At 32.1% G+C, this 232,904-nt stretch overlaps 2 protein-coding genes across 4 annotated transcripts; one reads left to right on the top strand and one right to left on the bottom strand.

Moving 5' to 3' along the window:
- Window positions 1–6,905: 6,905 nt before the first annotated feature.
- Ge-1 (Enhancer of mRNA-decapping protein 4 homolog Ge-1) lies at window positions 6,906–147,015 on the bottom strand. Of its 3 annotated transcripts, none has more exons than XM_085810508.1 (25): window positions 146,967–147,015; window positions 145,648–145,735; window positions 121,470–121,569; window positions 116,592–116,697; window positions 103,310–103,505; window positions 97,825–97,987; window positions 90,852–90,956; window positions 85,806–85,918; window positions 81,638–81,721; window positions 81,462–81,557; window positions 72,391–72,487; window positions 72,114–72,276; window positions 71,950–72,037; window positions 71,746–71,840; window positions 69,171–69,611; window positions 63,456–63,642; window positions 47,405–47,497; window positions 34,937–35,136; window positions 27,170–27,325; window positions 26,965–27,080; window positions 26,694–26,859; window positions 23,790–23,949; window positions 22,492–22,684; window positions 22,132–22,295; window positions 6,906–7,297 (listed from the first exon to the last, which is right to left on the bottom strand). In XM_085810508.1, the coding sequence occupies exons 1-25, from the start codon at window positions 146,998–147,000 to the stop codon at window positions 7,111–7,113; spliced, it is 3,591 nt and encodes a 1,196-aa protein (XP_085666634.1). In that variant the 5' UTR covers window positions 147,001–147,015; the 3' UTR covers window positions 6,906–7,110. The 3 variants fall into 3 exon arrangements, with proteins under 3 accessions (XP_085666634.1, XP_085666632.1, XP_085666633.1); XM_085810506.1 differs by having other exon boundaries at window positions 146,709–147,000; XM_085810507.1 differs by having other exon boundaries at window positions 103,310–103,502; window positions 146,709–147,000.
- Window positions 147,016–148,326: 1,311 nt separating this feature from the next.
- Snrk (SNF related kinase) lies at window positions 148,327–222,201 on the top strand. The gene is made up of 5 exons (XM_035372681.2): window positions 148,327–149,039; window positions 159,891–160,032; window positions 178,768–178,977; window positions 209,905–210,054; window positions 210,157–222,201. Exons 1-5 carry the CDS (start codon window positions 148,442–148,444, stop codon window positions 211,613–211,615), a joined length of 2,559 nt encoding a protein of 852 aa, XP_035228572.1. The 5' UTR covers window positions 148,327–148,441; the 3' UTR covers window positions 211,616–222,201.
- The last annotated feature ends 10,703 nt before the right edge of the window (window positions 222,202–232,904 follow it).

The following is a 232,904-nucleotide window of genomic DNA, read 5'->3' as shown; positions in this document are numbered from 1 at the left end:
GATAATTCTGTACGGGATTTTGTTCTTTTGAATGTTTAAAAAACTAATAGATTATTGCAGTGCCTGTAAACAACTGACCTTACTGAAGGGAAGTTAAGATAAAAATGTGTTGTTCTAAATGATATTGAAAAAGCACTGGTAGTCAAAGTCAAGGCCATGAACTTTTACTTTATAAAAAAGTCTTATCGTGGCAAAACCTTAGCAATTTTTTATTGAACTGATATATTTAGAAAGATTTCTCTTATTTTTAAAAATGAAGAAATTTGCCATATAACCAAAAACTGTCCTTCAAGAGCACAACTCGGCAACTATAAAATGTGGCAGAACTTTGTAACTTGCCAATCTATCTTCTGGCAGCTCACCCAAACTACAAGATATTTAAGGAATTTCCTCCCCCCTCCAAAAATTTGCTGTAAGTGTCTGAGTTTATCAAGTAAATGTCAAAGTCATTCACAATAAAATTTAGTGATGATACCAGCATTTACAAGAGCAGCTTTTAAACTATTATGCCATAGAAATCTTAACTAAAATATATAAAAGATTATCCTTGCATTATCTGATAATTAAGCAGTTTGCACTTCATCCCCACTCTTGATATCATATGTTAATGAAAGCCAACCAGATGTTAGTGGAGAGATAAAAACAGCAAAAAACTTCAACATACAGGTTTCAGTAAAACTATACCATTGTTTAAGCTTGTTTCAAAAGCTTAAGGAATACAAGTTGATCAGTCATAATTTTCTTGTTATTTCAATATCTCTGCAAGCTCATTTAAATAACATATATGTGTTCGTTTCAGTGGCAGTTTAACATTGCACAGTAGTCATAACACAGAAAATTACAAACAATAGATTTACTCAAAAACACATTACAATTCCTACTTAAAATATTAATTTAATAACATGACTCCTCTTTTACTTTGCCTCGCTTTATATATTTCTGTATTCTCAAGAAAAGATTTTGATGAAAAGTATTTAAACAGTCCAAACTTTCCCAGCAGCCCCAATACAAAGTGTAGAAATACACGACCCTGTGCCATTCCGTCAACATCGCTTGAGCCCGGCACCATTGCAGACCTTGGCTTGTCTGATGTGGGGTCAGTAACAGTCTTAGTAATGGATGCCACGAATGCAGGCCACTAGCCACTAATCAAACGGCAAATGGTTCTGATTAATATGGGAATATCCAGGCTGAACATGCTGCAGAATGAAGGTAGAAGTGGCTTGCAGGTGGGCCACTGCTTGTCAACGGAAGCATCGATACATGTGTGCTGACGTCACTCTCGCTGCACAGGCACCCCTCGTTGATGATGCCCTGGCATTCTCTATTACACGCGTCCTCTGAGACAAGAACAAATTTTCTGCAATTATTTCTATAGCAGAAATAACGGCATGAAAATTAAACATTCTGCAGGTTTCTTCCCTTTATTTGTATAATTTCCGGGAAACTCCTTGGTGTTGCATTTTCAATGTCGGATAGTGTATAACTATATTTCACTTGCCTGACATTTTCAATATTACATGAGTGTTTTTATAAGATTTCTCTGATTGCTATTTAAAAATTAAAGTGCTTTTATTCTTGAATTGTACTGCACATTCCACTCCTTTGTCAGCAATTAAATTTAATGAATTTTCAGGTAAAGCAAAAAAGTTCTTTAAAATTATAACATTAGCCCTGTTCACTAGAGCAGATTTGACCAGTGGCAAAAACCAGTTCTTCCAACATGTCCCATTCACATGGTGAACAAGCATTAACTGCCTCTCGGAATTGGAGGTGGAATTTTGTAGAATGCTCCTCTCTGTCTGCAGCAGGGCAAATGGAGAGATTTCGCATATTGCACTAGGTGGTTCACTTAATTTTAGTAAACAGCATGGCTGACTCACAACTGACTTCTCGCTGGACTGTCAGCGAAACAATTGCGTTGACAGATGTCTGGGTACGTTATAGCATCCCCAACAAATTAGATGGAACTGTACAAGATATGGAAATTTATAAACAAGTACAGACAAGGTTATCTAATGCTGGGTATTTCAGAAATACCATTCAAATTAAAACTAAAGTTAAATTGTTCAGACATGCATATCGGCTTCAACATAACAAGGGGCTTGGTACCTTCTGAATGATTTTTTGTTTAAGAACTTCCATCTACTTTTTACGAATATTATTGAACGGTTTTGTAAGCCAGAATGATTTTAAGGTGAAAAAAATTTTTTGCCATAATTTTTTTGAATATAAATTTTTTGAAAAAAATGTAACAATGAAAATGTCTTTCTCCTCCAACAATTTTTTTATTGTATTTATTACAGTGTTCTAAATAACTGAAAGAATTGATTTTGGAATTAATGAATTTGTTTGAGAAACAAATAAAAACATTTTTATGTAAAATCTTTAAAACAAATATGATTTCCGTTACATTTTCATTTCAAATAATTTTTCTTTTCAGTATTTTGAAAAATCCATCCTTGTTTTTATAAAGCAAATAATTTTAAATAAGCAGTAACAATATTAAATAATTCAGTTTAAAAAATGTAAACTATCTAAATGGTCATTAAATCATTTTAAATATCTTAAAAATTTTACTAATGAATTTCAATATATATATGTAATGATTTTAAAATGCGTAGATGAAGGCATTGGAACTTTTAACAGCTTTTGATATTGCATAGATGGCTGAGAAGACGGTAGTGGCTGAAGGTATGGTTGAGTGGAAAAGCATGATTATGTGTTTAGCACAACGGATTTTGAAGAATCATAATCTTTAGTTTTTTACGTATATCAAACCATCTTTTCGCAGACAAGATGTTTCCTACTTAAATTTGAATACAATAAATTCCATTTTGAAGTATGATGTCATCTTAAGCAAGTAAGCGGCAGCAGCATGAATGAAATGCGGCTTGCCAGCAGGAGAGCTTTTGCTAAAAAGAGGAAAATGTCATAGCACTTCAGAGGAAGAAGGTTGGGAGTCGGAAAAGTTTCAGTTCAAGAGTTTTGGTGTACAATTTGATTGGACAAGAGGTGTCTACATTAAAACGTTACGTAACATAGAAAAATCTGGAACCTGGGAAAGATGAATCCAGGGGAAAATGACCAGATTTAGAATGTTAATTTTGAGTTCGCCAATTATTTTTTTAAAAGAGCTATCATATTCTGTTTTATCTTAGATATATATATATACATAAAATAAAACCTAGTGCTATTCAATTGGTTATCAACATAAATTTCAAGCCTTTATTTAAAATGTTATCTGGCCAGAAAGATTACAAGAAAATCACAAAATGCAAGTAGAATTTTAATTAACCTTTTTTTTTTACATGAACTAATTATAATAAGTATTGTTACGGGTTTGTAATAGATAATTTTTCTTTACCTGTTTTTATTTTGTAAAACACGTTCAAAACAATTTTAATACATGAATTATAATATTGTTGCGTGCGTATAGATTTTAATAGATTGATAATAGTTCGTAACTGCTTGTCATTGCACACAGGTCTGATGATAGCTTAATTAAATTTATTTTATCAACAGAAACACTTCAAAGTCCTTGAATTTTTCACAGAAATACTATTACAAGTGTTTAGACTATCACAAAGTATAATCAGTAGTTATGCTACAAACTACTAAGAATGTTAAACACAACAACAATGTAAAGCACTAAGAGAAAACTAACTCAGAAACATCTCCGATCTCATGCTGAACTAACAGCTCGCAACAATAACAACTTGTATAGTATAAATAATGGGATAAAAAATAGTGTGATGTAATGAGATTATTACTTTGAAACTGATATCTCGAAGAAGAACCAATATTTCCCATTCTGCTTCACTGCATATCTTTGAAAAAAGTAAAAAATCATCCAATTAATGTCCTTTAAAAGTGCGAAAAGTTTGTTTTATAACCTGTGAAAATTTCAAAAATTTGTAATCGATATATTTTTAGATATGACATTTAAAAATTAATAGGCGTCAAAAAGGTCCAAAAATTCGATTTTAAAAAATCCTCCCAAAATAAAAAAAGTAACGTTAAAAATTTCATTAATTTTTTTTATTTCACCACTGTGTCTTATGGTACAAACAATAACATTCTGAGATTCTCAGTTTATTTGTTAACAAAAAATCGTTTCAACTTTGAATTGGGGGGGGGGGTTGTAACCCTCTATATAATGACACCACATCCACAATCAGTGTAAGTTGGAATTTGATATCTTATCAAGAAGCAATTTAAAAATTGATGACCATCTTTTAATCATAGCGAGAAGATAGTGAGCTACAATATATTAATAAAATATAAGCTTATAAAATAATAATAATTATTATAAAGCATAAATTTTTCGGGAACCATTACAAAAGTTCCAGTACCAGTTGTGAATGTACTGATTACGAAAGTAACAACAGTAAACGACGTTAAACATGTGCAAACAGTATTAGAAATCGGCCAATTTGATTCACATTTGTGACGTGATTGTTCACAGAGGCTTATGTGTAAAGGGAAGGAAGACGGCAGTCTTCTGAACGGATCCTAAAGACAAAATTCCTTTGTGTCTTCTTTTTCTCCTCTTGCTAATGGCAGTTGTGCGAAGGAGCGTTGCACGTGAACGGGGCTATACAAAATTTCTTTCTTAAAATCCATTCCTAATAAATTTAAGTCAATAGGTCTCGCAGATTGTTGTATTAGAAAGAACTTTACACATAAAAATGTAACTTTTTTTCACAAAACGTACAACTAAAATTTTATTTTTTAGACTTTGCAGTTCTTGTTATAAATCACACTTAAGATTCATATATGTAAAACATTATAAATAAATTTATGTCATATTTTCAAAGCATCCAGTTTTTACTTTCCATTGTTTCATTGTAAAATTATCTAATATACACAAAATTTCAATACTTTATTGTTATCAAGATCGAATTCAGAAATATATGTATGGTTGTATGTATATATACACACACAATCATTCATTTTTGAGTCTGGTCCTAATAACAGTTTTCTGTACCAAAATTTCTCATGTGTCATTATAGCTTATTTGTATTTCAAAATCAAATATGTACCCAATTACCATCCTTATTACAAAATGGCATTATGAGACAGTTGCCAAATGAGCAAACTAATCAGATTCCTGTAAAATAAAATTAGATAAAGTAACCGAATTCTGGAGAGTTAGTAATACTTAAGACATTTTAGGTAAATAATAATTACTGATTTGTGCTAAAATGAAAGAGTAAATTAAATGAATAAATATCAAATTTCAGTATTTTCAAGATGAGGATGACTATGAAGCAAAAGGTGAGTCATGGGAAACTGATGTTTTTGAAACATGAACATACTTGGCTTGTACAGGAAGGTGGCCCTCAACTCATCTTGTGTTGCCATAGTATCCATACTGCGTATTTAATTATGACACGTACGTGAAAAACAGTGAGTCTATAACTACCCAATGCCTTTTCTGGAAAAATTCTGCAATCATTATGGTGATGTCCCCAGCCACAATGCCATTCTTAGGTGGGTTAATGCATTTTGAACGACTTTAATGAAAAGGAATGTTCTTTAATGAAAATTAAACTACCATAACACCAAAGAATAAGGATTTAGTAACAGAGGCAATGATCCGAAGTCCCGGTTGCTGTGTTAGGTGGCACTCTGCAGAGTTGCAAATGTCTCAAAACACTGTGCAGAGGATTTTACACAAAGGCCTAGGGACCTAGACCTTATGACCTAAATCTGTATAAAATTATAGTAGTCCAACAGTTGAATAAACAGGATTAACAATAACGTCTCACTTTTTGCCAAACAATGCTTGACAAGTTTGAAGAAAATGAGGATTTAACCATCGTAATGAGCGATAAAGCCCATTTTCACCTAAATGGGCCAGTTAATAAACAAAACTGTAGGTTCTGTGCTTTAGAAAATCCTTGTGGATTACATGAGCGATCACTGCACAGTCCAAAAGTGACTGGGAATTTTCGAGCCTTTCTTTTTTGAAGAGGATGGAGTGATAGTAAAATGGTTACTTCAGACCGCTATATCAATATGTTTGAAACACATTTTCTACCTGAGCTTTGTAGACAAGGAATCAGTGTGGTTTCAACAGGAAGGGGCCACTGTACATACAGCAACAGCTTCCATGATTGCTATTCGAACTGCATTCTTTAATCAAGTGATTTCACGCTTTGAAGATCTTTCGTGGCCTCCACATTCACCCGACCTTTCCATGCGCAATTTTTATCTGTGGGGATTCTTGAAACCATGCATTCTTGAAGAACTGAAGACTGCAATACATGCTGAAATCGATGAAGAAACTTTGGAAAGAGTGGATGCTAGCTTTCAAGAATGACTCGTGTTTGTGAAAACGGTCATCATTTGTCAGACATAATTTTTCACTTTCGCTCATAAGCATTAGGCATAGTTTAGCAGCTGATTCTCTGGATATGCTTTCCAGGAAAAGATGCATTTTCTGTAACTCACACTTTATACGCCTAAAAATGTTTCTATTTTTTGTGTGTGGTAATTTAAAAAACTTACTTAAAAGTTACCATATACAAGATAGCAATTAACAAATTATTTTGCACAAATCTGCAATAAATATGAAGAAGTTGCTACAGCTGTGTCATTAAAATACCTATAACATTATGAACTCTTATAAAACTCCTCATAAATATGGCCTTATATGTAGAATAATAATAGTAAACAACAGAAATTTAAAAAAAAAAAAAATTGCTGTCCTCTTCTCTACTTTTAGAACTTTTCACAAATAAAAAAATTAAATTTTTACACAAAAAATGTACCTGAACATTGCTAAATTAACTTGAATATTTAAAAAAAATTTCTGAGTCATTAACATACATGAAATATACAAGCTGAATTGAAGACAAGTTTCATTATGTACCCAAAATACAATAAAGCAAAACATCATAAGTAAAAAATATTTATTTTTAGACTATACATTGTTTGTAAAAACAACACAAACCATAAACACAGAATTTATGACAGTGATGAAATGGCCATGTATTTATCAGACATGTTAGGATGAAACTTCATCATTCAGGAGAATAAAATTTCTGATGATGTTAAACTACATAATTCAAAAATGTAATCTAAATTTATTCCAAATTTTGATCACTGACATTTTATAAGAGATTGTACTGCCAACGTTATCCTTTTCAAATTTCTAACCAGTTTATGATTAGGATTATTTTGCAAAAATATAGCAATTCTTTGCTGTAAACTTTCTAGAACGTTACGAATATGTTCTCTAATGATAGGACTGCTGCTATCTAAACTAGCAATAACATCTTCTATGTACCTGTAATAAAATATATATATATTGTATTAAAATTTGAAATAATAATATTTAAAAGCAACTATAAAAATAGTAATCATATTTATCCAGAAATCTTATTAGAACTGTGATACAAATATGACTTTGATTAAAAAAACTACAAAACTCTGAGCTTACATATTATAAAAATTAGCCATCAATAAAGTTTGATGGTGTATAATTCTACGTTCCCTCTAGATTCATTTTATTTATTATTTCGAAACATGGACTTCTGTAGAAAATTTTCAGGGGAAGTGCAAAGATGAAACCTATACTATTAAAATCTATGTGCCTCTCTTTGTTTGTGTGTAACATCATTTCCTCCAGAACGGCTGGGTCCTGGGCTTAGAGAAGCACACCGTTGGATTCGGCACGTCCGTGGCTCGCCATTTTGGCCATTCCATGTTCGTGCGACTTTCATTAGCAGAGACATTAATTAAAAACTAACTTTCATCTACGTTTTGCACTTTCTTTCTCGGGTTTTCCCTATTTGAGGGATTTGGCTGAGTGCCAAATTCTTTTTTGTCGAATATCTACGGAATGACGCAGAGTTGAAATTTGAAATGCATATCCCTATATTCCAAACAATTCTCTGAATCCATTGATACAGGTCTCATCTTTGTAAGACTTTATTCAGCGGAGATATTAATTAAAAACTGCGAAAACGTTAATTTGTGCGCTCATTCTTCCGAGTGGCAACAACATCCGAATTAGCTGAGATAAAAATACTTTTTCGAAAGTGATAGGTGGGGGAGACAGCTGGCATCCGCTCAAGCGTTGGGTTGGCAAAAAGGTCAAAGTTCACGGATTTAAAAGTGGAAAATCATTTAAAAATTAATAACTTTTCTTCTAATTAACTTACGGACTTGAAATTTTAGCGATATATTTAATATTTTTTTAAAGATCTATTCATTCGTGTTATATATTTCTGTTATTGTTACTTGAAAAATTGCATTCATATTTTATATAGATTTGCAATTTTGTGTGTGATAAAATAAAACAATAAATAGAAACACTCTTCATTTAGTTGTCATATTTGATAGTAGATTGGTTTATCCCATTGATAAGTGAATTAATCTGCAAGCAATGACAATAGCTACTTTTTCTTTTCAATATTTAAAATTTACTTTTGATTTGTTTGTTTTTTTAAAGATTTTCTTTCCAGATTTTTAAACAGTTGAAATTACTATTTAAAATACTAATTTAAATTCTGACTAAAATTTTTTTTTCGTCCAAGGTTTTAAATTAAATATGTGTTCCTTGGAGAGATCGTATATGGAAACTTTTCTTATTATACATAATTATGAATTATTAATTGCATTAATACAGTCAAAATTCGTTAATTCGGACACCCATAATTCGGAATGATCTATAATCCGGACCACAAAACTAAAAACTTTCTGCGCATGCGTCGCGTTGACAAATGCGCATAGGCGTTTACGCGTGCGCGTAAGACCTTTTACGACTGCGCATATGAGTGTGCGCGTTTTATGTATAATGGACGTATAAGCTAAAATTATCTAATTCAGTTAATGTTGATGATTGCGTCGTTCCTTAATTTTCGAATTGGATCCGGCTTATTATTTTTTGCAGACTGTAAGAACAATTTTATAAAAGTAAGCTTAAACTTTCGATTATATCAAATAGAATATCCGATATATATTTGTTAATATGTAAAGGATCTAAAGCGAAAGTATGTTTTGAAATCCGAAATCTGTTTATCAATTTCACGCTGCTCGGCGGGGGGATCACCGCGGCGGGCGCGTAATGAATTGGAAGTTGATCTGTCAGCACTATCCTTATCTTCAGCGCAGATGTTTTTATTTTATTTGGCTTATAATTCCTTACCAAATGTAGTATTTCATCTCGATATGCTCCGTCTTTGATATGATTTAAAACAAGTTCCTCGTCATTATAATTCGCTTTCGATAGCGAAGAAAGTAACAGAGGTTATTGAAAACGAAAAAATTTCGATTGACAAATTAGCCGGTGTTTCGGACAAATTAGACACAGCAATTATAGGACTTGAACAGCGGAATTTTGTAACTGAACAAGAAATTATGTCTGTTTAATAGAATTAAAGAGAAAGTATTATCACATGAAACGAAGCAAAACTTAAACAACTTACATTGAAAGAAATGTTTAATAAAGTAAACAAATAAGTATTAAGCTTTTTCTTTTTGCAACTTTTGATACCCTTTAGATCATAATTGTTCTTTATTTCATAAATTACGGTTTCATATTTTTAATTTTAGAATTTCTGCATGTCATCTTATGAGATTTAAACTGATGATCTATAATTCGGAAAAATCGATAATCCGGAATCGCCGAAGTCCCGACGAGTCCGGATTAACGACTTTTGACTGTATATGTATATATTGGTAGAATTTTGTGTGTGATTATGTGGAAGTTTATCAAAAATAAAAGATATTACACACGAACATCTTCATGATTAGACTTCGTACAATGGCCCATTAGGGGCTGAGCAGTGTCGCTTGGTTCAGCTTTTGAATCATGGGAAACGGGCTCATCAGCTCGGGTAAAATTGTTGAACACTGGTAGTTCGATCCAACATTTAATCCTGGCGAACGGGCTGGCTCCATGGGTGTTTTCGTGATTTCCCACACAAGTGATGTGTATGCAGTATCTTGGGGAAGCATACATGAATAAAGCGGGTGCAGCCCTAATAAAATCATTGAATACTGGTAGTTCGATCTAACTTTCGAATCCCGGAGAACAGAATTGGTGTTTTCGTGATTTCCGCATGTGCGACGTGTATGCAGTATCTTGTGGATGCGTACGTGAATGAAGCAGGCGCAGCCCGTAGTAAACATCAAGAGAAACAATGCACATAAATCTGTTACTGCTAATAATTTACTGTTTAGAAACCGTAGATGCATACGTGAATAAAGCGGGCGGGCTTGCCTGCTAGCAATCAAGTGAGCTAGAGAATATCTTGTGCATGCATACATGAATAAAGCGGGCACAGCAATGGTAAAATACTGAACACTGGTAGTTCGGTCCAACTTTCGAATAAAGGCAAATGAAAGCGGGCTTGCCCGCTAGTAATTATATTAATAACTGTTTATTTATTTTTCAATTTAATCATACATAGATTACATGAATACGAAATCATATACACTATAACATGCATCACTATAAATAAAAACGTTTTTACTCAGTTAGAAACTTATGTTCCATTTTGAAAATAAAGAAACAAAAAAGCACTACAGCATTTTGTTGTGGGCAAGAAATGCCCCACCTGGAAAGCACCAGTATTTTAACATAAGACTTCATTTGCTGTATATATACAGCACCCATTTTCTTCAGTGATTTCACATCTGCTACATATATATGTTGCCCTTCCCCAAAGAGTTAAATTAAACACAGTATGAAATATAGGCAAAGAAACTTCCATATTCTGCTACTTACAACTGATTTTTTATGAAAATTGAAGTTATAGTCACTGCTACTAAGTGTCAAAACTTACACTTTTGCTCGTATCGGTGTCTGTTTATGAAATGAATTCCTTTCACCCAGTTTTGTGAGTTATTACCTATTCTTTTATTCCTGGATGATTTTTCAACAACAAAAACACAATTTTTAAGAATTTATTTACTAAATATAACTATTATAATTTTAAAATGGTGTTACTTTTGTATGTTTAAAAAGTGCTAAAAATATATCAGTATTGCCTTCATTTTATATGGAAAATAAAAGAAAATCATTATTTCTTATAAAAATTTACTCATATACTAGATTTATTTCATATTATAGTACTTTCTGATTACAAGCAACTCCACAAAAAGTCAGCAATTCATAGGAGAAAATTTTTTTGGCTATTTTTACATCTCACAGGTACAATCCTGTTCCTAAATAATAATAAAAAGAATAATTTTATAAGAAATATAAACACAAGTGTAGTATGTGCTTGTGTGCAGTGACTATGTCATGTGTATATTTGAAAATATGCCAAAAACATGACAAGTGTAGATGGTGTGGATCTAGACTTGTCAGAACTGAAGAGTGAACTAGAGAACTGAAGGTGTGGATTATGAGAAAGTACTTATGTTAGTTTAGATAACAAAAACAAAATATATGTACAGATTTTTTTTTGTCTGTGTAGTAGTTAAAATAAAAATACATTTATATTAATAAAAACTTTTGTATTTTTATTTCAACCTGCAGAACTTTAGGAACACTGGCAAGTTTAATTTTAGTCCAGATGCTTAATAGTCAGACAGGTAACATTAATATCATTTTAAAGAATTACTAAATATATCGCATAACTGCTAACTCTCCCAGTTTTTCACATCCTTCAGTCCCCCTGGTAGTTCGAAAAATCTGGTTTTTAATTTTTCACCTCTCATTTCGCCATTACTAGTGTGGCTTTGTTATATTGAATGAACATGCAACTACAGCCATAATTTAAAGCAGAAAATCAAGCTACGGATAATGTTGTTGATAAATCTGAAGCAGAATTTAAACTGCAAGTTGCAAATCTCTATTTCATTAAATTCTGAAAGAGAAATGTATTGAACTATCAATTTTGATTATTCCTTGCAGTTATGCTTGAATGTAAGGGGATATTCAGTCAAATGAGGAAAATAAGGACATAATTTATATCTTTTGAATCTATCTCTAGAAAAAGCAGTTAATCACCACCATGTGTCGAAGAAAATTATAATAGCACATTCTAAAAAAATACACTGCTGGCCATTAAAATAGCAACACTAGGAAGGAATGACCTGACGAACATCAAAATCACATGAAAGGAAGAAAAGGTTGGGATATGCAAATGATTAGTATTTCAGGGCATTTAGACGATGCAGGAGGGAGAAACGACAACCGAAACACTGCATAAAAGGAAAGTTGTGCAGTGGATTTCTCAGTCGGAAAGTGCTTTGTGAGGTCAGAGGTTGCTCAGAATATCGTGTTATCCCTCGAATAATAAGAAGAAATGTTTACCAGCAAGTGTTGGAATTCGACAGAGGCAGGATCATTGCCTATCAAGAGTGTGGATTATCGTCCCGTGATATCACCCATCGCACTGGTCGACATCCAACCGCTGTTATACAAATATAGAATCAATGTGTTTACTGATCGGCATGCAAGATCTCAACGCCCTCCCTTGACATATTGTGAGGTCAGCTCATAACAGACAACCACATAACAGACTATTAGTCAGGATCCTCTCTCATTGTGTGTTGATGTTTGCAACAGTGTGGACTATCAGCACGCCAACCATTATTTTGGGTTTCCTTGACAATGCAGAATAGAGAGAAACGGTGACTCTGGTGCACTGAACAACAAACCTGGATACAAGAGTGGCACAATGTCGTCTCTTCCGATGAGCCCCAGTTTTGCGTGCAGTATTTTGATGGCTCTTTCTGGAGGCTCTGAGGAGACCGCACGTCGCCCGCTTGCATTTGATATCGGCATGGGAACCCTGCACCTGGTGTGATGGTTTGGACAGCCGTTGGGTATACGACACACACATTTTTAGTTTGGATTATAGGTAATTTGAATGCAGATCAGTACATTTCTGAAATCTTACGTCCAGTGGTTGTGCCCCATCTTCGAGACCTGCCAAACGCCATCTTCCAACAATATAATGCAAGACCACATGTTGCATGTAGTGTTCTGACCTTCCTCGATACACAGATTATTCGTTATGCCCTGGCCTGCAAGGTCTCTAGATCTGTGACCCATTAAAAATATCTGGTCATGGGTTGCTGAGAGACTGGCCTACAATCCTTCTCCAGCTAATACAGTTAATGAAGGGTGGCATAGACTTAAAGCAGCATGGAATGAATTCCCCATTTCTGTCATTGAAGCCCAGCTCAACCAACGCCACCTAGACTACAAAGCCGGAATTGGTGTGAGAATGAAGCTATGAGTCATCACACTTAGGCTTAGCGCTGAACGAAGCTGCAGGTGTGAATTCGTCGATGTGTGTGGCATAACCGTTGCACTTGCACGTGTTTTAAAATTGTCGTCAATTATTCTTATAGTAGTATCTTTTTAAGGCATTTATATTATTTCACTATGATGTTTAAATGTTGTGTACCCCTATGTAAAGGAAACTATAATGGTGGACCTTGTGTCCACGTATTTTCCTTCCCAAGAGATCATGAATTGAAGAAATGGATTTATTCAATAAAACGAGACAATTTCGAGCCAACTAAAAATTCTAAGGTAAGTTAATTTATATTTATTATTACTAATGTTAATATTTTTAATAGTACTTACTTACCTAAAGATAACGCTATTCTTTTGCAAAATTATATGCTGCTGTAATAACTACTTTTGTCACATTATTTGCTTAAATTTCTTATAGTACACGATTTTCTTGCATATTTTTAAAAACGTTAAGGTATTTCTAAAGGGGTATCGTACTATTGGTTGTATTACATGATGTATAAATCATAATATGTAGCCAAAGCACGATGTATAACAAAATTTTTAACTTATCAGAGAAATTACGTATTTTATTTTTGTTTATGCAAACATTGCAAATGGTGTTATAATGTACTTCGATTCTCATTTTGGCGACGTTCTTTTTTTCTTCCGAAGAGAAATTGTGATGCATTATAAACTCATTTCTTGAATTCATAAATATTTTATCACCTTAATTCTTTGCTAAAAATATTTGTCTTTGGGCAAAAAACTGATTCTCTGGGTTTAAAACTGTAATTGTATCTGGTTGTTTTGTGCATAACAGGTTACATTCAGATATTGGATTAGTATTAACATCTAAATTAAAAGAAAATTATTCTGTAAGTTCAGTTTTATAAGTTTTAAAATATAGTTATGAATTGGTTTTAAACCGATTTCAATCTTGTAAATTGTATGTTTATGTATAACAGATTCTTAAGTGAAAATTACTTTTTTACAGGTGTGTGAACTTCATTTTAGCCTTTGTGTTATTGAAAAGGAGACGTATATGTATCTTGAAGAAACTGGTGATACATTATCAGCTCCATTAAAAATTCCGAGACTAAGGAAAGATGCAGTTCCAACAAAACTTCCTGGTGCCCCATCATATTTATCCACTGATGTATCCATAAGAGAAAGTGTTAAAGAACGACAAACAATCCGTGAAAAACGACAACTACAAATGGCTATCTCCAAAAGCATTATGTCAAAAAAATCTGAGGATTCAAAATTCAAAATCAGTGTTTACAACATTCAGTGGATTACAGAACTGTTTAAATTACAGCAATTTTACTCAAAAATTTACTAAATACTGTATTTCTATCAATAATAGTATGCAGTTATCAGCGTTTCACCAATCTGCAGAACTAAAAGTGTTAAATGATAGTAAGTTACCCATGCATGTTAAAAGTATTCATGAAATTGATAATATTTTAAATGCACTTGAACTTCTAGAAGCAGGAGCTCCAGAAAGTATTGTAAATATAATTAATTTTATTAATATATTTATAGATAAACTGGATGCCATTGTTTCAGATGATAAAAAATTGTGTTTTAACATTTTTAAAAGAGCAACTGAATTTGCTGTGCCTTCCAAAACAACGTTTAAGATATTCCCCCCATTTCTTAATTTTTGCCTGTATTTTAAATTCGATTTCACCCCACGCCTATAAATTTATGCGAAATTCTGGAAATCTGATCATGCCTCACACTGTTACTCTACCAAACATATGTTCTAATCTAAATGTCAGTGTGTCTGAAGAGCAGCAGCACTCTAATTTCTTAAGGTATATTAAACAAAAATTTAAAACTTTAAAAGAATGTGAGCACAATGTAATATTAATGATGGATGAAATTCATCTAAAACCTTTTTATGATTTTAAAGGTGGCAATATTGTTGGTTCTGCATATGACAGTGCATTTGCTGCTTCTTCAGCATATACATTTATGATTAGAAGCTTATTATCATCTTACAAAGATGTTGCTCACATCCTGCCAATAAAATCATTTAGTGCAGAAAAATTGTTTGAAATTTTAAGAGATGTAATTGTAGGTCTTGAAAAGATAGGTCTTAAGGTAGTTTGTGTGGTTAGTGATAATAATAACATTAACAGGAAAGCCATGTCCTTCTTTAGTGAGAAGCATGAAATTAAAATTATGTACCAAAATCCATATGAGCCACACAGACCCCCTTTTTTTTTGTCATTGATCCTGTTCATTTGTTAAAATTTATTCGTAACAATTGGATTGGCCAAAAAAATGATGGCTTATTTATGTATTTTCCTAAATTTAATGCTGTTGGCAGTGAAGAATTTAATGCAGCCTCATTTAATACTATACGAAAACTACATGATCTTGAATTTGATAGTTTAATTAAATATGGGTACGGTTTAACTCTTAAAGCTTTATGGCCTTCAAATCTTGAAAGGCAGAATGCTAAATTAGTTTTACAAGTGTTTAATAACTGGGTAATTACAGCCTTAACAGAACTAGGTAATAAACACAATTTGGATAGTTATGAATCAGATATAATTTATAAATGGTGGTGTATAGTAAATACTAAAACACCTCTTAAAGGCAAACGACTGAAATGTTCTTTTCAAGAACCACTTATATATATATTTTCAAATGTAGACTCAAATGTTGAGTATTTAAATAACTTTGTAAACTGGTTGGACTACTGGTTGCTTGTCAAAAGAAACTCATGATGCTCTGAGAAACACAACATATTCACTTATTGAATTGGGCAAGTATTGCATTAAAAAGCTAGGCATGAATTATTTTTTACCTGGTAAAATACAAACAGATTTGTTAGAAGATCGTTTTGGCAAGTATCGCCAACTTTCTGGTTCGCAATACTGTATTTCCATTAGACAGGTTTATGAATCAGTCAAAATTACGAATGCAAAGCTTATTAACCTTTAAAGCTTAATTCAAGTACTTTTGGAAATATTGCTATTGAAATAAATGAAAGGAATGATTGTGAGGAGGAAAACATTGATTTATCCCTTGTGGAAACTTTTTCTCTTGTAGTATCTGAAAACGACATGATAGAAGCTCAGCCATATGTTCCCATATTAACTTATATAGCTAGTTATTGCCTTTATTCTACCTTTAAAAAATATCAATGTGAATTTTGTAAAATGACTTGTGTTATTGATAGGGAACTCAATATCCCTTCCGAATTTAATTTAATCAGAAAATTAGATAGGGGTGGCCTTTTGTATCCTATGCCTCATGTTTTAAATATTGTTTTATATAATTTTATTATAGTACAAAAACTTGTACCTCAAGAGTTTGAAAGTAAGTTTTTAAAACACCCTGCTCAAAGAAATTTAGCTGTAAATTTAACTCTGAATGCTTTGATGTCAAATGAGGATTTGGATATTGAACCATGTGTAAAAAAAAGGCCATTCCTTTGATCCCATAGCTGAAAATATAATCAAATCCTCTACAAACACGATGTTAAACAACTATTGTAAACAAAAAAATGATTTAAAAAAACCTGTTTGTAAAAAAAGAAAATTATTAACTTTGATAAAGTAAATAAAAAAGTAATTTACAGTTAGTCTTAAAAAGTATCTAACTTGTTTTAATAATAATGTCTAAAAATGCAACAAAAGTATATAAAAGTTTAGTAGTAACTTCCTGAGCTAGACATGTCTGCAATTTTCTAATAGCTTCAAAACAGATCTTTTTCCATTCTAAATTTTTTAAGTCATCACTTATATAATTCACTTTCAACCATTAGTCTGTTTTATGAACAGAGACATTGCTACTACTTAATTCTGATTAAATGAATAATTTTTATAACCACAGAAGCAGTTCAAATCTCTAAATGCTATGTATGCTATTCATTCGACTCGTCATGACAATATATGTTGTATTATAATTTATTTTTAATTATAATTAGCTCTTTATAGATATATTTTACTCCAGCTCTTGTAAATGAATCCAAAAACTTTATTTCTTGTATTTTTTTTTAATTTCAAAACGAGCTATTTTTATCATTATAATTTATGTTTTGAATTGCAATTTAATGTTTTTCAGTTTTTGTACTTCCTATGAGATCATTGTAGAAAATGTGTGTAAAATCCCACAAATCGAATAATTTTGAATTAATTCCACATTTTTAATCTTGCTTATTAAATCAGATCCTTTGCTTAAAACTAATTGTATGATGCATTATTTTTTTTCAAACTGTATTCATCCTTCTATTAGTTTTGTGATTCTGAGTAGTAGTTTGAATTTCTGTTTCAATGAAATGGATTTTTTCTTTAAAAATGCTTTTAAATTAGATTGTGTTATCAAAATAAAAGTTCTAAGTCTGACATTATTTAAAATATTTTAAATAAGGTGAAAGTATAGTTAATGTATGAGAAAAATACATAATATAATTTTGATAATAATTATAACACCTTTCAGAAAAAAATAGTTTAACATTTGCTGTGCTGAAAATGTAACTTTAACTGATTAGTATTTATTTTAAAGAAAATTCGATTTAAATTTAAAAATGAAGATTGCTTAAAGGAAGAAAGTAATTATAAATATATTAAAATAAAACGTCAACAGTAAAAAAAATAGATTGCAAGTTCTTTCCGAAACTATATGGTTGTTGCGCTACCGTAATTTCGATAGCCTAAGTGGAGCTTTCTGGCTTTGTAGTCTAGGTGGCGTTGGCCTAACTGGGCAAGGGCCGCTTTAACTACCAGGGATGGTAGCTGTTTCTACTGATTTTGCACCTCTGTAAACCCCAAAAATACCTACAAACTTAATCATTTTGTCTTCATGCTATACTGTTTATGTACACTGCGTGCAAAAAAAAAAGGGGGGGGGACGGTTCTATATCTCCTGTTCTACTGGGCCGATTTTCAAAATTCCAATTGTGTTTTTCATGTCTCAAAAGTGCGACTTAAGATGTATATCAGATTCATATATAGCACTATTCTAACATAGGTATTTTGACACAAAAATCGGACTTTTTCTGAAAAACCATACCAATTTTTTTTATATATTTCGATTCTACGACTCAAATTATGTCTAAATATTAAATTTTGTAAAATTTGGCATGAAATTTACAGAGAAATTCAATAATTTCTATTAGCGATTTTTTTCAGTTTGCACCTTGGCGAACTTCTTAATATACGGCTACCTATTTTCCTTTTTATATTGTGCGTGAGAGGAAAAAAAGTCACACGTTCTTTCTTTCAAATAATATTCCTTATATTACAATTTTATGTTATTTTAAATACTTTTTTTTTTAATTTCCTTTTGATTGTTTAAATTGCATGGTTTCTTTCAAATAAGTGTTTTAAAAAATTTTATTTACTTATTCGAAGTGCGTAGTTTAAATAAAAGATAAATCATCTATTATTAATTTTTTTTCAAAAAGTTTTCTTTATACAAGACAAGCCCAGAAATCCGCAACACATGGGACCAGAGATTGTGCGGATTTCAGGACAGAAAAGATAATATTCAGACTAAAAGTGCAAAATAAATAAAGCATATTAAATACATTTAATTAAATTATTATACACTAATACAATAATTAATTATAAGTATTAAATTATTATATACACTAATACAATAATTAATTATAAGTATTAAATTATTATATACACTAATACAATAATTAATTATAAGTATTAAATTATTATATACACTAATACAATAATTAATTATAAGTATTAAATTATTATATACACTAATACAATAATTAATTATAAGTATTAAATTATTATTACGTATATGAACTGATTATACTGTTCATTTATATTAGGCTCCTCTATTTTTAAAACAGCATGAATATGCTTCCCCTTTACTCTCAGGAGTAGTCCTGAAATAGGTGCCCCATCACTCCGCTGCTGCTGGAACTAGTTGTACAAGACGGCATCGAGGTTTGCCGATTTCGCCTCATGTAAAGATTTCTGGTTTCGGATTCCGGTGTTATAATCACCGTTGCTGTAAAATTTCAACAGCTTTTCTTTATTGTTCCATATATCATACACAATCCCTGTGGCAATTCTATACGATTATGCTATAAACCGAGCAGTAGCACCTGCCTCCATCTTTAACAGAATTTCCACTTTTCTCATTACCGTCAATGCAATTTACGTTTTTCAAAGTTGCAAGCAGTAAAATCACGAGTGCGTTTCTTATCTGTCATTGTATTGTGCTGAAACTTAAAATATCCTTAATATATCCACAAAATATCTGGATAAAAAAAATGCAGATATTACTAAACAATCTTGTGAAACAGCAAAGCTCAGAAAGTACAACAATGTGAAGTGCGAACTTGAAAGAGTTGAGTTAATCGTCTGCATTTTTATCTCGATGCAGATTAGAGGGAAAAAACTCTTATCATGATGTCAATAATTTGGTATTTCCGTTATGACTCATTATTATTCAATACTTATGATGCCATTATCCAGTAAGTATTTTTTCTTCGATATTTATTACTCCATGTTGCGGTTTCCAGAACTTATAAACTATATGTTTATATTTTGAGAGGCAATGCGGATTTTAGGTTGGCGGATTTTCGGTATTTGACTGTACTACATTTTTTAGTCATAGCTATTATTTTAGTTAATTTTTTAATTTTTAGACTTGTAATTTATTGTGTTGCATTGTATCTTCAGATAATTATTTTAAAATTTTCTATGCATTCATTCAAGCTGTACATTTTAAATATATTTTTTAATATAAATTTTCCAGAATTTGATTTTATTTATTTGAATTGCATTTCTTTCGGAAGAATGCTTTGTGACCCAGACCACGATGCGTTTGAAAACTGCATATATTAAAAGAGAAAATACAGTAAAGCATGGTTGACATGCCTTTCAATGTTCCATTCAGAAAAGATACATAAGAGAGATATATATCCGACATTTTAATTTAGAATAACTTGCAAACATTGCTTTAAGTAGTTTTATCATTGCGCCCATTGCTTTGCACAATTTTATCATCCTATATTTAATTTCTTAAAATGTTATTCATATTTTAGTCAAATATTTTATTTTTGAAATCGCAAGAATCAAATATCATAAAATTAAAAAAAAAAAAAAAAAAAAACTATATTTTATAGAAAAATTAATTTTTTTCTTGCTCTTTTTTTTTCAGGCATTCTGCAAATATATTAAAAAAGCATCCAACTTTTCGAAACATAATGGTATTTCCGACATTAATTTAAAATAAATTTATCGCCTTCCATTTCAAAACAGCCCACAAACGGCCGAGCGGTAAAGTTGCTGAATATTGGTAGTTCGCTCCGGGTTTCGAATCCCGCCGAACAGACTGGTTACATTGCTGTTTTCGTGGTTTCCCTCATGTGTAACTTGTATACGAGTTGTTTTCGCTTCAAAAGTTCTTCACGAAGGCATCCCTCCTTTACGGCAGATAGCCCGGGTTTGCCATAGCTTTCCATAACAGTGGCAATTTACTGTAAAAAATCCATAAACCGCATTTGGCGTTATTAAGAAAGATGCCAAATTTCAAACAGCACAAATATGTAAATTCGTATATATCATAGAAAATTTTGAATAAAAAAGTCTTAATTTTTTGCAGGTATGCTAAGAAATACACCTACTTTAAGATGATGGTAAAAATTTTATAGGTTATAATTCAACATTTTTTCCAAAAATTTATAAAAATTATTTAAAAACACAAATTTTAAAAATAAATCATAAAAAATGGGTGAATTTTATTTGGAATCAACCTAAATTTCAAAATGTGAAAGGAAGAATAAAAAAAGTTTAATAAAAAACAAGGTATTAATAAATATATGCTAAATTTAATTAACATTGAAGAGCTAAAATTTTGAGAAGTAATTTTTAAAAAATTACTCATGCAATTTTAAAACTCAGTAGTCCAACATAATTTGAGTGATGGAATCGAAATATGGAAAAAAATGGCATGTCATTTCAAAAATAGTCCGATTTTGTGTCAAAATACCTATGTTAGAATAATGCTATATATAAATCTAATATCTAAGTCATGCTTTCGAGACATGAAAAATGCAAAAAACTGTCGCCCCCTTTCTTTTTTCGTAGTGTATTATTTATTTATTTATTTTTGTTGTTGTTGTTGTATTTGCCTTTTTTATGGTGCTGCAATTTTAATGGCCAGCAGTGTACATTATCAAAAATATTTATCAGCTCTTCGTGAAACTTAACTTGTGCAAATTCCAACTTTCACTCCTAATGATTTTCAGCATAATATTTCTCATCACTTTTTATTGAATCTTAATTAGTTTATATTATTTATATTATATTATAGAAATTTTACAAGATTCAGCCAATATTTAATCAGTTAATATTTGTATTTTATTTTATCTTGCATCAATAAATAGTATATTGCATGTATTCTTCTGTTATTGGGAACGGATTAAGAAATGTGTGTGCTCATGTATGCATGTGTACACACATACATCCATACACATGTGCATACATTTCTGATTCTGGTCCCCATAACAGAAGAGTACCTACATTACTAAGCTTATCCCCGTAATTGTATATACATTAATTATTGAATTTATTTTCATCAAATTTAAAAGTACTTTGATAAATACAAGCTTTTTTTCCATACTCAGGGTTTTGTCAGTATATAAGTTTAAGAAAATTATGAAATGAAATTAACCAAGAAACATAAAAATTAGATTATATCAGAATCACATTAATAATTCAATAACCAGAATCATGTGAATTATAAGTTAATTTGAATAAAGTGAATTATAAGTTAATTTGAAGTTTCTTTTGAAATCTCTTGATTTTATACAGTTTTTACACAAAAATCTGTTTTCATATTTCACAACCGGCAGCTATAATACCGAAACAAATCTATAAGATACTGTTTTAATAATGAAAAGAATTGCATCCAATACATACCTGATTTTCAGTTCAGTTTTATAAGATAAATCAGCAGATAACTGATTGACTAAAGATAATAGCACATGTTGCTGCAGTGGACAAGGTGTAGGTGAAAATACTTGATCTGGAGTAACAGCTTCACATAAGAATAACACCAACTGAACATCCATTGCAGAGAGGGCCTATAAAACCAACAAACACTTTCAAGGATTTCAAAAATATATATAAAGAAAAAAGGAATTAATATTACTCAAGAAATAACAAGTATAATAATTACCGTAATTTTTATTACATTTTAATATGAATTTTGAATATTTCTTTAATGATAGCTTATGACATTTGTAATCTGAACACAATAAATATTTTAATATAGTTAACCTGTTGGAAAGCTTCATCCAGATTTCCCTGTTTCACAAGCTGCATCAAGTGCTGCTTCTGAAGTTGAGGATCAGAATGAGGAGCTGGCGTCACACAACGAGAATTCAGCACGGATGTCTGTTGTTCTCTCAAGGCTTTTCGGACCTCCTCATGCATTATTTGTCGTAAGCTACTCAAAAGAACTTCTTGCTGTCTATAATAACAACACAGGTTGACTAATTAAAATTAGTGCACAGTTATTTTATTTAGAATGATCTTACTTCAAAAAAAAAAAAAGGGGGGGGGGCATTTTCATGTTCAGTAAAGTTTACCCCTCCAAAAAATTAATTAAAAATTGAATTAGATTATTAAATATGTGACAAAACTTGGCAAAAGAAACAAATTTGACATCCTAAAAGTAAAACGGTATGAATTTTTTAAAAACAATTTAGCACACTTTATAAGAATTTTTACAGAATGATTATCCTTCTTATCTCAGAGATTTCATGGTTTTTGAATGAAATTTGAACATTACAGAAAGCTTTAATTAGTTCAGTTGATTTTTAAAATATGTGGGGTTTAGGAATGCCAACATCTGCACATTTTCAATTCACATACAATTCTTAACTGCTTGAAAGTTTAACAATAATCAATCTATTTAAAAGCCTTACTGGTTACACAAGCAGCAGATTAACATGTATTGTGTGTGTTTATGAGCATTATATGATACATTCCTATACTAACATTACTAAGGAAAGGAATTTAGAGAAAATACGTTTATAACAGTAGCTTATTCAGTCACACTGTAAGTTTAGACACATCATTTACATAATAAATTGACTGTCAAAATTTTAATTTTATATTACAGGTTATAAATATTACTAGACATCAAAATGAAAAGTTTTGTGACAAATGAACTATTGTAAAAATTTTCAGCATATAACTAACACAAACTAACAAACACAAAACTAATTGAGAACTGTAGATCACACCTTACTGCAACTGACAAACTGATAGGGCAAAGACAGCCAGTAACATACATCAAGAAAATACTGATAACTTGTAACCTCATCTTAATATCAGGCAGTAGAAAATAGCTCTACTTATTTCAATAAAATTACTCCCACGAGCAGACATTATAATGCTCTCTCTCTTTTTTTTTTCCCCTCCCCTCCCCAAATTGCCCTGAGTCTTCAAAAATGTCTCTAATATTTTACTTAAAATAATTCATGTTAAACTGTTAAATTCAAACCTACGTAATTCATGTGTGAACTGCATTTCTTCAAAAAGACTACATGGAAATAAGAAATATAGTTTACTTTACTAATTCTAAACTCCTGTTTTCCATCTGTGCTGCTTGTGCTTGTACAGCTTGTTGCATTGCACCAAGAAGCTTTGTGACTTCTTCTTTCAGATTTGCAGAGGCAGCTTCAACAGCAGAGCAGCAAATCTGGCCTCGTTTCTCAACTATTTGAATGTCTGTAAAATTAAACTTTTTAATGTGAATAATGAGAAATAAAGATGACAATAAAACAAAAACTTTCCTGCCATGGGGGAAAAAAAAAAAATCAAAGACCAAAACTTTCTTTAAAATTCACTTCTCTTTCACATTCAGTGTTACAGTATTAAATATGAATTATGTAAATACATAAAAATATTAAAATATGTAACCTTAGTTTAACACCCATATGGTGACCGGCTGTGAAAGAATAGTCCCAACATAGCTCATGCATGTTGTAACAGGTGACTAAAATGGGGACCCAGCATCTGGAGTTATAGATGGGTACTCTGCTTTAGAGGATTCTATATGGAGGCTGGGCACTCCAAGGAGGCAGATCTCAAGACTTTAAAAATCACTTGTTGGTGGATCGTAGCAACTGATCGAATGAATTGGAGGAAGCCTGTTGAGACTGCCTTGGCCTATAATGGGCTGTAGTACAACTGAAGAAGAAGAACCTTAATTTAAATATTCAGACATTTAAAAAAGGTTACTCATGTATTATTCTGTTGACCATGAAACTGTTACCAAGCAGTGGGGTTAAGTGCCAATTATGGTTACGTGTAATGTCACAACACACTCATAATATCCACATTTTCATCTGACGGAACCCCGTCCGATTCTTGATAAGCCACCCTTTGCTTTCATGCACAAAGATATAAATTGACTGTTATTGCTGCATTTTGCTCCTCCAGTTTGAAAAAAAAAAATATTAAAATCTGGTAAGTGCTTTCTACAGAATAACAAGCAGAGAATTATTTTGAAAGTCTTGGGGGGAAAAAAAAAATGAAATCCTACCATTAAAATTTATGTATTAATGGGTGTGATGTGATCAGCTCAATAAGGCCAACAGAATAGTAATAGACTGAAATAATTGCCAGCAGAAAGCATGTACTTACAGCATTTTTAAATAAAGTTTATGGTAAAATTGGAAGATCTAATAAAACAGTAAAAATCAATGAAAGCCTTGTTACAAAGACTAGAAACAAAATGGGACAAATACTTGTTGTTTATTAAATATAGAAGCATAAGTTCCATTAGAATAATGTGGCACAATTGCCACAACTTTGGCGGAATCTCTACAGACTTTCATGGTTTGATGGTAGCCAACTTAAGCGGTCGATGGGATAAAAAGAAAGTACCAACACAAACAATTTTTAAACAAGAAGCTTCTTAAAATTCTAGAAAACAAATTTAAATTTTTTATCAATATAAATGCAGTTCTGCTTTATCAAATATATACATAAAAAAACTCCATAATAAAGACACTATATAAAATAACAAGGAATTCTTGGCTGAAGTGGGATGTCAGAGCAGCCAAACTTCCAAGTACAGAGTTGCTATATTTGCTGACTTATAAATTAGGACACTGGTCTTGCTAGTATCAGTAGGTATATTATAGAGCAGAGGTTCTCAAAGAGAGACAGTAGGTATATTATAGAGCAGAGGTTCTCACAGAGGTTGACTAGCGCGTACTATCTAAACAAAAACTGAAAACCTTTAGTACCAACATCACTCTTGAACAAAGCTCAGATCACATAAATTTACAAATGTTAGAGAGAAAAAATCAGTCAGGATGTTGGAGTTTTAATTTTTGAATTTAATAGTTAAAAATACTTTGCTTCTTTCTGTACCACCTATATTTCTCTTGTGTACCACCGGTTGAAAACCCCTGTTATAGAGAAAATAAATCCTGCTTTATTCCCAATATTAATAGTCAGGATGTTGGAGTTTTAATTTTTGAATTTAATAGTTAAAAATACTTTGCTTCTTTCTGTACCACCTATATTTCTCTTGTGTACCACCGGTTGAGAACCCCTGTTATAGAGAAAATAAATCCTGCTTTATTCCCAATATTAATTATAATAAAATTATAACATAGAAATATTTTACATTGTTAATAAAGAATATGAAATAGTAATTAATCTAACTGCAATTTTCACATTTTTGCCCCAAGGAATATAGAATATCCTCAAGCTATATCATTTTCATTCCACATTATCCTACAACATCCATAAGTACAGAGTATTCCCATCATGCACTCTAGAGAATATTTTGATTTTATTATTATTATTATTAGAAAGTTCTAAGCTTATTCCAATGGAATAATCTTATCAGGAGATCTTGCAATTCTGTCCAAGAAATACATTCAGAAATATTACAGCAGATATGCGCTGAGTACATATGAAGAGTGTTCAAAAACTTAATCTTTTCCTATATACATGCAAAATGCAAGTTGTGACTGCTTGGAAAAGTAGTGAAATGCATTATCAGCTCTAAATAATTAATGCAAACTTGATCAGTATGTATATATCATAATTGGCAAAAATTGCCTACAATTATTTATCCAAAACCCCAAAAGCTGTTCTTTATATCAGTCTGGAACAGAAAGCCAATTAAAGCAGATAAGGAAGTTTTCTGGCACTATTACAAAAAGGAAATCTACCTTTTACTTGATACTGTTTCAAGATCAAATAAACTAATTTCTTCTTTCAGTTATGATACTTATCATTTGCTTTTATTTGAAAAATAAAAAGGCTTTTTCATAAATGGACAGGTGTTCTTTTCTAGTATAGCTACATAAAATGCTAATACAATTCACCTAATTTTGTGTGTCATTTTAGCTTTGTTTCCTCCAATATTAATTATTTCCTCCCAATTAATTCTTAAACTAATAACAAACTTCTTAATTAAATGATGCTTGAATTTAACAATCTTTACTTACATTCTGAAATTCCTTTACTAAATATTTCATTTAGCTGCTGAAAGAGATGATGGCAAGATCTTTCAAAAGCCGGAACAACACTTGTTTGAAAAGCATCTTTACAGGCAGCCTGCACTATTGTTTCAAGAGATTTACCAACGGATTGTGACATAAAGTCCATGAAAGGCTACATAACATAATAAATTAGTTTCATATTAAACATAAAACATTAATATAAATCTACAATAACAGGTTACGGTTAACAGGAAATGATTTAAATGTCTTTATTTACCTTTCCTTTCAAGTATTTCAGGAAACTATCTCGCAAACTAGTATCTGTTGCTGTAAGCTTTTGAGTGAAATCAATATGCATCTTCTGAGCAATCGTGTCCAAGGCCCTATTAATTTCTGAAATAAAAAATGAAACAAATCATTCATCACATGTGACATATCCCTCACATTTTCTTTGTTTAAAATATTATTTTAAAAAACTTTACGTGGTACTATGTTGCTTGTTAATTCTTGTTTCAGAATACTTTCAAGCCGCTTGCTGAAAGTACTGGAAACTTCCTCAGACATAATGACCAGTTCTCTTTCAGATCTCTGACGATTATCTTCTGCATTTTTGAGAATTAGATTCTCTAATCTGGCATCTAGGGTAATATGTTAAGGCAGTACTTCTTAATACCACATTGAAAAAAAAACTTATCAGAGTAGTTAAACATACTGACACACAATTTTGATAATTCACATACCTTAGAACCAAAGGTTGAGCAGACTAGAGAATTTTGTAGATGATAGGCAATGTGTGTCTGAGTTTTGCTCACATTTTTTCTATTTTTTACATGACATTTGAACTCCTTGTATATAAATAACTAGATAACAGATGCTCTTAGGAATTATTTAAACAAGATTTAAAGAATAATTTATATTTTTTAAATATATATATATAACATAATTACAAAACAATTCTTTTGAAAACCAAACACAAACATGCCTAGTATTTTTGTGCATTAATCTGCAGAAAAATCATTATTAAAGACATAAAGTAAGAAATTTAGAACTAATATTTCACAAAGACCAGAATTGAAATTCATAATTAATAAATTTCAAATAATCATCATATAAATGCAGCAAAGAATTTTAAAATGTAAAAACCAAGACATTTCAAACAAGCAAAACATCTCTTCAAAAAATTAAACAGAAGAATAATTCAACTTCAATGTCACTTCACCAGAAGAGAGGGGGCTTTGAAATTAATTGAAATTTTTGTTCCACAAAAAGCCCTGCTTTTCTTTATCCAGTATTAGCCAAAGAACCATTTTAATTATAATTGTTCATTCGAAAATTCTGGCCCTTCCCCAAAGCAAGGAAAAAACAAAGTAATTTCTAATTAGAAAAAAAGGGCTAGAATTTTCAGATAAACTATTATAATTCTAATTAAAATACACTAAAATGGTTCATCAGCTAATTCTGGATACAGAAAAGCAGAGATTTTTGTGGAAGAGAGATTTCAATTAATAACATCAGTATCATCAACATTGCAGAAAGATATAATAAAAACATTTTTTTGAGGGGGAAGAAATTTTTTGCTAAAACACGTCAAAATGTTTTATGTATAGAAAAAAATTATATCCACTAGCAAAATTACTTTTAATACAATTTGTATACTTTTAAATCAGAGAAAAATAAATAAAAATAAATGCATGATTTCTGCCATTACATTACGGTAGGCATGTCAAACTCAGCAATTCAAATGGGCCAAAAGTCATTTTACAGTAGTGAAGACTACAAGGAAGAGGGGAGAGAAAAACATTTTTGTACTTAATAATGTAATTAAAAAGTGAGTAAATACATAAGATATTACCTAATACTGTAGACTTATAATAATAATATAAAAGGAACATAAGGAAATCCTGGTAATGGATAAATTGCTTTAGAGTCGAGATGCACTGAATTTCTGTTAATTCTGTTAAAAGTATCCAAGCTTATTATATACATGAGGATCAGCCAGAAAATAAAGGTAATTTAATTATAAAAATTAAAAACACAATATTTACTGCGGGGAAAAAATCTCTGTTACATATCTGAAGCTTCCTTTATTTCCCTACATAATCATCACCTTCATTTAAACATTTGATGTATTTATTCACAAGCTTCAGAATTTCAGTGTTATAATCTGCTGTGACCAATTTATTAAGACAGGTGGTCAATGCATTCAAACAAAAATGACTGCTCGCATATTTCCACCACGCAGCTCAATTCTTTTTCTCTTTATGAATGAAAGAAATGTGAGAAAATAGTGTGATCTCTCAAACGACTACACAGTATCCCAATAAATTCAATAATGGATGAACAAATATGAACAATAAGGCTCGACATGGGCGGCCATCGCTCATCATAGAAGACTGCAGTGAACAACAGAATCTTACATTATAGACGAGTAACTCTCAACATATTGCACATTGTGTTTTCAGACATTTCTCACTCTTTACTTGGTGAAACTGTGTTGCAACATCTCAACTACAACAAAATTTGTCACGATGGGTTTGACAGCAACTGAGGGATCAACACAGCAACTGAGGGCATTCTTTGCCATTTCCTTCATTTTTCATTTTTAATCCCAGAAAAATCTTTATAGATGCTATTTTTAAGATTTAATATCTGCTGGAACCAATATAAAAGTATGTTTGTTACATAGAATGCAAACAAACCAGCTGACAATAAGGTACATTTAAGTTAGAACTCAAGTACCTGAAATGTTGAAAATAAATAAATTCTTTATACATGCTAACCACATAAACTAAAATTTAAAAGATGATAAAATGTATACCAAAATCAGAACTCATCTAAAATGCAAAATTATCAGAGCCTGAAAGTCAGTATTTACAATAAAAGTCCTGAAACACACACAGAATATTCAAAATAAATTCATAAAACTAATTAATTTTAAAATCAAAACATGTTATTTGTAAAACTCATCTTAAATAAAAAATTTAATTGATCTACATATAAGAAAGAAAATGCCGTTAAATCTGACATCCTGAATTTTCTTGAACCGAGTTCACATGAGCCTGAATTACACATAAGTGATATGTGGCGGACTATAGAATGCCATAATTAAATTCTGTATACATAAATATATGCTTACATATATACATATAGAACATGGCGTGAAAAATTAAAGACGTAACTTGAATAATTTCGGGAATTTGCCCAACATCTTTGTTATACTTGACATGTTCAAAATACAGAATTTCACTATTACTCAAAAAATAAATTTAAGTAAGAACATATGAAATATAGGTGTTATAGCTTTTAGAGATATATAGAAGGAATTAATACAGTATGCAATCATCTATGACCAAAATGCAAGTTTTACAGTGATTTCCCATCTTGTGTATTAGACTGTCTAAGTGTTCCTACAGCAATAAAGTGCATTCATGCTGAACAGAGACCTTAAAGCTCCTGGACAGTGATAAAAGCTAAAGAGCTGCAGTGAAGCAAGTCAACATCCTAGCACATCCCACACATTTTATCTCCACTATTAAATAATGAAAGACCTATGTGTATATTCCTCGCACTGTGAAAAAATGGCTACACCCACAGCAACCAAATTTTTAATACACTTAGTTCTTTACCCAAACAGAGGCACCTCGAAGACCGAATTTTGAATTTCGAAATTGCATTCTGATTATTTCCTACTTGATAAATTTTCTCTGAAAAGTTAAAAAGTTTACTTTAAGTTTAAATTAAACTATTTAATAATTAATTAAACATGCTTAAATCATTTGAAAGAAATATCAGCATAAGAATTTAATATTTAGTTGTCAATATATTTGAATTACAAAGTATAACATTTGCAATACAATCATTATTGTTGATGTACATTTTAATACATATTTAGTAAACACAATTTTAAATTTATTTTAAATAATTTTTACTTTGCTCAAAAACTTTTTCAACAAAAAATGTGGCCCATCAGCTCTTTTTATATCATGCATTCTACTTCAGTTTCAGACCACTGTTACTATAGTAAAAACAAACTAAGGGATTTAAAAGCAAAAAACACAATTAAATTATTAATTTTTTTTACGCAAATAAATAAAAATGCAGTACATCAGGATTCTCCATGTTTTACTATGGAAAAGTATCAAATCTGCATGCGTAAAGTATGGGGGGGGGGAGCTGTTGACAGTCAGTACAGGGGTCCATATCTGATTTTGGATTTAGTATTGCATATATATATATATATATTTTATAAATATTTTAGGCAGCCGGTTGGATTTAAATCTGGAGAATATGCATGCCATTTCATCCAAAAATTTTTTGTTCTAAAGATAATTAGTCATTAGGATGGGGGCATATATCTGTCATCCATCAGGAGGAAATTGTTACCGACTGCAACCCTAAAGAACTTAACATATGGATAAAGAACCTTATCTCTGCATTTTCAGCATTCATAGATGTACTGATCAAAATGTGTCAGTTAATCCAACCATTCAAAATTATGCCTGCTTATACTATGAACTTACCAATACATTTCAAAGATGTTTTCTGACTTATTACATGTGTTTTGGTCCCTCCAAATTGTACTATGTCATAACTCTTTGTACAAAAAGAAGTCTTCAGTAAAGAGAATTCAGCTCTAGTCCATGGTATTCCAGTCACAAAAATCTCTGCCCCACTGCAGCCAAGAACATTTCACAGCCCAAGATAGTGGGGCACAAGTCATGGGTTTCCTTGCAAACAGCTCTCTTTTATGCAGTCTGTCACTCACGGTATAGCTGAATCGTCAATTTCCTGTAGCTTCCCTAGCAGTCTGGGCTGTCAATTCCTTTAAGCAATAATTCCTAAATTTATGAGTGTCTGTTGTGTTACATTATTGACTCGCTTCATACATCACTAGTGTCTTTAAATCATTTCCAGATTCTTCACATGATCCTTCACATGCCTTTATGCTTTTCCTTCCATCTCCCAATCACACGGCATTTATCACAATCTATCAAATGTCTTATCAAATAATCTATCAAATGTCACTATGCCTTTATGCTTTTCCTTCCATCTCCCAATCACATGGCATTTATCACAATCTATCAAATGTCTTCTCAATGACATGCTCCACATTCCACACACAAAAACATTATTCAACTACTCATACTTGAAATTCAAATTTGAAGTGTATCCTTGCACTTCTTTCTGTACCTGCTGAAAGAATAAATGCAAAAATTTGCACACATCTGTGCAGTAAATATGAATACCATTCAACTATATTATTATCAACACTGAGCTGAGTCTGTGTATATTCTTTGGTAGCATACATCCTGAACTTTAAAATTATATTTTAAATATAAAACTATTGCATCATACCTGTGAGCCAAATAAAAAAGGTTTGTTTGTGGCTCATGAGTTGCATATCCAAATAAAGCAATGTACGAACAAATTTAAAAAAAAAAATCATAATTTCAAATATTCATGTCACTAAAAGAAAATTAGAGCATACCCGGTAAGTGTGAGCTAAAATACTATAAAGTAATTGAAACAATAATGGAAAATCTTACCGAGGTATTCATGAAAGAAACATTATACTTGCTTATGTACTGAATGAAAAGAAAGGGTAATATTAGATATACATTTATTAAATTGAGACTCATTATTCTCTAAACATGCCATTTTATTTTTTCAACTATTAAAATTTTTCATACATAAAATAATTTTTTCCTTATTTCAACTATAAGAATTCCTTTTTTGAACCATAAACTATACTAGATATCACTGAATTTAAATAATAAATACCACAAAACCCATAAGCCCAAAAAATATATTACACATTTTTAAAGAAAATGATAACCTACTTATAACATAACTGACTAATAATAATAAAACCAATTAAATTAGCTTAAACTTTTCAGGATTGGATGGCCATTATATTAGCTTTAGTATTCCTTGTTTGAAAAGATGGGGATGTCCACTTTAATGGTGATGTCTTGTTTCCATTTCCCATGCTGAAAGTTTGAGGGTGAACTGTTAAGTTTGATGTGCCTACAGTCTTAATCGCTTATCACTTTCAACGCCTCAGTGTTAAGTATCCGGTTTTCTCTATCATTCTTGCAGATTCAGGATTCGAAAATAACCTCATTCATAAATAGTAAATAGAGACTTGTGTTTCTTTGAAATATTTCAGATTTTTGGGAGATGTTTTGGAGTTATTTTGCTTAATTTTTGAGCAATATACTAAAACAGTACTGACTGAAGAAGAAATACAAAAGCTGTTACAAGAGTTTGTGAAATGATAAATAATGTAACATCATAAAACACAGAATCGTACTAATAGGAACTGAAGATAGTAACTAGCTATCTTGTAATTTCATTCCATTCTTCCAAAAACTATATAAACCACACAATTTTCTCCCTTCTGACTTGAAATTTTTTTTGCAATAAAAAATTTGCAAAATGAAATATAAGAAGAATGTACAACACAATCACATTTGAACTATAATTTGCATATAATTTAATTCCTTGTCAGTTTTTTGCTCTTTAAGCGTTATGTTTTCATACATATTTTTAACATTTAGACTTAAAATTTTAACTTTTCTGAAATTTAAATTTCAACATTTCCATACAATTTACATTTTTAATAATTTATTCAGGGTTAATCCTTTATTTTTTTAACCATTCCTTCCTTAGGAAAAATTTTACTTTATAAAGGCACTTAACCCCTTCGAGCCGGGTAGCGCAAACGCACGCTCATCGCGGAGGCCGGCAGTGTCTTACGCGAGCGTCTGTCCAGGGCCGGGGGCTTTTTTGCTACTAAGCCTAATAAATCCATGAAATTTCCGAAGTATCAACGCATTGTTTAATAATGCTCTATAGAGTATTTAAACGGCTTATGCTTTATAGATATTTTTATACTATATACTTTAATTACCTTATTTCTTGTTTAAATGCATATTTTACACATTTTATTTTCATTACTCACCATTTTATGACTTTTATCATTATACATCTGAAAACTAAATATATTACTTAAAATTCTCTTCTCGTATGAAAAATTTGAAAACAGGGATCTACATACAGTCCTATGTTACATTCCTTGTACTCGTAATAACTCATTTGCCGTTTTGGAGGATTTTTCTGGGAATGTGAACAAACGAAGCATCGTCGTCTCATTTTCTTATCAGTCTCTTCTGAACAAAGTTTTGGAAAATGTCTTTCAGTTAATCTTTCAGAATCAATATCAGAATATCAGAATTTCAGAATCAATATCTGAAATATTTGGCATCATTTCTGCTATTTCATGCTCTGTTAAACATTTTCAATGCTTCGACATTGCAATGGTAAAAACAGAAAGAATTCATGTCTAGCAAGATCTAATTATTTTCTAAAAACTGAACTGCAAACCGAAATACCCAACGCTTTAGCGCAAATAAAACTTCTCTACTTAAATAAACAACTACCATGTGCAAATAATGTGCGATTTAAAGAGACGTCATAAACAACGCCATTCGGAAACATTTATTTCCTCTTTTGTTTATATAATCAAAAACATGTGTATGTGAGTCATGCTTCTCTCATTTCGAGTAGAAGGTCTAATGTACATGTATCTGAAACCATATGGACATACAGTGCCATCTTGTGGCAGAAATTACAATTTTTAAAACGTTCCAGGACACTGGCACAAATACGTGACAGTTGGTAGTGAACGGGAAAATGCTCTGGCACGCCTGTGTGTCGGCCGGGAAGTGAGTGTGTTCGTTGCTGGCATGTAGACGTGACAGTCGGCGCGAAGGGGTTAATTTGGTCAGATAAATTAAAATCATTATTTAAAAAATCTCACTACACACACACACACATATATAAGGTATGTCTTATAATATGAAGAAATAGAATGACATTTTCTCTAATGGAAATATACATTCTCTTCTGCGGATCACAGAGTAATATGATTTGGAATCAACTGCATATTTAAATTTTCCTTCATCAAGCCATCTAACAATTTAGACAATAATCCCTACATGTTCTTCCTTCCTTTTGTAAAGGAAATGCACAACTTTCAGGCTAAATCAAACTATCTAAAAGGGCCATCGTTGCAAACAGCAAGAGACTTCTTGAAAAGGGGGAAGCATAAATTATGAAAAACCTCATCTTTTAAAGAAACTTACAGGTGTCAAATACCTGACCTCAAAAGGTTAAAAACGGCTTTCAGCTAATTTACAGATATCTTTTTTTTTTTTTTTTCAAAAAATTTCATTTTAAAAGGATACAATCAGGAATGAGATGTTGAGATATCACAAGATCCAACTTCTTTGATAAATTACTTTCATCAGCAATTTCAGTACCCTTTCGGTCCTGCTGTAATAATTTTATCTCACTTTTTAAACCCTCTATTTCTCCTCTTTGGTCCTGCACCACATCAATTAAAGATTCAAGTTTAAACAGCATATCACCCATACTTTGATTTAACCTAAAAAATTCAAATTAAATTGATAAACACTTTAAAATGTAAGTAAATACAAACTTGGTTTAACCTAAAAAATCAGAATTAAATTGATAAAAAAGTTTAAAATGTAAATTTTAAAATACCACAAGAAGAACATAAGATGAAATATAAAACTATAAAACTTCAGGAAAATAATTCAAAATTTATGCAATAAATCTAACAGCAGAATATATATATATATATACAACAATTCATTTTATATACAAATAAATAAAACTATTCATTTCAAGGTCAATCATTCCTATATCTCTCTTACTCAAAAGAAAAAAATTTTTTTTGCTAGATCCCCCTCCAAATAAAGACTTTTATTTAAAATCTATGCCAACCTAAAATTGCTTTTTTGCCTAATGCTAAATTTTAAACTGCAATGTTTCTTTTCCAGTTTACATTCAGATTCTGTCACTGATTTAGAATTAACTTATTACAACCAAAATATAAACAATTCTTAATTAATTAGGCTGCAGGTTAATCAGGCTCCATCTAAGGGGAAAAAAATTCTGTCCATTGTGGAATAATGAAAAAATTACTATTACAAACCATCAGCGTAAAACAAAAGTACCTATGGAAAATATAAAAAGGAAAAGAAAAATCTGAGAGAACAAGTTCCCCAGAAAATACTGACATTTAGTGCAACTTATAACTTATTTTCTTCATTTCTGATCATTCTTCTGTTTTTATCATATATTCTTTTAGTTTAGAGTACTGATTTAATCAATATATTTAACTGAATATATATATTCTCAAGAATAAACTTGAAAATGCATGCAAATTGATAATAGTATTTTTCTTTTAATAACATTGTGGAATATTTCTGTTTCCTGTATTTTTTACTAGCATTAATCATGACTGAGTTAATTACAGACAATGCCCTCAGTATTACCCCAGTAATTCAGAAGTTTACTGCAGCATTAAATTTTTATCTGAAGACATAATCAAGAAAAGGACAATTTTCATAATAAATCTACTAACCAGAAACCTTTTCAGAAAGTACAGCTAGTTACCAGAAAATACACTGAAGAGCCAAAACATTATGGTCACCTATTCAATAATGCATTGTGTGACCTCTGGTCTGGAAAACAGCTGCAACTCGCCTCGGCATCGATGCCACAAGTTCTTGGTAAAAGACTGAAGACAGGTTGTACCAAATATCTACGTAGCAGTGAAGCAATTTCGATTCATTCCGACATTGTGATGCTTGAGCTCTAAGCTGTCGCTCCATGACATCCTAAATGTGCTCCATTGGGTTAAGATCCGGTGAGTAAGCTGGCCAGGGCATTAAATGAAATTCATCCTTATGTTCTGTGAACCACTCAAAGACAATTCACGCTTGGTGACATGAGGTGTTGTCCTGCTGGAAGATTCCAATTGGGAGGACACATGCCCTGTAAAAGTGCAATTAGTCTTCAGTTAATGTTCAGACAGTCCACAACTAAGGGTCCTAGACCCAACCATGAGAACACCCCACAAAGCAAAATACCACCCCCCAACAGCCTGAGTATGACTTGCTGTACAAGAAGGAGCAATTGTTCACCTAGAAGATGGCACACCCTGACACGACCACTGATGTGATGAATGAGAAATTATGATTCATTCAAATGTCTTCCACATATCCATTTGTCCAGTCTCGATGTTTCTGGGCCCACATAAGCATAGTTGACAATGACGCTTGGTTAACAGAGACACACGACTTGCACTTGGACCTGCATTGTATCAAACTGTCAGGTGTTGATTTTGCTATACCAAGCGGGACAGTCTCCGACATCCTTTTTCTTTGAAGATGCAAGGATGCCCAACACTTTGGCATCTACAGAGGGTTTCAGCATTATTCATCCACTTTACATAAATACTAACAACGGCAGATCATGAGCAACCCATCAGTTGTGCAGTTTCGCAGATACTCGTTCCAAGTCTTTGGGCCATTACAATTTGCATTCTATCAAATTCACTTAGATCAGCAGCCATTCCCCATTACTAGCAAAATAAGTGCAAGAATGATTCCTTACCTTCCCTAGCAGCAGTTAAATACTATTTCCACTTAATCACATGCCATCCAGATGAATTCATTGAAAAATGTGGGGATGGTCATAACATTTTGGCTTATCGGTGTATATCCTATTATTTTGTAATACCAATACAGCCTTGTATTAAGGTTTTAAGATGCACATTAAAGTATACACATTAGAGTATGAGTTTTTAAAACTGCTGTTTTGATGTTTATGAATTAAATAGAATAATAAATAAAACTAAACTTTTGATACTTTTTAATAATTAGCACGGTTACAGACTAGATAGTTTTCACAGAAAAGTTAAGAGTTTTTAAAGCAAAATATCACTATGTAAGAAAAACTGTTCACTCTGTAAAAGAAATTTCTAACAACATAACATTCATAATATTACTGCTCTTTCAGTTTTCAAAATAAAACAAAAGAGCTTAGAATTCCACAGGATTTTTAAAAAGTGCTTATTAATATAATGAACAGCCACACAATTTAATAACTTCTCAACCATGTTATTTATTTTTCAAGAGCAATTAAATTCTAAAGAGATTCCAAAGATTAAAAATAAGAACACCTTGGTTACACAAAAGATGGGGGAAAGAGACACACGGGATGAGAAAATTACATACAGGGTTCGTACACATTTTTGCACCTGGTAATATGTACTTTTAGGGACCATTAATGAAAAACATTAAGGACCTATCAGCAAATGGAACTGAATAATTCAATTAAAGACATTATCTATGACTGAACTTTACTTCTGTAATACCATCCTAAGAATAAAACAGATTCATAAGTAGGGTGTGTTACATTAAACATAATTTAAATTTAATAAATTAATTATAAAATAAAATTTGACAACAAAAAAAATTATCAAATAACATTAAATATTTTACACTTATAATAGCTGAACATATTTTAAAGAAGATTAGTGACATTTTATTTACATTTTAAAAACAGCTTTATGCTGTTTTTTTTTTTTTTTTTTTTTTTTTTTTGTTTGTTTGTTTGTTTAATTTCATCATATACTTAATCAGTCTAGAGGTTTAACAAATAGCAGGCAAATTTTATGTCAAAAGGCGTAGGTTAAAATGAAAAGTAAAGTCAAAATCAGCATGATCCTTAACAGAAGACTGACTTTTGCCACCACTGCTGCATGCCTAGCGAGAGACCTGCTCATCAAAGCAGACCTGAATGCCTGATGTTGGCATGGTTGATAAGTTTTAAAGTTAGGTTATGTGTTGCCTGCCTCGCACAGTTAATGTAGCTTTGTTATAGAGATACTAAAGTTGTAGCCCAGTTAATAGGTTCCAATAAGACATTAAAACACCAGAGGGAATAAGTTGTTTTGTTACACTAATTTTTACATTTTTATATTGTATCTTGTGACCACAGTAAGGATTAACAAAAGGCAATGACTCGCTTTAATATGCAGAGATAACTTTTAATGGTGAGCGATTAGTTACAAACCATAAAATTAGGTAGCTAGATATCTTTAGTCATTTTAGATTTACATGGTCACTATTAAGCTTTTTAAAAAAAAATCTGTAAAAAAGCAAACTAATGACATTTCACAGTTTAAAACACACATAATTGATTCTTAAATTATATTAGGATAATTATACATTAAAAGCTTTGTATTTTATAGGCAAAATACACTTCAAAATAATTATGCATCTTTTTGATTAATTCATATCAATTTGTGATCCACTAATTTCTGCTTCACCTCCTAATTTGTCAAATCTCGACAGAAAACCTATACAGTTTCACTTGATCTGATAAAAGTTAGATAGTCCAAAATACCTGACACACATGAAGCAAATTATTGCCATGTCTGAAATCAACTACAAAGTAGGATAAAGGTTTAAATAAACCTCTAATATTTAAGCAGAATTTGGAAAATAAAAGTACATTTATATGCTAATAAAATAAACTACAGCTCGTGGTAGGAAAAGTAAAATTCAAATTAAAAATGTGGACTAGAAGTCAAAGACTATTCAAATTATAAGCTGTCTCGATAATTCTATCATAGTAATAAATTCAAATTTCAGCAGCACTAACACAAAGCCAAATAATTACAAATTACCAGAGCTGACAAGATCTAATGCAGCATGAAAGCAGAGGCCAGAAAGACGCTGCGTCTTACAATCCCAAAACCTCAATTTAAATATTATCTAATCTGGTTGCATTCTGGCGAAGAAACGGAAAGAAGTTATAGTAAAGGCTGAAATTATAAAGAAATGGTTAATTCATATAATAATAACTGTACATATCTTTGAAGAATAATTTTCATTCTCTTTATGTGTTCAGTTTCTTTCCTCAATAAAGTTCCTCTTAATTTTAGAATTTTTGGATTTAATTACAGATTTCTGTTATTCTAAAAACTATATACATTCAGAATGTATAGAAGGAGCTGCTAATTTTATTTATTTAGCAACATGAACATAGAGAATAAATATGAAATGATGTATGATCAGGGCCGTTTACAAAGCCAGTGTGGCAGAATTTTTAGAATTTATTGCCGCACAGAGTAAAATAAACTAGAAGTGGCAAAACTTTTAGAATTTAGGACAGGCACTAGGAGCGGAATTTAGAGAGGTACTAGGACGCAGAATTGAGGACCCACAGAGATTGCATTAGATGGAAAAATGCCTAGCGCTAGCCCTGTGTATCATGCATTGAGACATACATGATGAATCTTTTAAATTGATAGTTTTCAATTTCTTTATTAATATAAATTTTTTCCCCATAGATGCCTGTCCATGTGACAAGATTAGAAGCATTTTTAATATTTCCCATGCTTGCAGCATTTAGTGAAAAGAAGAGAAAAAAATGGAAGATAAACATGTTAAGCAAACGACTTCTAGGATCAGAAGTAAAAAAATCAAATATTGTGGGAAATGTCATGTCATGATATTCCCTAATCCCCTACTGTGTGACGTATGCATTGCGTCAGCATGTGTTTCCTGCCTTCGGAAGAAGACGAGGATTAGCTGGCGAGCGGAGCAGACGTTGCTCGATCGCTCGTATACCATTTTCATTAATTGTAATCCTAATGTAATCCATATTTGTAAATAGTAATAAATGTGTGTTATCAACCATGGTTGTTGCCTTTCCCCACATTTTGGGGGCTCGACCGTGCCTTTTGTGCATGCGTTAATCGAACCCTAGACACCAGCAATCATTAAAGACGTTCAGAAAGCTAACAAAGGCAAGACGTGCCTTTATGACGATTTAATATTCTTCTTCAAGCCGGACGATGTATGTGAATGAAGACATGCCTTTATGATGATTTAATATTTTTCAAGCTGGACGACATATGTGAATGATGTTACATGATACTTGTCCATTCTTCTGATTTTGGACGTTAAATCGAAATTCGATTTTGGATTACATTGGATTGGCCAAGAAATATTTTGGATTATAAGGACTGCCCCAAAGTTAGGTAGGCCCATTTTTCCCTGATTCGTTCATAATTTATTAGTATTACGATTTTACTGTTTAATTCTCATTCATACAAACCCTATTTCATATTCATATTGTCCTATTTTACTGTTTAAAGAACTATGGGCCTAAAATTAGGTGATATCCCATTGATAGCGAATTCTCTTAAATATGGCACAACACAAGTTATTAAATTATTTAATACCGTGCTCGGATATTCCGATTTTGATCATTCTTCGCGAAAGCGAATGCGAAATTTTGCCACGTTCCCGGACAGTTTTGATTTGGCAAAACATAAAGAACTTCTATTAAAAGATTTTTCTTTATGAGATTTTATATCAGTGGCGAATTTATTGCATTTGGAAGCTTCCACTAATAAAGATGTTTTATGTGAAAAAAATTTTCATGCGTTCACTGACGGATTTTCACAATTCCCTAGACGTTAGTTTTTTATCCAATGATGATCATTCAATTTCAAACACCGACAGTGCACCGACGCCTGTAGGTCTAAGTTCTTCTGTTCCCCCTTCCCGTCCCTCCATGGCGCCAAGCCCATATTGCGTTGTTTCTTCTGACACGGAAGTAATAAACTTGAATTCCAGTCGCTCCAGTGTTTATATGACGGCGAACACCGAGATTCGCGAGATGACTCATGACTTATGGTTTATTTTGAGAGATCTTTCAACCACTTGCAGAAACTTTTCAGGCAATGATTCCTATTCAGTCCGTGCTTTTTTCAACAATATAGAGGATAATTTCCAATTATTCCCAAATCTTACCGACCAGCAAAAATTAGTTTTTGCGAAACAACTTGTTGTGGGTACTGCTAAAACTTTTTTGTTTTCACAATGGAATCTCAATTCATGCATGTTTAAAACAGTATTACTTAATGAGTTCTCCGATAAAATTACATCTATTAAAATTCATAAACAACTCAAAAGACGAAAAATGCGCTTGAATGAAAGCTCTTTGCAATATTTTATCGCAATGCGCGAAATTGCAAGTCCTGGTGATGGTGTTATCGACGAGGCTTCTGTCATTCAGTATACCATTCAAGGAATATTAGGTACCCCATCCGATAAAATTATTCTCTACGGTGCAAAATCATATTCTGAATTCAAGGAAAAGCTACGCACTTATGAATCTGTAGTTAAGACTAGACATACAAATATCTCTCATCCATCAAATTTTCAAAATACGACTAATGGCCCAAGACGAAGTACTGGATGAAAAATTCAGACCAACAACACGACATGAAATTTAATAATACTGGTCCATCTAAAACTAAACCACAAACTTGTTTTAACTGCAATGAGATCGGACACCTCTCACAGTCTTTTCCTAATCGTTCTCTTGGCCCAAAGTGTCTAACTTATGGTTGTTTAGGACATAAATCTATGGATTGCCGCCCAAATGAGACTTCCATTCCACCTGCCGAAGTAAATACAGTACAAACCTCTCACGGTAATATGCGTAAAACTGTCGTTATACTCAATAGCACAGTTTCAGGATTAATTGACATTGGAAGTGAGGTCACATTACTGAACCAAAACACATGGATTCAACTTGGTTCCCCACCACTTTCAAATAATTCTGGAGTGTTAACTGGTTTCGGATTCTCGAAAATTCCTATTATTGGCTATTTTCAGACCATTATCAACATTGATAATCAGGACTTTCCGGCTAATATTAGAGTTGTTCCAAATCATTCTATGCAATTTTCTTTTATTGTAGGATGTGATGTAATTAAAAATGCTAAATTAACTATTACACCAGACGGTATATAGTTTTCAAAACCTCCCGAGCAATGCTTTGAAACTGCTCCTGAATCTTTCATTTTTGCAATAAATGACGATGTTCTAGCTTTTGACATTGGTTCAAATGTTTCCAAAGAAACTTGTGCTGCAGCAGAACGTTTGCTGAATTCTTATGTCCCAAATAAAACAAAGACGACAGATATTAAACTTAATATCATTCTATCCGATGATAAACCGATTTTTCACCCTCCTAGACGCCTTCCTTTTGTTGAACGGGAAATTTTTGACAAACAAATAAATGAATGGTTGAAACTTAAAATTATTGAACCTTGTTCATCTCCATATGCCAGTCAAGTTCTCGTGGTGCGTAAAAAGATGGTACACTCCATGTTTGCATCGATTATAGGAAACTTAATCGCCTTTTAATTAAGGATCATTTTCCTACTCCTCTTATTGATGACATTTTGGATAAACTTCAAGACGCGCAAATTTTTAGTACTCTTGACCTACGTAACAGCTTTTTTTATGTGCCAGTAGCGGACGAAAGTAAACCATATACAGCTTTTGTAACTCACAACGGACAATTCCAGTTTCTTCGAATGCCCTTGTGTTTTTCAAATTGCCCTTCAGTATTTTAGCACTTTATAAATTATGTTTTTCGTGATTTAATTGTCAAAGGTTATGTTTTACCCTACATGGACGATGTAGTTATTCCCGCCAAAAATGAAAATGAGGCCATTCATCGTCTCAACCAAGTACTCAAAGTTGCTAGTGAATATGGTCTAGAAGTTAATTTTCGTAAATGTCAATTTCTTCACAAAAAAATCGAATTTCTTGAAGGTGGTAAACTTTTTCCTTCCCCTTTGAAAACAAAATCTGTAATTAACTACCCCGAACCTAAGAGTACGAAACACGTCCAACGCTTTCTCGGTCTCATGGGATATTTTAGGAAATTCATCCCCTCATATTCTAGCATTGCAAAACCCCTTAGTGATCTCCTTCGTAAGGACACCCCCTTTCAATTTCATGCTGATCAGAAAGCCGCATTTTACAGATTAAAATATTTGCTTTCTCAACAACCAGTTTTAAGTATTTTTAATCAAAAGAGTCCTATCGAAATTCATACTGACGCATCCATTGATGGCTTGGGGGCAGTCCTACTACAAACATCTATGAACGATAACAGCTTTCACCCTGTCTACTACATGTCAAAGAAAACATCGGACAACGAGCGTAAATACACCAGTTATGAACTCGAAGTCCTTGCAATTGTTGAAGCTTTAAAAAAGTTCCTTATTTACGTCCTTGGTTCACATTTTAAAATTATCACTGACTGCAACGCTTTTGTGCAAACTTTAAATAAAAAGGAACTCAATTCAAGAATAGCTCGATGGGTTTTATATCTCCAAGATTTTGACTACGAAATTGAGCACCGTACCGGTTCAAAAATGGCTCACGTGGATGCCCTCAGTCGCAGTCCACGTTGCATGACTATCCAAGACAGTGTCCTTCTCCAATTTCACAAAGCACAAGAAACCGACGAGCATATTACGGCTATTAAAGCAATCCTTCAAACAACGCCTTCGTATGATAACTTTCTCGTTAAGAACAATCTCCTGTACAAAAACGTCAACGGCATTGTCTTACTTGTGGTGCCTGAGAATATGCAGGCAAATGTCATTAAAACAGCTCACGAACGAGGCCACTTCGCCGTAATCCACACTCAAGAACTTTTAAACAACGAATATTTTATCCCAAATCTGAAAGAAAAAATTGAGCGGTGTATCCATAACTGCATCCCATGCATTCTCAATAATCGATTTTTTTTTCTTATACCTATGTTACTATATTATAATAATTTTTTTAATTTGATGATATACTATGTTGCTTCAGGCGAGGTCACCTGTCCGGTTATGATGGCCGAATGTGGGAAATGTTATGTCATGATATTCCCTAATTCCCTACTGTGTGACGTATGCATTGCGTCAGCATGTGTTTCCCGCCTTCGGAAGATGACGAGGATTAGCTGGCGAGCGGAGCAGACGTCGCTCGATCGCTCGTATACCATTTTCATTAATTGTAATCCTAATGTAATCTATATTTGTAAATAGTAATAAATGTGTGTTATCAACTATGGTCATTGCCTTTCCCCACAATATTATGTTTTTATTGTTTTTCCAAAAATTCTCCCAAAAGTGAGAAACCGGTCACAAATTTCTTGTAAAATATATCCATTATGTGTTAATACCATGAAAACATTTTTCATTTTATCATATTTTTCTGGAATCTTCTAGAACCGTGTATTTATAAATCTTGACTTCAAATCCTTCTAAACTTTCTAAGTTGCAAGGTCCAAAATCCTAAAATAAAATTAACCCTACCAATTTTGTTACAGCAGAAAGGCAAGGGGGGGGGGTTGGGGGGAGGGAATCTGAAGAAGAAAGTGCAAATTGAAGCATATTTTGAGAATTCTGAATATTCTGAGACAATTACATAGAAAAATCTCTTACCATGGGAAGGGGGGAAGGCAACAATAATTACATAGCTATTTTCTCTTGCTAAAAATTGTTTCATAAATTGTGCTTTATAGCATTTATTACTTTGTTTATTTTTCAAATTCAATTTATTGTAATAACAGTAATGCCACTTTTTAATATGACAGCGATAAATAAAAATTCTTTATTTTTATTTTACTTCTGAAGTATAAACTTAACATTTTACCATTACTTTAATAAAATTTAACAATGTTATAATGCTCTAAAAAATCATCGAAAAATCCAAATAAAAAAATTTTGTGTGGAAATTGATCTTAAAATAGCCAAAATGGGGATAAATGGTCAAATTTAAAGCCATTTAATAAAAGATTTAACATCCCTAAAAGGGAAAAGTTATTTAAAGACAAAACAAAAAGAAATAATTTTGAAATGTTTATGTTTCACTTCTTGCCCAGAAAATCGAGTATCAAACCGTTTATATTAGAAACGGGAACAAATTCAAATAACTCATGAAATACATATTTGTCAGTGAATCGCCAAAAATATTCTTCCAAAATGCTAATTCACACTTAAAATGGAAGTCATAAAAGCAGACAGTAATTTCAGGAAATTAAAATTAAGGACCTTCTGCCGCTTTTGGCCCAAATTAAGGACTTTTAAGGACCTAAAATCGATTGCATAAAACCTAAGGCCCTTTAAATTAATTTTAAGTTTTAACCTGTTCAGTACGGGCGTGTCATATGTGCATCAGCAGCGAACCTTACCTCGTGGCCGGGTGTGTCATATTTGAATCGCCATTTAATTCACTCTATGGCCGGGCGTACCACATTTGACTTTTTAGATAGAATGCTTAATTAGCATTTTTTGTTGCCACTAGATGTAGCTGTATGTCTGTTATGGGAAAATATATCGAAAGGTAAGTATATGTACCTTCATTCCTATGCAATGTTTTTTTTATTTTTGGTATTTTGTTTCAGAATGCGAGATTCGTGGATGGGTGTTGAGCAATGTAATGTCTCTTTAACTGCCTCATTTGATATAAACAAATGCCCATGTTCTCGATGCTCTGAGGTATTTTTTATTTTTATTTTTGCGATTTACGTATTTGAACATAGAAGAATATACACAAATGTTAATTCATTAGTGTTGAGTAACGTGATGGCTCTTACTGCTTCATTTCATATAAACAAATTAACATGTTCTTTATGCTCTGGAATACTTAATTTATTTATTTTATTGTTATTTTATTTTTTTTATCCCCATATAGTGGAGTCATTAGAGACTTTTTTATTACTGTTAGATTTTTCCCGCATTGAGAAGAATATTTTGTATAGCTTAGCAAAAGTTTTTTAATGGCAAAACGAAAGCGCTATCTGACCGTAGAAGATACACAAATGCTAAATGAGTCAAATTTGCTGATATTCTATTTCTGTGACATTTGCAACATTTTACTTTGCGTACACCCATGTTTCAAAGAATATCATACACTGTCTCTTTTTTGAAATATTCATCGTATTCTTTCCCATTGTTTTCACATTGAATTTTTATGACAGTTTTAATATTTTTTTATTTTAATTGTGTGTTGAGTTAAATAAAATCTGCGATTGTTTGGATATTTTTCCATATATATTTAATTGTGGGATAAAGGAAAAATCATATTATTCTAGAATGTGTGTGTATTAATTATGGCAAAGCACACTATTGCTATCTGCCTAAGGGGAGGGATGCCTTCGTGGAGGACTTTCTAAGGGAAACTGGCTCGTATACACGTTACACATGGGGAAAACCACGAAAACACCCTTGCAGCCAGCCCATTCGCGGGATTCGAACCTCGGACCGAACTACCAGTGTTCAGCGACTTTACCACTCGGCTGCTGGTGGGCCTATTCTAAAATGAGTATTTTATAAAATTTTTAAGGAAAATATAACAACAAAAGTTTAAAATTAATTCTGACAACTACTTGAATATTCTTCTCATAATGTACCAAAAATTGGAACTATTGGATGACAAATTTAATTTAAACGAATTTTTTTCCAAAGTTAGGTTTAGCAGTGCAAACTGCCCTGTCCCCACAAGACAACATGTCCGGTCAACACGCCGTCCCTAGAGAACGCTTCGGTAACAGAGGTGCCCATCGTGAATGGGTTAAGGACATTACGAACCCTGTATATAAGATACAGGTAAAATACTTTCTCCAAGAAAAATGAAAATTACAATAACTCTTCACTTGCTTTCTTTTTCAAATGATTAATTTTTCTTAATTGCTTATTTAATTATTTCTTTATTGCTTTATTATTCAAACATAAGCTTTTATTACTTAAAGATAATGAACTATATTAAAAAAAAAAGAAGAAGAAGAAAAGAAAGAATCCCCTGGCTTTTTGTAAAAAGTTTAAATTTTTCCTGAACATTTCTCAGTTCCTTGACTTTCTAGGCAATCTTCTTAGACACCCTATATATTGAGAACTCTGTAATAGATATAACAAAAACAAAATGTGTATACAAGACTAACATTAATCAATTATATATATTACTCACTTTGCAAGAGATCTGTTTACATTCACATCAAAAGCAGTAGATGATGCATCTCCACTATTAGGATGAAAACACTGGTTATGGCTCTTGAGTTCACTAAAATATACAAGTGGTATTTAAAAAATACTTATTATAAAAATATTTTTTAATATTTAAATATTGAGAATTATAATATTTTTTACTTAATATTATATTTCATTAGCAATAAAAAGTAATTTATTTAGAAGAATACTCATTTCTATGAACCTGCTTTTTTAAAATTTATTTGCTTTAGTCTTTAAATGCCACAACACAACAAGGCCAATGATAAATATTAGTAGTTTGACTTGGATTAGAGTTCCGGCAAATGTTTCGCCTTCATTAGTGTTTTTGCTGGTTTTCTACTTAAGTATAGCTAAATGTGAATTAGTTTCTTAAGAAATTCCTCCATGAAGACAACCATTCTCTTACATAGACTGACCTTAATGTTTTATACATATTACATTAATGAAGTATACATATTACATTATTAACCCATCAGGAGTAAGAATAATCTCTAGAACATTTTTCTGCAAAGACAGGCAATAATCCATGACAACAACCCCTACAACTCATTTTAGGCAATTTTGAGGAATTTGTTACAATACAGGTATAAGAGAGTGGAAGGTATGCTCCTTCCATAATCTTGTAAAGAGTGAGGAGGGCAACCAATGACTTAAAGAAAAGATTCTTCGGCATTTCACACCTTTGTGCCATTTAGGCCCACAGATTTGCACAAAGCTGTCTTTAGCTCATGCACAGTAAATCACTATTATGAGATCCGGGCTTGGAAGAATTGAAAGTAATGCAATTAATTTATCTCAGAGTGAAATTTCACAAAAAGAAATGCCAGTGGATAATTGCTGCTGGAAGAGACGACAGCAGATGTCTCAATAATAGAGTCTGCAATTTCTTCAGTGATGCTAATCACACGGCCAATCTTTTTCCAGAAAGGAAAGTTAAGTAGTCTTTATACAATCCACATGCTTTTCTAACTCTTTCCCATACTTTTTTGCTTGGTGTAAAGGCTGTTTGTGATAAAACATATGACACCCATGAATCCATCTGGCTGTGACTTTTTTTACTTTTCTGGTGCTTACTTTGGCCTTTTCTTGAAGGTTTTACAATTTGACAAAGTGGGATACCCATGGAAAGCTCCCCAATCTTTTCTCTGCTGTCTGAGAGTTTCTTGGCAATCAAGTATTCCATTGTGATTTTGAAAATTTTAGTAACTTTGTTGATGTCATAGGTACAGAGAAAGCTGCTGCTTGAATAATATCATCAATAGGCCAAAGTAAACACCAGAAACCACATCACCAGAACACCTCTTTTACCTTCTGTAACCTCTGCAAGAGATGAAAAGAGCTCTCAGTCTTCCTTATCAAGTTAAAGACAAAGGATTTTTGACATGGGATTTACTCCTTCTCATGCAAGAGTTACAAAAATAGGAAAATGATTACTATCATAAATATTATATTTCCCACACTATATGTATAAAAAGGCAGATAAGAGAGATAAAGACCCAAGAGATAAAGAATAGACAGCAAGATCAAGAACATGGAATCTTCTTGTAGTCTCATGGAAATAGGTATTTTGTCCATTATTGAGGAGACAATGATTTTCAATCATTTGTTCATTTTGTCTTCCTTGAGGGTTTATGTCCTTACTTCCCCAAAGTGAACTATGGCTGTTAAAATCCCCTAGGGTTCTGGAAGCTGCTCTATAATATTATATAATTCTCTTTGATTGATGTTGTCGTTTTGAGGCAAATAAAACAGAACAAATTCAAACTAATATCCTTGTATTTATTTGAATGGCAACAGCTTGAAGATTTGTAGTTAAAGGAATCAAATGAGAAGGATAATTAAGTGAAGTGAGTAGACCTACACCTCCTCTCACATATAAGATTGTCTTTCTTAGTGAACAAAAACTCCTGCAGCTTAGCTTGTTTCCTGTACTGACAAGATTAAGTATTCAGGATAATGTACATCAGTCAAATCTTTCGTGCTGATATAATTTTCATAGAAATTGCAACAGTTCCATGAAATGAGGATAGCCATTGTCAGATGTTTGCTCTCTTGGTGCTGTTTCTTGGTTTTTCATGGGAGTAGGTGTTTCAAGATGTCCAGTCCCTTTTAAATGTCCATCTCAGAATCAATAAGATCTGTATTGATTCTTTTATATGAGTCTGCACTTTTGATTTCTGAGAGGTTTCATAATTTTGTCCTTTTATTTGACACTTCCTATTTGATTAGATTTTGGAATTAAAAATATTGATGGAATTGATTTGAGCTGTCTTTTCTTGTAATTTTCAACTGCTTATTCATGCCCAAAGACTTACATTTTGTGTGCCCATGGATTTCACATTGCGGTCGAAAATCAGGAGAGTTGGCAACTCTGTAATAGGTTATAATACCAGGCTTCAATACATTTTAGTAAATCAGGTGAACATAATGTCAGGATTATGTGCTTCGCATTTGTCAGATCACCATCTTCACACATCTTGATCTATCAAGCAGCACAGACAATCTGTTCGGACAGCTCAGAAATCATTTGCTCTTCTGTAATGAAGAGGTCAATCTCCAAGATTATTCCATGACTGTAATTCAATGTCTTATGCTCTGAAACACTCATGTCAACTTGACAAAGTTTATTTAAACCGTGAAAGTTAACAAACTGATGAGCTCAAGAAATTGTTTCAATTAGAATATCTCCATAATGCAACCTTCTGATGTTTTTTGGCTCACCAACGCAGGATTTTATAAATTTATTATCAGAAATTTTCGTGGATTTTTATTCTTGTCAGCATTTACATTTGTCCGTCTTAATTTTTTTTAGAAATAGGAATGTTTTTCATTTTGTTCATTTCTTTGCATATTAGAGTTTATTATTATTTAAAGAATATATATATATTAAAAAAATAAAAGATGCAGACCTGGCATCCTGACCTACTAGGGAGTCCAACAAGAGGATGCAGATTCCTGTGCCAGGATTAACCAGGACTGTATACAGGGGTGTTTGTGGGACCCCAAAAAATCCCCTGAAACTTTTACGGACTTACTACTGACATTCTGGAGTTTCGAGAAGTGGGGGGGGGGGGGAGAAATGAAAAATTACAATTATGAAGTATTGAATGACCTAATTATAAAAGTTCAATGAATTACTTTTTTTGCAAAATTAATAACCGTAAATTTTCAAACATATTAACTACTACATTTTATGTAAATATTTTAAATTACCTGAATTAATTCTTTAAAAAAAATTATCTAATTTCTGCTGCTTTTTTTTTATTTTCTGATGTTTGTGGGCTTGTCTTTCTTTCGTGGTGAACTTCATAATTGCAGGAAGGTTGACTTTTATTTTCCTCATTTACAGTTGAAGAAATTTCCTCGAGAACTGCACATGCAGAGGTAGAAGCAGTTTGCTTTTCTGCTAATGTAGAAGGTTTTTCAGAGACTTTTATAGGTGACTCAACTGAAATACATGTTTTTAAGTCCTCATGATATGTTTTCCAACTTCTGTTCATATTCAGTAAGAGATCTTTGTGAATTGGATCAGTCATTGGATTTTTTGAGCCATATTTTTCACACGAGGTTTCTTTAGAAGCCATTAAATCATATTTAATAGTCTGCACTGTATCTAGGGAATCAATCTTAAGAGAGGTTCTATAGTCAGTGACAAGTGTATTCATTAAGTTGAATGCACTTTCCACTAATGGGCCATGGAAGCAGCTAAGGCAGGCTTTGACCAATTTAGCCAATGTAGGATACTTATAATCATTTGTGAAATCATCTTTTAAATTAAAAACTTTAGACCAATATTTATCAATTGTACACTTGACTTGATTTCCACTTTCATCAGATGTGTAGAGCATTTCTTTGGTGATATCAATATCACTTCAGTTTTATCAGTTTTAATGATATTTTCCTTAATAGTTTTTGTGAGCCCATATTTCATCTTATAACATGCAGTAGTCCTGGACATTTCCAACAAGTTTAGTGCCGTCTGATCGTGGCTCAACTGTTTGCAGAGTTCAATTAAATTGGGAGCTACACTGAAAGAAAGAGAATTCTCGGTGATAAACGAAGTTATTAATACCTCTTGGCGTGCTTTTCTTGTCACTATATCCAATGGCCGAGCATCAGTCTCCAGTAAGTCATCAGTATTTTTTGAATTAGCATAATTACTTAAAGTCATTGAATGTCTAATGCACTTTGAATATTTTATGTGCGTCACAGTTTTAGAATGATTTGTGAAAGCCTTGAATCCTTCCCCACCATACTTCAGCAGTGAGTTACAAAAAACACAATATGCTTGTCCAGCAACATTTATTTTCTTGCACCATGTGCCGATGGTATCCCCATTACCATCTCTCCGTTCAATCCAATTCTACCTAAATGCATTCCGGACACCTTCTTCTAATTGTATAATATCACTATTTATATCGAGAAATTTCATAGTGAAATTCTGTTGCGTACATAAATAAAAAAATATTAAATAAACAAAACGAAAAATTTACACGTGCATCAATAAATGAAACGAAAATTTTACACAGCAGAGAAAAAAAAGTTGAGAAGCGATCAATGACAAATAGCTAATACAGCGAAAAATCCCCCTTCTCTACTTATTGGCGCCACGCCAGGAGAGATAAGACCTTTGAACCCAGAGTCAAGTGATCGCACATCTGGTCGAACGAAGTCGCTCCCTTTTTTTCCTGCCGCGCCTACTTGCCGAAAAGAATCCAGAAGAGAATGTCCGAGAACCAGGGGAATGAGTCATAACTCGCAATAATGAAAGAACAAAAAAGAAGTTTTTTCCCACTTTTCACGCATCATCACTGCCTTTGGAGAAAGAAAGGAAAAGTTTTCACCACACACACTGACCTTGCGTTTTCTGCTTTCAAAGCAAACAAAATTACCCAGATCAAAATAAATAATTCATTATTATTCCTACTTCCTTTTGAACGACGATCCCCGGAACCAGATCAAAATAAATAATTCATTATTATTCCTACTTTCTTTTGAACGACGATCCCCGGAATTTCCGGGGATCAAAGTTCAAAATCTCCGGAATTCCGGGGTTTCCCCGGAGCACAAACACCCCTGTGTATATAATATGAAGCCCCATTGTCAGCTTTCCCCAAAGCGTGAACTCCAGTGAGCTTATCCTTAAGCCACTGAGACTAAGGGCAAGTGACCAACTGATTGACACTAGAGAGAACAGCTAAGTGCATCCCATTTCAATATGAAGCAGATGCCCAAGCATGGAACAATACCTTGACCCTCAACTACTAGGACCCTCCTTTCCAGGCACAATGAGTCGCAATGCACAGCAAACATGTAGGCGGTTTTCTCTTAAAAGAAACTTGAAATAAAGTCATGTAACAGAATATCACTTTGAGCCCCAACCTCCAAAAAAGGAAAACTAAGAAGAGATGAAACAGAAAGAAGGAAATATAACTTGGGCTCCATGATCTTGACCCCCGTCTTACCAAAAGGCCAAGAGGGTGATACCTTGAAGGCTAGGGTTACACGGAATTGTCACGCTCATACTCACAAATAATGAGCCGCTGAGGAGCTATTGATAGAGTTGTTACCTTTACAATTAATTATCAAAGTTGATACCTGACTGAAAACCAACTCTACTTAAAAATCTCATACAGATAACATGTTCTTTTTTACATATTGCAGACAAAGTGTGTATTAATCATACTTTTGAATGCAATATTTTACACTGTAATGAGAAAAATGCAGTATACTTTAAAGAAAACAACCTTTACCTTGTAATAAAATATGCAAAATGGTCACAGAAGGCACCTACATAGGAATGACTGGAGTTACAACATTAAAGCTGCGAGCAGTATTATGTAAAGGTATGTCGGAGAGTGGTTTCATGATTCCCAGATCTATTTCTTACAGTGGCACCAGTACATAAAAAAGGTTAAAGTAACAAAATTTGTAGGAATATGGGCACCAGAAATTACATACTAGAAATAAGCGAGATGATATAATGCAAAACAATTCAATGCATTGAATGATTTTGTTACATTTTACTTCTTTCTATACCACTGTACATTTAAGCATTCTTTCAGCCACTACAGCCAACAGAGATTGTATATTAGAAACCCTTATAACTTCTGATTGTACAAAATTTTATTATACAATACTGTTCAACATTATAGTGTTCTATTGTCATGAAAAAATGCAATAAAATTTATTTAAAAAATATGCTCAGATTAAGTAGGCCTGTATGACCCAGATTAGTATGTCTTTATGGCATAGCTACAGTTGTCTAAGGGGGTGACTGAACCTCCAAGCAATACTGAGGCAGTAAAAAGAAATAGTGTTTATATGGCAGTATTCCTTCTGTTTACATTTCCAGAAACATAAACACAGCTGATATTTGCAGATGTAACATGATCTGTCTGTTGTCATCCTGCCCGATTTTCTTTGAAGCTAGTCTACAAGCACTAAGCGCAAAACATTATATCAAAAAAGAATATATTTTGAACCCAACTTCTTCACAGTTATATAGAAAAAACAGAGGTAGTACTTTCAGTTATATATTGCCATCGAAGATACACATCTTTAAAGTCTGAAGTATCTACAATCATTGAAAATATTAATATATCATTGAAAAATTTACTAATATAAAATTATATTCAGTAAAAACATTCATAACCTTCTAAAATCAATATACATTTTATGCACACAGTGTGTTTATAAACACTATGCCAAGAGTAAATTGTATTTCAGACAAAAATATTTTCAATGAGCATTAACAAGTGTGATCGTCACAAAAGGAACCTGACCACCAATGACTAATATGTGATTAAGATATCTTATTCGTTGATGATCAATTGGTAAATTGGTTAGCAGCACACACATAATCAGAATCAAAATTTTACCAGTGTATGTTGATTTTAGTCATAACAAGTAAATACTAGTAAATATTAATTATTTTAATGTATTTTATCAAGTTATTATTACACAGTACATACAGAGTGAAAAGAAATTTGCTTAGTTAGATATAAAATTATAATATTTAGTGTATTTTTGTGGATTTAGTCACAGGAAATCAAAGGGTCACTAAAAGAAAAGTCATTCATCTTTCACTAACTTTGGAATTGATACTGAAACCAATAACAATCACACAAACGGGAAAAAAATATATTATTAAAATTTCACAAATAGGTTATTGAAATTTAAAATATTATTAACAAAAATTTTAAAAAGTATATAAAGTTTAACAAAATTTTAAGAAACAGTTATTAAAAACTGATATCCATTTTATGCATTTTTTAAATAAACAGTTAAAAGTATTTCCTCTTAAACTGAAAAAATGATCTTATACACTATTTATAATTAATCAAAAATAAAAATACCATTAATTCTTTCTACAATTTTCACAGAAACTGACATTTTAAAATTTTAAAGAGCTAAAGAATTTGGTTTGAGTTTTTTAATTAGAGAAAATATGATGAGCATTTAAATAAGAATTTTTCTTAGTTTGAATATACGCAAACTGAGATTTTTTTCGCTTAAAACAACTATACTTAATCCTTTAGTTTCAATTTAGTTATTACTATGTCAAAACTTTAGAAAAAAATGCCAGCAGTAGACTTCTGATATTTGAAATCTGGTTTTAATTCAATTTTCTTTACTCTTTATCTACTGACAGTACTTATACATAGCGCAACAACCACTACTTATATTCTGGTGGTACGTTTAGAAACAGTCTTTTAACTCTGTTTTTTCATAACAGATGGCAGTAGTTGTTCTAGGCTGATGAATCTTGCGAGGAAGAAATCTTTTTTCGAACAGACATCATGTTCTTTTGCTGCCATTTTGTACGGATTACCGCTCTTATCTTTTCTTTGTTATAAATATGTAATATCAAACCAAAGGTAAGTGTTGTATTTTTTTATTCATTCTGTATTGTCTTAGAATATTATTTGCCCAATCATTATAAGATAACAGATTATGTAATGTGATTAACGGTTGAATTATTCGGTGGTGCATAAGTACCACCAGTACACGTAGTGCTGGAGAAAAACTTGTTTTCATTTTTTCCATGTAATTACAGTATTTCTGTTTGTTATAATGTAATTATGAAAGTGTAGGGTAGCAATATGTTTTAGTATTTTTTGTAGATTTCAATTATAGATTTTTTTAAATTATTTATTTTTTTTTTTTTACAAACACTGTCAAAAGCATTTGAAAATGTTAGAATTGAATGTGAATTTGTTTTTGCATCCCAAATAAAAAAATAAGCTAGATTTTAATTTTTTAGTGTGTGTGTGTGGGTAAATGTAATGTACTTCACATAAAAAGTTTTCAAGCAATAGTAAAAAATTCTTTCCTTTTTTTAGAATGCCCCGAAAAAAAGGTCTCACCATTAAGGAGGCTTTGGATATGTTGAAAGACCTGCTATCAGAAAATAGTGATATCACTGATGATTCATCTGATGAAGAATTTTCAGACAATATATTACAGAAGTTTTCGTCAGATTCTGAAGATGTTGACTCAGTAATGGAAGAAGACCCTGGGTGCAGTGATAAGGAAAATCAGGAGCCAAGTCCTTGTAAAAAAGCAGTCCCTACCTCGATATGTAAATGGAAAATTGATAGACGTTGGTAGAAAAGAGATGTTTAGACTCAGGTTCCCATTTTTTCTCTAAAATCTGGATTTGTAGATAATATTTTCGATTCTTTGCTTACTCTAACAGATTTATTTCTAAAATTTTTTGATGACCTTATTGTTGATAATATAATTTTTCAGATGAATCTAGCAAAATAAATAAAGCAAAATGACAAACAAATTACACCAATAACTGCCGAAGAGATCTATGGGTTTATAGGATTACAGAAGTTTTCGTCAGATTCTGAAGATGTTGACTCAGTAATGGAAGAAGACCCTGGGTGCAGTGATAAGGAAAATCAGGAGCCAAGTCCTTGTAAAAAAGCAGTCCCTACCTCGATATGTAAAAGGAAAATTGATAGACGTTGGTAGAAAAGAGATGTTTAGACTCAGGTTCCCATTTTTTCTCTAAAATCTGGATTTGTAGATAATATTTTTGATTCTTTGCTTACTCTAACAGATTTATTTCTAAAATTTTTTGATGACCTCATTGTTGATAATATAATTTTTCAGATGAATCTAGCAAAATAAATAAAGCAAAATGACAAACAAATTACGCCAATAACTGCCGAAGAGATCTATGGGTTTATAGGATTACAATTTTTATTCAGATTACACAGATTACCTAGAACTCGCATGTACTGGCCATCTGATACCGATACTTCAGTAAATGTGATCCCCCAAACAATGACACGTGATCAATATTTTCAAATATTATCAAATATCCATCTAAATGACAATTTATCAGTGCCGGAAAAAAATCTGATAAAGTGTACAAGCTAAGGTCCTTTATTTCTAGTTTGAATGAGTATTTTCAGAACTTTAGGATAGGCACTCAAATCCAGTCAACTGATGAAAGTATGGTGCTATTCAAGGGGAGGTTTACTCTAAAACAATACAACAACCCAAAAAACCCATCAAGCGTGGTTTCAAACTTTGGTACCGGGCAAATATGTCCGGATATATATATATATGAATTTGATGTTTATCAAGGGAAGCAGACCAATAGTAACAGCTCAAAAAGAGGATTTGGACTGGGCAGAACAGTAGTTCATGAGATGACAAATAGTCTGGCAGGTAAAAACCATATCATCATCATGGGCAATTTTTTCCTTCCATGCCACTATTTGAGTATTTGAAAACGAAAAATATATATGCAGTCAGCGCCATTCATCCTGATAAGAGTTGAGTTATCCAAACTTATTGATGGTAAAAGAATTAAACGAGGGGAATTTGATTATCAAATATCTGATCAAGGAACATCCTTCTTCAAATGGAAGGACAATTGAACCAAACATTTTCTTTATTATCATGGAAATGACACTTGCAAAGTCCAAAGGAGACTCAAAGATGGTACCAAAATTGACGTTTCCACACCCATTGTTCTAAAAGACTACGGTGGACACATGGGGGGGGGGAATTGATAAAGCCAACATATTACGTGCTATTTATGATAGGGACAAGAAATCGAAAAAATGGTGGCACAGGCTTTCTTTTCACTATGCTAGAAATGGCATATGTAAATTCATATATTGCATATGTGGAAGTGCGTCATGAGAAAATTTCGTCCCTCGAATGCATGCGCTGCATTACCAAAGGATTACTAATAAAATCAAAACCACAACCAAAATGAAAAGGGAGACCTAAATCTAATGGAGAAGAACAAACTTTTTTTTGCAAAAAAGAGAAGAAATGGAAATTTGTCTGTTTCTAATGATGTTCGTTTAGAAAATAGAGGATGCCATTGGCCAACATTTGTGTTAAATCGAGGATGCTGTGAATTTTGTGCATTCAAAAATATTCAATCAAAACCACATTCAAAATACTCATTCAATGGAAAAAATTGTTTTTATGATTTTCATCAAATGTGAATTTCTACCTTTATTATGTATAAAATAAAATTATGTCAATTTGATAATTTCTTTGTTTTCTTATGAGTGTTTTTTGGTTATTTAGCATTTTTAAGGGGTCAAATTTCATTAGAAATATCATCCATAATTTTTTTCTATTATGAGGAAATTTATACATAGGGTACTGACAGTACTTTTAAGTACCACATTAATTAACTAGTTCTAACAAATTAGATTTTGCACCGAGGAGATTTTTTTTTCTTGTATATTCTTTAATTATCAATATGGCAGCTAAAAAAAAAGTATATTTATGAAGAAATTTTCAGTAGTTTATAATGCAGTAGATAAAGGGTTAAATAATATGTTATCATTATATCTAATATGTGAAAAGATTTTCTCAAATGAAGCTATGAAGTGCAAAAACATCTGTTAAAAGTTCATCCAGATAAAAAGAGGATAGAGATTTACATTATTTAAAAGCATTCAAACAGAATTTTGTAGAGAGAAATTTTTTTTTCAGATTACACCTACTATATTTACATTTAATGAATAAATTTTTATAAAATTTCCATTCCATTAAATTAATAGAATTAACTGATATGATCACTGTGACGAGAGTGCTTAGCCATTTTGCATTTCAGACTGAAATTTTGTTGGAATTTTACAGAGGATGTTTACACATATTTAAAATGAGACAGACCAACACTCAGCAATAGAACAACACACATTGGTTAATCTCTTTTCAACAACATTCAAACAAGACAATTCGTTGCATGCTTCTTGTCACAATGTTTCATTTATCTGAAGATTAGGGAAGCCACATATTATTTGAAAAGAACTGATACGGAAAGAGCAATAGGACGATAATTTGATGGATTCTTTGGGTCCTTTCCAGGTTTGACTATGGGGATCACTATAGCATTTTGCCAAGCATTAGGAAAAAAACACTACTCCCATATCCTGTTATACAGAATGAGAAGAGAATTTAGTGATTCATTGGACAAATGCTTCAGCATGACATAGGAAATGCCATCATGGCTAGGACTCTTCATAGGCATTAGTGACAAAACTCTGTTCATCTCCAGCATAGTGAAACCAGTGTTATATGTTTCTGTATTGGAAGAGTTAAAATTGATGGATGTATTACCACAATGAAGCTTAGCTGAGAGGAATGCTGGCAGATAATTATTACTCAGCACTAAATGTCTCTCCTATGATATTAGCAGCATCTTCTCTGCTGCTATATGTTAAGCCATCCTTTTCCATAATGTGAAGTCCATGATCCTTATAATTACAACTTTTTAACAAACACACTTACTTGGAATGGAAAATTTAATGGATGACACATAATTGATCCATGTATCCCTGTCTTTGATGCCACACTCTCCAAGCATTTGCTTTTGCCTTTTCATAGGAGATAAGATTACGAAGTGTGGGATACCTGTGGGAAAAAAAAAAAAAAAAAAAAAAAAAGACAAGGCGTTTCCTTGCTGTCTATGAGCTACTTGACAGTCACTGTTCCACATTGGCTTGGGATATTTAGGAAAACTGCCTGATGATATGGGAATAGGGATTTTAGCTGCCTGAACAAGAATATCAGCGGCAGCTTTACAGCTTCATCAACTAGCACATTCTTTGTCATGTTATTAGTAAGCATAGCTAAATGAGAAAACTTTTCTCAGTCTGCTTGTTCATAAATAAAACGCGGTGATCTGGAATTGGGCCATGCTGTAACTCCATTAAAAGTCACAAAGACAGGGAAATGACCGCTATCAAAAGTGTCATTCCCAGTGCTAAACAAAAACAAAGGGACAAAAAGGGAGAAATTATCGTGAACAAATGGCTAGATCAATATTGTGAAATGTCCTTGTGGGTTGGTGGAAATATGTTTCTTCTCCACTATTAAGGAGGAACAAGCAATGATCACTAATGAGGTCCTCTATTTATTTTCCACAATAATTTATATCACCACTACCCCAGATACGATTATGGCCATTGAAATCTCCAATTATAATGAAAGGAGCAGGCAACTGTTCTACCAAATCTTCTAATTCCTTTTTATCTATCACTTCATTAGGAGGCAAATAGATGGTACAGACAGTCACAAGCATTCTGATATTGATCTGCACCACAACGGCTTGGAGACATGTGTGCAAAGGAAAAACAGTCAAAGGGTACACGTGAGAGCTAAGGATAGCAATACTTCTACTTACCCGCTCGACAAAAAGTCTTTGCGGACAGTTGAGTATCTCTGCAACTTAGTTATGCTATCTTGCTTTAGAAATGTCTTCTGCACCCCAAAACAGGCAAGGTGATAAATATCTGTCAGGCTTTTGATGTTCACGAGACCTGATGAAATCTGCGACAGTTCCAAGAAATTAAGCTAGCCATCATGAATATTTATTTTGCCTATGCTAATTCTTTATTAGACGCGGTAGAAGATTTTTTGGCAGAGGTAATCCTTCTTCTAATTCCATTTCAGAATCAGGCGTATCTGATAGCATACTCTCTAACGACATATGACCAGGATTTACTGTTTCTGAGCTTATGTTATTTGAAGAGGACTTCGTTTATTTTTCAATATTAATTACTTCAGGTTTTTTAAGAGTTGGTGTATTTTTAGTACTGACAGATAAATTGCTATTTGGCATTTTTTGAGGTACTTCAGTTTTAGTCTTTGTTTGAATAATAAGTGATGTATGAATGGCCTATTGAGCGAACAGATTTTGTTGTATCGGCCAAACTCAGATTTGGATACTTTGAGTGCTTTCAAACAATCTCTTAGCTTCTGTCTATGAAACTCTTTTGATAGCCCTTATAGTTTGAATTTCCTTTACGGATTTCCAATTGGGACAGGAGCAAGAGAAAGATGAGCGACTTCTTTTACAATTAAGAAAAAGAGGCTTGGCAGTGCTAAGAATAAGGAGCAGGCAACTCACTTCATTAGGAGCGAGCAACACAGCAGCGAGCACATGTTACCGTAACATGTTAAGGTTACCGTAATATGCAGCCTTTGAATGCCCAAACTGGCATTGAAAACAATGCATAGGGTTTGGCTCATAGGGTTGCACCAGGCAATGCAAATAGACTGATTTAACGTGGTTTGGAAGTATAGAAGTGTTAAATGTCAAAATAACATGTTTAGTATCAATTAACTGACCATACTTTCTAATTTTAATATGACATGCATCACAAACATTCTGCTTAGCAAGTTCAGCAATGAATTCTTCAATCAACACTGTTAATAGGTCGACTTCTAATATCATGCCATGACTGGAATTCAGAGTTTTGTGTGCAGAAACTGTAATAGCAACTTGTCCAATTTTTGACATAGTAAGAAGGGTCTTCGACTGATTAACAGAAACTGTTTCTATTAATAAGTCATCAGACTGTAAGCCTTTAATTTATTTTGGTTCATCAGCAAAGGCTTTTATATATTTTTGAACAAGGAAAGATTATAAGGTATCTTCCCCACTTTTAGCATAGTGGTCAGCACGCGTAGCACATATTTGAGAGGCCAGTGATTAGAGTCCTGGCGAAGGCATTGTTCATTTTTCACATCTTCTGCTTCCAAAATAACCTACATCTCTACAGTGGGGCTCGAACTAAAAAAGGTGGTGAATAACGATTCTTCACCACCAAGATTTGGTGATTGGATTCCCTAATCTCCAGTAACCCTTTAAAAGGAAGGGGTAGATAAGGTATTTCTCCCGCCTTCTTAGCATGTTTTCCTAGCGTAGTGATCAGGACGCTCAGTGCATATTCGAAAGGCCAGATTCTAAAAGAGTAAAGATCACTGGAGCTCCAGGATCATGACACCCATCTCACCAAGAAGATGATCTCCAGACGGGCTAGAGTACCTCGGGATTGCCACACCCGTACTCACAAAAAGCGAACTCCTGAAGGCTCTAGTAGTTATAAATGAGGTATTGTAGGCTAAGTTATCAATGAAGATCATAGAAAAATCTAAGTCCAAAAAGAAATCAATAAGATGGCTTAAAAAAAAAATCAAAAACGCTTTACGTAATACATCTCATTTTCCAACATAATTTGAGAAGTACCTTTTGCCAAGGAATGAGCTGTTACTTCTCACTTATATGTGTTTCATAAAGAAGAATTATAAATCTGCTTAACATTATTTAAATATATTTTACAACTTAAACACTTGAGAAGAATCATTATTTCATACTAGGAAAGTTTTTTCTTTAAATAAATATTTTGTGCACATCTGAAATCAGAGGTAGTAGATATATTAGTTGTATACTGTGTTACTCACAAGTAGTATCTAGCAGCAAAAAATCTGAGGAAATGCTCACACAGCTCACTTCTCATCACCAGAGCAGAGAATAATATCAGAGGTCATTCTTTGAATGACAACTTGATGCTAAGAATGATGAAGAGTTCAGTCATTTGCTTCTTTATACAGAAGTTCATTGGTTATTAAAAAGAACTTGAGTTATACAGACAAAAAGTTTTCAAAAGACCAAGATACTGCTTTAAAAGCAAACTTGACAAGTTCAAAAACAGATACAGCCTATTTGACAGATATTTTAGATAAATCAAATGAATGGTGATAACCTAAACGTAAAATGCAATTTCTGTGCATGTTACAAAGTTCAGATATTCATTAAGGGGAGAAAAAAAAACTTGGGCCTAGGGGAATTTAGCCACTTTCCAAATCTGTCAAATGTGGGGGAAAATGACAAAGAATTATAATTGATTATTGCCAACATTTAGAAGCTCTGAAACAGGATTTAAAGAAATTGTTTATTATTATTAATAATTAGATATTTAAGAAAGAGATGTACCAGATTGTCTTTTGGACTCATGCTTCTCTGCAATTTCAAGAGAATCTCCAAATTTAGAAAAAGAAATTGAATCCTATAAATATCCTCTTATTTGGAATACTGGACAGAAATTTCTCATAGAATTCCCTTTGTCTTCTTCAGTGAAACATGGATTCAGTGAAGCAGTAGGTCATATAATTAAAAAACAAATCAGTTGTAAATAATTAATCATAGAGATTTGAAAATATTGACAAAATTGGAGCAGAATATTGACGAACCATGAAGTTAACAAGTTCATGCCCCTCCCTTTTTTTACTGGTTTAAACTGTATTCCTGTCCCTTATAGTATTATTTTGCTTAATATGACTGAGCATTTACTGTTATTTTCGTTAATATACATGTAACCCAATCTCATCATTACTGTTCCATTTCCTTACATATTTTTTTGTAAAAAAATATAGATGTGGGACCCTCAGGTGAGGGTGATGAGTAGTCAATTGTATATAAAAGTGGGAAGTAATTTGAGAAACACTGCTTTTAACTATTAAAAGTATTAAAATTGCAGGTATTTTTTGTTAAGGCAGTCATCGCATAAGCTTTTGCTGATATTAAAATTTGCATTAAAGATTAGGCAATTGCCAAGTTCGGCAACTACGTACAGTGACTGCTTTAACAAGTGCCTAAATCCATTTTATTTCAAACAATATTTCTTTTCAAGCAGAGCATATTTTATGACAAATAATATCAAGAGGTTAAATACCTTTCACTTCGGGTAGAAATTAAATATTCTTTTTTAGGATCAGGTGCTTGAGGCCATTCTTTCAGATATTCCTGTTGGTTTTGAGAAGGTCCACTGTTGCCAGACATTGTAAATGAACTTAAGCTATTACTAATATGTTCTACATCTTCCTTAGTCATAATTGTTGAATTTTCATCTACAATTCCATCTAAAAATACAGAACACTGATGATAAGTAATATTCAAGACAACACCGAATTATTAAAGAATATCAAACTGCTGGCATGAATATATTTGTAAGAACATAGATTATTTCAGTGAAAATTTGTACAACTTTATAAAGCTATAGCAGACTTTTAGGAGATCCCATAAAATAATTTCTGACTTTTATATTACTCTGCAAATGCCCTTCTATCTGATTCAAGCTAAGAACATAAAGAGCACCCCATAAGAATGAGACAAATTTAACAACGTAACTCAAATTTGAAATGCTGCATAAATCTGTTTTATCCTATCAAGTGAAAATTTGTTCTGCTCTCCTCATGCACTTTGTATTTTAGAAACTGATTCAAGGCTGCCACTCAAACAGAAGAATGAAATTTCCTGAATTTTCCAGGTGTATTATAAGAAAATTTCAGTCTATCTGTGTAATGCATGTTGGCTGTGCTAAGAGGTAAATTAATTATGGTACCACTTGAAAATATAAAAATTTGCCAATTACATATGACTTATACTTATATACGTATAATATATAATCTCCAAAGCATTACTATTATAACTAAAATAGGAGTTGTTTTCGCCATTGGAAGATTGAGATTAGAATCTGCCCAGCATAGATTAAAAAATATCTTTTTTTTTTTTTTTTTTTTTTTTTTTTTTTTTTTTTTTTTTTTTTTTGCAGACATTTTGCAGCTAAAAGAAATCTATTTAATGATATTTTTAAATAAATCCACGTATTTTATATTTATTTAGCAGCATACATAAGCAAAAAATATGTGCATTAAATTTCATGATGGTATGTCATCATACTACTAAAGTTAGTTTCAGAATTATGCAAAAGAAAATTTCCTGAAATTTGAAAGTATTATTTACTAATAATAAATAAATTTAGGGGGAAGAAGCAACATTAAATGATAAGAATAACATTGAAATAAAGATAATTACTTAAAAACTGAATTAGAATAATCAACGATATTTTGGCAAATATAGTGATATTAAATGGTTAGCCTAGGTGACTGATTACTTGTTTATTTTTTATTTTACTGCAAAATGAAAAAGAAGGCATTTATTAAAAAGAAAAAGACAAAAGGTTTAAAAGATTTTGCGGTGAAATTCTAGTACACGCTACGGTCTCAGCACGATTTTAGAAAATTGTCACCAACACCAAAATGACCCATTTAAACTGCTCATCAGAATGTCGCCAAACCCCGTGTGTACTGTACATGGAGGTTAGAATAGAATATATGAAGGCTATTCTAACTTCCATAGTACCCTATACTAGGATTAAACCAATTTTGTCTTATACGAGAATATGTATTTTCTTTAGTTCAACATGCGTTGCACATGAGCACGTGAGTCTCTCGATTCTCGAGGTTACTGGAAACCAAAGTTGCTGGAAACTTGCTTTGCCTTTTTAAAAAACAATTTAATTGGAGCTGCGAAAATTGGCTCCAGGTCAGCTGGATAAATGATGCTCACGCGATACATAATTCGCCAAGAAAGTTATTGCTTCCAACGACGGCACAAAACTCACTTTTTTGGGATTACCGTATGAAATTCCCTGAATTTTCCAGATTTTGCCTAAAATATTTAAATTCCATGACATTTTCTCTGAATTGTTTTGTCAGTTTTCGAATTCCCTGACCTTTTCCGGTTTTCCAGGTAGCGTGGCAACCCTGCTGCCTTTAATAGTAAAATCTTTTGTATAATGGCTAGTGGTTACATCCAGTAAAAACAGAATATCTTCTTAGGTGATAACATTTGACGAAAGGAATTGGTCCTTTTAAAATGCAGTGATTTAAATAAACAGAACCATTCTCACTTCCCAGAAAAAAGGATAGGTTTAGGAACATTCTGTGTGCAAATAGGATTCCTTTAAGATGCGAAATATATTTGCAGTTTATACCTATCTGGTGGTTTCAGAAGGCTTTATAAGAGTTAAAAGTTTAAATAAAAACGGCAACTTTATACGATTGTAAAGAATTAATGTTCAATTTAATTTATCATTAAATTATACATTTCCATTACATCTTTGCATTTTACTTAATTTCAATTACTCGATACTTATTGTTCATTCTGCTTTTGAATTATGAAAAACCAGCTGTTAACATGAATTTTAAAATAATATGCAGATTTGCAACTAATGTCACACATTAAAGGACTAAACTTATCCTGGTAAATGATTATCAATTGATGAAGTTTGATTGTTTACATAATATTCTTTAATATATATATATATATAATAAAAAACTTAAATTAAAAATATAATAATGATTTAATACTGTTGTGTGCATATGGATTTGTATTAAAATGCAAGCAGATCCTATGATAAGTTGATAAAATTTATTTTATCAAAAGGAACACCTCAGAGTTCTGGTGCGTTCTACAGAAATACACACACAGGTGTTCACAGTAACACAGAATACAATCATTAGTTACACTTCAAACTACTAAGAGCATTAAATACAACACAAGCAAAGCGCATCTAAAAGGCAAAGTTTTCAATAGTTTGAAAATGCTCTGAACTAACATCTCCCAACCACAACTGAGAACAGATGCTTTCACTGGTGTTATATAGTTTTCACCTGGCCGCCAAGATATTTCTAGTACTTTCTGCTTCTTGAAATTTCTGGAAGTCATATGCATTACACATAAAATACATTACAATTATTCAATTACAATAATTATCACAGTGATACAGGGACTGTCACCAAATGTCACCAAGTTTGGTGACTTTTGATGATTTCTCACCAAATTAGTGAGACAGCCTTTTACTCAATGTTAAACAGACTTTCCCGCGTATTCTGTATTATTTTTACTTTTCCGTCAAGCTTCGCCATTTAGATTTCCACATTACATTATACGAAAGAAATACAATTTTACATATAATTACATTAAAATGATCTATTTATGTAATAAATTTGTAACAATATGTTACAACATTATTATCATAAATAATCACATGCAATATATTCATTAATAAAATAATAATACCTTACAATTAGAAAATGTCCTCCTTTCCACTATTCCAAAAACCTAGCTGAATAATAGAAATTTAAAAAAAAAGCACCTAAGAACTTCATACCATTGTCTCACACATGCATCGGCATCCTACGGCATATGGTATAATTTTCAGCGGAGCTCAAAACGACTTTAAAAAGTTATTAGATAAAGATAAATCACTGTCTCTCCTCTCTGTCCCACCTCATGCCTTACCCATTTTCTCTTCTTTTCTTCAGCTTGTCATGCCAATATATGAGTAGCAAGTATGCTTTCAGTTGGCAATTCATACCAACATATTTAATCAAATGGCACTAAAAAGAGGAAAGCTTGATATTTGCAGTTTTAAAGATTCTTGGACAAATGAATATGGATTCATACAATAAAAGAATTATGCTGTAAGTTTATTATGTCGGGAAAGCATCAAATGCTGCACATCAAGTGTACAAAGACATTTTTAAACTAAACCTTGGTTCAAATTTCAGAATTCTAATGAGAAATGTGAAGTTATAGAAAGAGCTGTTATTGGATATAAGAAACAATATACCTTTTTTTTTGGGGGGGGTCAAACAAATGGAACCAAACCTAAAGTAACCAAATGTAGTTTCATAGTTGCTCACTGTGTAGCTGCCAAGGACAAATCTTTCACAGACAACAAATATATAAAGGACACATCTTTAAAGTGTTGAAATACTGTTCAGCGAGTTACCAAATCTACAAACAATATTATCCTGAACTGAAATAAAAATATGGGCTTCTGTGTGAATTCTGGAAAGAGGAATAATTCAAATGGCAGAAAATGTAACAAGAAAACAGAAGTCTGGATTACATGAAACTACTGCAGTTAGCGTTGCTCTAGATCAAAATACCAATGTGAATGATGTTGCATGCCTTGCTCTAATTGCAGGATATTGTGATAAAGATTGAGTTTATGAAGAATTATGCAGCTTGATTTCTCAGTCTGGGACAACTATGGGACAGAATATTCCTTCTTCATTTATAAATTATTTTATAAGTAAAAACATAGATATATAATATTTTGTGTAACTACTGATGATACTCCTGCAATATTTGGCAAGGTAAGAGGATTTGTCAAACTTCTGGAAAATCATACCAGAGATAAAATACTGAACTTCCACTGCATAATACATGATGAAAGTTTAGTTACCAAGACTTCATCATAGTTCTTAATTTCTGTAGTGTTGTTAAAATAATTAATTATATAGTGTCTTGTTCTTCATTAGTACACAGGCAATTTAAATCTCTTTTAGAAGAAATGAAAAGTGAATATCTGAATCTCCTTTTCTACAGACATGTCTGTTGACTTAGTCAAGGTAATGTCTTGAATAAGTTTGTGTCATGTATGGAACACATTAATGTTTTCCAATGTTTTCATCTATGCATTTAAAATCATTACATATATATATAATTTAACAAACATTATCCATTCGTAAACTATTCGTAAAACTACTAAATACTGATAATTTCGACCTGGTTCATATCCCAGTGAAAGGGCCAACTATGAGAGTGTTTTTGCAGTTTTCTTCATGCACAGTGTTAATGCAAATTATTTTCTCTAAGAAAGTCCTTCACAAAGGCATCCTATCATAAGACAGATAATCCTTTGTGTGCTTTGCCACATTTAATTAGATAAACCGGTATCTCATCAACCATGAAATTGTCCCCAAGCAGTGTGATGTAGCTGTAATTACGGATAAGCATGACATTACAACACGCTCATTACATTTGCACTCTTGTTTGATGTAACCCCTACCGATTCTTCAAAAGCTACCTTTTGTTTTTATGAACAAAGGTATAAATTAACTGTTATTGTTATATTTTTTCTTGAATTTCAAAAACAAAAATGACTTTGATGACTATAAATCTCATTTGTGACTGCACAATTTGTTTCATTTACGGTTGCTCAGAACATCAGTTGAACAGTTGGTCAGAACATCTTAACATCTGTTGAAAAGAACAACTACATATGACTAACAAAACAATAAAAGACTGGAAAAATCATCTGTAGGAAGTTTGTACTCAAAGCATTCTAAACAGAGCCTTCATTAAAATTGGGAAGCCTAATGAAATAATAGGAACTGATTAAAGTCTTTGTATGAAGTGTAAAAATGAAATTAAATAATTCCACAGCAATGGCTATATGGTGAACTGGGCATAAAAACCGACTTTATCACTGGGCAGAAAATGTTTCAGAGCAAGCCTTCTGGAGAAAAGCGCAGTTCAGAATTCTACAGGAATAACTGGCATAACTAACAGAACCTCTTTCAACTTTCATGGTTGACAGGATAATACGTTTATACCAATAAACAGATAAAATGAAATTTTAAATAATTCCTTTAAGTTACACTGATCAGCAAAGAATTTTAATAATATCTACAATAACTGAAAGATCTTATGCACTGGTGGTTGGCAATAGTTCCTTATTATATGCCTTGAATATTTTTTAGGAATTTTAAAAAATTAGATATAATATGAAATAAAAATTAATATCATATACCAGTTAAATGAAGCACTTTTGTTGGTGCTAGAATTTCAGCTACTTCTCTACTTGGTGAACTAGTAGCACTGTGTTGAGACGATTTCCTTCTCTGCAAAGTACTTGATTCAACTGGAAGAGAATCTATTCCATCCACTAAAGAATTCCCAGAGTTGCATTTCAATGCAGAATTTCCTACTTCTTCACGATGTGAAAAGGAATTTTGCCCTGAGAGATTTGAATGAGAAGGTGATGTAAAATCATCCGGAGTGAGTAACACTTCAGTGCAGTTCGAAAAAGTTGCAATATGAGATGGCAACGCTGTCAAGGATGTTGATGGACTAGTAACAGGCAGTTCATCTATACACAATCCTTTCTGAATAGAAACATCCAAGTCCTTTGCACTTCGATTTGATGGTTCTCTTGAATCAAGACTGATATCAGACAACCCGTCTTTGTAAACTAGAATAAAGTATATTTTTTAATAAATGAGCTTTTTTTTTTTTTAACAAAGCATGCATGAACTAAATAAGTAGAGTTCTTCAAAAAGAATGAACTGATTTCATCAAGCGGTATTTTATTAAGGAAGAGAACTTGAAATTTTTGACTAGGCAAAAACGTATTACTATGAAGTTTTACTTCCTGTCCTGTAGGGGCTCAAGTGAGCAGAGGGATCATCAGTTCATGACTAGCAGAAAATCTGGGCATTTGCTCTGTCAAAATGATTTGCAGATTTTTTTCTATTTTTATTTGGAAACTCAAGTCATATACACACACAAATATCTATTCTCTTGAAACTAACATTGAAAGTTCATGATTCAACATAGAATGCCTTTTGCTAAGATGTTGCAATTCCAGGTGTAAAAAAACAACTGAATGTTGAGAGGGAATTGCAATCCAGATCATGCCACAGCATTAATGACCATTACTTACTAACAACTATTCAAAAATTAGAAAGTAATACATTTTTTTCATATGGTATATGAGTAATCCCACGAAGATGCTTGCACACTATGAAATAGGATTTAGAAATTGGTTCATTCTTTTTCAATAACCCCATATAGCCATACATGCTACAGTTACTAATAACATTGTACAGTCATATATGCTGCAGTTATTAATAACCCTATAGTCATATAGTCTGCAGTTATTAATTATTATTACCCTATAATCATATATTATATTAGTTATTATTATATACTTGTATACATATTAGTTATTATTACCATATACTCTGCAGTTATTAATAACTCTGTATGCTGCATATATTATATTTCCATTTTCAAAAAAGCAATGCTTTAAGAACTAAATTAATCTATAACTAAAACAAATTGACTTCAAGCAAATGTAAAACACACAGCCAAAAACTCTTTGATTTTAATGCACACTCCTCCCCTCATGTGAATGTCACTAAACGAGATATGAATTGCAAATTACCTCTGAAGTAATAAATTTTTACAAATTATCAATTTACACAGACGAAGTACTGTTTTTAATAAATTAAAGTTGGTCATTAAAATAGTATTTGTTAGATGTAATTAAATATACCTTATTTACTTTATTTTATATAATTAGAACTAAAATCTTCTCTTCTGTTAATTGCACTGAAATTAATAAGGTCATCTCATTTCATAACTGCAGAAATATGATTTTTCAAATTGTAAATGCAGATCCTCCCTGCTTTTCAAAGTACTATGCTGATTGGGTAATTTTTAATATTGCATTAAAAATTTAAAATTTAAATTCATTTATTTTTATTGCATGTTTAATTAGTTTAAAATAACCATTCTGCACATTAATTCTTGAAATCAAATAAATCCTCCAAATATGATTTTATACTCATTATGCCTCCAAAAGATAGCAACATTAAAAAAATATAAGCTTCGAAGAAATACAAAATGTAAATTATTTATATTCAAGTAGTCAACAATCATAGCGGCAATAAGTGCACAGATTTGTCAGCTGCTATTATGCAACATAACAAACAACAGCATAACAGCTGCTATTATGCAACATAACAAAACATAACAGCTGCTATTATGCAACATAACAAAGCAAATTAAATTATGTTTTTTCCTTTATTCACAATAATTTGCTTGTTGCTTATGTTTTTAGCACAGATTGTACATAAATGAAAACTTTAGAGTTAACTTTAACTATATTAATACTTATTTGTTAAGTTGAATACCTGAATCAGAAATCATAAACAGCAAAATAATGTTAATTTTTTCACAAATATTCTCTCATTCGTATGAAGCTAATTTAAAACTAATTTAAATTTAAATTTTAAATATGAAAATTATACACAAATAAAAGATTAATTATTGCTGCAAACTAATTTGCAATATCATTTAAATTCAGAGAGCATACGTAAATTAAATGCAAGTATCTAAAATCATGAAAATATATTTAATAACCAAAAAAATTAATCCCAAAAATTTAAAGAATTTTTAAGACTAAATAATTTGCATAAGGTGAATAGTTGTTGACCAGGCAGGAGACAGATCTTTTCAAGGGTAGGTTGCCTTCAAACCTAGATACTTTTATCTCAAATTCAATATTTTCAACATTGGTACATAACTTCTAAATATCTTACCATAAGAATCTTGAGAAAGAGAACTAACGGAATCAACAGAATGTAAAGGTGACTCGAGTTTTGGCGTATATAAAATTCGGCAAGACTGCAATGTCCTATTAAAAAAAGAATATATATGTGTATATATATATATATATATATACATATACATATATTCATAAAAAATGCAAATGCAAATAGAACAAAATATTAAAAATATATTACTTTGTCTGTATCCAAAAAAGTTTGATTGTATACTTGTTACGACTTTCATCGCCATCAGTCAGAACATCTCCTACTTGATCTCTATCTCCTGTGAAGTAAAAAATGAAACAAAGAAATGATATGCAAAACAGTATTCTATGTATAATTAAACCAAAGAATCCTACCTTCATCATCTGAATTTCTAGCTCCTGATGATGGGTACTTGATGTAATTAATATTCGCTACAGCAAGACTCAGAACAGGCAAAGGAACTCTGTATTCTGAAAGGGAGCATATACCAGCATGGCTTGCTATAAGATCCTGAGAAATTAATAATACCAGAAGTACCTAAAACATCATAAAATAAGCATTTAATTAATTGTTAAACGTATTTAACAAATGATAAAAAAAAAAAAAAAAGAAGAAGACTCAAATTATTGCTCTAAAGTCATGCTATACAACCTTTCTCCTTATATCACTCAGGAAGAGATATTTTGACGACAAGTCTATTTCCGCTTTCAAACATGGCATTATATGGTCATCAGGATTTGGATGTATTCTATAAGAAATGAAATTAACATAAAAAAGATATACATTAAGATTTATTTACATAAAAAAGATATACATTAAGATTACATTGAAAAATAGGGAGAATCCAATTGTTGAGGGGACAGGGAAAGAAAGAATAAAAAAGAAATGCTATAAAACATACTACAGTAACTCTCAATTAACTGCCAGCATAATAATCGAGCCCTGCCTAAAAGAAACAGTTAACTCTTTTTTTAATTGCATAATGACTGGAAAACTACCATCAGCATAAAACAAAACTGTCTACTCAAAAAAGAAGGGGGAAAAACGAGATTCTTTCAAAAGACTAAAATAGGGATTATTAACAATAGTCAGTCAGCTTTTATTCAGATTCCTGAATTGCGGTTTTAAAATAAAATTAGAAAAAAAATCTGAAATATTTCAGATATGTCCAAAGGGGCTTTTTTTTAACATTTTGTGTGTTACCTTTATTTATTAAATATGTTCCTTACACTTAAACAATAAAATTTAGTTCAATAGCAATGTCGCAAAATAATTTTAAAATGAGCATATCTTTAGAATTTCTGATACACAGTTCAATGCGCTAGAGATAAAAAGGTTTCCCCCCCCCTGTAGAGTGTTGCCATTGCTCACTTTTAAATCGCTCAGTTTGTTATTCAAAAATTCGTTAAAGTTTTACAGAATATGAAATCGATATAAAAAAAATTCCAAATTTCAGATGCCCATATTCGCAGTAGGATTAAGTCATTCAAAATTGGATGGCTCTAGATACTGTTGTTTTATCACAATGCAAGAAATACACATACATTTATGCAGATTTTTCATTATTTAATTTCTTCAAATATAATGCAGGAGTCTAACATTTTGTGGCAACAGTTTGAAAAGTGAACCAACATTTATAGGAATCCGACACAAAATGCCAAAACAAAAGTAATAGTCCTTCCAGACTCAAATCCCTTTTGGGGGGGGGGAACTTATCACTGTTCAACATCATCATCAAAAACTGTTCATTTTATTATTTATAACACTTACTTAATAGGCAGTCATCACTGCCTCCTATTAAGAAAAAAGACAGTTACAACCCTAACAAGGGCCCTCATTACCGCAGCAGACTCTTCTAACCACTATACCATCTGGGAGGTGCAAAAAGAAAACTGTACAGACAACAGATGATGTTCATTCTCAAAAAATTTTCTAACATCTTAGATGAGATTTAACTCAATGACATTGTTACATTTGCAAATAACACTTTCTGATGCCAATAGTAAATTAGTTTCTTTATTTTTGTTCATGTTTATTTTTTCTTATTTATTACGAGTTTTATTTTTTAATTATTGATTCAATTTATATAACTAATGGAATTTATTCCTCAAACTGATTGAAAATATCGAGTCATCTAGAAAGTTTTGTATTTTTCAAATTGAAGCATATTTTCTTCTTAATATTTTGTTACTGCTGATAAGGCATGAACGTGATTAAACAGAATATTTAAACATGGTGCCTAATTCTAGGATGCGTTGTGGCATAATTTTTGTTTCAGTGCAATGCTAAGAAGGAAGAAAGCAAAAGTTCTTTTTGATGATATTTCGGTCTTTTATTAAAAAAAAAAAAGAAAAAGAAAAAGAAAAAATGCTATCAAACTGCTCGTAAAACATTTGCTGCATATAGAAAAAAGTGCCTAATTCTAGGATGCGTTTTGGCGTAATTTTTGTTTCAGTGCAATGCTAAGAAGGAAGAAAGCAAAAGTTCTTTTTGATGATATTACGGTCTTTTATTTAAAAAAAAAAAAAGAAAGAAAGAAAAGAAAAAGAAAGAAAGAAAAAATGCTATCAAACTGCTCGTAAAACATTTGCTGCATATAGAAAAAAGTGCTCTGTTGACATAGTTTCAAGGCAGTTTTTGAAGTGAGGAAATTTCAGCCTTGAAGATTATGCCTACTCTGGATGAACCTCTTCTCTAAAATAAAGACCTATTAAAAGAAGTTATTACTGAAAATACATAGTATACTGCTAAGGAACCATCAGATAGACTAAACATTCCAAAAACGAAAAACCACTAAGCGATTATTTGAAGAAGTCTGAGTATGCAAGCTTTTACGATGTAGGCGTACTCCACATTTTATCAGAGCAAAATATACTTGTTCAAGTTTTGGCACTTGATTCTTTGCTGGAAAGAAATAAAGATCCTTTTTTGAAGTGCCTTATTACTACGGATTAGAATTGGCTACTATACAATAATTTTACAAGAAAAAGATCTTGGGATAAGCCAGAAGAGCCTTTGTAACATCAAGAGCCAGGCTGCATTTCGAAAGAGTAATGTTTTGTTTATGGGAGTATTCTAAATGAACTACGAACTGTTGCCACCAAATCAGACAATAATTTTCAAAATCTTTTGAATGTCCTTTAGAGTTCACCCACGTGAATACTGCCACACAGAACTTTGGCAAATTTTTTATGAAAATGCCTAATGACATTTTTAGAAAGGAATTTCTCAGGTGCCGGAGAAATGGTAAAATGTCACAGAGCAAAATGGTGCTTTATGTCATTAAATGAATTTATTATTATTATTTTTTATTGCTTTAATTGAATTTATCATTAAAAAAACCAGTGAATTTTCCTGATTAACTAATGCAAGTAAACTGTTAAGAATACTTTTCTATTAATTATGATATGGGTTATTCCTCTCTGATGTCTTTTATAACTGACCTCAGATTAACTACGATTTGGAGCTAACCGAGAACTTATTACCCCAGTTAATCAGGAAGTGACTACATTTACTTCAAATGCTACAATTGATTATAATAATACAATTTTTAATGATCAGCCTTCGAACTTGAATAAAACTTCCTGTTGAATGAAGATGTTCTATAAGAAATAAGTATATATATACAAGTATAAGCATATTACTGTAAACTTTATTATATGCAGAACTATAAACTAGTTTTTGAAATGATACTTAAAAAAACACTAGAAACTTTAAAATCAATTGCTTTTCATATTTCCCAAGAAATCGAATTCACCATACAGTTATTTTACTTAAGCCGCTCAGCTTTGCACTTAATTACACATCAAATGTAACATTCAATTGTGAGTTCCTGTAACTCTTTTACACTTGCAGTGGAATCCGAATGATAACTGCATATCCTAATATCTACTGTATTTAGCCTATTCTCCACATATTTAAGTTCCTCCAAGCCTTGCATTAACAATGAAAGGAATTTTGTTCCTGAAGTTTTCTTAAATTCTACAGTCATTTTCTACAGAAGACAATTTCCAATGCAGTAATTCCTATTTTTCTAAAGCACTGTTTCACAATTTCTAGAAATCATTTCATATGATCTTATCGTTATGACTGCATTCCAAATCGATAATTTTTAGAATACAGGAGGAAAAGTCAGTTACTCACTGCAGGAAGGCATAGAAGAAAAAGATTTATGAGAAGTTCCATGTTCATAATTTTGGTAGATGATGCTATGAGCAAAAAGTGCATGAAGATTTCTGACACTATATTTCTATACTACTAATGATACATTGGTTGAATTTGTTCACTGCATAAAAAAAAAGCAAATTGCATAATCGCATGCTAAAAAATGGATGGAAAGTTGCATTCAACAAAACACACAAATTTAGTTTCAGAGCTATGCCTTTCATTGTTTCTCCAAGAAATGTGATTACATCTATGTCTTCATGTTGCCTTTTACCTCAACAAAAATGTTTCTGTACATCAACATTCTTGAAGCATCACTTTGTTGCTTTACTAAACACAAAGGGGTTTTCAATTTCCTCTATTATAATTATTTGCCAATTTCTGTCAATGAAAGCAAATATCCAGAAAATAAAGCCATACCCAGAAAGTCAATGTAAGAGGAGGGAATTCAGCACCATCTCTGAGCCCATAGTTCTGGCTTCACCTACTACAAATGCAGATAGACTAATTCTCACTTTATTAAGAACATGAAGGACAAAACCACTATTTATAAGCATTTAGAGTTCTTTAAGCATTAAATTATAACTGAAGTTTTACAACCATTAAACAAATTAACAAAGAAGAAAGATAAGTTTCAACTTACTCTTCAGTTACAAGTAAAATTACATGACAAATGAAAATCTTTTAGGCAAAATTTTATGTGTGTTTATTTTGATTCCTCTAGCAAATCAGAGAATTTTGTATGATCACTTCATTTTCTCTTAGAAGTCAAAATATCTGAAATTTCATGGTTTACTTTTCTTTCACTCTTTCATACATATACATTATAAATTTTCTAAAGAAAAATAAAATGTAGTTAATTCAAAAAAAATTTTTTTTACACTGCCTTTTTAAAATAATACTCAAATAACAGAGAATTTTGATAACCTATATGCACTATGGTGATCAAAATGACACTGCATCATATGTAGGGAAAAAAAATGTTCTTAGCCGCTTATATTAGATGTGGAAGGTAACTTTCAGATGCCTCTAGAGTAGTATCGGAATAATAGATTTTCCTGAACAGTATGCTGTAGAATTGTCCAATTTTGTTGTATATCACTTAGTGCCAAACTTTAATTTATCTGAAAAGGTGGATATCCAAACAGGGACACGTGAGTTTTTCACTAAACGTGAGTTTATGTGTGTTTACTTTTATTTCTCTAGCAAATCAGAGAATTTTGTATGATCACTTCATTTTTTCTTAGAAGTCAAAATATCTGAAATTTCATGTTTACTTTTCTTTCTCTCTTTCATACATATACATTATAAATTTCCTAAAGAAAAATAAAATGTAGTTAATTTAATTCAAAAAAAATTTTGTTTACACTGCCTTTTAAAAATAATACTCAAATAACAGAGAATTTTGATAACCTGTATGCACTATGGTGATCAAAATGCCACTGCATCATATGTAGGGGGAAAAAAAAAATGTTCTTAGCCATTTAAATTAGATGTGGAAGGTAACTTTCAGATGCCTCTAGAATAGTATTGGGATAACAGATTTTCCTGAACAGTATGCTGTAGAACTGTCCAATTTTGTTATATATCACTTAGTGCCAAACTTTAATTTATCTGAAAAGGTGGATATCCAAACAGGGACACGTGAGTTTTTCACTACATCTAACAGTAAAAAATTACACAAGAAGTCTGAGGATCTAGAAGGCTAGATTTAACTAGGTTATTATCCTCTCTTAATGCCATGTACAAAAGCCAGAGACTTGCTGTGCGAATATCGCATTCAAAGGAATTATTATTCTGTTTCTCTTAATACCACGCAAGGAAGCCACAGACTTGCTGTATGTTGCTCATATGTATGAGTCTATCTGTCATCTATGCTATCTCTAACCCAGAAAATCAACCTTCTATTGCTTATGACATCAGTAACTTCTCTAAAATAACAGATAATTGAAAATTTCATATATCATCAATAAGAAGCTATAGTGGAAATGCAGGTAACGAAACAGTCGACAAATTTGCCAAAGTTGTTGCTCTTAATCAAAAAAGCAATTTTCTAAATATAAAATTTCCCAAATCTTATCTTGGACTCTCCATGAAAGAATAAATTACTCAAATATGGCAAGAACAATGGAATAATGCATCTACAGGAGGACGTACTTACTAGTTCTACCCCAACTAGTATAATGACATCAAGAGTACAAAATCGTTTTAAACATGTTATATTACTAGCCATTGGCCATATCCTGTTTATTTTCATCAAAGGAACTTAATAGACGTTGACTTCTGTATATGCAGCCAGAAAGGAGACAGTGATCACTATCTTTTCTCATGTCCTCCCACGGAAAATTCACATATTTGCACACCCAGAAATATTGATATATCCTTCAAAAGAATGATCATCAACCTTCAACATCTTCATCCTAATATGAAACAAATTCACCAAAAACTTAACACAATTGGATTAAATCTATGCAGAGTAACTCCATCTACAACAAAGGAAATGCAACAAAATATTTAATTTTCAACCTTGTAGAATTTTAAAGATCAGTTATCGATCTTTGTAACAAATACTTACTTGTATTGATCATAACAAAAAAAGCCTTACAAAATACATAATAAACATAATGAAATATAAAAACTGAGTCATGACAGCAAACTAGAACCGAAAAGGTGAGTCATGATATTGATTTGCTGTGTCATGATAAAAATGAGTTATGAATATTGTACGAGTCATGTAAAATATATGAACTTAAACCACGAACTTTTTATGAACTCTCTAATCAAGAACACTTTAATGACTCATGAACTCTAAAATACAATATTATTCTCTTCTATATTTTATACTTCTATTTTATTAATTTTATTATATGACACATCATGTATTATCCTATATTTTAGCACTTTATTCCAAATTCTAAATTTTATTATATGATATATTATGTATTATTCTATACTTTATGTATTATGCTATATTTTGTTTTCTATATTTTAAGTATTATTCTCTACTTGTCATGATATATTCTATGTTTTAGAATTTTATTTCAAATTTCGAAAATTCAAAATTTTGTTATAATGACACATTATGTGTTATTCTATTCTTGATGTATTATTCTCTGTATATTTTTTTCTATAATACGAATTATTCTAAATTTGTCATATAATATACTCTATAGTAGCTTAACCCTTTAGTGGGTGGTGAAATCTTTTTTTATCAGTTTTTATCTCCCAGACAAAAGCTTTAAAATTCCATTTAAAATACATACAGTTATGCCTTTTAGTTCTCTAAATATATAACAGATGGCAGCACTAGCATTCATTCATGGAAACAATGCAAAATAAAAATTTTTTGTAAACCTAATTTTGAAGCAGTTTTTTTTTTTTTTTTAATTTATTTCTAATGCAATTTAAATCATCTGAACAACAACTTTTGGTGTTAGAATGAATATTTTTATGTTAAAGTTTCCTTTTCTAAAAAAAATATTATTTGAATTCATTCACATTAATTAAAAATGGTTGAAATTAAAAGGTGGGACCAAATAAGTCCCACCGCACATGTAGAAACTGCTGCTACTAGATGGCAGCACCGTTCAACAAATATTTTTTAATTCAAGTATCATATTCGTTTTATATTTTGATAATGCAAATTTATATTTTTAATAAACTGCAATAATGTTACAACTTGAAAAATATTTACTATTTTTTCCCCAAAGAAATAAGTCTGCAACATGAAATGTCATTGAATACTGAATGGGTATGTAAATGTGATTCACCATAGAAAAACATTCTAAGCAGAGGAAAGAGAGGTGAAATGTAAATCATGATGGCCTTCTAAATATCTCCCTTTCCAAACCCGTAGCAAATAAAGTACTGCAGCGAAAATTTTCTTTTTTTTTTTTTTTTTCAAATCTATTATGAAATCATTAAAAAATATCTAAAAAGTCATACAGAGCGCAATTTTTTTTTAAATTATGCAATTTTCTTTTTTGAAAAAATATTTTTTATTTTGCGAATATGATCAATATTTTCTAAATAATTATTCAAAAACGTTTTTTATATCTTGCATTTTTATTTGGTTGCCAAAACTAGCACTTTAGATAAGCAATTTAGGAGAATTTATGCCGTGGCAAAGATACCATTTTACTGCTCTAGGTGCGTAGTGGGACAAGTGGTATCCCACCATGTCATGAATTACCTTAAAGGTTTACCTGTTTTTTTGGGGGGGGGCATGAAATAACATTGTATTAGGGGCTAGTTATCTATGTGTAATAAAGTTATTTTTTCTTTCTCTCTCTCTCTCTTTTTTTTTTTTTTTTTTTTTTTTTTTTTTTTAAATGCACCGAACCTAAGGGTGAATGTAAAACTTGTTTTATTAGACTTCCCTCTTTTGCTAATAATTAATTTACCCACTACACAGTAACCCTTCTAATGACCCCCCCTTTTTTTTTTTAGTTTTCTTCTAATAATTGTTCTACCTTTCTGTCCTTCTCACTTAAAAATAAACTTTTAAATATCCCTCTAAAGAACCATCAGCAGCTTTATTCTTCTTATATCTTCTGTCCTTCCCCCCTTACTCCATTTGGTTAGTGATTGGAAGCTATACCTGTGCAATCTTTAATGCAGTGCTCCGCAACCGGTGTGCCATGAGTAGTATATAGGTGTGCCGCAATCAAATTTTGACATTTTGCAATTTTTCATTATGTATTTAATACACAATGACAATTTTTTCCCCTTAATAATGTCTATTTTAAATGTTTTTATATATTTCACTGTTGTGTGGTTGTGTGTGTGATTGTAAGTGTGTCAGCATTTGAATTTTTTCGGCACTTCCTTGATAACTCGGAACTCTTTGGTGTGCCACGAAATTCCAGAAAGATTTTTTGTGCATCACAGGTGAGAAAAGGTTGCGGAGCACTGCTTTAATGAAGTTCTGATGTTTCCAACACTTTTACCTGTACCAGTATGAGACATCACATGCAAAGCCACAAACTTATGTCCTGTAACAGACATGACATACAAAGAAGCCACAGACTAATGCATTGTGTGAGATGTCACATACAAATGTGTAGAGTGAGACATCACCTGCAGAGATGCAATTTATGTGTTGTGTAAAACATACAAAAAACCAAACATAATCAGACTGTCTAATGCAGCAGGCAAGTGCTGAGTGAGACATTATATGAAAAGAAGGCACAGACCTAAGTGCTAAGACACAATGTGCAAAGAAACAACAGATTTATGCAAGATTCCACATGCAAAGAAGCCACAAGTTTATATGCTGTGTAATATATTATACTGGCCGAAAGCAGGCATGGTAAATGAGTGTTTTTAAATGCACGACAAAATGACCAAGAATACTTTGAAGGATAGTTCACATTTTCATGGAGTCATTAAAGAAAAAAAAAATAATGTAGTCATTAAATTGGGTGCATAGTGCCTGTATTATTACAGTATTATAAATTGAACATTTTTAAGCACATGTTGTTATAACATTGACTATAAAATATATAAACATGATTTGCTTTATCAAAATTAATACTACATCATCATATTAGAGTTACCTAATAGTCTGCAAACATGCCCAAGTTTCACAACTCCAAACCTTCAATTCCGTATTATGTTCTGCACCTGTTATAGCAAACTTCCAAAACTGAACACTGAAACAAAAAAAGGGGTAATTCATCGTGTTACAAATAAGTCATATTAATGAAAAACGTATTATACAGATGAAACTTACTCTGGCCTGTGATTTTTATGATTGTCCAAAAAGTACAGAGATGAAAGAGATTTATCTGGATGAGGTACCCACTGATGAAGACATCTAAAAGCAAATCAAAAACACATATATTATACTAAGAGAAATCCCAAATTAACAGAGGAATTTTTATAACTTTTGCAATAAAAATTAATCACATATATGCTAAAAATTGTTCTCAATATTTATTATATTTACACTATACAACTTAATATTTATATAACTTAAATTTACTTAATATTTATATAACACTTTAAAGCATATTTTTTATTCACTACAGCTGGAGGTTTATTTTTAATATGAAATTATATAACATGTATCAAAACGCAAGGTGCGATCTACATTCTACTAAAAGTGAAACTGTCCATTACTAAAATGATACATCATTCATTAATACAACACAGTTATAAAAACTTAGATGACTGTGGAAAGAGAAAAAATATGTTTAAAATAAATGAAAATTATTCATTAAAGTAATTTTTTCAACAAATATTTTACAAGATGGGTTACAATTTTCAAAACAGCTGAATATTAACCTTCTAAAACCGGACCGAAATTCTCATAATATAGCCTTCAGACCGGCACGATCCCAAACAGTTTTGCCCCCTCTTTGACAATTTCCTAATGCGGAAAAGTCGTTAGACCCCCTCCATAGATTTAGTAAATTTACATGTTTGTCGGACGCTGTCCCATAGTAGATGGGTTGCTAGATTTGGGTTTTTTTTGATGATTATTTTGCTTTCATTTAAATGAAGTTCTAAATAAATAGTGCATAAATAAATATGCAGTAACGGATGCATATCCAGTGCACTATTTATTTAGAACAAAATGTATGGAATGTTTATATTTCACTCACTATTTCTGATCAACCTCGTAAATAATTTGTGAATTTTTTAACGTTGTTTTCACTTTTCATTTATATTTTGTATTTTCATATTAAAAATTAGAAAACGAGAAGAAAATTTTACAAAATATAACAAATACGAACTAGCTTTGTAAGTCTGCAGGCTGGAATGTGATTTTTAATAACATATTTTCATTAACAAAATAATGGTAATGACTAATTTAATGAAATAATAATAATAATATTTATTACCATTAGATGATTCGAATGAGATTCAATACAATTAGATTTTGAGATAAACTTACAGCAATAATAAAGCTTTACATAACAATAAGAGATTTAAAACTGTTTTTTTCGATAATTTTGTTCTTATAATATAAAAAAGAAAATCCGAGATACATTGGTTGCGTTTCATCATTTAACTTTAACAAATATTACATTGGACTATAAGGCAAAGGAGGTATATCTTTAACGAGAATTTTTCTTTGTAAAATTGGCTTTTGTTTATGTTTGGAGAGAAAAAAAAATCTGTGACCTATACATGCAATCATCAAAAGTATTTTTCAGAACAGTTTTAAATATTCATGAAGAATTAATTATACATCAATTTCTTTTCATAGGTAGAAATTTTGTCTAAAACCGTCGTTATATCCAAAAGTTGAAGTCTATTTCATTTTCAACGAATATTCTGTTTGCACATATTTTCCAATTTATTTTAGAAAGAGTAATCTTTTACGTTTTCAAAAGAATAAGGACATACTGGGTGTTGACACTTACAATGTAGTAAATCTGTTTTTCATATTTCTTCCAATAATGAAAACGATTACTCTGGAATATTTTCAAAGCAAAATTAAGAAAACCGTTTACGCCAAATTTTGCATAAAGTATCTTCTTGTGTATTGTTTTATTTAAAGTGTGAAATTTTCTCTTTGAAATTATAAAAAATCACGAATGGAGCAAAATTAATTCATGAGAAATAACTTTGAAATGCAATAATTCCATCGTAATATGAAACAGTTGAGAAAAGTGCAATACAGTTTATTTATTCACAAATAATCCCCTCATATTCGTAATTTATGTACTGTCGATTGAGAAATATAAATTAGTAAATTAAACCGGTTATTTCAATACTTTTTCTTTATCAGTTTTTTTACAGGCTCTTCAGTAGAGCGGTAAAAGTGGCTGAACACTTGTAGCTCGCTCGGGTTTGAATCCAGGCTAAAGGGTTGGATTCATGGTTTTTGTGTAACGTAAATGCAAGTCAGCTTCCCTTAGAAAGTCCTCTGCGAAGCCATCCCTCCCTTTATACAGGTAATTGTTGTGTGCTTTGATGTAATTCAGTAAGCAAACAAAATTAATCCAATCAAACCCGAAGAGCGAGTTGATTACATGTGGAGTTTTCTACCAGGAACGTAAATGCGAGCAATTTTCTCTTAAGGTTTACATGAAAGCATCCATCCTCTTAAGCAGATAGCGTTCGCATGCTTTTCTGTAATCCAATCCTAATTCTCATACATTTACTAGTAAGTTGACATACACCTTATTACAGACAAAATAACAAGCGTTTTTAAAGATTTTTTTTTATTAACTTGTCTGAATTCCCTTTATTTCTTGAGGAGTATAAGAATTTCAGCAAATAAAATTGGCCGAAATTTTATACAATGTAACTGATGTTTTGATTCAATTTAGAAGTAACATGAGCTTTACTGATATTTAAACACTTTTTGGCAGATCTCATCCTAAAAGAGGGTTTGAAGATAAATTGATTTTTATTTAATTTACAATCAATGAAAATCATTGAAAGCAATCATTGAATGAATGAAAATCACAAAAACTATTATGCATTCAATTGTCTCTTGAATGAAATTGTCTATTTATCACCTGATAAATCAGACAAAATTGCCTATATAATAGAAGCACTTTGAAAGAGTTAACAGTTCTTAAGGGTTTTATGCACCAAAAAAAATGTCAAAATAAAATCTTATTATTCATAAGTATAAGTAAACAATAAAAGCAGTTTTAGCTATTTTATAAAAGGTCATTAAATCTAAAAAATTAATCTATTCTTATTTGTTATGAATAAAAGGCATTAAATCTGGTAAGCTTAAACAGCGTGCAAAATCGCTGACGTTTTAATCATAGCAAAAGTCAGAACTAGAAAAATTAGAAATGGCCTCTATTTGATTTTCAAGTATATTGGCGCGAGACGAAACCTGCGGTTTTTGCTAAAATGTAGCCAAACTGATAAGAAGAAGGAAATAATGTGTAGCCAGCGGCTATTCTGAGCGGCGACAATGGACCACCCTGATCTACAGATAGGCGATTCTCTAAAGTAGGGAGGGAATGGGTGGTACGACAGTTGCACCAGAGCCAGCGTTAAGGAAGGTCATTTTCCTGGTACAACTGCTATACCAGCCGGCTTTAGAAAGTTAAGTATCAAGCTATCACAGCATAAACACACAAATATGTACCATATAACAAATAACTGCTTGCATCTACATTATAAAGAAAGATGTCTCAAAGATACAATATTTTAATTCTATTATGATGATTTTATAATTTCTCAAGCAGCTATAATACATAAATTCATTATCAATGCAAACGAGGGCTATCTGCATAAAGACAGGTACCCTCACAAAAATTTTTCTAATCTTAACTGGCTCATTTGCATATTTTACTCAAGTGGGAAAGAGATGATAAAGACTTTGGATGACACTGTCTAAGCCTGTTTTCCTTGGAAAGCCTGTGGAGGACTTTCTAAGGAAAACAGGCTTGCCTTCATGTTACATGGAAAAATCTGTCCGCCCCCAAATATCCATACAGACACACTTTCATTACAATTCAAAAACCAGATCAGACTGCTGGTAGAGTTATTTACTGGCTATTGGCAGGCAAGCTCCACATTACACTCCCTCAAAATACATAGAGTTTTCCTATAAAAATCAATATCAGATTAAGATTAAATTTTGCCTATTTTTGAAACTCAAGTTAATCTACTTCGTGTGGTATAACATACTCAGTTAAATGTTTAGCCCTATTTATACAAATTTAAACTTCTCACATAATACACTTATTATTTAAACAAACAGAATATTCCCATTATGGCTAGAGAAATGACAGCAATAAATTAACAAAAATGCATAAATACTGAAAGGTTAAATTTTAGCAATTATGACAACATTATTATAGCACTTAAATGAAAATAAAACACAACCAGAATTGCAAGTATTTTAAATATTATGTTGACTACTGATAAGTTTGATAGGGAAAATTAAATATGTGCAAAACTATAAATAGTTTACATACCTTGGAGATATGTCTTTTTCCAACGTATTGACTTGAAAAAATTGTACTATACCATCCAAACTACCTATTGATAATGCAGTTCCATCAGGAGAAAAAGTAGCAGCTGATATGGGCTATAATACAAAATCATATGAATCAAAGACTAATTCCCTGCAATTCAAAAAGGGATTCATAACATATTGCACATGAATGATTGACAGAAGCTCTCAGCAATATTTATATACAATTTCAATCATCTTTAAGGGCGGTTATCTGCATTGGACGTACAAGTCAATGGTCTAAAGCAGTGGTCTCGAACTGCATTCAACTAAATGCAAAATCAGAAAGCAGCTGATTGGCCATAATTTTTTTTAACAAAATAAAACTTAATTTCAAACTATATTTCAAATAACTAACTAAATTTAACTTTTTTTTTTTTTTTTAATTTCAGTTAATATCTTTTTGAATCTAATGCAGTTCAGAAATTCGCAAGGCTTGAGACCGGAGGTTGTGCGGATTTTAGGATTTTGCAGATTTCAGGACAGAAAAGATAAATCACTAGTAATTTCATTATGATATGATACAATAGACCAGTGGTTCTCAACCTTTTGACTTATGCATACCATCTAAACAAAAATGGAAACCCTTTAGTATCAACACTACAAAGTAATACTACCACCACCATTCTTGAACAAAGCTCAGATCGCATAAATTTATGAGTGTTAGAGAAAGAACTCAATCAGGATGTTGGGGTTTTAATTTTTGAATTTAACACTTAAAAATACTTTGCTTCTTAGCATACCACCGATTGAGAACCTCTGCAATAGACTATGATAGAGTGAGCTCGACATAAAGGACACAATAATGCACGTACTAACTGTGATTTTTTCTGTGTTTTCTAATCACCATCTTCTTTCCCATGACCATAGCAATTTTATGTTGTCAAGTTCTGCATTCATTCTTACACGTATCTCACTGCTTTGTAGCTTGCTTATAGCTTACTTGTTGCAATGCTTATTTTATCTTTCACGATTGTTGAATTTTTAAAATTATTACTGTTATTATTATGGCTCCTACTTAAAGAAAAAGTTATGCAGCTGCTTTTAAGCTTTCAGCAGTGAAGAAAGCGACACAAATTAGAAATCAGGATGCAGATCATGTCAGACTGCCATCATAGCTTAGTCTGTTTTGTAAGACAATTTAGAGAAATGGACATGACAGAAAAAGAATTATCAGCATCAACAGTTAGGCTTAGTGTTCAAGCAGAAGTAACTGATCAACAAATAAGCATTAAAAACTTTATTGGAGGATCTAATTGGGGTTTTAGGTTCATGAAAGACACTACTTGTCAAAACCAAAACAGCAATTGGACAGATGCTTACTGGAAAATTAAAGAAGAAAATGTGAATAGAGAGGGCAAATAGCTCTGGCTAAAGTGCCCATTACGTTTCACTGTCCTCCAAGCAGAGCAGTTCGAGGGGGGGGGGATTATTTCTGTGTTAAAAACTGTGAATGAAAAACACTTCGTTTACTTGTGTTTTGGGTTGGGCCCCAAATGGAGAGAAGCTAACCCCTTTGGTTATTTTCATAAGAAAACTTCCCTAAAGGGTTCTCTATTTGTATCAACCAAAAAGAATGGATTTGTGAAAAAATGTTTTGGCTGAGAGAAATTAGTCAAAAGAGGAAAGGTGCTTTTTTCCAACCTCAGAGACTCATTGTTCTGGATTTAATGTAATCCCATTGAGTGGATACTGTGAAGCATGAAGAGGGGAAAAAAATATCTCCCATGCCTCAGTGATACAAGTGGCCTTACAATAATTTTACATCCACTGAATCTCACCATCAATAAAATTTTCAAGCATGAACTACAAAAGCAGTGGGAAATATGGATGCAAAGTGGACTCCATTTTGTATAAGGAAGTTGCTTTGTACGTCCATAAAGCATGACAATCAGTTTGTCATTAAATTAAATATCATTAAAAAAAAAAAAAAAAAAGATATGATGTTGAAAGAAGTTATTTAAAACAGAGTGATGGAAGTGACCTTGATTGTTATTTGTTAAATTTATTTAATTCTTACGAGTCATATTTTGAAGGTTTTGTATAAATAAATGCAATTTATTTATAAAATTCTGTTATTTACGTTGTAGAGTCCAGGTGGGTGAACTTCTATCTGAAATTGGAGTAACAGAAAACTACACAAGAGAAGGGTTAAAATACAATTTATTAAATCTTTTGAAAATTTACAATGCGTCAACTCGACACTAACAAACTTCACCTCTGCTTGGGTGGTAAATACAAATCACGTAATTAAACTAAAATTTGAAGATACAGTCAAAAGTCGTTAATCCGGACTCGTCGGGACTTCGGCGATTCCGGATTATCGATTTTTCCAGATTATAGATCATCAGTTTAAATCTCGTAAGATGGCATGCAGAAATTCTAAAATTAAAAATATGAAACCGTAATTTATGAAATAAAGAACAATTATGATCTAAAGGGTATCAAAATTTGCAAAAAGAAAAAGCTTAATATTTATTTGTTTACTTTATTAAACATTTCTTTCAATGTAAGTTGTTTAAGTTTTGCTTCGTTTCATGTGATAATACTTTCTCTTTAATTATATTAAACAGACATAATTTCTTGTTCAGTTACAAAGTTCCGCTGTTCAAGTCCTATAATTGCTGAGTCAAGAACACCGACTAATTTGTCAATCGAAATTTTTTCGTTTTCAATAACCTCTGTCACTTTTCTTTGCTATCGGAAGCAAATTATAATGACGAGGAACTTGTTTTAAATCATATCAAAGACGGAGCATATCGAGATGAAATACTACATTTCGTAAGGAATTATAAGCATAACTCAAAAACGAGTAGCCTCAGAACGTTGAAATTTTGTATATAGGACTGCTATAACATGTAGATGTGCACCTCGTATTTTGGTTGCAATCGGCCGCACCAAACGTATATAAATATATTTATATATATATATCCACTCTATTACCCGGCTCAGTGATCTCAGTTTCTTTACTCTTATATGTTTGTAAATAGAACATTTTTTGCTTTAAAAATGATTGAATTATGTTGTTTCTATCTTCTGGTTAAGGATTTTATGCCTTTAGTAAATCTGTGTGCAATATTTTTAGAATTATCAGCAATTTTAAAGTTGTTTAATTGCCGCTAAGCCTGTTTTTAAATGGCGGCCATTGATGTTTACATTTGAAACAGGAGACTAGTGGATTTGTTGCCAATCTAGAGAAACTTAGCTTCGCAACAACAAAGATAACGCATTCATTTATTATTGCCAATTAAATCATGCTTAATTCCTTCTGGAATTTTTTCGAGGAAATAAGCGTTTGAGATTTACTTCGTAATTTTTAATATAGATATTTTGGGTTTTTTATGTATTTTTGCCTTGTCGCGAAGTGAGAACTGAATTAATTGAATGAGAAATACTAAATAGTCTGTGAAAAACTGTTTCTTTTCTGTTTTGTTTGCTTAATTTGTTTTATACATAGTTCTAGCTTTATTATAGTATTTGAATAGAACATGTGGCAATGATTAAATAATTCTTTAAATGATATACATTTTGTGCATTCTGAGTTATAATATGAATGAAATATAATACTGTTAAGTAAACCTAGTGCCAGAGTGTCACTATGGTAAACAAAGTAAATTTTAAAGAATGCATTTATTCTATTGTAGTTTATGCGTAGTCAGCGAAGTAGGTTTAATTCAATCTAATAAGTTTAAATAAAATGCAAGAAAAAAATGCGTATAATTTAATATTCCGTACAAGGAAGTCATGTGGTGTACACATCAGATTTTTTTTTGTAACATGGTGATTTACGATGATAAAAAATGCTTACCAAATTCATAAAAATAACGTCTCTTAGAAATCAGAAGTATGTTTATGGTAATTTCAAGGTAAGATCTTTGTTTATTTTTTCATAAGTTATATATTATTGTTTACAGTTATGTGGCATATGTTATAAAATATTATCAATGATTACATCAGTAGGGAAGAGAATTACTAAATAAATGAAAATTTAAGTGCCATGTTTCAAATAGCTTTGTTGTAGCTTATATGGCAGTGCTTATACAGTTATGGCTTATACAGTTTATCTGATGAATTAAAAATTTTTCTTATTCAATTATGGGTGTAGCGTATACCCAAAATTACGGTAACTAAACAATTTAAAACATTAAACATGCACAGCAAATATGATAATCATTATTGGTATTATTGGTAACAACAGAAAAATACAGGGAAAGCAAAACAATTTAAAAAGCTACTAAAAGATATCTCAAATCAAATTTAAATAGTAATATAGCAAAAATAAATAAATAAATAAATAAATAAATAAATAAATTTTCAAATCTAAGCATAATACCAATTTTTACGTAACAGTGTAGATCTAAATTCTAATAAATCTGCCAACATACTAAAAGCTCATATACATATGTTCCTGCATATAAAGTAAATTTCGTCTGTAAAGTTTCCTTGTTACCTTATTGAAATGTATGGTGTTAATATTATGCCACATAAGTAAGTTTCATTTTGGCTACCAGGAGCCACAATAACTTGGATTGCTCCAGGGGCTTGATACTAATTTCTTCTCTCCAGGCATCGATGCTTTTGGTGTACCATGGGAACAAATATTTGGTCTAGCTTGGTGACAATGTTGAAAAGTAATGTTTACTAATGTGTATCCATATAACTTTCTATGGAATAAAGTTTGTCTCAGAGGGCTTGCTATTTTATTATTATTATTATTATTTTTATTTTTATTTGTATTGCCTTTGTATTATATAAATTTGGCAAATAAAAATGTACAGAAAATTTTTACTTAGATACCTTTAAAGAAAGGGGGAATGTGACAATTAAATTGAAAAACCAAAATAAATAAGATTAAAGCACAAGCAAAAGATACAGCCAATTTTTTTGCCATGCACACTTCTCACTATCACAATGTTTATTTGACTATAATTTTTTTTAAATAGCATATATTACATTACACAGAACTATATCAGTATGACAGAATATTATAATAAAGAATTTATATTACCTTCTTATGTTCAGATATTACTTGAACTCCTATTTTGACTTCATCCAAAGTTAAGTTTCCAAGACCATGCTCCTTTATTACCGTATTTATATTCCAAATCTCAGCCTTAACAATAAAATAGATTTCACATCACTTATTTATGCATGTGACAACAAGTAAGTACAAAGAATTCAGCTTACAAAAATAATATTCTATACTCAATTAGTTTCAAATACCCAAGAATATTTTGCTCTTTACAGATGCTCATGTTTCACAGAAGGATTACTTAACCTTTCATGAATGTGAATTACTTTTTATTCTATGAAAAATGCTGCAATTTATCAGTGGGCAGAAAGTTATAAAATACTATAGCAGAAAAATTTTTGCAACTATTGGGTTGGTTAACCATATTTAATTATATTTCTTCTAGTGAATACAAAATACTGATAAAATTGCTTTTATAATATGTATGGAGGTCACAATATTTTTTAGATATGTACAGACAATAAGTGGCAGGAAAAAAATTGTTAGCTTTGAAAATATGAACTATTTTAGCCAAGCAGACATATTTTTTAGCATAAATTTTAGACAGAATGAAAAATGGAGTTGATGTGAGAACATTACGGCAGTATGATTTTCTATGATTTTAAAATGGTATTAATTCAAGAAGAATGCATTCAATATTTACAATCAGCATATGGAAAGGCCAATGACGAAGAATTATGGAGTCTTTGTGATAACACCATGCACCTCCACATCAAAAGAGTAAAATTTGTACAGATTTGGAGAAAACAGAAAAGAAAGATAAAGGGGAATTAAAGGAAAGCCAACATGGCTGTGAGTATAAGGTGAAGAAACAAGAGGTTTTGTAATGAGAAGGGAATGTTAGATGAGAGAAAACATAGTTAAAAGGAAGGAGAGATAAAGCATCATTGGCAGTGGCACTCATCCTAAAGTAGAATAGGAGAGTATGGCGTGAGCTAAGCTCAGGGAAAAGGTGAAGAAAGATAGACTGAGTACAGGTTGAGGTAAAACAATGAAAGAAATTACCAGGAAATGAAGATGAGTTAAGGCATGTCTTCAGCAAAATTGATGAGAATATCGACAACTTTTACACCTTCGATAAATTTTTCAGCAGTACTTTTAACAATGATAATAGAGTTGATTATGTTATTTAAAAAAAAGTCTTATGATTTTCTCATCTTTTATCCAATCAGTTTTCAGTTGAAGGCAGGGCTTCACAGTCACATTTCTTTTGGCTTTCTGTGCATAGGTGGGGCCTGAGGAAGTGGAGAGCGTTTCAGCAGCATTTTTAAACACGAGAGGGAAATCATCACTTATTAGGTTAGGAGCTTGCTTCTTTGGTTGTTCTTTAGATTTTTCAGTTTTCTTAACTTAATTATTTTGATAATATTGTCATCCCTTGTAACTACTGACGTGTCCTTCACCACGAAATAGGCAGGTCGGTTTTTCCATCTGGTTTTTTAGGGCAAAATACACTTCGATGATTAAGTCTACATTTACAGCTTCTTTCTTGTTGTAACAGGAATGTTGGGAATGCCCGTAATCCTGATATCTATAGCACTGGGTTGGCTGTTTTCTTGGAACATATTTTTCAATCAGCACGTTAGCACTGAACATATTATTCAGACTGAAAACTGCTTCTCCAGATGGGGTTCTTTCAAGTTCTATAAAATAAATAGGAAGCTTAACGTAGTTATTTTTGCTGGAATTCCTAAATAATTCTCTAACCTTCAGAATAGGAAATTTACGGTGAGAAAGTTATTCTTTAATTGCATTTTCAGGTACTGAATCAGATAGATTCTTGATTATGGCTTTTACATTTCTTTCAGATAAGAGCTGGTATGTGTGAAAAGGGATCTTCTTGTCTTTACGGATAGAAACTACAGTGCAATATTGGTTGGCCATCTGTACTTGCACGTAGATGTAGTTTTCCTCATCTGGGCTTCATGATTATTGCATAGTTCAGAAAAAATAGCATCAACTGTTATACAGTCCCCATTGTCCTGTGAAAAATAAATTGGTCGGATATTTTCAACTTTATTTTCTTAATTTTTTAAACTTTTCTGTGTGTCTAGCAATTTTTCATCTACTGGAAGCTTGTCAAATTTAATTTTTGGAAAGATTTTAGAGGCAGAAGTTTCAGTAGGCTAACTTTTGCAGCTTTGCGTGGTTGAAACCATAGCAGCTTTATCAGGTGGCTGCCTGATCATAATGAGACTGAGCGAGAACAAGCAAAAAGCGAGTCAAGATCAGCTAAATCATGGAGTGAGAGGCATACACACCTTCATGCACCAAGTATCTGATTGAATTCTCTCATATGGAAATGAAGGCCCATTTTGCGCTACTATATTCACATGGTTTAAAGAATTTCACAGAGGCTGCAATTCTCTTTAGGATGATGAACACACAAGAAGGCCATTGTCAGCAGTAATCCTAAATAATGTGTCTGCCATATGAAAATGTTAATCAATGAAATTCACTGCACCAACCAACTAATACAGTAGGAGCTTAACATTGAATCCACCATGCATAAAATTATTCATGAAGAACATCATATAAAAAATTAATTTGCTATTGGGATCCCCATAATTCAACTGAGCACCAAAAAGAGCAGCAAAAGAAACTCTTAATTACTTAAAATAGATGCTCACCACATTATTTCTAAAATCCTAACTGGTCATGAAACTTACCTACCCTTTTTTTTTTTTACGTTCCAACATGTGAAGAAAGTAAAAGTGTGGGTCTCTGAAGATGATGCCATACCCACAATGGTGACAAGACAACATGCAATGTAAAAAGTAATACATGCAATTTTCTTCAAAAGTAAAGGATTGGTCAAAGCCATCAAGCTGGAAGAACAGAAGACAGTCACAGCTAAGTGGTACACCACTAAGAGTCTTCCACAAATTTTTCAAGAAATGAATGTTAGAGGACTTATGCTCCACCATGACAATACTTCTTCTCATTCAGCTAAATGGGCAGTTGAGTTTCTTGAACAAAAATACATCAAAGTGATGGACCATCCACCCTATTCACCCAATCTAGTTATGTGTGACTTTTGGCTATTTTTTAATCCAAAAAAGAACTTGCATGGACGTTGTTTTCATTCAGATGAGATTGATGAAGCTATAAATGCATTTTTTTCCATCTATTCCAAGAAATGAATGGCTTGAGGCATTTAATCTCTGGAAAATTCTCCTACATAAGTGCACTGATTTTGGGCAGACTATTTTGAAGACTCCTAAAATTTCGTAAGTATAAAGCTTATGTGTATCTCAAAAATTTCAGAGTGACCCTCATACACATACCAAAAAATGATAAAAATGACAACACTGTAAATGAACATTTTATCACTGCAGATCATGTTGCTAGGCCTTTTTAGCTTAAGATTCCTCACGCAGTATGCAAAGTGGCATCAATCTGAATAGAGTAGTTCAGCCTTGGTACTGATATGTGTTCCTGGTTGCACTGCCCTGCTACTTTTATGCAGAACTGCAAAGAACAAACAGTGTTTGTGGTTCTATCCTCTCCCCTTTTTAAGGAAAACTGCAGTTGAGGCCACTGTTATATTTAAGTATACTTTTAAAGATAATGTTTCAAGAAAATCAGAGATGTACAAGTGGTTCTCCAGATCCAAAAGAGACAATGAGTTAAATGAAGACCGTACAAATTGGACATCTATTAATGAACAATAATGAAAACATTGAGAGAGCAGGACAGTAATGCTTAAATTTTACAACAGACAGTTTTCTAATAAATAACACTGAAAGACCATTCACTTCATCTATGAAAATTTTTTGTCCAATATCCTTGGAGAAAAACATGATGTTTAAATCTCAAGCTACTCATTAAGACTTTTTCAATTTCCATGGTTAAAGGAAGCTCACGTGAAGCAATTTACTGACGTAAAAAGGCTGCAAGAAAATAGCAATGCTTGCTTGAACGATATTCAGCACTGAGAATTTTAAAACTGTTTCCATTTATTTAGCAGTGGGCAAAACACTGGGAAGAGTGTATGGATGGTGGCTGAAAAGACTTTGAAGAACACTAAAATATGTTAGTGTAAAAAGTATAATATAATTAATTACTTAAAACATAATTCTAGTTACTTTTGGATGCTCTCTCTTACTTAGTAAAAGAAAGTATCCTTTTAAATTACAGAATATAATTCCATTTATCTGGTTTAGGTGTATGTATCATTTTGCAAACAAAATGAGATCCTAAGCTTACAGCTATCATAATGCAATTGATAGTAATAAGCCTATCACTACTATTTTAAAACAGTGTCTTGATGAAATTCAACTTCTGAACTTCACATTTCCATGCCCAAACATGACACACTAGATAACAAATTATGTGTCAATAATAATAATTTTAAGCATTTATTAAAAATACAATTAAGAAATTAAAAATTCTATAAAAATCTATTTTTTCTCAGTCATTGTGAAGCAAATGAAAGAAATAACATAGTATCTACACTATTTAAAAATAAATATAAAATATGAAATAAATTGCATGCTCTGCAAAAGAAATTTATAGCTATATATTGCTCAATATTATTCCTACAATGTCTCAAAATAAAACCGAGGAACTAAGAATTAGACTGAATTAAAAAATATTTAATATATTTAAAACTATAATAAAATAATGAGATAATTTCTAATTTTTTTTAACACTTTTGATGAGAGGGTAACTATATTTTTAAAGAAAAGAGTGAACATGAGCTTAATAACAGGTCAAAAGAACAGCTATGGATTGATAAAACTGCATCAGATATATGAGTTAGGTAAAATATTTTCTGGAAAAATATCTTAAGAAATTACAATAATTCTTCATTTCCTTTCCTTCTATATATACATTTGTTTATTGGATATTATTTGAAATATAAACCTTGTTTAAAAGAATTGATCTGTACTTCAATTTACTGCTCTAATTTTTGGGGGAAAGAGTTCTGATCTCCCTGACCATTTTCCATTTCCCTTACTTTACAGGTATGGAAGGACTGAACATTCAGGCGAATAAAACTATTCAAGTTATTGAAATGTTTAATAGTTCGATTAAACTGATGAACATTCACAAAATGTTTAACATTTCAATTAAACTTCATCTTCCAGTCATCATATAGGGATAAAGTTAATGCAGTTAAACAATATTTAAAATCATCTATGGATATGACCAATATCTCACAGTACATTATCACACAATATTTTAGATTTCTTTAAAAATTTTAGATATATTAAATGTTGCTACTTTAAAATAATTATCAAACTTTTTTAGGCTTCCTAAGAAAACATTTCTTCAAAAAACTAGGGATTAACATACTCTTGAAAATTGGAAATAGTCAAAATATAAATCTTTTTTTAACTTGAAAAATATTTTGGTCATTGAAAATAGACATAAATCATTATGCAGAAATGGCAAAAATTTGAAAAACTAAGAATTGTAATTTTCATATGCAAAAGCACATTAAAATGAACAGAAGTTTGTCATTTAACAATTTAAGCACAGCTGCAGAGTATATGCAGCACACAGAAACTCACTTGAGAAAATTAAGTGTTCCATATATGCAAGTGCTATGTATTCCAATTTCTACATAAAATATATATGTGTGTTAATAATAGGCAGCATTTTCTGTCTACTACACTGACATAATTTTTAATTTATTGAATTTTAGATTATGACATAATCATTTTATTTCACAAAATTCTTTTGATTATTTTATCTATTTTCTTCTTGATACGAGAAGTAAAAGCATTGGTTTCTGAAAGGTAAACAAAAATTCACCTGTCCACAAAATAGTGGATAGTTTTCCCAACTGAAGTAGGTGTTATTTTACAATTTTTTTTTTTAAATTTATGTTCCTTTGTTTTATTGTTTTGGAAGAAATAATTCCCTTCCCCATAGTAAGGAACCTTAAATATCCATGTCGATACATTAGAATGAAAGTGAAGTTGAAAAAATTCTACTAACCTATTAGAAAAAGTTTTTTTTTTCTTTTTTTAAACTGCTATTACAATCAGACAACAACAAAACTACAACAGACAGAGAACATTATGTACATTATCTCTGAATTAAATGAAGAAGTAATCAAATGATGAAGTAAATTCAGAAACAGCTTCAACAAATGAGATTGCACTTATGAAGGCAGCTGGCCCATTACAATGGCTCTTTCTTCATCTCTTTCTTATAGTTTTATGACTTAACCCTTGGGTCATATCACCTAAGTTAGGTTCAGGAGCGTAGCTAGAGTTCCCAGTGCCCAAGGACAATTGAAGAATTTGTGCCCATTCCTGTGTGCCAAGAATGAAAAACATTTCATTAAAAAATTTCGTTGCATCAATTTGGTGCTCCTTGCACCCAGGAACAGATGTACCCCCTATCCCACCCTAGCTACGCTACTGGTTATGTTATATAGTAAACATTATAATAAAGTATACTTCAGTTCATATATGCAATATTAATTTTTAAAAAAATCTTTAACAATGACAGTAAGAAGAAATGTATGCTTACAATAACAAATAGAATAATTAAGCTAAAAATAAGCTAATATGTCAAAAGTATAGTGGCTTTTTTTAAATTTAAAAATGAGAGTAAGAAAAAAATATACTCACAATAACAAATAGAATAATTATGGTAAAAGATAAGTATGTACCCAACATTTCCAAACTGTATTTGTTTTTTTTGGGGGGGAGGGGGGAAGCACTTCTGCTATCATCAATATTATAGTTAAATAAGCAAAACTCCTTTTTAAGTTGTAAAAAGTTAAACTTAAAAATATAAGAAAATAATGCCAAAGAAAGGATTATGTTCATAATATGTGTTCTGTTATAATTAATCAAAAGACTAAAAATTTTACAATTATTTTTTCTATAGTAAAAATTATCTCAGACAATTAAATAATTCAGAAATATAACCAAAACAAAGCATTAAAACTGTAATTCACAACTTTGACTAATAGGTATTCACTCACTCGTTCATTATGTGTGACCACTAGCAATGTGCTAACATCGTCACTACCTGCATCTTCTTCTGCATTGTCATTTTCATCTGGAATGTACAAACACCAAATAACACGATTATACTCACTAGGTGTCCAGTCAGGAGATCTGAGAATACGGATCAGTAGATTACATCTTACAAAAAGTTAAGCGGAAAAAATCTAGCTCCTTAAGAAAATACAGCAAAAGATATACAGTATAAAGTCTCTAATCCAGACGTCCATTATCCGGAATGATCTATAATCTGGACCTCAAAGCCACAAACTTAACGCATTCACGTAATGTGTTTGCACATGCGTTTGAAAGTAACAGAGAACGTTATTGAAAATGAAAAAATTTCGATTTAAAAGTTAGTCGGTATTTTCGACACAGCAATTACAGCGCTTGAATAGTGGAACTTTGTAACCGAACAAGAAATGATGTCTGTTTATAGAATTACAGAGAAAGTATTATCACAAAAAACGAAGCAACTTAAACAACTTACATTGATAGAAATGTTTACTAAAGTAAACAAATAAATATTAAGTTTTTTTTTTTTTTTTTTTTTTAATTTTGATACCATTTAGATCATAATTGCTCTTTATGTCATAAATTACGGTTTCATATTTTTAATTGTATAATTTCTGCATGCCATCTTACCAGATTTAAATTGATGATCTATAATCCGGAAAAACCCCTAATCCAGAATTGTCGAAGTCCCGACGAGTACGGAGTATGGACTTTGTACTGTATTGGATGACATACACCAGTTTAAAAGAAACCAAACTAAAACTTTTAGAAGTCAGGTCATATATTTCCCTTTTTTGTAATTTTTCATCTGGATTAATATTAACCACAAGCAGGTTATTTTTCTAATGCTTAAATGAAAATTATTTATTCACAATAGTTTATTACCTGATACAATTTTATAAGTATTAATATACCAAGTATGTCATTTGTTTGTTATACTTTAGAGTCATTACATTATTTTGAAGCAGGAGACGCAAAAAATGTGCAATGTCCTCTCTGGGATTCGAACCTAGACTTCTCGAATATACACCAAGTATGCTATTATTACACCATAAAGGCATGCTGAAAGGAGGGAGAAAATATCTTATATACTCCCCTGCTTAAAGAGAGACTGAGGATTAGTGGACACAATTGCCAAATCCTGGTGGTGACGAATTATTGTCCCCTCCCTTTTTAGTTTGGGTGCCATTTTAAGGTCATTAGGTTATTTTAAAAAAGGAAACAGAAAAAAAGTAGAATGCCCTTGCCAGGATTCGAACCTTGATCTCTTAAATACATGCCGAGTGTGCTACCATTGCACCATGAGGGCATGCTTGAAAAAGAGGGGGAAATACATTACCAAAAAGATCAACTGTGATTCTGATTCTTGTGACTAAGCAAATCAGAATACTAAAAGCTGCTAAGAATGCCTGTAGGAATAAGCAAAATGAAAGAATAAGTGGCAACATGGTATAGTTCATAATCATCTATCAGATTTGATATTGAGGCAGAAACAAACGGCACAGAATAACAATTTGTTTGGTGTCATTTTGAATGCAACTGACAAACATTAGCCACTGAACATATACAAAAGCTAACATTTAATCACTAAAGAGTGACAACAGATTTTCTGTCGAGTATTAACGGTTCTTGGTTAAACAACAAATACCAATACATTATCATTCACAAATTTGTTTATTATACCCTTATTGATTTATTCTCCTGCCAAAAAAAATTAACATGTATACAACTTAAGGCCTATGCTTCTCCTGATCAAGTTTACACTACTTTAAAATATGTCATGAGTAACAAAACTACAAATTTAAGAGACATGATTGGTACTAAGGATAAAACATCCAAATTTTATTTATAAATATGCATTAGAAATTATCTACCGCTACACCGCTGAATGACTTCTTGCAAATTTTCCAGAGTTCTTAAGTATGAAAAATAATAACCCATAATCATAAAAAAATTTGCCTCTTGTGAATGTTTTCAAACTGTACAGAAGAAAAACTAATAAAATAAATACATCATTTTTTTATAAAATATACAATAGATTATTAAAGTTAAATATCTTACATTTTATATCTCATCTTTACATGTGCAGCAGAATAAGAAATGATTAAAGATGTAAAAAAACAATATGCATACACATGAAACAATACATTTATGTATACACAAATATTATTTCAGATATTAATAAAATACTTCATTGTTCTTACACAATTAAAAAAATTAGTAGCTAGTTGAAAAATTAAAATTCCCAATATTAATATACTTCCAAATTTATGTTTGTACTGATACAAAATATTAATAGACTAAACTATTCAAATAGTAATACATGCTGAAATAACATTGAATATGCTCTAGTATAACACATGAATTTGTTGATAACTTATAACTCATTGCAATGCTACACAAACTTATCCTAAATGTTACTACAAGGAAACATAAAAATAGCTCACCTGCAATAGATGGACAATAAAACTGAAACACCTGCAGTTGCAGCATGATAATATAATAAAAGCAGGTTCTTCTTCAGACCATTCGTTTCAGAACTGACAATACAAGTGTTATACAGAACAAAGTCCGAAATCTGGACTTGTTGGAACTTCGGCGATTCCGGATTTGGAATTTTTTCATATATTAGATCATCAGTTTAAATTTAGTAAGATGGCATGCAGAAATAATAAAATTAAAAATATGAAAGCATGATTTATGAAATAATGAAGTATTTATGATCTAAAGGGTATCGACATTTAGAAAAGAAAGCTTAATATTTATTTGTTTACCTTATTAAACATTTCTTTCAATGTAAGTTGCTTCGTTTTTTGTGCTAATACTTTCTCTTTAATTCTGTAGACAGACATAATCTCTTGTTCAGTTACATTGTTGAAGTCCTGTAACTGCTATTCCGAGAATTCTGACTAACTTGTCAATCGAAATTTTCTTGTTTTTAGTAACTTCTCTGTTAGTTTCTTCACTATCGGTAGCAGTATATTCTGGATCTAGAACCATACTACAGATTTCGCTATTCATTAATTAATTGATGATTGGGGCATTGTCATCACAATGGAAAACTTCTGTTGTATCATCTTCAATTATTACCGCTTCTCCACATTTCTTTACAAAATCCAATCACTGGAAAATTTCACCTTCAGTTTGCAATGTCCGAAAACCTTCAAATTCACGGCTATTATTTTCATCGTCCTCACCATGAAATATGGTAGTCGGCTATAAATTATGAAAAGCATTTTTTAACGTATCTGGAGACACATCCTCCCAACGTGCATGCGTAAAGCATACAAAAAAAAAAAAAAAAAGTTTGTGGCTTTGAAGTCCGGATTATAGATTGAGAAACATTGTCATCAAAATGAAAAACTTCTTTTACATCCTCTTCATTTATCACCATTTCTCTTCATTTCTTTACAAAATCCGTTAATTGGAAAATTTCACCTTTGTTTTGCGATATTCAAAAACCTTTAAAATTAGTGGCTATCATCCTCAAATTTAGATATTCTTCACTATACATATTTGGCTATGCACCATGAACTTGGCGACTAACGAGAAATTGTTCCGTTAAATTTTCTCTTGCTTCTGAGACAACTAAGCCTGAATTGTATTAGTTCAGTTGTTTATCATATTTATGTCTATTTCTTGCACATGCTTAAGGCTTATCAGAGTTCTGAATAAATAAATTCCCACCATATACTTAAGCCTTACTGAGGGCCGGTGCTACATATCTTACTGCTTGATGCAGTCTCTGTGGGTCATAAATTCTGCGACTCGATGCGGCCATATGAGCAATGGCGCTGGTTCTGGATTTATGTGAATAACAAATTAGTTATTCTTAATTCAAATAGCCTTAAATGTAATCTTTGGGTGTATGAGTATCATCAACAAAATCTATTTTTAGTATATGAAAAGAAATTTTTCCTCTCAACATTTTTTAGCGCATGTAACTTAAATCTGTAATCATCGCCAAGAGTGATGTCAACATAAAAGGTTACCACACTCCTTTATTATTCAATTACTAACATAACAAAATTGTTTATGCATCGCTACATGAGTCATTACTCAATTTGTCATGTTTTGATAAACATGCGGTGATGAAAGGAAAGTATAATAAATAATGATTCCCCACGTTGACATCAGATCAACGATATATCTATGTGGAATGTTTCAGTTTGAGATGTATGCCAAGCAGATATGCAGTAAAGGAGCCAAATTATTGATAGTACAAATTTATGCTAAAAAGATTTTTTCTTTAATAACAAGGTATTTTATTTAGTGTAAAAGTGAAATTAAGAATCGGAGCTCTTCAGATGTTTAATTATGCGCGGAGGGGGGATCTAATGCGCATGCATAAAACCTATGAGAAAACATTGTTGGTAATTTTGAGATCCTGATTTTAGATCATTCCGGATAATGGGCGTCTGGATTTCGGACTTTGTACTGTGTAATCATTAAAAATCATTTTAGCCACTTCATTGATAAAAAAAAATGGCAACAAATAAATTTTGTTGCTACAGGAGGAAAACACTTTTGAAACTTGTTCCAATACTTCAGAGTGGTTCACATAAAGTGATTGTGCAAACCATGGTAAATGTTACAGCCCATCTTCATGTACTTCAAACCTTTCTGTCCCCAGTTTTGCGTGGTAACTGGTACACTTAAGAATACAATGTTTGAACTAATGGGTGAACATTTGCACAATCCTTTTTGGCATGCATCATTAATCCTCAGTAGCAATAGGGTTATCCAAAACAACTGACCTCTCAGAACTTCCCCAATATCGTAGCCTAAACAATCACTGATCCACTTATTATGCACCATGAGTACATGGTGCAAGACAGTCCCAGTCATTGCAAGAATGTACTGCATATATAGTCTATGGTTTACGTTTTGTGCTCCTGGCATCAATAAAAACAGCATTAATCAAGAGTCCCGTTTTTGTAGCTGCTAAACAGTGAATGTTGACCCAATGAAGCTCTTGACAGAAAGTTTTTGCAGAGGAGCAGTGTTCAGCTCATGTTTTTTAACATAAAATTCTCCTCAAATTTTAAAATTCTTTTCAGATAAATTCCTCTTATGTCACAAATTACTATAACTGTAAGAAGTTCCTTGCACTTTCTGATATGCAAGCATGATTTTGGAACTACAGCTCTTCTACATAATAAAGACTTATTACCTGGGTAGTAGATGATGCATCAGCCAGACAAGTACTAATTCTTGTGAACACCAATATATTTCTCATATACATCTTATAATCTTCAACATTTTAAATCAATATCTTTAACATACTGTTGAACATTCAAACTTCCAGCTCTGCTGCCATAGATAAAACTCTAAATCCTTCATGGCTGCCAAGCAAAGCCTCTCTACATATGCAACAATATATTAGATCACATTTCTAATATAATTTTTAAGAATTAGAAAATTAACTTTTAGAGAAAAAAAGGATACGATATTGAAGAGCCATCATCATCTATCTTGTGAACAAATAGTTCACCACATGAATCTACCGATCCTAAAAGTATTTGGGAAGTAGTATGAGCAAAAGCTATATCTTTAACTTCATTTTTATAATCTTTGATAAGGTATCTCAAATCCAAATGCCTTCTTAAAAGGCGAACATATCCTGGCTTGTTACCTCCTCCTGCTAAGAAAAAAAACGAATGCACGAATAATGCATGTAAACATAAAATAAAATAATAATAACTGCTTTATTATATTGGGTTGTTCGGAAAGTAATTTCGTTTTTTGGGGGGAACATGAAAGACAATTTTCGTACAATGAATAAATATTTTATTAAATTATATATTGGCCATTCTGGTCCAACACCTTTTGCCATCTTTCTGGCAGTAACATGATTCCCTGCTAAAAGTTTGGGTCCTTGCTGGCAAAAAACTGATTCAGGTGGTTTTTGACATCTTCATTTGAGGTAAAGGTTTTACCATCCAAAAAATTTTGCAGGGACCGGAACAAATAATAATTGGAAGGCGCCAGATCTGGAGAATATGGTGGGTGTTGCAGTATGTCCCATTCAAGCTGTAAAAGCTTTTGGCGAGTGACCAAACTTGTATGAGGTCTCGCATTATCCTGGTGGAACACTACACCCTTCCTGTTGCTTAATTCTGGCCTCTTCTGTTTAAGTGCATCATTCAATTTGTGCAGTTGATGACAATAGACTTCCGAATTAATAGTTGTATTGTCCAGTAAAAGCTAAAAAAAAAAACGATTCCTTTGAAATCCCACCAAACGGACAGCATCACCTTTTTTTGGCGAATGTTGGCTTTTGAAACGCTTTGAGCAGGTTCATCTTTTCTTCTCCATGACCTCTTGCGTTCCACATTGTTGTATACGACCCATTTTTCGTCCCCAGTAATAATCCGCTTAAAAAATGGATCATTTTCCTGACATTTGAGGATCGCTTTGTAAGAACATGGGGCACCCACACATCGAGCTTCGAGGTTAAGCCCAGGCCTTTCAAGTGGCCATAAACAGTCGAATTCGACAAATTTAACCTCTCACCGATCTCTCGTGTGGTTATTCGCCGATTTGCATCAACTAATGCCTTTATCGCATCTTTGTCAGCTTCGACCGGCCTTCCAGACCGTGGTGCATCTTCGACATCAAAATTGTCGGATCGAAACTTTGCAAACCAGTTCTAGCACTGGCATACTGTTAACATGCCTTCTCCATACACATCCGTAAATTTTTTTCTTGCTTGTACAGCATTTTTACCTTTTCTGAAGTAAAAAAGTAAAATATGACAAAAATGCTGCTTATTGCTCTCCATATTTAAAAGGGCACCAACCAAAAACTACTGCGTAGAATTAATAGAACTTTTTCACACACAAGCCTTGTAATATCAGCTCTCAAGACATATAATGGTTATGCGGCTTAAGTGTGAAGTTGGTTTCGAAAAAATGTAATTAAGTCCTCTGAGGGGAAAAAACGAAATTACTTTCCGAAGAACCCAATAAATGAGTCTCAAAAGATACAATTCCAAATTATGAAAATTATGCAAATACATTTATACATTTCAAAAACAGAAAATTATGTAAGGTTAACAAATCATACATTTCTGAGATAAAGTACCTTGATACTTCTCTCTTACAACAGCTTATATTATACTCTTAAACCAAATAAACTCACAAAACAAATACTTCTAAGAGCTTTAGTTACACCTTTAGCAAAATATAAAAAACCACATTTTATTTCAAACTAATATATTATTGGTACTTCTTTGTTATAGCAGCCACTAACCATATTTCACAATTTTAGATTTGTGCCAAGATCTCAGTTTTTCGTCAAGCTCATGAAACACAAATGTAAAAATTAAACAACACATATAATAACAATAATACACACATGTCATTTCCTAAGAATATTTTAAGAATCCTTAGTAATATTATTTTATTGAATGTAATTGTTTCAGTCAATTGCAGCACTTTCACACATATTGTCTGTTACACCATTTCACAGATGCCAATTACTCTGCCTCAAAATACATAAATCTAAAAGCAGTGGTGAATGATATTACCAACCACTTAACCTATTCCCAACAAGGAAGCCTTCTTCTTCTTGATATTTTTAACACTGCACCTCCACATGGTTTTGTCATTAACTTAAAGTTTCATGTTGTGGCCCTTTTTACATATTCGTTTGTCACGTATAACGCAACCTCTTTCTTGAAAAAATGATATGCCATGTACCTCATTACACGGCATATTAAAGATTGTTAATGTCATATTCACAAAAAAAAGCAACAAATATATTTTTAAATAAACAAGGAATTTAAAAATCTCATCAAAAATGAATAATATAAGAACACATGGCAAGAGCAAAAATGCAGCATGATGCTAATATATGATTACTTGGCAAAGTATAAGAACACGCAGCTGGTGCTAATAAACATTCATGTGGCAACATATAAGAATGTTCAACCAGATTTTGGCGAGATATATTGGGCGACTGATGATTCAATCTTGGGGCCGCTATAACAAAAAAGTACTATTATTATACTCAATTTATGAAGTTCCAAATATTCTTAAACTGCATAGGAAACATTTCTAAAGTTCTGAAAAGAACTCGCATGCTTAAACTGCTCATATCAGATAACACGAATTCAGAGACAAAGTACTGGTTGGTTGACTGAAATGTTCACCAGGAGCAGAAACAGTCTTCAGGCAACAAACATCGGATAGTCTTGTGAGCTATGTCACATCAATACAAATCTGTAAACCAAGTTGTGATATTAATTCCATCAATAGATATCACTATATTGAACAGAGGCTCATCGAAGTAAACCATTGAAAACACATAATTTACTTTTATTCTCTGATTTAACCCTTTGCGGCATGGTGGGTCAATATCTGTCCCACCTAATTAATATTTTTTTCTCAGTTAGCAATTCCCATTAGAAGTTTTCTAATCTTTTAAAAGTAATCGATTTTAGTTATTAGTTTTCTCAGTAGATGTCACTACTATACCAGGGCTTAAGTTTATAAGCAAAAAATATTCAAAATAGGATCACAAGAGTGATATGCAGGTATCTCGCATTTTTCAATATTTTAAAAAAGTTTGGTATACAATTTAGGATATCTATGATTGTTTTTAATGTTCAAAGGTATTTTATTTTCAAAAATCTTAATTGGATTCAATATTTTATAGTATTAATTTTGCAGTTGAAATAAGTGGGTTAAAATTTGTCCCACCACACACTTGAATTTCCGCTCAATAGATGGCAGCACTCACGATTATTTTTTTCCTTTTCTTTTTTGCATCTACTTGTTTCGTGATTGCGCGCGCTTTTACATCCTTTGTTTGCTCTGATGTGCTAAAATGTCTAGAAAAAAATTAACAACTCAGGAAGCTTTGGATCTTTTTACTGAATTGCCATCCGATTGCGACTCAAATGCTTCAGATGTCAGTTCTGATTCAGATGAAATTGAAATCCAGGAGAGAATAACTGAGGTTGAAGTTATTGCTGAAGAAGAAAGGGATACCTGTGAGAACGAGGCTGAATCTTCTGTTCCGTGCTGGAACAAACAAGAAGTTGATATTTCACTGCCAGAATTCAAAGAAGATTCGGGACCGACAGGTGAGATTTTTGATTTGGATGATCCAACACCTGTAAATTTATTTTTAAGTATATTCACACTTAAGTTCATTGAACATATTGTTTTTCAATCAAACTTATATGCAACACAGAAAAACAGTGTATTTTCCCCTCTTGATAGTAACGAGTTTTTGCGATTTCTCGCTGTAAATTTGCTAATGGGCGTAAAAAAGTTTCCAAGTTATCGGGACTACTGGAGAAGTACTCCACTATTACACGATGATTATATAGCAAACATAATGCCTGTCAACAGGTTCAGTTGGATATTGGGAATTTCATATAAACGATAATTGTTTACAACCTAAGAGAGGGGAAGCTAATTTTGATAAGCTATACAAAATACGCCCACTTTTAAATCATCTCTCAGAAAGGTTTATGGCAGTTTTTAATCCTAATGAAACTCAGGCAGTTGACGAATCAATGATTCGCTTCAAAGGGAGAAGCAGCCTAAAGCAGTATATGCCTAAAAAACCCATCAAACGCGGTTACAAAGTATGGATGCGATGTGATGTCACTGGATTTGCATGCCAATTTGAAATTTATACTGGCAAACTCGGTGACTCTGTGGAAAAAAATCTAGGGGAGAGAGTAGTGAAAACTTTGTGTCAGCCTCTTTATGGTAATAACCATAGAGTTTTTATGGACAACTACTTCAGTAGTTATAATTTGTTTCGCTTTTTAAAGACACAGAACATCTATGCATGTGGCACTGTAAATATGAATCGGAAGTATCTACCCAAAAATTTAAAAGAAGACAAATTTATGTCGAGAGGAGATATAGACTTTTCAGTTAGCGATGATTCAATTTATTGCATAAAATGGAAGGATAAAAGATCCGTTTCTATCCTGTCTTGCTTGGAAAAGGCAACTGAAATGAAAGAAATTAATAGAAAAGAATGAGATGGAAAAACAAAAAAAGTACTGTGCCCAGACAGCATTATTTCATATAATAAGAATATGGGATATGTCGACTTATTTGATCAACTGAAAGGATTATATGAAATAGACCGCAAAAGCAAGAAATGGTGGCACAGGATCTTTTTTTACTTTTTAGATGCGAGTATAGTAAACGCATTTATTCTATTTAAGTTTGTTCGCAAAAGTGATCATGATGTAAAAACAATGAAAGATTTTCGTCTCTCAGTTATAGAAGGTCTAATGGCACTTGCAGGCAAGAAAGAGCTGAAAAGAAAACTGAAATCCCCAGTTCAAATAAAAACTAAAAAACCGTTCGTACAATCAGAAAAGAGACTAAAAAATGTAAGTCACGCACCAAAGAGAACGAGCAGGAGAAGATGTGCATATTGCAGCACATCGAAAGAAGAACAACGAACATTTTGGATGTGTGAAACATGTGAAGTGCCTCTATGCTTACAAAAGAATGAAACAACATGTTTTTCAAAGTTTCATGAAAAATGAGTTTTTCAATTTTAATCATATATAAATGATTTTGAATCAAGTGTCAATTTTAATATTTTATTTAGTATCATATGTACGAGTATCAAATTTTAATCTTAAAATAATATCCAAGAAAATATTTTCTTTTGTTCCTAAAATTAAAAATTATTAAATATATTGTACAAAATGCATTTTAATGTATTTATTATCAATATTTTAGAAAGCATGCTTTATTTTGTTTATTCATTCCACATACGATTTGTTTTTCCTGCTATACACCAATATGCTATAAGACATGTGCTAGTTGCATGGTGGGACAAACGGTATCCCACCTTCCCCCGTAAAAAATAAAAGCGCAGAATTTTTTTCAAGCCTGAAAGGCACTTAAGTAAGTCTATCTGACTTATTCTAAGACATTTTTTTAAAGATAAAAATATATTTTAAATATGCGTGTCGCAAAGGGTTAAAACTAATTTCCTGCACGACTCAAATGCACAGCACACCAATAGTACATAAAATTTTGGATAGTGAAGCCTCGGATCACACAAATTATTAGTTCACACACAAGTTATAAATATTTAAATCAGCAACATAGGATTTTGAAAGGTGTTTGTGGTAATCTATGCCATATATTTAAAGATCAGAGCCTTCTGGAAAAATTATTTTAATAGTTTCAGTAACTTAACCCACATTAACAAAGACTGGCAGCAAATGACTTTACAGAACCATAACTTCTGCCTGGAAGAAACTATGGATAGACTGGGTTGCAGGCATTAATTACTTTGAAATTCAGAACTTTTACTGTTATATAAGATACTGCGTGTCTATTATAAATCATGAGTTAGAATGTTAAGAATGAAAATGTTTAGAAGCCACCAGAGAATCATAAGAAGGAGCTCAACAAGAATTATAGCTTAATAAGCAGCAACAAAAGGCAATTACAGAAGAAGCATCATAAGAAAAAGAGGAAGAAAGAAAAAGTCTTTAGTTATCTGACCCACAAAAACTTATGCTCTAAATGGAGTAAAACGCAAAGTTTTCACGTAATGATACCATGCTGACCAAAAGCAGTAGTAAGCTACATCAAAAGCATTTTCAATGATAATGCAAAATTATCACAGCAAGTCACAAAAGCACTGAACTTCATGCAACACAATTGCAACTTGTACTCAGGTACCAGAGAATGGTTGATAGACAGGTGCCCTCAAGTTACAAGAAAATACCAGTTCACCCATCCTACAAAAAACTGCAGATCCTTAACACATTGCAGTATGAAATTCTTTCTTATTTGCCATTCATTACATTCTTTAAACACACACCAAATAAATATTTAATAAAGAAATGTTGATTATATTATCTTCTAATATAAATTTAGTAGAATGTATCAAAATTAGGTAAACCAGAAGTATGAAATTTAATTCTGAAAATTTTTTAAAGGGGTTTTAATGTAAATCATGAAACAATTTTTCAAGGGGACTTTAATTTAAATCATGAAAAAAAATTCCGAACATTTTTTTTTAAATGTACTTGATTTAATCATGAAAAATAAATTCAAACTTTGTAAAAGAAAATTAATAAACCAAGTAATTATCGTCATTGATCAGAAATTAGTTGAGTTTTCAAGGGGAACAAACCAACTGCCGTTCAATGAACAATAATTAAGAAATGCGAAGTTGTTTTGTCTTCTACTCAAGTGAGCTTGATGATGCCAAACTGGCAAATTTGGTTAAGGCCAAAATTGTAGTTCCATAAAGTTAAAGGATTTTTGGAAAACTTGAGATATCAAAGCCAAATTAAGTAGAGTACCAAATAACTCATACTGAACGTAGCATTTTTGCTAGGTCAATGGATTGTCTAGAAATCTTGAGTGAATAGCCAAATGATGTAGTAAAATTTACAGGATACTTGAGTAAAATGTCTCCCGACACACTCGCTTTCATTCATTTCAATGCAACTACTTATCAATTAGCAAACAATACAGAAACATCTATAATTAACAGAATTAAAACTTTTCATAAGAAACTAAATATCTCTTTAAATTTACGACACAACAGATTTACTAACCTATATGCTCTTCCCAAATTCCATAAAACACCATTATAATTCAGATTCATAACAAATGGAACTAATAACGACAAGAAAAATGTAGACTTTTATTTTGCACTTCAGCTTAAAAAACATTTGTAAAATTAATTTCAACAATTGTAACACTAATCATAAATATTGCTGGATCACCCAAAATAACACTCCTGTCATTATTCATACTATCGACATCCAAAACATTAACTGCTATGACTTTAAAAAGTTATATACCTCACTTTCATTAGAAGAAATCTATACTAATCTATTAGATCAGCCTAAACTCTTCCCTGCTATGCTCATGATTATAAACTTTAGTAAATGGAAAATCTACCTAAAATGCCCCATTTTTCATAACTACATTAAATTCCAAAATCAACTTTTTAAGCAAGTCAGAGGACTCCTAATGGGCAAAAATTCAAGTACTTCCTATAATCCCTTTTTATTTATAAAGGAATTTACTTTCCAAAAAAATTTACAACCATAAAGCACATTTACAAATATATAGATGATCTTATAACATTTGATAATTTTAATAAGATTGAAAACTCAGATTTGTCCAGAATGCCTTACTCTTAATAAAACTAATCATTCACAAAATATCATCGACTATCTTGATCTTCAAATAATAAACTACAAAAAATTCTACTGTTTGACAAAACAAGAGACTTCAATTTCAATACTAACAAATTAATCAATTGGACTTCCAACATCTCTAAGAAAGTTATTAGTAGTACTATCTTAAATCAAATACAACATATTAAAAATATTTGCACAGATATCATAGATCTACAATGCGAAATTATGCTCCTTATTAAAATTCTCAAAAATAATCTAACACCTAATCAATTTATTAACCATTGTCTTAACACAGCAGGCGTTAAATACTCTCTCTAAATCATTCAACTGATAGGGATATGAAAATGTGTTCCTAAACCTGAAAAGGCAGTATAAGTTTAATAAGGACTATCAAGTGGAGGATTTGTTCATAGTGTAATTACAAAATTGTATATAATTTAAAATAACATTGTTTTCTGACTTTTCTTATGCAGTTACTAAAAAAAAGAGCCTATTTCATACTTTGTAGCCTGCTAAATAGCTCGTTAGCAGTACAAATTACCATTTTCTTCTTTTCTTCCTCGTTTTGCAATTACAGTTAGCCAGAAATTAATTAATTTCCATTCACTAGTTAGTATAATCAAAATTAACAGATGCATTTTCGCTCACATAACCACTCCGCAACAACCTCCCTCACACATACCAAAAATAGCTTCTCAAAAGTTGATCGCCTTTAATAATTCAAAGTATCCTCACTGCTGATAGCGGAATTTCGGATAGCATAGCATCCAACACCCCTTCTGAGTGAGAAACAGGCGAGAACACATTACCAATATCCTACTAGAAAGAATGCAAGTTAATTAATTCATATTCTGGTCTTTTTGTGTTTCATTGTATCTTATTTCATATATCCATTTTCAACTTTTATTTCCTTAATTTTGCAAAGATTGAAATTAATTGAAATCTCTCCAACAAAAATCCTTGCTTTTCTGTATCCAGAATTAGCCGATGAACCATTACATTGTATTTAAATTTTAATTATTATAGTTGACCCAAAAATTCTGGCTCTTCCCCAAAGCAAGGAAAACAATAAATTCTAATGAGAAACATTAGAAGAATCATAAATAAAGAGAATTCTATCCCTTTAAAAGAAATGAAAATGAAAGTGAAAAAAACAAACAAAAATTTTTTTTAAATTTAAATGTTAACCTTTAAACAGAAAATCGAACAATCTTTAAACAAAAAATGAATTAAAATGTAGTTGAAAAACCTATTTAGAGCAAGCAAAACGAAATTAAGAACTCCCTAAACTCTCATTAGACTACAGTCTAAATTTGAGAGGCAATACAGAATGGTAGGTACATTTTTGCCATCTTGGTTTCATTGGCAAAACTAAAAAACTTTAGCAAGAAATTAATCGCACAAAAGGCTAAAATCTTGTATGTAAACAGATAATCCCTTTAATCAACCTTTTTAATACCTTTAATCAGATTAAAACAGATTATTAATTATAAATTTCAGTTTCTGGTCTTTGTGAAATATTAGTTCTAAATTTCTTTATATATATACTGAATGAACCAGGCATGAAAGTGCAAGTTAGCAAAAAAAGCTGAACAATGCATGGACACAAAATTACACAAAAACTAAATGCGCATGCACGACCTAAAAAAAACACATTTTAATAATATATCAACCTTTTAATATAAAAAGTATTAAACATATACACGTAATTAAACTAAAATAATACGTGTACCTACTATTTTGCTATTAATTTTATCTTCCATTTGTAAAAAAAAAAAAAAAAAAAAAAAAAAAAAATCAGTAAATTACCAAGAGATTGTAATGAATTAACCATCTTTAAGATGCTCTTTATGTAACTTAATTTAACAGTTGATACATGAATACTGTACACAACATTACAACACACTAATATACATATTTATGTTATAGTATATTACTGCCCATTTCCAGAGAATGACAAGTTTTAGAAATAATATATATATATAACTGTTACTATAGCTTTCAATTATCTTCACTTTTAGTTCAATAAACAGTACTTTATATAACACCAGAAAAAGTAGTCATGTGAGATCATATAGTTACAAAATAACATAACATCTAGTTAAAGGAGGAATTTAAAAAATAACTATTTTGTCTGTCTCACTCCATCCTGATTAAAAATTTTTAGGGAAAAGGCTTTTTCTTTTTTGATACTTTTGAAGCCAACTTTTCTAATTTCCGTTTGCGAGCTAGTTTTAATTTCTTTTCAGCAGCTTTTATACAATCCATTGATACTTTTTATTTTCTTCTTTATTTTCGGCAATGTTTAATTGCTTTTTTTTTTTTAGATTCTCGCTCCTCCTTTTTTTATCTCTAGCTCTTCTTTATACAGTTTATGAGCATTCCTTAAATTTTTACATAGAGTTTTGTGTAGTGGAGAATGCTAGTGGTTATCCGTATGTCCGACAGATGGCGCCAGCACCGATCGCTGAAATTATTAAGTCAACTCTCGTTTGACGGTTGCTTGCTCATCTTTGATTCGATATTTGTATGCATCTAGTTCCGCCTTTCCACATAAGCCCCATCTACTTTGCCTTGATGTAAAACAACGTATTTCACGATCTGTGGCATGATGTAAAGTTTTTTACAAAGAAAAGAGGGAGAGAGCGTGTCCTCCGTTTAACCCCCCCCCACACACACACACATTTGCCGGTCGCGATTTCTCAACGGTTCTACATCGATCTCAGAAACAGCCCGGCCGACGTTCAAAAAAGCGGAATTCTGCGAAAACGCGGAAAACTTTCATGCCTGATGAACTGAAATTCATTATATTGAATAAACTGAAATTCATTGTGTATATATATATATTTTTTAAAAAATTGTTTAGTTTAATTTTAATTTGCTAAATTAGTAATTTATTTTCATGGATTAGTTTTGCAGTTGATTTGCTTATGCTTCTGAATTTAAATGATATTGTAGATTAGTTCAAGAATTAAATCTTTTATATGTTCGCACATTTTTTTAAAATTTTTTAAAAAATTATTTTGGCTTTTTTTCTTTATTTTGGCTTTAAATTTGCTTTTTTACTTTTATATGTGTTTGTTAAAATTTAAATTTAAATTTGTTAAAATATACATATATATATATATACACAGTGGAACATCGGGATACAAGTTTAATTCGTTCCAGCATTGAGCTCGTACAGCGAATTTCTCATACCTAGAAACAAACTTCTTAATTGAAAATAATGGAATCCATTCCACAACCCCCAAAATATGAACTTTTCTAATAAAAATTACTGGTAAATAATATACCCGTAGTTTACCTGTGTGATAGCTTCCGACATCGACCTTTTAACTGCTTCTCGTTAATTCACACCAACAACAGCTTCTCAACATCTTCTAGGAGTTTGGACAGTACTTGGAAGTAACGGTACCTCCTTTGGCTACATCAAGTTTCTTAATTTCTTCTCGCTTCTTCAGAATAGTGCAAATCGTCGATGTTGAAAGACCTTAAGTTTTTGCCAATGCTGTCACTCTTATAACACGCTTGTTTATCTATTATTTTCACGCCCATGGCTTCCTTATTTTTCTTTATAGCACTATCTGAGGCAATCTTCTTGAAAGACATTGTGAAATAATTATTTTCACATTAAATGCAATAAACAATTGACACACAAGTGGACAAACACATAGATAAAAAAATACCGAGTGATCTGACGAGGGGTTCCTCGAGTCGAGCTTGGATCGGGAAATCGCACCACGCATACCAACAGCCTGGTTCATTGCTCATTATTCGAGTAAATGCTGTATTTAGAGACATATTTTTCACTCGTACTTTCCTTGTATCTCGAATATAGAGGTGGTTGTATCTCGAGATTCCACTGTATATAAAAATCTGAAAGCTTTCAGATTTTACATTATGCCCAAAGGGGTGTTTTTTTAAACATTTTGTGTTTTACCTTTATTTATTAAATATCATGTTCTTCACACATCACAAAATAATTTTTAAATGAGCAAATCTTTAGAATTTCCGTTACACAGTCTTGCTTGCGGGAGATACAAATGTTTTTTTTTTTTTTTTTACAGTGTTGCTATTGCTTACTTTTAAATCAAAAATTTCAGTTTATTAATCAAAAATTTGTTAAGTTTTACAAATATGAAATAGATACGAAAACAAATTTCAAATTCAGGCTTCCAGGTGACCATATTCGGGTGGAAATGTACGTTATTCAAAATCTGATGGCTCTAGGTACCATTGTTTCACAATGCGAGGAACATACACTTATACAGGTTCTTCATCATTTAATTTCTTTAAATATAATACAGGGCTCTAATATTTGGTGGCAATAATTTGAAAAGTGAACCAACATTTCAATGCAAAATGCCAAAACGAAATTAATAGTCATTCTGGGCAAACTGCACTTTTAAATTAAAAAAAAAAAAAAAAAAAAAACCAAAAGGTTTCAGATTTTACATTACGCCCAAAGGGGACTTTTTTTTTTTATGTTTCATGCGTTCCCTTTATTTATTAAATATCATGTTTGAACTTAAACCATAAAATTCAGTTCAACAGCAATATCGCAAAATAATTTTAAAATGAGCATGTCTAGAATTTCTAATATACTCAATGGAGTTTTTTTTTTTTTTTTTTTTTTTTAATATTTATTTTCTATACAGTGTTGCCATTGCTTGCTTTGAAATTGTTGAGTTTGTTAATCAAAAATTCGCTAAAGTGTTACAAAATACGAAATTGATATTGAAACAGGAGTTTGTTTCAGTATCAATTTCTTCTTCTAGATGCCCATATTCGTAGAAAGATTACGTTATTAAAATCCTATGGCCTAGGTACTGTTGTTTTATCATAATGCAAGGAACTTACATACATTTATGCAGAATCTTCATTATTTTTTAATTTTTTTAAATATAACACAGGGCGATAATATTTGGTGGCAACAATTTGAAAAGTGAACACAAGTTTTCAACACAAAATGCCAAAACAAAATTAATAGTCCTTCTGGGCAAGTTGCCCCTTCGGAAAAACTTAAGCAGGATGAAAACAGTATGTGCTTCAATAAATTAACTGCCAAGGCAGAAAACATTCGATTGCTACCTGTCAACTAAAAATAAACAGGTGCTGAAGTAGAATAGATGCATGCACAGTATTCTGTTATCCAGAAAATGCATTTTACAATCAATTTTTTAAATTATTTAAGAACTGATTTTATTTATTGAAAAAAAAAATCTAAATATTTTCAACAAACAAATAACAAATTTCTGTTGTTTATTTAAATACAGCAAACTCACACTAAAAATAAGTTTATTAAACAATATGCGATACACTAGTACACCTTATTCCTGTAACCGACATTAAGATCAGATATACTTCATATTACTAATTCTGTAATAAACTAATTTAAAGCATTTTTCATGTTTTAGTTTTTCCTTCATTATTCTACTTCTGTATCAAAATTTATGTATATATTAATTGTTAATATCTGAATTTGATGCAATAAACATATGTTTAATTTATGTTCAGCAGTTAAAAATTAATTAATACTTTTATTTCAGTATGAAGAATACTTACGCTTCAAGACATATGCAAGGTATAGTCCACTTAAATGAATGCTTATCAATTTCCCATAGTAATATTTTTCTTCCCATCCATAATCCACCATATGTTCAACAATAATCTGTGAAGATGCAAGAAACAGTTAAATATAAAACATTTATAACATCCAAATAGAAACGGAAAGCAATATTAAAAAGCTAAGAAAAGGTGCAGTAATCAAGTGGATAAGACTACCAAGTACTAAAAATATTTCCCAGGTTCTGTTTTCTCATGCATGAGAAGAATGATAGCCAATTTCTCTTTTAACAGTCCTTTACTGCACATGGTACTATACAGAAACGGTTTTCTGCCATCCAGATCAAAAGCAATTTTTCAACATACTCGAACATTTTTTTATCTTTGTTTGGCAACCAATTTTACTCTCTTCACAATGTTAGCCTGTTTTACAGCATCTTTGTTTTTCACAACTCCAGACAATATTCAACCCAGCATATGAAATGCAACAGCTAAGCTCTGGATAACCACGCCATCTCCATACTTTCAATAATATTTTTTTTCATCTCCATGATGATCCTAACAATTTTCTTCATTGCTTGACTCATCAACTTTTCTAAAATTCAGAGTTAATAGTTGCAGTTGTTTATTGAATAGTAACAATATAATTACTCACACTCATAGGCAGTTGTGGAATTGTCTCAAAACAAGTAAACAAAAAAGTGTGCATAATTATAATTCATAAAACTTGAGTCTTATTTCAAACAAATATCCATTAACAATTTTTTTATCTAGACAGTTAATATTTCATAATAGTTAATTAATAAGTAACATGCACTGAGGTATCATTGTATCAGTAACGACCTTTATTTATTATTTATACAGTGTAATTATTCTGTATAGTATGATTATTAAACTTCTCTCCCTCATTCTGCAACTTCATTTAGCAAAATATCTATCCATGAGACCAGGGGTGTGGAGTTGGTACAGAAAATGACTGACGGCGACACCTGGAATTATAAAGACTCTGACTCCCTCATATGCATGTAAACATATATACATGGGCCTGTCTACACGAAGCGATTTTCTCGGCAGACTTTCTCGTAGAGCAACAATTTTAAGGATCTGCGCATGCGCCAAAAATCAGTCATGTTCTCTGCCGCGATTTCAGAATTGGTGTTCACTGCTCACTAGCGTACGATAAAATCGGAGTCTCTAGCCAATAAGATTGCTTTGAATGATCACATGCTTTTCTCCTCATTTAGAATAATAAACATGGCTGCATTCCGTTGGAGCGAAACTCAAATTTTTGAACTAATAGATTTCTATAGAGAAAATGTTGTGCTGTGGGACACGAGTAATATTAATTTTAAAATAAAAAATTAAGGGATTCTCTTATTTTGGTAAGCTTTGTCTTCCCCATTACTTTATATATTCAAATATTTTCTATTCGGGGTGAAAATTATTTTAACCCCCAAGAAAAGTTCCAAAAGCTATTAATGACACCATGTCATGAGTACTAGATAAATTACGGGCCGATTTAAAGGAACGCAAAGATTCATTGACTTCGCCAAAAATGGGCGTTAATCAGGCGACGAAGTACATAGCTTTTCCGAGATATCCTACACGAGTGATCATAGCCCAGTGGTAAGGAGCAGAGCAGGCTTTCTTCGTACATCGAGATCGTGGGTTCAATCCCCCACATTAATTATGGACTTTTTGCGCCTGGAAGAACTTTTTAATTTAGTTTCTCCATCACTAAATTCAGAACTGCATGCCTTAAAAGTCGCTTTTTATTTTTTCGCCTATGGGTGCGGTGTTTATTGAATTTTAACGCCTTTCTTTTTATTTTTCGAATGGCCGTTATCACGTGTTTTAGATCTACTGGTCAAAAGAAAGTCACAAACTCAGTTTTCGAAAAGGATGATAGAGACTCAATTGCAATGTCTGTAGTTTGACTGTCCTGATTTGAATACTCCAATTGTTCTAAGAATAATTTCATTCTTAATGAAAGTTCATAGATGGCTTTCTTTGCCTTTTTAATTTGTTCGTCATCCAACAAAATTCGGCGTTTAGGATCTACATATATTGAACCCAGCAAGATCTCATTGTCTAGCAAACTAGCTTCTTTTTTCTTCATTGAAGAAATGATTCCTTCTGCAATAAACTCTCCATTTCAGAAAGAACAAACATTACATTCTTCCATTCTCGCCTCCTGTTAATTCTTCAGATTATAGCTTATTTGTGGCTATATATGGCGTAGAAAAAGAGTTTCCAATTGTGCAAAATCATTCCATAGTCTTTCTGTTAGTGACACATTAGGGTTATATACATGTTCTAAAAGAGTTCTTAAGTCTAACAACTTCCATATCATTGAATATGTACTTTCCTATCGCTTTGCTTGATCAATAATAGCTCCTTTTCCTGTTCACTTCCTGAGAATGACATCAATTTTGGGAGTTCTTGCTGCTATTGCTGCTTACCTAAATTACCGATGAGATTTGTAACTAATTGAATCAGTTTAATCAATAATGGCAAATATCACATCCATCCTGTTCCCTTATATTTATTTATTAATATGTCAATAAAATAGAAAATAATTATTTATAAATGTATGTAGTCCATGAATAAAAATGTTAACTCAGTTTGTCATTAATTTTTTTTTTCAATTCACTTTAATTTTATTTCAAATTCCAACTGTCCAACAAAAACTGGAGTCGGAGTCAACGTGTTTTTAGCGACTCCAGCTCCGACTCCTTTTACCCAAAAATCTGTCCAATTCAGATTCCGACTCCACAGCTCTGAATGAGACCACACCAAATTTTAGGACAAAAATGTAACAAAAAAAGCGGGGGTCTTACTTTTGAGTAAATACAGTTATACAGATCCTTAATGACCAACATCTAATTACTAACAAATGGCCTTAAGAAAAGAAAACATTTAGAGCAAAATCTTGATTTCAAATCTCTACATTGTAATTAAAAGCAGTTTAATGAATTCTGACAATATTATTTTCCTTAAAACAAAGATAATGATAGAAGTATTCATAATTTTTTAGTAATTTCTGATTATCTGCATCCCTAATGAAAAGTTACAAACTCATTTCTAATGTTAGAGAGAGGCGTTTGTTCGGGTATCTTTGCGTCTATTACAATGATGTATCTGCTGCAGCCTATTTCTATTAATATTCTTCTTTTTCCATACATGATGAATAAACTTCTTGTTTTTGTTCGCTGTTGCTCTCCTCACATACACAGCAATCTATTTCTTTCTAAATAAAAACAGAGAATTGCAAAACTTGGCATTGCCCACAACACCAAAAATCCTAAAATAAGTATTAAAAAAAAAATCAGGCATTCCTACAAGCCACTTCAGCTTACAAACAGTTTCAGCCTTCAGAGAAACATTCTATTTTTGGTAAACGGAAGATAACTGCTTTAACCCTTTGGATTTTGCCCGCCCCCCCTTTTTTTTTGTCATGAAGACCTGTTTTGAAGAGACTTTATTAGATAAATATTTACCTATTTTAGTCTCTATTTTCATAAACTTACATTCACCAAGATAGCATTTACATTAGCAATGAAAAATAACTTAAATTATAAACTAATATATAACAAGTGACAAAAAATATCATGACTGGATAAAGCCGGTCATGGCGCTCAGAGGGTTAAGTTACACTCGCCAGATTAAAATTTATTTGATATTAAGAACTTAATTTTGCCGGGAGTTTTGAAGTTAAAGATTCTACACAACGTGCTGAGTACCACATTGGAAATGCAACCGTTCTCACAGAAATATGGTGGATATCCAATAACTCTTTAATGCATTTGCCTATGTCTCACATTGGCGGTCTTCTATTTTGCGTTATTTTATTTCTAATGCCCGTCCGAGATCCATTCTAGTAAAATTAGATAGGCTAGATTATAATTAAAGTTATTTACATAGGCAGCACCACTATGCAGCATTTTTCTAGTGTAAACCACATGGTGCATTTTGATGATTAGCTTATAAGTTTGATAAGAATTCTTTGTTATAAAGCAGTTGTTTGATGTAGAAAAAATAACATATCCATTTTTATTGTGTGAGTGATGGAAGAAAATCTAAAGATCATGACGACAAGATTTTGGCTGTAGCAAGAAACTGTATTGAAGTTATTTTTTGCAACAGAAATTACAAAAAATAATTTACACTATACCTATATATTTATTTTCTGCCCCCAACCTTTTTTTTAAAACTAGTTAGAAAAAAAAAAAAAAAAAAAAAACCCACCATCTTGTGCTTTAAGGGGTTAATAAAAATAATGACTTTTTCTTTGGGGGGGGGGTCCATGTTGCATGCTAACTGCAATGATTTATACTGCAATCTATTCTAATGTAAACTGTTCAACGAGTCATAAAAACAGCTCTTTTAATGGTTGTGCCTACTTTTGTTTTGTAAAACTGAAGGGAATTTATATTTAATGGAATTAAAAATTTAATAGACTATTAAATTAATAGGAACATTTTCATTAACGTATTCTTTATTATTTTCATATTAATAAATAGAATTTTAGAGGCATCATCTAAGAAATAACTACCCTGAAATGGTACATTACATATAACACCATTACCAAAATTTTCTATTCCACATAAAATATGGAATACATATAAATAATGTATGTATATATATAAAAAAGACGTACAAAGCATTTTTATATCCAAATTTAATTTGACAAAGCATGAAATAAATTTTCTGAGCTAATTAAAAATGTCTACTCCCAACACAAACACACACATACAAAATATATATATAATACAATTTTCTTTTCCAAGTGGGCTTCGAGATTCACTATTTTTCATACTAGTATATCTTACTACAAAAATTATTATACATATGAGAACATGTAAATTAAAAAAATACCTGGCTACATGTTGCTTCAAACTCAAGTGGGCTGGAATAAATATCAATACTGGTTCCATAAAGTGATATGTGAGAGCAATCCTTGTTAGCACATAGTTCTCTGCATATGAAGAGAAGTTTAAAGTTAAGTACATAATGATAAATTATAGCTTTTTTAAATTTCTTACAAAAATAAATACTGCATCAGTAATATGGAAATTATTAATAATGGTTCTCACTAGTTAGAGGACAGTAATTTCAGAGTAATCTAGTTTTACAGTTACAACTCAAATAAAGCACTCTTATTTTTTTCTTTTTGGGGTGCTTTTCTTTTAGCCAGGATAAAATGAATCATAACAGTTAGAAAAACGATATGTGATAAACTGGTACATATGGTACCCACAATAAACTAACAGCATTGTATTTAGGTTCAGTCTGCCATTTGGCCACTTTGAAATTTCCTGTCCACTAACTGGTAAATATCATATTAATTCATTAATGATTGATGTTGCGTTTTCGCAGCATTAAAACATTTTTTTCGTCTTCTGTATAATGTTTTTTACTTTAACTTTTTTTGCATATTGTAGATAAAACTTCACTGTTTATGGGCAAAAAAGGCTGTTTCTCTCATACTAAAAATTTTGATAAAAAATAAATGTTCGTTTTGGTACATTTTTTGTAAGTTTTTCTTTTAATTTTGAGTAGATCTCATAGAAAGGACAACCAGTCAAATAATTTTATGAAAATACACCAATCTTCTAGAAACATTAGACTGTATAAAGTAGTCAAAAAGTAAGATTATTATTTTATTTTTTGTTGGTATTAGTATGAATATTTTAAAACGTTGCGAAAACACAATGTCAGTTCAAAGCAGTGTCTTTGAAGGCTTACTCAGATTTTCATAGACAGTGGTATTTTCTTCTAGAGATGCACAAAATAATGAATATCCGAGATGATAGTTTTAACGTTGAATGAAGCATTATAATTTATGAAGGAGTAGATAAAACTGAAAAACCTGCCGAGGTTCATTTCTATTAAAATATTTTAAATGCTGTATGAGGTTTTTTTCAACACATCCTTTCTAAGAGCAAATGTTGTTTTATTTTGGTAGACTAAAACTAAACTCAGTGGCAGTGGCGTAGCTAAGGTTTTCAGCGCCCGGGGACACCTAAAGATTTTGCGCCCCTTTCTGTGTTCCAATAATGGAAAATATTTTATTCTGTAATGTGTATCATCAATTTGGCACCCCCTGGATACTGCGCCTGGGGACGGATGTCCCCCTTTGCCCCACCCTAGCTACGCCACTGCTCAGTGGTGTAACAGCCCTAATGGGCCAAGGCCTGCAGTGCCTGAAAATCTGCTTTCTTGACCATGGGCCCCGGGGTGCGTAAGCATATGTTCTGAACAAGTGGTCAGCTTGTCGCAGGATCTCCAGTGTTTAACTCCCAAGCAAACTTGGTACTCATTTTACCGACCCAAGTGATGGAAATCAAGGGATGAAAGGCTGAATCGACCTTACCCAACCTGGGAATCGAGCCCCTGACCTCTGGTGCTGCTGCGCGATGCGCTGGCCACTGTGCCACCGGGCCTCATTTTGGTACACATTCAAGCAAAATTCCTCAAAGGAAAACCAGTTCATTTCAAATAGAAAGTTTCGTACTTTGTGTTCCTATGAAGAGCTTCTATATCATTTTGATATATATTCAGGAAAATCTTCAAAGATGTAGACTGATCCTGGACTATGTAAAGATGTAATAGATCTTTTAAGAGTAGGGAAAGTTTCTTCAAATCATGACAAATATTTCAAAAACTTTTTTACGTCACACTTGTTGTTGTCAGAATTGAATGAGTTCATGTGGCTAGAGCAATTCTTGAGTACAGATTGGGAAATGGTACTATTAGATCTGAAAACAAAAAGGAAAAAAAAAAAAAAAAAAAAAAAAAAGACCGCAGAACATATGACACCACATTTGATAAAGAGCATGGCATTGCAGCAATTCAAAGGAACAACAATTCCGTCACAGCTGTGATATTAACTTTCATACAATTTATCCACCTTTAGTGACCAAGAGGTACTCAAAAAAAAAAAAAAAAAAAAAAAAACCTGTATTTGTAAAGTAGCCTAAACTTATCAGAAATTACAACAAATGCATGGATGGCGTGGACAACTTTATTGCGATATATATAGAGTGCAAGTAAAAAGTAAGAAATGGTAGTGGAAAATTTTTACAAATTTTATTAATGTAGTTAAATAAAATACATGGAAAAAAAAAAAAAAAGTAATGTCAGATACACAAAATTAAGGACCTTTTGCTGATTTTGACTGAAATTAAGGATTTTTAAGGACCAAAAATTGTTTCCAAAAACGTAAGGACTTTTAAGTACTTTTAAGGACTGTATGAACTCGTAACATCTTTAATTTCTTAAGAAATATCCTTGATTGATGCAATACTGGGGGTGTTATAAGTGCCCTACAATATTAAATACACTGCTTACATTTTAAATAATACAAGATATAGCTAAGTGAAGCAAAAGGTTATTCAAGCAGAAGTTAGAAAAAAAAGAGCAAGCATGTAAAGCAACTGAAGTATTTACAGCACCGAAATCATTTGTTTGAATCCTGAACAGCAAATGGACAAAAGCTCTTCCATTGCGAATGACTACAAAAAAGTGACGCAGAACAGGGCCTCTGAAGTGGTTGTTCTTAAATTAAAATTAGGAATTAAAGGTCTATTGCCAATTAAGTTAGTAACTACCAGTATCTTTCGTATTTTACATACATATAAAGAGATTTCTATCAATCATGGTGGTAAACTGACAAAAGAAAATACAAATTAAAATCAGGGGGGAATAAATAATAAGATAACAAATATTCTTCGGGTTTTTTTAAGGAACAGCCAAAAAATTTTCAACTAAGCCATGTTTTTAAATTATATCTGGATGATTATAGAAAAAAATTCATGAAATAAATCAAAAATGAGTGTTAAAAACAAATTTTAAAAAAGCTAAAAATCTGAAAGCTTTCAGATTTTACATTACACCCAAAAAAGCTTTTTTTTTTTTTTTTTTTTTTTTTTTTTTAACGTTTTGTGTGTTACCTTTATGTATTAAATATCATGTTCTTCACACCTAAACCATAAAATTCAATTCAACAGCAATATCACAAAATATTTAAAAGAGCATATCTTCAGAATTTCAAATACACAGTCTCACACACTGGATATAATTCCCCCCCCCATACAGTGTTGCCATTGCTCACTTTGAAATCGTCGAGTTTCTTAATCAAAAACTCATAAATGCTTTACAGATTATGAAATAGATAATAAAACAAATTCCAAATTCAGGCTTCCAGATGGCCATATTCGGGTGGAGACGTACGTTATTCAAAATTTGATGGCTCTAGGTACCGCTGTTTTATCACAATGCAAGAAAAATACATACAGTTATGCAGATTCTTCATTATTTAATTTCTTAATAATGAAGATTTTTAAATATAGATTTAAAATATTTCATAAATATAATACAGGGTTCTAATATTTGGTGGCAACAATTTAAAAAGCGATTCGTCGCTTATAGTAAATTAACACAAAAAGCCAAAACAAAATTAATAGATTTTCTGAGCTAATGCTCTTAATTAAAATTTACGTTACAAGGCCTTTAATTTTTAGATCATTTTAATCGAATTAAAGTATTAATTTAAAAAATTTCAAATCAATCATTAAGATATAATCTGCTCTGATGTGATCTTAAAAAAATAATAACATACATGAATTAAATAGTAAAAAACAAGAATTTTTTTAATTAAAATTCAGAAAAGATACTTTATTTTTATCTGCCCAAAAATCTGGCAATCATATCTTGTTACGTTTTGGCTATATCTTATAACACATGTCCTATCTATCAGCATTTATTTGGATAAAGAAGCAAGCAGTAGAAATTATTCTGATTGCATTATAGAGGCAATAGGCAAACAGTTTCCACTTAAACAAACACTAATTGACATGAGCAATATCCCTTCTACTTTTTTTAATTAAATTTATTTTTCTCATTGTCTTATCATTAATTATTATACGTTATTATATAATATTATTTCGTCTTATTTTAAGATATTGTAAACAGATAAAGGAAAAGTACCAATTAAAAAGCAATTTAAGTAAATTAATAAACTTCCTTATTTTTAACACTAACGTTTTCATGAATTCTTTTCAATAATCATTCAGACATAATTCAGAAACATGGCTGCTTTTTTTAGGGAAGGGCTACTCCTTGAGAAAGACCAGTTGTTTTTATATCTGAATTTTTCTTTTTGAATATATTGGGCACAAAGTGTTCTGGAATTTAAAATTAATGTCTGGTATCATTATAATTATTCTTCTATGTATAATAGGTACACGTATTTTATTTTACTTATTAGCAAGCAAGTAGTTTCAGAAAGTAAGATTCAAATATTGTTTAAATATAAGTCTTCATATTCTTCCCATTGTTAGTGAAATTATAAAAAAAAAAAAAAAAAAAAAAGACTTTTGTTTTATTTATTTACTTATTTATTTCAGAAATTGTGCTAAATTTTGCTTTTTAGAGATTCTAAATAATTTACTTCTTTATTGTGAAAGATTAGTATGAAAGTAAGCACAGTAGAACTCTGACAGTCCATCCATTTCTTGATTTGGTTTAGTTTTTTATAACAAAGCAGCACACTAAGGCTATCTCTCTAAAGGAAGGGATGCCTTTGTGCAAGATTTTTTAACCCTTAGCGGCACAGTGTGTCCGGTCTGAACACACCTAAAAATTTCCTTCTGTACGCACAGAAAAACTGAATGAAAAAGGATTTATAGATTACTATAGGTTACTCTGAACCTTCTTTATTTATAGTAGATGGCAGCTCAACACAGACCAGTCCATATATTTAAGCCATGTTTAGTTTTTTAAGACCCTCATTATTCAAAGAAATCTTCCAGATTTTTTTTTAGGGTATAAAAGGAATTGTTTAAAAAGAAATTTCTATGTTATTTTTTGGTTGTATGCTAATCTCCTTATTCTATATTAGTTTTAAATTTTTACATTGAAATCTTGCCTAAAATCAAACGACGAACCCTACGTGTGCCCAGGCCAAGCTCACCGATAATCTAAGACAACTGAGAGTCTGTATTCTTTGTTTCTCCGCATCTCAACGGTCAGTTCATTAAGAACAATGCTCGTTTCAGCACTCTTTTCGAATCTCTATTCAATCAGTGTGCCACTTTAGGCACATCCACAGAACTAAAACGACAAGTGATTTCTTCACAAAATTTTATGTGTGTACTCCTCTAGGCCTAATTAGACTGCTTACTTTTTTTTTTTTTTAAATCAAAACTCAGACTTTAAAAGGTAGCGTTCCGGAAAGGGTTAAGGGAAACTGGCTCGTATACAGGGAAAACCATGAAAATCTTCATGCAGCCAGCCTATTCGCCTGGATTCGAACCTATGTCAAAACTACCAGTGTTCAGCAATTTTACTGCTAGGCTGCGTACACTAAAATTTTCATACACTGAAAAAACATTTATGTGTATTAACAAGACACCTACAAATATTTTGATGTTGAAACGTGGATTGATTCAGTAAACAATAAAGAATCACTACTTTAAAGCATTTTTGGTACTTTTAATTATCCGTACCCTCCTCCACTGAAATGTCTCAGCATCGTTGCCAGCTTTGGAAAGAAATGTTTGTTTAGGTATCTTTTATGCCTATTTCAATGATACAGCCAGTATAATCTCTTTTCTTTTTAGAGCTGTTATTCTTCCAACCTATGAAACTAAAAAATCAGGAGATTTTTTAAGAAATCAGGAGAAAGATTTTTTTAAATGATAAAAATATGTAGAATAAAAACATATTTTTAATAATGAATTAACTTTAAATGGTAACTAAACAGAGTCCAAAAGTTCAGTTATTATTTCTTAAATGCAAAATTACTTACACATGTGGGGGGGGGAAGTTTTATTACTTGCACCTTCTAATAGAAAAATACTCTCATCAGTTTCCCTAATCACTAAACACTTTAGCCAGATAACTAATCATTGATTGTAAAATGTGAATTAATGTAATTCTGCACCGTGGAACTGTGTTAAGAACACCAAATGGTGACAAAATGGAGCATACAAAAAATAAAAAAAATTTGCCTGAAGACAAAAACATAAATATTCGGTCTTTATGAGAGAAACTTGCAATAATCGGAAAAAGTGTCCCTTGTCAAGCGATTTTTTTCATTTTGGAAGAGCTTTACACTTATATTTTCTTGTATTATTTTGAGAATTGCCAATTAAATTGCTCGCAAGTGCAAAAAATGCTTAATTTTTATCATACCTGTTTTTAAGATTGGAAGCATTAACTACATCTCCATTTACTTAAGGTATTTTATAACCTTCAACAGAGCCTTTTATCTTAATTTTAGAAGCATTTATTTCTTCTTTAAAAAATGTAAGAAGTGGTCAACGATTCTAGCTAAACATAATTAGTGTGTACATATATATTTCAGCTTTTTACATGTATAATTTAGTATTGTGCAGCTGTTGTTATTGTTTCAATTTTTACTTCCCTTTAGCAATATTTCTAAAATAATAATAAATATCAACAACATGTTCAACCACACTTATTGAGAAAGAAGCTGACCCTCCCTTTTTCACTGTTAATTTTAAAAGGTGAATTTTATAATTTGCAAATATGAATTTTCTTTTTTTTTTTAAGATGTCTGCAACATCAAACTTCAAGCCTAAAATTTCTGGTCCACTCCCTGGTACAGCATTAAGTGCTAAGCTATTACCCTGAAGAATTACACTTTCTTTTAAAGTTTTAATGATACACTGTGCTATTACTATTAAAGCCTGTCGAATCTTTTATAAAATGAAGACAAAAAGTAAACTACATTCAATTTCTGAAGACTCTGGATTAATTAAAAAAAAAACGGATGCAGTTCTGCATCAATTTTATTGCTTCTATCCAAAGAGAGGCAGATTGGAACTGCTTTATTGCAATCAACAACTGAAGATTTATTTTTCATACCAATTTCTTGATCCCATTTCTTCTACAATTGCAGCCGTTTTTGTCATGGCATTTGAGTATTTCTCAGCAATTTTGCTGTCGGGAAACATTTTTCTAAAAAAGCTGCAGCATAATCTGATGCACTCAGTGGCAGGTTGTACTCCAGTAAAAAGGCAGAAAACAGGTATTCTGCATTAATAACTTTTTGGTCCTTTGTTTCCTCAAAAAAAAATTAATTTTTTTTCATTATTTTTTTAGTTTTTATTTCAAGTAACTCATATTGTAACGCACGTGTGTAAGAACATTAGCCCTTCCACCATGCAAAATCAAAAAAATTTAATGACAAATGATACACATTGCAATATTACATTTCCTTGACGAAATAATTGCAGGAAAGTCATATGTGTATGATTTTTGAAAAGTGCATGAATATTTTACATTTCTCATAACTAAGACAATGCAATTTCTTAATATATTTTGTAGGAAGCATGTGAAGCTTACGTTGATCACTGGCGAGATGAACAAAATAAACAACCTCAATCTTGCTTGCTGCTCATTGGTTAATATATGCCAGATGATCAGCAGCAGTGCTTGATTCTCATTGGAGAACTGGAACACGATATTTTCATACATGTGTTTCGGATTCTCATACACAAAGGAAAAACATTTTGTATTTCAGTGATGAAACAAATTATTTTTATATGCATCAAGAGAAAAACCAAGTGCTTTCAAATGCCAAAAACCACTTTTGGGTAGCAAATAACAAAGTATTAAGCTAAGCTGCATAAAAATCATGAGAAATTTTAATAATAAGAGAAATTCAAGAGAAATGTGGTAAAAATCGGGTTGGCAGGAGTATGGTCAGAAATTGAGAGTCTCCCACCTAAATCAGGAGAGTTGGCAACTCTGTTCTTCCTATATAAAAAGCAATTTGTTTTTATTTGTTTGTTATTAAAAAAAAATACACTTGGCTATGATCATGATCACCTTAGAATAGTTTAAATTTCAATGCGCACATCAACAAAATAAAAATACAAGAAGGCAAAGTACACAACTTCATAACGATTCATTTAAACAAAAACAAATATATTATATGAAAAAAGAAATAGCAATCAGAAAAATTACCATTGAATTTCAAAAGTGCAAATCCATTAAAAACACACACGTGAGTTGCCATGTAATGCTTTTTGGTGGCTTCATAGTTTGCTACATAAATACCTTTTTACTATATCATAGGTTACAACATAAATACATTTTCACATTGCCTCATCAGTACTTTTCATGGAGTGTGCAGATAATTAGAAAACAACCACAGTTTTTATGAATATTTAGAGCACTAGAATGGATTAAAATAAAGATTTATTTAAAAAATTTTTTAAATGCAGTATGAGGCAAAACCATTCATATTAAAATGGTATAAACTAGTGCATATTTTTTCTTATTTTTCCTGTAACATGTGATAAAAAATTGTTTGTTTGAAAAAATATGCTCTTTAATTGTTGCTAAAAACATACACCAGAAGTAAATTTATCAATAATCCAGTCTAATCTGTCTTCAAACAAATGAGATGAGTAATAGTTGTTACCAATGCAATCTTCAGTGTCCCATTTTGTCATACAGTTACTGTGTACATAATTGTTAATGCTTAATTTTATCTATTTTTCATGTCCTGATAAATGAAAATAAACAGCAAAATAAATTTAAAAAATCTGATGTGTACACCACATGACTTCCTTGTACGGAATATTAAATTATACGCATTTTTTTCTTGAATTTCATTTAAATTGATTGGATTGAATTGAATAAAAGCTACTTCGTCGACAGCGCATAAACCACAATATGGCCCAGTTATTGCATGAGAAATAATTATTTTTTATTTCATATATTTGTTCATGTGTTTAATTATTTTATAAAATTAACTTTAATATTTTGTTAATAGTCATATTTATATTTCTTTTATGCTGAATGGCAATAAGTAGTTCATATTTATATTTAAATTTCTTTATGCTGAATGGCAACTAGTTCTAGTTCTGATTCATGATTGCTAGGTTTTGGTTTCAAAACGTTGCTCGTAGCGTCACATTTCGATAACCGGAAAATAAAATGCAATAACTTAGCTATTTGTTTATAATTCATGCTGTTCCTAGTCATAAATTAATTTTAAACATTAGTAGCCAAGGCTACATCGTGGTGACCCGGATTAATTTTCGAAATGTCAACAAATGACTCTTCTGAAACTGCTATGAAAGATACGATGCAGTCACCGGAGCTTCATAAGGTGAGTGTAAAAATACCTCCTTTTTGGACTGATAAACCGGAAATATGGTTTTTTTAAGTTGAAGCTCAGTTCAAAATTAGTAATATCGTTTCAGAAGAAACTAAATTTAATTATTTAGTTTCACAGCTTGAACCTAAGTTCGTCGAAAATATTTGGGACATTGTAACGAACGATAGTGCCACAAAATATTTGGATGCTAAAATTAGGTTATTACATTTATTCAAAGAAAGTGAAAATGTACAGATTAAATGTTTGATTACTGGTATCGAACTTGGAGACATGAAACCAAGCCAACTTTTGCAGAAGATGAGATCAGTTGCTACTACAGATGTGTCTGAAAATCTAATCAAAACTTTATGGCTGGAGAAGCTACCTGACTCAATAAAAAATATATTATTAGTTAGTGATGAAGATGTAACCAAGTTAGCGTCTATGGCAGATAAAATTAGTGATATGAATCGGAAACCAGAATTATTTAGTGCTAATGCTCCTTCCGTTCCCGCAAATGATTTGTTGCAAAGAATTACCTTTCTTGAACAAAAAATTGATCAAATAACCATTCGCTCAAGACGCAGGGACTTGGATTTACGTAATTCACGTTCATGATCTCGTAAACGATATGACCCTACTGGCAAATTTTGTTTCTATCGCTTTCGATTTGGAGCAAAATGTATTCCAGAGAAATGCCAGCCTACGTGCACTTGGGTAAAAAACGATTCCCAAAACCAGGAAAACTCGAATCTGCAGTAGGTTCAGCGGCAAACGTTGCTGCAGAAAATATGAAGGATTGTCGCAAATTTCGTTTATTCGTTCGTGACCGAAGATCAAATTTGCAATTTCTTATTGATAGCGGAGCTGACGTAAGCATAATTCCTGCTACTTCACAGAATAAATGTAAAACTGAATACAAACTGTATGCAGCTAATGGCACAGATATTTCCACTTATGGCATAAAAACGCTAACTTTTGATTTTGGATTACGTCGTGATTTTCAGTTTCCATTCATAATTGCTGATGTCACAAAAGGTATTTTAGGAGCTGACTTTCTTCACAAATATAAATTGCTTATCGATATAAATAAGAAAAAATTAATTGATGGCGTAACACAGCTTTGTGTACAGTGTGATGTCGCTGCTATTTCCAGTGATTACTCAGTAACCACATTAAATAAATCCCTAAAAATTTTCGATTTACTGTCGAAATATCCCGAAATTTCTAAACCTAACCTTTTTCCTACACAAATTAAACATAGTGTTACACATTTTATTACGACTGATGGTCAACCCGTTTATTCAAAGGCACGACAGCTCGATCCAAAACGCTTAGCTATAGCTAAAGAGAAATTTAAATTTATGCTTGACAATGGAATAATTCGTCCATCAAACTCCCAGTGGTCAAGCCCCTTGCACCTTGTTCCGAAAAAGAATTGTTCATATCGTCTTTGCGGAGACTACCGACGATTGAATGCGCAGACGATACCTAATCGATACCCAATTCCTTGCATTGAAGATTTTCATCATATTTTAAGAGGTACAAATATTTTTCCTAAAATTGATTTATTCAAAGCTTATTTTCAAATTCCCATTGCAGAAGAAGACAAATGTAAAACGGCTATTATCACTCCTTTCGGTTTATATGAATTTAATGTAATGAGTTTCGGTTTAAAAAATGCTCCTGCAACGTTCCAAAGATTTATTCATGAAGTCTTTAGAGGATTAGAATTCGTTTTTCCCTATTTAGAAGATATACTCATTGCATCCAGTACCCATGAAGAACACGAAAATCACCTTAAATTAGTTTTCGAAAAATTACATACATTTGGGTTAAGAATTAATGTTTCAAAATCTGTATTTGCTGTTCCACAAATCGAGTTTCTAGGCTACCTAATTACACCTAAGGGTTCCCGTCCTTTGCCAGAAAGAGTTCAAGCTATTACTAACTACAAACGACCAGGAATACTTAACTTTTATCGTCGTTATATAAAAGATGCAGCGAATAATCAAGCATTGTTACATGCGTATCTCAAGGGAGCTAAAAAGAGGGACAAATGTAAAATCGAATGGACTGAAGAAGCTGAAAAACAGTTTGAAACGTGCAAGAATGACCTGGTGAACACGGCACTGTTGTCTTTTCCCAATTCTGAACTACCTCTGGCATTATTTACAGATGCTTCAGATACGGCGATTGGCTCAGTGTTGCAACAATATGAAAACTCCTCGTGGAAGCCAATAGCATTTTTTTCTAAAAAATTAAGTGATACTCAGCAAAAATATAGCACCTATGATAGAGAACTATTAAGCATATATCTTTCAGTTAGACAATTTAAGCATTATCTAGAAGGAAGAGTATTTACAATTTATACAGATCACAAGCCCTTAATATTCGCCTTTCGTCAAAAACTTGACAAAGCAGCACCTAAACAGGCTCGCCAACTTCAATACATCTCCCAGTTTTCGACTGATATCAAATATGTAAAAGGTGAGAATAATATTGTGGCGGATACATTATCTAGAGTTAATGAAATTTCATCGATAGATTATGATAAAATAGCTGCTGAACAAACTCAAGATGAAGAACTGAAGAGTTTGCAAACCACTACTTCCTTGAATTCCAAGCAATGTTCTCTACCTTCGGGGAAATATTTGTGGTGTGATACATCAACTAAACATATTCGGCCGTAACACGTCTTTCAACGAATTCATGGTTTATCACATCCAGGAATAAAATCGACTATGAAATTAATGACATCAAAATTCATTTGGCCTAACATAAAAAAAGATGTACAGTTGTGGACAAGAACCTGCATTCCTTGCCAAAAAGCTAAAATCAGTCGGCATACCAAAACAAAATTAGGTGAGTTTGAAGTACCACCAGGAAGATTTTCTGTCATCCATATCGATCTCATAGGACCATTTGCACCATCTAAAGGGAATATTTATTGTCTTACTTGCATAGATAGATTTTCGAATTGGATGGAAGCAATTCCTTTAGAAAATATTTCTTCTGAGAACGTCGCAAGAGCCTTTTATAGCAACTGGATTGCGCGTTTCGGAACGCCAAGTAAACTCATTAGTGATCGTGGATCCCAATTTAAAAGTGATACATTACGAGCTTTGTCCAAAATCTGTGGCATCAATTTACAACACACTACTGCCTACCACCCCTCGTGTAATGGCAAAGTTGAGCGCCTTCATCGAACATTAAAAACAGCATTAAAAGCCCACAACAACATATCTTGGACGGACACGTTACCAACAGTACTTTTGGGTTTGCGTACTGCTATTCAAGAAGACACAAATCATTCTATTGTGCAAGTAGTTTATGGCCAGAGTCTCAGACTTCCTGGAGAGTTTTTCAGCGAACCAAGTATCCAGACAGCATCGGAGACTTTTGCTAATAAACTCCAGAAACAGATGGAAGTTGTTGGACCGAGACTAATTCATAAAAATTCATCTGAACAGACATTTGTACATAAAGACTTAAAAACTTGTTCTCATGTGTTTCAGCGAATAGATCGGGTAAAAAAACCTCTGGAACCTTCTTATGAAGGACCATTTCCTGTTATTGATCGCAAGGACAAATATTTTACTATTAGCATAAAAGGAAAACATGTTAATGTATCCCTGGATCGCTTGAAACCAGCATATATTTTAGCTGAGGAAAATTCTCAGTTGATACAACCTGACTACACTAATTTGCAGAGACCGGATTCAAATTCGGATGTGAATCAAAAACATTCTCGCACAGGCAGAACTATACGTTTACCTGTTAGGTTCAAGGACTGACTAAATTATTTTGATAGTGGTTAACACTGCAATACTAGTTACTACCTATTTCTCCATCTTCGTAACGTAACTTAGTTACTGGTGGAGGAGTAGTGTAGTGGCCCAGTTATTGCATGAGAAATAATTATTTTTTATTTCATATATTTGTTCATGTGTTTAATTATTTTATAAAATTAACTTTAATATTTTGTTTATATTCATATTTATATTTCTTTTATGCTGAATGGCAATAAGTAGTTCATATTTATATTTAAATTTCTTTATGCTGAATGGCAACTAGTTCTAGTTCTGATTCATGATTGCTAGGTTTTGGTTTCAAAACGTTGCTCGTAGCGTCGCATTTCGATAGCCGGAAAATAAAATGCAATATCTTAGCTATTCGTTTATAATTCATGCTGTTCCTAGTCATAAATTAATTTTAAACATTAGTAGCCAAGGCTACACTCTTTAAAATTCACTATATTTTACTATAAGGACACTCTGAATGCACAAAATTTAAATCATTTGAAGAATTAGCTTATCGTTGCCACATGTTCTATTCAAATACTATAATAAAGCTAGAACGATTTATGAAAGAAATTAAGCAAACAAAACAGAAAAGAAACAGTTTTTCACAGACGATTTAGTATTTCTCATTCAATTAATTCAGTTCTCACTTCGCGACAAGGCAAAAATACATAAAAACTTAAAATATCTGTATTAAAAATTACGAAGTAAATCTTAAACACTTATTTCCTCAAAAAAATTCCAGAAAGAATTAAGCATGATTTAATTCGCAATAATAAATGAAGCCGTTATTTTTGTTGTTGCGAAGCTTAGTCTCTCCAGATTGGCAACAAATCTACAATTCTGCTGTTTCAAATGTAAACATCAATGGCCACCATTAAAAACAGGCTTATCGGCAATTAAACAACTTTAAAATTGCTGATAATTCTAAAAATATTGCACACAGATTTACTAAAGGCATAAAATCCTTAACCGGAAGATAAGAACAACATAATTCAATCATTTTTAAAGCAAAAAATGTACAATTTACAAACATATAAGAGTAAAGAAACTGAGATCACTGTGCCAAGTAACAGAGTGGATATATATATAAATATAGTATTTATATACGTTTGGTGCGGCCGATTGCAAACAAAATACAAGGTGCACATCTACATGTTATAGCAGTCCTATATACAAAATTTCAACGTTCTGAGGCTACTCATTTTCGAGTTATGTGAGATAGACGTACGTACGTACATACGTTCGTACAGACGCCACAAAAAATTCTCTTCAGAATTAATTTTAAAGCAGTTTTATAATTTTTTTGGAGGAAACGAGTCTCTTATTATGTTCTTACGTACAGATATCACGCAAAAACTTCGTTAAATTGCATTCAATAGCGGTCAAAATGGATATTTTCGTTGAAATATGCTGCCTGAAACTTTTTGCGATTACAATACTTCCTTTTTACTTCGTACAAGAAAGTAAAAATATTACACATATATGTATGATTAAAAAATAGGTAAACTGAAATAATAACTTTGGTTCGAGTAGATTTAAAGGTGCCTCTTCTACTATCGGCCAGTTGTTTCATTTATGGTAACCTGAGTAGTTGAATGTTATGGAAACCTTATTATGACTAACTGGTTGCGTTATTGCAATGAATTTGAATGATGCGAAAAGATTTGTAAGGGTTTGTGGTGTGTGTTGGTTAGGAAGTACGTTGCTGTTTTGTGGTTTAGATGATAAAATGGCTGAATGTGGTAAGATTAATTTGAAGTTTCTGTATGATTTAGAACCAAAGGGGGAAGCATTAATTGACTGGTCTGGAAATGAAGGTTTACATAGTAGCCATCGTAAGTTTCCTGTTTGTTGGCAGGAAATGCGTATGGTCGAACATGGGAGGATATTTTTTACTTTTTGCGAATTTATGTGGCGATGCCAGTATACAGATTCTAGTTCAGAAAATTTTAGGAAATTTTTGGATGCTGTTAAGAAATTTTGTTTGACTCAAGACAGGGAAATTTCTAAATAAGTGAATATTTTGTGTAGTGCCAAGATGAATTTTCTTTCTTATGTAATTTGCTTGATTTAAAATGTAGTTTATTGATTTTTTTGGGGGGAGGACTGCTCCTTGACTTTTTAAGTGAAAATAGGTAGGTCGATGTATACATGGACAAAGGGAATGTGCAATGCCTAGTTTGTGCAATTCTTTGATTTTCTTTTAAAGTGAAAATAGGTCGATGTGTACATGGATACCAAGTTTGTTCAATTCTTTGACTAGCAGCCATGACTATGAAGCAGTGATTTTTGCACAAAAATAACCGAAGTCAAAGAACTGCATAAATTCGGTATCCATGTACTGCCAAAAATCACCAATTTACACCAAGAGGCACTCATAAATATATTTTTACCATAACTTTAATATACAATAGTTCTTAAATCTCTATTTTAATTTAGTTACTTCCTCTTGCTCTCCTAAAAATAGTAACTGCACGTAATAAATCACTTGCCATTTCAAAATTAATTCTTCTAGCATGATTCTTACATGTTGCAAATACTTTCAAATTTACAAATTGAAGTTTAAGATTAAAACAAGAAACTTAACAAATCAAAATAAACCTTCACAAAACTAAGTCATTCCGAATTATATTATCTTAGACATGTCATATTCTCTCTCTCTCATTTTAACTGCCAGCTTGCTAATGGCTGTTCCTTTGTTGAATCATGTTTCAGAAGTCTTAAAAGATCGCAAACCAAAACATTCTACACTGAAACACCATTACTTTTAACCTACTGAATATCCCTGATGCCAAACAGGTGAATCATTATTTATAATTGTCTACTTTCATCACTGTATGACCATCAATATATGGCAGCTTGAGAAACGACTCATACAGCGATACATAAATACTTCTTTTTTAAACAATAGAATTTGAATATCAAACAGTATGGTAATCTTTTCTGTTGACATGTCACTTGACAACAATTACAGACTTAGCTAAAAGCACTGAAAAGTTTTGAGCATGTTAGCGAAGGAAAATTTAACTGAAAATTTATATTCCATATGCTAAAAAGGATTTTGTAAATTACAAAAGATAACATTTTGTGATATTTGAATTAATAATAACCGATTTGTTGTTCAGATAAGCCTTAAGTATATGTAAGAATTTATTCAGGACTCGCATCAGCCTTAAGCATATGCAGGAAATAAATGGTAAGTATAATAAATATCTAAACTAATGTAATTGTCACCTAATTTCCTCAGCATATCATAGGAGAAAGAGAACATTTAGTGAAATACATGTCTCTAGTCACTAATCTCATGATATATCAGCAACAGTGTATGGCAGATGCTATACACTGTTGTGTATGGGGGATGCTATACACTTATTTATGTTAATAGCCATGAATTTGAAGGTTTCAGATATCACAAACAAAAGGCAAAATCTTCCAAATAATAGAATTTGTGAAATGGGGAGAAGTGGTATAACAAGTTTTTCATTGCTATGACAATTCTCCAATCATCAATCACCTAATGGAGAGCAAAATCTATATCATGCTTCTAAATGCAAGAAATATCACTACCAGCAGTAAAGTAGCAGTAGGTTGTTGAGAATGAAAAATTTATGTAAAAAATTTGGTGGGAATTTTCAGAATGGCAAGTACAAGTTTTTAACAATGAAACTTCATAACTAAACACAAAATTATGTCTATCTATAGAATTAAATAGAGAAAGAAAGAGAAAGTAGCACAAAAAATAAAGCAACTTAAACAATTTACTGCAATTTCGGATAGATAAGCTGCGATTTATAAGCGTTTAAAAGTTGAAAATTTAGGTCTGGCGTATCTGAGAGAATTTTATTTTTCCTCTGTCCTTAAAATTTTGCTAGTTTAGATCATAAGTCATGTACAAGCGAAAGAGTTAAGTTAGAATTCCCTACAATATTTTAACCTCAGATTGCGCTAAGACATTAACTAAGGTAGGTGGCACTCATTCGTGCTTTAAAAATATTATTATTATTATGGCTCCTATTCAAAGAAAAAGTTACACAGCTGCTTTTAAGCTTTCAGCAGTGAAGACAGCTATCGAAATTGGAAATCGCGCTGCAGCTAATGAATTTTAAAGTTGATTAGCGATGCATTCGGCAGTGGAAGTACGAACAAGAATTAGAGAAAACGAGTAAAAATAAAAGATCTCGTCAAAGTGGTGTCATAGCCTGGCCTGTTTTGGAAGACACTTTACAGATATGGAAAATAGAGCAGAGCAAAAGTAGATTATCAGTATCATCAGTCAGAATTCGCCTTCAAGAAAAAGTAACTGCTTGACAAACGGGCATTGAAATTTTTGCTGGAGGGCCTAATTAGTGTTTCAGGTTCTTGAAGTGACAGAAATTATCTGTCAGGACCAAAACAACAGTTGGACAAGAGCTTCCTGTGGACTGGCTTGAAAAAAGATATCTTTCTTGAAACTTCTTCTACATCTACGAAAATTAAAGAACAAAATTTGAAAAGAAGGCAAACAATTAATATGGATTAAGTGCCCATTACTTCTGACTGTCCTCCGAGCAGAACTATTCATTCAATACGTAAAAAAACTATTTCAGTGGAATGAAAAAACTTCTTTTACTCTTGTTTTGGGTTGTGCTGCCAATGGAGAGAGGATAACTCCTTAGATAATTTTCGAATGAAAAACAATTAAGAAAAGAAACTTTCCTAAAGCAGTTACTATTTGTGCCAACGAAAAAGGATGGATATGTGAAGAAGGATGTTATTTTAGCTGAGAGAAATTTACCAAAAAAGGAAATGTGCTTTTTTCCAACCCCAAGGATTCATCGTTCTGGATTCAATGCGATCCGATTTAGTGGATATGGTAATATCCAAAGCAAAATAACTTAGCACCAATGTCTCAGTGATACCAAGTGAGCTAACAAAAATTTTACAGCTGTTGGATCTCTCCATCAATAGAATTTTCAAGTATGAACTACGAAAGCAGTGGGAGGAATGGATACAAAGTGGACTCTATTCCTTCAAAAATTCCGGATGAACGAGAAAATCTTTGTATGAGAAAGCTGCCTTATGGGTCGATAAAGCATGGCCAATCAGTCCGAGCTGATACTATCATATAAGCTTTCATTAAATCGGAAATCATCGAAAAAGAAAATGAAAGAAGATAGCGATGTTGAAAGAAGTGATTTAGAAGAGAATGATGAAACTGACTTTGATGGTCATTTGTTTTATTTAATTCTGACATTGATGAACCCAATTTTGAAGGTTTTGTATAAATAAATGTAGTTTAATTAAAAAATTATGTTTCTTTATCTAATTTACATATTCTTTTTCATAATATGGTAATTTATGGTGATAAACGAAGTTTACCAAACCCATAAAAATAATATCTATTAGAAATCACCAGAGTTCATTTTTGGCAAGTTCAAATTAAGATATTTCTTCCTTATTTATTTATACATTACTGATTATATTTATATTGTAAATGTTATCGACAATAATTACATCACTATATCAGGGAATTAATGAATATTAAGTGCCATGTGTTGGATTGCTTTGCTGCAGCGTATATAGCAGTGTGGCTTATTCAATGAACTTCCATTTTTTTAAAGTAAATTATCATATGTGCAGTGTATACGCCAGGGCGGTTTACCCACTCAAAATTATGGTACAGTACAAAGTCCGTAATCCGGATGTCCATTATCCGGAATGACCTATAATTCGGACCTCAAAGCCATAAACTTTTTTTTTTTTTTGGTATGCTTTACGCATGCGCGTTTAATGTATAATGGACGGTATAAGCTAGGCTAAAATTATCTTTAGTGATTCTAAGGCATTTCAGTTTATGTTGCAGATTGCCCTGTTACTTAATCTTCTAATTGGATCCGGCTTATTATTTTTTGCAGACTGTTAGAGCAATTTTATAAAAATTAAAATTGAATTTTCGATTATGTTAAAAAGAGTTTCCACTTCTGGAGCTGCCGAAGGATCTACAAAGCGAAAGCATGTTTCGGTGTCCATAAAAAAAAAAGTGGAATTACTGCAAAAAAAATGGATAAAGGCATATCCGTCTCAAAATTATGTAAGGAGTACAACATTGGAAAGTCAACTGTATATGACATAAGCAAAAAGAAAAAGGAACTTTTTGAATTTTTTGTGGATTCCGACACCTCACTTGCAATGAATAACAGAAAAAGGGGTTCGTTATGCTAAAAGTGACGATCATGACAAAGTGATGATTGAATGGGTCAGACAGCATCACAGCGAGGGCGTGCCATTGACGGGTCCAATGCTAATAGCTCAAGCCAAAATATGTCATGAAGAAATGAGCTTAAACACTTAGCGCACATATTCGATAGGTTAGTTAACCAAATTTAAAAATTGCCATAGTATATAAAACAATTAAAAATTTCAGGTGAAAAAGCTTCAGCAGATACTGAAGCTGCTGAACAATTTGCACATGAATTCATTTACTCATTACTAGTGAACAATTATCTCCAGAACAAATTTACAAGGCTGATGAAACTGGTCTTTTCTGCCAATATGTACCGTGAAATACCTTGGCAACTTCTACAGAAAAGGCTCCAACTGGTGTCAAAGATTCCAAAGCGAGACTAACAATTTTAGCGTATGCAAATGCTGCAGGAATGCACAAGTGCAAACTTTTTGTAATCGGAAAACATGCACAACCTCGAGCATTTAAAGGAGTAATGATTTCCCCCATTATATATTGCGGAAATAAAAGAGCATTGATGACACAAGCATTCATGAATGATTGGTTTGAAAATCATTTTATACCCGAGGCTCGCCGACATTTGAATTTGGTTGGTTTACCTGATGACTCAAAAATAGTCCTGATTGTTGACAACTGGATACTTACATATTAGTGCCACCGCAGCAGAAGTTGAGTTGATGCGCCAGTAAAGAGCAATCCTGTTGTTCACATGCAGTTATATTTTGGTTTCCTTTTTGCCTTGTTGTTTGCCAACTTTTGACGCCATTTTTTATTGCTACGAAAATGCGTCTTTGGGATTTGCCAAATGCAGAAGAAGATGCAATTTTACTTTTTCAGGAACGAAATATTTTACCAAAAAAACGAAAATATACCAATTCACATGATATGAAACTTTATTTTGGTAAACATATGTTTTGGAAATGTAATTTAAGATAGTGTGATCAGTAAGTGGGACTTAGAAAAGACAACTGGTTTGAAGGAAGCATAATTCCATTTGGTTCAGCTTTGAGATTCATATACTGCTGGTGCGAGGAGGTGACGTTAATTAAATTTTGTGAAAAGCAATTTGATTTATCGGATAAAACTGTTATAGATTGGAACAATTACATGTGTGAATTATGTGTCTTTAATATGGCGAATAAACCCAGCAAGAAGGTTTGTGGACCAGATTGCATTGTGGAAATTGATGAAAGTTTGTTTACTAAGCGTAAAAGTAATTGTGGTAGAGTACTACTCGAACAGTGGGTGTTTGGTGGTATATGTAGAGAGACAAAAGATTCGTTTGTTGTCACTATTCCTAATAGAACTGGCTCTAAACTTCTTAATAAAATTATTGAAAACATTGCAGTTGGTAGCACAATTTATTCTGACAGTTGCAAAGGTTACCAAACAAATACAATTTATTCTGATAGTTGGAAAGGTTACCAAACAAATAGACTAGAAAAAGAAGGATTCCTACATGCTAAAGTGAATCATAAATACAATTTTATTGATCCTGATACAGGAATTCATACACAAACAGTTGAGAGAATGTGGGGCAGTGCTAAATGGAGGAACAACAGACATGGGGAGAGCAAGACATCATTTAGAATCTTATTTAGCAGAGTTCATATGGCAACATATCAAGTCAAAGAAAATACAGACTGTTTTGAATCTATGTTAAACTCTATATCGGCCCATTTTCCACTGAAATCTGATTGACTACTTTGATTTTAAATAAAGTGTTTTAATTTATGATTTGTCTCAAAAATTTTAGGTGAAGATTGGCAGCACTTAAAAACCGCCAAATCTGCAGCTGTGATGGCGTTAATACGTAAGTACCGACAACCGTGTGGCACATACTTAAAGTTTTAGTGAAAGATAATGTATCTGTATTATTCTTCCCTCGAAATCGTACATCTATCATTCAGCCTATGGATATGGGAATAGAGCACGCGCTGAAATGCAAATATGAAGTAGAATTTTTAAAATCTATGTTACATTTCTTGAACAATGGCGAGACTATTCAAGACTTTTTGAAATTTATTAGCATAAAATCTGCTGTGTGGAGCATCGCAAGATCATGGGAGGATGTGTCTTCATATACATTAAAAAATACTTGGCATAATTTATAGCCAGCTACCATATTTCATGAAGGCGAGGATGAAGATGATAGCCACGAATTTGAAGGTTTTCGGACATCGCAAACTAAAGGTGAAATTTTCCAATTATTGGATTTTGTAAAGAAATGTGGAGAAGCAGTAATAAATGAAGATGATACAACAGAAGTTTTCCATTGCAACGACAATGCCTCAATCATCAATCAATTAACGGACGGCAAAATCTGTAGTATGGTTCTAAATCCAGAAAATATCGCTTCCGATAGTGAAGAAAGTAACAGAGAGGTTATTCAAAATTAAAAATTTCGATTTACAAGTAGTCGGTATTCTTGACACAGCAATTACAGGACTTGTAACTGAACAAGAAATTAAGTCTGTCTATAGAATTAAAGAGAAAGTATTAGCACAAAAAACGAATCAACTTATATTGAAAGAAATGTTTAATAAAGTAAACAAATAAATATTAAGCTTTTTTTTTTTTTTTTTTTGTAAATTTTGATACCCTTTAGATCATAACTGCTCTTTATTTCATAAATTACAGTTTTATATTTTTAATTGTATAATTTACTGCATGCCATCTTACCAGATTTAAATTGATGATCTATAATCTGGAAAAACCCTTAATCCAGAATCGCTGAAGTCCCGACGAGTCCGGATCACGGACGTTGTACCGTACAATGAAAGAAATGCTTAATGAAGCAAATAAATAAATTTTGAGCTTTCTTTGTAAATTTGGACTCATTTAAGGTAAAAAATACTTTATTATTTCACAAATGAGTTTTCATATTTTTAATTTTATAATTTCTATATGTTATCTAATTAAATTGATAATCTAATACCTGGAAAAATTCCAAATCCAGAATTGCCGAAGACACATAGTGTCTGGATTTCAGTCTATGTATTACATATGTCATTAAATAATGAAGAATCTGTATATCTATTGCAGTATGAAAAAACAACATCTACAAAATCGCACAAACGTTCACGCCAGACTCTCCCACATAAGTTGTATTATTTAAAGTAACAACAAGGATATGGGATAAATTACATTTCACCCGACACCTAGTCCTAGGACCAAACGTGCAACTCAATGCTTGAATTGTGGTTTTTTTTTATTTATTTAGTTCAGTAATGAAGGCGATAAAAAGAGCTCTCAGAAATACAATAATTCAGATTTATTTAAAAGACAAATACAAGAGTAATATAAACAAATGATTTTTTCACCCTTTTTGAAGGTGCTTTTTCTGATTTCAATGCTAATTTAATTTATATAACTATTTTACCTTATTTTCTCAATTAAACTACCTGGAAAAATCTGTAATTAGATACCTTTTCTTGTTAATCATAATATGGGTTATTTCTCTTTCTTGTGTTAATGTTTAACAGATTAATTGGATTAACATGGACTCATTCCTGTTTATTAGCACAATTACTGGGAGTTGACTGTATTTTCAATGGTCAATGCAGTATCTACTTATTCCTTTTACAATATTCTTTGTATTAAAGATGTTTCATGTTGCACACAAGGTAGTGTTTTTTTTTGGGGGGGAGGGGTCTCATAACTTGGAAACAATAGGTTTCTCACTATACATTCATATATAATTTTTTGCTTAATTTAGCTTGCAGAAATTCCTTCTGGTACCTCGCATCTCATTTTTGGAACACCTTTTATATGTCATGCATTTTAAACAGTGTTTTTATTATATGACTAAATATTTCTTGAATTATTAATCATATACTTTTAGTTTCTGCTTAAGAAATTATTCAGTAAGGTGGCTTTCAAATACTGACAAATTTTGTTATTGGAAACCTGACAAAAAATATGTGGAACGTTTTTGTAACTCTAATAGATAAAGTGCCAATGATGACAAAAATAACTCTACTCTTCAACATAAAACTACTCAAGATGTCATTATAATAGAATTATATTTCTCAGCATTTTATTGCGTTGAAATAATACTCCATCTCTCAAGAAACCTCTATGTTAAAAATACCCTATTTGTCTCTATTTTTTGTAATAAAATAAGAGTTTGGGGACACCCTTATTGAGAAATGATATAGTTGAGTCTCGAATATCTAATATAAATAGGGCTCAATAGAAAGCTGATAACTGGAAATGCCATAAACTGAGGTACTTTCTGTTCCAAGAATCATTACATAAATAAAAACTGTTACCAAGCGATGCATTTAGCACTATAAATAGATAAACATGATGCCTCAATGCACTCATAAGATCATTGCTTTATTTTATGGAATCCTGAACCTTGATAAACTAGTTAGGTTTTTGTAAGGAAAGACATCAATTAACTACTTTCGTTTTTCTCTTGCATTTTGAAAAATACAGATTCGAACTTTTCGTCACCCAGAGAATCACTTAGGCTAAAAATATTCCGATATTTTAAAATGTATATGCTTTCATCTTATTTACATGCATTACCCTTTTTGATATAATTGTAATATTAAAAATGGTGTGAAAAACTGTTTCATTATATCTCTAAATAATATATTAAACTACTGTTAGCATATTATGCTAGTGTTATCTCCTGAAAAATGGAACATTAATCTTTGAATTATATAAAATACAATTATTAAAACTTATGAATGAGACGCATGTTTGAAAATTTAATAGCAATTTCTAACATCACAATTAAAACAGAGAAAGAGAATCTAAAAATACCACTTTTAAAATGCAAAGATAAATTGATGTAAAATTTTAAAAACTTAAAAGCTTTCCAATTTTTTTTAACATACATACACAAACTACAAGAAATTAATATCAATGTCTTACACTTTTTGACATGGTACTTCATTCAAAATAGAGTTTCCATCCCCGGAAGCTTCCATATTTCCGTTTGCAACCAGCTTTAAATTGGATGCTATGGAATTAAAATAAATTAGCCTAAGTAATATATATCAATATATACTGTGAATTAAGACAAATTTTATTTTATGGCTTAGTATATCTTTACACTTAAGTAATAAAAAATAGTTTTGTTATAAAACTAGCTTAAACATTCCAGAAAAAAGCTGAAACAAAAGATTTTGGCCTTCCTAAGAATTATAAAGAATAATTCAGTCAGTTAAAGATTTTACAAAATTGGAAGTCACAGGAAAAAAAGAAAATGGCTTCTTATTTTAATTACAATAATTATTTCCTAATAATAATTGAAATTTTTTAAAAGCTTTAGATTAGAAGAAACATGCAAAGAAAGCAGTAAACCTTGTCTATGTATCACCAAATTATTAATATGAAATAAATATATGTAATATCTCAAGCCTACATTATTTTTGCACTTTGTACCTTCAAATCTTATCACAACGATATTATTTGCAAATCCAGAGATAAAGAAGCTGACCATGGAAGGATAATAATCAATTTAAAAAAAATATGGGGAAATAGACAGGATTTGGATAATTATGACTTGTGACTTATCAGCAGCTACAAGAATCAAATATAACTTTCCCCCTCCCATTCCTAAAAATAATAAAAAGATCGATAATTAAAATCCAGATCACCTTTCCAACATTTAAACAAAATTCTTACCAGTTTTCTGACTTTCTACCATAATTTTAACAAAATTTCTAAATTAGAGATATAAACATCTTTCACCCTTCAAATCTTCTATTTCTCTACAGTGACATTTCAAGAAAAATTAATTTCAAGGAGTAACGTAATTAAATATTGAATAATAGTTACTTAAAGTTCTTAAAATTTCCCAAGTCTGAATATTACATTAAAAACTACAAAGCACTTTCCAATAAAACTTAACGAAACGTCAATGATAATCCAACGATTTCATATCAAATAAGAGATTAAATGATATAATAATGCTGGAAAAAAAAGTCTACCGGGTTCTGATTCACTCTTTCCAACTTTCAAGATATTTTTTAGATGTTCAGTAGCTTCGACCGTATCAATACCAGCATGTCCATTCATAGCTAAAATTATACAAGCTACACGAGAACCTGTTCTGTTAAGAACCCGATTGCAATGTATAGCTTTTAAAACGTTTATATGTTAAAAAGGTGACTCTCCGGTACTCAATCCTTTAAACTCAAAAGTAAACGCATCAGATAAAAGGGTAAAAAAGGCAAAATTCCACGGACCGGAGTTTCTTTTCGTTATCTTTTTCTTTGACATAATAATGAAAGTAGTAGTAATTTAAAACCAGAACAATTTTTGAAGATTTTAAAAGTAAGAAAAAATTACATAAAATAAAAATATCGTACAGGAAACAAAATCGCTATTGGTATAATGTTTAATTTTATACTCGGTAATACAGATTTTTTTGAAAGTTTTTCTTTTGAAGTCCGGAAACTGTGTTCTTGGGAAATATTTCCTAGAATTCCCTCAGAAGGTCCTTGAACTACGGAAAGATTTGATTTAGAATATTTTTATTAAGTATTTCCAAGCTGACATCCTGGTAGATACTTTTTGTAATTCCTATTAACCTAGGACTTATATTAATCTTTTTGCTGCTTTGTGGGGCTCCTAAAGTCTGGCGTGTCTGAATTCTAAAATTTTGCCCTCTCTAAATTTTGTCACCGGAGCGTCCGCACTAGCTCTGTCATCCTGCAGTTTTTAATTATGTACCTGCAGGATAATATTATTACTATTATTATTATTATTATTATTATTATTAAACACGAACTAGTTTTTTCGTGTATATCTCACAGTTGACTCAGACTATAAAAAGTATATATACAAAATAACGCGCATAAATCTCTAACATTCTTAAATCTGTACTCTTTTGTTATCAGGACAGGATTCAGAAATGTATATTTGTATCAATATGTGGAAGAATACACATGTTCATGTATGCACGTACGTATGAATATGTGTGCATACACATATACGCACATATATAGATACACACGGGTACTTGCATACATTTCTCAACAGAACAGAAAAGTACCCTTAAATTCTACAAATTCTAACATCCCAAAAGTTTTTTTTAATAGTTCATTCGATAAAACAACGCATTTTTCTTAAGTAATGTTCTTCATCAGGGATAACTTATATATGACCATTTCATTATTTTGCGTAGTTCCCTTTCTCATACCTGACCTATTCCAACACTGACTCTACTAGAGACGGCTAGAGATCGACGAGAATCAAGCTTCCCTATTTGCACTTTGCTCTAAAATGTTGTGAGAAAGGAACCCATCTAATGCACGATATATGATAAAAATAAATGCTTGCTACACAAGGATATTTATTTCTTTGCTCTCATTTCGGTGTTATGTAGTTGACAGACACGCATAATTTTCAGGTCTTAATCGCATTTTATTACAGCATCCGAGGTTGCAGCAGTCATGCATACTGTCTACATCTTGGGTACTCGACAGTATTATGATTTTATTATTATGTTTCTGTATCAATGAAAAAGGGATAAAAATGTCTTCTTCATGGCGGCAACAATGCGCATGCGTTTTCGTGTTTTATCCTTTACTCCCCCCTCCCTTCTCTATTTTGAGTATGTTGCGCCGCGATCTCAGTGAAGTTATCGCTCCAAGCGTAATGTCTATTCTGGTAAAGCTGAAAAGGTGTCTTTTGGATTTTTAATTTTTCGATCGCTCGTATGATGAGCCGAAATAGAGGAAACGCTCATTATGATGGAAAAATAGCTGGTTTGTATGATTTAGGAGATACTTTAGGTCGCGGCCATTTTGCCGTTGTCAAATTAGCTAAACATGTTTTTACTGGGGAGCAAGTAGCCGTAAAAGTAATCGACAAAACTAAACTAGATGATGTATCAAGGGCCCATTTATTTCAAGAAGTGCGATGTATGAAATTGGTGCAGCATCCAAATGTAGTGCGGCTTTATGATGTAATCGATACACAAACTAAGTTATACCTTATTCTAGAACTGGGGGATGGAGGGGATATGTACGATTATATTATTAAACATGAAAACGGTGTGGACGAAGAAACGGCTAAAAAGTACTTTCGGCAGATTGTGCATGCAATATCTTATTGTCATAAACTACACGTTGTGCATAGGGACCTCAAACCAGAGAATGTTGTTTTCTTCGAAAAACTGGGTATGGTCAAACTTACAGACTTCGGATTCAGCAACAAATTTTGTCCCGGACAAAAACTAGAGACTTCTTGTGGTTCGCTAGCCTATTCAGCCCCTGAAATTTTGCTCGGAGATTCTTACGATGCTCCTAAAGTTGGTAAGTAAAACTAATATTTTTGCAATTTAGTATTATGTTCTTAACTAATTCTTGATCTAGTTTCTCAGTATATTTTTGATGATCATAATATAAGTATTACCTGTTGTAAATAGAAATATAGTCTGTAAGAACCCTTTATCGATGTCTAATTTGCAAATGATATTTGACAGTTGATAAAAAATTGCTAGTGATAGTATTTTGTTGTGACATTTTAGAGGGCTAAAACACATTCGTAATTTCTTTCTGTATGCACCGTGTTTTGTAAGGTAATGTTTTGTATGCTTATAGAAATGCAAGAAAATAATTTATTTATAATTCCAAATTTATATCATTGTAAATGCATGATTTTGACTAATATACTGCATTCTTGATAGTAGTATTGTCAATGGTTACTTCAGCAGAAAATGATTTTTTAATAGAAGTGATGTAGAACATATGTAGGTTTTTTTAGGCATCATTAAATTTTCTTATAACCGGTATGGAGTAATCTATAGAGATGTTCTGACTTAAGTTCAAAATTGGAAACATAGCTAAAACTGCTGTTCTTAATTTTTATAATATGTGCTTGGGGGATTTGCCTACAATGGAAAAATTTTTGTTAAAATTTATGCAGGAATACCATATCTTGCTACAAAATTACTGTAGAGAACAAGTACTTTATATCTATTGTTAAAATACTTGTAATAAAAATTCTTCAGAACAAGAAAAGAGAGAATAGGTTTATTGAATTGCTTATACAGTTAAATTTGTAGTTAAAACACAAATGCTTTTTTGCATTATAAAGTCACCATTCTGTAAAGAGTTGCCAAAATGCCTGTGCTAATATGTAAGTATTCTTTATACTACTTTCTGCTAAAAAATTTTCAAAAATGTAATGCAAAGTAATTTTATTCTAAAATTTAAACCTGAAGCTTGAATTATCCTGTTTTGCCGAGTTTTTGGAAGATTAAAAAATTATTTGCATAGTCACCTTCCATTGCCTTTCAGTGTCAATATGCAATTTTGATGTTGACGGAATCTTTTCTTAAATCTAAAGCATGGACTATTTAACTCGGGAGCATGCGTGGTAATATGATTTACACTAGTCCAGAAGACCTGGTTTATGATTTTTGAAAAAAAAATTGTTACATCTATGCCAGTAATAAATTTTAGGATCAAATTTTAAAAATCTGCACAATGAAAAACTTTTTTTTTTTTTTTGCTTTTATGAAATAAAATTTCTTAAAGGAATAGAAAATCGTATTATGAATCAGCCTAGGGAAAAAAAAAAAAATAATGCACCTTTACTCTGTATCGATTCTTTATTTGCTTTATTAGTACTATAGGCAAAGAGACAAATGCATTTACAAATGTTAGCAGCACATTCACCAGAGTGTTGTGTGTTCCAAATACAAATATTTTTCACATTCAGCATAGCGATTTTTTGTTTTTCCTGTCCTTTTTTGCCAAGCAAACATTGCATCCTTTTTTTTTTTTTTTTTCCGATAATTTCTTTTTCAATAAAGCAATTATGTCATTCTCACTATTGTTTTCAGAATCTATATCCATATCATGTGAACTAAAATTCATGATCACTTCCATCCGCTCCTTTCTTGAATATCAATACATTAGTCAGTCTTCTTCAATTTGTTGCTTTCTCCGCAATCTTTGTCACTTGATGCACCTAAGAACTTTTGCAATATTTCTTCGGCTCTACTCTTACATCCTAAGATCACCAGATGTGGCGATATGTGTTCTGCACTAGTTTTTCCCATGATTGCGTGTTGTATGGCAACCCTTTTGATGTTGAAAACTCATTTGCTGAATTGGTTTAATTGCTGATTGGTTCGTGGTTCATGTCTTGCGTGTTTTGAAATGGCCTATATTGCAATGAGAGACGTGGTTGCAAGAGGGTGTGGGAGATTATTTTTAGTGGCTGTGCATGATAGAAGTAAGGAAACGCTGATGCAGTGAAAAGTATATACCCTTTCCAAATATGAACATTTCCACATATAAAATAAATAAAATATCCAAAAACTTTTACCTCTAAATTATCTATTACATTATAAACGTCACCAACGAATTCATACTGCAAGCATTACAAATACTTAGTGTCAAATATTTAAATTATTTCCATGCACGTTTACTTCAACTAAAACGTATACCAAATTCCTACAAACATAAAATTCACAAAATAACTATCATTTAATAAAAAAATATCACTAAACCTTGTACATGTCGACTTATTTTTACTTAAAAAAAAAATCCCAGAATTGCACAAAAATGGCATTGCGCACACTCTTCACCATATCCATGTACACTCCTTTTTTCTGATAAATTAGAAAAATTTCACGAAAATGCATGACAATTTTCTAAATCTTTAAACCCGGTAAAAAGAACATACTATATGAAATTACCTGATCGTGAAAAAGTATATACCCTTTCCAAATATGAACATTTTCCCATATAAAATAAATAAAATATCCAAAAACTTTTACCTCTACATTATCTATTATATTACAAACGTCACCAACTAATTCATACTGCAAACATTACAAATGGTTACAAATACTTAGTGTCAAATATTTAAATTATTTCCATGCACGTTTACTTCCACTCTAACGTATACCAAATTCCTACAAACATATAATTCACAAAATAACTATCATTTAATTAAAATATAATTAAATTCAAAAACACTACTTAAAATATAAAAATCATTGCTAATAACAATTTTCCAATAATACCATATTATTTTATTTACTCCTTACATTTAGAACAATGCATAAAAATAATATCCTCAAATAATTAAAAATACTAACTTAACAATCTTCTTCAGAATCTTGATTACGTGTCCGATAAACTTTTCTTATTTCCTCTGCTAAATAAAAAGCAAGCGTATGTACACCTGTTTCAGGATCTTTAAAATCATACTTATAGTTCACAGCAAGGTACCAGGTAAAATAAATAACTTAATAAAACATCTTTACTTCTATCTCGCACAAACTTAAAGAAACACTTATTACTACCCCTTTCAATCCCACTAAATACCCATTTCGAATTCACTTTAGTTAGGGCCATGGGATCCAAAAATTAACAAACACTGTTTCACACAACACAGAATAAAGCTAAATACAAAATTTCCAGATTTCTTCCCGATTTCCCCCCTTTTCCGATTAAAGAACTGCAATTCGTCCATTAATATCACATGACATATCCCATGATCTCTCATTTCCCTCACACAAAATAATGTGTAATCGGAACTGAATACTGCTCACATTATTACCAAAGTTCCAGGTACTAACCTTTATCGCCTCCAAAATGTCGCCAAACTACCAGTTACCATATTCTAAAGATCAGCCAAAATTTTATGTAACAAAACTGCTTAATCATGACAAATATTAAATGCAAAATTGGGAAAAAGGGCACAATCGCAAACTTCTTGCGCGTTTTTCAGAATAGCACATACACATAAACCATTTACACGTCGACTTATTTTTACTTAAAAATACATCCCAGAATTGCACAAAAATGCCATTGCACATACTCTTAACTTTATCCATCTACACTGCTATTTTCTCATAAAGTACAAAAATTTACACGAAAATGCAGGAAAATTTTCTTAATCTCTAAACTCGGTAAAAAGCACATGTATGAAATTGCCTAATCGCGAAAAAGTATATACCCTTTCAAGGATGAACATTTCCACGTATAAAATAAATAAAATATCCAAAAAATGTTACCTCTAAATTATCTATTATATTATGAACGTCAGCAACGAATTTCTACCACAAACATTAAAAATGGTTACAAACTTAGTGTCAAATATTTAAATTATTTCCTTGCACGTTTACTTCAACTGAAACGTACACCAAATTCCTACAAACATAAAATTCACAAAATAACTATAATTTAATTAAAATATCACTAAACCATGTACACGTCGACGTTCCGATTAAAGAACTGTAATTCGTCCATTAATGTCACATGACATATCTCATGATCTCTCATTTTTCTCACACAAAATAATGCGTAATCGGAACTGAGTACTTCTCACATTATTACCAGTCCTAGGTAGTAACCTTTATCGCCTCCAAAATGTCGCCAAACTACCTGTTACCATATTCCAAAGATAAGCCGGTATTTCTGCTGTTCGAAAAAGCATTCATTCATGGTAAGTGCATTTTATTTTATTCTTTTTCTTATTTTGTAGAATGTTATGTTCATTGTTTTTTAGTATGAATTTCTGTCGTTATTTTACTTTAAAAAACATTTTATGTTTTTACTTAACATCCCAGAATTTCACAAAAATGGCATTGCGCACACTCTTCACTATATCCAGGTACCCTGCTTTTTTCTCATAAATTAGAAAGACTTCACGAAAATGCATGATAATACTCAACATATACAGTGAAAAGTCGTTAATTCGGACACCCATAATCCGGAATGATCTATAATCCAGACTTCAAAGCTACAAACTTTCTGCGCATGCGTCGCGTTGACGCCTTTACGGCTGCGAATTTGCGCGTGTGCAAAATACATTTACGAATGCGCGTTTAATTTATAACGGACTGTATAAGCTAAGCTCTAATTATCTATTTCAGTTAATGTTGCAGCTTGCGTTGTTCCTTAATCTTTGAATTGGATCCGGCTTATTATTTTTTGCAGACTGTTAGAGCAATTTTATAAAAGTAAGCTTGAACTTTTGATTATGTCAAATAGAATTTCCGATTTATATTTACTAATATGTAACAAATCTACAAAGCGAAAGTATGTTTCGGAGTCCATTAAACAAAAAGTGGAATTGCTGCAAAAAATGGATAAAGGCTTATCCTTTGTTTATCTAAACTTTAATGTTTGTTTATCTTTAACGCCCGCCGGGTGCGCAATGAATTGAAAGTTGATCTGTCAGCACTATCCTTATCTTCAGGGCAGATGTTTTTATTTTATTTGCCTTATAATTGCTTACTAAATGTAGTATTTCATTTCGATATACTCCGTCTTTGATATGATTTAAATCAAATGCCTCATCATTATAATTCGCTTCCGATAGCGAAGAAAGTGACAGAGGTTATTGAAAACGAAAGAATTTCGGTTGACAAATTAGTCGGTATTCTCGACACAGCAATTATAGGACTTGAACAGCGGAACTTTGTAACTGAACAAGAAATTATGTATGTTTATAGAATTAAAGAGAATGTATTATCACCTAAAAAACGAAGCAGCTTAAAGAACTTACATTGAAAGAAATGTTTAATAAAGTAAACAAATAAATATTAAGCTTTTTTTTTTTCTTTTTTTTTTGTAAATTTTGATACACTTTAGATCATAATTGTTCTTTATTTCGTAAATCACGGTTTCATATTTTAAATTTTATAATTTCTTCATGCCATTTTACCAGATTTAAACTGATGGTCTATAATCCGGAATCCCTGAAGTCCCGACGAGTCCGATTAATGACTTTTGACTGTACTACTCAAACGTATTCCAAAATACTACAAACATATAACTCACAAAATCACGATCATTAAATTAAAATATAATTAAATTTAAAAAAACTACTTAAAATATAAATAAGCACACACATTAAATTAATAAAAATTAGATTACAATCCTAATTACTTTAAACTAAGTCATTGCTAATAACAATTTTCCAGTAATACCATATTAATTTATTTACTCCTTACATTTAGAACAATGCATAAAAATAATATCCTCGAATGATTAAAAATACTAACTTACCTAATCTTCTTCAGAATCTTCATTACGTGGCACGCACACTTCCCTACAGAAAGAGTTCCTATCGGCTGCAGTACTACTGCTAATTTCAAAATCCGAAATCCAGTAGTCAACTGGCAGTCTATTCACCAAGTAATAAGAAATTAATAAAATTTCACCCATACTCAAACTACTTTCAGCAAACTACGTACCCTTCCTTACACTCTGTTTCACAAAATGTCCATTTTCACCAGATTTCTTGCACCGCCATTCAAACTTATCTGTAATATCTTTCCTTTCACACAATCTCAACTTATTATCAGATAAACGCATTAAAAATTTAGAATTCACTTTACATAGCGCCATGCAATCCGAAAATTAATCAACACTATTTCACACAACACACAATGAAGTTTAATACAAAATAATTTTTCCAAATTTACCCCCTTTTCCGATTAAAGAACTGTAATTCGTCCATTAATGTCACATGACATATCTCATGATCTCTCATTTTTCTCACACAAAATAATGCGTAATCGGAACTGAGTACTTCTCACATTATTACCAGTCCTAGGTAGTAACCTTTATCGCCTCCAAAATGTCACCAAACTACCTGTTACCATATTCCAAAGATAAGCCGGTATTTCTGCTGTTCGAAAAAGCATTCATTCATGGTAAGTGCATTTTATTTTATTCTTTTTCTTATTTTGTAGAATGTTATGTTCATTGTTTTTTAGTATGAATTTCTGTCGTTATTGTTGTTTTTTTTTTAATCGCTTGAAATTTATTTTAGATTATTTTGTTGATTAGTGTTTAGTGCCTAGATTGTGCAATTCATAGATATTTTTTAAAGTTGAAACAGAACACTGTGTACATATTATTCTTTGAAATTTATTGTTATGTTAATTTATTAAAGTGAGGTGTGCTTAGTTTGTAAATTCGTTCGTTGCTTAGATTGTGCAATTCGTAGATGTTTTTTTAAATGAAAACATATCGCTGTGTACATGGATTCTTGTCAAATATTTTTGGTTAGCAACTTTACGTTTTTGCTATCTAAATTTTTTTGTTTTTGTGTCGGATTTTTTGTTTAAATTGAGTGTTCAAAATGTGGTTTTTGGAGACATTTTAGGCTTAAAGTTCGAAATTTAGAAAAAAAATTTAGAGAAACTCCACGCTGCCATAATTTGTCACCGCATTTGACGACCTGAGGGCACATATAAGAGTAGCTCCATTTCTTCCTTGTAAGATAAATGACGCAACGTGTTTGCTGCTTTCTATACTATCACAGATCAACTGTGAAATAGTAATATGAGTAGGTGCACTGGGTCTAAAAGACCCAATCTGATCAAAATCAAATTCCCAGTGAAAAAACTTCGGAAACATGAAGAGGATGACTTCACACGCAACTACACTGGACTTCAGCAACTTCCGTAAACTAGGCATCCTTTGAGAAAGATCTGTTTAATCACGCTGGTCCATTGGACCCAGAACAGGCTTTCATCATTTGAAAATAGGCCGGCCAGCTCCTGATGAATCCAATTTTGGATTAGATAAATATTAGAAGAAAAGAAATCGAGGTACAAAGTGAGATTTGGAATTATAGTAAAAAAACTATTAGTTATACATTAGGCTTTCAATGTTAAACCTATAATGATGAGATGTGTAATATTAGATGTAATCAGATGATTAATTATTTCATTTTGCTGTGCATTAACCTTTTGGGGATGGGATGGCCATTATAGTGGCCTTAGTTATTATCTGTTTGAAAGGACGGGAATGTCCACTTTAGTGGTCCTGTCTTTTTCTCCCATTTTCCAAGCTGAAAAGGGGAATGAACTATCAAGTTTAATGTCACTGGAGTCTTAACCACTTATCTTTGTGTTAAGGATCCATTTTTCCCCAATAAGTCCCTTTTCATTCATGCAGCTTCAGAATTTGAAGATAACCTCATTTGTAATTATCTTCTAAATCCTCCCCCATTCTTTCAAAAACTATATATGTTACAGAAAAATGATAAATCGGTGAATATATAAAATTACCGATGATTATACATAATCACCACTAAATTTGGTAAATATGATAAATTATTTCATAGTTATCAAATTTACCGGTTAGTTTATAAAATCCCCAACTCGTAATGGGGAAGGTAATAAATTCGGATTATTTTATGGAAACAAACCCAACCCATATTCTATGGAGAAAAAAATCATTTATTTGGATTTTCATGTAAGTATACTTTAGACGTATTAGACTGTTTTAGAATTACAAAGCTTGCCAGATTATTTACATTTGCACTTATCATCATAATCATCATTAAATTTGGGAAATATCCATTTCGTAACGATAAATGCGATAAATATCATGACTTATTGGGCCAGTAGAATAGAGTGCAGGTTTTTTTTAAGTACCGTAATTTCGCACGTATAGCCCGCGGACTATCTGTGTTTAAAATGCGAATTTTTGAAGCTGCGGACTATCCACCAGTGCGGATAATACGCTGGTTAATTTATGATGAGCAGTGAAAACGGGACATATACGATGAGTAGGTTAACGGGTCATTCAAAGAAAATATATAGTTAAACATAGTATATACTATGTATATAGTATATATACTATGTGTGTATACTATATATATAGACGTTCTTTGGATCTTTTTTTTTTTTTTTTTTTTTTTTGTTGGTGGCGATAATTTTTAAAGTCACGCCAAGGCTGCACCGTATACTAGGATTTTACCCCGTTATTTTGAAGTGGACGAGAAAGCGGTGAGAAATTGGCGCCAACAAAAGGATGCGTTTAAAAAGCATGGGAATATTGCCGTATTAAAAAAACATAATTTCGGACTTACAGTCCGCGGACTATCTGACGATTTTTGAAATTTTTTTTATATAAAATGGTGTCTGCGGACTATACGATGGTGCGGACTATACGTGCGAAATTACGGTAGTTGCTACTCAGAAAGATATTTTTTGGTTGGACAATATGTTCTATTACTCTTGCAGCATGTAATTTAGCACTATTATGCTAAGGAATTACAAAACTGTACTATATTTTAAAGTGTGCTGTGATAAGCAATTTCATTCCTTGAACTTTAGTTTTACTTTCGTCTCAGCAGATAGATTAATGTGTCAAGAAATGTACATAACTATAAATCTTCTCATACCTTTTCCTCTTTCAATATGCACCATATACTGTTATTCAAAACCGTAAAAGCACTTTTTTCATACATACCTAGACTACATTATAAGTACTGAATTATGTCTAAATAAACTAATTTTGTGCATAATATTTATATGTGTGTATATGTATATCATATGTATATTCTTATTTGTCTACCTAAGAGTTCAAATATTACCTGCTTTAATCACAGAATTATTATCATATTTTCCTATTTCAAAGATAATTTCTTCATGTTTGTTTAACTTGGATATTAATCGAAATTGCACAAAAGCACTTATTTTTCTATTTCCAGCCAAAGACCTACGAGCTGACCCAAGTAGAGGTCAAAACTCCAGCAGTTAATGCCTCAAGAGCCAACGAACAATATCCCAATTATCATATTGGCTGTAACATTTACATTAAAAAATGCTATAAATGAATGTTTTGTGGCAAAATTAAAATAACATATTTACTCGCTTATTTTTCTTGTTCTCTCCTTAATATTCCCTTTATTTTTACAGCATTAAGATTTAGAAATTGATGACTTATGATAACAGCACAAAATGTGCACAAATAAGAAGAGTGTGTAAATAAAATGAATACTATTGAAATTTTAAATCCTTTAAAATGCATAATATAATAGTCTTTTTATGTGTTTTAAATGTGCTATGCTTATCATTTAAGCCATTTCTTCTGAAGTACTATTCCCTGCATAATTTCCCCCTTCCTGTTCTCAAGCATTAAAATTAACAGGAAAAGCAAGGAAAGTTATCTGGGTTAATCTTGCTTTACTTTCTTATCAATTTGGTATGAATGGGTGTTTTCATCATGTCTAAAGATTCTAAATGTATTACAGTTGAAGGTCTGTTTCTAACTACTATAGTTTGACCGTCTATAGCGCAACCCTGGTTGGCATTCTGCCGAAACACATAGACTCGTCCAAAAGAGACGGTATTACTTGCTGCGATGTGAAAGGTCTTCCCTTCTTCGGAAAGAGCTATGCTGGAGGGAAAGACCCATCCTTCCACCCTATTTTGAGAATAATTGGGTCTAAATGGGGCATGCATGTTTGCACTCATGGTCGCGGATGAGACAGTCGAACTATAATTACTTCAATTCTAATTCTCACGTTGCAGGGTTGTCTAATAGCTAAGATGCGAATTTTTGCCGATAACTTAATACATGACATTACCGAATGGTGTGATTTCACCATTTAATTAGTAGTGATACGGAATAAACAGTAACTTTATTCTAACTGGCAATATGTGACAATCAAGTTAAAATCTTGGAAAACAAAATTACCAAACTCCTAAGCTAAATGGGCTGAGAAACTAAATTGGAACTTGAAAGTGTCTTGAATGCAAATCTAAATATTTTCTTATCTAGGCTTCAACACTGTGGTTGTACAAGCTAATAATTTACCTCTGATGCTAATGCTGGGAATTCTAGTTCTCTCAAGTAGCAGTGTTCACTAAATAACAGGCAAGTACAGTGTGCATACTTCACTGCCAAGCATTGATCTAATACCACTCGTACGGTTACAAAAATTCTTCCTCTCATTTTACAGTAAACTCAACAATCAAATCTGCATCAATCTCTGGAATGAGCAAATATAAGGTGGAATGAGACATAAGGGAAAGATGCAAATTAAAATTTAATTTGGTTAGTTAAAAATCAACTAAAATGCCTCAGAGTGTCAAATTGGGAGAGTAACACAATGTAAAATTTAAAATTGGGCAAAACAGCAAGCTTGTTTTAGAATAGATTTTAACTAAAATTCTTATTGATTTGTCCAAAATGGGTGCATAAATATCAAATGGTATTTCCATGCACACATTTTGAATACTTCTCATATCCAAAGTTCTTGCATAGAATCTCAAACTTGTTAAAGATCCCAAAGTTCATGTTTTCATATAGCTCTGTGTATCAATTTTGAAACTTTCCATTTCTATTCCCTGTCATTATGTAGATTTATCAAATTTTAATTTTATGTTGCAGATGTGTGGAGTCTTGGTGTCATTTTATATATGCTGGTTTGTGGAAGAGCTCCTTTCCAGGAAGCAAATGACAGTGAAACCCTGACAATGATAATGGACTGTAAATACACTGTTCCTCAACATATTTCCCCAGAATGTAGAAGGTAGATAATTTTTATTAGTTATATTTTAGCATAATATATATGGTAAAAGACTTATAATAGCACATCTCATAAGAAGGGTTGTGCAGGTTATATAACAGACATGTCCAAACTGCAGCTCATGAGCTGCATGTGCCTCTCATACACCTTAACTGCGGCTCGCGAGCTACTTTCAATCCTTTGCCATCTGAATTTTGACTTGTTTTGAATAATAGTTTAATTTTTTAATACAAATGGAATCTGAAATAGAAATCATCCAGCACCACATTTCTTTATTAATCACTAATTTAATTTCTCATATTATGTTAGTAAACATTTGATAGATTTCAAACTGTCCACTGCTCACTTATCATCACAACAACAAATATATAAAATTACAAATAATTCCATTTCTGATCATTACTATTTGGGTTATATTACTTTTTGAATGGGTAATGGTCATCGGAATACACTATTACGAAGTTAATCTAAAATGCAATGCAAATATATTTATTTCATTATTCTCTCTAATAATTTTTATCTCAAGTTAATTTTACTTCAGGCATTATCAGCTTACATTCCTGTGTGATTCTATTTTTCACAACAGTTGTGATCCACCAGGAAGATTTGCTATTTGTTGTAAGGTACTACTTTTATTCAGTCCTTGAATGGCATGAGTAACTGCTGAAGAAACCTCTTTCACTTTGCAATCCATACAGAGCTCATTTAATCTCTGGAATAATTTTATGGGGGTTTTATTTTTGGTGGAGTGAATCTTCAGCCTCTTACTTGGTTTGTAGACTTGTCTAAATTTTCTCCGGAACTCCTTCAAAGTTAATTTCTTATCCCTAAGCAAGTTGAGCATTTTTATGCATTGTTTCACAGATTTTGCAACTATTCATAATGATATGCTTAATTGAACAGTTTTCCTACATGAAACTCTATCTTATATAATAAATCCTTGGTAATTCTAGACAGAGATCATAATTTATTTCAGCAATGGTTATGTATGCTGAAATATTTGGACTCGTGGGAAGAATCACTGGGTTGACAACAATTTAAATTTTAGTCAGAATGTTTAATTCCCATTATTATCAAATACAGTCAAAAGTCTTTAATTTGGACTCGTCGGGACTTCGGCGATTCCCGATTATCGATTTTTCCGGATTGTAGATCATCAGTTTAAATCTGGTAAAATGGCATGCAGAAATTATAAAATTAAAAATATGAAACCATAATTTATGAAATAAAGAGCAATTATGATCTGAAGGGTATCAAAATTTACAAAAAAAAAAGCTTAATATTTACTTGTTTATTTCATTAAACATTTCTTTCAATGCGCGCATGCGTAAAGCATACATTACTCATAGTCGAAATTAGAAAATTGCAACCGGAAAACTATTTGATTTGTATTCATGATATTTATAATGACGAGGAATTTGATTTAAATCATATCAAAGACGGAGTACATCGAGATGTAATACTACATTTAGTAAGGAATTATAAGCCGAATAAAATAAAAACATCTGCCCTGAAGATAAGGATAGTGCTGACAGATCAACTTCCAGTTCATTGCGTGCCGCGACGTCCCCCCCCCCACAGAGCAGCGTGAAATTGATAAACAGATTTTGGAATTGTTAGAGAAACAAAGGAGCCTTTATCCGTTTTTTGCAGCAATTCCACTTTTTGTTTGATGAACATTGAAACATGTTTTCCCTTTGTAGATCCTTCAGCATCAGAAATTCTATTTGACATAATCCGAAAGTTCAAACTTACTTTTATAAAATTGCTCTAACAGTCTGCAAAAAATAATAAGCCGGATCCTATTCAAAGATTAAGTAACAACGCAATCAGCAACATTAACTGAAATACATAATTAGATAATTTTAGCTTAGCTTATACCGTCCATTATACATTAAACGCGCATGCATAAACGCATTATGTGCACGCGTAAACGCATGTGCGAATGCATGCGCAGAAAGTTTGTAGCTTTGAGGTCCAGATTATAGATCATTCCGAATATGGGTGTCCGGATTGACGACTTTTGACTTTATTATTATTCCAGAAAGAGATCTTTCACCTTAATCATCAAATCTTCATATCGGTAACATTGTATCAAAAGTGAGGGGTCAACAGAACACAAACGTCTTTTCTCAAAAGTTTGTCAAAATCGGCATATTGATATTAATTATATAAGCTTGTATTTTCTTTTTTTAGTTCTTGTTTGATGACCGTCTTTCCTTCTGCCTCACACTAGGTTAAAGGCATTTTGCTGTATTAGGTTATAGGCACTAGGTTAGAGTCGCAGGTAAATATCGTGCTAGGTTAGAGGCATTTTACTGCCTGTTTCACCCCTTAGTACTGCTCTGCAGCTGCACCAGTTGCCCCAACTCTGATGTCAGCTTTACACTTCTTTTAATCTTGCTGATATTTCTCCTTAATTTTCGATCATCATGTACGTCTGATACACCCTTCATGAAAGCTTAGTAGCCAAATGAAAAGTTGAACGACAATCCACTGCTTGATCACTACATATTTCAGCCAATAATATCAAATTTTGCTCCCGTAAACATTTCGTTTAAAATCTTATAGAGTAATTAGTATTTTGTGGAAGAAGAAGATGTGAAAAATGTGCTATGCCCTATCCAGGACTCAAAACTCGACCTCTCGAATATGCGCCAAGTGTGCTACTGTTAACACCACGAAGGCATGCAGAAAGGAGGAAGAAAACACCGTATATACTCCTCCTTTTAAAGGACTCGATCGCCAAATCCTGGCTGTGAAGAATCATCATCCTCCACCTTCTTAGTTCAGACACCACTATAGAGACATTAGGATTTTTTATGCAGGTGATGTGAAAAATTAGCAATGCCCTTCCTGAGACTCAAACCTGGACCTCTCGAATATGCTTCGATTGTCCTAACCGTTACACCATAAAGGAATGCAGAAGAGAAAATATCTTATAGTCCGCTCTTTTATTTTATATCCTCTGCCTACAGACTCCATTTCAAACTCCATTTGAAATTTATTTTCAGTATACAGGTTAGGTAACCCAATGGAAAGTTGTACATAGCCGTTCTGCTGACTACAATTTATTTAAAACTTTCTTCTGAGTTATTTTATTTAGAAATTCAAGACGAAACGGTAAATCCTTGGACCACCTTTATGGGTCCAACAGTTAGAATACGGTGGATCTGTACACGTCTTTTGTAAGACCTTAGGAACTAAACTATTATGCAGACGTCTGCTGTGTCACAAAAGGCTTCTATGTAAAATATCTATACATGTCCATTGAAATATGAAGAGTTACTCGTTCATGGTATATCTGCATTTGTGAAATAAATTCGTTATACTAGTGACAGGTATGTTTTCTTCCTGTAACATTAGGTTTGATTTGCCACATATTTGAAAAACAGCTCAGAATTAAACAGCTAGGTTGAAGAGTTTGAACGTAGCATTTATATAGCCCAGCATGAACTACTAGATTTTTTAGCAATAGGTTATGTCTGTCCAGAATTATCATAATGATTCAAGAGGTGGTGTTGAGAAATTTCAGTGATGTCCGTGAACTTCGTTATCTATGTTCAAAGTTATCTGGACATTTCAAGAGATTGTTTCAAGAATTTTCAATGCTGTGCATGAATTTCGCTATCTATGTCCGAAATAATTGTGATGATTAGAGAGATAATTTTGAGAATTTTTAATAATGCCCATGAACTTTGTTATCTATGTCCAAAATTATCAGGACAATTTGAGAGATAGTTCAAGAATTTTCAATGATGCACTGATTACTAAAAATTTGTGGCAGATTCCGTTGGATGTCATGCTGAAATACTGTATCAGTCCAGGGCCATCATGAGAAATACTGATTATTTAGACAGCACTAAAAAAAGGAAATCAGAAGAAAGCATTTGATTTCTCTACCTGAAGAAAAAACATGCAGTTACCCAGTACAAAAGTTACGATTTTTATTTTCTTGGAACTTAACATGATGAACATAAAACAGTAGATATAAGATGTATTTATTCATATTTATATGTAATCATGTTGATCACATATTCATTAATTGACTTCAAAAGTTTCCTCATATTTGAAACCTGTCTCATTATTTTTAAAACGATATAAATTTGGACTTGCGACTCTCGTATGTTCATAAAATCTATCATGCTGCTCCCATTATCTTGAAGTTTGACTATGCCTGTTATATAAGGTCATGTTATTCTGAGTTTTGTTTAAATTTTCCCTTTTGAATTTTTACATTAAAACTGCTTTGTTCTCACATATATAAATAAGCATTCCTACCTTAATTATATAATAAAAATTTTATTAAATACAAAACTATTATAATGATGAAAATAATATCAGTACAAAAGAGAAATGCAGTTGAGTGATAAAACAAATTTTTATTTTATGGAAGTAAAGAACTCTTGTGTGAAAATATATCAGATAGTTCTATGTAAAGACATAAGTTCACCAATGAAATAACTTACATAATGATCTTTTTTTTTTTTCTGTTAAATGAAGGGAAAAAATTCACAGATAAATATATTGTTTATGAAAACTCCACCAGGGAGGTTTTCTGTAAATTAAATCCCTTAATCAGTTTTTCCATTAGATTCCACACATGTGCAGCTGCATTAATGACACTACAGAAAGTACTAAAATGGAATTTTTAGGCTCATTAAAAAATGTCTCTCTCATTAGCCCATTTATTTACCATGCTTTTTATTTTTAATGCTAGGAAAATCTCTACAATTGCTGTTTTTAAATATTTATCTCTGTTTGCCAGCCATATAAACATGTTTGCAGACTACATGGAATGTATAGTCTGTCCAATAAATGTACAAACTTAGCTACTAGAATGACCTTGATGTGATGTTTGACCATGCACGTTGGCTTCTTTGTTGGCATGGTGGCCCATTGAAGTGCCAGTAACCATCAGATTGTCAAGGAACTGTTTTTGTGATGCTCTTTTTTTGCTCTTGTTGGCAATGGAGATTGATAAAGAGATGGGACAAAACTAAACATCAGATTTATAGTGAAATTTGGAAAAACTCTTGAAATGTTAATGCACTGAAAAAGATTGCTTGTTTCAACTGGATCAGTGCCAGTAACCATCAAGATTGTTGAGAAACTTTTTTTTTTTTTTTTTTTTTTTTTTGCTGTTGTTGATGATGGAGATATATAAAGGGATGGGACAAAACTAAATGTCAGATTTATAGTGAAATTTGGGAAAAGCTCTTGAAATGTTAATGCACTGAAGATGATAGCTTATTTCAACTGGATTAAGTGTTTTTATATGAAGGCCATAAAAACTGCTGGGATTTTTTAAAAAACAGTTATGGTGTTATTTATTATGAAGTTCTTCCTAAAGAACAAACAGTGAATGTTGCATTCTGTGTGGAGATCACGAGTGGTTAAGAGATTGTGTGCATCCTCTGCTGCCAAATTGTGTGATGGTGATCAATGTCTCCTGCATCATGACAATGTGCCTGCACATTCAGATGTGACTGTCAACAAATTTCTAGCCTATAATTTGATCACTATGATATATCATCTTTACTACTCACAAGATTGGCTGGCTGCAATTTTGCTTTCTTCCCAAATGCAAAAAAACATGATACATGAACAGCATTGGGATATGTGGGAGCAATACAACAAGAAACAGCGAGGCAGCTAAAAAGCCAGACTTCTGAGAATTTCCAGGGATGTTTTGAAGAATGGAAACAGATATGGTTACGTGTACAACTATAAATGGGGGACATTCAGAAGAGAATGAGATAGATGTTGCTGGGCTGCATGTTTTATGGATATACTATGTATGAGTAGTCATTTATGAGAATGGCAAATAGATTCTTCATCTATGTTAAACCTTATAAATTCAGAATTAATATTAAAATTCAGTAGAATATACATCTAAAAATAGGGATTTATGTAATGCGAAAAATTAGAAGATTCACAATTTGTGTTTACTATAAAGAGAAAACACTGGCACGGATGCAAAAAACCCTAAATAATTTCAGTAATAAAATTAATTCATGGCACCTTCAAAATATTTTATAAACATTGTATTTTTTGTCAAAACATTTATTTGCATATCTGTAAGAAAACTGCTATTTTTGGCGAGGAACTCCACAGCGTCATATTACTATTTAAATTTTTTGTCTACATTTTGAACTTTAAGCCTAAAATGTCTGCAAAATCATAGTTTTTGCAAGTGCGAAAACCACGTTTTTAACACACAATTAACACCAAAAATCCGAAACAAAAACTTTATGTAGCAAAAACATAAAGTTTCTAACCAAAAATATTTGACTTAGCAGTAATAATTAATCCATGTACACAGCATTCTGATTTAACTAAAAAAATCAGATAATTGCACAATCTAATGCATCAAAGGAGTCTAGGAATTATATACACCTTGCTAAAATAAACTAACATAACAATCAACAAAATAAACAAAAATAAATTACAAACAATTCAAAAAGCAACAATAACAATAGAAATTCATAGTTAAAAAACAATGAACATAACATTCTACAAAATAAGACCAACAATAAAATAAAGTGCACTCACCATTGTGAATGCTTCTTCAAACAGCAGAAATATCAATTTCAAATATCTTCAAAACAAAAAACACAAACACTTTCCTCAAATATTCTACAAAAAATTTTCAATTTATCCCACTCAACACTTCTTACAATTTCACAAATTTGTTGAAAGGATCTTTTCCTGTTTCAAAACATTAATGGAAAAACATAAACCACCAAATAAAACTCAAAATTGCATTTCCGATTCTAAGTAGGCAACGTAGCTTTAATATGCTGCCACATACTCTCTATCGTATTTATATGATAGCCAGAATCACTATCCACAAAATTAATACTATCGTTTACAAATAAATGTTCAAAACCTTTTAATAAAGCAAATAAAACCACTGCAGTAAAATCAAGTTTCCACATCAAAAGGGTTGGCATACAAACAACATCGCCCCTGAAACCATCGCAGAACACACAATCACGCTGAAAACCAGCGCAGAACGCATATCGCCACATTTGGAAGGTGTATATCTTAAAATTTTGTTTGCGTTCAAAATTAAGCATAGATTGTGGCTTTCTCAGTTTGTCAGAATTTGTCTGCAGTTATACATAACATTTTTAAAGACAGTGAAGTTTTTAAGAGCTGGAAATGTTAAAAATGTTAGGCCATTCCAAGATTTCCAAGAGATTGGAATCCAAAATATTTTAATTGCTATTTGCATATATTGACCATTATGCCATGAAGACACATAGAAGGAATGCTTGTAATTAAGCAAGGTTTATTCTTTTAATGTTGCTTAAGCTTTCTTTGGCTAAGGTTGTTGCTGAATTGTGCCAAGGAGACATAAAATGCTAATCAGATCTCCTTTTGTTACAGACAGTTGATTTCTGTTTTTGCTGAGGTTAAGTCAGGTTTACTTATTTTGATTTTGAAGAAAATTAGGCATTTAAAAATTAAAAGGGGAAAAGGGCATAAAAAGTAATAATTAATCCTCTGAAAGTAATCATTGATCCTTCTCAAAGTAGTAATTGATTCATTGTGCAAACATTCAATTCCTCTCAGAACTGGTGATAAATATTTTAAATAACATATGCATGGTATGGATCTGGCAGATTGATCAATATACCTATTGTGGCCATGTTAATATGGCTGGTGGCCATCTGTGCTGTCGCCGTGATCTAAATGGTATTGCAGAAGTTGCTTTTTTTTTGGGGGGGCTTATTTCGAGACTTTATTGGGGCTGCCCAATGGAGACTAGGCTGAAGAGCCGAGAACTCCACAGCGTCATATTACTATTTAAATTTTTTGTCTAAATTTTGAACTTTAAGCCTAAAATGTCTGCAAAATCATAGTTTTTGCAAGTGCGAAAACCACGTTTTTAACACACAATTAACACCAAAAATCCGAAACAAAAACTTTATGTAGCAAAAACATAAAGTTTCTAACCAAAAATATTTGACTTAGCAGTAATAATTAATCCGTGTACACAGCATTCTGATTTAACTCTAAAAAAATCAGATAATTGCACAATCTAATGCATCAAAGGAATCTAAGAATTATATACACCTTGCTAAAATAAACTAACATAACAATCAAACATAACAATCAATTTATTTTTAGATTTTGGGGGGAGGAAATTAGTGTACTATGATTATCCTCCCAATGTTTGCAAGAATCACCAAGCATTGTGTCATCTCAAAAATTTTAAGAAAATATGTTTATCTGGTAACCAACTAATGGTTGCACATAGTCGATGAAGTTTTTTAAGTTAAAACAGGTCATTGTGCGCATGGAGAAAAGTGTCAAGTTGCCCTATGATGCTGAGATGGTTGAGTAGATTTAGGGTGCCTCTTGGATTATCACTAAGTTGTTTCATTTATGGTAAGAGCAGTTGAATGTTATGGAAGCCCTATTATGACGTAATTGGTTGCATGATTGCGATGAATTTGAGTGATGGAAAAAGATTTGTAAGGGTTTGTGTGTGTTGATTAGGAAGTACGATGTTTATTTTGTGTTTTACGTTGTAAAATGGCTGAATGCGGTAAGATTCATTTGAATTCTCTTATTTTTGTATATTTATATGGTGATGCCAGTATAGAGATTCTAGTTCAGATAATTTTAGGAAGTTTTTTGGATGCTGTTAAGGAATTTTGTTTGACTGAAGACACGAAAATTTGTAAATAAGATAAGGATATATGGATGTCCTACACAAAGTTTCCTTTGGTGGGTTTTTGCTTTGTGTAGTGCTAAGATGATTTTCCTTTTTTATGTTATTTCATTGTTTGATTTAAAATGTAGTTTATTGAGATTTTGTATTTTTTCTTGGCTGCTCCTTTGACTTTATAAGTGAATCTAAATCAATGTGTACATAGACAAAGTCGAGTAAGTGCGCAATGCATAGTTTGCGCAATTCTCTGATTTCTTTTTTAAGTGAAAATACGTCAAATTGTACATGGATACCGAGTTTATGCAATTCTTCGACGCAAAGCCAAAATAACAAGTCAAAGAATTGCACAAACTCAGTGTTCATGTACCGCCAAAAACTGCCAATTATCGCCAAGGGACACCCATAAATATATTTTTACCGCTGAGATTTCTGCAATTCTCTGATGCTTTTTTAAGTTGAAACATTCTGCACATGGGCAGAAGAGCAGGTGGGAGAGAATTTTATGTGTATTATTATAGATATTTTATTGTGTTTTTAATTCAGTTACTTTGTTGCTGTTTCATACAAGTCTGCTATGTTTTAAAATGACTACCATTTTTCATGTGTTTAGATTTGTGAAAAACTAGTCACCTATAATTGGCGGCTTTGCTAGATGGTTGGACAGATAATACGAGAATACCGAAAATAGTTCTATTAAGTTGAATTTTATGCAGCTATGTTAGACTTTATGAACTTAACGAAGAAATCACATTATATGAAATCTCTGTTGAGATTCTTGCGATCTGGAATTGCATATGTCAGTGAAAATTTATAATATATAAAGCATATTTGCCAACTGTTTTCTCATTCCCATCTCCCAGTCTTCTGGTAGGTCACCAAATCTCCCAGTTTTTAATTTTTAGCCTTTATTAAGGAAAATTTTTCACAGCAATAAATGGAATTTATTGACTTGACACTTAAATTAGGTAAATTCCATTTCTCCAACTTTAATGATTTTCAAATTAATTGTTCTTGTTAAATTTTATTTCATTTGAATTATATTTTATCTCTTTATATTTATTGATGTTTGTAATATTAAAATAAATTTGATAAGAGCTGTATTAATCTACTATAAATATTTGTGAATTTTTAAATGAAGACTCAAACTATGTTTCAGTTAATATTCGTATTTAATTTTGTTTACTTTAATGTATGGTACATTGCTAAGTTTATCTACACAAATACTATATACATTAATTATTAATTTTATTTTTGTCGTATTTTAAAGTTTTGATAAAAAGGTTCTCTGCAACTACTTGAAATTTCTTCTGTATAAAAGTGTGAGAAAATTTTAAAAAATAAATTAGTTGAAGAACAAAAAACTTAAAATGTCCAATTAAAATCCTAATAACATCAGAATGAATTTCAAATAGATCAGTAACCTGAGTCATGCATTGTAAAGTGAATTGAAGTCAGTTTAGAGTTCCTTTGAAATGACGTCTCCACACAGTGTGAAAACTCCCCAGTTTTCTTGCAAAAATCTTTTCTTCTTCTTTTATTTATTTCAAGGTTAGCAACTATGGGTTGGAGTAAATGGCTGGCTGTATACACACTCAGAATCTAATTCACAGAACACACTTACCATAAACAAAAACCGAAAAGGAGAGTCATCAAAAGTCTCCTGGCATGTGCAAATGCTCAAATTCCAATAGGAAGTATTCCATTTCATAATTATAGGTGATTGTTACATTTCCTTCTGTCTGGAGAAGGAACACAAAGTCACACTGTACACAAAGCATTCTTCAGAAGGAACACAATGTCTCAATATGTGAAGTTGCAAGTTCAGTTTATTTGCCTGAAAGTAATAATTCTCTAGACCGTTCAATTAATCGTTGTGACTCTTTAACACGTTGACTGCCATGGCACTTTTCGGATTCTTGTCTGAGAAACCAAATCGATTTAATCATATTATATTATTAACAATACTAATTAGGATTTGTAACACTCATTAAAAAGTTTACAAGTTGTTTTTTGGGGGATAGAAAAAAGGGTCCTACGAATTATCTCGTAGTCGGCTTTTGTTAGACAAAGGCTCTGCACAGAAGCCCACTACGAGTTGATTCGTACAGACATGCTTCAACTTGTCACCTCGGTACAGCTAAATCAAGTAACTCATAGCGGCGCTCAAGTTTCTTGACTTGAAAAGTAAAACAACTACGAGATAATTCATATTAGGCATCTTGAAGAAGAGCGCTAATACGAGTTATCTCGTGTTGGGCTGTCAAAACTAGCAAGATAATTATTGGCGTAGAAGGAGTCCAGTAAAATCAAAGCTTTGTCTTTAAACTGAGGAGGAGCATTTAATAATGCTTTAATGTGGCACACGACAAAAAAGGGACTAGACTTAAGTTCATAAATGATACGACAATGTTTTCTGTAGACCTTTAACCTCTTTAGATCATCGACAATCATCCTGAAAAATTTAAGATAGTTTTTGTCATTTCTAGTAATACCAATTTCTAAGAAGGCTTATTTTATATCTGCTGTAAGAGCAAACTCTATCATGCGGTCACAATTTAGTATTGTGGAATGAGTTCCATGAGATAGGGAGCTTTCGCTACATATTCTTTGAGAGATAACGGATTTTTTGTAATTGTAGAGACATCAAACAAAGGCCTAATGTTCGTTGTTGCGGAATTCTTAACTACTGCTCAGTGAGGTAAGAAATGGCCTGGAGTCATAACATCATCTTCCTTCAATTCTTCAATTGTACCATCCTGTAAACATGCTTGTAGGACCTCTTTATAGGCTTCTAAAGTGCTAACTTCTTTCTGTCTCTTAATGATAGTGCACAATTTTCTCTTAGCTAAGTCTTTACTCTTAAGGACTGTGGGATACAATTTGAGTCAAAGTAATGTTACTTCATACCTTCCATCATCATTAACTTTCAGGCAATGTTGAAAATGCTTAAAAGCAGCTTGGTGCAATTCCATAATAATTTGGCTTTCAACTGTGTCTACAATACCTATACACTGTGTTAAAATTAAATCTCCACATGTCTGGAAATTTAATGTCATTAGTGAGTGGAGATATGATTGACAAATAAAATTTGGATACTTTGGATATTTGTGGAACCTAGTATCAACTGCAGTGGGCCTGATGGCTAAAACTTGTAGTTTCCCATTTAAGATAGTCTCTTCCAGCTTCATTACCAGCCACATCCACTCCAATACATAGATTAATCTCAGAATCATGTGAGGCATTACTGGCACTATCAGTCAAAATTATATTCCTCTTACAAAGATCCATCATTCATTGCTTTCCTGTGGTGTTAATTACATTATTGCATATTTTTTCTTGTTTCTAGTACTTCTAAATTACAACTGTAATTCTCATTAAGGTAGTAAAATACACTTTAAAATGACATTACTTTTTTGTTGAAAAGATTCAAGACCACGAGATAAACTGTGAACTATAGGGATTTCTCCTGAACATTTATAATATAATAGCTTAAATGCCTAGGTACTGATATAAGAATTTTGACTTCCTGTATCATAAAGGACTTTTGCAATGTGTCTATCATTTGAGTTAGACTGACTTGTAAGAATGGCTGGATACAGTTTGGGTAAACCAGTTTTTAAACATCTAACTTTTGATTCAGATAAAGAGCTTGGACACATAATAGTACAATGAAATTTACTGCAAATAAAACATTTTATTCTACTACAGCACTGCTTTGAAACATGTCCCCTTTTAATGCAGGAAAAGCAACAACCAGGAACGTGTTTTTTTCTGAAAAAAAAAAATGCACTTTTTGTTGTAACTGTTGAGATTTAAAAGACTAGTGATGGTCGAAACACCATGTTTTTTTTTTTTTTTTTTTCATTAAGATTCTGCTTATATTTTTTTCAGGGTTTCCCTTTCACTTTCAAGAATTTCTAGCGATCACAAGTCATTGTTCCCCTTCCACTTCTGATTTTGAAAATTCCACCAAAACAGTTTATTTATTTCTTTCTTTTTTCTCTCCTTTACATTAATTAAAACTAAATTATATGAACTTCATTCAAAAAACATGAGTCATCATGAAATTTCTTAAGCAAATTCTAAAACCTAAGCTACCCTTTTTTTTGAACCATCGTATTTCTGTAATTCAATTTTAAGTAATTTAACATTTCTTTTATTTACACTTCAACAGAAGAATTATGAATATACTACCAATCAACCTAAGTTGAGAACATTGGAAGTATATGCAGTAGGAAGTGTATGCGTCTGCCATAGATTACCTTCTGTCATACTGAGAAGTTAAACTGCAAAAACTGTGCTATGAAATATGAATACTGTTAAGCAAAGAGAACAGAAGGGGGGAAAGTGTGACGAGCTTATGTTGCATCTAGTTTTTTTATTTAAAAATTTCAGTCATACGATGACCAATAGGAAGACATCCCCTTTTTTGGTATTATTGGCAAAACTGCAAATTCGAGCAGCCCCAACCTCACCCTCATTTTCATTGAGAAAAGCAATTAAAACATTCATTCGCTGACTAAGAGAAAAAGAAAGCAATTATAATAGCATTCCTTTTCGACTTTTGTGTATAATTTCCAACCTGATAAGGCTAGAAAACTATTGTGCAGTTCTACTACAGTTGTCACTATGTGTATTTTTATCAAACTGCTGGAGCATTTTCCCAATGAATATGATAATAAAATTGCTACTTTTGCTGGGGTTTCTGTGATGAGCATAAATGGCATGAAATCTGAGTGAAAAGAAATTGGTGGATCTTCTACTTTGGGAGGGGGGGAGACATGAAAATCGGTACACAAACTCAAACAACATGATGAACTAACTTTAGGTACAATACAAAGAATGTTTATAATTTCTTTTTACGAAATGAAATTCCTACTGTGCAAAAAATCGCAAAAGTTATAAATGATGAAGATGATTTGCCAAATTTGTCCGTTTTCACAGTAAGACAAATGATGAATGATTTAGGATTTGCATATAAAAAATGAAAACACCAGTCAGTTTGATTGAACATAGCGATATTCAGTCTTTGGAGGTACAGATATCTAAGGGATTAAAAAAAAATATATTGTAATACTGATGGAACCTGGCTAAATTTTGGGTATTCTAAAATCAAAATTTGGCAGGATACAACTATAAAAAGGGGCTAAGAGAGCCTTTTCAGCTATTTTGAACAGGTTTAGTTGCACCCTCTGGAGAAGATTCGTGATACATAGTTGTGATACACTCGAAGCTTGAAAAAAAAATAGAAAAGATGTTATCACGTGGAAATGAATGCAAAATACTGTGAAAATTGATTTGGAAAAAGTTTGCTGCGTAACTTACAATCTCGAACAGTATGGTAGCGTTGATTAATGCATCTTGCTGTACCATTTTGTCTGAAAACATTCCTTCTTTAAGTACAAGGAAACCAGACATCTAGCTGTGATTTGTAAGCAAAAATATTCCTTAGGAAGCTGGTATATTGAAAGTCAAACTTTTAGTCTTTGTTTCTAAGGCTTGAAAACAACTTGAATTTCATTGTATCAATGCCTTAGCTATTGAAGACGGACATGATGTGCTCCGTTTACCACCATATTATTACGAACTGAATTCAGTAGCATGGAAGGATATGTAGCATCTGAAAACAGAACTTTTAAAAAGGATGAAGTCCATAAATTGATTGAGAAATTGAGAAAGAAATTGATTGATTCCAATGCTATGGATTAAATGTGTGATGCATGTAAGTGCATCAAATTTAACATTGATAAGTGAGAAAGTTCAGATTCTTCAGGTGATATCTCAGCAGGATTAAATACTTTAGTTAAAAAAAAAAAAAAAAAAAAAAAAAAAAAAGCCATTTTTCAGGGCCACAAATTAAAAATACAAGGGCCCTTTTCAAGGCCAGAAATTAAGAAAAAGGCAGAACTATGTAAACAGGTATAAATAACATTATAAATACTGCTGAATATTGATAGTTCAACCTTGGTTTAAAATTAAGTGAACGGACTGGTTTTCATGAGTTTCCCCATGTGTTACTTGAATACAAGGTAATTGCATTTTGAAAGTCCACTAGGAATGCATCTGATCCCTTAGTCAGATAGCTGTTGTGTACTTTGCTATATATTCAAATCACCTAACCTAATCAATATGGATCAATTAAATTAACTATGGCAGAAGAAATTAAATTAATTATGGTTTCTGTTCAAAGGGACAGATGTCTTCATGGGGGACTTTACAACGGTAAAGGATTGTTTTTATACAATGCACTGGGAAACTTCCATGCTGCCAGTCCTTTTAGTCATTACAAACAAACTCTCTGCATATTGCCAATGTGTATGCACTCGCATTAAGTGTTTCATGCCTTTACCAACTTGGTCATTAATAAGCTCAATATACAAATGATTCCATCCAAGGTAAGAAAAAGCCAGATTTTCTATATGATATGCTTATTAGCTGTACACCTCACATGAACTGTATTGTTTTTCCTTGTCTTACATAGTCCTGCCCCTCCCCACAAAGTATCAGTTTGTGTATTCTCAGAGAGCTTAAATCAGCCTGCTTTTTATAAACTGACAGATGTATAAGCTATGTATTCTTCCTTGCATAAAGCTAAAGACGTATCTTTGATATCCTGTCGTGCATAGCCATTTCATTCAACAAAGCATATAAACTTTATTTTTTAAATACAAGCAACCAGTCATTCATTGATATGCTGAATGATTTAAAGGCAATAAGTTCACTTCTTAATAATTTAAATTTTTTGCTCTTAGTTTTTATGAATATCTGAGCTTTATTGTATTTAACAAAAGACATCTCTAATTAATAGGTTTCTGTAATGGATTATTAGGATGATTTATTTCATAATTGTTTGTTTCACAATTTTAATTTTTTAATATTTTTCTAATACTTTTTAATGGCAAACTCTTCTTTGAGTCATTGTACTGCAATTTGAAGTTTTCAGTTTCCAATATTTTGATTTTAAATAGTAGTAAACAAGACAGAGCCAGATGTACTGTGGGAGGGTCATTGTCTGGGCATGACTGGAAGAATAGACACCTTTGGAGACAGTTAATACAGGATTTAATTTTTATAATGTTTGCTAAAAATACAATTAAAAATTTTTTAAATGGTCACATATCTAATTAACTAATTAATTTCTTTAGAAAAGAAAATTCAAAAATTTTACTCTGGTTCACTGTTTTGAAAGCAGCAAACTGGATGAATTAGCAGAAAATAACTTACTTCCAAATTCACTAAATTTAAATGTTTTAATTTTAGCTAAGCGAATGGTCAAGGGGAAAAAATTAATCCATGCTACAAGGAATACATTGCTAGCTCTTCTGTTTTAAGTAACAATTTGGTTTTTAAATGTGATCAAATCTTATTACATTTAGATAATAGAAAAATATTTCATATAAATTAAGAAAATGAATGGCATCCCCTACAGTTAACTATCAAGCTCAGTTGCAGTGTCGTTGCATAAAAAGATTGTTAACTAAATACACTAGGTTTTAGCAAGAATTTGCCAGATGTGCAGCAAATCAGACGAATTGAACATCTGTGGTCAGCTTGATGCATATAGATAACTTATGAATAACAGAAGTAATAACTTCATGAATAACTGTTTGATAAGAAAATGGTGAAAAGCCATTAAAAGGTCATTCTAGCCTTGTACTAGAATACTACATAGTACTAGAATACTGTATTAGCCTTGTACGTGTTAGATTGTTGCGAGATATAAATGTTCATTTCACAGTCGTTTGACATTTTTAATTATATGTATGTGTGTCAAAATAAGAATTTATCTTTCCATATTCATGATCAAATATATTATGCTCCATTTTCATATCTTTCAATAAAAGATCTAAAATATCTTGACCCAAAACTTCTAGTTTTATGAATTTATTGCTTAAAAGTGAAAACACCACATCACATTCTTCTTGTTCTATTGGTTTAGCTTTTAAAGCTTCATCTAGTTTATTAGCAGCTTTTATAAAATTTGTTCTGAGTGGTGTTGTGATCTTAATTAATTTTTTCCATAATTATCTATTTCACTTTGATCAAAATCAGCCTTTTACTAAAAACCAGCATCTCTCTAATCAGGCATCAGGACTTTACATGTGATCAAAACAAATACCATTCAAAGTGTAACATCACTGAACTCCCTGTATGGAAGGCATTAAGATAGGTGTCTCTTTTAGATTTATTTCAAAATTTAGCAACAAATGAATTCTAGGTTATACAAAGTTTGAATTAGGATACAAAAATGCTGCACCAATATTTTTATGGAAGAGATAGACCAAGGCATCTTAGATTCAAGATGTGCCCTACTCCAAAGGCAATTTTAGACAACTGTTTGTTCTTTTGTAGCAAAATGAGAAACAGATACACCTGGCAAGAGTGCAATTAAGAAAAAAGTCCTTCAAGTACTTTCGCTTTTAATGTCTCGGACTAGCCAGAAGAGCTTGCCCCCCCCCCATGAGAATAAATTGTGAACACGTTTGTCGAAAGCAGTAAAAATGAAGTTAAATTTCTTACCTCGTTTCTTCACACGTCCGTAGTGTTTGGCACTGGGAAGCTGTTGTTGTTGCCTAAAATCCAAACGTACTGTAAAATTGTCATAGTAACATTTGTGTATTATATATACATAATCTAATTCACAGAACACACCATGAAGGGGGAAGAAAAAAAAAGGGAGGAGAAAAGTTGTCAGAAGTCTGTGGGCATGTGCAGATGCCCAAATTCCAACCAGAATTATTCCATTTCATATTGGAGGGGGTGACAGATGGCAGTGAGTTGAGAGCTATCTGTCAGAAGGGAGAAATGCTCTCATGAATGAAATTTTAAAGAAAATTTGCTCATATTCATATTAAGCATGGGAAAAGTTTCAAAAATTCCCATGTAACCATCAGGATTTGAACTAGGTCAAATTACTATGCCCAGCAATTTTAACATGTGTTCATTAGTGTGGGCTAGAATCTTGAATGAAACTAATATTTAGACCAATATCTTGGTGCTTCTGCTGTTGTATTTATTGATCATGTGGATTGATGCGAGTTGAAAGAATTTTAGGACAGTCACCAAAAAAAAAAAAAAAAAAAAAAAAAAAGTAAACTTATTTAAAAAACGACAAAAAATATTTCATAAAATACATGTAAGAAATTTTACAGAATTTCTCAAATTATGCCATTTAATTAATGAATGTTTTTGTCACAAAATAAAATCTTCCTTGGATTATTTGTTTATCTTTTAATAAAAGAGTTTGTTAAAATGTCAACACTTTTCCACTTTTTTTTTTAGTATTTCAAATAGGCATTTTCTGAAAATGTTTTCCAAAAATATTGACAAGTTTAAGATTTAGTTCTGTGTGAACGGAGTTTTTGATTATCTGTGGTGATTACGAACCCTGTTATCTTGGATAATCGGCCATGAGTGTGCTTACAATCAAATATTTGTTTCTTTTGTTCTTGTGGAATTTTGTGGTAGTTGCTTTAAAAATAAATTCAAAGCAATTTTTCTGAAGAAAATAGTGCATTTCTGAAAAAATTTTACCATGCTTTCTTCTGTTATAGGTAAATTCCAAAATAGGTAAATATTTTAAAACTGAGTTTAAGACAAAAAATAACAGATTGTCTAGAAAGAAAAAAAAAAAAAAAATTGAAATACAAGAAACGCATATGAAAATGGTTCTGTCATTTGTTAAAACTGAAGTATTGTTAAACAGAGTTATACATTCTGAAAATTTTATAAATTCTACCAAGGCTGTTGCACAAATATATAAATATCACTATTTCTTAGTTCTAAATTACATAGTATTATGGAAGTTGTAATGCAAATGAGCCTGCAATATGAAATAACAGTACTGAAGTAATTTTTATGTTGTTTCAGGTTGTTCACAAAAAGAAATTCTTAGATAAATTTTCAATTAAAATATTTTTAGTAGAATTGTTGTTTTGTACAAGAAAATAATAGTATGTTTTGTACATAATTTTTTTGATAATAATACTTAATCTTTTTACTTAATCCTTGAATAACTTTTATGCTTAGTCATGTAACATAATTTATTACAGACTTATTGGAGAAATGTTAATTCGGGATCCTGAAAAACGGGCTTCATTGGAGGAGATTGCTAATGATCCTTGGCTCAATGGTGGTGATGCTATCCAACCTGCGGACCATTTACCTCTTATATCTAGAGAGCACCTTTCTGATGAAGATCACACACATATTGTTCAGAAGATGGTAAATGGCAATATAGCATCTAAAGAAGAAATTATTGAGTAAGTTTTATTTATTAAAGAATTATTATTATATTTCTTAATAGGTGTGCTCGCTTTATGGAAAAATAGATCTACATTAAATTAATTCTTGAAATCCCCATAACCCTTTAATGTTTTGCTTTTTTTCATTCCAATATAATACAGCACAAAGTCTTTAATCCGGACTCGTCGGGACTTGGGTGATTCCGGATTAGGGGTTTTTCCGGATTATAGATCATCAGTTTAAATCTGGTAAGATGGCATGCAGAAATTATAAAATCAAAAATATTAAACCGTAATTTATGAAATTAAGAGCAATTATGATCTAAAGGGTATCAAAATTTACAAAAAAAAAAAAAAAAAAAAAAAAAAAAAAAAAAAAAAAAAAACTTAATATTTATTTGTTTTATGTGCTAATACTTTCTCTTTAATTCTATAAACAGACATAATTTCTTGTTCAGTTACAAAGTTCCACTGTTCAAGTCCTGAAGATTAAGGAACAATGCAATCTGCAACATTAACTGAATTAGATAATTTCAGCCTAGCTTATACCGTCTGTTATACATTAAACGTGCATGCATAAATGGTACGCATGCCCAGAAAGTTTGTAGCTTTGAGGTTCAGATTATAGATCATTCCGGATTATGGATGTCCGGATTAACGACTTTGCACTGTACATATTTATCCTTTACTCTCTCCCCCCCTTTTTTTGTAACTAGTGATACTGTTTTTGTCTTTAATATACTAATTTAAGTTTTCATTACTGATTCGGCTCTAAGAAGGTTGTTTAATGGACCTTGGAGGCTGAGAAAGTAACTGCAAAATTTTGTGTATATACAGTACAAATTCCGTAATCCGGACTCGTCGGGACTTCGGCGGCGATTCCGGATTAGGGGTTTTTCCAGATTATAGATCATCAGTTTAAATCTGGTAAGATGGCATGCAGAAATTATACAATTAAAAATATGAAACCGTAATTTATGAAATAAAGAGCATTTATGATCTAAAGGGTATCAAAATTTACAAAAAAAAAAAGCTTAATATTTATTTGTTTACTTAATTAAACATTTTTTTCAATGTAAGTTGTTTAAGTTGCTTCGTTTTTTGTGCTAATACTTTCTCTTTAATTCTATAAACAGACATAATTTCTTGTTCAGTTACAAAGTTCCGCTGTTCAAGTCCTGTAATTGCTGTGTCGAGAATACCGACTAACTTGTCAATCGAAATTCTTTTGTTTTCAATAACCTCTCTCACTTTTTTCACTATCGGAAGCATGCATGTGTAAACGCTTTACTGACTTTACACGCATGCGTAGCGGGTGCTCACATCCAACGTGCATATGTAAATGCATTACGCGCATGTGTAAGTTTGTGGCTTTGACGTCCGGATTATAGATCATTCCAGATAACGGACGTCCGGATTACGGACTTTGTACTGTATACATGTAATATTTTAAGCACGTACAAGCCACTGCTACTTTTAGTAGCTTTCGATATCCCATCATAGCTGATGGTTAAGGCATTTAGATGAAAATAACAAAACTTGATTTCAACAAATCCCCAATCTTTTTTTTCGCACATATAACAAAACCCATACTTTTGGAGACAAGATATTTCTTAATCATCGTGAGAACACAATCTCCATGTATAAATACGACGTAAGCATTTTGGGACAGGACAGCATAAGCAGCACACAGTTATTTGCAACGTAGAAGCTAGGAAAAGGAGTAACGTAGTTGTTTTGTAAAGAGTATTTATTCCAAGTAAATTCAGAAAGTACTCTATGATTGGTTAATTTGAGTTTTAGTTACCTTTCTCAAGCAGCATTATGTAACATGGAAGGATCTTGAATTTGAGAGAAGGATGAATTTAGGGGAAAAGCACAAAATCTAGAATAGTTAATTTTAAGGTTGCCAGTTATTTCTTAAAGCAGCCATCATATTTTTACATATTCCCCCCTTCAAAAGAAAGGTTCGAAGAGCATGGTGGAAGAAAAAGCCTTAGTATATTAGCGAAGCAAAGTTTATCATATGAGGAAGCATCAAGGACATAACCTGCAGGTTTCCCTGTGTCCTATCATTGTTCATGACCTTTTTCATATATAGACTATGAAATACTTAAATATATAATTGACAACTATTATAATAACAATATAATCTCTAAATAATAAATTAATGCAAATATAATTTTTTAAGCCCTCAAGAATGTCCTACGTAAATTTTGTAAAGTCTCTTGACAAAAATAATTCCACAGAGTAAGTGTTCAAAAGAAGTCTTTCAAATTTTTGTTGATGAAAATATGTCCATTATAATACAGATTGAGCTATCAACATTCATGTAGAAATATAATACTCAGTTTATGATTAATTGAATAAATCCTTCTTATTGTGGATACACATATTTAATACAATAGAAAATTCAATACAAAAGCATAATGATATAATGCAATACTAAATAACACAATAATACTTTGATGATTAGTTGGCATGTCCTCTCCAACAAAATCAGCATACCAGCTTTCTGGTGGTTGGAGGATGCTTAAGTACAATATATAAAAAAATCTGATGTGTACACCACATGACTTCTTTGTATTGGAATATTAAATCATACACTTTTTTTCTTGCATTCCATTTAAACTTATTGGATGGAATTAAATCTACTTCGCCAACAGTGCATAAACCACAATAGAATAAATGCATTCTTTAAAATTCACTCTAGTATTTGTTTACCATAGCGACACACTGGCGCTAGATTCACTTAACAGTATTAGTAATTATATAACAGTTAACGTATATATTTCGTTCATATTATAACTCATAATGCACAAAATTAATATCATTTAAAGAATAGAATTATCTAATCGTTGCCACATGTTCTATTCAAATACTATAATAAAGCTAGAATGATGTATAAAAGAAATTAAGCAAACAAAACAAAAAGGAAACAGTTTTTCACAGACGATTGAGTATTTCTCATTTAATTAATTCAGTTCTCACTTCGCGAGAAGGCAAAAATACATAAAAACTCAAAATATCTATATTAAAAATTATGAAGTAAATCTCAAACACCTATTTCCTCGAAAAGATTCCAGAAAGAATTAAGCATGATTTAATTGGCAATAATAAATGAATGTGTTATCTTTGTTGTTGCGAAGCTAAGTTTCTCTAGATTGGCAACAAATCCACTAGTCTCCTGTTTCAAATGTAAACATCAATGGCCGCCATTAAAAAAGGCTTAGCGGCAATTAAACAACTTTAAAATTGCTGATAATTCTAAAAATATTGCACACAGATTTACTAAAGGCATAAAATCCTTAACCGGAAGATAAAAACAACATAATTCAATCATTTTTAAAGCAAAAAATGTACAATTTACAAACATATAAGAGTAAAGAAACTGAGATCACTGAGCCGGGTAACAGAGTGGATATATATATAAATATATTTATATATGTTTGGTGCGACCTATTGCAACCAAAATACGAGGTTCACATTTACATGTTATAGCAGTCCTATATACAAAATTTCAACATTCTGAGGCTACTCGTTTTTGAGTTATGCGAGATACGTTCGTAGAAACGCGACGAAAAATTCTCTTCAGAATTAATTTTAAAGCAGTTTTATAATTTTTTTGAAGGAAAAGAGTATTTTATTCTGTCCTTACATACAGATATCACGCAAAAACATTGTTAAATTGCATTCGATAGCAGTCAAAATGGATATTTTCGTTGAAATATGCTGCCTGAAACTTTTCGTGATTACAATACTTCCTTTGTACTTCGTACAAGAAAGTAAAAAACCCTCTGTTCCTTAGAAAAAGGTAACTGGTTTTTGGCATTACACAATTGTCAAAGTTTTTTTGTTTAAAAAATCTTTCATATTAATTAATAAAATACAACATTATATAAAATTAAAACTGAAATTTAAGACAAATAACTTGTATAATCAAGTTAAAGTCTTAAATTTTTTCAAAATATTATTAAATATTGCCCTACAGTAAGAAGAAAGAAAAAGAAAATTTTTGTTTTAAAATTATGTAAAGTGTATGTGTTTGTGTATGTATAGTAGCACTTCTATGTTAAACTATGGTCAGAGGATCATGACTGCTAAAGAAAATAGAAAAAAACCAAATCAGTTTCATAACCATAGCTGAATCTTCTAACAAACAAAATCCCTGTTTCTATGCAAAACAATAAAACTTTAAGGGATGTTAGGAGTGTTCATAGGGGGGACATGGGCATTTGCTATAACCTCTTGTATTCTCCCTAAAGAAAATATGCAAGGAGTAATACACATAGTGTGAAAACTCATGTCGGAAAAAAGAACAAAAATGTATTTGTCTCTGAATGAGAATCTGGTATTAAATCCAGATTTTCAAAATTGGTGTTAAGAGTTTTCCCTCTCCTCATCTTCTGGGCTGTGGGGAACATACACAACAAATTTTGAATGAAAAAACTCTGGAAAGAAGGAAAGGCAGTATAAGAAAGAAGCCAGACTGAGAAAGGTCATAACGTCTTAATCAGGTTTTAAAATGTCATAATCGAGAAAAAATATGTTTAACGTAGAATTTGAAAACTAAAATTAATTTTTCACAGAAACAGGGATTCTAATATTTCTAACAGTTAATTTAAATTCACCAGCTGGATTAAAAGGTCTGAGTCTGGTTGAGTTATCTGTTTCAAAAGTAACTTCAGAATACTGTTTTAAAATTTTGTAAGGTTCTGAAAAAGGAGGAGAAGGTTTACAGGTATTAGGATATTGAAATTCTGCATACATTTTACTAAATCACTTATTTTTAAATTACTGGGTTTATATTGAGTATCATTTCTTTCTTTATTTACATTATGATAAACATCAGACCTTTTTTGGGCAATTTTTCTAGCTTCTTGGTGGATATACTTCTTGATTTTCAAGTAGATGATCATAAGGTAATTTTCCATACATTAAGTAAGATGGTGGTAATTTTGTTCCAGAATGTGGTATATTATTATATTCTTTGGTATCCTGAAGAAACAATTTTGTCCATGCAATATTACTCTGATAAGAATTTACACTTTACCCTAGTTATAATTGTTTGATTAGTTCGTTCCACTTTACCGTTAGTTTGAGGTCTATTAGCAGTAGTTAATAATTGTTTTACATTATAATTTCTTAAAAAGTGCTTAAATTTTGAAGAAGCAGCATTTCTATCCCTTAAAATTTTCTTTGGTACTTGAATTTAAAAAATCTGTTTTAAACAATTTGCATTAAGTATCAATAGTTACACATTTAAAAGCAGAACTCCGGATATAACGAGTAGCGTGATCAATTAATATTGTGAATATATTTCTTGGCAGAATTATAATTATTTAAGCCACCAACAGTCTCAATAGACAATAATTCAAAAAGTTCACTAACGTATGGTAAATTTTTCATTAAACCAAATTTCTTTTGTTTACTTTTCTTATTAACCCTCTGAGTGCTCCATTTGCGGACTGAAACCGCTTCCAAAATTTTGTATTTTTTTCTTCCCATATTTTAAATCTGTATATATAAGAGAATTGAAAAATGCACTTTTTCTTTCTAGAAAATATTTAGTAAATAAATACTAAGTTGCCAGAAAATCAACTTCAGATGTTATCAAAAAAAATTAAATAAATTTAAGTCGAATAACAGTTGATTTCTATTTATTGCATAATATAAAAAAGTAAAATGTATAAAATGTAAGAAAATATAAAGCGCTGAGGGAAAAATACCTTAGAAATGCAGTTTAGTATGCTAGAGTTCAAAACAGGGTTCAAGGCAAAGTCTTGCACCAGATTCAATAAATATAATTAATAATTCAATAATTTAATTAAATGATTAAGATAATCGCTGAACGTTTTCTAGCAGCCATTTCTGTAAGAAAAAAGCGGCAAAAAGTGAAGTTTGAGCGCTAATACCACGTGCCTTCAAATGCCGCAATTTAGTGGACAACTAACGATATCTGTTGACCAAACCGTAAACTAAATGCCTAATACAGTACAAAGTCTTTAATCCGGAATGATCTACAATCCAGACCTCAAAGCTACAAACTTTCTGCGCATGCGTAGCGTTTCCGCATGTGCATAATACCTTTACGCATGCACGTTTAATGTATAACACACGGTATAAGCTAGGCTAAAATTATCTAAATATCTATTTCAGTTAATGTTGCAGATTGTGTTGTTCCTTAATCTTCTAATTGGATCTGGCTTATTATTTTTTGCAGACTGTTAGAGCAATTTTATAAAAAGTAAGCTTGAACTTTCGATTATGTCAAAAAGAGTTTCTGATTGTAGAGCTGCTAAAGGATCTACAAAGCAAAAGCATTTTTTGATGTCCATCAAACAAAAAGTGAAATTGCTGCAAAATATGGATAAAGGCATGAAGAAAATGACAGAGAGGTTAGTGAAAACAAAAAAGTTTCGATTGTCAAGTTAGTCGGTATTCTCGGCACAGCAATTACAGGACTTGAACAGCGGAACTTTGTAACTGAACAAGAAATTATGTCTGTTTATAGAATTAAAGAGAAAGTATTAGCACATAAAACGAAGCAACTTAAACAACTTACATTGAAAGAAATGTTTAATAAAGTAAACAAATAAATATTAAGCGATTTTTTTTTTTTTCTTTTTTTGTAAATTTTGATACTCTTTAGATCATAATTGCTCTTTATTTCATAAATTACGGTTTCATATTTTTAATTTTATAATTTCTGCATGCCATCTTACCAGATTTAAATTCATGATCTATAATCCGGGAAAACCCCTAATCTGGAATCACCAAAGTCCCGACGAGTCCGGATTAAAGACTTTGTACTGTACTGTATATAATTTATTTCAATGCTTAAACGGGGAAATCGCGGGATAAGCAAATTTTGCTACATTTGACTTGCGCGTGGAAATCACGGGATGATCAGCCAGAGAGTTAAACTGATATACTTCACAATGTTGACAGTAGTTTCTAACATACTGAACAATTTCTGCCCATTAATATTGATGGGATAATGAATCTAGCTTTTGAAAACACACCAATATGCCCAAATGCTACATGAGCTTTTTGAAGTAATTTAGTATTAAGAAATATGGGAATTACTATTTTATATAATCCTTGCTTTTTTATTAACACATCATTAATTTTTTTATACTTAGGGTTACATACATTATATAAATTTTGATGCTGTTTAATTTCTTCGAATGTTAAGACCATTGAGATTAACTCAAATCTCAAATGTTGACAAATAGAGTTTCTTGTTAACATATCAGCTTCAGCATTAGTAAAACATTTTCTATATTTTATATCAAAATCATACATAAATAATTTCAGACCTTCTAAATAACCTATCTGTAGTATGTTTAATATTCTTGAGCCAAACTAAAGCAGCATGAGCAGTATATACAGTAAAATGATTGCCGTGTAAATAATAATAAAATTTACTATTAATAATGACTGAACATTCTAATTCAGTAATTGCACAATTTTACTCATAAGCTCTTAATTTTCTAGAATGGAAAGCAATTGGATGTAGGTTACCATCTGGGTGTTCTTGTTTTAAAATTGCACTAACAGCTTCTTTAGATGCATCCACAAATACATGACAAGGGTGTTTTGGATTAAACTAAGTTAGACTGGGCTTTGAAATTAATGCATCTTTTAAATTTTGAAAAGCTATTTGACATTCATTAGTCCATTTATAGGAAGTGTCTTTTTTAAGTGAATTTGCTAAAAGAACTCTAATCTTTGCATAATTTTGAATAAATTTATGGTATGCATTTATACTTCCTAAAACCCTTTGTAGTTCTTTAACATCTTTAGGGGTTGTAATTTTTTTAATAACTTCAATATTTACACTACTAGGCTGATATCATCATGCTTAAACCTGAAATCCTAGAAAAATTATTTTTTCTTTACCAAAGTTATGCTTAGATTGTTTTAATTTTATATGCTCTTTTTTGCATATGTCAAATGTTATTTTAATATGCTCGTCAAAATTTGAGGAAAATACTATGATGTCATCAAAGTAATTTAAGGCAAACTGAATTTGATATTTATTTAAAATTTTTCTGCGAGCTCTTTGCAAAACAGCTGGGGAAATTTTCCAACCAATTTTTATTACTCCTTGAGTTTTCCGGCATTGAGACAAATATTTTGTATCGATTAGCGAAAGATATTTATTTTTTTTTAATGGCAAAACGAAAGCACTATCTGACCGTAGAACATATACAAATGATAAATGAGTCAAATTTGCTGAGTAAAATAACAGCTGATATTATATTCCTGTGACATATGAAACGTTGGACCCATGTTTCAAAGAATATCATATATTGTCTCATTTTAAAATATAGCTTACTTTTCGTTGTTTGCTCGTTGAATTGTTATGAAAGACAGTTTTAATATTTTTTAATTTTAATTGTGTGTTGTGTTAAATAAAATCTGTGATTGTTTGGATATTTTTACATATATATTTATTTGTGGGATAAGGGTAAAATTATATTATTCTAGAATGAGTATTTTAGAAAATTTTTAAGGTAAATATAATAATAAAGCTTTAAAATTAATTATGACAACTACCTGAATATTCTTCTCATAATGTACCAAAAATTGGAACAATTGGATGAAAAATTTAATTTATACGAATTTTTTTTCTAAAGTCAGGCTTAGCAGCGCGAATTGCCTGTCCCCACAAAATGACGCATCCCGTTAACGCGCCGTCCCAAGACAGCGCTTTGATAACAGAGATGCCCATCGTGAATGGGTTAAACTGATATACTTCATAATTATTAAAATTCAATTGCAATTTTAAAAAAGAAACGCAAGATGAGGATAATAATAAATATGTCAAATTAGAATTCACAAAATAAAATACTATAGTGAGTCTACCGATTTTAAATAACAATTTAATCACTTTGGTCACAGTAAGACCTTCAGGTAAAGATAATAATTTTGATTAGGATTATTGTGAAGAAGTTCAATTTGTACATCGATAGAATTTGAAATAGTTTCAAAAATTACATTTACCTATGACCCTATATTGATGATCACTGGAAGGTTTTGCTTATAACATTGGGCATTCACTTTAAAATATTTTCATTTTTTATATTCAGTTTTTTGACCAGATTCATTATTGTAATAACTTAAAGAAAAAAAATGAGCGATATGGGTAAGCTACTTGTCCTCGCTGGAAATTTCTCCATGCCTAATTGTGAGGTATATTTTGCTTAGGATAATAATGAGGATGATATCTAGGGTGTAAAATTCTAGGTTGCTAAAAATTTGGATGTATGCTATGTCTTATTGATAAAAATTTTTGTGTTTGATTAAGTTCTCCCAGTGAACTTGAGCTAGGGAACAATTTCCTAGCTGTAGTGACCAGGGCCTCAGAGTCGGGCAGATTTTGAGGTAAATGAAGTTTCTAAAAACAGGTCGACTCCTCCAATTTTTGAATTTGAAATGAAATTAAAATGAATTGAAAAAAAATAATGACAAGCTGAGTTGTTATTTGTATCTATATACATTAAAAATAGTTATTTTCTGTTTTATTGGCATATTAATAAATAAATATAAGGGAGGAGGATGAATGTGATATTTTCCATTAGTGATTCAACTGATTCATTTAGTTACAAATTTCACTGGTAAATTTAGGTAAGCAGCAAGAACTCTCAAAATTGATGCCATTCTTAGGAAGCGAGCAGAAAAAGGCGCAATTATTCATCAAGCAACGTGATTAGGAAGTACATATTTGATAATAAAGAGGTTGCTAGAATTAAGAACTTTTTTAGAAGATGTAGATAATCCTTATGTTTCACTAACAGAAAGAGTGGAATGATCTTTCAGAATTCGAAACTCTTCTTTCTACACCGTATATAGCCACAAAAAAAGCTGCAGTCTGAAGAATTGACAGAAGGTGAGAATGGAAGAATGTGATGTTTGTTCTTTCTGAAATGGAGAGTTTATTGCAAAAAGAATCATTTCTTCAATGAAGAAAAGAGAAACTAGTTTGCTAGACAATGAGATCTGGGTTCAATATATGTAGATCTGAAACACCGAATTTTCTTGGTTGAGGAACAAATTAAAAAGGCAGAGAAAGCCATCTATGAACTTTCATTAAAAATGAAATTATTCTCAGAACAATTGAAGAATTAGAATCAGGACAGTCAAACAGCAGACATTGCAATTGAGTCTCTATCATCCTTTTCGAAAGATGAATTAGATTTTGAGAAAAATTTTTGGATAATTTTGAAAAGGTGAAGGCAAAGCGAATGAAGAATAAAGAACCAGGAGCCTTCAGATATAAAAATGAAAAAATACAAACAAGATTTCTACATGGCCTTTGAAGAAATAGAGAAATATGATTGCTTTCCCAAGACACCTCTTTTAGAACTTATAAAAATCTATTCTGAAAAGTTAAAAGAAGTAGCCCAAACAGTAACAGCTCTTTCTCCTACTCAAAGTCAGTGTAGAAAGATTCTTCTCAATTCTGAAGTTTATCAAATCGGATCTATGGTCCTCTAAAAATGGTCTCTTCGAAGCTATACTCTTTCTTAGAAATAACTAATGCCAGTTTTTCCATTTCATAATAAAGGTTAATTATTATAAATAATTTGCTATGCTATCAGTTTTTTTTTTTTTTTCCCTGTAGCATCTGTTAGATCTTTTATGTTAAAAAAAAAAGCTATAAACCATGTGTATATGTTTACATACATATATATATATATATATATACACTGCTGGCCACCCAAATTGCAACACCAAGAAAGGCAAGAGATATCACAACAAAATTTATTTACATGTTGACCAAGTATCAAATGATTAAATATATAGACTTCTGTGAAGTGTGGTTCCTTCCAGAATCAGAAGTCAGAGTAGCTACCATTGTTGGAGATCATCACTGCCACACGCCTCGGCATTGATTCAAAGAGACTTTGTATGTGTTCTTGGAGTACAGCAGACCAAGCAGCTTCCACATGTTGCCAAAGTTGATCTGGAGTGGCAGCTTGGGATGTAATCTGTGTCAGTCGTTCAGCAACCATGGATCACGTTTTCTATCGGCGAAAGATCCGGAGAGCGAGCCAGCCAGGGAAGCAATTCAGTCTGCCGATTGGCGAAGAACCCTTGTACAATGTGTGCCATGTGTGGTCGCGCATTATCCAGTTGAAATATGGCTGTGGGCAAGCGCAAGCCCTGAAGGTAAGGAAGGACAACTGGCTCCAACACCTCGGAGATGTAGCGGTGACTGTTTAGAGTACCAGCAATGCATATTAGAGGAGTACGAGGGTGATATCCAATACCGCCCCATACCATATTACCCGGTACAGAACCATTGTGGTGGTGCATAATGCAGCTGTTCAGCATCCTCTCTCTCTGCGGTGTCTCCAGACTCGAATCCGACCATCGTGGTGTTGCAGACAGAAGTGTGACTCGTCGGTAAAGACAATTTCATTCCATTCTGCTGCCTACATCCTTCCTTCATCGCACCATTGGCAGCAGAGACGTCTGTGGTTCTGCGTCAAGGGTAGACGAAGCAACAGATGTCTTGCGGACAGACCACTCTGCTGTAAACGGCGTCGAATGGTACGTGCAGACACTGTATGATGCGTTACAGACTGAATATGCTGTGCTATGGTTCATAATGTGACTGAGCGATCCTGATGCACAAGCAAAGTTATAAAAACATTTAGCAGGAATAGCAATAGAAGTTCCCTAAGATTATATACTGTGCAGACATAGAAGACATAAGTTTTAAACTTAACCAATTTATTAACAATATATAGAGAAATAATTTAATTAAATTTGTATTTAAATTAAATTTATTTAATTAAATTCAATTTTTTCGTATGAAACAATATATAGAAATAAATATACAATAAATAAATTTGATCAATACCAGAAACTTAAAGAATGTAACATAATCATTGTCAAAAATTACACTTAGTTAACTATTCATTAACCCCAAGGTTTTTTTCCTTTAAAGAATATTACACTATTAATGATACAGTAAATATATTACTTGATCTATGAATACTGGCATTCAATATGCGAAAAACACATCACAGAACAAAACTACGTGATTAATTTGAATTTCACTTCACTATAAAGGTCTATGCTTTTAGCCAAGTAGGCACCTGAAAAATTAAATTTAACTTTGAATGCACTTGAACTGGTAAAAGCCGCTCACTGTAGTTACTCACCAGAAATCACAACTTGAGATTTGATGCCGCTTAATCATGAAACAGGATGCCACCCTTGGCAGTTGCTTACCGGAAATCATAGCTTGGAAAAACATCACCGCTAGACCTGAAAAACACTTGCATTAAAGATACCGCCTTCAGCAGTTGCTCACTGGAAACCACAACCCAAAATTTGATGTCTGTCGCTGCCCACGGCAGTTGACCACCGGGAACCACAACTTGAGATCTGTTGCCGCCGAACCGTAGAACATGATGATGCCACCTACGGCAGTTGCTCACATCGTCGCCGCTTTGCAGAATCCAGGAAAAACCATCATGGCCCGAAACCACGGTACTTATCGCTGGATGACATGCATTGCAATAATGTCTTCCAATGAGCTCTGGAACGGCACACCAGGAGCAATGGAAACAGGAACAAGAAGGACTAAGCCAGAGCAATGCAAGATATTTATACATGAAGTAGGCATGACATCATCTCACTGCAGCCAATCAGCTGTCGGCACGACTCAGCTTTCTAGATGACGTAACTTCGAGTTTCGTTTTTGCATCTTAATTAGGCTGGAACAGTCCGTTCTTAATACAAACAGTGGTAGTGAAAAAGAAGTAGAAGTTATTGCCATATCCCTTTAAAAAAAAAGAACTAAACCTTATGTAAAAGTTAGAATTATTTCAAGGCGGAGAGATGATGCAGAAAAAGGGTTACAATAGGTCATATTTTCAACAGATCCATCACTACCATGTGCACAGTGTTCCTGTCATCACGAGAAGTGGTGCTCTGAGGTGGATGCAGTCGAACACGTCATACCCTCCTGCATCCAATGGTCACATAGCCGCATTACAGTTGTTTGGTTTTCTCCAATGCGATTACCGATTTCCCTGAAAGGTAATCGACACTCTCAGTAGGCCACTATCCTTCCTCTGTCGAACTCAGATACTTGATCAAACGATAATCGCTGTTTACTACGAGGCATAATTGATTTCTTTTTCCTCCCCCCACAAGAAAATCACAATTGCCGAACTTGAAATCGTCGAAAACTCCGAGCCTTAAATAGCGCTTTGAAGTGGCTCCATAGGCGCACGGGATGTGCATCTGCGCTTAAATTCTAATCATTTGCATATCTCACTTCCGCTAATGCATGTTGTAAATTTCATGTTATTTGCATTTACTGTGGCCAGCAGTGTATATATTGTTGGAAAATATAACTTATTGTAAACCTTTTACTGCATCATCTCTCCTCCTTGAAATGTTTATTTAGTTTAGTTCTTATTTTAATGTAATATAGTAGTTACTTCTACTTCTTTTTCTTACTGCCACTGTTTGCATTGAGAACGGACTGTTTCAACCTAATTGAGATGCAAAAATGAAACGTGATGTTACGTCATCTGGAAAGCCGATTCGTGCCGATAGCTGATTGGTTGCTGTGAGATGACGTCATGCCTACTTCTGCTATAAGTATCTCATGTCGCTCTGGCTCAATCCCTCTAGTTCCTGCTTTCCTGGCACTTGAGTGTGCGGTTTCTAGCCCCTTCAGAAGGATGCGTGCAGTCCGGTGAATAAAGTTCCTTGGTTCCTATCCACAAGATGACGCCAACAGTGACGGACGTGCGAGCTCTGAGCTCCGTAATGTGAATGCTACAGGAACCTCGAATACGGTGCTGCCAGCAGGCAAACAATCTACAGCTACTCCTCTGCCTCTTCAGATACTGACTACTGAAATGGACACGACCACCTCTACTCCTCCTGCTTCTCCTTCTGCACTCGAGCTATCCAAAAGCGCTCTTCAAATTTACTCGCTTAAAAACCGCCGTACCGACCTTCTTTTCGACATCCAGCGTTTACGATCGGATACTCCGAACAAGGATCTGATGCTGAAACAACTCCAGGATGAGGGTGAGAAAGTTTTATTTTCATTACACACTCTTTGCACTAAACTCAACATAAATTTATTTACCCTCCCTGCCACTGAAGAAGAATTCTTCAAAGAAATCAAAAAAATCCTCCATAACCCCTGATTCTGACCCAAATATTCAAAATTCACAACCACCCTCATCCTCAGCCAATGAAAATCCTCCAAAAGATACTTCAAAATTGGAGTCAAAAAACACACCAGGCCCACAGACAGTGAAGGATTTGCAATCCCTCCCAAACATCTGATTGCCAAGAAAACATTTCCCAACACTAAAGAAAATAACAACATTACAACATCTAATTCCTTCACGAACATACAAAACTCCACAGATAACCCAGAACACTCAACACAGCAACCGGCTGACACACATACACCTAAAATTCAAGCACCACCACCCATTTTCGTAAAACCGCGTGCTGATTGGTTCTTTCTACTCAATCAGTTACGCAGACACGAACCAATTGTCCTTTCCAAACAAGATAATGAATTTCTACGCCTCACGACCACTAATGAAACAGATTATAGGACATTTGTAAGATTCCTTACAGAAAATAACACCAAATTTAAGTCACACACACTTAAAGCCGACAGACCACTCAAAGTGGTCATTAGGAGATTACCCTCCAACACACCGCTCAACGTTGTACAGACTGCGGTTGAAGTGCTTGGCTTCAAAATTCACAAGATCTCACAACTGAAAAGGTGGAAAACCAAGATGCCGATGCCTCTGTTCTACTTGCAAATACACAACAGCCTGAAAGCTGAAGAGATATACTCCATAACCGAACTCCTTGGCACGGAAGTCGCCATGGAGCACTTCAAAGGACAGAAGGGTCCCTCACAATGCTGGCGTTGTCAGAGATTTTTTCATTCTTCAGAAGTATGCACCCTACCAAGACGCTGTGTCAGATGCGCTGGGCCACATCAAGCAAAGGATTGTCCTAAGCCCTTCGACGAACCCAACAAGTGCGCTAATTGTTCCGGCAATCACGCAGCTAACTGGTGTTCCTGCCCGAAGTTCCCTGGATCAAAGAACAGACAATCACCAAAGCCAAGTACCAAGCCTAGTCAGACCGCTGACAGCACACACAAATTTAACTTACAAAACACTACATTTCCAACACTGCCGGCTGCGCCCCAAGTTCTTCCAAATTTTTCGGTCCCCTTAGGAGCAAATTCGAATCTAAATTGCACCGAAATCCTTTTGGCTATCATCCAAATTTCTAACCAGCCTGGTATTGTCCAGAGCAAATTACTTTTGGCATTCAAAAATGCCTTACCACAGCTCAGAGTGGCTCCATCTGGTGCTGATGCAGCTTACTACATCTTTGAGAGTTATATCACTCTCCAATTCTCTGATACCCACATTCATTAAAATTCAATAATTTGAAAGGATTGAAAAACCTCAAACTATGTACCTGGAATGTCAATGGCATTCTTTCCAAATTCCATGAGTTTAGAGACATGTAGAAGAGAAGGACTTTGACATTATTTTTGTCCAAGAGACCAAACTCCAGCCAGGGAGAGCTCCCAAGCTTGCAAATTATGCATTGTATAAAAATGACAGACAAGCTTCAAGTACTCGTGATGTTTATCATGGTGGCACATGTGTCTATATAAAAAATTCAATACCACACTGAAGAATTGACACACCGAGTATGAGCAAACTCGAAGCAACAATTATCAAAATTTTCATTCAAAATTCGCCCTCCCTAGTAATGATCTCTGCATATCTCCCACCAGGTGGAAATTTGCCTGTTGTAGATTTTAACAAGCTGCTCAATTTATCAAATAATCTAATCATAGCTGGTGATTTAAATTGTCACTATCAGCATTGGCGTTGTCTCAGATCAAACCCTGCTGGTCGTGGCCTCCTAAAATGGGCTCAGTGTGCCCAAATTAAAATTATTGCGCCAGATTCCCCCACTAGATATGGTTCACGGGGTGCCCCTTCATTCATTGATTTGGCACTCTTTCGAAATATCCCTTTTGGATACAGTGACTGTTGAAAATTGTTTATCTTCAGATCACAACCCCGTGATCATAGACCTTAGCTGTACTATTTTTAATCAAAATTTTCCGGCACTCGTCTCTACAAATCGGGACAACTTTCGTTTTAAACTTAAAAGTAAACTTTTGCCCTCCCTTGAAATTAAATCCAGTTATGATATAGACACGGCAGTTGATCAGTTAACGACCACCTTAACAGATACTTATAAAGAAGCATCAAAACCCACCCTCAGACCCAATTTTCGTAAATTACCTCAAGAGATTAAACTCAAAATTAAAGAAAAGAATAAAGTAGAGACTTTGGCAAAGAAATAGAAATCCTGGCTTAAAAATTGAACTCCGTACTCTCCAAAATGAGATCAAGGCATCATGTGACCAGTTCTACCATTCACAATACACAAATTGCATTCAGTCCTTAACGACCAATGATAACAGTCTTTGGCGTGCGTCTGCCCGCCTACGCAAACACAAATCTCGCATTCCGTCCTTAGCAACGGACGCAGTGGTGGCTCACACAGACGCTGAGAAATCCGAACTAATTGTGGACTCTCTTCAAACACAATTTACACCACATAATGAAGGAATTTTTGCGAACAACGCAAATTCTTTCCCACAAGATGTTGAACGCTTCCTATCCTCTCCATTTGCGAGAGAAGTACAATACACATCCATGAGCGAGGTAAGTGAATACATTACCAAGCTCAAACCCAAAAAAGGCCCTGGTATGGACTCTATTTCTAATCGTATGATTAAAAATTTACCCACCAGTTATCTATTTTTCTTAGTAATGATTATAAATTTTATGATACAGCATGGCTATTTTCCTCAAAGCTGGAAACAAGCACTCATTGTGCCTATTCCAAAGCCTTTCAAATACTCAAAGTTATAGACCTATCAGGCTCCTATCTTCATTATCAAAGATATATGAATTTGTGTTACTTAAATGCCTGAATGATTTTCTCCGAAATCACAACGTTCTAATTGATGAACAATTTGGATTTCGAGTAAAACACTGCACTACGCACCAGCTGCTGAGGACAGTGGAGTTCATTCAGGAAGGGTTTCGTAACAAAATGCTTACTGGCGCTTTATTTCTTGACATAGCCAAAGCATTTGATAGGACTTGGCATATAGGAATTATTATCAAGCTCATACGACTTGACATTTCGGCCCATTTAATTCACATAATTAATTCGTACCTCAGTAATAGATCTTTTTCTGTGCGAGTTAATTCTTTCATTTCGGCACCCCGTCCTATACTCAGTGGCGTCCCGCAAGGGTAACTTAGGCCCAACTTTGTTCAACATTTTCATCAATGACATACCAAAATCACCTAGTATCACTCTTGCACTTTATGCAGATGATACGGCCATCCTAGCCCAAAGCAAAAACCTTGAAAACTTGGTTCACATCATTCAGAGATATCTCTTCAACCTTGAGCACTGGCTCATCACTTGGAAAATTAAAATTAATGTTGCAAAATGCTATGATCTTCAAACGTAGCCCCCTCCCATACCCTTCCATTAATTTAAAGTTTTTCGACGACTATGTTCCCTGGTCAAATTCTTACAAGTACCTAGGAGTTGTACTTGATTCAAAATTACGCTGGCACCTTCACATTGAAAATACTCTCAATAAAGCAAAAGGTGTTAGAGCCCAACTTTACCCTTTATTAGCTCGAAAGAGCCATCTGTCAATTAAAAACAAAATTCTTCTCTATACATCAATAATAAGACCTGTCTTCATGTATGCATGTACAATCTGGGGTACTGCTGCAAAAACTCATGTGAAGAAACTTCAATCTTTTCAGAGTAAGACCCTACGTATGGCCCTAAATGCAGCCTGGTACGTCCGTACAGATGTGATTCGTTCGGACCTTAACATTAAACCTGTTGATTATCTTATCAAAAAACTTAGTCAAAATTTATTCCTCAAAATTGAACAGATTGATAACCGAGCACTTCAACAGATGCCAGCATATGATCCATCTATTCGCAGCTCACAGAAGAGACCGAGAGCCGTGATTGGCCGAGAGTTCGGCATCTACCCACCATCAAAAAGAGCAAGACACGCCCTCACAACATCATTTCCAGCTCCCGCACCATGAAGGAAGGACGTCTCTTCGACGAGCTGCCATATAATTGCTTATTCTACATCCAGCACCGTCTAACAAGATCTTCAAGCAAAGTTATCAATCTGTTCTCTTAGAATCACATCTCCCGCAGGTTTTAATCTGCCTATGAATATTTTCACCGCTTTCTCTTATGTTATTTGCACTAACCAACACGCGCCACATGCCAATGAGCCTATTAATCGTAAACTCTTTCCTATCTGCTTTTTGCTTTAGTGTTTTGTATCATGTATAAAAAATTATAAAAACCAAAAAAAAAGTATAAAATATAAAAGTACAAAAAAATTATAAAAACCAAAAAACTTATAAAAAAATTAATGATGTTTAAGTTTTTAATTCCTAATACTATCCTTAAACTTTCTCAAGCCTGTGGCTCCCTCTGTTGAGCATCAAGCAAATTACTTGTGCGAATTTTTCCTATTCCTGCTCACTTTTAGTATTTCTGATGTGGAGGTACATGGTTTTGAACCATAGGCACTCCGAAATCTGCAAATCATTGGCATTATTGGCTCAATCCTTCTAGTTCCTGCTTTCCTGGCACTTGGGTGTGCGGTTTCCAGCCCCTTCAGAAGGATGCGTGCAGTCCAGTGAATAAAGTTCCTTGGTTCCTTCCTATCCACAAAATGACTGTTCCAGAATAAGTTCCTTGATTCCAGAGGCTACCATGTGAGTGATTGCCGTGGGCAGCATCCATGTTCTTCAATGAAGGCGGCATTTAAAATACAGTCAAAAGTCATTAATTCGGACACCCATAATCCGGACCTCAAAGCTACAAACTTTCTGCGCATGCGTCGCGTTCACGCATGCGCACAGGCGTTTACGAGAGCGCGTAAGACCCTTACGGCTGCGAATGTGTTTGTGCGCATGCGCGTTTAATGTGTAACGGAGTTATACGCTAAGCTAAAGTTATCTAATTCAGTTAATGTTGCAGATTGCGTTGTTCCTTAATCTTCGAATTGGATCCGGCTTATTTTTTTTTGCAGACTGTTAGAGCAATTTTATAAAAGTAAGCTTGAACTTTCGATTATGTCAAATAGAATTTCCGATATATATTTACTACAAAGCGAAAGTATGTTTTGAAATCCGAAATCTGTTTATCAATTTCACGCTGGGGATTGGAAGTTGATCTGTCAACACTATCCTTATCTTCAGAGCAGATGTTTTTATTTTATTTGGATTATAATTCCGTACTAAGTTTAGTACTTCATCTCGATGTACTCTGTCTTTGATATGATTTAAATCAAGTTCCTCGTCATTATAATTCGCTTCGGATAGTGAAGAAAGTGACCCAGAGGTTATTGAAAACGAAAACATTTCGATTGACAAATTAGTCGGTATTCTCAACACAGCAATTATAGGACTTGAACAGCGGAACTTTGTAACTAAACAAGAAATTATGTCTGTTTCATAGAATTAAAGAGAAAGTATTATCACATGAAAGGAAGCAACTTACATTGAAAGAAATGTTTAATAAAGTAAACAAATAAATATTAAGCTCTTTTTTTTTTTTTTTTGTAAATTTTGATACCCTTTAGATCATAATTGTTCTTTATTTCATAAATTACGGTTTCATATTTTTAATTTTGTAATTTTTGCATGCCATCTTACCAGATTTAAACTGATGATCTATAATCCGGAATCGCCGAAGTCCCGACGAGTCCGGATTAACGACTTTTGACTGTACGTGAGCGGTGATTCCTCGTTTTCAACTAATGCAAATGGAGTTAGGACGCTTTTAAGTGCTTTCAAGAACTAGATTTAATTTTCAGGTGTTTTCTCGACCATTGATCATGGACTTTTTGAATGCGTAGCCAACTTCATTTTGAGGCCGCATAATTACTGTTTAGGACATTTTTTTTTTGTATTGAATGCCAGTGTTTTTGGAGACTAGGTAAAAATATTATTTGATGAATGATGGTTATATTATATTTTTCCTAAGACTCTGATATTGTTTAAATTTATTTTCTGTGTTTTTATTCTTTATTATACTGTTAATAAATTGGTTAAGTTCGAAACCTTTTATTGTCTTCAATGTCTGCACAACATATTATCTCAGGGAACTTTTATTGCTACTATTGCTAAATGTTTAATTTTTTTTAACTTTAAATTTTGCTTTAGCATCATATATATATATGAGGGAGTCAGAGTTAGTCATTTTCCCTGTAGACTCCACATCCCTGGTAGTGATCCAGTCTCGTAAAGCAGTTAAATTTTGTTTGATTAGCAACATTTTCTGTTGCTCCGGTAGACCCTGATTCAACGCGTCAATGATAACTTTGTCATCTAATTTTAGACTAGCAAGCACATTTTAACTTTTGTTGGAAATACTTGTCGATATCATGGAATTTAAGAGTAAGTAACCACAACAAAGTCGCTAAAGGTAACAGTTTCTGCGGTTGAAAAGTAGGTGAGGAATTTATCCTTTAGAGCGTTCTAATCTAAATCAATCCATTCTCTTAGATAAAAAGATAAGGCCTAACCTCGAAGGTATTCGGAAAACACCAACTTATCCTTGTCACAATAATTTTAATGTCTACATACTTTTAATGACTTTTTTTTTTTTTTTTTTTAAATAAAAAATATTTATCTACAGGAATATCTGAACTTTGACCATCGAATACTGCACACTGAAATTTATCCACACTCACAGAAACTATTTCTAGAGATAATTTTGTTTGTGAGCGGATCTCCATTGTTAATTTTTTACCTTTTGTTGAAAAATTTGCAAAATAAAGCACTGAAACTTGCACTAAAACACACTTTTTCTGGGGAATTTGCATTAATCGCACTGATCACAATATTGAATCATTTTACACATATCATAACATTGAAAAATTAGCGATAATCACCCTTGAATCGCAACTTTTCTAAAGAATTTCCAGCACTGAAACACAAAATTGAAGGACCAAATTTGAAGACATGCGCAAACACTTCGCTAGAATTTTTTTCACTCCACACGTTAGACGAATTCTTTCCACTTTAGATGACCTTGATATATTTTGAAGACATAGAAGACACCATTTCCTTCGGTAGATGAGCACACAATAGTATCCCCCCTTTTTTTAGTATTATTATTTCTTGTTTTCGCAGTCACTTAATAGCAGAGTTCAAACCAGTTTGGGAAACTTTCACAGGTTGATCCTGTCAGACTTTGAAAACCCCTTCCATATCACGTTTGTTAATGAGGCCATCTAGTGTGAGAGCAACGATATTGAATAGAAAGTGGGCCATAAGAATGCTTTTCTAAAATTTGTCTGCCTAGTTTTGAAACGAATATTTATATGATTTTATACATACATATATATATATATATATATACAGTATAAAGTCCTTAATCCAGACCTCAAAGCTACAAACTTTCTGCGCATTTAATGTATAACAGACAGTATAAGCTAGGCTAAAATTATCTATTTCAGTTAATGTTGCAGATTGCGTTCCTTATTCTTATTATTTTTTGCAGACTGTTAGAGCAATTTTACAGAAAGTAAGCTTGAACTTTTGATTATGTAAAAAAGAGTTTCCGATTCTGGAGCTGCCAAAGGATCTACAAAGTGAAAGCATTTTTTGATGTCCATCAAACAAAAAGTGGAATTGCTGCAAAAAATGGATAAAGGCATGAAGAAAATAACAGAGAGGTGATTTGTTTCTCTAACCATTCCGAAATATGTTTATCAATTTCCGCTGCTCTGCACAGGGGGGGGGGGCGTCGCACCATGCAATTAACTGGAAGTTGATCTGTCAGCACTATCCTCATCTTCAGGGCAGATGTTTTTATTTTATTCGTCTTATAATTCCTTATTAAACGTAGTGTTTTGCCTCGATGTACTCCGATATGATTACTCGTAAATCAATTTCCTCGTCATTATAAATGTCACGAATACACATCAAATAGTTTTCTGGTTACAATTTTCTAATTTCGACTATGCGTAATGTATGCATTACGCATGCGGGCGTTGAAAGAAATGTTTAATAAAGTAAACAAATATTAAGCTTTTTTTTTTTTTTTTTTTTTCTTTTCTTTCAAATTTTGATACCCTTTAGATCATAATTGCTAATAATAATTACGGTGTTCATAAATTACGGTTTCATATTTTTAATTGTATAATTTCTGCATGCCATCTTACCAGATTTAAATTGATGATCTATAATCTGGAATCGCTGAAGTCCCGCCAAGTCCGGATTAAAGACTTTGTACTGTATTAATTATCTTGCATCTTTGTAAAATCATGTCAAAAAAAATACGGCAGTAAACTGTGGAACTTCACAAACTATGATCCAAGTATGGCATTTTATTGATATTTTTGAGTCATGTTATATAAAAATCAAATGTAAAGATTAGAATCCTATGCGAGGACGCGGAGGGTGTGAATGTGTGAACATGAAGGTGTTTCAGAATGTAGTTGTTTTGCAAAGAATATTTATGCTAAGTAGATGCAGAACCCTTTTAAAATCTTTATGAATGCAACTGTGGTTCTTTCTATGCCAGGTTATGAACTAATAAGAACTCTAATTGATTTTGAAGCATTTTCTTTGTAATTGTTCTTCAGATATACACTTCTGTAAAAATCAAGCAATTCTAAAATAAAAAGTAAAAATTAATTGTGCTTTATTTCTTCAGACATTTTCAAGCTTATCTGAAGATGAATTTTTAAGATTATCTAAGAAATTCCATCTTGGATAAATATTACATGAATTATTTTTAAATTATCCCTTTATTATTATGTGACTAATGAATTCAGGATGGGGGATCTGGATTGTTCTTAATGCTATAAAACAAGACACAGGTCTACAAGAAGTACATACTTATCATGTTTATAATACTAAACTGCTAGGTAGGATTTTAAAATTTTCAGCAAGGAAACCTCAATGGCAAAAACTTGTTCATTCTGGGCATCATCTCTTTTGGTACATAAAGCAGATTTTTAATGTACAAGAAAATAGTAAAACATCATCATTCATCCATGTCTATTTACCAGAACTTCTAACAGCATTGAAGTATGGTAACATTGAAGGTGGGCTATATAAGAACTGATACACAGCTGAAGAAAGCTATTTCACTGTTTTACTGCTTTCATTTTTCTTTTATCAGTTATGTAGTTAGCGATGCTAAAAAAATGCATACTTTACTTCCGTGTTAAACAGTGAATTTCATGCTAAATAACCATTATCCTATTATGATTATAGTGTTTTCTGCAGTTTGTCTAGAAAATTTATCTTACTGCGGGTTTTTTTTTTTTTTTTTTTTTTCCCAGTTTGCGCCAAGAATAATTTATTTGGCAAACTTCTTAATATATAGCAACTATTTTCCTTTCCCTTCCATTGTGCAGGAGCAGAAAAAAAGTAACATCGTTCTTACCTTTTACCGGGAAAAAAGTCAGATCGTTCCTGCTTTCAAATAATTTTAACAAAGTGCCTATAAACCACATTTGGGGTTATTATCCCTTTCAACAAATATGCCAAATTTCAAAATGCACCAATATATAAATTCACGTATATCTTATATCTTCAGAAATTTTGAATAAAAAATTCTAATTTTTTGCAGGCATGCTTAGAAATACATCTACTTTAAGATGATGGTAAACATTTTATAGGTTATAATACAATTTTTTTTTCAAAAAATTTATAAAAAATATTTAAAAATACAAATTTTAAAAATAAATCATAAAAATGGGTGAATTTTATTTGGAATGAAATTGAATTTCGAAATGTGAAAGGAAGAACCAAATAAGTTTAATAAAAAAAGGTATTAATAAATATATACCAAACTCAATTAACATTGAGGCGCTAATTTTTTAAAAAAATTTGCCAGTTTGGCATAATTTGAGCTGTAGAATTGAAATATGGGGAAAAAATGGCATGTCATTTCAGAAAAAATCTGATTTTGTGTCAGATTACCTATATTAGAACAGTGCTGTATATAAATCTAATATATATCCTAAGTTGCATGAAAAACGCTAGTTGATTTCGTCACTCGGCCCATTAGAACGGTAGATATATAGAACTGCCCCCTTTTTTTTTTTCCACACTTATCTTTCTGTTATTTCTAGTTTATAAACAATGTATAAAAGACTAAAATAAATGATAAACCTTTAAAGTAAATTCAGTGTGCTGTTATTAATCCTCTGTTTCACATCAGGTTTTTACTACAATAAAAGTGTAATATTTTTCTCCCACTGAATGGAGAGTGTTCTTTTTTAATTTAAATAATGATTTAATATATACTTTAGTCATCAAAATTAAAGGATAATGTCGGAAATAAAATGTAGCTGATACTTATTATTGCATTATTAATAGATACATAGTAAGGTGACTAATGCATTCAAGTTATATCTTCTGTTAGCAAGTATTCTGACACCACATATGCTCTGTCAGGTTGAGCATTATCATCCATTAGACAAAACTGTGGGCCAACAGTATCCCTAAACAGGTTCCAATACCCCATTCGCATGTCTCCAAGCAGTTACAGAACCTCCTTGAAAGATATGCAGCTCAGTGTGGTTATGCGTCATGATTCTTTCCCAAACTATAAATTGCGGTCGTGAAAACAGGTTATTTCATGGACAAGAGAAGGCAAGTTGTTCCTTCCTCTCTGTAGATCAAAACACATCTAGAATCGCTGTTCAAACTGTATCTGGACTTATCAACAAACAGTACTTGGGCCCAGTCATCTTGGCTGCATTAAATATGATGATGGCACGAGTTTAAACGGACCCATATGCAAACTGGAGTGAAGTGGAACACAAAAAACTTTTTTTCCTCGCATACAATCCAACCTTGTTAATCCTTCGTACAGCAGTAGAACAGCTAATTCTAGTTCCTGTGCATGGCAGCATAAACGTCTAAAGCCTAATCCCTTGTAGTAGCTTAATGGTTTCTTTGAGCCAACAACAACAGAAAGATGTCTTCTGATGCAGTTGTTGCTCTTGATCACCCTTCACCAGGCTGTCTATCAATTGATCCAGTACTTAAAAAGCAGATCCAAACTCTTAATATCATACTTTGAGGGATATTCAAATCTTGAGTGACTTCCATGTGTGTTTGACCTCCCTCAATTCTGCCAATTACAGTCAAAAGTCGTTAATCCGGACTCATCGGGACTTCGGCGATTCTGGATTATCGTTTTTTCCGGATTATAGATCATCAGTTTAAATCTGGTAAGATGGCAAGCAGAAATTATAAAATTAAAAATATGAAACCGTAATTTATGAAATAAAGAACAATTATGATCTAAAGAGTATCAAAATTTACAAAAAGAAAAAGCTTAATATTTATTTGTTTACTTTATTAAACATTTCTTTCAATGTAAGTTGTTTAAGTTGCTTCGTTTCATGTGATAATATTTTCTCTTTAATTCTATTAAACAGACATAATTTCTTGTTTAGTTACAAAGTTCCGCTGTTCAAGTCCTATAATTGCTGTGTTGAGAATGCCGACTAATTTGTCAATCGAAATTTTTTCGTTTTCAATAACCTCTGTGTCATTTTCTTCACTATCGGAAGTGAATTATAATGACGAGGATTAAGGAACTTGATTTAAATCATATCAAAGACGGAGTACATCGAGATGAAATACTACACATTTAGTAAGGAATTATAAGCCAAATAAAATAAAAACATCTGCCCTGAAGATAAGGATAGTGCTGACAGATCAACTTCCAATTCATTGCACTCCGCGTCGTTTCCCTCCCCCCGCAGAGCAGCTTGAAATTGATAAACATATTTCGGAATGATTAGGTAATCAAAGGATATGCCTTTATCCTTTTTTTTTTTTTTTTTTTTGAAGCAATTCCACTTTCTGTTTAAGGGACTTCGAAACATACTTTCGCTTTGTAGATCCTTTACTTATTAGTAAATATATATCGGAAATTCTATTTGACATAATCGAAAGTTCAAGCTTACTTTTATAAAATTGCTCTAACAGTCTGCAAAAAATAATAAGCCGGGTCCAATTCAAAGATTAAGGAACAACGCAATCTGCAACATTAACTGAATTAGATAATTTTAGCTTAGCTTATACCGTCCATTAAAGATTAAACGCACATGCGTAAACGTATTATGCGCATGCGCACATGCATATTCGCAGCCGTAAAGGTCTTACGCGCACGCAACTGACGCATGCGCAGAAAGTTTGTAGCTTTGAGGTCCGAATTAACGACTTTTGACTGTATTTGCCATTTTTCATCTTCGCTGAAATGATTCCTTTGAGCCGTGACAACTAAATACTTACCACTCTCAGAAACTTTAAACAAAACTACAGACCAGAATTCCAGCATACGTTCGTTCATTGTCACAAGATTTGCATATTTCCAGTGCTACCTATGTGCAGAAGTGCAATTTTGTGTTCAGTTTTATTTAATAAAGATAAATAATTACAGCACTAGTTGCAAAATTAACCTAACAAGGAATTATGCAAAATTAACCTCATTATCTTTTAATTTTGATGGCCAGTGTTTAATGATTTATTCTGTTCTTTTGATTAAACTGCTTGAGAATGTTGGTCATTAGTTAATAACACTTTTTAGTAGGTATAATTTGAGTTATTTCTCTTTGCCTCTGTTTGTGTATATGGGTTTGTTGGTTGATTGGTTTGCTTGTTTGTTTTATTCTCTTAGATTAATTGTGGTTTTGCATTAAGCATGAAATTCATCCCTCTTACCCAAAAAATCAAAAGTTGACTGTATTTTCCATGCTTACTATATTATCTACTTACACATATTCTTTTCTTAGTGTTATGTATATTAAAGGTTTTTCATGTAGCACACAACCCGGAGTTTTATTTGTCGCATTACTTGGAAACAGTGGGTTTTCCAATATATATATAGATGATGTTCACACATTTTTGTAACGATTTTGCAAACTTTTGTTAAAAAAATTATAAAGAGGAGTTTCAAGTATCTGAAGCTCACCAGCGGCCGAGCGGTAAAGTCGCTGAACACGGGTAGTTCGTTCCGAGGTTCGAATTCTGCAAACGGGCTGGCTGCATGCACGTTTTCGTGGTTTTCCTCATGTGTAATGTGTATACAAGCCAGTTTCCCTTAGAAAGTCCTCCACGAGGGCATCCCTTCTCTTAGGCAGATAGCTGTCTTGGCTTTGCCATAATCACACACACACTCAAGTATCTGATATGAATAAGGCTCAGTAGTGGCCGGATAATTGGGATTGAGAAATGACTGAAAATTGAGTTACAAATTGTCCCATAAATCAGGCGAAACTTTTGCCAAGAAGTATGTTTAGTACCAGTAATAGAAAAGCGTGATGCCTCAACAATTTCATTAAATCATTGCTTTGATTTTATGCAATCTTGATCCTCAATAAGCCAGTTTATTTTCTGTAAGGAGGGATATAATTTAACTATTTCACTGTTTTCATCTTATATTTTGAGGAGGGAATTTGCAGTTTTTCACCTACCTTCCATAAAATAGCAAGCAGAATATTTTCAGAATTGCAGTGCTGGTTATACTGGTGCACATACTCAGAACATTGAAAGACCCTGGCATTAAAAAATACTGCAAGCAACCAGTTAGATTCATCTTTAAGGATATTTTGATGAATTTACGGATTATATATATATATATATATCTGTAACTTGTATCTGTTAATTGTGTGATTATCAAACTAAATAAGGACTATCTGTTCTGTCAAACTTTTGCCAGAATGACTATTGAGTGTTTGGGGAGATTTCCAGCTGTCATTGTTGATGGGAAAATGTTTAAGTGCCAAAACTGATTATAAAAATAAATGAACCAAACAAAAGCCATTCTTATTCTGCATTTTTCAAACGTTATTGGATCTGTTTTATTTTACAGTATGATATATAAGTATTATGAGTAAGTGTGTTATAAAAAATAAATAAGAGGGATATTAGTGGTTGTGATAATACCATATTTACTCGCATATCTTCCCCCTCTTCATGAATTATTGATTTTAATCCTTGAAACTCTGGATGGGAAAATTAGTATACAGTCAAAAGTCGTTAATTCGGACACCCATAATTCGGAATAATCTATAATCCGGACATCAAAACTAAAAACTTTCTGCGCATGCGCCGCGTTGACACATGCGCAGAGGCGTTCACGCGTGCGCGTAAGACCTTTTACGACTGCGCATATGAGTGTGCGCAAGTGCAGAATACGTTTTAGCGTGCGCATTTTATGTATAATGGACGTATAAGCTAAAATTATCTAATTATCTATTTCAGTTAATGTTGATGATTGCGTTGTTCCTTAATTTTCGAATTGCATCCGGCTTATTATTTTTTTGCAGACTGTAAGAGCAATTTTATAAAGGTAAGTTTAAACTTTCGATTATATCAAATAGAATTTCCGATATATATTTGTTAATATGTAAAGGATCTAAAGCGAAAGTATGTTTTGAAATCCGAAATCTGTTTATCAATTTCACGCTGCTCGGCGGCGGGCGCGTAATGAATTGGAAGTTGATTTGTCAGCACTATCCTTATCTTCAGCGCAGATGTTTTTATTTTATTTGGCTTATAATTCCTTACCAAATGTAGTATTTCATCTCGATATGCTCCGTCTTTGATATGATTTAAAACAAGTTCCTCGTCATTATAATTCGCTTCCGATAGCGAAGAAACGTGACAGAGGTTATTGAAAACAAAAAAATTTCGATTGACAAATTAGTCGGTGTTCTTGACACAGCAATTATAGGACTTGAACGGCGGAACTTTGTAACTGAACAAGAAATTATGTCTGTTTAATAGAATTAAGGAGAAAGTATTATCACATGAAACGAAGCAAAACTTAAACAACTTACATTGAAAGAAATGTTTAATAAAGTAAACAAATAAATATTAAGCTTTTTCTTTTTGCAAATTTTTATACCCTTTAGATCATAATTGTTCTTTATTTCATAAATTACGGTTTCATATTTTTAATTTTAGAATTTCTGCATGCCATCTTACGAGATTTAAACTGATGATCTATAATCCGGAATCGCCGAAGTCCCGACGAGTCCGGATTAACGACTTTTGACTGTATATCATTTTTGAAGAAAGTGGAGTAGAAAGTTTTAAATGCACACTTAATGCATTGCATTTTACTACTTATAAATACATTATATGTTGTTACCATAAGTATCAAGTTTTTAATCATATCCTGAAAAGGATAGGAAAGGGGAATGTATGGAGAAGAGAAATGTGGAAGTAAATACATTGTGTACTTTATAAAGTTTTAAAAAAATGGTTAATGTTTTATTTTTTTAATTAATTAATTAATTTTGTTTTATTTTTTTTAAATGTTGTACTTCTTAATTGCAGTTAGTCGCGCGAATAAGAGGAGTCTGTTTTACTAGGAACCAAAGCAGTAAGGAAAAAAATTTTGCCCAAGCTTAGGTGCCATGTGGAAAAGGGGGGAACTGCCTATAAGTATTGTAATTTTAATAGAAATATATTTATAAAAAAAATCTTTATTTTCCAAAATACAAATTCCCCTTTTTTTTCCCAAAATAATAAAAATTTTTCAAAATACAAAATTAAGAAAAGATTGTATTTATTTATGCCTGTTCAGGCAGTTTAAAGTGGAGGGCAAAATTCCTCTTCCATAACAAAATGAAATGACTTCATTTTCACTTGATAGTGAATTGAAAATTATCATAATTTTGAATCCGGAAAAAAAATTCATTGTCTTGCAAATTGGAAAGGGTGCTGTTTCACTATTTTCCAAACAATAAAAAATCTCTGTGTGGTGTTTATTTTTTAATAGTAAAAATGTAACTATTTGAAATTACTGTTCAAAAGTTTTTTTCTTCTAATAACAGTTTTTGTATTATAACAAGTGGCTTACTAATCTTAACTTTCATGTTTGAGGATCTATGTAAATACATAATCTATAGGTAAAGAATTAATAAATTATACTTGATCTATATGTAAAGAATAGATTTGCTGTTATCACTCAGATTCCTTACACAAGAGGTACAACATTTGTAAAATTTCATTACATACTTTTTTTTTTTAACCGCAACCAACTCCTTTACATACAATATATACATTACATATTTTTAGTGAATAAATGTTATGTGAATAAAATTGGATGTATGGCCTTTGAGTACTGTTTTCAGATATATAATTGTGCACACCCAAGACAAGGGTTTCTAAAATACATTGGTTTCTAGATTTTTTTTTATTATTATTATTTTTAATTAGTTTAATTCTTGACTTGTTTCTCAAAAGACTTGTTTAGTATTTTCCTTTTTGAACTTCTTAAATGTTAATTACTTTTGGTTTTGACTTTTACCCTTGCCTGCATGAATGACGAAACACGAATTGAATGATTGGAGAGTTAGGTTTGGAGGCAACTTCCCCTTGATAAGTCTGTCTCCTGCCTACTCAACGGTCATTCACATATGCATTTTTTTAAAAAAATTTTTAACTTAATTTTAATTTATTAAATTAGTAAATTTATTTTCATGGATTGATTTTGCACTTGATTTGCTTATGCTTCTGAATTTAAATGATATTGCAGATTAGTTCGAGTATTAAATCTTTTATATGTTTGCACATTTTTTTAAAAATTATTTTGGCTTTTTTCCTTTTTTTAGGATTTAAATTTGCTTTTTTACTTTTATACGTATTTGTTAAAAATTAGATTTAAATTTGTTTAAATTTAAATATATATATATATATATATATATATATATATATATATATTATCCAGGTAATGCAGTAGTAAATAAGTTTTAATTTCCTTTTTCAGAGCTCTTGATAAAAATGAATATAACCACATCACCGCAACATATTTTCTCTTAGCTGAACGAAAACTTCGTGCCCAGCGTCAAGAAAGAGCCCAAATGATCAATAGTCGTATTTCCAGAACTGATCTTTCTCCAGTAGCACTGACACCAAGGTTTTTTACCGAAGTTTTTTTTCATTTAAAGTTTGAATTCTGTTTATTATATTTTTGTTTCGTTATAACATGAACATAATTATGTTTTTCCACTTTCATTAGTGTATCTTCAGCCGTTCCTTCACCTGCTCAAGAAAAACCAAATGCTTCAGTGGAAGGGCTTCTTTCACCTTGCATCCCGTCCAAGACTCTTCAAGTTCATGACTTTACTCCTCGATTTGGTCTAGTTGACGTTTCGCCACGTTTTCCTGCAGAAACTTATGCCATTTCTCCAGGTGTACCTTTGCAACGAAAGTGTAGTATTGTGAGAGAGGAAGACGATGCAGGTAGCACTGCCAGTGGTGCTTCTTCACCAGCTAAATCTCCATCTAATGATAGTAAAAGTTTAAAGGAGCAGCTTGCAAAACTAGAAGAAGATGGAAATGAAGCCTCAAATAATTGCACAAATATAGAAAAGAATTCTCCTGTAGCTAGACCATCATTTTCTTTGCCTGTAACTAATCGTTCTGTTTTACTTCCTCCAGTTGATAACAGAGTTTCAAAACTTTCTGCGACGTGTTTAGAATCGACGTCTCGACGCAAAAGTGCAGGTCACAGTCGTAGGCTTCATTCTGTTCAAAGCTCACCTCAGTTACCTTTAAATGAAATTAATGAAGATAAAGATTCTGAAAGGACTTTGCGACTTGCGGCAGCTAGGAAAAAATATGTTGGCAAATTACAATCTCGTAGTTCTGTAATTTCACACGTTATGATAAAAATAATGGAACAGCATCACAAAACTGAAAAGTCTAGTAAAAATTCTGATTCGGTTGAAACTGGTGACAAGAAATCAAATACGTCCAGTGAGGATGGAAGTAAAGATAATTTAGGGGACAAGGATTTAAAATGTGTTTATCCAAAACCAAATTTTAATTCCAAAGATGAGTCCCTTGAAATAAAAGAATGTAACAGTTCTGATATCTGTAAGGGCCAACAAATTAAGAAAACTGCTTTTGCACATTCTGTGTTTTCTACTGAAAGCACTGATAGCTTAGATTTTTTATCTGATGATCAGCCTCGCTTAACAAACTCTATGAGTTGTGGAGACTTGTCTGCTGATACTGGCCAGTTTGTTTCTCATGATAGATCCATTATAGTCAGATCAGACAGCATTTCACTAACAGAGATTCCACAATTATCATCAGATGAAATTGTAGAGGAAAAGCCCCGTCATAAATCGTGTGTAGATAGTACTCTTAATAGGTATACATCTTCTATTGGAAATAGCCTCAGTTTAAACAGTGGTCTTAGCTCTCTGCAGAGGCATAAGTTGAATCTCAAAGGTGACCTCCACTCTTCACAGCCAGATAAGATTTCTGATAAAAATGGACGAGTTTCTACATTAGGACGTCTAGTTCATTCTGGAAGTCGTTCATCTAATAGACAGCGTCTTGACATCAATCAGAATGGCTGGCGTAAAAATGAAAGGAAAAAGGATTTGTCTGGAAGTGGGAAGAGTAGGGGAAGCCAGCAAGCAGTTGTCGATATGAAACTAGCTTCCAAATGTTGCATGCTGTGTTAACAAAGATTTATCTTGTTAAAGTAGGAACTTTGTGAAATTGACTTTTTAAAAGTTTACTCTCTCTCTGTCTCTGTTTAATGGAGTCTTCCGTGAGAGTTAGTAAATCAAATCTTTGTTATTAATAGTGTCTCCTATAACAACCAAACTTGTTGGAGAAGCTCAAAATGCTGTTATTGCTGTCAGGCAAAATGATATTTGTAGTAGTTCAGAAATATACTCTAAATGCATTTTTCTGCATAGTAATACTATAAGTTAAAATCTTTTGTTGAAAAAGGTAATCAAATCGATGCTAGTGTGACTTATTTGAAACAAGTTAGCTTTATTTCTTTGTATGATTATATGAAAATTTTTCTTGCCAAATGTTGATAATTTTCTACTGAGACACCCCTTTATTTTTGCATTTGTTTGTAACATTTAAAAGTTCTAAAAACCAGCCTCTCAGAAACTAATGTTCATTGTATATTATATAGAAGGTTATTATTGTGAACCATAGTTAGAAAAACTGATGAAAATTCATAAATACAGTATAATTAATGCTAAGTTTTGTAAAAGAAATTATTACACTTTTTTCTTGCATGTGGAAATCAGGTTCTTGCCATCCATTTTAAATATCAATATTTTGCTTCTTCAAGATTCACATGAAAATATGGATGACAATATCGTCATTATTTTTGTTTCATGTTTTTAAGTGATTGATATTTCTTCATGCGTCCTACATTGCCTCTGTTATGACAGATTAGGCAGCTTTTCATAAATTTTAATCTTGAGAGGCCTTTACATAATTGTGTTTTAAGACATCTGAAATTGATGTATACGTTCTGAAAAGAAATGTATTGTGAAAATATGAGATTTTAAACTATTAATTTTAAAGTTAGTTTATTTTTTTATTTGAAGTTTGTACATTTTGAAGTATTTTAATTAAAGGACTAATATTTGAAAAAAATTAATTTCTTTAAATGGAGAATTATTGTTCAGTTGATTTTTTTAAATGCAGATCAAGTGTAGCACTTTAATAATAATAGAGTAGAAGACTTAAATTCCGTGCAACTTCAGGAAAATTAGCCGATAACAAGACAAAGTGTTGCTGAAAAATGCACATATAAATTATGCTAATGAATTCAGCAAACTGCAAATTTCTAAGACTGCAAAATTTTAAACTAAAAATTGGATGTAAGGGAAATGCCAATGGTGGGAGGTGCTTTTTACTGCTTTTTCCCGGGAAAATTGTTCTGAAGTGAAGAAATTGAGTTAAAGCAGTGACGCTGACTACCGTAATGGTGGGCCCTAGTTCAAATCCCGAAGAAGGTATGGGTATTTGTAAGTGTGTAGTACGGTCAAAAGTCGTTAATTTGGACACCCATAATCCGGACATCAAAACTTCAAACTTTCTGTGCATGCGTCGCTTTGACGCATGCGCGTAAGGCCTTTACGGCTGAGAATATGCTTGTGCGCGTGCGCAAAATACGTTTACAAGTGCGCGTTTAATGTATAACGGACTGTATAAGCTAAGCAAAAATGATTTAATTATCTATTTCAGTTAATGTTGCAGATTGCGTTGTTTTAATCTTCGAATTGGATTCGGCTTATTATTTTTTGCAGACTGTTAGAGCAATTTTATAAAAGTAAGCTTGAACTTTCGATTATGTCAAATAGAATTTCTGATATATATTTATTATTATGTAAATGATCTACAAAGCGAAAGTATGTTTCGGAGTCCATTAAACAAAAAGTGGAATTGCTGCAAAAAATGGATAAAGGCTTATCCTTTGTTTATCTAAACTTTAACGTTTGTTTATCTTTAATGCGGTGGCACCGCGCAATGAATTAGAAGTTCATCTGTCAGCACTATCCTTATCTTCAGGGCAGATGTTTTTATTTTATTTGGCTTATAATTCCTTATTAAATGTAGTATTTCATCTCAATGTACTCCATCTTTGATATGATTTAAATTAAATTCCTCGTCATTATAATTCGCTTCTGAAAGCGAAGAAAGTGACAGAGGTTATTGAAAACAAAAAAATTTCAATTGACAAATTAGTCGGTATTCTCAACACAGCAATTATAGGAGCGGAACTTTGTAACTGAACAAGAAATTATGTCTGTTTAAAGAATTAAAGAGAATGTATTATCACATAAAAAATGAAGCAACTTAAACAACTTAAATTGAAAGAAATGTTTAATAAAGTAAACAAATAAATATTAAGCTCTTTTTTTTTTTTTTTTTTTTTTTTTTTTGTAAATTTTGATACCCTTTAGATCATAATTGTTCTTTATTTCATAAATTACGGTTTCATATTTTTAATTTTATAATTTCTGCATGCCATCTTACCAGATTTAAACTGATGATCTATAATCCAGAAAAATCGATAATCCGGAATCGCCGAAGTCCTGGCAAGTCCGGATTAACAACTTTTGACTGTATCTGCACAGTAAGGGTACACTCAAAATGCTCGGCAAGCCAAATCAGAGTTTTGTGGTAGGGGAAGAGGAGCAGGGACCCTTGGACTGCCCCCCCCCAAGTTTTTCCCTAAAAGTTTGAGTGAATCTGCACACTTAGTGTGGCAGGACTATGCCAGTATAACCATTGACTATGCCAGTATAACCATGCGTGAATTTTTTGGTGACCAGGCCTAAAAATTATTTTTCAATCAACAAGGCCTACTTTGCTCGTTTTGCCTGTTTTCCCTAGAGGTTTCTTGATTTAGGTGAGTTGAATGTCTGGCATGGAGGAGCGAGGCTCTCCCAGATTCTCTATTGTAGGAGTGATGTTCTGCTCCAAGTTAAATTATATGCTTTAATGTTATTTTAATAAATATTCTGCTTTGTACTGTCAAGGAGTTAACTGCAAAGCCATTACACTAGCCAGCTTCTATCTGGACCTGTTTAACTGTTTATTAAACCTGTGTTTCAGTTGGTGTACTCTTGAGTTTTAACTGGGTTTGGACTTTTGGTGTCATTTGAACAGTATTGGTTTCCATAATTCAATATTGAAGCAAACTGATTATTATTATATCTACTGATTATTGCTTTTGTAACTGTTGCCAAATAAATAGTTTGCCAAATGTTTATATCTTTTATTGAAGGACCTGCTGCTGTTTATAATCAAGCACAATTGCAGTAAATTTAAATTGACTTATTTACTAGTTGCTATACTCTGAGTTTAATTGGTAAAGTTTGGAAATTGTGTAGACTTAACGAATGATAAGAGCACCTTGCGTAAAATTATTTGTATGTAGTGGGTATATTTATGATGAGCTACAGGCAGTCTTTGATTTTGATGTGATGAATAAGTAGTTGGAATTTTCAACATTCTTTATGAACAAAACTAAATAAATATATTATTACAAATGTCAAATTCTGCATTGTCAAAATTTTCCCACAAATAATTGTGGTGAAAAAATGAATTTAGAATAACAGAACTGTGCATTAGGAAGTAATGGCTTTGTTTGATTTGGGGATCTGCCAAGAGCCAAGCAGTTATTGTGGTTATATTGTGGCTAAAATATCAGAAAAACTCATAACTGGAATTTCCCCCCCCCCCAAAATGAAGCTTGTACCAAACTTTCAACATGCATTTCTGGAAGTAAGTGATTTATGTAAATCCTGGCTTTGTTGTGGAGATGACAGTATATAATGATAGGTGTATCAATGTAAATACATAAATATATAAATTAAGAGTTTTGTGATTTTTTCTTTTTATGTTAAGCATTGCTCATCAGTTCTTTTAAAGAAGTATTTTAACTTCATAAATAATTTTTTAATTTTTTTCTGTGTGGCTATGTTTAAGTTGGAATTTGCTTTTACAAAAAAATGTATCAAAAAATGGCACTGAGATTTTTTTACAAACAGATGGGATTTGTTTTAGTTTGCTTCATCGAATCTACATACTCTCTTAAATCTCATTGACTCTTCTTAAATATTTTCATTTGAGACAGATAAAAATTAGAAGATAAGTCCTGTATTAGTTCATCTTATATCTTGGCAGAAAAGATGCTCATTTTTCACTGACAATATTTTATTGGACATTATGATAAAATGCATTTTTGTTCCTTTTGATAGAACATCTTGCATGTTTTTCATATAGGTCAGTTTCATAAAATAATATTTATTAACTAAAATGATAACCCCCTCCACTTTGTGGTGGTTAGCAGGTTTCTACACCATTGAATTGGGCTCTGTAGTAAGGCCAGGACATTTGTAACTATTCTAATATTCCAATCATATATCTGCTCTCAGCCATCACAACAAAGAATCATGCTAATCCTATATTAAGTCAATTAACTTCATAATCTTCCATATTATGTATTACTGTTCATTCAACGAAAGTTAATTCTGACCAACTTGATACTAATGTATAAACTTAAAACAAATGGTTAAAGCATGGGGGCATTTAAATTCTGATGAGCAAAAAATTTTTAAGAGGTTGATGCTAGGAAAGAGAATCATCTGAGATGGTGTCTGTCAAAACTGGGGGCAAGCCCTTGTGTTTTGCATAGATTAGATGATTAAAATATACAGTTATTTTCACATCTTTTATTTAAATTATTGCAATGCAAATATTGTATTTTGCATTCTTATTATGTTAAATAGTAATTACACTACTAAAATTTAAATGAAGAGTTCTGAATTTTATTGCAATAAAAGTAAAACTGATTTAAATTTTAATACTTTTTTTTAAATCCATTGATGGCCCCCCCTAAGGCCAGAAATGGTGGCCATTTTATTGTGGAGACACTAATTGGTGACCACCATTGCCTTTTATGAAAGGATGTACAGTTACAATCATGCCTTTCCGGGATATGAACCTGAGCCCTTTAGTACCGCAGTAGGTTCTCCTAACCAGTGTACCATCTGGGCAGCAATTTTAATGTTGTGATTATATCCCTGGCATTTAGGAAAAAGAAATCCAAGAATCCAGTTTTTTTTTTTAATATGTAGGTGAGGTATTTAAGTTAGTCTGGAGTTTTGCTGTATTTTCTTAATATTAAATAATTTGTCAATTAAAAAAATACAAGTGATATCATGTTAATAAATTTCATCTCAAATAACACAAGTGATGTTTTCACTTAAATTTTATACTTGTTTAGTTATGTGTTACAGTGATTGTATGAGCGTTTTATTTTTAAATTGTACAGATTTGAGCAATCAGATCTCACTTACATCTTCCATTTTACCTCATTTTGGTCACTGAATTTCTTTTTGAATTGGTCACATTTAAATTTGTTTTGAAAAGTATAACTTATATAGGTTATAGTATATATATATATATATATATATATATATATATATATATATATATAAGGACAACTATGGAAGTTGCCCAAATGTAATCCATATTAGAATGTCCCAAAATTAATTGATCTGAGTGTATTACTTATATAAATTATTCTTGTTTTAGAATGTGTGTTGTTTATAAAATCATTAGAGCTGAGTGACATAAAATTAAATTCTATATAATATTTTATTTATATCATCTTAATTTTTTGTCTATTTTTAACAAGTCTAAGATAATAGTAGTATATAGTAATAATTTTGTCTTTTCTTCCAGTTTGCAAATAGAAATAGAAAAAAAAAAAAATTGTAATGCATCTTTTAATTATATTCCTTTTTAAATTTCGGGAACTTTTAATTGAAGTCTTTTAATAGCTTAATAATGTAGTGCTGTCATTTTTATGATACTTTTCGTATTTGTTAGCATTTTAAACTTTAATATGGTCATAACATATGCCAACTTGTACAAGCATCTTAAAATACATAACATCTTGAGCATTTTATGTATGGTTTTTATTTTTATGTTATTTTGTAAGGTACTTTCTGATTATAAATGCTGCCTATTAAAAATGGCTAAGTCATTGACAAAAAATATTTGTGGTTATCTTTAGGGCTATTAAGTATTGTTCTGTTTATAAATAATAATTAAGCATTTTGTATGAAACAGGAAATTTTTTTCCAAAAAACAAAACTCTGTATTGCATATTTATTTTTTTTTTTACAGTAAACGTTCATCAAAGTGACATCTAAATATAAAGCATGTTAATATATTTATGCTCCAACACATGTTGTATGTGTACATGCAAGTCTATTTCTTCAAGAAGAATAAGCCTTAAACATGAATGTTAAAACTGGGCACACAATTAATGAGAAAATACCTTCTATAGTTAAAAATGCTGAAATGCCATTGTGTATCAGAAAATAGCACAGTTATTTAATGAAGAAAGTTATATGGTTATTCAGCCATATGTTGATAATGTGGACTATCAGTCCTAAGAACTTGTGCATATGTATGAAAAACTGAAGACTGGTTGATTCTTTTTTATTTATTTATTTATTTATTTATGGATGGATTTGTATTGTGAAAATTTTTATTTTTGGAAGGTTTTTGCAATTGAATTCTAATTGGCTCCATAAAATTTTATTGTTGCATAGACTTTAGATCCTGTATGAAAGTTTCAATTTCATATTTAGATAATCTATCATACTGCAATCTGTAGAATACTATGAATGTTTCTTATATAATCTTTGAATTAGGTTTGCTGGAAAATTCTGTCCAGTAATAATCTTCACCTATAAACTGAGCTTGAGCCATGAATAAGAGAATGCTATGTATATGATGTGATGTCCAATTACCAATATATTAAGAGATTTTGAAACCTAATGAAAAGCTCAATTTGGAAAGGTACTCTCAGCAAATGGATGATTTAAACAAAGCAGTCAAAAAAAGAGGCCGGTGGTGTTCATTAAAAAGCACATCATACTGCATCATAATAATGCCTGATCTCATGCTACTTTGGTCACTTGTCAGAAAATCATAGCTAGGGAATTCTGTCGCATCCACCATACTCCCAGAACTAGACTATCATTTATTTTAAAATTTTTTGAAGGCAGAAAAATTCAAAACTGAAGCAGTTGTAAGCCAACCACTACTTGGGTTCTTCTCTAAGGACAAGACGTTTTTCAAAAATGGTATTTACAAATTGCCATCAAGCTGGCAAGAGGTCATAAGTAATGATAGAAATTATATTTTACAATAAATATTATTAAAGGCATGAAAATTATGTTATCTTCTTTCACTTCCCAAATGGACGGAATTTTCTGGTAAACTTATAATTATGCTTGAGTTTTTACTTGATTATTATTTTACGTGAGTTATTCATCATAGATACTTTGTAGATTAAGGTAATAAAAGCTATATTAAGTATCCTATCCCCTTTTTATTATGTATTTGTGCTTTAAAGGACATATTACAAATTCTTTTAGGATTGTTGAAGATTTTAAATGTTCTACCATCTAATTGAAGTTGAGAGTAGGCCTAATGTCATGGGCCTATTCTAGCGCAGTTGCTATTCCATTTTATTATTCAGTGGAACAAGTTTTTTAAATTTTAATAATTTAACTACTTTTATTATGTGTACATCTTAAAAATAACATTTTTTGGAAAATATTTGTTTCCATTTTTTTGTTCTTCCCGTAGATTTTTCATCATAGCTGAACATGTACAATTTAGCATTTGGTTTTCTATAAAATCTTATAATTACTGTATTCTCTTTTATTATAATTTTTTAATAACTACTCTGAGCTATATATTGTGAGGTACAGCTCTTTTTCTAATGAAGTTTTCATTAGAATTTATTGAACTATTTGAAAATACAAAAATATTTTGATTACAGTAATATAAAAAGTACTTGAAAATTGAATTTGTCACCTGCCTTTTTCCTATCTTTTATATGCAAGGAGTTTTGAATATTAAGTCTATTTACGTGTTTTATTTATATAAGCTTCTAATATAAGAAGTAAAAAAAAAAAAAGTTTATTCTAACTTATGTATTTAACTTTGTAATATATTAAGTTCTTTTGTATAGTTGTATAAGTTTATTGTGTATAAAAATTTGATGTATTTCTTTAGAATAATTTTATTGTATTTTTATTTAAATTTTTAATATGTTATAAAATATTTTTAATTTTGTATCTCTTATTTTTATCAATTATGTAATTTTTAAATTATGTCATTTTTTTCATTTAAAAGCTTTTATATTGAAATATAATATTTACTTCTTTGTTATAAATGTAACAGTTATGTGCTGTTTAATCTTTTTGTTTAGTTTTAAAAATCTGAACTTAAAAAAGTAGAGAACTCTTAAGAAATTTTCTGTACCAGTTATTGAGATCATAGCATTATATATTAATTTTTAAAGTAAACCAGTTTTATTTATGATTCACAATCAATATACTTTACTTGAATTCAATTTAATAAATAATATTTTTATTTTCTTTAAAAATGTATTGTTTAAGAATTTAAAAATTTTCAGCTAAGAGTAATCCTTTTTAAGGGAGAAATAGGAACTTAAAATTAACAATTAACTTTTTTAAGACAATAAATATTGCATTAGATATTTGAATTTAAATATTTTAACCATTATTAGTATTTGGGATTTATAATTAGTTATTAATTTAGCTCTTTCACAGTGAGGATTGCCTTAACATACGTAGTTGGCAAACGTTCATCAAAATGACATCTAAATATAAAGCATATCAATCTATGTACGCGCAAACACATGTTTTATGTGTACGTGCAGGTTAATTTCCTCAAGAAAAATAAACCATAAACATGAATTTTAAAAACCGGGCACACAGTTAATGATAAAATACCTTCTATAGTGTTCAAAATGATCAAATGCCAATGTGTATCAGAAAATAACACTTATTTAATGAAGAAAGCTGTTCATTCAAGTATCCAAGCTTAGTGTTTTTTTCCTTTGTGTTAAGATCTAAGAGCTCATTTTTCCAGATTTATTGAATAAGTTAGTCATTCTTTTATAGTTGTCTGAGTACGTGTTCTAATGATATAAATACTTCTTACTCTTTTGCTTAGTATCAAATACGTCTAGTTGCATGGCCCTGGTTTAGCTGATTTGCTTTACTGTATTCAATTGCTATTCTGCCAAGCACACTAAGCTATCAGTACACTTAACATCCTGCATGCTTGCAAGAACTAGAAGCATTCTAGGCAGCTACTTGCTAAGAGTTGTCCAGACTAATTTCAGTGCATACACTTTCACAGAGTTCTTCCTCAGAGACAGCATGTTGTCCTCCTGAAGACCATGCATAGTAGTTCATTTGGCCCTAGGGTCTCTGCTCGTCTTCTCAAGGCAAGAGTTAAATCAAAGACTTCCTCAGCATATCTGCAAACAACTCAGCTCCTCTATCATTATACTGCATCCTGCAAAAACATCATTAAAAAAAATTCTTTCAGGGGAGGGCATTTGTTTTGCAATAAAACTTCAGTTTGCTTACAAAAGTTCACTCCATGTGCTAATGTTGTGGAGGAGGATGTGATTTTTGAGCTGCCACTAAGTGTGTGCTATGACTGGTGGATTTGAGTTGCATGCAGCTCGAATTTTATGTTCCCTATGCTAGGAGCCAGTCCTACCACTCAGTCTTGTTCAGTTGGTATCTGTCGTTGCAATTCTGCCTAAGGGGTGAAACTAAATTGTGGTAGTATATCTCAAAGAACAAAAATGAGAAGTAACATTAACATTCTTGAACAGAAGTTCTTAAGTTGTGCATTTTGGGAATTTGGAAAGAACAGAAAGTTTAGAAGTTAATCAATGCGAAAGAGTTAATTATCTGGGTCACTGTTTTGTTACATTTTAATTTAGTAAAAAGAATTCCTGTTAAATAATGCTAAAATTTCTCATGTTGTAAATATTTATTATTTCTAAAACTTTTAAATGTGGCAAAATTTGTATTCTAGTACAATTATATTTTCAGAAAAATTTACTGTTTTGATATGCTAGTTGACAACCTGTTGATTTTGTGTGAAATTTTGCTCCCCCCCTTTTTTTTTACGTATTTAGCTTAAAAGCAAATTCTCATTCTAAAATTTTAAAGATACTTTTTCTGTTGCTTTAATTTTTCTCTATTGTATTGTTTATTATACTTTTCTTGAAAAGGGGGGGAAAATGTGTAAATGTTTAGTTTTTTTTTTTTTTTTTTTTTTCCTGTGATGGTTTAATGATAGAGGCTGTGTAAAATTACTACTAGGGGGTGTCTCTTTTGGTTTTTTAACAAAAAAAGAGTGCCAAATACTTTTCTGTATTCTGAAAGTATTGCATTATATCATATTTTAAGAGTGTTTTTTGTGTGTTTTTATTAAGTGTGCATGCAAGTATGCCTTGACACTAGAAGAATTTTGTCATGACTAAGCAAATCGGAGGTTTGTTTAACTTTGGGACACTTTGGCAGCTTTCTCACTGGTCAGATCAGGTTCTTACTACCATACACTTCAGTCATTGTGTTAATACTGTTTGTAAATTAAAGAGTCTTAATATTTTTATTGTTTGTGTTTTGTGAAGCTAAGAGTGGATAGTTATTTATTAATCTCAATGTGTACATTAGAAATGTTTTGTGACTTTGTTACTTGAAGGGGAGAAAAAAACCATTATTTATATTAGTTTTAAGTATTGTCAAAAGCATCTGTCATTCAGTTTAAGTAGGAGTAAATAAATTAACCAAGGATTTAATTTGTTTCTCTGATTTAACTGTTTCAGTGTATTTGAACAAAATGAAATATATTTAATTTTGTATTATATTTTGCCATTTTTACTGTGTTACTGTTTATTTTTATTGTAATTTACACTGTTTCATTTAAAAATTACTGTTCAAAAATATATCTGTTTTCAAAACAAATGGACATATTAATAACTACACTGGTGCGCAAAACGTAAGCAACAATTATTCTTTTTGCCATAACTCCATGAGAAATCATCTGAGACACATAAATTTCAGAAATAAGAGACAGCATTTTGTATTTAAATTATGACGAAAGCATAGTTGCACAAAAATGAATGCAATGCATACAGTATGGAATCGAAGAACAAAAAAAAAAAAAAAAAAAAAGGCTTTATTGAACTGGTAGTATTTTTGCACATGATTGTCTGTACAAGAAGAACAACAACAAGCAGATGCTCCATAGTATGGGTTATGCCCTCCCCTTACTGCAATGGTTACTTTGCACCATCTCTCCATACTCAGTATCAGATTGTCCAACAGATCTTGAGTAAGAGGATCCATTGCTCAATCAGCAACTGTTTCAGTTGTTCGGTGTTCCCGGAGGATGTAATCGTGCCGCAAGGCATCTTCCCAAAGCATCCCACATATTTTCTTTGGGATTTAAATCGAGGGAGCACGTTGGCCAATCCATTCGAGTGATATCTTCACTTTCCAGTAACTTCTGAACAGTAGGAGTCTGTTGTGGCCCTGCATTGTCATCTATAAAAACGAAGTCTGCTCCAGTGGCACCTCGGAAACAGATGCACATGGGGAAGGATCACCTCTTAACAATAGCGATCTCCGGTTCCAGAGCCTCTGTTGGAAATCGTCGAGCTCTGTCTGCCCGTTCAGCGTAATGCCTCCTCAAGCGAAAACTCCAGAACCACCGTTATGGTCTCTTTCCGTGATGTTACTAAAATGAAACTGTGTTCGACCTCTCTCCAAATCAGCTGGCGTTAAGAATCGCTTGTGGCACTAAAACAACTCTCATCCGTAAAGAGGACACGATTCCTTTGAGGAGATGTCCAATTTTTGTGCTCCTTGCACAACACTAAACGGTGGTGCGGATGGCCAACTGTCAAAGGGATGCAGTGTTCAGGACAGCGGCTGAATAGGCTATCTTTGTGAAGGTGTCTGGACGCAGTAAACTGCAACACTTGTCCTGTTGCTGACTGGTTTCGGACTCTTTTCGCCTGCAGGACGATATATCGGTCATCCACTGCAGTTGCTTTCCTGCGGTGGCTACCACCAACCTTTCTAACAGCTGTAGCCCGCCGACCGCACGCGTTTTGCGTAAGCTCACGACACCTGTGCCGTTTTGATCCTGACATTTGCATACACATGATCTTTCTACTGAATTGCGTGTTCATTATACTGATCGCAAGAACCCCTTTTCTGCAATTTCATGGTTATCTGCTTAAAATTTACATTATTGCTTAAGTTTTGCACACCAGTGTGTAAAATATCATACCAATTTAAAAAACTATCTCTCTTTCTATATATACAGTCAAAAGTCGTTAATTCGGACACCCATAATTCGGAATGATCTATAATCCGGACATCAAAACTAAAAACTTTCTGCGCATGCGCCGCGTTGACACATGCGCAGAGGCGTTCACGTGTGCGCGTAAGACCTTTTACGACTGCGCATATGAGTGTGCGCAAGTGCAGAATACGTTTTAGCGTGCGCATTTTATGTATAATGGACGTATAAGCTAAAATTATCTAATTATCTATTTCAGTTAATGTTGATGATTGCGTTGTTCCTTAATTTTCGAATTGCATCCGGCTTATTATTTTTTGCAGACTGTAAGAGCAATTTTATAAAGGTAAGTTTAAACTTTCGATTATATCAAATAGAATTTCCGATATATATTTGTTAATATGTAAAGGATCTAAAGCGAAAGTATGTTTTGAAATCCGAAATCTGTTTATCAATTTCACGCTGCTCGGCGGCGGGCGCGTAATGAATTGGAAGTTGATTTGTCAGCACTATCCTTATCTTCAGCGCAGATGTTTTTATTTTATTTGGCTTATAATTCCTTACCAAATGTAGTATTTCATCTCGATATGCTCCGTCTTTGATATGATTTAAAACAAGTTCCTCGTCATTATAATTCGCTTCCGATAGCGAAGAAACGTGACAGAGGTTATTGAAAACAAAAAAATTTCGATTGACAAATTAGTCGATGTTCTTGACACAGCAATTATAGGACTTGAACGGCGGAACTTTGTAACTGAACAAGAAATTATGTCTGTTTAATAGAATTAAAGAGAAAGTATTATCACATGAAACGAAGCAAAACTTAAACAACTTACATTGAAAGAAATGTTTAATAAAGTAAACAAATAAATATTAAGCTTTTTCTTTTTGCAAATTTTTATACCCTTTAGATCATAATTGTTCTTTATTTCATAAATTACGGTTTCATATTTTTAATTTTAGAATTTCTGCATGCCATCTTACGAGATTTAAACTGATGATCTATAATCCGGAAAAATCGATAATCCGGAATCGCCGAAGTCCCGACGAGTCCGGATTAACGACTTTTGACTGTATATATATTTCTTTTAAATTATATGTTGACCATTTTGGTTCAGTGCCTTTCGCCATCTTTCTGGTAATAGTAGCATGATGCCACATTCATAAATATTTTGATCTTTGCTTGCAAAAAGTGACACAAGTGGTTTGTGGCATCCTTATTTGAAACATGTGTTGCAATTCAAAAAATTATGTAAAGACCAAAACAAGTAATAATTCAAGAGTGCCAGATATGTCAAATATAAAAGGTAATATTGTTTTTTCCAAATCTCACCAAGCCATTTTCTTTTATTTATTTTAATTGACTTTGGAAGTACTATGAGCTGGCTCATCTCTTCTGCTTCATGATCACTTGGATTTAACGTTGCAGTAAAAACTACTTCTTGGCAGCAAATATAATATGCTTCAAAAGTGGATCCTTTTGTTGTCATTGGAGAAGCAAAAGCAAATCTTAGATATCAATGCAATGAAGTAACTGTTTCTTTAAGAACTTAAAGAAATTTGTATAGTGAGCTCTGAAATGAAACCAAGTCATGTCATGTGATCACAAGCAATTGAATTTAAAAAATTTAATACCTTAGTAATTTCTTGTTTGGTTATTTGGCATTTTGCTTACGTCAGTGCCTTTATTTTGTCTTATCAGCTTTAAGTGGCTTTCAGAATGTGATGCATGTTCAGTATCGAAATCGCTGGAATAAAATTGTGTGAACCAGTTTTTGGCACTGGCATTCTATTAACACACCTCCAAACTTTTCATGTCACAAAATATTTCTTGCTTGAACAGCATTCTTACCTTCTTCTGAAAAACCAAACTATGAAAAATTTTTGCTTTTGAGGGGGGGGGGATTTCCATGTCTAATTGAACACATGCAACCTTCCCCCCCCAAAAAAAAAAACTACTGCGCAGTTTTTTTTTTTACAAATAACCTTTAAAATATCAGCTGTCAAAATATATCACAATACAGTTTAGAATGAAGTTGAATGATTAAAATTTAAACTAATTTCTGTTGTAAAAATTTTAAATAACTTTCTAAACAACCCAATAGAATAATTTTTATTCAAAAAACAGCCTTTTCTCCTGTGAAATATTTAATATATTATGCATAAAAAGTTATTATTTAACATATTAAATCTGAATGATAACATTTGAGGGGTCTTTCTAAATCATTTTAAAAGAGGTATCAAATAAAATCATTATTTGATTTTATTATTCAGTTTTATCCATTGTTACAGTAGTTTAAGGACAGATTAGAGAGTCAAATGTTCCTTGGGGTCTGGTAGAATGGTGGGTGGAATTGCTGCAAATTAAAAGTGTTCTGTGTTACAACAAATTTTGGAAATGATGTGTTTAGTCTTAAATGCACTTGTCCGGACAGTTTTTTATGTGCAATAGTATGAAGCACGCAGTAGCGTAGCTAGGGTGGGGCAAAAGGGGATATCTGTCCCCGGGCGCAGCATTCAGGGGGTGCCAAATTATGTTACGAAATTTTAGAATGAAATGTTTTCCGTTCTTGGCACAGAGAATGGGGCGCAAAATCTTCAGTTGTCTCCGGGTGTCGAACACCCTAACTACACCTCTGGAAGCACGTCTGGAATTGTATTTTAAATGGCAAGTGATGTAATGCTTGAGCTCTTCTAAGATATGAGGATTCTGTCTGTATATTTATTACAAGAAACTACAGAAGAAGTCCAGACCTGAGAGATTAGGCACCTGGTGGACCATAGTTCCTTTGGAGTAATCTTTTGATCAAAATTTTTCCTTATTCCTTCCATGGTTAAATTTGACTGAAACGAGCACAAATGTTCACTTGTTTCTAGCATGGCAGCAAACTGCATAAAAATGTCCGTTGTGATTTCAAAGAAGATGGGCCTTACTTTAACAATCTTGATATAGCACACCAGATACTTTGAAGAGGTGGGTTATCAGAGCTCCATGTTTGTTAATTTTGGGAAGAGACATACTCATTCAGGTGAAAACAGGCTTTATCCAAGAAGAGTAAATAGTCTAACTGGTAATGTCATTCCTGGTGAAATTCTTTAGGCATTGGCAATGCTCTACATGATGAGTATAGTCAACTTTAAAATTCTTGGAACACTTGCATGTAATACAGGTGTAATGTTCTTACTGTAACATGGGCTGAATCTAGGAATATTTCCTTCTCGTGATGTAGGCATTGCAAATTTTTATGGGAAGATCTTGACATGATGTTTTCAATATTGTTCACTAGCTCCTTTCCCTTGTTGACTTGCTTTGTTAATATAGACCTTGTACATCTGTGTTTTAAGTTCACGGAATTTCACCATTCCTTGAATCTTGTTTATTGCTTATTGTTTTGGAGTGCCCTTCCCAAAATTTTCAGAGAATTTAACATGGCTTATTATAAATGAATATATATCTCGTTGAGTGTAACAGTGGTTCAGAAAAATGCTCTTTAAAGCCTGCCATCCTGAGACTGGGACCCCCAGGACGGTAGCATGATTGACATACCTCCTAGCCGTGACCATCGTGAATAGATGGCCTGATCGTCTTCAGAGTCGCATGATTTGATGTCACAAAAGGCGTCTGAACGTTCGCGCTTCTCTGTGGATACTGCAAGTGAAGAATTCCTATGTTAGTTTGTGTGCTGTTCATTAACGTTGCACTGTGTTTTTTCATTATTCATGTATTTTTTATTACTAAATTTGAGTTAAGTAATTTAAGTAAGTTTTGGTTTTTAAGTTCACACTGGTAGTTAAGTTTACTTATTTCTTTAGAATTTGTTAATAAATATAGCTATCGACTTCTTTGTAAAGCTAAAATGAATTAAGTCTACTTTCATGCCTGCATGATGTTGCGTTTCGGTCTGCAAATCGAAATACAGATATTCAACTTTGCAAAAGATACATTAAAACGGTATTTCTAGATAAAAAATTTCCAAATGAGCATTGTATGTGAGAAATATTTTTGAGAGGATGATATTATTCGGTACGATTATTTATCAAAAGATGACAGCATTGTTGTTTAAGTTTGTAAAGGGCACCCTAAATTATAAACTATGCTTATCCAAGCTCTCTTTATTTAATTTATTTATTTATTGTTCAAAATACTTATCTGATAATCTGACATCTCCGAGGATGAGCACAAAGGAAAAAAGAGCCAATACGGATAAACATATTTTTAATCAATTTTTGAAAAAGGACAAAATTGCATCTTTTGAGGATTTTTCTTCTTCATTATAGAATAAGCTAATCATTTCAGAAGATTCAGATTTAATTTGACATAAAAATCTGCTGATGGAAATTATATTTTATTGCTCAGTTTTAATCTACAGCCTAAAAGTTGGAAAATATATGTAACTATTACTTCATATGAATACAGCAGTTTCTCTTGGAAAAGAAGCTGTTGAAATGGGAGTATGTAAAAATATATTAAATCGAAATACTAAACTTACTTTATATTCTGAATTTGAAAACATTTATAGCTATGTCAAAAGCATAGTAATTTAAAAATTAAAATCTAACTATGACGTACCACTATATAACTAGGAAGCATACGTTGAATAAAAATCATTTGAGAATTACTTGAGGAATAGAACATTTTATTTTGGAACAAATTAAGATGTGTAATAAAAATAAAATGGCTAGAAGGTACTAACTAGTCTTTGCTTATTCATCATGCATTATCCCACCAGCCACAGAGCGGTAAAATTGCTGAACACTGGTAGTTCCGACTTGGGTTCAAATCCGGGCGAAGGTGCTGGCTGCAAGGGCATTTTCGTGATTTTCCCCATGTATAACGTGTATATGAGCCAGTTTGCCTTAGAAAGTCCTCCATGAAGGCATACCTCAGGCAAATACCCTAGTGTGTTTTGCTATAATAAACTAAATCAAGTCAAATCAAATCATTATACATTAAGTAAGTTGCTTGTTATAATTGTTTCTATAACAGTCAACTAATCTGCCTTCCATGTATTGACCATTTCTGAAAAATCCTAGGCTTGTTAAAGCTTGATATATCAACGAACAATAAAGCTAATTACAAGTATATAAAAGGTAAAGTTAAAAAGTTACTGGGGCATTAGCAGTTTGTGAATTTATATATTGATGAGGTCCGAGTGAAAAAAGGTGACATAGAAAGGTTAAAAAAAATTGACTTTCCTAAAAATCTTAAACATCACCTGTTCAGTCTTTTATGAATTCTTCTTTATTATCAGATTATAAAGATATCATTACATTAATAATAATTCGCTTGCTGGAATGCAGCACAAAATTACGCTTTATTTAATTTATGTTGGCAAATCCCAAGAGGATTTAAGGAAATTTTAATGTTTCTGCTACTTTTGATCTCCATTTCTTTTTGTTAGATAATTACTAAAAGGAATAAAAAAATATATTTGCATACTTTTTAAAAACTCTGAAGTATTTATAGTTTTAAACCATTGGATATATTACTAAATCATTCATTCAACTTATTCTTAAAATTAAAAGCAGCAGTAATTATTAATAAATAATTATATTTTGATAAGGTAATAAAAAATCGTTTTTAAGTCTTTTAATTGGTTAAATAGTGTTTATATTTTGTCGGTTAATTATTTATGCTTTGAATCCTTTCATTCCGTTTCTTCACATGTGCGAAAATAAGCCTGCAAAATTTGGGATCAGTGAAATCAACAGTAAATTTTGTAAATATATTTTTGGAGTATTTATTAAAGAATTTTATTTTAGTATTTAGTGGAAGTAAGAACAATCAAACTGTAAAGATTTATTTATGTTAATAAATAGCAATCTTTATATATTTTGAAACTTTGTTTTTCAGCAAATCTTAAAATGTCATTTCTATGCAGTATAAAAATAACTGTACAAAATATCGTAAAACATTGGCTAGAAAATTTCATGAATATTTCTTAAAATAATACCTCTGAAGCTATCAATCTTAACTATAAATATATAAACGACCTTTTATATACATTTATCCGTAAATCTCTGAAAGTTTAATTACTATGCATTATTTAAAACAAAAGAATCTAAACATTTAATGAAACGCGCATATTCAAAGTCGCGGAAGACTCGGACGCCTCACTGACTGACTGTTTAAATATCGCCAGAATGCAGCTCATGGCCGCTTGTCCGGCTCCATAAATTATGCCACGAAGGCGCATCACAATAATTCTATCTTCACATAAGAAAAGGTAAGGAGGTTGTAAAAAGGGGGACCAACATCGCAGAGCCAAGCAAAGAAAACGATCATGGACAGAGACGAGTGGTGTGTACGTCATCAGTGTGAAATAAGAAATACAAGACTACAAAAAGCAATATACAAAAATTTTATTAATCAAAGTTACATACAGAATGCATAAACACTATATACATGGGAATATACAAATATGTACAAGTCATAATTTATGTGGGGAAATTGAGTCGTGGGTGAGGTGAGCCGCGAGAGGTCTCAAATCTTCATCATCAGGGAGGATAACATAATTAAATGTGTCAGAAATCGCAAGATGGTCACATTTCAGTGCTTTTTTGAAAAATTGCGAATTCAGTTTATGCAGGTGCTCCTTTATTGAATGGAGTTGGAAATCGTGATGCAAGGTGATATTGCTGACATACATATGTGCGTTGGTCATCTGCCTAAGCACTTTATTTTGTACAATTTGCAATTGTTTGATGTCTTTTTCTTTCACAGTGGCCCATGCAGGCGACGCGTAAGTCAAGATAGGCCTAATCATTATAATACACAGGAGCCTTTTTCTGCGAAGATCTAAACTTGAATATTTGCCTAGTAATGTCTGAGGCAGTTAATAATAGCATACGCTTTTCTTTTAAGGTTCCTAACGTGGTTCGTCCAGGTGAGTTGTTTGTTGAAACCTACATCTAAATAGGTAGCCTGGTCAACATGTGGGACAGTTTCCCCAAACAGTCTGATATTTTCGTTGATCTGAGAGAGTCTTCGTTTCTTTCTAATCAATAATAAATTAGACTTTTGTGTGTTGATTGAGATTCGCCATCTTTGGCACCATTCCTTTATATCAGGCATACGCTGCTGAAGTTTGATTGTAGCGTGTTTTGCGCTAGCGGACTTAACGGCTAAAGCCGTGTCATCCGCATAGCAACCAAGAAAATAATTTGGATCATTATCAACATTTGGAAAGTCTGCCACGTACAAAAGATATAAAATGGACCCCTGCATTTATTGACTTGACACAAGAGGAATCATTTCCTATGGAGACTGAGAAAGTCCTATTTGAGATAAACGAGATTATGAGCAATATTATCTCTCTGTCCAGTTTATGTTGAATAAGTTTGTAGATAAGTCCCTCATGCCAGACGCGGTCGAAAGCTTTCGCCACGTCCAGCATGAGGAGGGCCACATTTTGTTTTTTGTGCAGAGCATCTCCACAAAACTCTACCAGTCTAATCAGTTGCTTAGTGGTGGATAATTGGCTACGGAAGCCGAACTGCTCCGGCGGAAGTACTGATAAATAGGGCCTCAGTCTGGTTAGAATAATTCTTCCAAAAATTTTTGCAAAACCGGCGAGCAGACTAATGGGCCAGTATCCATCCGGCTTCGTGGTGTCTTTTCCGGGCTTTGGAATTAAAATCATCTTTGCATGCTTCCATGCGGTGGGAAAATAACTCATGTTCAAACATGCATTTAGAATGCTCGTATATCTAGTGACACAGCTATCTGGCATGTTTTTGATAGCATTGTTGCTTATTGTGTCGTAACCAGGAGCCTTCTTAGCTTTGAGCCTTTGATAACCTCTTTTACCTCAGCAGGCGAAGTGAACTTAACAAGATTTCTTGCAGTCGGTGCGTTTAACCAGTCCCTAATAAAATAGCATACTTCGTATGTAAAATTAATATTTCTAGGCTCGCGGTTCGGCATAAACTGCTGTTCAAAGTGGTTAGCAAATATCTGTGCTTTATCACTATTGGTGGTGGCAATGTGGTTGTCCATATAGATAGGCCTGTTGCTGCATGGCTTCCGTTTTAAATTTTTTGCGAATTTCCAAATGGAACCATCTGCTGGGTTAAGATTGAGTAGTTTCTCTTCGCATACTTCGTTACGGTACTCGGCAATTTTCTGCTTAATTTCCCGATTTAATTTATTCCATTCTCTTTTGACATGGGGACTCCAAGTCAAATGCCATCTCTTGCGTAGTTTATTACGTTCAGTAATAAGATCCTTAATATTGCGGGAGAGAAAACTGGGGAATTGTTCTCTACTAATCTCTTTAGAGGGATTATTAATGGCCGTTTTGACGCCATTGGTCAAATTCTCTATTGCAACATCTATATCCTTTCTAGACTTGAACGTACCAATATTCGGGGGATTAATCTGAAGAATATCTCTGTAGAGATTCCAGTCTGTAAGTTTAATTTTATCAGTATTCTTGTCCCTAGCCACTCTAAGTGTGACAACCACTGGTAGATGATCCGATGTGAGTTCATGTAGAACCTCGATAGTCATAGGAAAGGAAGTATTAGTAAGAAGGAGATCCAAGATCTCCGCCCTTCGAGGATCATTCGGCCGGTAAGTGTACTCGGCAGACGCTTCAAGTGCAGTGAGGTGATTTGTAATAAAATCATGTAGAATTTTACCATTTTTATTTGTTTGCCTGCATCCCCATTCTTTATTTTTTGAATTAAAGTCTCCAGCCACTATAAACTGCTGATTTTCAGGGCAGATACTTTTCAGGACTTCTTCATTAAGCTGAACATAGGGGGGATTATAAAAACTCTAAGATAAATTGTCCCTATGTAAGGCAGTAAAGGCAGTAAAACTGAAACTGTGACCATTTCATTAGCGTTGCTCCTGGTATCGGAAATAAAACATGATTGCAGGGAGTTCCGTACATAAATTGCGACTCCTCCACCTCTGTGACTCAAGCGATCGCATCTATAGGTGCGATAATTATTAATATTTATGTTCTTACACGGGGTTGCGTAAGTCTCAGAAATTAGAGCAATGTCAGTCTCATGAGTAGTGAGGAAATTGTGAAGCTCCGTGATTTTAATGAGAATGCTGTGAGCATTCCAAAAAAACTGCTCTAATAGGGGCCTTATTATTGTTGTGATTGGCCATTATGGTCTCCGGATTGTTGGGTTTCTTTAATTACTTCTTTGGTCTGTTGAATTTGCTGTGAAAGCAAAAAGCCTGAGCTTTTAATTACATTAACTAGTTCAGCCAAGTCGGCGAACACCTTTTTCGCTTCA

The sequence above is a fragment of the Stegodyphus dumicola genome, chromosome 2 (assembly GCF_044657685.1).
Source record: "Stegodyphus dumicola isolate Sdum_Otavi_A_Nest chromosome 2, ASM4465768v1".
Lineage (NCBI taxonomy): Eukaryota > Metazoa > Arthropoda > Arachnida > Araneae > Eresidae > Stegodyphus > Stegodyphus dumicola.
The sequence above is the reverse complement of the archived record's forward strand: the minus strand, read 5'-3'. Positions and strand labels throughout refer to the sequence as shown.

Excerpts from the sequence above, each read along its gene's own strand:
- Ge-1 (XM_085810506.1), bottom strand. The coding sequence starts at position 146,796 with ATGAATGGACATGCTGGTATTGATACGGTCGAAGCTACTGAACATCTA. Across the intron at positions 72,488-81,461 it reads GCATGTTTGCAGACTATTAG|AATACATCCAAATCCTGATG; the intron begins GTAACTCTAATA and ends CATTTCTTATAG. Across the intron at positions 47,498-63,455 it reads ATTTCTACCCGAAGTGAAAG|TGAACTCAAGAGCCATAACC; the intron begins GTATTTAACCTC and ends TGTATATTTTAG.
- Snrk (XM_035372681.2), top strand. The coding sequence starts at position 148,442 with ATGATGAGCCGAAATAGAGGAAACGCTCATTATGATGGAAAAATAGCT. Across the intron at positions 160,033-178,767 it reads ATTTCCCCAGAATGTAGAAG|ACTTATTGGAGAAATGTTAA; the intron begins GTAGATAATTTT and ends AATTTATTACAG. Across the intron at positions 178,978-209,904 it reads TCTAAAGAAGAAATTATTGA|AGCTCTTGATAAAAATGAAT; the intron begins GTAAGTTTTATT and ends TTCCTTTTTCAG.